The following is a 243,244-nucleotide window of genomic DNA, read 5'->3' as shown; positions in this document are numbered from 1 at the left end:
AAGACGAGGGCTGGTAGAAATCCTTGGGTAACAGAAGAAATATTGAAATTAATTGATGAAAGGAGAAAATATAAAAATGCACTAAATGAAGCAGGCAAAAAGGAATACAAACGTCTCAAAAATGAGGTCGACAGGAAGTGCAAAACTGCTAAGTAGGGATGGCTAGAGGACAAATGTAAGGATGTAGCGGCTTACCTCACTTGGGGTAAGACAGATACTGCCTACAGGAAAATTAAAGAGACCTTTGGAGAAAAGAGAACCACTTGTATGAATATCGAGAGCTCAGATGGAAACCCAGTTCTAAGCAAATAAGGGAAAGCAGATAGGTGGAAGGAATATATAGAGGGTCTATACAAGGGTGATATATTTTATGGCAATATTATGGAAATGGAAGAGGATGTAGATGAAGATGAAATGGGAGATACGATGCTGCGTGAAGAGTTTGACTGAGCACTGAAAGACCTCAGTCGAAACAAGGCGCCGGGAGTAGACAACATTCCACTGGAACTACTGACGGCCTTGGGAGAGCCAGTCCTGACAAAACTCTACCATCTGGTGAGCAAGATGTATGAAACAGCCGAAATACCCTCAGACTTCAAGAAGAATATAATAATTCCAATCCCAAAGAAAGCAGGTGTTGACAGATGTGAAAATTACCGAACAATCAGTTTAATAAGCCACAGCTGCAAAATACTAACGCGAATTTTTTACAGACGAATGGAAAAACTAGTAGAAGCCGACCTCGGGGAAGATCAGTTTGGATTCCGTACAAACACTGGAGCACGTGAGGCAATACTGACCTTACGACTTATCTTAGAAGAAAGATTAAGGAAAGGCAAACCTACGTTTCTAGCATTTGTAGACTTAGAGAAAGCCTTTGACAATGTTGACTGGAATACTCTCTTTCAAATTCTAAAGGTGGCAGGGGTAAAATACAGGCAGCGAAAGGCTATTTACAATTTGTACAGAAACCAGATGGCAGTTATAAGAGTCGAAGGACATGAAAGGGAAGCAGTGGTTGAGAAGGGAGTAAGACAGGGTTGTAGCCTCTCCCCGATGTTATTCAATCTGTATATTGAGCAAGCAGTAAAGGAAACAAAAGAAAAATTCGGAGTAGGTATTAAAATCCATGGAGAAGAAATAAAAACTTTGAGGTTCGCCGATGACATTGTAATTCTGTCAGAGACAGCAAAGGACTTGGAAGATCAGTTGAACGGAATGGACAGTGTCTTGAAAGGAGGATATAAGATGAACATCAACAAAAGCAAAACGAGGGTAATGGAGTGTAGTCGAATTAAGTCGGGTGATGCTGAGGGAATTAGATTAGGAAATGAGTCACTTAAAGTAGTAAAGGAGTTTTGCTATTTGGGGAGCAAAATAACTGATGATGGTCCAAGTAGAGAGGATATAAAATGTAGACTGGCAATGGCAAGGAAAGCGTTTCTGAAGGAGAGAAACTTGTTAACATCTAGTATAGAGTTAAGTGTCAGGAAGCCGTTTCTGAAAGTATTTGTATGGAGTGTAGCCATGTATGGAAGTGAAACATGGACGATAAATAGTTTGGACAAGAAGAGAATAGAAGCTTTTGAAATGTGGTGCTACAGAAGAATGCTGAAGATTAGATGGGTAGATCACATAACTAATGAGGAGGTATTGAATAGAATAGGGGAGAAGAGGAGTTTGTGGCACAACTTGACAAGAAGAAGGGACCGGTTGGTAGGTCATGTTCTGAGGCATCAAGGAGTCACAAATTTAGCATTGGAGGGCAGCGTGGAGGGTAAAAATCGTAGAGGGACCAAGAGATGAATACACTAAACAGATTCAGAAGGACGTAGGTTGCAGTAAGTACTGTGTGATGAAGAAGCTTGCAGAGGATAGAATAGCATGGAAAGCTGCATCAAACCAGTCTCAGGACTGAAGACCGCGCCGGCCGGAGTGGCGAGCGGTTAACGGCGCTACAGTCTGGAACCGCACGACCGCTACGATCGCAGGTTCGAATCCTGCCTCGGGCATGGATGTGTGTGATGTCCTTAGGTTAGTTAGGTTTAAGTAGTTCTAAGTTCTAGGGGACTTATGACCACAGCGGTTGAGTCCCATAGTGCTCAGAGCCATTTGAACCATTTTTTGACTGAAGACCACAACAACAACAACAGTAGCATGGACAATCTTGTCTATGGACCTAACCCATGCTTATGCATTCTCTGTAGTAAACGTCTGAGAATACATTATTTCATGTGAGTACACCAACAGTACGAGTTTCTGTGATCGATTTCCATGTTAAATAATTAAAATTACAGACTGATAATAGTTGCATTAGATCCCCAGCTGTCAAACACAGTTTACTCATAACAGTAATAGTTTTACGAACCATCATGCAGTGTAGACAGAGCCTTAAACGTATTTCTACAGCTTTTTTTAAATAATGTGGCACTTATGGATAATGCATGTATCGTTTACTTGAAACTATTACAATATTCCGTTGTAACACTTCTTTTAGCTTTGTCCAGTTCCACATAGCAGCAAGAGTGTCCATTAAATTTCGGGCATGCTGCCGCGCAAATAATATTTCCTCAAGTCTTGTGACTCGCTCTGAAGATGGCCGGATGATACGCGGCCGAAATATCAATAGAGGAAATTTTATTTGCGCGGCTCCATGCCCGTAATTTAACGGATTATTCATTACGCCGCGAGAAGTTGAAAATTCATAACAAGAGTGTATTTGTTTATTTAAAAAAATAATAATGAATGACTGTAAAATGTCAATCATTACAACCATAGGATGGAAAGTGCTAATAGGCCATCAGATAACGTTGCCAGGTTGCCCTGATGAATCAGCAGCGATATTATATGATACTTGGATTATATTTGTCCTGACCACATCTCTGGCTGTCTTTTCCCGGTGTCCGTTAACTTTCGCCCAAAACAGACAATAGCATATGTCTCAAAAGCAGTAAATATCTCACCACTGATATTGTTGGAGATAACCAGAAAAACAGCTTAAAAATTAGGTAGTCACTGAGCGATAGAATTAGTTGTTAATCTAAGTCATGTAGCTAAAATGTGTGCTACCTGTGTCGTGCACAGAGTACTTTTATCCTCTATCAGCGTTCTCAAGATTTCATCTAGTGTCTATATGTGATGCGTGTGTATCGCTTTTTGTTTATGGAATCATGCCATTTTAGACTGCATCCAAAAATTTTATGATTCCAAGTACATATGACTTGCAGCTCGCATGTTCTGGGAAAGGATACTACAGCATTCAGAATCCAAATAAAAAGTAGGCCTACTCTACAAACCAAGCATCACAGTAATAAAGCGACTCGCGGTAAGAGGACTTAGTGCATGTCAGTAACTTTATCTTTACTCCGTTTTCAAGTGATAAGAGAGCTCTCCCAACCTTTAGCACAGGTCTTTCAGTCAGTTTGGGAACATATGGTGTTGTGTTTCTAATAGTTCTCTTCCTTGGTGTCAACTTGTATCTTTCTAGGAAAGTATCCAAGAGATCTCCAGATACTTTGATCTAGTGCTTACGCCACAAATTTCGATTTTTTCCTATGTACAATTAAAGATATCCTGTAGTGCCTTTTTGTATCCGGGTTTTGCCATATTTTGCACAACGTTTCAATTTTTTCAATATTTTTCTACGTTTTTCCATATTTTCCGTAGATCTTCCAATTTTTAGGTTTTTTCACTTTTTCCATATTTTACACATTTTCCATATTCCGTATTTGAATGTACAAGTACATATGTATACGAGGCCTGTTTAAAAAGTATCCGACTTTGCCCTGATGGGTTTGGGACTCTAATCCCCTTCAAAGTAGGCCCCTTGTGCTTGCACATACTTAGCCCACCGATCCTTCCACTGCTGGGAACACCTCTGGAAGTCTTCATTTGGAATGATGTTCAGCTCCGTCGTCGTATTCCGCATTATCTCTTCTCTACTCTCAAAATGGAATCCTTTCAGTGGAGTTTTCAATTTTGAAAACAACCAGAAGTCTCAAGGAGCCATGTCTGGAAAGTAGGGAGGTTGGCGAATGGCTGTAATTCCATGTTTGGCCAAGAAATTTTGGATCAAGTGCGATGAATGTTTGGGGCATTGTCGTGATGCAGTTGCCAGTCTCGCCATTCACATGTCTGGCTTTTTGCGCCAAACTGCTTCACAGAGTCGCTGGAGAACATCTTAATAGTTCTCCTTTGTCACTGATTGTCCTTCCAATGTGTATTCGTGATGCACAATTCCCCAGAAATCAGAGAAGACAGTCAGCATTACCTTGATTTTGCTTCGCACCTGCCACACTTCCTTCGGCCTTGGAGACTCGGGATGCTTCCATTGCGATGATGTCTTTTTGTTTCTGGGTCGCACCCATACACCCATGACTGACTCATCTCCAGTTATCACGGTGTTCAGAAAGCGAGGATCAGTGTTGGTGGTGTCCAGAAGGTCCTGTGCAACGTCAAAACAGAAGTCTTTTTGTTCCGGTGACAACTTGGGCACGAATTTTGCAGCGACTCGGTGCATGTTCAAATTATCACGCAAAATTGCATGTGCAGAATCTTTACTCACTCCAACCTCTTGGGAAATCTCCTGCACGGTCAAACGACGATCTGCCATCACCAAATTTTGCACCCTCTCAACAGAATCTGCACTCCGAGCAGTTTGGGGCCTGTTAGAACGCTGGTCACTCTCCGCTGATGAGCGGCCACTTTTGAATCGGTTGAACCACTGCTTAATTTGTGTTACACCCATCTCATCTCCAAACACCTTCTGAATATTACGAATTGTTTCGCATTGAGAATCATCAAGCTTTTGACAAAATTTGATGCAGTATCTTTATGACACGTTCAGTCATCTTGAGAGAATCGGTAACCCGACGAACACGTAGTGTAGCTCACTCAGCGACCGACAGGCAATGACTAACGCGCTGGAAGAGGGGGACAAAATTCACGCATGCGCATAAAGGTCTCTTCATTTACTGTGTACAGTGGCGCCGCGCTATCGTCTCTATTTTGGGCGGGAAAATCAAAGGTCGGATACTTTTTAGACAGACTCGTACATGCTCTTAGTGCTTACCTTACCTAGTGTGGGTTGTTATTTTTATTATTCAACTGTGATACAGAGTCTGAACATACCTGGATTGCTGTGGTAGTGGAGTGACACTTTATCCACTTCTCGGAGACATGATCAATCTATGCAACAAAATTAAAGACTGTTTAAACACAAACACACACACACATCCACACACACACACACACACACACACAAAACGCAACACAACAAAAAATTGCTGACATGCACTAAATCCAATTACCTCAAGATGATTTGTAAGATACACTTTATCTGGATTCTGAATGCTGCGGTATTCTCCCCCAATAGATTCAAGCTGCAAGTCATGTGTTTTTGCTATCGTAAAATGTTTGGATGCAATGTTACGTGGCATGATTTCAGATATGGGAAGTGATACACATCGATCACATAGAGACGCTGCTACAGACGAAATCGCGAGAACGCTGATAGGAGATAAAAACGCTCTGTGTACAACACAGATAGCACACATTTTATCTATATGACTTATACAGGGTGTTTCAAAAATGACCGGTATACTTGAAACGGCAATAAAAACTAAACGAGCAGCGATAGAAATACACCGTTTGTTGCAATATGCTTGGGACAACAGTACATTTTCAGGCAGACAAGCTTTCGAAATTACAGTAGTTACAATTTTCAACAACAGATGGCGCTGCGGTCTGGGAAACTCTATAGTACGATATTTTTCACATATCCACCATGCGTAGCAATAATATGGCGTAGTCTCTGAATGAAATTACCCGAAACCTTTGACAACGTGTCTGGCGGAATGGCTTCACATGCAGATGAGATGTACTGCTTCAGCTGTTCAATTGTTTCTGGATTCTGGCGGTACACCTGGTCTTTCAAGTGTCCCCACAGAAAGAAGTCACAGGGGTTCATGTCTGGCGAATAGGGAGGCCAATCCACGCCGCCTCCTGTATGTTTCGGATAGCCCAAAGCAATCACACGATCATCGAAATATTCATTCAGGAAATTAAAGATGTCGGCCGTGCGATGTGGCCGGGCACCATCTTGCATAAACCACGAGGTGTTCGCAGTGTCGTCTAAGGCAGTTTGTACTGCCACAAATTCACGAAGAATGTCCAGATAGCGTGATGCAGTAATCGTTTCGGATCTGAAAAATGGGCCAATGATTCCTTTGGAAGAAATGGCGGCCCAGACCAGTACTTTTTGAGGATGCAGGGACGATGGGACTGCAACATGGGGCTTTTCGGTTCCCCATATGCGACAGTTCTGTTTATTGACGAAGCCGTCCAGGTAAAAATAAGCTTCGTCAGTAAACCAAATGCTGCCCACATGCATATCGCCGTCATCAATCCTGTGCACTATATCATTAGCGAATGTCTCTCGTGCAGCAATGGTAGCGGCGCTGAGGGGTTGCCGCGTTTGAATTTTGTATGGATAGATGTGTAAACTCTGGCGCATGAGAGGATACGTGGACGTTGGCGTCATTTGGACCGCAGCTGCAACACGGCGAACGGAAACCCGAGGCTGCTGTTGGATCACCTGCTGCACTAGCTGTGCGTTGCCCTCTGTGGTTGCCGTACGCGGTCGCCCTACCTTTCCAGCACGTTCATCCATCACGTTCCCAGTCCGTTGAAATTTTTCAAACAGATCCTTTATTGTATCGCTTTTCGGTCCTTTGGTTACATTAAACCTCCGTTGAAAACTTCGTCTTGTTGCAACAACACTGTGTTCTAGGCGGTGGAATTCCAACACCAGAAAAATCCTCTGTTCTAAGGAATAAACCATGTTGTCTACAGCACACTTGCACGTTGTGAACAGCACACGCTTACAGCAGAAAGACGACGTACAGAATGGCGCACCCACAGACTGCGTTGTCTTCTATAGCTTTCACATCACTTGCAGCGCCATCTGTTGTTGAAAATTGTAACTACTGTAATTTCGAAAGTTTGTCTGCCTGAAAATGTACTGTTGTCCCAAGAATATTGCAACAAACGGTGTATTTCTATCGCTGCTCGTTTAGTTTTTATTGCCGTTTCAAATATACCGGTCATTTTTGAAATACCCTGTATTAACAACTAATAGTACTGTTTGACGTTTGCCTAAATTTTAACCCGTTTTTTGGTTGTTCTCTCCAACAGTATCAGTGGTGGGAAGTTTACTGCTTTTGAGGCTGTTTTAAAGGAGAGTTAACGGACATTGGGAAAATACAGCTGGAGATGTGGTTAGCACAAATACAATCCAAGTACATATAATATAGCTGCTGATTCATCAGGGCAACTTGGCAATGTTATCTGATGGCCTATGAGCATTTTCCATCCTATGGTTTTAGTGATTAACATTTTACCATCAGGCATTATTACTATTTCTAAATAAACAAATACACTCTTGCTGTCATGTGGAACTGGTCGAAGCTAAAAGTGACTGCTATAATAGAGTGTTGTTAGATTCATGTAGACGATGCACGTGTAATCCATAAGTGCCACATTATTAGAAAAAGCTGTAGAAATACATTTTAGGCTTTTAACAAATAAAAATAAAAATAAAATAATAATATAATAATAATAATAAATTGTAATAATAATAATAATTGTTTGGATAAGTAATTGAGAGATTAAAGCTAGTTTCGCCTTTAAGATTGGAATTGAATTTCTTAATGTTTCATAAAATCTTACGTAGCATTGTTCATTGAGGTCACACAATAAAGTAAATGCAATTTACGCCGTGAATTTATCGAGCTTCGCACATCCGAAGATGTACGGAACGTAGCCAGGGTGGGGATCTAATGCAAACTATTATCTGTCTCTAATATTAATTATTTAACGTGGAAATCGATTAAGCCGGCCGCGGTGGCCGTGCGGTTCTAGGCTCTGCAGTCCGGAACCGCAGGACTGCTACGGTCGCAGGTTCGCATCCTGCCTCGGGCATGGATGTGTGTGATGTCCTTAGGTTAGTTAGGTTTAAGTAGTTCTAAGTTCTAGGGGACTGATGACCTAAGATGTTAAGTCCCATAGTGCTCAGAGCCATTTGCCATTTGGAAATCGATTACACAAATTCGTACCTTTGGTGTACTCGTATAAAATATTCTCAGACGTTTACCAAAGAGTATGCATAAGCATGTTTTAAGTAAGAATTGAGGGCTGTGGTCGAGATTTTCCATATTATTATTTTGTCTAAATACACGTCTTAGTTCTGCTTAATACTTCATCCATACATTATGACGACCCACCATTCAAGGTTAAATTACCTCATTCTTCCATAAAGCTGTTGGGGTTGCACTGTGTATTCAGTTGCGAGTGGCGCCACTCATTTTATAGACAACGGTGCTGATTTATTAATACACACCACTAAATTTCCTCCCTTAGCACGCATTTTGGTGAGCAAAATAACACCACGCATACAGAAAACACATGAACGTTGCTTGTCGTCACGGATCCACTCCCGCATCAACCTGCCAGGCTCTGGGGTATCCACAACACAGCACAGACAAAGTAGTCCAACTGGTATAGGGGTTTATAATTTGAGTGCAAGTTCAGTCAAATTTACAAGGTATGGCCAGAAGACCACAGGACTATAAGTATTATCATATTGGTATTTACCCAAAGGTTGGTTGGTTGGTTGATTTGGGGAAGAGGATCAAACAGTGAAGACATTGATCCCAGTGGGTGAGGGAAGGATGGGGAAATAAGTCTCCCAACACCCTTCACAGGAACCATACTGGCATTTGCCTGAAGTGATTTAGGGAAATCATGGAAAACCTAAATCAAGATGGCTGGACGTGGGATGAATTGTCGTCCTCCTGAATGCGAGTCCAGTGTGGTAACTAATGTGTCACATCGCTCAGTTTATCCAAAGGTTTTTGCTAGTTCAGTATGAATAATCATCATCAAAAAAGGCATTTCTTGTTGGCAGACATTATAATCATATCGCTATACCGAAATGTATTCCAGTGTTTGTCCTAAACACATAAGAATACTAAGACAGACTGACATAGGATCTAAACCACCACTTTCCAGAGAATTAAAGCAAATACATATAGGATGACAGTTGACATATGTGGAAGTACACACATTCCATGTAATCAGGACAGCTAATTGATTATGAAATTATGTGTGGCATGTCTATGGTTTTAATTATTTGACATGGAAATCGGTTAGACAAACTACCAGTGATGCTATCAACTGTATTCCAGATTTTATATCTTTGTGGAATTCTACTTTGCACATCTAGATGGCGGTCTGTTCATTGTAAGCAAATTACATTTCAAAATCTGTATGGGATGTGTACGCATTACAATCATGTAGGTTTAATGGAACATTTGTTATTGGTGGGACGGACTGGATGACTGACGATTTGTCTATGTGGGAATTGATTCTCATCCAAGACACTGGGGTCACTTGCTTTCCAACCAACATTGGAGAACATGTTGACATTTTACCGTTATGCACTCACAACTATGGCTTGCAAAAGCTCCACCTTCCCAGAGGTATTTTGCTAGTAATAAAGATGTGACAAAATCGAGTAGGAGGCTGGCGACCGTTTTAGTCATGGATCTACAGCGTGTTTCAAAAAGAATCATTCGATTTATAAAAATCATAACTATTGTATTATTTGAGGTATATGCGTGAACAACGAACTGTTGGAATGGGCAAACTCTCGAGTTTCACACGGTTTCCAGTAGGTAGCAGCAGTGGCGCCCACTTTAGTTCTAGTAGAAATGGCGTTGGGACAACAGAAAGCGTTTTGTGTTCTACATTTTGCGCACTGCGGGTCAGTAATGTCTGTTCAGAGTGACTTTCGTATTAGATATGATGGGGATCCTCCTACAGCACATAGCATTAGACTATGGCACGAACAATTCCGATTGGTTGGTTTGTGGAATTAAAGGGACCAGACGGCTACGGTCATCGGTCCAAACAATTCCGAGAAGCAGGTTGTTTGTGTACAGGCAAATCGCCTGGCTGTCCCCGAGTGTTTGACCTACGTCCAACGCATCCGCCATTGTTTCACATGGAGCCACAGGAATATGTGCGCCATGCAGTTTGATGGGTCAACATGCCCCCCGAAGTCCGTGCGGCGTGTGTTGCGTCGATGTTTACACATGAAACTGTACAAAATTCAGCTACTGCAAGCTCTTCGTGAAGGTAACAAGGAATAACGTGTGGAGTTCTGTAATTGCGTTGTTGACAAGACGGAGAATGACAGTTTTCTTACAAGCTTAGTGTTCATCTACATCTACATCTACATTTATACTCCGCAAGCTACCCAACGGTGTGTGGCGGACGGCACTTTACGTGCCACTGTCATTACCTCCCTTTCCTGTTCCAATCGCGTATGGTTCGCGGGAAGAACGACTGTCTGAAAGCCTCCGTGCGCGCTCTAATCTCTCTAATTTTACATTCGTGATCTCCTCGGGAGGTATAAGTAGGGGGAAGCAATATATTCGATACCTCATCCAGAAACGCACCCTCTCGAAACCTGGCGAGCAAGCTACACCGCGATGCAGACCGCCTCTCTTGCAGAGTCTGCCACTTGAGTTTGTTAAACATCTCCGTAACGCAATCACGGTTACCAAATAACCCTGTGACGAAACGCGCCGCTCTTCTTTGGATCTTCTCTATCTCCTCCGTCAACCCGATCTGGTACGGATCCCACACTGATGAGCAATACTCAAGTATAGGTCGAACGAGTGTTTTGTAAGCCACCTCCTTTGTTGATGGACTACATTTTCTAAGGACTCTCCCAATGAATCTCAACCTGGTACCCGCCATACCAACAATTAATTTTATATGATCATTCCACTTCAAATCGTTCCGCACGCATACTCCCAGATATTTTACAGAAGTAACTGCTACCAGTGTTTGTTCCGCTATCATATAATCATACAATAAAGGATCCTTCTTTCTATGTATTCGCAATACATTACATTTGTCTATGTTAAGGGTCAGTTGCCACTCCCTGCACCAAGTGCCTATCCGCTGCAGATCTTCCTGCATTTCGCTACAATTTTCTAATGCTGCAACTTCTCTGTATACTACAGCATCATCCGCGAAAAGCCGCATGGAACTTCCGACACTATCTACTAGGTTATTTATGTATATTGTGGAAAGCAATGGTCTCATAATACTCCCCTGTGGTACGCCAGAGGTTACTTTAACGTCTGTAGACGTCTCTCCATTGAGAACAACATGCTGTGTTCTGTCAGCTGGTCTGATATTCCGTAGGCTCTTACTTTGTTTATCAGGGGACAGTGCGGAACTGTTTCGAACGCCTTCCGGAAGTCAAGAAAAATAGCATCTACCTGGGAGCCTGTATCTAATATTTTCTGGGTCTCATGAACAAATAAAGCGAGTTGGGTCTCACACGATCGCTGTTTCCGGTTTCCATGTTGATTCCTACATAGTAGATTCTGGGTTTCCAAAAACGACATGATACTCGAGCAAAAAACATGTTCTAAAATTCTACAACAGGTCGACGTCAGAGATATAGGTCTATAGTTTTGCGCATCTGCTCGACGACCCTTCTTGAAGACTGGGACTACCTGTGCTCTTTTCCAATCATTTGGAACCTTCCGTTCCTCTAGAGACTTGCGGTACACGGCTGTTAGAAGGGGGGCAAGTTCTTTCGCGTACTCTGTGTAGAATCGAATTGGTATCCCGTCAGGTCCAGTGGACTTTCCTCTGTTGAGTGATTCCATTTGCTTTTCTATTCCTTGGACACTTATTTCGATGTCAGCCATTTTTTCGCTTGTGCGAGGGTTTAGAGAAGGAACTGTAGTGCGGTCTTCCTCTGTGAAACAGCTTTGGAAAAAGGTGTTTAGTATTTCAGCTTTACGTGTGTCATCCTCTGTTTCAATGCCATCATCATCCCGGAGTGTCTGGATATGCTGTTTCGAGCCATCTTACTGATTTAACGTAAGACCAGAACTTCCGAGGTTCAAATGGCTCTGAGCACTATGGGACTCAACTGCTAAGGTCATTAGTCCCCTAGAACTTAGAACTAGTTAAACCGAACTAACCTAAGGACATCACAAACATCCATGCCCGAGGCAGGATTCGAACCTGCGACCGTAGCGGTCTTGCGGTTCCAGACTGCAGCGCCTTTAACCGCACGGCCACTTCGGCCGGGGAACTTCCGAGGATTTTCCGTCAAGTCGGTACATAGAATTTTACTTTCGAATTCACTGAACGCTTCACGCATAGCCCTCCTTACGCTAACTTTGACATCGTTTAGCTTCTGTTTGTCTGAGAGTTTTTGGCTGCGTTTAAACTTGGAGTGAAGCTCTCTTTGCTTTCGCAGTAGTTTCCTAATTTTGTTGTTGTACCACGGTGGCTTTTTCCCGTCCCTCACAGTTTTACTCGGCACGTACCTGTCTAAAACGCATTTTACGATTGCCTTGAACTTTTTCCATAAACACTCAACATTGTCAGTGTCGGAACAGAAATTTTCGTTTTGATCTGTTAGGTAGTCTGAAATCTGCCTTCTATTACTCTTGCTAAACAGATAAACCTTCCTCCCTTTTTTTATATTCCTATTAACTTCCATATTCAGGGATGCTGCAACGGCCTTATGATCACTGATTCCCTGTTCTGCACATACAGAGTCGAAAAGTTCGGGTCTGTTTGTTATCAGTAGGTCCAAGATGTTATCTCCACGAGTCGGTTCTCTGTTTAATTGCTCGAGGTAATTTTCGGATAGTGCACTCAGTATAATGCCACTCGATGCTCTGTCCCTACCACCCGTCCTAAACATCTGAGTGTCCCAGTCTATATCTGGTAAATTGAAATCTCCACCTGAGACTATAACATGCTGAGAAAATTTATGTGAAATGTATTCCAAATTTTCTCTCAGTTGTTCTGCCACTAACGCTGCTGAGTCGGGAGGTCGGTAAAAGGAGCCAATTATTAACCTAGCTCGGTTGTTGAGTGTAACCTCCACCCATAATAATTCACAGGAACTATCCACTTCTACTTCACTACAGGATAAACTACTACTAACAGCGACGAACACTCCACCACCGGTTGCATGCAATCTATCCTTTCTAAACACCGTCTGTACCTTTGTAAAAATTTCGGCAGAATTTATCTCTGGCTTCAGCCAGCTTTCTGTACCTATACCGATTTCAGCTTCGGTGCTTTCTATCAGCGCTTGAAGTTGCGGTACTTTACCAACGCAGCTTCGACAGTTTACAATTACAATACCGATTGCTGCTTGGTCCCCGCATGTCCTGACTTTGCCCCGCACCCGTTGAGGCTGTTGCCCTTTCTGTACTTGCCCAAGGCCATCTAACCTAAAAAACCGCCCAGCCCACGCCACACAACCCCTGCTACCCGTGTAGCCGCTTGTTGCGTGTAGTGGACTCCTGACCTATCCAGCGGAACCTGAAACCCCACCACCCTATGGCGCAAGTCTAGGAATCTGCAGCCCACACGGTCGCAGAACCGTCTCAGCCTCTGATTCAGATCCTCCACTCGGCTCTTTACCAAAGGTCCGCAGTCAGTCCTGTCGACGATGCTGCAGATGGTGAGCTCTGCTTTCATCCCGCTAGCGAGACTGTCAGTCTTCACCAAATCAGATAGCCGCCGGAAGCCAGAGAGGATTTCCTCCGATCCATAGCGACACACATCATTGGTGCCGACATGAGCGCCACCTGCAGATGGGTGCACCCTGTACCCATCATGGCATCCGGAAGGACCCTATCCACATCTGGAATGACTCCCCCCGGTATGCACACGGAGTGCACATTGTTTAGTGACGAGGCAACATTCCATTTAAATGGAGAGGTGAACCGTCATAATTTTGAGAATATGGGGTACAGAACAACCACATGAGGTTGTACAACATGAGAGGGAATCTCCAAAATTTAATGTATTTTGTGCAGTTTCACGGAATAAGCTGTATGGTCCATTTTTCTTTGCTGAGAACACTATTACAGGAAGCACATATCTCGATACGCTTGAGAACTTTCTTTTCCCGCGGTTAGCGACTGATTCGAACGACTACATTTATCAACAGGATGGGGCAACGCCACACTAGCATCTGGAAGTATGGGAATTTTTAAATCAAAGGATTACTGAATTATGTGAATTTTTAAACCAAAGGATTACTGAATGATGGATCGTCGTACAGGAACAAATGATTCAACCTTAGATTACTGGCCTCTAAGGTCACCAGACCAGACTGTATATGATTATTTCTTGTGGGAGTTTATAAAAGAGTCTGTGTATGTGCCTCCGTTACCAACAACAATGAATGAACTGAGACATCGCATAACAGCGGTTGTGGAAGCTGTAACTCAAGACATTATTATAGAGTACCCATGACGCATTTCGGTATTATTTAATCTTGAGAAATGTAAAACAGAAATATAACAAACGAATTGGTACACAAAAATACATTACAATAACATTTTTAGATATCAATAACCAAACAACATTAAATAAAAGTGAAAACACAATCCATTCCAATCCATCCAAGTGCAAAGATAGCGTTACCAGTTGTGTACGTAACATGAGACAACAGACTACAAGTGTGTTCCCTTTAAACTAGGATAGGAAGACAAAATTGTTACTAGGTAGCAGCAGTGTAAATATGGTGATAGCATGTCATATATACTACGATAATAAATTACGTAAAATGAAAAACCTAAACGTGGTACATCAGGAACATGGAAATAATACAATGTAATGAGATATTAATGCTAATATTCGCTCATCCAAACGCCTGTTGTATTTCAAATGTCAGTTTTATTGTAATGATTTTGTTCCGCTTTACGTTCTGGTATTACAACAGCAAATTGTTAATGTTGGCTTGATATCATTTGACGATACATTATAGCATTCTTACGATTAGTGGTCAGTGATGATTAGTGCTACGTACTTGGATCATACGTAACGTTTTTTAATGTTTCCTTTCTTATGTTACTAAAATATCTCATTACATTCTATTATTTCCATGTGCACTGTACTGATGTACCACTTTTAATTTTGGCGGTAACTGTAATTCATTATCATATTATATGTGACAGTGTGGTGTACAACGATTTGCTTCCCCGAGATGTAACCATCACTGCTGACATTCATTGTCAACAACTGAGACGCCTGGCAGATGTAATGCAAGAACAACGACCTTGAAGTGGTGCTGCTCCACGATAACGCCTGCCCGCATTCTGATAGAAAAAAATACTATACAAGGGTTGGGTTGGAAAGTTATTCCGCACTCACCTTATTCACCAGATTTTCCGCTCTCTGTCGAACAGCCTTCAAGGACTTTCATTTTTGGGTGAAAATGTGCTCCAAACACGGCTCGACGAGTTATTCGCCTAAAAACTATGTCATTTCCACAGTCGCGAAATCGAAGAGCATTGGCAGACAGTTGCAAGTAGTGAAGGAGAATATATTATTCTCTCTTAAGTGTATGTGTTGTGTTTATTGAACGTATGGAAAAACGCTACGTATTTATGCACCAAACTAATAAATTAAACCAAGTCCATAACAAACATTCACTGCCAACTCGACCCTTCCACTATACCAACATTTTAACTGTAAACATTTTGTTTATTTCAGATGTTTCCTCTGTTGGTGATTGAAGTGTTGCTGCTTGAAAAATTCTAGTGACGTTGTGATGTGTGCAAGTGTTTTAAGGACAAAATTATGCTACGATGAGTGCATTGTAATGTATCGTCAGTGTAAAAATAATCCTGCCTTACCTTGTTACTGTCTGAAGAACTGATTACAAGAAAAATCTAATAAAATGAAAGTTGCAGTACTTATGGCTTGGTGTGTACGGCCAGTCACGTAATGGATTGTTATTTGTATTTGATAAATGTCGAGGGGTTCTCTTCACAATCCAAACATTGTATTCAGAATCCATATATATACTCTGCTGGCGACCAGTTCCTCATTCTGAAGATCATCCTATAATATACTGTTGTCCCGACGCAAAAATTTTCAAGATTCCGACCTTCAACCATCTACATCCATGAAATGTTCGCATTATGAAATCACAAAGGCAGGACTTAACGATCTTTTACGGGACACAGATCTCTCTCAAACAAGCTCGGAATTACTGAGTTATAGGCTTCAAGATTAGCATCTATTAGATAAAGATGTACAAGTAAGTTAATTTAGTAAACGACAAAGCCGTTTTGTAGACTATTTTGCAGAGAAAGAAGACATCGTATACTGCTGTCATGTAAACGGTCTATTTCATGCACTGGGACGTGAACATAATCCAGCAGAGAGGTGTTTGTTTATTGACTCGTCCAAAGGAAGTCTCAAAGTAGTGCTACTCCATATAGTCCATGTTTGTCCATCTGTTCCTGAAGCATATTCTACAAATACAAAAGAAACGCACGAGGTCATGAGTGCTATAGTGAAGTTAATTGAATATACAGTATATTAAAATGGCACATTTGTAGAGATCCGAAAATCATTGGGATATTAACAGGCATGCAACTACTATACACTACATTCTGCTGCTTCGTCTGCGAATGGAACAGTCGTAGCAGAAAAAACACTGGCCTCCAAGACGAAACTTCATTCGTGCGCATATACTGATAGCAGTAGTATCGCGTGCACGAGGTATAAAAGGGTAATGCATTGGCGTAGCTGTCGTTTGTACGCAGGAGATTCATATGAATCCGTAATGTGTCTTTTTTCACCATTGCACATTAAACTTGGTTTAATTAAAATATTTGTAAAGGCTTTGAACAAAGAAAGAGTGGCTGTCTTTCATGTCAGGAACAAACTCACAAATTTAACCGAAGGAAAGGTAAATGAAGGTGTTTCTATTGGCCCACAAATTAAAGCAGTCATTCATGATGCAGAGTGTGGAAATAAACTGTCAGAAGGAGAAAAAGTAGCGTGGCTGACATTTAAATTAGTGTGCTCGCGTTTCCTTGGAAATGAGAAAACTGAATACTGTGATGATCTTGTTGGTCACATCGCGAAATGCCTTTCTGTTACAGGTTGAATTATGTAATTGAGTTGGGTTGGGTTGTTTGGGGAAGAAGACCAGACAGCGCGGTCATCGGTATCATCGGATTAGGGAAGGACGGAGAAGGAAGTCGGCCGTGCCCTTTCAAAGGAACCATCCCGGCATTTGCCTGGAGCGATTTAGAGAAATCACGGAAAACCTAAATTAGGATGGCCGGACGCGGGATTGAACCGTCGTCCTCCCGGATGCCGAATTATGTAATTAAAACTACACTTTTTGGATTTATACCTGGACTTATTTCCTCAACTCTTGCCGCAAGAAGTAATAAGCATGGGGAAATGCTCCATCAAAACATCTCTGTGAATGAAAAGCGTTTCGGTGGACGCTGGAATTGACGTAAGTCACCTGAATATTGCTCGTCTCTCATCAGAGACTCGCCGCCAGATGTCTACAACAGGAAACAGTAAAAAGAACTCATTTTAGTGTATGTGCTTTTTTATAGTTTTACACTTCTCTGTGACCAGTTTGCACAAATATGAGCAGTAGGTCGCCTACAAAAACGGTACGTGATGGACCATTTCGGTTTTCAGATATGAATCAAGCTCTTTTTGCTATACAGAATTACTTATTTTCATCTAAAGGACCCAAAAAGTTCAAATTTGTTTTGCACAAAGGAAATTTAGAAGGAAGTTTAGGGTTTTTAACGTCCTGTCGACATCGAGGTCATTAGAGACGGAACACAGCTCGGACTGTTTCGCGGGTGGGGAAGGAAATCGGCTGTCTCCTTTCAAAGGAACCGCCGTGCTTTTTCAAAGGAACCATCCAAACATTTGCCTGGAGCGTTTTAGGGAAATCGCGGAAAACCCAAATCAAGATAGCTGGAGGTGGGCTTGTACCGTCGTCCTCCCGAATGCGAGTCCAGTGTGTTAACTATTCCTCCACCTCGCTCCGTGATTTGTTTTGCAGTGCAGTCCAGATGCAAAGAGAGGGAAAATGCTGTTTCTCGCCCTGCCCCCCTTTCTCTCCCACTTACGCCTGTTATTACACCAGTATACAGAGTGGTCCATTGATGGTGACCGGGCCAAATATCTAACGAAATAAACGTCAACCAAAAAAATTACAAAGAACGAAACTTGTCTAGCTTGAAGGGGGAAACCAGATGGCGCTATGGTTGGCCTGCTAGATGGCGCTGCCATAGGTCAAACGGATATCAAGTGCGTTTTTTAAAATAGGGACCCCCATTTTTTATTACATATTCGTGTAATACGTTGTAAGTAGGCTGTTTAGGTTTTCTTATTGGTAACGCCACGTAGCGCTCTGTATAAAAATCACTGGCTGTGCTGTGTGCAGTCTGTGGCTAGTTTGCATTGTTGTCTGCCATTGTAGTGTTGGGCAGCGGCAGCTGGATGTGAACAGCGCGTAGCGTTGCGCAGTTGGAGGTGAGCCGCCAGCAGTGGTGGATGTGCGGATAGAGATGGCGGAGTTTTGAAATTTTTCATGAACTGCTATATATATTATGACTATTAAGGTAAATACATTGTTTGTTCTCTATCAAAATCTTTCATTTGCTAACTATGCCTATCAGTAGTTAGTGCCTTCCGTAGTTTGAATCTTTTATTTAGCTGGCAGTAGTGGCGCTTACTGTATTGCAGTAGTGCGAGTAACCAAGATTTTTGTGAGGTAAGCGATTTGTGAAACGTATAGTTTAATGTTAATCAGGGCCATTCATTTGTAGGGTTTTTGAAAGTCAGATTGCGTTGCGCTAAAATAAAAAATATTGTGTGTCAGGTTAAGCACAGTCACGTATATAATTGTTCAAAGGGGACGTTTCATATGTCGACCCTTAGCCAAGGATACCTCACTGGAATCTTCTGATTTTTTTCTTGTAGTTTGTGTAATTAGTGTAGCTCTTGTTTATTGCTAGTGCGTAATTATAGAGAGAATTTCCTTTGTAGTTGTAGTTTTTCATTGTTGTACAGTAAAGCAGTTGTGGCATGCATGTAGATTTGCACCAAGTATTTCGCAGCTGCGCTTGCAATTAACTACATATTATTTTCAGTGCTATGTTAATGTGTTCTCTTATTTTGCTCTTCAAATTGTGCTTTTCTGTGTTATCGTGTGAAATATTGTGACAATAATGGCGTGTGAAAAACGTAATACTAGGCTCCAAAGTAAACTGAGAAATGACAGTGAAGACGAAAGCAGTGTGTTAGCGCCACCGTGTAATGAATTAACTAATGTTCAACATAGTAACTTGGTAATTGTGCATAGGGAAATGGAGCGGGCGGCAAACAATGGCGTAGGCAGTGAAACAGTTAGTGAACAGGGAAGCATTATCAATCGATCGCTTGGCAACAGCTCGCCTCAGGAATCCGAAATGACAGAACACAATTTTGCAAATACTGTAGATTCAGGTTTTGCATCCTCACCGTTTTCTCAAATAAGTCAAGACACATTTTCTGCTTGTCAAAATGTGAATGTTGCCGGTGCAAATGCACTGCTGAAAAGCGTAGAGGAACAGATTCCAGACACTAATGCATTGTTATTACAGCTAATGCAACAAATGGAACAACACCAGAGACAAACACAGCAAAATCTTCAAAAGTTAGACACAATGGAGCAAAATCTTCAAAAGTTAGACACAGTGGAACAAAATCTTAAAAAATTAGACACAATGGAACAAAATCTTCAAAAGTTAGACTCATTGGAACAAACTCTTGAACAAACACGTGAAGATTTAACTAGTGAGTTACATAACATTGAATCGAAATGTCAAAAAGTCTGTAATGACGTAAAAACTCAAATTTGTGAGCATTTTCAACCTATTTTTTCGCGGCATGAAAATGCATTACAGAATCACGAAGCAGCCATAAAAGAACCACAAACCATTGTTCATGAAAATCATGAGACCTTGCAAGCTAAATTTGACTCAGTTGCATCTACCGATTCGGCTACGCAACTTGCAAAAACTCAGGAAAACTTAAAGGACACAGTAGATACTCTGAAACTTGGTTCAGAAAAACACACTGAGGAAATAAGTACACTATCGGTGAAAGTAGCCGAACTTTCGGATCAGTTCACTAACTTATCTGCAAAGGTAGATGATGATCTGAATGACACAAGACCTGTAGCCATCACTGACACAGAAGAGTATGAACAAATTAAGAAATTCAAACAAAATCAAAATCAAATCAATACACAGTACAAAAGAGAAATCCGGGAAGTACAAGATCAGTTGGCACAAATAATAAAAAAATTTCATATTTCAGAGGACACTCGCGCTCCAACACGGGAAGAGGGACTTAGAAATACGGAACACCCACAAAATAATAACACAGGACACTTCGGAAATTATGAAAGGAATTGGCAAGGTGCACCTAATTTTGAGATGGAACCGCCGACACGACGTAACAATGGCCGATATGCTACTCGCCGACACGATGATTTTGACTATAAGCTGTTTATTACTACACGTAAATTCAAAACGTTTAAGAATTCTGCCAACGACATTCATCCACAAGCGTGGCTCCATCAATTCTCGCCAGTGGTTGTCATATGGGTGGTGTCTGTTTTGGTCACGATTTGCGTTGTAAGAATAGACTTGTCGTGTCCAGTTATTGTTTCTGTCGTCACGGAATTGTGACGGATGTGACCTGTAGTGATTGTTTTCCTGTTTTCGCATCCCACGACTGTCTGTGTCAATTTCTAATTCTTGTAACAGTCCCTGAAAAGTGGATTCAAACAGAGCTGGGCCCTCTCGGCAAGGCGAATTTGTAGAAGTTCGGTCTCCTAATCCCAATAACGGTGTGCGCCAACAAAGAAACAGACAATGACTCGCACCGCAGGCAGCGCCTGCCACCTGCGCCGGCTGGCTCAGGGAAAAATAACATAGACGCTAACCTTGAGAAAAATTCCAGTATTCTTTACCGACGTATACCGCATGATAATTGCATTCAAATCAAACTGTGAGTACTATGAAGAGCAAAGGATAGCACCACACTTCACATGTAAAACCATTTATTTAAAGATAATCTGTTTTTTAACTTAGTCTTTGCCATAAAATTTTTCACTTCACGTTTCTAGTATGCTTTGTCAGACTTAAGAAACTGTTAACATGCAACAATGTTTGAAGTTAAATATCCAGTCAAGAACCAAGAGAACTTATTTAAACAGAAATTACGAATGCATTGTTATTGTGAACAGACGACACAGTGGTTAGTTTATGTGACAGCTACACGATTTTATCACGACGCTACTAATGAGTGACAATTTACAATGTTGCTTTTGCGGTGTATCTGTTTTATATCTGCACAGTTTTCTGAATTCTTCTGGAAAGTAAAACATGTTTTAGTAGTAACTTTTGTGGTATAGCTACAATGAGACAGCCTTTTCCGTAGCACAACAATACATTACAGCACAGTACTTTCTTCATCACGGTAAGGTACGTAATAACTACGGTATCCATACACAAAGCATTTCACTTTCGCTTATGATGAGGTAAGTATATTGACTTCAGCAGAACTTTGCTTACAGAGGACGATAACTACGACACTTCCACAGAATTATCTTACAGCAAGACGCACATTTAGCGCTACAGGAGACGCATTTGAGAGATTAATTTTGTACTTAAGCCATTTATTTTTCAAGATTTTTGAATTACAAAGAAAGTTTTCCATGATACATTTCATTCCATTGTTGTAATCTGTAACACCTGAGGGTATAATTACATTAATCCTCAGGGGGGTACTCGCCTACTTTGTGTACCATGTGTTTGGCAAGCACAAGGAGCCCTAGCTAATATGGTATTTGCTTATGCAACTTTACACATCGGTACCATATTTCTCTAACACAGAATTACACAGCTATTTGATTAATTGACAGAGAAACAAACATTTTTTTTACTACATCAGTGACACATGTTTATGTAATTACACAGTTGGATAACTTCACACTTATGAAATTGTATTTTGTCTGTACTTTGTGAAATGCTCATATTTTTCAGAACCATTGTGATATTATGAGAGCTTTGAATGATATATTTGGTATGGGATCATGATTTTAAAGTACATTTGAGGTAGATGACACTATTAAAATGAGCAGAGAATTTTCTTTAGGTTTTGAAATTACTGCAGAAAGCTATGACGTTTTTGAGATTAGACTGAGATGTTATGATGTTATTATTACGACGACGATGTGTATTATGCTTTTGAGGTATGTTCATCATCAATGAGATGATGTTATATGAGGAATCTGATTATGCTATGTATTTATTACTATGTAATATTGAAGTGTCGACGAATATGTATATGTGTAATAAGGTAAGGAATAATGAATAGTGGTTAGGGACTCTGACTTGTGAAAAAGGATGTTGGAAACCAAGAATCGTACTTTAAGAGTTATGAAATGTGTGTATATGCATGAATGTATCACAATGCTGGCGAAAATTTTTTGGACGCTGTTATATTTACAGGATTTTGTTTCTACAGATTTGCAACGCAAATTCTCGACCTCTGAAATTTTTTATATGAGACTGTCACTGTAGCGGAAACTGCTGTCGTAAATATTTCGTTAAGAAAGGTAAGTGACCTTGACGTAATGCGTTTTTGGCGCCCAGCTGAGAGGTAGTTGTCTGACAAAAGAAAGTCATTAGGTGGAGAAAAAAGTGAGGCCATTATCCTCGCTATTGACGTTCCTTTGTAGAAAGCATCGCAAATATGAGACGCTCATTACTTGAAAACATACGATTACTCGTACTTTGTGCTACTTCCTGAAATGCTTATGAACTGATGGGAAATATTCGTACATTTGCACACCTGATTATGACAAGTGTCTTTCTACAAGAATTGAGAGAATTTCCACTAACTTATGAAGTGCCATATGACTAATGACTGATGTTTCATGCCTTCCTTTGTACATATTTGCTCATTTTGTTTAATATCTAGTTTCTAACTGCACTGTAGCATTGGTTAAAATAAAATTTTATAGATGTACTAATATAAATATTTTATACCTACAGACCCAGTAAAGAATAACTTCATGATGTACTTAAAGAAAACGAAGAAGCATAAAAAGACATTTCCCTTCACAGGAATTGCATACAGAATTTTCTTTTCAAGTACTTGGTAATTTCTTTTGTAGAATAAATTGTGATGCATCACTCTAGTGTTAAGATGTGACATAGGTATTAGACATGGCCATTTTTAGTGTAATATTTTTTCTGCTTGAGCTTTGTCATGTTTAGATGCTGCTGTTTGCCAGGCATAGTGCTACTAAATTTCACTTTGCATTACTCTGTTAAGCCAGTTTACTATTGATTTATTTTTCTTGTTTGCTGCTCATTGCCTTATATTAGTTGTAATTTATGCTGCTTGCTTTGCCTTTTGTATTTTTTATCATTGCTGTTTGTGTTAATTGTTTTGTGCTGCTGCATTGCCTCGTTCCTGAGTTTAGTATCTGAGCTCAGTAGATTTAAGTTAGCTTAAGAGGGGGTAGACTATATAAGAAACTAACTATGATGAATTGGAAGAAATGCATTGAGAAGATATAAGAAAATGGTTTGGCCAAAAAAAAAGGTAGTGTACAGTGGAGAAAAACTATTTTGAAAGAGGATGTGAACAGAATACAGAAAGCCGGTTAGATAGTACTTTTGGGAATAATGATGAACAAAGGGAGATCTCCATGCAAAATACTGCAGTAAAACAAACCCTGTCCTTTCCTTTTGTGTCATCCCTCTATATGTTTGTGTACCCTTGTGTATTTGTGTTTTTCCTGTCTTTATGTGTTTAGCTGATGAGAGCTATGTTGTAGAATTTTCCTAATACTATGTTATTTACTTTGTAAAGATGTTGAGACATTATTTATTCTGTTTTGTTGCTCATATGTGAAGGTGATGTTTCAAAAGTTATTCTGATCTTTTATGTATTTACTTATGTCATAATTCCTGTAACACTGATGTATACGTTTATTTCCATTCTTTTGTAAAGCCCCTATTACTACAAATGTTATCTGTATTATTATGTTTTAATGATGTGTTTTGTACCTTTGTTATTGTGCTTTTATGTTATGAAATTGTACTTGACACCAGTTCATCAAATTAAGTAACTTGTAAGTTCAATTTCACTGCACGCATTTCTGTTGGTCATAGTATATGGACAATATGTGAAAAGTAGGGACTGTTAGTGTTTGCACGTGTGTTAATAATTCAGCAAGGGACTGGATAACAGCATTGCTGGTTCTAAGGACAATTCCAAACACTTTGTGAGTGCACAAGTGGTGGTTATGGACTTGCTATATTCTCCGCAAGAATCTTCGATGGTGGTTGTGCACCTGCACAGTCGCAACGGATGGCTGCTGGCCATCTCTACAAGGACTACAGTGGGTCTACACCTTTGCTGACTCACCAGTACCATTATTTCTACAAGGACTGCAGTGGGTCTGCACCTCTGGTGGCCCACCAATACCGTAATCTCTACCAAGACTATAGTGGGTCTGCTCTGTGATGACCTACCTACCAATATTCTTCAAAACTTCGACTGACTCTGCTGTGGGTTTGCTTTGTTGTGGCACATTACCTGTCTGCATGTCAAGAGTCAGCTCTGTCTTTCCATTGGAAGGACAACACTACTTCTTCAAGACTGCCTGGAAATCCACTACTTCCGTGTGAATTCTCTTTTACTGCTCAGACTTTGAGAAAAACTCTGTAATTTTACTGTGATGAATGATCAGGACTGTCTTTATGGACTGTGAGAAAATTTTAGCTTATGACCAACATTGTATCAATAAGTGTGTGCATTTGATATATTTGTTATTGTAATTATGAAAAATTTTATCAAATCATTATTGGCCACTGCCCAAAACAATTTGTAAAATTTTTTTGTGGGGAGCATGTGGGCTATGTTAGTAGGCTGTATAGGTTTTCTTATTGGTAACGCCACGTAGCACTCTGTATAAAAATCACTGGCTGTGCTGTGTGCAGTCTGTGGCTAGTTTGCCTTGTTATCTGCCATTGTAGTGTTGGGCAGCGGCAGCTGGATGTGAACAGCGCATAGCGTTGCGCAGTTGGAGGTGAGCCGCCAGCAGTGGTGGATGTGCGGATAGAGATGGCGGAGTTTTGAAATTTTTCATGAACTGCTATATATATTATGACTATTAAGGTAAATACATTGTTTGTTCTCTATCAAAATCTTTCATTTGCTAACTATGCCTATCAGTAGTTAGTGCCTTCCGTAGTTTGAATCTTTTATTTAGCTGGCAGTAGTGGCGCTCACTGTATTGCAGTAGTTCGAGTAACCAAGATTTTTGTGAGGTAAGCGATTTGTGAAACGTATAGTTTAATGTTAGTCAGGGCCATTCATTTGTAGGGTTTTTGAAAGTCAGATTGCGTTGCGCTAAAATAAAAAATATTGTGTGTCAGTTTAAGCACAGTCGTATATAATTGTTCAAAGGGGACGTTTCAACGTAAAGAAATATGAATGTTTTAGTTGGACCACTTTTTCCACTTTGTGATAGATGGCGCTGTAATAGTCACAAACATATGGCTCACAATTTTAGACGAACAGTTGGCAACAGGTAGGTTTTTTAAATTAAAATACAGTACGAAGGTACGTTTGAACATTTTATTTCGGTTGTTCCAATGTGATACATGTACCTTTGTGAACTTATCATTTCTGAGAACGCATGCTGTTACAGTGTGATTACCTGTAAATACCACATAAATGCAATAAATGCTAAAAATGATGTCAGTCAACCTCAATGCATTTGGCAAAACGTGTAACGACATTCCTCTCAACCGCGAGTAGTTCGCGTTCCGTAACATTCGCACATGCACTGACAAAGCGCTGACGCATGTTGTCAGGCGTTGTCGGTGGATCACGATACCAAATATCCTTCAACTTTCCCCCCAGAAAGAAATCCGGGGACGTCAGATCCGGTGAACGTGCGGGCCATGGTATGGTGCTTTGACGACCAATCCACCTGTCATGAAATATGCTATTCAATATTGTTTCAACCACACGCGAGCTATGTGCTGGATATCCATCACGTTGGAAGTACATCGCCATTCTGTCATGCAGTGAAACATCTTGTAGTAACATCGGGAGAACAGTACGTAGGAAATCAGCATACATTGCACCATTTAGACTGACATCGATAAAATGGGGGCCAATATCCTTCTCCCATAATGCCGCACCATACATCCGCCAAGGTCGCTGATGTTCCACCTGTCGCAGCCATCGTGGATTTTCCGTTGCCCAATAGTGCATATTATGTCGCTTTATGTTACCGCTGTTGGTGAATGACGCTTCGTCGCTAAATAGAACGCATGCAAAAAATCTGTCATCATCCCATAATTTCTCTTGTGCCCAGTGGCAGAACTGCACACGATGTTCAAAGTCGTCGCCATGCAATTCTTGGTGCATAGAAATATGGTACGGGTGCAATCGATGTTGATGTAGCATTCTCAACACCGATGTTTTTGAGATTTCCGATTCTCGAGCAATTTGTCTGCTACTGATGTGCGGATTAGCCGCGACAGCAGCTAAAACACCTACTTGGGCATCATCATTTGTTGCAAGTCGTGGCTGACGTTCCACATGTGGCTGAACACTTGCTGTTTCCTTAAATAACGTAACTATCCGGCGAACGGTCCGGACGCTTGGATGATGTCGTCCAGGATACCGAGCAGCATTCATAGCACACGCCCATTGGGCATTTTGATCACAATATCCATACATCAACACGATATCGACCTTTTCCGGAATTGGTAAACGGTCAATTGTAACACGGGTAATGTATGACGAAGCAAAAAAATGGTTCAAATGGCTCTGAGCACTATTGGACTTAACTTCTGAGGTCATCAGTCCCCTAGACTTAGAACTACTTAAACCTAACTAACCTAAGGACATCACACACATCCATGCCCGAGGCAGGACTCAAACCTGCGACCGTAGCGGTAGCGCAGTTCCAGACTGTAGCGCCTAGAACCGCTCGGCCACCCCGGCCGGCTATGACGAAGCAAATAGCCCCCAGGGGCTCAGCATTCATTTGCTGGGTACAGGCTAGGCGACCCCGGGGTTCCTGAGCCGGGGACTGGTAAGTGCCGCCAGTCCCCTGTCACCATAAGCTCTGAGCATACTTCAGCGACCACCGTGCGGCGCGTCGGTGGAACGTTGTGTGTCTCGGGGAATGGGGATCTTGGCTTGACCGCCCGGATCGCGAGGATGGAATAAACCTCTATAAAAAAAAACCTCAATTTCAAGGTGTGCTGCGCGCTGATGAGATGCATGGCTGTTGAGGGGGAACAGTCGTTAGCGGGCAACCTCTGGGGAACCTGCCGCACCTCAGTTGTATAAGGCTTACCTAGGCACGTGGGGCTCTGTCTAGGTGGACTTCTAGTTCCCTAGCTGCTCGTGGGATCGAGATGGAACCCTCGAACTTTTCTTCTTTTCCTCCCAGCGGAAAGGGTGGGCCGCTGGTAGGTTCTAACACCCAATCTAACAAGAGGGCTCGTGTAGCCAGTCCTCCTGATTCAGGTACTAGTAACAGAATGCATGCTACTTCCCAGAATGTGTTTCTCATAATTAAAAGAAAAGATGGGAGTTTTGAAAAAGTTTCGCCATTTTATATACAGAAGGGCTTAGAGGGTATTGCTGGCACGTTAAAGTCTGTAAAGCGCTTGCACAATGGCACCTTGCTGTTTGAAACATCTAGCTTCCAACAAGTCCAGAACCTTCAGGAGGCACAATTTCTTGGGGAGTTTGCGATAGAGACTGAATTTCACAACACCTTGAACTACAGCAAGGGTGTTGTGACTTGCAGAGATCTCGTTGACATTCCCCAAGAGGAACTGAAGTCTGAATGGTCCCGGGAAGGAATTGTCGACGTGCAACACGTTATGAAACGGGTGGATGGTGCTCTCATAAAAACTGACTCATTTATCCTTACGTTTAACAGCACCAAATTGCCAGAGCATGTGAAGGCAGGTTTCCTACGTCTCAGTGTATGGCCTTATTACCCCAACCCCATGCGGTGTTTTAAATGCCAACACTTTGGCCACACTACTCTCGGCTGTAAAGGGGAAGCCACTTGCGGGAAATGTGGTAAAGCCGCCCATGAGGGAGTTGGTTGCTCCTCTCCTCCCAAGTGTGTCAACTGCTCTGGGGATCACCCTGTGTGGAGTAGGGAATGCAGAGTTTTCCTTGAGGAACGGAAGATTCAGGAACTTAAAATCACTAAACGCATCCCGTATGGTGAGGCAAAGAAAATCTACAAGTCCATGCAGCCGCCCACGTTCGCTGCCTCCTTTTCTTCCGTTCTGAAACAGCCTGTCTTGAAAACCGATGCCGCTACACAAACGGAGGTTGCTACTGTCAGCACTAGCACCTGCGTTTGTCAGTGTACATGTGCTGCTGCCATTCCTGTGAAGCCTGCTGCTCCCCCCCCCCAGCCTTCTGACCAGACCGTGGTAGCTGACATCGTGGAACTTCCTGCCCCTTCCCGGGCCCAGTCTTGTGCACTGCCCAGCGCTGTTACACCCCCTACTGTTTCTGAGGTTTTGGCTCCAGTGCCACCTCAGGCCAGAAAATCTAAGCCAAAGCCAAAGGTAAAGACTCGCCCACTGAAGGAGACTGAAGTTCTACAGTCTGCTGATGTTGGTGTCATTCTCTCTGACGTCTCTCTTGACTCCTCTTCAGGGGCGATGGAGGTTGATGTCAGATTGGGGCAATCATCTCGCCCCAAAACTGAGCCTCCACCTGTTGTGGGCTCTCCTCCCCGACAGAAAGTGAGAATGAAGGTACTCCCACCCTGATAGATGGCTCCCATTATACAGTGGAACATGAATGGATTCCGGGCACATGTGGAGGAACTTAACCTCCTAGCACGGCAACGTCCCCTGTGCTTGTGTTTACAGGAAACGCATTTCAAACCTTCTGATGTTCCTGTACTAAGGGGCTATGCGTTATATCGCAAAGATGACCTGACTGGAGAAAGGGCCAAAGTGGAGTCGCTGTGTTTGTCAATAATGACCACCACTCCTCTGCTCTCCCCCTGGATACTGACCTACAAGCAGTTGCAGTTGAAATTCATTCACGCCGGAGGCTTACCGTTTGCTCCCTTTATTTACCCCCTCTGGATGCAGTGAACTTAGAGGCTCTCACAGATCTTATTGACCAACTCCCCCGCCCATTTCTCCTCCTGGGAGACTTCAATGCCCATCATGTCCTGTGGGGCTCCACTTCTCTTTGCGCTCGAGGTCGCATTTTGGAGAGCTTCCTGACATCTCAAGTATTGTGCATCCTCAACACTGGTACTCCGACTCATTTCTCCCCTGCTACTGGGTCATTCTCATCCATTGACCTATCTTTCTGCTCTCCAACCCTCACTGACTCTGTTCACTGGGAGGTCATTGACGACCTTCATTCCAGCGATCACTTCCCCATCCGCATTCATCTCCTGGATGGTGTATTGCTGGAGCGGAGGCCGCCATCGTGGATGATTGGCAGAGCAAACTGGCCACTGTTCACTCGGTTGGCTGTCTTTGAACGCCACAACAGTGTACAGGAATGGGTGGATCACATCACCCTTGTCATCCATCATGCTGCTGACCTGTCCATACCACGGTCTTCTGGCCCTCTTAAGCGGCGCCTTGTGCCTTGGTGGACCGAAGAGTGCCATTCAGCCATACGGGACAGGCGTGCAGCTCTTCGACGATTTAAATGCCGCCCAACAGCGGCCAATCTTATCGCCTTTCGAATCGCGAGAGCCAGGGCACGCCGTGTCATTAAAGAGAGCAAGAAAAGGTCATGGCAGGAGTTCCTGGACTCCATCAACCGTTCCACTTGTTCCACAAAAGTATGGGAAGCCATCCGGAGGATTTCCGGTAAACACAGCCGTTTACCAATAGCTGCAGCGCTGAACCAGGGATACTTCCAAACGACACCCACAGCCATTGCTCAGACGCTGGCAGAGCATTTTGCACAAAGTACTGCCACTGCAACCCAGGATCAAGCGTTTCGTCGCTACCGTGCGACTGTCGAAAGAGCGAACTTGGACTTTCGGTCGAACAGTTCTGAGGCCTACAACTCCCCTTTCTCCATGTGGGAACTTGAATCGGCACTTAATGAGACTTCTGACACTGCACCAGGTTACGACCGCATCCGGTACTCCATGCTGCGACATCTGCCAGCGACGTCAAAGGAAATCCTACTTGAATGTTTTAATCTCATATGGCAGACAGGAGTGTTTCCTACCTCGTGGAGGGAGGCAATCCTCATCCCTCTCCTCAAACCGGGAAAGGACTGCACATGTCCCAGTAGTTATTGTAGTATCGCCTTGACGAGCTGTGTTGGAAAGACCCTGGAACGGATGGTTAACCGTCGTCTGGTCTGACTGTTAGAGACCAGACAGCTCCTTAGCCGCTTTCAGTGTGGATTCCGAAAATTTCGGTCCACGGTCGACAACCTGACCCTCCTGGAGGCGGCTATTCAGCAGGCTTTCCTCCGTCAGCATCACTGTATCGGTATCTTCTTTAATATCAGTAAGGCATATGATACTACTTGGAGACACTGTATTCTTGCACAACTGCATCAATGGGGCTTTCGTGGCCGCCTCCCCATTTTCATTCGGTCTTTCCTGTCTCAGCGTTTTTTTCGGACCCGCGTTGGTAACACATTGTCTGATCGCTTCGAGCAAGAGAACTGTGTCCCCCAGGGCAGTGTTTTAAGCGTTACCCTCTTTGCCATAGCCATAAACAGTATAACGTCTACAGTGAGGAGTCCAGTACAGTGCTCCTTGTTTGTGGACGACTTTGCTGTTTTCTGTTCCTTTTCTAGTGTTGCAACCGCGAGCCGTCAGTTGCAGCTAACAGTGCGGCGGTTAGAGGAGTGGGCTGCAAAGATGGGTTTTCGGTTTTCTGCCGATAAGTGTGTTTGTGTTCATTTTAATCGTTCTCGTCATCTTTTTACTTTGCCTGCCTTGCATATAGGGGATACTGTCCTACATTTTAGAGACACTGTGCGGTTTCTGGGCCTAATTTTTGACTCCAGGTTGTCATGGCTGCCACACCTACGTGACTTGAAAGCCAGAACCCTGAAGGCACTGAACATCCTCAAGTGCCTCAGCCACAGGTCTTGGGGAGCGGACAGGGTGCGTCTCCTTCAGTTTTATCGCGCTTTTGTGCGTTCACGGCTGGACTATGGGTGCACAGTATATGGGTCAGCAAGGCCGTCTTATTTGCAGATCCTTGACGCTGTTCACCATGCTGGGATTCGACTGGCCACGGGTGCTTATCGGACCAGTTCCATACCCAGCCTCTGTGCTGAGACTGGCGAACCGCCACTTACCATCCGGCGGCAGCTCCTGCTGGTGCGCCAGGCATGTAAGTTTCTTGCAGCTCCCAGTTCGCCTGCTCACCATCTTGTTGCCCATCCACCTCTGGACCGCTTTTCTTCCCGCCGTCCCCGGGCTACGTTGCCGTTTGGGATCCATGTGCAACGTGTGCTAGAGTCCCTCGGTGTGGAATCTGTACAGCCCCAACTCCTGGGTTTTAACCGCCTGCCACCCTGGTTACTGAAGAGGCCTGGAGTGATTTTAGATTTATTGCAGTACAAGAGAGATTGCACTCCTGCCACCGTTTTTAATGCAGCATTTTCTGCCATTTTATCTGAGCACCACGACTATGTAGCTGTTTTTACGGATGGATCGAAACAACTGGATTCCGTTGGTTGCTCAGTTGTTTTTCCGGATCGTGTCCTCAAGGTCCGACTGCCTCAGACTTTTACTGTCTTTGATGCAGAAATGTCTGCGATCTTAGGGGCACTGGAGCAGATGAGGCTTTCTTCCTCTCCTAAATTTCTTGTCTGTTCCAATTCACTCAGCGCCCTTCACTCATTGCAACGTTTGTATCTGGCAGACAAAATAGTCCAGACCATCCAGGATGCCCTCCTCCGACTGCAGCGACTGGGGAAGGTTGTAGCTTTCTGCTGGGTTCCGGGGCATGTCGGCATTGCTGGGAATGAAAGGGCAGATCTCGCAGCTAAGGAGGCGTGTCTCGATCCACAAGTATCTCAGTGTGCTATACCGTTGCAAGCACTCACCTCGCTGTTGAGCTCACGAGTCATGCGTCGGTGGGAGGATGAGTGGCTGGAAGTGACTGACAATAAGCTCCGGATAGTCAAGCCCACAACGCGTGTGTGGTGTACTTCCTTTCAGCCCCGTCGATGGGACGAGGTTCTCCTCACGCGGCTTCGAATAGGACACAACCTTATGATGCTTCCTGCTCCGGCGGGAGGACCCTCCAATTTGTGGTGCTTGTGGCGTTCAGGTCACTGTGCGCCACGTTTTATTGGATTGTGTTTTATTTTCTGACCAGCGGGCCGCGGCTGACTTGCCAGCGGACCTGCCATCTCTTTTAGGCAATACTCGGACGAATGTGGTTAAAGTTTTAAAGTTCTGTGCCATGTCAAATGTTTTTACACAGATTTTAGGGAGAGGATTTTAATTTGCTCACTGTGTGACAAGCTCGCCCATATTTAATGTAAGTGGCCAGCCAATGACAATTTTGTGTGGCATTCTTGTTGCTATGTTTTCCCTTTCCTTCGGTTTTACTTTCTTATGTTGTATTTTCCTTCTTTTCTTGCTTTCTTTGAGAGTGTTTTTCTGTTTTATTAGGTCTCTTCACATTCGTTCCTTTTAACGTGTGTCAGGGCGCTGATGACCTCGATGTTGAGCGCCCATAAGCCCCAACACACACACACACGAAGCAAATACCGTCCGCACTGGCGGAATGTTACGTGATACCACGTGCTTATACGTTTGTGACTATCACAAAGCGAAAAAGGTGGTCCAACTAAAACATTCGTATTTCTTTACGCACTACACGAATATGTAATAAAAAATGGGGGTTCCTATTTTACAAAAAACGCAGTTGATATCCGTTTGACCTATGGCAGCGCCATCTAGCGGGCCAACCATAGCGCCATCTGATTTCCCCCTTCAAGCTAGACGAGTTTCGTTCTTTGCAGTTTTTTCGTTTGATGCTTATTTCGTGAGATATTTGGCCCGGTCACAATAAATGGGCCACCCTGTATACTGAGGTGATAGCGATATGCACATATACTGATGGCGGTAGTATCGCAAACACAAGGTATAAAAGGACAGTGCATTTGCGGAGCTGTCATTTGTACGCAGGTGATTCATATGAAACGGTTTCCGATTTGATTATGGTCACAAGAGGGGAATTAATAGACTTTGAATATTGAACGGTAGTTGGAAGTAGACGTTTTGGACACTCTACTTCGAAAATCATTAGGGAACCCAATATTCCGAGATGCACAGGGTCAAGAGTGTGCCAAGGACACCATACTTCAGGCATTGCCTCTCGTGAGGGTCAATGCAATGGCCGACAGTCTTTATTTAACGACAGAGAGCAGCGGCATATGGGTAGACTTGTTAGTGCTAACAGACAAGCAACACTGCGTGAAATAACCTCAGAAATCGATGTGGGACATACGACGAACGTATCTGTTAGGAAAGTGCAGCGAAACAGGGCGCTAATGGGCTATGTCAGCAGACGATCGACGCAAGTGCATTTGCTAACAAGACGACATCGCCTTCAGCGCCTCTCCCGGGCTCACACCATACCGACTACACGACAGGAAAACCGTCGCCTGGTCAGATATGTCCCGATTTCAGTTGGTAAGAGCTGATGGCAGGGTTCGAGTATGGCGCAGACCCAACGAAGCCAGATCCAAGTTATGAAGAATGCACTGTGCAAGCTGGGGTGGTTCCATAATGGTGAGGGCTGTGTTTACACGGAATGGACTAGGTCTTCTTTTGTGGCGTCGTTCGTAGCGACAAACAATTCGCTGTAGAAACGGCTTACGAAGTCACCGCCACACTTTTAATAGCGGGCCGACCGGTCCGCTGGAACAGTGAACAAAAAGATGAAAACCCAAACACTCTGATTAAATAAAAGTCGGTACTTATCTTTATTAACGAAGATACAGAAACACAGTAGTGAACTCCGTGTCTACAGAAATCTGTCTAGTTCGAGTCGGAGCGGCTAGGTCAACGTCGGCTGACGACAAACAACAACTCTGCTGCGATGAACACACATCTGACTAGCAAGTACACAATTCGGTGGCGAGTATACAACTGAGCGGCGAATACAGAACTGTCCTAGCGCTCGCGACTCCAGCGCTTAAGAAACCAGAAGCCAGCGGTGGCGCGCGCAGACTTGCGGCGATTTCCTGTCTCGCTGGCGCTGCTTATGCGGACGGCGTCCGGACTTTGATGCTGCCAACCTTTTGGCAGCGGGCTCGGGTGGCATTACTGGCTAGGATATAACATCTTCTAGTCAAACTGAACCGATCACTGACTGGAAATGGTTATAATCGGCTATTTGGAGACTATTTGCAGCCATTCATGTTCCCAAACAACCATGTCATGTCACCGCACCACAATTACTGTTCGCGATTGGTTCGAACAACTTTCTGGACAATTTGAGCGAATGATTAGGCCACCCAGATCGTCCGACATGAAGTCCATCTAACATTAAAGGGCCACATTCGAGATGTCAGTTCGTGCACAACATCCTACACTGACAATACTTTTGCTATTATGGACGGCTGTAGGGGCAGCATGGCTTAGCATGTCTGCAGGGGGCTTTCAACAGCTCATTGAGTCCGTGCTACGTCGAGTTGCTGTGCTATGCCGGGCGAAAGGAGATCCGACTCGCTATCATGGTTTTTATCACCTCAATGTAATCGCACGGCGTATATTAGCTTCTGCAGATATAAAAATTCATAGCCCGTTGCCATAGGGCTATTCGAGAACAGCAAGTCACGTCAGGGAACAGGGTATGACTTTCTATCTTTCCTTCAGTCCTGTATCTGCACTGGACAACACGAAACGGATGACCCCTTAACACTTGAAAAATAGGTACGATGGGTTGACGACGACGTAAGCAGTGTGGAATTCCCATCAAACCCTGGAAGCTCATCAGTATCATTAGTATGGAATTTGATGGACACATATGCGGAAAACACAGGCACTGATGTTATATGAACAAACTGAAGCCTTAAATTGTAGAAAATCGTCCTGTTCGATAAAAGGCTCGAAACTGTTTTGTGCTTTATTAAATAAAAATAATTCGAAAGGCAAAGTGAAGGTCAAAATAAGAAATACACGAAATTTTTTATTTTTGTGAGTAGGAGAACAGATAAATTCGTTCGTACAAATTAAATAAAAAGTAAATAATCATGGAAAATAAATCTCAAAAATAGGTTTTCATGCTAAAACAGCAGTTATTCTTGATTTGTTTTCTCCGTAACTTATAGAATAGTAAATGATTTAAATTAGGATGCTCATTTAATTTTTATTAAAAAACAGAACATTTTAAAAAGTTTAGAAAGAAATCGAGATAATTTAGGAGAAAAACGGGACACAAATTGTATTGACAGATATAATGAACGTAGAAGTTTACCTTTGCCTTCATGCATTCAAATGATCCCAAATGACTTTTCACAATTATTATGCTGCACTCTCACGGTAATTTTCACTTTTATGTGTTATCAAGAAGTGCTTTCTCGTTTGAGCACTCATGCGATGTTTCTTCGTCTGAAGGCGATTCACAATGCTACACCGTCCACCATGTCCAAAAGCAAACTTTTTACATTCTAGAGTTTCTCCACCGCCAGTGGTAAAAGCAAAGTGGTTGTTAAAATTACACTTTCATATTGGCACGATGCAACAGTAAACATAATCGGTAATACCCATGGAGGAAATGGTTCTACCAACGGTCCAAAACATTAACAGTAAATAAACGAAGATTGAAGAGCAAGTTGTAAAAAGTATGTGGTTGTGCAATGCGCAGCAAATTGTAAATGAAACATCCGGTAGCGTAAAATATTTTATCTAAGCGGAATCACAAAAATGGGAACTTTGAGCCTCGTCCTCCCCCCCCCCCCCACCCCCTCCACCACCCCGCCCCACCCCCAAAAAAAGAAAAACTTTCGGAAAAGCGGGGCATTTTTGAGAAAAATGGGACTGTCCCTGGAAAACGGGACGAATGGATACCCTAATTAAAATAGGTCAACGTAAGACTTCCTACGGAGTTATGAACATAGTTTATTTAGTTACTTTCCAGAGAGTTGCAGTAACGAGTTATAATTTTTTAAATAGAACATTATTTTTATCTATCTTGTAACTGATATATTTAAACCAACAGTGTACAAAATTACTCTGCCGTAAATCAGATTCCTGTCCGTTGCAGTAAAAGATCTAGAAACGTTCAAAATTTTACGGTCAGATGCAACAAGCTGTACGTAATGGATAACTGGCTGTTTTCAGATGAATGTTGTGATGGTGAAATGTTTATTTGTTTGAGGTGTTCAAACGAGTGCCTATTTTCCGGAGTGCATAACTCGGTGTGCCTTCCAAACTCCCGTGGACTACATGTAAAAATAATATTCTATTTAAAAAATTATAGCTCGTTACCGTAACTCTCTGGAAAATAAGTAAACTATGTGCATCATTCCCCAGCGAGAGTACGTTTCTTAAGTTTTCTTATCTAAATAAAAATTCCTTTCACTTAATATTTTGTAAGTCACTAAGAAAAACAGCTTGTTTGAAACTCCATGTATCTACTTCCACTTACAACTTTAACAAAATTTTAGGGAATATAGACACGCTGTTTATACAGACGTATCATACTAAAAGTAAAATGAATTATTGATGTAGTACAGGACAACAGACATACTTAAGTGTTGGGACCCATACCAAATCGGTCTTGCAGGGGATGTAACGTACTTGCGGAACGAATTCAAAGGAGGACTGCACGAATGACAACAGTTTTGTTTGATTCACGGAAGAGTGTCGCAGAAATGCTAAAATACTTGAATTGGCACACGTTTGAAATAGACGCCAACTATGCCGCGAAACCCTACTTATAAAGTTTCAAGAACCAGTATTACGTGTAGAATCTAGAGACATTCTTCAACCTTACGCGACTGGAGCAGGAAGATGCTATATATTGTTCAGTGCCAAGTACTCTTCCCAAGCATTTCACAGTGGTTTGCAGAGTCTGTATGTAGATATAAAATACTGGCCTCTAAGGCGCACACAAATTGGGATATTATAGAATAACACTGGAATCTGCTACACACTTGATGTGATTCTGAAATATGTTTGCTTGCAACGTGAAGTCAAAGAAAATAGTATGCTAATACTGTGACAAAATGTTACAGAAATACGTTAACTGGCTTGAATCAGAGTTACAGGTTTTATATGCTTTAAGTCACAGTGGCTCTATATATTAGTTTCGTCCATTTATATTCTCATTACGTTATTGGAGCACTGAGATGTAAAAACCAACAGCAAACTGATATAACTACAAAAACGCAAACAAAACGGAATCTCTGTAATGATTTCTGAAGGTTATGGAAAGAGAAGCCATGTAGTCCTCGTGAAATTAGTCGTTTACGATAAACTAAAGCAGGTAATAATTATGAAGCGTAGACAATAAAAATACCTCTTACATTACACTTAAAAATTAGAACATTGTAATGTATGGCAATTTCACATACTTTAATTGTTGCGAGTTAGATGACATAAATATCGCCGTCAAACCTGGATCCCGCACGATAATCTCAGCTTTCAGAATAAATAATCGCTACTGTAACCGATAATAATCTGAGTGAATCGCTAACAGATGACAAACGACTTTGGCATTTTGTAAATTTTTTCTGCTACCATTCGGAGCAGAGAATTATACTACGAAGTTGTGAAAAATAATGTAATAATTTGAGGGTAATATCCATAACAAAACATTCGAAATATCGAGGCTCGCAAGGACCATATCGAGAAATTCAGTTTGAAAATCTGCCGGAATAACAGAGTGAGAAATTGTGCCCCTTGGCCCAGTTTCGTCAGACGACCTTTAGGATGAGTCTGCTCTTATCACTTCCGGTAAGCTCAGAGATAAGCGGACCACGACCTCTGTTAAATTTAAGTAGTAGACTGTTACCGCATTCCTCCTTTGATTCACAGAAACTGCTGGAAACTTGCGAACTATAACGTATTACGAACTACCGAAATATTGAAAGTAGGACATTAACAACAGATCACACATTTGCAGTATTGTATCCCATGATTCAGCAGAAGCGTAACTATCATCATTTTCTTTAAGTATATAGCCAGCACAACAAACATCCATGTTGTTTTTCCTCATTAACAACAATGTTGTCTCTCTGTTATAAACGTTTCATGATTTTTTTATGAATATTTGCACAGCAGAACTTGGTTAACTTATCAATACATAGCGTTTCCACACGCGTTCGTCGAATAATAAGCTCATTATTGTTATAACAGTGAAGTAAAATTAGATGTAAAACAATATCTGATGCAATAGATACTGTTTTTAATTTTGACGAAGAAAACTACTTCTACCAATGAAAGACGACTGTTCCATTCCTGAATGAAAAGCTGCACCGCGATTTGCAGCATGTGCAGTGAAACACCAACCAACTTCCTTGGAATAATCTTCATTGAGACTGGGTCCGCTGCGATGAATTGTTAAACTGATTTAATGCCACATACAACTGTCATTTTTTCTTTGTTTGTTGTACAATTTCGGTCTTGGACCATTATCAAGTATCTTTACAAAAAAAAAAAAAAAAAAATCTTCGATAGCACATTTTGCCGTACATTGTCTCTGCCCACAGTTGGCATGTAACACAGGAAAGTGTATGGCGTGTGGGCGAGTCCATGTACTGCAAAGGTTGTTTCGATTACGCTGTTGAAGTTTCGCTGGGAAGCCCTTCACATCCTCCATACAGCCCCGATCTCTCCCCATGCGATTTCCATATTTTTGAGCCGCGAAGAAAGACATTCGTGGTCGTCGGTTTACTACGGTCGAAGAGCTTCGCGCCTGGGGTACACCCGTGGCTCCGTAGGCAACCGCAAACATTTTTCCGTGACGGCATCTACTATCTTGTTTCACAATGGGATAAATGTATTAACAATTATGGCGATTACTTTTGCAATAATAAATAGTTTCCTTACTTTTTTCTATCTGTCTCTTTTTCATTTGGTTGTCACTTATACACTGAAGAACCAGAAGAACTGGTACACCTGCCTAATATCATGTAGGGCCCCCGCGAACTTGCAGAAGTGCCACAACACGACGTGGCATGGACTCGACTAATATCTGAAGTAGTGCTGGAGGGAATTAACACCATGATTCCTGCAGAGCTGTCCATAAATCCGTAAGGGTACGAAGGGGTGGAGATCTCTTCTGAACAGCACGTTACAAGGCATACCATGTTCATGTCTACGGAGTTCAGTGGCCAACGGAAGTGTTAGAAGAATGTTCCACTCTGTAGCAATTCTGGACGTGTAGGGTGACGCATTGTCCTGCTGGAATTGCCTAAGTCCGTCGGAATGCACAATGGTCATGAATGGATGCAGGTGATCAGATAGGACGCTTACGTATGTGTCACCTATCAGAGTTGTACCCAGACGTATCAGGGGTGCCCTGTCACTGCGCACGCCCCACACCATTACAGAGCCTCCATCAGCTTGAACAGTCCCCTGCTGACATGCAAGGTCCATCCGCTCTATACAATTTGAAACGAGACTCGTGCGACCAGGCAACATGTTTCCAATCATCAACAGCCCAATGTCGGTGTTGACGGGCCCAGGCAGGGCGTAAAGCTTTGTGTCTTGCAGTCATCAAGCGTACACGAGTGGGTCTTCGGCTCCGAAAGCCCATATCGATGATGTTTCGTTGAATGGTTCACACGCTGACACTTGCTGATGGTCCAGCATTGAAATCTGCAGCAATTTGCGGAAGGGTTGCACTTCTGTCACGTTGAACGATTCTCTTCAGTCGTCGTTGGTCCCGTTCTCGTAGGATATTTTTCCGGCCGCAGCAATGTAGGAGATTTGATGTTTTGCCGGATTCCTGATATGGTCGTGTGGGAAAATCCCCACTTCATCGCTACCTCGGAGATGCTATGTCCCATCGCTCGTGCGCTGACTACATCATCACGTTCAAACTCACTTGAATTTGATAACCTGCCATTGCAGCAGCAGTAACTGATCTAACAACTGCGCCAGACACTTGTTGTCTTATATAGGCTTTGCCGACCACAGCGCCACAGTCTGCCTGCTAACATATCTCTGTATTTGAATACGCCTGCCTATACCAGTTTCTTTGGCGCTTCAGTGTATATACGCAGCACAGCAAAGAGGGAATCGTTCGAACATCGAGACGGACTGCAAAACGTGGAAATCCACTCACTTAACCGTCTCTGAACGAGCAACTCGGAAAGGGCGAAGCTTTTCGGCTATTCACTTGCTATGGAAGGTGTTTGAAGAGAGGCTTGTCCACTCTGAAAACTAGGACAGGTGGCGGTTTTTGGAAGACCTGAAGAGAACAACGCTGGTGCAGGCCCAAGTGTTTCACAGTTCAGCGCCTATTATTGAATACGAGGCTCCGAAGTAGACGACCTCTTACGTCTTCCCAAATTAACCCGATGACATGGACAATTACGATTTGAGCGGACATAGGTAATTGAGATTGAACCGTGGATCAATGGAAATGTTTTGTTGCATTAGGTCGATGGTCGTCACCGGAATCTGGTTACACCGTCGTCCAGGCCAACGGCTACTCAAAACATACCCCGCGCCGCGGACGCGGGCCAGGTAGCAGCATGGGAGACATTCACCTGGGCTTCCATGAGACCTATGGTAGTAACTGAACCATGACAACTGCTGTCTACGTGAATATTAACGGGGACCACTTGCATCCCTTCATGACTGGTGTCCTCCCCGATGGCGATGGCATCTTCTGACAGGATAACTGTCCGTGTCACAAGGCCAGAATAGTGCTACAGTGGTTTTAGGAGCATGATAGTGAACTCACGTTGCTGCCTTGGCTACCGAATTCTCCTAATCCGAACCTGATGGAACATCTGATTGTTAGACGGTATCGAGCGCCAGATTCGTGTTCACCAGCTATTGGATGGTAATTTCTGGGAATTGCGTGACGTGCGTAGATATCTGGCGCCACATACCTCCGGAAACCTACTCAAGAGTTGTAGAACCCATGGCGCACCGAATCGCTGCTTTATCGCGTTGCAAAGGTGGACCAGCACGCTATTATCCAGCAGTCATAATGTTTTGACTCACAGTGCATATTCGACTCCGCAAATGCGATTGTCTTTGCCACGTTGCAGTCTACCATGTGACCGTGTATTGCAGGCGTCACCACTGGCCAGTCGCTGCATCAGACGGTACTGCTGTCTGGCGTATATGTTGGTAACTGCCTATGCATAGGCGACGGATTGCTCCATACTGTTGTTCAGCTTGGATTGATATCCTTCTGTTCGGAAAGTTTATGTAGAATGAAATGCGATCCTAAGTGTACCTGCCATTCTCGTCGTGAGCAGCCTACTGAATACCTTGAAAGGTTGCAAGCCGTCTGGATTTCCTCCTTCCATTAATAAGTTAACGCTCTCTGCTCCTTGTCGTGATTGGAGAATTGAGGGAGACATGATTTCATCACTTTATTTAACTCTGGTTACGAGATTTGACTCTGAGTGATGTCTTTGGTGAAACTGCAGCGGTTGTCTGTCTGAACTTAGGTCGCTTCAGCCAAGGGAATTCGTGGGAACCTTGCGGTTCGTTTCTCCAGGAAATGGGGAAAGGCTGATGCACATAACACTGGTAGCAATGGGGGAGTCAGCTCGCAACCCTAGGGCCACTCTCCTGTCTCTCAAAGAAGGACGAGATTTTCGGTGTTGTGGCGTACGGTACTGTCCGGTGACCGGCTAGCGGGTTTGAATCTTAAGTGGCCCGCCACTTGATTACATCTGGAGAGAGCTCACTATTCTTAAAGAGGCCAGGTCTGCTGCTATGGGAGCGGGACCTGGTGGAAATCCTGTCGAGTTCGCTTGGCGTGTTGAAAATTTTGAGTTGTATAAACAACGCTCTGATTCGCCTATCGCTTCTTGACGTCAGACGGTTATTCCGCAACAGACTTTGAGAGGAGAGTGCGCTGTAATTCGCCCTCTACTTCATGTATTCCGTGGTGAGAAATTATTTAACACTGAATTCTCACGCAATTGGACAGAAGTAAATAAAAAATTCGCCTCATTGGGGCTTGTTGCTGTGCAGGCGCAAACGGAGGAATGTGGTGCAGGGTTGGGTGATCGAACACAGTCTTGGGTCGGTCGTCTTAGAGGAGACTTCACGTGCTCGATCGCTGAGGGTCCGATCATTCTGGTGTTCTTCCCTGGGACGTCATCTCGATGGCTTAGCGCGACCCGCAGATTCCAGGGTGGTGCAGATCTCGTGTTGACCCACATCTTGGCGTCCTCCGAGACTACAAGAGATTAGTGAGCATACCGTGCATCACCAGATCGTTAAGTGGGAGTTTGTAATTTTATGAGAGTGCACCGATACCACAGTACCGACAGATTCCAGATACGAAGATACGTTTATTTTATTATGGTTCGGACGACAAACCACTGCATAGCAAACTTTAGATTCGTTGGGTTTATTCATATCATTGAGGGAATGTGCTGCTTGAATTCATTATCCTTTCCTGGATGTCATACTTGTGCAGATTACTTCTCTACCGTGTTACATTCGTATTGTCAATCTGTCGATTTTCTCATGTATGAAGAAGAGCGTATGCAATAAACCACCAGTTTATTTTGATTTGAATTTCATTTAAAATAGGTAGTGTTCCACTCATATCATTTTAATTATCGGTTGTTTTTAAAATACACACATCAAAAAAAGTTTCGCATCACCTCGTTTCTGAAAGTTCCGGAACCTGTACAGAAAATTGGAATAGAGATCAACATAAATATCATTTACACCATTTTTAGTGCTCATTAGCACGTCCTCTTGCATTGATGCATGCCTGTATTCGTCTTAGCATACTATCCACAAGTTCATCAAGGCATTGTCGGTCCAGGTTGTCCTACTTCTCAACGGCGATTCGCCGTAGATCCCTCAAAGTGTTTGGTGGGTCACATCGTCCACAAACAGCCCTTTTCAAACTATCCCAGCCATGTTCGATAGGGTTCATGTCTGGAGAACATGCTGGCCACTCTACACGAACGATGTCGTTATCCTGAAGGAAGTCATTCACAAGATGTGCACGATGGGGGCGCGAATTGTCGTCCATGAAGACGAATGCCTCGCCAATATGCTGCCCATATGGTTGCACTTGTGGTCTTCAGGACTGAAGACCACAACAACAACAACATGGTTGCACTACCTGTCGGAGGATGGCATTCACGTATCGTGCAGCTGTTACGGCGCCTTCATGACCACCAGCAGCCTATGTCGGCCCCACATACTGCCACCCCAAAACAGCATGGAACCTCCACCTTGCTGCACTCGCTGGACAGAGTGTCTAAGGCGTTCTGCCTGACCGGGTTGCCTCCAAACGCGTCTCCGACGATTGTCTGGTTGAAGGCATATGCGACACTCATCGGTGAAGAGAACGTGATGCCAATCCTGAGCAGTCAATTCGGCATGTTGTTGAGCCCATCTGTACCACGCTGCATGGTGTCGTGGTTGCAAAGATGAACCACGCCATGGACGTTGGGAATGAAGTTGCACATCATGCAGCCTATTGCACACAGTTTGAGTCGTAACACGACGTCCTGTGGCTGCACGAAAAGCATTATTCAACATGGTGGCGTTGCTGTTAGGATTTCTCCGAACCATAATGTGTAGGTAGCGGTCATCCACTGCAGTAGCAGCCCTTGGGCGGTCTTAGCGAGGCATGTCATCGACAGTTCCTGTCTCTCTGTATCTCTTCTATGTCGGAACAACATCGCTTTGGTTCATTCCGAGACACCTGGACACTTCCCTTGTTGAGAGCCCTTCCTGGTGCAAAGTAACAACGCGGACGCGATCGAACCGCGGTATTGACCGTCTAGGCATGGTTGAACTACAGACAACACGAGCGGTGTACCTCCTTCCTGGTGGAATGACTGCGACTGATCGGCTGTCGGACGCTCGCCGTCTAATAGGCGCTGCTCATGCATGGTTGTTTACATCTTTGGGCGGGTTTAGTGACATCTCTGAACAATCAAAGGGACTGTGTCTCTGATACAATATCCACAGACAACATCTATCTTTAGGAGTTCTGGGAGCCGGGGTGATGCGAAGCTCTTTTTGATATGTGTATAATTATTAACTGACTTTATAGCAATTCTCTACCTTATGACCACATGTTAGGCCCAAATTTCAGATAACGTATTTTCATTGTGTTAAGTGTATCAACATTGGGTCTTAAGGGAGTCTCTGACCAACCGAGCGAGGTGGCGCAGTGGTTAGCACACTGGACTCGCATTCGGGAGGACGACGGTTCAATCCCGAGCCCGGCCATCCTGATTTGGGTTTTCTGTGATTTCCCTAGGTCACTCCAGGCAAATGCCGTGATGGTTCTTTTGAAAGGGCACGGCCGACTTCCTTCCCCATCCTTCCCTAATCCGAGCTTGTGCTCCGTCTCTAATGACCTCGTTGTCGACGGGACGTTTAACACCAATATCCTCCTCCTCCTCAGTCTCTGACCCTGAAAACTATATCATACGCGGGGTACTGCAATCTGTATGTTCAGAAAGACAAAGTCTGCTCCAGCGACTTTGTGCGGAAACTCCTTGCCTACTATGATAAATGCTGCATTTGTGAGATCAACTTGCCTCATTCCACTTGGTGTCCTATGAGATGGTGTGAGAAGAATTTTCACGCCGTCCTACTACCAACATCCGAGCACTTCGGCGGTTGTTGACCCCTCTGCACATTTTGGTGTGCTCGTGTCCAGTCGTTCATTAGTATATGTTGCCCCATCCAGTGCCCAGTTAGAGGGTACCAGTCAGTTGTCCACCATCCTTACCTAGTGGAAAAACCATCAGATTTTTTAAATGTGGGTTTACGTTTAAATGGACAGTTTACCTAAAACTTACGATTAATCATCTATTTTGTAATGAGTTAAGGAAGCACGTTAGATTGTATACACTATGTCAGCTGTATTCAAGTGTGTTCGGGAATCCCTGCATTCGGGAGCCAAAACATTTGTTCAGCTGGGAAGTAGGCACTTTTAGCACGTATATGAACTGTCCACTTGAACCACGAAACTTGCCGAGGTGGGTGGCTTGCATGCTTCAACGATACAGACAGCCGTACTGTCGGTGCAAACACAACGGAAGCGTCTCCGTCGCGAGGCCAAACATGTGGCTCCTGAAGAGGGACAACGGTAGCTGCAGGCGTAACGCTTTTAAAGAATTTATTCTCATTATGAAAAGGAAATATTCACGTAGGTATTTTATGTGGTGTTTATATGTGTGTTGTTGTGCCTCTCTTGTTCTGCAGGTGTTATTATGGCCGACTGCAATTGGACATATTTCCTTGTGCGATTTTCCGAAACATCACGTAAAATACCTGTGTAAATATTTGTACTTGATCTTGAGAGTAAATTCTCGCAAAGCTTTGTGCAAATCTTAAAAAAAAAAGAAAAAAGAAATGCGTAACTGGTACACTGGTAGATTCTTGAAATCATAAATGCTGTTTCTGCCAAAGATGATTTCATGACTAATTAAGATTTTTGTCAACAGGCGAAGGCTACTACAGCTTTCAATGTAATACTCAGATACCACAGTGTACCATTTACGTATTATTCCAAAAACATGTGAACAAATAAAAATAAATCACCCAATGAGGAATTCATGAAGGCATGTTAGATTATTTGGAGTACAACGAAACACATTTATTTCACTTATGTATGCTCTGAACTTTCTTATCCTTTCATATCTTCATCTCCTTCCACATCCATTTTCTTTATATGTAAGCTTAACATCATCCACAGTGCAGCAAATTAGAATGCAGTTGATTTCTGTCGCTATTTCTGTCTAAATTTTCAACCGCTTACCACGGTTTTTGTAGTCATCGTGCTTTGTGGTATGAAGAATTTCGTATTTTTCATACTTTACAACGATCACTGTGGTGGTAACTGCTCACCAAATACACTTCTTCATTCTACAAAATGTACTAAAGCAAGGGAAGCAACAAGTAAACATTGGCCTCTATTATTTATTAAAGGTCTTTGCTAAAAGCTTCCCTTCCCCACTGTCAAAGAATTGATGCAAGGGCCACAGGCTGTTCCTTAGTGATGTCATGCCGCCAGCCAATAAGCCAATAGCAGCACAGAACGCTTATTGCGCAACCTTATTTTTCTACAGACCTTGGGAACACCTAAATGGTCATATAGACACATGTTGCAGATGTAACGCACACAAGCATTCATGATTAGTTCTAACCGTCCTGTGTTTTCACTATTTGTGCCACGTCCAATAACACCACAAAAGTGAAGGTTCAGAAGGACAATCGCTTGCACTAGTTTCCGTATCACATACTGTGAAAATATATTCAGATACTTTTTGAGGGCATGAGGGAGCGCTAACCTTCCGTCACATGGCAACCATTTTCTCTGCCCATCTGCCATACCTATCCAAAGTTACATCTAAGTTCTTCACAGTTTTCTGATGTAAGTAGTATTGGAATACCGTCAAGCTGGATAGGAGGCAGTTGTTAGAGGAATTTGCATTTAGTGTCAGCCCCAGGTTTTTCGCCCACGTTACCAGTCTGCTGAATTTGGCACCAGACGTTCGAGAAATAATACATTTTTTTTCAGAATTCTTGATAAATATGCTATAGTTCTAGAGTTCTCTGTACAATTTCCTGAAGAATACAATAGAACCAGGAAAAATTTTAGTCTTGTAAAAAAATTGATTGCCAGTTTGCGAAAAAAAATAAATTATGATTACAATTCTATGAATCACTCCCCAAGAGTTCCACTGAAAACCCTAATGATATTTTTGTGCAGATAATAGTTCGTAAGATAACTACGATAATGAGAGACCCAATTTCACTGTATAAAATATACGAAATCGCACTAGAGTTCTGATGACAGTTCTCTACAGCATCCCAAGTGATTTATCGAAAAACCTATCCTTTTGTTGTGCAGACAGTAGAGTATCGAATAATTGTAATAGCGAGGGAGCGACTGCCACAGTTTTGCTTTAAACGGGTAACTTAAATGAGGTAACGAAACACTATAGTATGTACTCCTGCGCAGGTGGCTAACCGGCTGGGGGTCGGACAGTTTAGTTACCTGAGGGCGATGTTTTCTGGGTTCGAGTAAATACTGACTGAAGTTTTTTCAACATTTATTACGGTGTATATTTTAGTTTTTCTGATGTGTAATATCTTGAAAACTGAGTAGTAGGCGACAACTTTTGATGGACAGTGTAACAAATATCGTTAATTTTGGCTACAGTGTTGTAATGTGCTTAAACGTCTATGAATTTTTGTGTCTGTACATCTCTAATTTGACTAAATTACGTGCAGTAGACCTCAAGTCTAAAAGGGTTGAGTACACCTGCTATCGTGTAACTGATATTTGTGAGCTGCGACACCCACAAAAATGTGCAATCTACCACTACCGAAACGTCTTCTATTCGAAGAATTTAAAGTGATCGAGGATAAAGGCATTCTCTTGAAATTCTGCAGAACTATTCAAACTTTGTACAGAGAACTCGAGAACTATAGCACGTCTACCAAGGAAAAATGCATATTTATCGAATGTTGGGTGTCAATTTCACCAGTAATGAAACTGGGTCCATCATTATTGCAATTATCTCATGAGCTATTGGCTAACTGGCAAATAATTTTTCTATGAGGTCAGTACTTTCCTGAGTACTATCCTTTTCTCCACGAAATTCTGCATAATTGTTCACATTTTGTATAGAAAACAACAGCACTCTATCATACGTATCAAGAACTCTGGAAAGAAACGTTTTTATCTCGAAACTTGAGTACCAGCTTCACATGAACCATGTTTCCAATGAACAAAGACCATCATTCATCCAGACAGTCACAGCATTTATATCTTCAGGTGTGGCACTTGGGTAAAGCTAGGGGGGCGTCGGCATTAAAATTATATGTACAGAAGGGCGGAACCAATGTAGTGTCATTGACATATTATAAGAAAAACAAAAGTGGGCCTAAGACTGAATCTTGTAGCAATCCTGAGAAAACGTGTTTCATGGAATATTTCTTATTTCCTCAGACAACATATGGTTTACTGTTTGTTCAAGTAGCTTACAAACTACTTCAATGCATATATAAGAAATTTAGTTGTTGCCTTTTTCTCAGCAGTATGTCAAAGCTGACAGTATCAAAACTTTGCTAAAGTCTAGAAGTGTCAATATTGTGGTCTCCCGGTTGTTGATGGCATATTTCAGTTCACCAGTTACCTTGATTGATGCAGTATTTGTGCTATGATGTGTATGAAAGCCACACGATATGTGCCATATAGTTTGAACTTCTGCAAGTGTTCAGAAATTTGGTTGTGAACAATATATTCCAAGCATTTGGAAACAGCAGGTAATATGATAATTGATAGTTAATCACTAAACGACAGCGGGACTTTCGATCTTTCAGACAGGACATACTACGCTTATTTTCCATGGACATACATAAAAATTAAGTAATTAAGTATGTCAGCGAAGACACATACTAAGTTATCGGCGACCCTTATACCCTTAATAAGTTAGGTATGCTGTATAATTTAAAAAGATCAATGTATATGCTAAAGTTAGATGTAATCGGAATTAGTGACGTTCAGTGTCAGGATGAACAGGACTTCTGCTCAGGTAAGTACAGAATTACAAATACAAACTCAAACAGAGGTAAGGCAGGAGTAGGTCTAAGAATGAGTAAGAGAATAGGAAAGCGGGTAAAGTACCATCAACAGCATAGTGAACGCATTATCACCACAGTAGTACAATTTTGTACACCGTCTAGGCCCGTGGATGATGAAGAGACTGAGATAATGTATGATGAGATAAATTATTCAGATTATTAAGGAAGAGGAAAATGTAATTGTGGTGGATACAGAAATACCATAATAGGAAAAGGAAGAGAAGGAAAAGTAATAGGAGAATATGGACTGGGGGAAAGGAATAAAAGAGGAAGCCATCTGGTGGAATTTTGTGCAGAACACAATTTAATAATCAGTAACACTCGGTGTACTGAAGACACAGTAAGGTTTCAGAGCGATTATGTAGTTATAAGACAGACGTTTTGGAACCAAATTTTTAACTGTAACACATTTCCAGGGGCAGATGTGGTCTCTGGCCATAATTTATTGGTTCAAAACTGTTGACTAAAACTGAAGAACTTGCTAAAAGGTAAGAAATTAAGGCGATTGGACACACACATGTTGAAAGACCAGAGGCTGTTAAGAGTTCCAAAAGCAGCATTAGGCGACCGTTGACTAACACAGGGGAAGGGAGTACTGTAGAAGACGGATGGGAAACTTTGAGAGATGAAATCGTGAAGGCACCAGAGGGTCAAATAAGTAAACAGACAAAGTCAATTCTCGGATATCACAGGAGATGTTAAGTGTAATTGATGAAAGGAGAAAATATGAAAATGATGCATGCAGAAGGGAATATATGCCTCTAAAAATGAGACTGGCAGAAATTAAAAATGACTAAGCAAGAATGGCAGGATGGGACAAATGCAAGGATATAGAAGCATGTATAATTAGGGCAAATATACACAACGCATATAGGAAAATGAAATAGACCTTTTTTATAAGAGAGAGATTTTAATCTTAAAATCATTTCAACACATTTTAAAAACAATCCTTCTAAACAAAAAACCTCGTGGGCACTCAATGCATTTATTGGGGAACTTCAAATCGATCATGTACCAATTTCATACCCTATCTACAAAGAATTTTAAATGTCCACGTTAAGAAAGAGGCTAATATAGATTCTGACCATTATTTGATGCGAATAAAAGTAAAACTTCAACCTCAAAAGCTATTCAAAACAAAAAATGTAGTTCCAAATTTTGACGCTGGTAAAATAACCCCAACTCGAACAAGCGAACTTGACAGAAAACAATCCAGCAATTGGCAAAGCCTAAAAGAAAAGTTCATCACAACACCACAAAATCTAATTCCGCTTCCAAAGAAAACACCCTTGGTGGAAAGTTGATTCTGAAACAGCAGTTAAGTCCAGGCATGAGCCATTCGAAAATTGGAACAGTAACAAAAATGAGAATACATACAACACATTTCTAACTGCAAGAAAAGAAACATTTAAATAAATCCGACAGACTTACAGAAACTACGAAAATGCCCAACTTTTAGAAATCGAAAAAGACTTCCAAAACTTTTATAAAACATTCGAAACAAAACTAACTGCAGGAAAATTGTAAGGTACTTTCTAATTATTTTGAAAAACTATTAAATTGTCCAGAATCAGCGAATAAATTCCAACCACAGCAAACTAATAACACCAACCCTAACTCTAAAGAACCTGACGAAATCGAAATAATTCAACAAATTAAGAGACTTAAAAACAATAAAGCATCCGGAGAAGACAGTATAATTGCAGGACCACTGAAATCAGCTGGCCCTAACACTATAAAAGAGATCACTCAACTAATAGGACGTATCTGGCAAACTGAGAAAATACCTGAGGACTGGAAAACTGCCCTAATTTATCCATTGCATAAAAAAGGGGATAGAACCGATGTTAATAATTACTGAGGAATCTCTCTTCTCCCAGTCACACACAAGATTCTCTCGCATTGTTTGTTTGATCGAGCCAAAGTACAGTTAGAACCTAAAATTGGTGAATACCAAGCAGGCTTTAGACCAAACAAATTCTGTCTGGAACACATTCTTATTTGAAAACTAATCTATAGGTACCAAAGGATTTCTGGTACGAATATTGTATGTACATTTGTGGATTTTAAAAAGGCCTACTCAGTTGATTGTGAATCTCTTTTCCAAATTTTAAAGGAGCAAGGACTATACAAAAAACTCTAACAATGATTAAAGAAACGTTAACTGACACTAGCTCTAAAGTAAAATTCAAGGGAGAAATTTCTGAACCATTTGGTATAGAGACTGGTGTTAGATAGGGAGATGGACTCTCCCCATTACTGTTTAACTGTAAGGAAAAGGTGATCACAGAATGGCGAGAGAAAAAGCCGAGTCAGAATATAGATCAATCAATCAAGTTAGGCAGAAGTAGTATTAGAGTAGATTGCCTCGCCTTTGCAGATGATCTGGTAATTTTAACTAGGGATATTACCACAGCTCCCAAACAAATTGAAGTTCTTAAGACGTTGCGGTAAAAGTAGGACTACAAATATCATTCGAAAAATCGGAATATATGACATGCAACAAACAAGCACCATCTTTTTTAACATAAAATATGGAAAAATGAAAAAGCGTCTCAGTTTCAATACTTGGGGGAAATCATACAAGAAAATGGTCTGGGAAAAGCTGCAAACGAAGATCGCTGTCAAAAAATGACAACTGCATTCAGATTAGCCCAAAACATTTATAATAAAAAAATTACTTTCTGAATTCAGCAAACTTAAGCATTACAGCACTGTAATTAAACCTGAATGTCTTTATTGAGCAAAACTTTAATTCCAAATAGAAAGATGGATATTGAAGAAATTCAAAAGAAAGAAAGATTATTAGGAAAATATTAGGCCTCAGAATTACTTATGGAGAAACTTATAGGCTGAGAAGTAATAAGGAAATAGAAGAATACACAGACATACATGGTGACATGAGAAAACGAAGACTTCAATTTTATGGGCAGATTAAAAGAATGGCACTCAGCAGATTGACAAAACCAATAAAGAATTCTACAAAAACAGAAGTAAGGCCAAAACTGAGTCAATTAAAGGGATCGCTGCGATTGAGGACGGTCTTAAAGTTGCCGGTATAACGCAGGCAGATATTACAGACAGAAAAAAAGGTAAAAGAGATTGACTTGGAAAGTTGGTCAGAGGGAAATTAGAAGACGGACTGGAACACTGTGGTCTGATGAAAGAAAGAGACTTCATTCTGAAAGGATGAAGCAGATTTGGACACAAAGGAAGACCAGCCATCCAAAGTGACTTTGATGGATTGTACCTCACGTGGACCTATACATACAGCTGTATGAGTATTAACAGCTAGACGGAAAACCAGTACTAACGAGTAAGCAAGGACAGGAAAGTTGAAAGATTGAAGAATTATGTGTGGATGAGCTATACAAGGTTAATGAGCTTTGGAGCAATTTTGTAGAAGGGGAAGGCAAATAGGTGAAGATGAAATGGGGCTATGACACTGTGAGAAGAATTTGACAGAGCACTGAAAACCTAAGTCGAAAAAGAGTCCCTGGAATAGCTAACATTCGCTCAGGACTACTGATATCCTTAGGAGAGCCAGAGATGACAGAAATGCTCCACTTGGTGTGCAAGATGTACGAGACTGGCGTTTATAGCATTTGTAGATTTAGAGAAATTTCTTTTAATTATGGAGTTTGCTGGGGTAAAACACAGGGAGTGAAAGGTTATACACAACTTGTGTAGAAACCAGACGGCAAGTGTCGAAGGACAGGAGAGGGAAGCAGTGGTTGAGGAAGGAGTGAGACAGGGTTGTAGCCTATCCCCGATGTTATTCAATCAGTGCCTCGACTACGCAAGAAAGAAACCCAAAGGAATTGAAGTTCACAGAGCAGAAATAAAAAAAATCGAGATTTGTCGATGACATTGTAATTCTGGTAGAAACAGCAAAGGACTTGGAAGCGCAGTTGAACGGAATAGAGGGTGTCTTGAGAGGCGGGTATAAGATAAGGGCCAACAAAAGCAAAACAATGACAATGACGTGCAGAAGATGCTGAGAGAATTACATTACGAAATGAGACCAAGAGAAGAATAAAGTAACCAGGTTCAAATGGATGTAGGCTGGCAGAAGTTATTCAGAAATGAAGATGCTTGTACAGGATAGAGTAGCGTGGAGAGCTGCATCAAACTAGTCTTGAGACTGAATACCACAACATGAAGATCCTTTCATAAAACGCTGCAAAAGAGCAGTTCTTTCAACTGCAATACCATGCAGTACACTCTCAATTATTGGTACTCGGAAACTAAGTACTGGTGTTACCGGATCCATACTGATATCAAATTTTCTTCTTATATTTTCATGAAAAATTCGTATTATCCACTATTTTGATATAACCTGTGCATTGGATCCTGGATCATCACGTATTTCCAGTCCATCGTTATCTGCTTTCAACAATCGTTCATCTGTTTAGCTAAAGATTCCGTGCAACACACAAAAACCTATTGCTCTGATGTTCTTCAAGCTCATATAGAACGCCATGTTCACAAAGGTATCCTTTAAAGTCACGTGCCCTGCTGCCAAAAAGACCGCATCAACATGGTAAAGATAGGAACAGGGACGCTTAAACATCTAACAGAAAAGGTAAGCACCCAAGCTATAAAAAGATTGCCTCAAACTGTTGGCTTGCGCGTCAGCAGTCGGGAGAAAACATGTTTTTGACGACCTTTCAGTGTAAATTTGTAGTTCAAACTACTCCGCGAAGCGTTAATATAAGATGATGACAGCGGGTTACATATTTCTACTACCAACAAATCTGCACTAAACTGCTCTAAAGCACTTCTGCCGAGCTATAAATTCTGTTGCTCTTGCTGTGGAAAAGATAACTTACTTTCAGTGTGATTCAACAAACGTGCACAAATTTTTGCTGACACCTCTGTCCAATGCTGTAGAAGTTTTAAGACTTAGAACAAAACTGTTTTACCTCGCCAGCTGCAAGTTTTTGATGTCAACAACAGTTCAGTGTAGGAACAGTCAAAGCAGTATTTTCAACACTCCTATTTGCAATGTCAGCCTTTTACATACCCGATATGTAATTAATGATATTGCTGTCTATAACAAAGCAACACATACAACTGCTCTTATCTCATAATTAACAAATCAAATTTAATATTGACTTTAGAAAATGTGTAACGTACGTGTTCCTTGCCTATGCACATCATCCCTAGCGATATGGGCTCTGTGGTGTGCGTTACAGGTAAGGTCATGTGACACTATGTCTTTACGAGTTTCAACGACCGTTTCCACCACGGAGCAAGCCATGCTACTATTTCAGTCCATTTTCATATATATATATATATATATATATATATATATATATATATAAAATAGAGGGAAACATTCCACGCGGGAAAAATATTTAAAAACAAAGATGATGTGACTTACCATACGAAAGCGCTGGCAGGTCGATAGAAACACAAACAGACACATACATACACACAAAATTCAAGCTTTTGCAACAAACTGTTGCCTCATCAGGAAAGAGGGAAGGAGAGGGAAAGACGAAAGGAAGTGGGTTTTAAGGGAGAGGGTAAGGAGTCATTCCAATCCCGGGAGCGGAAAGACTTACCTTAGGGGGAAAAAAGGACGGGTATACGCTCGCACACACACACATATCCATCCACACATATACAATGTATATGTGTGGATGGATATAAAAACTGCTTCTAACTACAGGATGTTCCTCTGACAGCTTCTCTCTAAGGATAATTAAATATCTGCCATTCAAAAACATTTTTTATGTTACCACTCTACCACCAATTAACAATAATTTGGAGGAAAACATCTGTATGACTTATTTGTTCGGAAACTTCAAGCAGGCATTATGTGGCATGTTTCAATGCTTCTTCACCATTTTGGTCCTGAAAATTCTTAATGCCAGCTTCATATTTTCTTGTTGAAGTGGTGAAGGGCGCAAAACCTTTGACATGAGAGTGTGGTCATATTTAATCAAAGAGTTTTTTCCTTCCTCAAAAATAAGTTCCAAACATCTGTACTGTACTGATAGAATTACTGAATGGTACTTCACATCAGGAAAATTGAAAGTTTTGTTTCAATTTCATTTCTTCCCCAATTGTCTATGAGGCATTTCAAAATTTTCATATTGTCAAACATAAAAAATAATTTTCTGGTTGAATCCAGTGAATAATCAGTACAAGTTTACAGGATTTTATTAGTACTGAAAATTTCATAAGCTTTTCTGTTCACACTATTATATTTGCAATGAGGGAAACTGCATTGAACCTTATTCCTTCCAGCATACGTAAAACATTGCTAGTTAAGGATTTCAGCTGCCCACCTGCCATATTAGCTATAGGAAAGACAGCACATTGTGACACCAATACTTTAAAAGTGTGTCAGTCATACCTGTCAATTGTTAGTAAATAATGTTTTGCCTATTTTGTTCCTGATTTTGTACAAAATGTTAACCATTTCTAAACATGTAATGTAGTCTGTGAAAATATGGTATGATTATTAGTACATATATAGAGTTGATAGAGCTGTGATGACAGGACAGCAAAAGCTGGAAGAAATCCTTCTGTGTTAAGGAGGTAAAAGGGTGCCAACAGAAAAGCTGAAAGGTGCATGGAGTGAGCCCCAGTTAAGGATAAAGCACCAGTCAGTAGCCAACCATCATAGTGAGCACAGCTCTTATTGAATATTGCCTCAGGTGGTCACTGGCATTTGTGATAAAATGTGGAGAGTTTAAACAGTGCTCCGTGGCATTTGTTAATTAGAAGAAGAGTCATGTCTAAGCCTTGTAAACATTGAGGTTTAAACTACGAAAAATTTGCCACCAGTATAGTGCTTCACATTGTCATTTACAGGAAATTTACTGTTTCCTTTAACATTGTAAATCACTCGCATCAGTATTTTTTGTGTACACTTCATCAGTATCGTTTAATTTGTGAGAGCATAAATTTTATAAATTTCATTGACTATTTTGCCAAAAGTTAAGAGACCTTAAGTACCTGGGCTATTTCAATACAAATTTTATCCTCAAATATATTGTTGCCATACGTCTCATCACACTTAAATGGATATTTCGGCCATACATAAATCTCAAAAAGAGACACTAGGAGTACATATGGTTTCAAATATTTAACTCTGATTTTCATTTATGGGATACTACTGTCTAATGATGGCTTCAGAAATTGGCAGTTAAAAAACTGATTCTGTAAAGTATGTGCCTTCAGTATAAATATCAAATTGGATGTGCAGTAAGCATTGATTGCAGAGGCAATGTACGTACAACCAGATAGCTACTAAAATAGTTTTGTTGTCATATTGCCTCTTGTTTTTTGCAACCTATGACACTTTCAGTTGCTCCACAATAAATTTTAAACTGTTCATTATCATCAACATTGAGTACAGTTGCTAGATAATGACTTGCACAGACCTACTTATTTTCACACTTGGTTTCTTTTCCCATCTATGACACATGACAGTCTAGAGTTTACTGAGATCAGTTCCTTTGTGTTCTCTTACAAGGTTTTAACAACATTATTAACAATGTTAACCTTACACTATAATTACAAATGACGTGGTGGATTCATGTGCTATGTTGCCAGTCACAGGCAAACTGCTTTGCAAAAGCCCCGGGTTCACAGCAACGACACATTCATTTTCATAGCCATGCATGTTATTAAATGTGAGGGCCATCACACAGAGAAGCAGTATTAAGTATCATTCTTTATGAAATCCATATCACACTGTAAGGCACAGTGGTTGTAGCTTCTTACAACCACAAAAGAGACATTCAAAACAAACCCACACTTTCTGTTAGTGTTCATCCTGGGATGAAAAAAATTACCTTAGGAAAATCACTAGAACTTTTTGTGGGTGAAAAATTCTGTAACTTAAGATTTCTGCTCTCAATAAATGTGCCCATAACCTATTAAAATTTCATTAACATCAGACAAATACATTTCAGTCTATAAAGTTTTGAAGTGAGCAGTTCGTTGCAAAGACACTGAAAACCAGACGATCCTTACTACAATTTAAAATAAAAATTATATATTGAACTTTAAAACCATATTGATCTACATAACCTAATGAAGAATAAAACAAGAAAAATATTGGTGTAACTTATTTTGTAGTAGGCCTATTGGTTTGCTTGTAATTAAAGCTTTAACTTGAGTCTCCATTATAAAAAAATCTGATGGTAATCCATAGCACAGCCCGAGGTATAGGTTACGTGATATAGTGCAAGGTTGGTTACCAGTTGGAAAAGTCAATGAATATGAATATGATATCTTAGATAAGTCACTTACTAATCTGAGGCATAGCACAAGGTCTAGGATAGGATGAAAGGAAATAGTCTGGTCTTGAAGTGGTATTGAACATTTCAATTAACTCATGGTAACACTACAAGAGGGGGCCAGAACTTACTCCCTCCACATTGCTCCTGTTCCCATGGAAGTCCTTCTAACATTAATCAAGAGAAATCACGCAAACTATAAATGTCTCTTTTTTCCTTTTTTTTTTTAAATTAGGAATATAGGTGTTTTACTCTTATTTGTTCTGAGTTTTCAAACCATGTCCTCTTAATGACTATTGTAGGAACTTGTAATCTAACTCCTCCCTTCTTTGTTGTTGTTACTGTCCACTATGGTAAAGTCTTTTCAGAAGATTTGAGAGGAGTAAGATTTACAATTAATGTTTTACTTATGTTTTCTCACACAGTAGGCTCCAGTTCTTCATGTCTAGAGATATGATTCTTGAAGCTGAAATTCTCACATTTTAGGTTCTCATGATTCAATTGATCTAAATAATCTTGAAGAATGTAATTGTACAGTTTTTATTTTTATGATTATTTATTGTCTCACATTTTGCTGAATCATATTGTCTTTTCATTTTCACATTAACAAAGCCAAAATCACATTGTTTGTCCAAAACACAAAAATGTGTCTGATTACATCAGAGGCTTCACCCTGTGGTAATAACAATATTCCAAAAGGTTTACAATTTTTCTGACAAATGAATTTCTGTTAGTTTAGATTAGTATTCTATAAATGAATCCAGAAATAAACATAGTAAACAGTACTAGATTGCATAATTAATAATAGAAATTTTAAGTGTGCCAAATATTTTGTAATTTCAAATGTTTTTTTTAAAAAAATTAACTGTACATTCAGAGCTAGTACATATCAACTGTAACAACAAAAATAAAGTAATCCTTTCCATAATTTTTAGCTTGAAATGTAACATATTGTGTGTGGTTTCAGTTTCAGTTGCCTGAGAATGCAGTCGCGTGTGTGAGTTGCGTGTGCGCGTGTGTGCGTGTGTGCATGTGTGCGTGTGTGTCCGCGCGTGCGCGTGTGTGTGTGTGGTGTGTGTGTGTGTGTGTGTGTGTGTGTGTGTGTGTGTGTGTGTTTGTCAACGACCTTAATAGCCAAAAGCTATAATTGTGAGAATCTTTTTGTTGTGACTATCAGTGACTCAGCATCTCCGCTATATGGTAAATAGCAACTTTCCTTCTCTAATAATGTTATACTGTATATAAAATTATATGAAACTTTTCAGGAAAGCAGCTTAGATAGTACTGACATGTCCAAAATTCGAAAAATATTTCTGGTATCGACTACTGCTGTTGAGGAAAAGTAATGCTAGAGGAGGATGTCCCTTTACAAACTACAAATGGAAGTAATATTTAGCTGCATGTGCAATCCAGATTTCATACAGAACAAGTAGAATGTTCATCTACAAAAAATGTAAGCCATAACATACCTTAGATGCCCTATCTGCAACAATTTTTTGAATCTGGTTTGGGTATGAGCCCCAGTACGAGGTGCATTCAAGTTCTAAGGCCTCCAATCTTTTTTCTCCGGACTGGAAATAGATAGAAACATGCGCATTGTTTTAAAATGAGGCCTCGTTCATTGTCAATATGTCCCAGAGATGGCAGCACCATGCAGCAGATGGAATTTTACCGCCAGTGGCGAGAATGAGAACTGTTTTAAATACTTAAAATGGCGACGTTTTCCTTACTTGAACAGTGTGCAATCATTCGTTTTCTGAATTTGTGTGGTGTGAAACCAATTGAAATTCATCGACAGTTGAAGGAGACATGTGGTGATGGAGTTATGGATGTGTCGAAAGTGCGTTTGTGGTTTAATGAAGGCAGAACATCGTGTGACAACAAACCAAAACAACCTCGGGCTCGCACAAGCCGGTCTGACGACATGATCGAGAAAGTGGTGAGAATTGTTTTGGGGGATCGCCGAATGACTGTTGGACAGATCACCTCCAGAGTTGGCATTTCTGTGGGTTCTGTGCACACAATCCTTCATGATGACCTGAAAATGCGAAAAGTGTCATCCAGCTGGGTGCCACGAATGCTGACGGACGACCACATGGCTGCCCGTGTGGCATGTTGCCAAGCAATGTTGACGCACAACGACAGCATGAATGGGACTTTCTTTTCATCAGTTGTGACAATGGATGAGACGTGGATGCCATTTTTCAATCCAGAAACAAAGTGCCAGTCAGCTCAATGGGAGCACACAGATTCACCGCCACCAAAAAAATTTCGGGTAACCGCCAGTGCTGAAAAAATGATGGTGTCCATGTTCTGGGACAGCGAGGGCATAATCCTTACCCATTGCATTCCAAAGGGCACTACGGTAACAGGTGCATTCTACGAAAATGTTTTGAAGAACAAATTCCTTCCTGCACTGCAGCAAAAACGTCCGGGAAGGGCTGCGTGTGTGCTGTTTCACCAAGACAATGCACCCGCACATCGAGCTAACGTTACGCAACAGTTTCTTCGTGATAACAACTTTGAAGTGATTCCTCATGCTCCCTACTCACCTGACCTGGCTCCTAGTGACTTTTGGCTTTTTCCAACAATGAAAGACACTCTCTGTGGCCGCACAGTCACCAGCCGTGCTGCTATTGCCTCAGCAATTTTCCAATGGTCAAAACAGACTCCTAAAGAAGCCTTCGCCGGTGCCATGGAATCATGGCGTCAGCGTTGTGAAAAATGTGTACGTCTTCAGGGCGATTACGTTGAGAAGTAACGCCAGTTTCATCGATTTCGGGTGAGTAGTTAATTAGAAAAAAAATCGGAGGCCTTAGAACTTGAATGCACCTCGTATTACATTTGGCAATAAAATCCCATCTGTATTTAAGACTGCATATTTTGGGCATAAAAGAATGATGCTCTACATGTCAATAGTGGGTTCAGTGATTAACTTCATTTTTGCTGTCAAAAGTAAAGTTCACTGTTCTGATCCTAATAAAGGAAGTCAAGGTAATCTTCAAAATCTTGAGAAATAAATTTACAATTGATATAGCTAACATATCAAGAACTTTTCTCAAACCAGAGGAGGTCTTCAAGCAAAAGATCCCCTTGAGACTGATCATCTTCAGTTATTTCCTGGAACTTCCTTACTGCCACTGCTTTGGAACAAACTTGTTTCTTCAATACATAAAATATATATAATATTCTCAGGAAGATGGATCAGCACAAATGGTTAGGCCACCAATGTCCTGAGATCTTCCTTGTTTAAATAATTGCCTATGGGGATGACTGAAAGGTAAGGTTCACAAGGAAAAAGTAAATACAAGAGATGAACAAATTTTTTGATTATGAATAGCATCCGGATTACCTTAGAAAAGCTATGTCTAATGTTGTCAAAAGTATTCTTAAGTAAATTGAAGACAGAGGTGGAATTTATACTATCCAACTTCAGACTTACTCATTTGCTTTTAACACCCACTGTGAGCATTTGTTTGAATTACATTCTGACAGCTTTATTCCTGTAACCAATAAAACTGGGCACAAGTTATATCACATGCGTTATTTGAATTACAGTCTGTACTAATACAGTCTGTACTAATACCTCCTAAAATATTTACTACTCCTCCTGAAATACCATGTATATTGTCACATAAAATCTAGAATTAAGTAGGTCTCCATTCTTGACAACAGGGCCATCAACAAGAATCATAACTGATAAGTCATAAGGAGACAGGAATCAAAACAGTGACCTTCACATCACAACACATCAACTAAACCTGCTACATAATAGTGGAAGATGTACTGCTGTTTCACAGTGGGTTATAGCTTCCTGCGTATGTGTTTTGGTCATTGTGTCATGTACTCACCATCATTAAAATGTTTAAATGGAATTGCTTTAATTGATCCATTATGATTGTAGGGATATCTTGTTATGCCTTATATCAGAAGCCTCTAATGTTGATCTGCATCTAAGATAAAAGTTTCAGTAGGACAAAAGTAGTAATTTAATATATTTTATGACTGCCTGGCCCTTTACACACATGTAAAAGTCCATACAATGTTGCCTAAGCACACAGGTCAATGTTTGGCATTAAAATGTTCATGTTTATTAATCTTGGGATCCAAGGCCTGTATGGATGCCAGCTGCGTCTTGTTTCTTCACACTGAGTGATGAACCATTTAATTGGTCCATAAAGCCAAACATATGTGTGTTGTTGACAGTTGTCATCTCATGGACAATGTTGCTTTTGTAAAGTTACTTCTGAAGCTAGTCATGACTGATACATTGCTCCACAATCAGGATTCATTATATATAGCTCTTCAGGTTTTACAATGACTTTTACAAGAAACATTGTGATTTCTGGATCTTCAGACATTGCTAAAGTCTTGCTGACAACATAGTGGGTGAGATAATCAGTGCACAGTGTCACCAAATTCCTGATGTAGGAAACCTCTCAAGAGGACAGTTCCATTCTGGCGAAATGGAGTAACTAAAGGAGGAATTCATATAGGATGTTCTGCATGAACTGAGGCATATGTTTATGTTACTGGCATTCTCTACAGTGGCTTATTCAATCTCTGATAAATCAGTAGACATGACCAATAATACCTGCTTCTGATTCTATCAAATGTTTTCACAATTCCCAGATAACCTGGTGTCACAGCATCATGAAAATGCTTCAGTATGGCTGGGTGTAAATTATCTGAAATTATGGCCAACCATTTCTATCTCATTGTGTCATAATTCCTTTCGTACAATATTCTGTCTATTGGTCTGAATTCTCCTTTGACAGCTTCTCCGAACTGTGAGGTCTCTGTTAATGCTTTATCTTCTCTGTGTTTAGCTACAGTGTTTGTTGATACAGTGATGACTGGGATAGCACCAGTGCTGTAACGTTCTTCTAATGTATGGTGTGAAAGGTGGCCAGCATTCTTGTGTTTGCACAAATTTTTGTATACTAGTATGAAGCATCAGTACCCACCTAGACAATTGTCCTGATTGTTAGCCATAATAAATAATGGTGGTCAGTCTCAGCAGTGAATGGTATGCTGAATAAACAGGGTTGGACAGTACTGATGATCCAAATGCACCAAGGCACACTATCTCATTTGTAGTGTAGTTCTTCTTGAACTTGGAGATTAGTCTAGAAGTGTAAGAAGTCACTCTTTTAGTGCCTCCCTGCATCTGTCCTACATCTGCACCTATGTTGTAATCTCTACCATTAGCTCTGTCTTGGCATTCTCATCGAAAAGTGTCTAGAATGGTGAAGATGTCAGTGCATCTATAAGGACACAAAAAGAGATTTTTTGCTCCTTGCTCATAGAAAATTTGCTGTCTCTTGTAATGGCTGTGCCCTTTGACTGAAATCCCTTATGAAGTGTGTGTAAAGTGAGCACATTTTCAGGATGTCTCTCACATCACATATGTACCAAGAAGTTGTAAAATCAATTAAGGCTCTTACTTTTTCTGGATCATGACAGACTCTGCTTCTGTTTACTAGGTACCCCCAAGATATTTATTTCTTAGGTGACAAATTTTCAGGCAGCTTAGATCCTCTTCAAATGGCCTCAGGAAAATATCAGTGTCAACCAGGAAGCAAAGACAAAACATCCACTTAAAATTTATAAGTGGTGTGTTCATTGTGTGCTGAAAGTCATATACACAGTAGAGAAATGCTTCACTGCTTTCGAACAGTCCAAGATGTCATCATTTTGCAATATTGCGTGTACATTCTTTTGTTGGTAATTTTGTTCATCCATCAGTAATAAATGCAAAAATACAATGTACAATTTTTCTTCTTCATGAGGGCCACAGTGGAGCACCAAGGACATTCTGATGGCTGGATGATGTCATGCAGAAGCTTCTTCACTTTGTCTTGAATAATCTACCATTCATCGTGTTGAGGCATCTTAACTGATGAGTGGGAAGTGGCTGGGTGGTGATTATGTAAGTGACATCTAGCAATGGTGAATTACAGTTTTTTGAGGATTCTTCTGACAAATCTCTAACTGACATGCCCACTGATTAGGATGTTCTATTTGTTCCATCTTAACTGTTGTAGTCATATACTCCTAGATACTTGTCAGTGATGATTCATTGCAGTGACTGATCACTAATCATGTATTCAAACAATGCCAGGACTCTTTATCTGCATCCACTGCATTACATTTACTTAATGTTGAGAGGGATATGAAAATCTTTTCACCGAGTGTTGATCCTCTGTTTAAGTTTCTCTGCTTTTTGTTAACAACTTTCTAACAATGTAACCTCCGTGTATACAAATGCACCCTTTATGGAATGCCTCAGAGAGGACAATGCAGATCTAATATTTCAAAATATGGAAATGTTGTGAGATTAGCAGACATCTACCTAAAATTACCTGGTTATCGCAAGTTACTATAATTTTGATAGTTCTAGTGTAGGTGCTGAAGACAAAATGTATATTAAGCTGACCAAACTCATGTAATATTGGCATTAATGGCCAAGCTATTGTGCACCCCACATACAAAAAATTTTCAGCTATAGCATTTTTTTTTACAATCTCTAACACTGCTAATTATTTTGATGATACCTCTTTAAAACCCACTGTCAGCAACACACACTCCAACCTTACACAGAACATACATTCTTAAAGGGAAGCTGACTGTCAGAGTACATATATGTTCTCACCATGTACTTTCATGGTGTTTACAGCTTTTTATATTGGCATCACAACTATCAAGTTCTCACCAAGAAAGAATGGTCAGAAATGAACAATGTATAAAAATGCACAATTGGAACATAACATCAGCAACATTCCTAACATTAATTCAATTCAATTCAATTTATTAGCGTCCTTGTAGTACGTCATCGAAATGATATAGGACTTGTCAATAAACATTACAATTTAAAATACATAAACATGAAAATTTGTAATTGAATTTACTTGTCACTTAGACATTACAATTTTAATAGAACTTTTAGAACATTAAGATAAAAATATACAAGTAGGATAACAACGTACAAAAAAAAAATGTTAGTGATTCTCACATCAAAGATTATTTACATTCTTACATTAACAGTTTCACACTTTCATAGAAACAGCAAGTATTTAAATGTGAGCAATTACACATATTTATTATGTCAGGGAAATATTAACTGCGCTTTTATTGTCAACGATTCACAAACTCTTCAATACTGTAAAAACTATTGCTCAATAACATGTTTTTTAATTCACTTTTAAATATGTACAGTTTTAGTATTATTGGAATGAGAGCCTTCAGAATCTCTTAGCCACCAATGTCAGTGCTTCAAAGCTCTTGGAAATCAGAAATTTGTCTCAAGCTTGTAATTCACTTTCATCATCTGCTGGTTCAAGTTCTCTTTGTCCCAGTATTGTCACACCTTTTTGTTGTTAATTATCATCTTACTTTTGCTTATTTACACCCTGTTTTACTCTCTTGATCTTTTCTTCAGTTGTAATCCACGATTTTTCTTAAGTTTGGCTCTCATCTTTGATGTACCTAGTAGTTGCAACCAATCAATGAAAATCTGGGGTTTGGATCTTGAAAGATAGTCAGTTTTTATTTTGTACTTCCCCTGAACAAATATGTCTTGATCTACATTCTACGTACACTCACCCTCCAGAACCTGCTTATTCATTTCTCCTGTTATTTGTTTTTCCTTTTTTCCTGACTGAAAAAATTTGTTCTCTTAGATCTTTTCATCAATTTCTACTTTTGCTTTTGGGAGGAAGACAATTCATTCATTCATTCATTCATCCGCCCATCCATTCATTCATTGTGTCTACAGATCCCACCAACAAGGAGAATATTTCATTTATTTACTTACACTAGCATAAGACAAAGACGTCATGAAAACTTAATCTTTTTACTGTTTTAACAATAAAGTATCACTATAATTCTTAGTGCTACTGAAGCTTATGCCATCTAAATTTTACAGAGTAAATTAAAAAGAAAGTTGCTGCCTCTACATAACTGCTGTTCATTTGTTATTAAGAGCTTGATATTAGCTTTAACATGATGGTAACTTGCAAAGAAAATATTTTTACATCTATAAATTCTGAGTCCAACTTATAGCACATTATTACTTGTCACACTGCATTATAACACACATAGCTACTTGCCAGAACTTTTTATTCCATGAATCTAGATTCAGATAATATCTATAAATATTAACTCATAAAGTATGTTTTCAATCTTCCTTCAACTTTATGGGGATTCTGAATTTCTTACTTTATGTTACACTACTGGCCATTAAAATTGCTACACCTTGAACATGACATGCTACAGGTGCGAAATTTAACCAACGGGAAGAAGATAATGTGATATGCAAATGATTAGCTTTTCAGAGCGTTCACACAAGGTTGGCACCGGTGCCAACACCTACAATGTGCTGACATGAGGAAAGTTTCCAACCAATTTCTCATACACAAACAGCAGTTGACTGGAGTTGCCTGGTGAAATGTTGTTGTGATGCCTTGTGTAAAGAGGAGAAATGCGTACCATCACGTTTCCGACTTTGATAATGGTCGGATTGTAGCCTATTGTGATTGCGGTTTATCGTATCGTGACATTGCTGCTCACGTTGGTCAAGATCCAATGACTGTTAGCAGAATATGGAACCGGTGGGTTCAGGAGGGTAATACAGAATGACATGGTGGATCCCAACAGCCTCCTATCACTAGCAGTCGAGATGATAGATGTCTTATCCGCATGGCTGTAATGGATCGTGCAGCCACGTCTCGATCCCTGAGTCAACAGATGGGGATGTTTGCAAGACAACAAACACTTACACGAACAGTTCAACAATGTCTGCAGCAGCATGGACTATCAGCTCGGAGACCATGGCTGCGGTTAGCCTTGACACTGCATCACAGACAGGAGCGCCTGTGATGGTGTACTCAATGACGAACCTGGGAGCACGAATGGCAAAACTTCATTTTTTCAGATGAATCCAGGTTCTGTTTACAGCATCATGATGGTCGCATCCGTGTTTGGCGACATCGCGGTGAACACACATTGGAAGCATGTACTCATCATCGCCATACTGGCATATCACCCGGCGTGATGGTATGGGGTGCCATTGGTTACACATCTCAGTCACCTCTTGTTCGCATTGACAGCACTTTGAACAGTGGACGTTACATTTCAGATGTTTATGACCCTTGGCTCTACCCTTCATTCAATCCCTGCGAAACCCTACATTTCAGCAGGATAATGCATGACCGCATGTTGCAGGTCCAGTACGGGCCTTTCTGGATACAGAAAATGTTCGATTGCTGCCCTGGCCAGCACATTCTCCAGATCTCTCACCAATTGAAAACGTCTGGTCAATGGTGGCTGAGCAACTGGCTCATCACATTATGCCAGTCACTACTCTTGATGAACTGTGGTATCGTGTTGAAGCTGCATGGGCAGCTGTACCTGTAGATGCCATCCAAGCTCTGTTTGACTCAATGCCCAGGCATATCAAGGCCGTTATTACTGCCAGAGATGGTTGTTCTGGGTACTGATTTCTCAGGATCTATGCGCCCAAATTGTGTGAAAATGTAATCACATGTCAGTTCCAGTGTAATATATTTATCCAATGAATACCCGCTTATCACCTGCATTTCTTCTTGGGGTAGCAATTTTAATGGCCAGTAGTGTAGATGTGAGCTTGTTGGGTATCTTACCACCCGTGAGCATAACTCCATCTTGAGCCCTGGATAAGGAGATGAAGTCTACATGAAAATCATTTTTGTGTGTTATGTTGTGACATCAAATGTCCCAGTTCAGTTAAAACTGACTTTTATCACATGCAATAAAAAGTATTAAGCAAAAATGTACTGGGAAATGAATAGAATTCCAAGATTCTTAAAAAGGTTTCTGCAAGAAGTGCAGTTATCTACTTTAAATAATATTCTTACTGTTCACTTCTGCTGCTGAATAAACAATTAATTTACTTGTACAGGGGTTGAACAAAAATATGGGAACACGAAAAAACGACACTATAATGTCTAATATGGTGCAGGAAACCTGTTGATATTTTCAAAACAGCTTCCAGTCTTCTTGGGAATGGATAGCCACAGGTCCCATATGGTTTTCAAGGGAATCTTATACCATTCTTCCTGCAAAATAGTGGGAAGCTCAGGTAACAATGGTGGAGTTGGAAGGAAAGAAAAGTACAGTTTAATATTCCATCGACAGCACAATTATTAGAGATGAAATGGAGGTGAACATTACCTCATCCCTGTCATCATACCTTTTTCTCTCCAAAGTAGACTACAAAGGCTCAATAACATTGAGATATGGTGACTATGCCATCCAGGGCAGATTCAACAGTTCATCCTTGTGATCACTAAATCAGTTCTGGTCAATGCAAACTGTGTGAACATGGGCTCTGTCATCTTTGAACATAGCATCACCATTGGGGAAGGAACATTGCACCACAGGATGGACCTGATCAACCACAAACATCACATAATACTTGGCAGTAGTGTGTCCTTGCAAAGTAACCATGGAGCCCACAGAACACCATGAAATGACTGCTCAAATCATTGCCAGACCCCATCATGTTTCCTCTTGGGACATAAACTCAACCAGAAGTTGGAAACAGTGTGAAACAAGGCTCACCTGACCAAATGACTTTCTTCCATTACTGCACACTTCAGATTTTAAGACTTTGGCTCCAAGTTTTCCTGTTGTGTGCATTTGCATCACTGATAAGTGGTTTTCGAATTCCAACCCATCCTGAGAGCCCCTGCTTTTGGAACACCTTTTGATACTGTTGTGATGCTGACAGGGTTCACGAGTGCGACGTTCAGTTTTACAGTCACTTTTGCAGCTGTCATCCTCATTTTTGTCACAATCCTCTTCAATGATCGTCTGTCACAATCACTCAACACAAAATTTTGGCTCTGTGATTCCGTTGCTCCAGTCCTGTGTGGTACTAAGTACCTCATCCTCATTCATCGCTACTACATCCCAGCCCTCTACCCCTTGCCTGATGGCCCTTATCCCTGTAACAGACTGAGATGCAGGACCTGCCCCATACATTCTCCCACAACTATCTACTCCAGTCCAGTCACAAGCATCACCTATCCCATGAAAGGCAGGGCTACCTCTGAAAGCAGGTGTGTGATCTATAAGCTAAGCTGCAGCTACTGTGTGGGCATAACAGCCACCAATTTCGCCATCCACATGAGTGGCCACTGATAAACTACGGCCAAGAGACAGCTGAAACACCCAGTTTTGAAAATGCTGCCCAACACAACCTTCTTCACTACTGTGACTGCTTCACAGCCTGTGCTGTCTGGATCCTGCCTAACAACACCAGTTTTTCTCAACTGTGCAGTGGAAACTCTCCCTGCAATACATCCTATGTTTCCATAACCCCCACTGGCCTCAACTTTTGTTAGCCCCTGTTCTTCATCCACCTATCCCCTTGCCTGCTCCTACTCTAGCACTAAACAGCCTTCTATTCCACCAACATACCCACAGTCTTTTTCTCCCTTCTCTACATCTCTCTTTTTCTGCTCCCGTTCCCACCCCCGTCCCAAGTTCTAGCCTTCGAACCATACCTACCTGCCCTACCCTGCCTTACCATGTCCCTGCAAGCTCCCACAAGCAATGCTTTGTTGTCCTCCAACCCTACCCTGCTATATGCCCCCCCCCCCTCCAATGCCTCCTCCTTACCCCTACCACCCAGATTGCCAGATTGCTTCTCCTATCATGTACAGTTGCTAGTAGTCTGGTCTCAGTGACCAGAGACAGCAGACATGCATGTGTGAGTCATGCTTGTGTGAATGCAGGTGTGTATTGTCTACTTTAGAAGACCTTTTGGCTGAAAATTCAAATGTTTAGCAGTCTTTTTGTTGTGCCTGTCTGTGATTCATCATCTCCTCTATACAGTGAGTAGCAGTATAACCTTTTCATAATATTATCATTATTACATCTGCATTTAGATATTTATGAATGTGTGCAATGTTTGCATACATTGTGAGGAAGTAATCACTGAATTTTGAGGACAATAATTTGAAAGGGTTACCATTTCTGCCAGACCTATTTTCTCAGGACCCAGTTTATTTTAATAATTAGCTTAGTTTGTTTCTTGTTTAATAATGTTCCAAACAGTTTTTACCTTATTTTTTGGGTGTTTTATTTTTTGAGCATAGTGCATGAGTCCTGCTTTTTTAATGACAGAGTATAAGATTTGGCAAAATTGATGGTAATGGAGTCTCAAATCATAATTGTTGCTTGTTCTGTGAATTACATAGTGCTTTCTCTTCTTAGATTGAGAAAGAGTTAAATTTGCAGTCATCACTGTCTGCTTTATTTCATTTTCAGTAAAGTACTGAATTGGCCTGGCTACATTGGTCAGAGAGATACTGTTAATAATATGAAGATTTTCCAGAATAAAACTAAGCTCAAATGGAAGGTAGACAGACCCATAAATGAAGAAACAATTATTGTTGTGGCCTTCAGTCTGAAGATTGGTTTTGATGCAGCTCTCCACATTACTCTGTTCATCGTCCCCAAATAACGATTACAACCTATAACCTTTTGAACCTACTTACTGTATCCATCTCTTGGTCTTACTCTACAATTTTTACCCCCTTACCCCCCCCCCCCCCATCCCCCCCCCCCCCCCACACACACACAATTCCATAAAATACTAAATTGGTGACCCCTTGATGTCAGAATGTGTCCTATCAATAGATCCCTTCTTTAGTGAAGTTATTCCACTAATTTTTTTTCTCCCCAATTACATCTAGTACCTCCTCATTGATTATATGACAGACTCTAGATGTGTAGTTACTTCTGCAGCATCACATTTTAAAAGTTTCTGTTATCTTCTTTTCTGAACTGCTTATCATCCATATCTCACTTCCAAACAAGGCTACATTCGAGACAAATACCTTCAGAAATGACTTCCCAACACTTGAATCCATATTCAATGTTAAAAAATTTCTCTTCTCAGAAATGCCTTTCTTGCCATTGCTAGTCTACATTTTGTATCCTGTCTACTTTGGTCACCATCAGTTTTTTCTGCCCAAGTAGCAAAACCCATCTACTACTTTTAGTGTCTTTATTTCCTAATATAACTCCCTCACCATCATCTGATTTTATTCTACTCCATCCATTGTCCTTGTTTCAATTTTATTAATGTTAATCTTGCATCCTTCTTTCAAGACACTGTCCATTCATTCAGCTGCTCTTCCAAGTTCTTTTCTGTCTCTCCTAGAATTACAATGTCATCAACAAACATAAAAGTTTTCATTTCTTCCCCCTGAACTTTAATTACACCTACAAATTTTTCTTTGGCTTTGGCTTCCTTTACTGTTCACTCAATGTACGGATTCAATAACACTGCCAATAAGCTGCACCTCTGCTTCATGCCATTCTCAACCACTGCCCTCCTTCCATGTTCTTTGACTATTATGACTTCGATCTGGTTTCTGAACAAGTCGTAAATAGCCTTTCAATCCTTGTATTTTATGCTGCTATCTTCAGAATTTTAGAGTGTATATTCTAGTTGACACTATCAAAAGCTTTCTTCATATCTATAAAAGCTATAAACACAGGTTTGCCTTTCCTTAACCCATCCTCTAAGGTATATCATTGGGTAAGTATTGTCTTGTGTGTTCCTACATTTCTCCAGAATCCAGTCTGATCTTCCCCAGCCGGGCTTCTACCAGTTTTTCCACTCCTCTGTAAAGAATTTGTGTCAATAATTTGCAACCATGACTTATTAAACTGACAGTTCAGTAATATTCATACCTGTCTGCACCTGATTTCTTTCAAATTGGCGTTATTATATTCTTCTTGAAGTCTGGGGATGTTTTTCTTGTCTTATACATTCTGCTCACCAGAGGGAAGAGTTTTGTCATGGCTGGTTCTCCAAAGGCTATCAGTAATTCTGACAGAATGTTGTCTACTCTCAGGGTCTTGTTTTGACTTAGGTATTTCAGTGCCCTGACAAATTCTTCTATCTCACTTTCATCTAAATCCTTTTCCATGTCTATGATATTGCCTTCTAGTTCATTTCCCTTGTACAGCCATATTTTCAGCTTTCCCTCCTTTGCTTAGTATCTGAGCTCGTGATATACATACAGCTGCTTTTCCTTTCCTCAAAAATTTCTTTTGTTTTCTGATAGGTGTTATCTATCTTTCCCCTAATTATATTTGCTTCTACTTCATTATATTTGTCCTCGAGTCATCATCTAAGTTTTTAGATGTTTGTACTCTCTTTTGCCTGTTTCAATTGCTGCATTTTTATATATTCTCATTTCATCAATTACATTCAGTATCTCCAGTGATGCCCAAGGGTTTCTACAAGGTCTTGTCTTTTTACTTACTTGATTGTTTGCTCCCTTCATTGATTTCATCTCTCAAAGCTAGTCATTCATCTTCTGCTGTATTCTTTAACCTTCCAGTGTCTTTAGGTCTCTTCTGTGTATAGAACTTTCTTTAACGATTCTCCAACCAAGTGTTAGCAATGGTTAAATGATGTTCTGTGCAATATTCTATCAGCTCCTTTTCATTGCTTTTCCCTAGTTCGTGTTCACTCACTATTTTTTCATCTCTTCCCCTTCCTACTACAAATGCCAGTCCCCCACCACAGTGAAAGTGTCTTCTACTTTAACTGTCTGAATAATTTCTTTTACCTCATCACACATTCTTTCAATCTCTTCATCATTTGTGAATTCAGTTGGGATATAAATTTGTACTAATGTGGTGAGAGTTGGCTTCATGTCTGTCATGGCTGCAATAATGCATACACTATGCTGTTCATAGTAGCTTACCTGCATTCCTATTTTATTATTAATTATTACACCATTCCTACATTTCACTATTTGATTTCGTATTTATAACCTTGCACTTGCCACTACGTGCAACTTCAACATATCCATCTCCCTTTTTAAATTTTCTAATCCAAATGTCCAATTAAGAGATCTTATTCCCCATGCCCTAATCCATAGCTTGATAGTTTTGTTTTTCATGATGATGACATCCTCTTGGGTAGTCCCCATTGCGAGATCCAAAGGGAGGCAATTTTATATCCAGAATATTTTATTAAAGAGGATGCCACCATCGTTTAACTACAGAGTAGAGTTCCATATCTTTGGGGAAAATTATGGCTGTGGTTTCCCCTTGCTTTCAGTTGGTTGCAGTACTATCACAGCAAGGTGGTGATGGCTGATGTTACAAAGCCAGGTAAGTCAGTCATCCAGACTGTTGGCCCTGCAACTACTGAAAAGACTGCTGCCCTGTTTCAGGGACCACATGTTTTTCTGGCCTCTCAAGAGATATGGTACAACCATCTGTATCATTGAGGCACAAAAGGCATCCAACCCCAGAAAAGTCCATGGTTTATGGTGGTGGGGATAGGGAGAGTAAGAAATGATTGCCTTTAAGTCATGCCTCCAGGATGCAAACTGGAGGCACATCAATTATGAACCAGATGTCATCCAAATATAATATGATTAGCAATGAAACTGCAGCAATATTTGAAGATTCTTCCCCCCCCCCCCCCCCCCCCCAAAAAAAGGATTATGGGAATAAGCCAAAAGAAACTACAAAAAGCCTTAGATCACAAAGGGAGTAAGGATATTTTACAAACAAAAATTACAATGGTACATTACAGCAAAAATTCAGGCAACCCTACCCAAATAAATTGTTTCAAAAAATACTGTAAAATATTAAAAAAAGTAATCAAACAGTCAAAAAGTTTATATTCTAGCACCAAAATAACAAATACTGCAATAAAATCAAAGCAATCTGGACATAACGAGTGAGAAAAGTGTCAACTGTGCAAGTCAGACCAAGGACTTTGCCTTAAATATTGCTGATAAAAATACAGGGTGTTACAAAAAGGTATGGCCAAACTTTCAGGAAACATTCCTCACACACAAATAAAGAAAAGATGTTATGTGGACATGTGTCTGGAAATGCTTAATTACCATGTTAGAGCTCATTTTAGTTTTGTCAGTATGTACTGTACTTCCTCGATTCACCGCCAGTTGGCACAATTGAAGGAAGGTAATGTTGACACGTCATCAATACAGATTTTCTGTGAACGTTTGGGCAGGCATTGTTGGTGATGTCTTGATTGGGCCCCATGTTCTTCCACCTACGCTCAATGGAGCACGTTATCATGATTTCATACGGTATACTCTACCTGTGCTGCTAGAACATGTGCCTTTACAAGTATGACACAACATGTGGTTCATGCACGATAGAGCTCCTACACATTTCAGTCGAAGTGTTCATACACTTCTCAACAACAGATTCGGTGACCGATGGATTGGTAGAGGTGGACCAATTCCATGGCCTCCACGCTCTCCTGACCTCAAACCTCTTGACTTTCATTTATGGGGGCGTTTGAAAGCTCTTGTCTACACATCCCCGGTACCAAATGTAGAGACTCTTCGTGCTCGTATTGTGGACGGCTGTGATACAATACGCCATTCTTCAGGGCTGCATCAGCGCATCAGGGATTCCATGCGATGGAGGGTGGATGCATGTATCCTCGCTAACGGAGGACATTTTGAACATTTCCTGTAACAAAGTGTTTGAAGTCATGCTGGTACGTTGTGTTGCTGTTGTGTGTTTCCATTCCATGATTAATGTGATTTGAAGAGAAGTAATAAAATGAGCTCTAACATGGAAAGTAAGCATTTCCGGACACATGTCCACATAACATATTTTCTTTCTTTGTGTATGAGGAATGTTTCCTGAAAGTTTGGCCGTACCTTTTTGTAATACCCTGTATAACCAAGTGAGACATAATTGCAAAAATCTTCAATGAACATTCCTTAAATGCTGCTGACCAAATCGGTTGCAACAACTCCTTATAAAGTGTCATCCCCCATAGCGAGAAATGAAGTACTGAAAAACATTGCTTCTTTAATAAACAAGGGTCATGAGATGTAGATAAAATTTCATCTAAAAGTCTACTCAGATCAATTATGCAAAATTTTGGCTCAAATATTTAATACTTCTATGTATCATTGTGTATTCCTTGAGGGAGATAAACTTGCTATATTGAAGCCTCTCTAAAAAAGGAAGACACAACACAAATAACAAACTATCATCCCATCTCCCTCCTGACAATATTCACAGAAGTTCTTAAGAAAGTACAGCATTCTAGAATTGTGGAGTACTTCAAAAACTTTGGCATCAGTAAAAGACAGTTTGGTTTCCAAAAAAGTATGTCCACAACTGAAGCTATATTCTCCTTCATAAACAATGTACTGTAGTCCCTAGTTAAAAAATGAAGCCAATTGGGACAGTGTGAATCACAAAATACTTCTCAACAAATCATGCCAATAAGGCATCAGATGGAAAGTGGGTAACACGCTACCTGCAAGACAGAAAGCACAAAGTAGTTTTTGATGAGAACAGCAAAGCAGGTGAGGGGGTAGAGTCTGATTGGGGCACTGTGTTATAAGGAGTTCTTCAGGGATCTATCTTTGGTCCACTGTTGTTCCTTATAAATACAGATGACGTACCTTTGTTGTCCAAAGTATGCAAGTTCACTATATTTGCTGATTGTACTAGCATTGCGATGAACAACATACAGTCTACTAATGTCAATAAATTACTTTCACAGCTCATAACTCAGTTCAAAGGTAGATAGTTAGTTTCACATTCCATGGATCATTTGCATGATAAAGTGTAATGATACAGAAATGAGTCATTTTATGCACAAATAACAAATTAATTTGTAAACATGACTACATGCTGTCCATTTACATTTTTTCTTTTCTCTCTCTCTCTCTCTCTCTCTCTGTCTCTCCAGTGAAGCAGAGCAAGAATAAATAACAACACAATTTACTGAAGGAAACATATGAGCTGGTTTGCATGTTATTTATTCCTAAAGACTAACTGCTACAACCAAACATAATGAATTTAAATTTTCAGAATTAAGAGGTGCCCTCATTCTTGGTGGAGACTTTTAAATGGAGCAAGGCATTTCACAGTTTACAGTATTTTGTTTGGCAATGTCTGGTGACTTGAAAGAAGAACAAACACTGAAGAGGAAACATTACTGCAATGGTATCATTGGAACAAGGGAGGGGGAGGGGGAGGGGGGGAAGGGGGAAGGGGGAATTTGGTTCCAAGATGTGCTTTCCAAGTGAAGGGAACCAGTGTGATCAGACAAAAGAAACTCATTTCTGGGTGTGCTTGGTAGTATGGGATGGGTGCAGCAGAAAATCAGGGGACTGAGGTGGTGGTGATGTAATGCGTGGTGTCATGCTGCAGGTTTTGGAGGGCTATGGGTGGCCATAGGCAAGAATGTGAAATTTTGCAAGGAGCTCGGCATACAGGCCTAAAATTGTCAGCTGTTTCACAGAGAAACAGGTGGTAGAACAGGAACTGCAGAAGACGGACCAACCAGAGGCTATGATTTGCTCTGTCAGATAGTAGGCAGTAATGACCAAGAAAATCAGCAACCAGAAAGGAGTCAAGAACATGACTGTGGAGGTCCACAGGAGTATGTGGTGAAAGCATAAGTCAAGCAAGTTGGTATGCACCCTGTAAGTAGCTGAATCGTTGGGATCAGTGATCAGGAGAGGAGGGGCAGGGCCTGGATTCAGGAGCAGTTTGTGGGGATAGGTTGGAACTGGTGACAGTATGGTAGTGAACAGGAGAAATGGCATCATTCAAATGCCAGATGAATAGATGCTGTGAAGTAGTACAGCAACCAGGTGCACCTAATGCCAGTGGTGTTTGGGAACCAGGGACAAGGGGGTTTACAGTGTGTGGCATCTTTGGCAGTACCAGCAAGCTGCAGTAAGTTGGCCATGGTCATCGGAGGGCAGCTAGAACTGCACTTGTGGGGGCGACTGTTTTCACCTGAGCCTGTGTTACGCGGGGGAGCACAGTCAGTACCCCATCAAAGGTGGGTAAGGTGTAGGAGAGTGATACTGGTGGTAACTGCTGCCACATTGGAACTCAGTCATGTTGAATCTGGTGGAGGTCAAGGACTGTGTGTTGGACAGGAGGTCGCAAGCAGCAGGGGTTGCGAGTGACATGTGCAAGCAGAGGCTTGGGGTAGGGTGGAGGGGACAAGTAAGTAGCTGTCATACTAGCAGTTGCTGCCAGCTGCTAACGGGTGCCATGTGGCGATATATGATGGAACAAATCACAACAGTAGGTGAGAAAGAATTCAGAGCCTCAAACAGTTTGTTGGCCAAGACAGTTGTGTCATCTAATGAGGTCAGGGTAGCCTGTATGGAGGGAGGAAGGTGCATGAGCCAGTAATTTAGAAGCAGGCCTTTGGGAAGGACATGCGGTTCAGTGAGTGCTTGGATGTGATCCAGCAACAGATGGCATACGTCACTTGTGCTGATCGGAAAATATATTGTGTGTCCATTGCAGCACTGAAGGTGGGAAATGATGGACTCTTTTAGTTTAGTGTAGCTGCCTGGAGAGAATGGGTGTGAAATGACATCCTGGACTTGGGCAGCAGAGGTCAGATCAGAGTGGCCAATGACCATCCCAAACCTCGTTGCATTGTTTGTGACAGAACATGCTATGAAAACTGCCTCGACTGAAGCAAACCACAAGCATTGATCCTGTGGGTTGGAGGGTAGCCCCAGTGAGATGCACTGGTGCTAGACCCATGGCCCTAGTGGTTAGCTGAGACAGGCATTTCTGTGGTGCTAACAATTGTGTGTGGGGCTCTGAAACCTCTGAAGTGTTCATGAGTACTGTGTCAGGAGGGATAATGGGAAGGTACTGGTTGGGGAGGACATTGGGCATGACTGTCACAGTAGTGGGGACGTGTGGCAATTACATTGTAACTTAACAGTGCATGCAATGTGCCATGGTATGTGTAGTATGCTGCTGGCAAAAAGTAAATAAATAAATAATACTGTGGAAAGTGAGCATGACCCACGAGGCAGGGGTCAAGCAAAGATAAAGTTCAGAATGCCACATGATAAAACAGTGACTGCTCCAAGAGTACAGTACCAGGGTGTGTGGTGACACACTCAACCTACTGATTGAGCAGTGGGAATGAGGGTGGGATGATGGGGTTGGCAGAAAGTGGTGGTGCGAGCTGAGAGTGGGGAATAGGTGGGGTGCATGCTGAGAATGGGGGGTGTGAGTGGAGGGTGGTGAGGAGGGGGGCATGAGCAGAATGTGTCCTGTAGACTTAATGAAACATAATTGCCCTCATTACCATGTGTACCATGCCAAATGAATAAAGTAAAAACCAGTGGGTTTCGGTAGTGAGACTTGGTGCTTGTATTAGAGTGGGTCACCAGTGAAGGAACAACTTAGGGTTTACAAGTTTCCTGGCTTAGACAAATTTGGCAAGAATAAATAATTATCAATGAAATGTACTACAGGAAACACGGAAACTGAATACCGGCACAAAATCCTGCTGTTAACGCAAACTCCAGTTAAGCACAGCTGCTAACAACAGAAGCCAAGTGGCACTGTGTGAGGGTGTGGAGATATTACCTCATCGAAGCAGGAACAGAGATTGGGCAAGTAATGGGGAAGGCACGTAGCTCCAGAAAAGTTCAATGGTCAAACATCTACCTGCAGTGGAAGTGAGCAGTGTGGTGCTGGAGAAATGTGGCGACACATTAAACCTGCAGGAGCTTTGGTGATTGTCAGTTTTTGGCCAGCATGGCACATCATCTGCAACTGTCAGTGCAGCCAAACAGAGGGAGTCACCATGGCATCAAATTCATGAGCCTCCACATAAACAGGAGGGCTAGCTTCAAGACCATAAAAAGTTTGTCCTCTGATACTTTTGCCATTGGGATGATCTCATGTATAGGACACATCAGTGTCACAAAGTCAACTTACTTTGGGTACCTCCACTCTATCATGTACCATGGAATTATCTTCTGGAGCATTTCATCCACATCAAAGAAGATTTTCTTCTTGCAGAAAAATTATGTCCAAATTATGTGCAGAAGATGACAAAGAATTCCTGATGTAATCTCTTTAAGAAACCTTGGATACTTACTACAACTTTCCAATATACTTATTCCATATGAGCTTCGTGGGTGAGAATCCTGTGCACTATGAAACCAATGAAATGTATTGTGATCACAATATGACCAGGAAGGCTGGCATCCATTGAGATTCAAAAATCTAAGTTGAGTACAGAAATGTGTTCAATATTCCAGTATCAAAATATTTAATTCATTGCCAAATAGCATTACAGGGCTACATATAAAACTTTTTATTTATCAGATGAATTTTTTGAGAGACATATAGATTTTGTATGCACATACTTTTACTACTTGTTCGTTACGTATTGTACATCATGTGTTAATGCTTGTATGATGTCTTTTTTTGCTTTGTTTTTGTTTTTTCCCTAGTTTCATGTTTTTGTTTTGCCTGAAACTATTTTTGTAAATTAACTTAACTACATCTAAGTAATTGACATTTATATATTATTTAGCTTCTTCCATATCCTAGTACTGTACATGCATAGAAGAATCTACAGAATATGTATATAAATAAATAAGTAAATATAAATTTCTCTCTAGCTTTCTTGGCAAAATTTCTCACTAAAATCTGTGATTGAATCATTGTTTATGATTTTGTGATACAATATCTTTCTTCTGTGATCTTTATCGTACTAAACTGATCAGTAAATTTTGTGGTGAACATTTCAACATCACGGTTAAAAAAACTGTTCAGTACTAGTGATTTTACAGCTAAGTGGTTGCACGTTGTTGAGTCTAAAAACAAACTGTCAATAGCTGTTGCACTATATCCTCCAATCCTTGTGGAGAATTTTGCTGTTGAAAATAATCTAAAGTTGGTCATCAACTACTCTAGCTGCCCTCAGCCAGGCATTATCTGACAGAAAATGAACATTAAAGTCTCCACAAACAATAATTTTCCAGTTAAGTCTACATAACATTATTAAAACAGTTCATAGCTGCTTTATGAAGCTTGTGATACACCTTACTACCGGTCTGAAAAATGTCAGTATTACAAGCTTGTGTGTTTTCTGATTCCATGATTGTGGCTAAGCATCCAGATAACTATTCAATACAATACTCATTAACTTAAAGGACCTGGGAATTAACTCCATATTTTGAATATATAGCCACTCCCCATTTCTTTTCTTATTGGTTCTACAATAGTATGACATCACCTTGTATCCATCAGCGTGTATCTGTTCAGCTTTCAGTGATTTCCATGTGATGTTCTGATATGCACAAGTCTGCTGAAATTCCATCTTCCTTTTCATGAAATAGTGTCTGTTTCAACTGTGACTATATTCATTCTGCAGCCCTGTCTGTTGGATGAATCTATCCTAGAAGCAGGCTAGTGAACACAATGGGATAGGATGGATATGCTTTGGTCAGCCTAGAAGCCTAGTTGCTTCTGGCAATTCACTGTGCAAGTATACCATTCTTACCTGAGTCAAACGCAGTTAAAAACAAACTTGGAGAGTGTAGAACAATATACTAAAAATAAATGCAGAGAGACAACTTACGTACACATCCAGTAGCATCGTATCAATATTTCACCACCGTCACTCAGTGAAAAAATATCAACCAAAGTGGAAACATGAAAGTATATGCCAGGGTGCATTATCAATATAAAAGGGTGCAATATCAGAAAATAACTGAATTCAAATGGATCAGAGTGATTGACATCTGAGAAATGGGTTTATCATATAGTGACAAAACGTCTTTTAGAGGGCTGGCTATTATGAAAGTGATGGATTGTTTAGAACCAGTAGTAAGAAAAGGATCATAAGCAGCAAAAATGGTTATTGAACCACATAGTGTGAGCACAGGACAGTGTGGCGGTCTTCTGTATGTGTGTTAATTCATTCACATTCATCCACAATTTTGGCTCAACATGGAGCACTATAATGGGTGTGAAATGATCTGTGTCAGCTGTTCAATGATGTGTGTCTACTATGGATTTGCCAGAACAAGATGGCATAGTGGTTAGCACACTTGACTTGCATTCAGGAGGACAATGGTTCAAACCCATGTCCGAACATACTGATTTAGGTTTTCTGTCATTTCCCTAAATCGTTTCAGGCAAATCCCAGGGTGGTTCCTTTGAATGGGCATGGCTGATTTCCTTCTCCATTCTTCCCTAATCCGATAGTCCCCTCCCTCCCAATAAACCAACCAGCAAAACCTCTGAAGTGAGCCAATCCATAGCTTCTTTGCTTATAGTGGTCACAGATTAGTCCGGTACATTGTCTATCATAATGGTTGTGTTGTCAGCAAATAGGGCAAAGTGTGTTTTTTGTGTCATACACCATGGTAGCTCATTGATAAAGATTAGGAAAAGTGAGGGACCAAGCATTGAGCCCTGTGATTCTCCACATTTCACTGTGCTCCAGTTGGTTGGGGGGGGGGGGGGGGGTGTTGTTTAGGGGAAGAGACCAAACAGCGAGGTCATCAGTCTCATCAGATCAGGGAAGGACGGGAAAGTAAGTCAGCCGTGCCCTTTCAAAAGAACCATCCTGGCATTTGCCTGGAGCAATTTAGGGAAATCACGGAAAACCTAAATCAGGATTGCCAGACGCAGGATTGAACCGTCATCCTCCCGAATGTGAGTCCAGTGTGCTAACCACTGCGCCACCTCACTCGGTGTGCTCCAGTCAGAGCAGGTTGGTGCCAATGCAGAATTACTGAATACTCTTTTGTCATCTAGATACGATTCGAGCCACATCCCTACTTTACTATATAAGCTCAGTCTTCATAAGTATAATTTTATGGTGTACACAGTCAAATGGATTCCAACTGGTGACATTTTATTGTTTAGAGTTTCAAGCAGTTGGTTGACAAATGGGAAAATGGCATGTTCATTTGAAATATCCTTTTGGAATCCAAATTGATTTTTATTAAGAATGTTATGGTTTTAAGACGATCCATGATTCCCTTGAACACAAATTTCTCAAGGATTTTAGAAAGCCTTGTTAGCAATGAAATTGGCTTGTAGTTGGAAACCTCATGTTTATCACCATTTTTGCACAGTGGCTTAAAAACTTCATATATGACTCCATTAGGAACAGTACCTTGATTTATGAAATCATTAAATATGTGACAAAGAACTTTAAGAATCAATTTGCAGCAGTGCTTCAGTACTTTAGTGGATCTTATACTGTAGGCATCACTTAAGAAGGGATTTTTCGAAATTCCAAACCTAAGGGGGTGAGACAGGAGATGAGGAATTTTTCTTTTTTTGCTTTTTTGAAAAACGTTACTATTAAGGCAATTTTGAAGCTTGACCTACAAAAATTGCTATTTGATTTCTCAGTCAATAAAGAAATACATGTGTCACAATTTTTGGAAATTTAACCCCATGGGGTGAAATAGTGAGTGAAAGCTTTCCTGTAAATTCATCCCCTAGGGGAGAGCAATAGGGGATGAAAATTTTTAAAAAAAATTTGTTACACTACAGAAACTTTAAGGCTAAATTTATGAAAATTGGTATTTCACTTCTCAGTTAGATATAAAGAAATATTAGTGAGGGTATGAAAGTTGCTACAGAAACATCTTCACATGAATGCAAAAGGCATGATTAATAAAAACTTATGACTCTAGCCACCAAAATCACTTTTTGGTCAGAAGTACATTCGGAAAAGACCGTGCTTATATGGGTTCATTAGCATGAAAAGCTTAGAAGGTGATGCAATTTGTGAACAACAACAAAAAATTTGATGAAATAAAAACAAAAGATCTCCGCCAGCCATACAGTCTATGTGAGCAAAGCTGCGGGCAGTAAGATAGTATGGGGTATATGCAGCTGACTAATTTGTTCTGCACTGCTTTTTCAAGAAAATTCATGGCTTGAACACTACCTCTTTTACAGCCAATTTGATCTGCTACTGTCAAAGAATGGTTGTTGAAGATATTGACATCTGTATCACCTTCATCTACAATGCTTCCATTATGACACACTTTGATACTGTCTATATCTTCTGAAATTTTTACTGTCTCCTTTTTGACCACCTTCCAAATAGTTTTTATTTTGTTATGTGAACTGTCAGTTTCAGATTGAATACACATGCTCTTGGATTTTTGATTACATTCTTTAGGACGCTGCAGTATAATTTGTAGTGCTCACTATCCTGATGCTCGTTAGAATTTCTGAATGAAAGATAAAGCATTTGCTTTGTTTTACAAGATGTTTTGATTACTTCAGTGAACCATTGTCTCCTGTAATTACTTTGGTTGGTACTTTTTGAAATTTTCATAGGAAATACAAATTCAAAAAGGGTAACAAATTCATCATAACTGTCTTTCAGCCTTATATAATGTGTCCCATTCTAACTGCTGTAAATGTCTGCTTAAGGATTCCAGATTCTCACAGTTGGTTACTCTAAAAGATATGTTGATAAAACAACTCCTGTTAGCATGGCTTATGTCATGCCTTTTCACACCTGCCCATCATGGTTGGAAAGGCCATTTAAGATTTGTGTTACACAAATGTCATAAATTCTGTTGCTGTCTACAAAAATACTGCCAGTCAGCCTTGTGCAGTCCCTTGTCATGTTTGTGGGAAAGACTAAAACTGCCCTCAGATTAAAGGAGCTCATTACAGTCTTAGAATCTGCTCTATCATTATTATAAGTAAGAAAATTTACGTAAAGCTACCAAGCATGATTATTTCTTTAGTTTTTGAGAACAGGAGAGTTAAAAGTGATTCTAATTGTTTGAGGGATATACTAAACTTTCCTGAGGGAGTTCTGCAAACAGTAATCACATAAATAGGCAAAGTATCAACATGAAGTTCAATGCAACAAGCCTCAAAATGTTGGTCAACATAATACTTTTGTTTTCATCTGTATACTTGTATGCTATATTATTTATAACATACATTTTTACTCCACCTTTATTCATTGTATTCCTAATGTAATGTGCTGCTAAATTGTACTTACATAGTTGCAAAATTTCAATCCTTCCTTCAAATTATATTCAGTAAAATATAATACATGGCCATTTTTAAATGCATTGCTGTTATTAATGCAAACATACAACTGGTCCAGTTTGCTTCTTGGGCACATTAGATACTGGTGAAAAATACAAAGTTAGTCATTTACTAAACTCTTTGTTCTGGCATCCCTGTTTCGTTGTAAACTGCAGTTAGACATTATAGAAAGTGTACCTGTAGGTTTATGACTTAAGTTAGTCCTGGAACTGAGGGCAGATACCAAAAACCCTGTAGAGTTGTGTGTTTCATGGTTCTTGCGTTTCTTTTGCTTCCCTCTGTTACTACTGCTGATGGTGGAGATACATCAGGTGGTGAAGGGTCTTGCACTGCTGAAGACTGGTTTTTTGGGGGGGAGGGGGGGCAAGGGGGAAGGGGGGAGGACTAATACTGATCGTCATAGGTCCCGAGATGTTGATGGAAGGTGAACAGCAGATGAAGTTTCTGACACTGCTGCTGATGAATGCAGGGGAACAGTAATTGTAGGTTCGATGAGATCCCAAGATCACTGTTGCTGCACCTGAATTACAGATACAGGTAGATTCCCTGTTGATTTACCAGAGTTAGGAAATGTTTTAAACTTAATTAAGCAATTACAGTGGGCACTAACAACATGTAGAATAAATAACTGGCAAGTGATTGTATTGCAGCTTTGGTTTGAGCCCCACAGTAACATTCTCAAGAAGAATAGAAGATCATAATACAACTGCAATTGATAATTTATTTCTAAGTTCAGCAGTCTTTCATTAAATAAATGTGAGTCTCATAATAAATGGTTTATCTTACCGTGATGGTCAGATAGTAGTAATGAAGCATCCCTATCAACTAACTCACCATCAGTTACTTACACAACTCAAGGACAATTCAGAGGATGAAAAATGGGAAGAATTTTTTCATGGACACACACAGATGAGAAACTTAATATTCTCTCAACATTATGAGCTCAATGTTCCTTTACAGTGGGACAAAGAAAATTATGGTGGAAGCTGAGAAAAAGGGTAGCGAATATCTGTATCTACCTATATCCTCCAAAAATCACTGTAAATTGTATGGCAGAGGATACTTAGCATTGCATCATCACTCATTAGGGTTTCTTCCTGTTTCAATGTGCTTGGATTGTAGGAAGAGTGACAGTTTACATTTCTCAGTGCACCCTACATTTGTCTAACTTTGTCTTTGTAGTCCCTACAGGAGTGATTTGTAGAGGGCTGAAGTGGTGGACAGCGAAGTGCTGCAGGTTAGACTGTGGGTAGGGGATATGTGGGGAGGGGAATGAGGAAGTAGCAGAAAAGGAGAGAAATAAAAAGACTGGGTGTGGTGGCGGAATGGCGGCTGTGTAGTGGTGGAGTGGGAACAGGAAGTGGCTGGCTGGATGAGGACAGTGACTAACAAAGGTTGAGACGAGGAGGGTTATGAGAACATAAGACATATTGCAGCGAAAGTTACTGCATGTGCAATTCAGAAAAGCTAATTATCCTCTCAACCTTGTACAAAAACAAATCTTCCATGCCTTATCTTTCCAGTTTCCCACCACCTCCCAAAGTCCCACCGTCCGCCCACAGATGAGCATTCCCCTTGTCACTCAGTACCACCCAGGACTGGAGCAACTGAATTACATTCTCCCACAGGGTTTTGATTACCTCTTGACATGCCCTGAAATGAGAAATGTCCTGCCGCTATCCTCCACACCCCTCCCACAGTGGTATTCTGCCATCCATCAAACTTACACAATATACTCATCTATCCTTACACAGCCTCTGTTCCCAATCCTTTACCTCATGTCTCATAGCCTGTAATAGACCTAGATGCAAGACCTATCCCATACATCCTCCCACCACCACCTACTCCATTCTGGTCACTAACATCACCTATCCCATCAAAGGCACGGCTACCTGTGAAACCAGTCATTTGGTCTACAAGCTAAGCTGCAACCAATGTGCTGCATTCTATGTAGGCATGACAACCAACAAGCTGTCTATCCACATGAATGGCCACTGACAAACTTTGGCCAAGAAGCAAGTGGACCATCCTGTTGCTGAACATGCTGCCAAACATGATATCATTCATTTCAATGACTGCTTCACAGGATATGCCATATGAGTCTTTCCCACCAACACCAGCTTTTCTCAATTGTGCAAGTGGGAACTTTCCCTGCAATACATGCTATGTTCCCATAACCCTCCTGGCCTCAACCTTCATTACTCACTGTCCTCACCCATTCAGCCCTTTCTGTGTTCCCATTCCAGCACTGCACAGACGTGATTCCACCACCAGCTCCAGTCTCTTTATTTCTCTCCTTTTCAACTACTTCCCCCCCCCTCCCTGCCCACCCCCCCTCCCCACCTCTCCCCTGCCCACAGTCTAACCTGCAGCCCTTCGCTGTCTGCCACCCCATTCATACTATCCCTCCCCCTCCCCACTCCAGCCTCCTCCTTACCACCACCCAAGCCACTCCCATCCTGCACTGGTGCTGCTGCTCGCAGTGTGGTTTTGGTTTCCTGAGACTGCAGTCTTGTGTGTGTGTGTGTGTGTGTGTGTGTGTGTGTGTGTGTGTGTTTGTGTGTCTTAAGGGTTGAAAGCTATAATTGCATGAGTCTTTTTGTTGCGCCTCTCTGCGGCTCAGCATCTTCACTATATGTTGAGTAGCAACTTTCCTTCTCATAATACTGTTATATTCCATCCTGGATTTTCCATTGTTTAACAGTTGCTTTCTCAGTGATAAGAGCATCTTGTGAAGTGCTGTCCATTTCCATGAATTTCCTTAGCTTATGAAATGCTTTCCAGCACTGTGAGATAGGTAACAAGGAACAACAATGTGCTATGCCTACATGTGCTTTTGCATTTATACAGTGAATAGACACAGAGCCTGTTGTGCAGTATTGTTTCTGCAGTGACAATGTGTGTTTGAGGGTGATTCAAAAAGTACAATTAGAAATCCTCTTTAAGAAAAGTTTTATTTGGAAATAAAAAAATGTACACAAAGATATTAAGGCATTGGCACATGCTAATTTTCCACATGATCACCACGCTGTCTAAGCATTTATTCTATTGGTAAAGTAATCTGTTGAACTCAGCATAAAATAAATCAGGTTTCAGCGTTAGGAGCCACTTAAACAACAGACTACTGAATGTAAGTATTGGTTTAGTTATGCCAGCTGGCCATGCGTTTCTTTAATGGTCTGAAGAGATGTAAACCAGTTGCTACAAAATCTGAGTTATGTGGAGGATGCTACAGTACAAATCACCGTAAGCAGACCAAATCATACGTAACATTTGTGGTTGGGAGTCATCATAGAATGTGACATTTTTTTAAAGCAATAGCGATCATTTCCTCCAGATAGCCTTCTGCAACTGTTCCAGACAGGCACAATAATTAGTAGCATATGTGGTCTCTCCACTGGTGAAAAGAACAACTAGTGGCACAACCTGTGTGTTCAAAAAGACTGTGACTATTACTGCCTTTGGATACACTGTTGTTTTAAACCTCTTACGGGTGTGAAATGAGATGTATGTCTATAAAATCAATGTTTTCTTCATCTTAGATGTCACAAGATGCACCTGCATTTCATTCCCTGTGATGATATGTTGCAGAAATGAAACCTTACCTATTGAAACTCCCTGTATTAGACACTCATAATGACATGCACATACTAAACTGGCATTTTGTGACCTGATGATGACCTCATTAATCAAAACTTATAGCCCAATACAGGGATTCTCTTTGCAACTGTAGAGCCTATCATTTCATCATTTCTGCTTCCATATTCACCATGTCACATTCTTGTAGCCATGAGGTGCAATGAGACAAGAGCCACAGAATGAAATCTGGTGCAACAAGCCTGTAAACTCCAACTGTGCCCATAGAACTTTTAAGACGCATTGACACTTATTCTACGAATGCTGACAGACATGATGAACACTCTATCCAGAATAAGCTGGGGTAGTTCCAGATGGGTATTTTCAAGATAGGTAAAAGGTAAAGTTCCACACGCATTCTGGACCTAGACAGGCCACCTGGGCCTGCCTATCATCCTCTGCCAATGGGTCATCGGATGTAGTATGGAGGGGCATGTCATCAGCACTCAACTCTCCTGGTTATTGTTGGGTTTCTTGACTTTGGAATCACTGCTAATCTGTTGAGTAGCCCCTCAGTTGGCCTCACGGAGGTGAGTAGGCCCCGTACCTGCCCTCCTACCAAGGAATAATCCCTGGCACTGCCACAAATCAGACCTGCGTCCTCCATATGGCAGACTGCTGTGTTGACCTCTCAGCTACCGAGGCAAGCAGTTTCAAGGTACCATTTGTTAAATTTTATTAGACATTTATCTCATTTCATATCAGATGAATGAGGTACTCAATCAAACGTTAGCAGATTTCCCTTAAATTTTCCTTGTTTGCTCTTACAACTGTCTGGAATAAGTATGCTTTAATTTTATTTTCATGACTCTCAGATAAAGATTATAAAAAATGATGCATCTCTTTTGGTCATCTTATTTAATTAAGCTATATTGGTACCAAAACAGCTAAATAGCTCTGTTATTGGGTAAGGTTCAGGAATATGAACAGCTATTACAGTTAAAAAGAACTGAAACTGAAAATAAATTTTGAGAACATAATTAAAAAGTATTCCTTTGATGTAACTGAAGAATTTGAATGATATTCCCTATTTATGGAAGGAATCATCTGTCAAGTTTCAAATTGGAATCATTGTAGGAATCATAATATTTTCTTTTGCTTTTTTCTTGATCTCTCATTTTCAAGAAAAGTGCTTCATTATCTTAATGGGATAAGAGAAAAAGACAGAAACTTATTTGGCAGAACAAATAGTAATTATGTAATGCCAGATAGTGGCATAGTAGGTTACATTCAGTGTACTAGAGAGGAATGCAAAGCATTATTGTTATACAAGGGAAGCATCATGGACATAGTAAGACATAACTGCAAAAATATCAAACACTAGAAAACCTGGCAACGCTTCATAATTGCTAAATCTGCATAGGAGTCGTCCTAACCTCCTTCTACCTCCTCTCTCTATCCCTCTCCTCCTCCCCCTCCCTTTGTCTATCTCCTCTCTTCCTCCCCTCTATCTCTGTCCATCACCATCCCCCCTCTACATCTCTTACCCCACATTCTTACTACTCATCTCCTCCTCCCTCATCTCTCTGTCCATATCCTCCTTCCCTTCCTTTATATCTATTTCCTCACTCCTCCTCTATCTCCTCCTACCCCCTCCCCCCCTCTGACCTTACTTATTGTTATTGATTGGCAATATAAGTCAAAATACATTGGTAAATTGGTTGGAATCATTGGTACATTGGTATGAGAGAGATCTTTCCAGCATCTGCATCTGAGAGGATAGTAGCTTCAATGACAGTATTTCGCACTGTTTTGATCTACAAACAGGAAGGACTATAAAGCTAGCCATAAAGACATCTTTCCTGCTTTCTGTTAAAATAGCTGCAAAAAGAAAACCCACACATTTTCACAGCACAGCTTAGCATGTGCTTTCTCACAGCTAATTTATTAGAAAGCATTTATTGTACAACACATTTATATCTCCAGCTGTTTAGGCTGTGCATTTTTTGTCAGCCAGCCACTCAGCCAGTTGGTTGAGAAAGGATTCATTCAGCTGGTTCTTTCCTTGAATTTGTGTGAACTGAAATGAAACAATTTCAGTAAGATCAAGAATTTATTGAAATGAAATAATATGGAATTCATTGTTCCAGAGTTGTAATGTATCACACTTGAGAAATTCTTATTCAGTTTGCCTCCAAACGCTGTCTACACTTCAATTTTTTGGTCCTGTCCTCCTCAGTTGCGCGTAATACTACGGTATGTTGATGATTTTCACTTATGCCTTGCAGAAAATAAAGGCGAAACGCGTATGGCACTAAAATTGTGTTTTATTCAGTTGCTGTCAGACGGTCCATAAGTGAAAATCATCAACATACCGTAGCTGTCTACACTCTTTGTCAGCCCCACAATCACGTAGTTGGCTTGTGTTGCATGTTCACTGACCAATATTTTGACACCTCACTGGCTGCATTTTTTCTAAAAAAATAAATCGTGAACTGAAATTGACTTAATGTTTGAGCGCACCAAATCATTATGAACATATACCAATTCAATCTCCGCCATACACCAAAGATGTGATCACCACTGATAACACACAAATATTTTACTTTCACTTGTATTCCTTTCTTGCAAACTATCATTATTTAATGCGGAGTTTGCTGTTGTTATGAAAAAATGCAACACCAGAACTGCCAAACTGGATGTCACAGGTTTTTTTTTTTTTTTTTTTTTTTTTTTTTGAAACACATGACAGCAGGACTGTCAAACAGACTGACATTTCTTTCACAGAGATTTTCATACAAAAATACCATTCAAATTTCTGACTTTTCTGGTGGATTTTCAACAAGTTTTTTTTCATACAAACCTTGTCCTGGTGAATAAGGAGGGAAAAAAAAGAACTGCCAAACTGGTCAAGCCATTCTCAATGTTCACCTTTCTAACATGCAGAAATTGAGTTTTATTTATACAGAATCAACATCCACTAGGGTTTTGAAGAGTGATAAAAAGACAGCAAGGAACAAGTGCCCCCTAATGTGACCATTAGATCTACATTCCTACAATGTTGTCAGCAGAGATGGCTTTATTAGTCTTTCCAAAGAACTAATTGGGACTGGTTCCGAAATGGCGAAACATGTGCTCAAAAGATTTTGTCCTCAATGAGAATGAATTTTTGACATATTCAAGATGAAGCCAATGAAATGAGATGTGAGATTTTGCCTACAGTAAAGAAAGCCATTGACCAAAACGAATTGGCTATGGTGTGCAGTCTTTAGACTGACAATTATTGCAAGATACATTACCTCAGTGTCATATCCAGTATTATTGTAGATTTTGAGGACAGGAGTAAACCAAGAAACAATGTGATCCTTACAATAAAAATATCCTTATGTTACAAAGCCAAGTGAAAATATTCTTACAGAGTAATATGACAAAATATTAGAGCTACATATGACTCCTCTGGAACTAAGCAAAATGACATTTGTAATGGATCAAGGGGCAAACATAAAGACAGGTTTTGAATGCCACAATAATCTGTCACGTGCAGAACACTACTTTAAGGCACAAATTAGAAGAAAAGTTTCTTAAAGAAGAGTTGCCTGAGAATTTGTTATAAGAGAAAATAAAACAGGAAGTGATGTCTTTGTATCAGCCTGATGTAATGGATGACATAATTAAATCCCTGATACCTTTTAAGGAAGCCACAAATAATTTATGATTGAAATGAAACCAACCCTGCCTTCTGTAGTGCCTTGGGCATTTAAGAAGAGTAGGAGGAGATTAGTGTTTAATGTCCTGTCAACAATGAGGTCATTAGAGACAGAGCACAACCTCACATTAGGGGAGGATGGGGAAGAAAATCAGCCATTCCCTTTGTCAAAGGAAGCATCCTGGCATTTGCCTGAAGTAGTTTAGGGAAATAAAAAAAAAACCTAAATTGGAATGTCTGGATATGGGTTTGAACTATTGCCCTCTCAAATGAAGTGTGCTCCCTGCCGCCGTTGGATAAGCAGCTGCAGCAGCAAGTCGTATACTCCTAGCTCACTCATTTGTTACATAGTTTAATTCTTAATTTCTTTGCGTGTTTTTGGTACTTGCATTGTTTAATTCATAAATTTCGGGCGTATTATAGTATTTGAGAGTTGTAGCATCGCGTTTTAGTACCTGAATAGTGTAAATTCGCGTAGTCGTTTGTCTTCTGTTTTTGTTTTGAATGCCCAGTGTTGGTTGGTCACAGTCAGTGTGCTCCCTGCCGCCGTTGGATAAGCAGCTGCAGCAGCAAGTCGTATACTCCTAGCTCACTCATTTGTTACATAGTTTAATTCTTAATTTCTTTGCGTGTTTTTGGTACTTGCATTGTTTAATTCATAAATTTCGGGCGTATTATAGTATTTGAGAGTGTAGCATCGCGTTTTAGTACCTGAATAGTGTAATTTCGCGTAGTCTCCTTCCGCCGCCGAGCAGTGTCAGCAGTGCGCAAGTAGCAGCATTACTGCATTTACTAGGCAATCTTGTATTTTAATAACCGTTTAAATTTTGTTGATTTGTTTGCGCTCTCTGTAGATTATTTCAGACGTTCTTTGCAAAACAGTTTTTAGCATGGATAGGGACTGCAACTGTTGTGTTCGGATGCAGGCTGAGTTGGCATCCCTTCGCTCCCAGCTTCAGGCAGTGTTGGCTTCGGTCACACAGCTTGAGGCTGTTGCCAATGGGCATCACTGTGGGGGTCCGGATGGGGGTTTGTCGGGGACGGCCAGCTCGTCCCACGCATCCCCTGATCGGACTACGACTGTGGTTGCCTGGGATACTGCCCGCATTGAGGCTGATCCCTCACCTGTGGTAGAGTGGGAGGTCGTCTCAAGGTGTGGCAGGGGGCGAAAGACATTCCGGAGGGCTGAACGGAAAGCCTCTCCAGTTTGTCTGACGAACCGGTTTCAGGCTCTGTCTCAGGCTGATACTGATCTTCGGCCTGACATGGCTGCTTGTCCTGTTCCAGAGGTTGCCCCTCAGTCTGCAAGATGCGGGCAGTCGCAGAGGGTGGGCTTACTGGTAGTTGGGAGCTCCAAAGTCAGGTGCGTAATGGGGCCCCTTAGGGAAATGGCAGCAAGAGAGGGGAAGAAAACCAATGTGCACTCCGTGTGCATACCGGGGAGAGTCATTCCAGATGTGGAAAGGGTCCTTCCGGATGCCATGAAGGGTACAGGGTGCACCCATCTGCAGGTGGTCGCTCATGTCGGCACCAATGATGTGTGTCGCTATGGATCGGAGGAAATCCTCTCTGGCTTCCGGCGGCTATCTGATTTGGTGAAGACTGCCAGTCTCGCTAGTGGGATGAAAGCAGAGCTCATCATCTGCAGCATCGTCGACAGGACTGACTGCGGACCTTTGGTACAGAGCCGAGTGGAGGGTCTGAATCAGAGGCTGAGACGGTTCTGCGACCGTGTGGGCTGCAGATTCCTCGACTTGCGCCATAGGGTGGTGGGGTTTCGGGTTCCGCTGGATAGGTCAGGAGTCCACTACACGCAACAAGCGGCTACACGGGTAGCAGGGGTTGTGTGGCGTGGGCTGGGCGGTTTTTTAGGTTAGATGGCCTTGGGCAAGTACAGAAAGGGTAACAGCCTCAACGGGTGCGGGGCAAAGTCAGGACATGCGGGGACCAAGCAGCAATCGGTATTGTAATTGTCAACTGTCGAAGCTGCGTTGGTAAAGTACCAGAACTTCAAGCGCTGATAGAAAGCACCAAAGCTGAAATCGTTATAGGTACAGAAAGCTGGCTTAAGCCAGAGATAAATTCTGCTGAAATTTTTACAAAGGTACAGACGGTGTTTAGAAAGGATAGATTGCATGCAACTGGTGGTGGAGTGTTCGTCGCTGTTAGTAGTAGTTTATCCTGTAGTGAAGTAGAAGTGGATAGTTCCTGTGAATTCCTGTGAACCGAACTAGGTTAATAATTGGCTCCTTTTACCGACCTCCCGACTCAGCAGCATTAGTGGCAGAACAACTGAGAGAAAATTTGGAATACATTTCACATAAATTTTCTCAGCATGTTATAGTCTTAGGTGGAGATTTCAATTTACCAGATATAGACTGGGACACTCAGATGTTTAGGACGGGTGGTAGGGACAGAGCATCGAGTGACATTATACTGAGTGCACTATCCGAAAATTACCTCGAGCAATTAAACAGAGAACCGACTCGTGGAGATAACATCTTGGACCTACTGATAACAAACAGACCCGAACTTTTCGACTCTGTATGTGCAGAACAGGGAATCAGTGATCATAAGGCCGTTGCAGCATCCCTGAATATGGAAGTTAATAGGAATATAAAAAAAAGGGAGGAAGGTTTATCTGTTTAGCAAGAGTAATAGAAGGCAGATTTCATACTACCTAACAGATCAAAACGAAAATTTCTGTTCCGACACTGACAATGTTGAGTGTTTATGGAAAAAGTTCAAGGCAATCGTAAAATGCGTTTTAGACAGGTACATGCCGAGTAAAACTGTGAGGGACGGGAAAAACCCACCGTGGTACAACAACAAAGTTAGGAAACTACTGCGAAAGCAAAGAGAGCTCCACTCCAATTTTAAACGCAGCCAAAACCTCTCAGACAAACAGAAGCTAAATGATGTCAAAGTTAGCGTAAGGAGGGCTATGCGTGAAGCGTTCAGTGAATTCGAAAGTAAAATTCTATGTACCGACTTGACAGAAAATCCTAGGAAGTTCTGGTCTTACGTTAAATCAGTAAGTGGCTCGAAACAGCATATCCAGACACTACGGGATGATGATGGCATTGAAACAGAGGATGACATGCGTAAAGCTGAAATACTAAACACCTTTTTCCAAAGCTGTTTCACAGAGGAAGACCGCACTGCAGTTCCTTCTCTAAATCCTCGCACAAACGAAAAAATGGCTGACATCGAAATAAGTGTCCAAGGAATAGAAAAGCAACTGGAATCACTCAATAGAGGAAAGTCCACTGGACCTGACGGGATACCAATTCGATTCTACAGAGAGTATGCGAAAGAACTTGCCCCCCTTCTAACAGCCGTGCACCGCAAGTCTCTAAAGGAACGGAGGGTTCCAAATGATTGGAAAAGAGCACAGATAGTCCCAGTCTTCAAGAAGGGTCGTCGAGCAGATGCGCAAAACTATAGACCTGTATCTCTGACGTCGATCTGTTGTAGAATTTTAGAACATGTTTTTTGCTCGAGTATCATGTCGTTTTTGGAAACCCAGAATCTACTATGTAGGAATCAACATGGATTCCGGAAACAGCGATCGTGTGAGACCCAACTCGCTTTATTTGTTCATGAGACCCAGAAAATATTAGATACAGGCTCCCAGGTAGATGCTATTTTTCTTGACTTTCGGAAGGCATTCGATACAGTTCCGCACTGTCGCCTGATAAACAAAGTAAGAGCCTACGGAATATCAGACCAGCTGTGTGGCTGGATTGAAGAGTTTTTAGCAAACAGAACACAGCATGTTGATATCAATGGAGAGACGTCTACAGACGTTAAAGTAACCTCTGGCGTGCCACAGGGGAGTGTTATGGGACCATTGCTTTTCACAGTATATATAAATGATCTAGTAGATAGTGTCGGAAGTTCCATGCGGCTTTTCGCGGATGATGTTGTAGTATATAGAGAAGTTGCAGCATTAGAAAATCGTAGCGAAATGCAGGAAGATCTGCAGCGGATAGGCACTTGGTGCAGGGAATGGCAACTGACCCTTAACATAGACAAATGTAATGTATTGCGAATACATAGAAAGAAGGATCCTTTATTGTATGATTATATGATAGCGGAGCAAACACTGGTAGCAGTTACTTCTGTAAAGTATCTGGGAGTATGCGTGCGGAACGATTTGAAGTGGAATGATCATATAAAATTAATTGTTGGTGAGGCGGGTACCAGGTTGAGATTCATTGGGAGAGTGCTTAGAAAATGTAGTCCATCAACAAAGGAGGTGGCTTAAAAAACATTCGTTCAACCTATACTTGAGTATTGCTCATCAGTGTGGGATCCGTACCAGATCGGTCTGACGGAGGAGATAGAGAAGATCCAAAGAAGAGCGGCGCGTTTCGTCACTGGGTTATTTGGTAACCGTGATAGCGTTACGGAGATGTTTAATAAACTCAAGTGGCAGACTCTGCAAGAGAGGCGCTCTGCATCGCAGTGTAGCTTGCTCGCCAGGTTTCGAGAGGGTGCGTTTCTGGATGAGGTATCGAATATATTGCTTCCCCCTACTTATACCTCCCGAGGAGATCACGAATGTAAAATTAGAGAGATTAGAGCGCGCACGGAGGCTTTCAGACAGTCGTTCTTCCCGCGAACCATACGCGACTGGAACAGGAAAGGGAGGTAATGACAGTGGCACGTAAAGTGCCCTCCGCCACACACCGATGGGTGGCTTGCGGAGTATAAATGTAGATGTAGATGTAGATGTAGAAGTCCAGTGTGCTAACCACTGTGCCACTCGCTTAGTTTAGTTTACTAGATTCATGCCAAATGAAAGATGACAATGCTGTATGTGCAGAAACCTTCTTAACAGTTGTTACAAGCTATTGGATTCTCATTACAGGGCTACATTTTTTTCATCCATGTTCCAGGAAACCCCTAATTCCATGTGTGGAAAATAAATAAAATGAAACTGGTTATCAGACTCTAGATAGCACAGTTGTGGAAAAAGAGATGAAAGGTCACATTCCCTCTTCCATAAAGAAGTTCCAAGACAGGTGTTCATCAGCTTCTAAACATAAAGGTGAATTTTAGAGTTATTTGAACTTGGATTTCCCCATTGTTAACTTACAGACTGTGATATCTTGCTGGAAGGTTAACAGAATGTGATATCTTGCTGGAAGGTTAATGTCTGTGCCTCCTCCAAACTCTCCAAAGTTGAGAAAAATGTCTTATGTGTCTGCACCATTATTGCTGCAAGTGAAAGAAATTTCAGCAGGACAGGCTTAGTTGTGTCAGAGAAGCGATGCTGTATTGATCTAGACTGTGTTAATAAAATTTTATTAATTCATAACAATAAGAGGGACAAGTGAATTACGGTATGAAGACAATCATATCTTAAGAGATAAAACACGATGAATCTGTGAAAATAGCCTCTACTCAGATTAAATAAAATATGCATGAGGCTATGGCCTCCCATCAGGTAGACAGGTTGCCTGATGCAAGTCTTCTTAGTTGATGCCACTTCAGTGACTAGTATGTTGATGAAGATGAAATAATGATGAAGACAACAACCAGCCCCCGAACAGAAAAAATCTCTGACCAAGCTAGGAAATGAACTCAGGCCCCTCACATGGCATTCCACTCGGGCATGAAGGTGGGCTCTGCTTAGATGATATACACTTTTGCATTTTATAGCCAACAGTCATGCCACATTGGTAACACTGATTCCCTGCTGATCACTGAAGTTAAGCAATGTTGGACCTGGCTGGTTCTTGGATGGGTGACCGTTCGGGGAAAACCAGATGCCACTGGTTTTCAGGACACACAAGTTGCCAAAGTGGCATCCTATTGTAAGACTTGCACCAAGCTGTTGTGCTGCATGACATTTATTTATTTTGCATTCTATAAAAACTGATACAAATAATTTTTTGTTTTCTAGATACTGTCATGTACTATATTATGTTATCTTGAACGACTACTACATTAAAATGATCCTTTCTCTTTTATGACCCAGTTATCTCATATTTAAAATTTTATTTTTCATTTAAATATCATGAAAACTGTTATTGCTTTCACTAAATAGTCATGAAATGACTCCACAAATTGAGTGTGATTAAAGAAGACAAAGTTTTGGTTCTAGACATATGATCAACAAATGAAACGTGTGGCCATTTGATTTTCTGATGCTATGGTTTCTAAACAGGAGAGCAAGAAAATATAAAAGACTGAAATATGATGATGATGAAATAATATAATCACTAAATATGTACTTGACACACATGCAGTTTTCATTGCACATCATTCATTATCACACTTTTCTGACTTTATTCTATCCGACTACCCACCTTCAGCATCATTTCAAAACTTTTCTCACTGAAAAATCAGTTTTAAACAAAATTTAATAGCCAATCTCTGATCCTTCTCTTTTTACATATCCCAAAACCGGCATACACACACCATATCTCGTCATACCATATTTCCACACATTTCAGCAACAATAGTTATACTAATGTCTCTCAATATATCTCTTCAAGATGGTTCAAACTTCACATATAAAAACCTCTCTAACAGATGGAATTTGTTGACTGTTCAATGGAATACAAGGCTATTTTTGATCACAACATCAACAGTTTTTGTTTAAACATTTGGTGAGTTAGAAAGTAAAACAAATCTACATATTACAAGGATTTATCTATAAATACTACACGCACACACTGATTATTTCTCAACATAATTACAATAATGACTCCCTCAGTAAACAAATGCTATTGCCCTTTTGTCAAGCCATGTTAGCATGGTACTCTTCATTTCCTCATCTGAACAAAGCACAGTTCTTCTTGCTATAGTGACCAAAAATTAATATTGCTGCACACTGCTGTTGTATTGTGTGTGTGTGTGTGTGTGTTTTGTATATTTACACATATGCCTTTTCTGATATAAGTTTTAATTCCTAACCCACGAACATTAATGAAGAAACAAACTGGGGCTGTTAAAACATTTATTTCAAGATATTTAACAATATTTGAATTGAATATAGCTGAAAACTGAAAACAACATCTCTCAAATTAATGTTTTTCAGTTTGTTAACAACTCCTCATAATAACTGGTTAGAAGTTCAGCACATCATAACAGGTGATAATATTTTGCTATTTACCTTGAAGTATGGTTTTAGTATATTCTGAGAATAAAGTGCATTGTATGATGCTAACTGGGGAAACCAGATAAAAAAGGAAAAATTACATGAGACTGGAATTTTCAGACAAAAAACTAACATTAAAAGCTGGCCACAACCATTGTGTTGGGATTAGCCATGCAGAGGTCCTCCAAACTGCAGCTCTTTGGACACAGTTCAAACTGCATGAGGTAAATGGTAGTGCGCAGGTGTCCACAATCACAAAAAGAGTCTTTTCATTCAGGAAGCCATGCCTCCACATGTTTTCTTTGGATCTAGCAACTTTAGAGAATCTCACACATAAAACCACCATCACCATCATCATCATTAACAGCTAAGGCACAATGAAGAATTAGAAGTGCAACTACAACCAAGTAATAGCTGGCAACAGTGCATTGCAGACCATGTGCAACGTACCTCCATAATGTATGTAACTCACAAATGGTAAGTTAAAATGGAACTATTCCTTAACAAAAAATAATTCACTGTTTGTGACCAATGGTTCTTCAAAGTTTTTTGGTGAGATCCTGAAATAGCCACTATTTATGCATCCCAGAAAAATATTTTAGTCTTTGGAACTTATATTTTATTCAGGTGGTCCAGTTAATTTTATTTTAAAAAAAGTCAGTAGTACTAACAGGTAACAAACAGCATTTCAGAAGGACACAAATCGCAGTACAGTAAAGCCAAACATTGTAGTATTAAGGCCCATTAATGTATTATTGGGAATGTACCCTATTGTATATTTCATATAAAAACATCTTCACTGCCATTAAATAGCTGGTACTCACAGCAGGTAATTAAATAACAAGATCTATTCTTCCAAAATCTATCCATCACTAACACCCCTGCACCTGGACAGTCACCATGAGCGTGCCGTGTGTGTGTGTGTGTGTGTGTGTGTGTGTGTGTGTGTGTAAGGGGGGGGGGGGGGGGAGGCATGCATTTTCTGTTTCAGAAGAAAGACTTTTTTGTCCAGAAGGTTAAGTGTTCAGCAGGCTTTATCACTGTGCTTGTCGATGAGTCAATGCACTCTACCATCCTATAAATAGGAAGATTAAAATAACAGCTTGCCCATACATATGAGGATAATCTTTCAAGTGTAAGTTTTGTTCCTTTACTTAAGTATTTGCACTGGAGTCTGACTGAGGAAATGATATGCCTGCCTAATTCTTGTGACAACACACACACACACACACACACACACACACACACACATTTTATTTTTAGTGATATATGTGTTTTTTTAAATTTTGATGAAATAAGTTTTTATATTCTCAGTGAAATCAACAGACAGCCATTTGTCAATTGCTATGACACTTAAAAGCTAAATTACACCATTAAGTTTCTTTTTTATGTGTTTACAAGCTTTTCACTGTATCTTCTGAAGCATGTCTCATTTCATTTCTTCATTCTGTTACTAGTGATGAGTATTTCAAGTTTCCCTCTGGTTATTACACTGATACTCTTAAGTTATAGAAATTTGAAAATAGGCTTTGGGAATCAAATATGGCATAGTAATAACACCACAGAATCTGAATGTATTTCATATTTATTTACAGCAAGTTATTTCACACATGTATGTAAATAACAAAAGAGGATCTGTAAAACATGCCTCTCATCTTGTATGTGATGTATCAATAATATACTGATTCTTTTAGTTGATTTTAACTATCAGATATGTAAAATTACACCTAAGGGAACAACAGAAGTGATGTAATACCTTCAGGACATTGAGTTTTATGAACACAGTTGAATTTATTCATGGCTGTGGTATTTACTGCTAAAGGCACTGTATATACCATTGATTGGAATGTTTTAAGTTTTTATTATTGCTGAGCAGATTTCCAATGCACTTAAAGAAGACACAATATAAATAACACCTTTGCACATAAGTTACTTTCTGATCAGCTGTTGGATACACTAAGAACAAAAAGTGCATCATCTAGCCAGTAAAACGCCTGATTGAGATCTCCTTCACACAAATATGGTAGTCTGCACCATCGTTCAACATGGAAGCCTGCTGGTTCAAATAAGTCAACAATGGCTGATGCTGCCTGCTCCTCAAATGTTTCTCCTTTGATGGGTAACCATTCAGTTGGACGATGATCTGCTTGTCCACCTTCCAAAAAATAAAACCAGTTCTTAATGTTAATACTTTTATATCAAGGAAACAATGTAAACTGTAAAAAACAATGATTCTTCTGAGATCATAACAAATAAAAATTATAACCAATTAAAAACAAGAAGCTTTTGATCTTACAGGCCTACATATTTACAGACCACAGATTTAAAAAAAAGCATTACAGGATCACGCAAAGTGTTGGAATAATATATGGAGTTTTATCTAATGAAATAACAGTGAATGACAGGTGAAATCTCAATAAATCACACATGAAAACAAAAATTTTGTTCGAATGCTTTTATGTTTTGAATAAAATGAGTACTCACTTTTTGCTACCTTATTTCTGCTGTGTACTGAAGATTTTCATATATGATTTAATTACAACTAGAAATTGTAGTTCTTTCTTTAATTTAACAATTTTTATTTCAGTGCAAAAAAGTGGAATTTCAGATAACATAGAAACTAATGCCTTTGACATAGTACCTAAATGTGGAATACTTTTAGAACATGGCACTTGTATCAGAATTGTTATCTGCACAAAAAGGTACTTGTAGTTTTGAATAACTGCAAGGAATTTAAGCAGTCGACATTTAAACAAATTTTACATCTAAAATTGGTCTATTATACTTTACCAGCCATTCAGTTCTCTGTTGTGGTATATGGGAATACCGCCACTGAGGGAACAGAGTTTGCAGACGATCACAGCTTACACTGACACAAGGGACATATGAAAATCAAATTAAATGCATAAAAATGAAACTGATAGATGAAATTCATAACTTTATTTATCCTCTGTTACAAGCTAACACATGCATCTCCAGCAACTCAATACCACTAACAAAGTTAATGTCAGGTGTGGGCACATCCCATATATTATACTGGGGTTTCTATTTTAAGGAATTTACAGTATAATTGGCACAAAGTGTAGGTAACTTATATTGATATGACTACTTGAGAATTTGGCTGCCTGAAAGCACTGTGTTTTCATATTCTACTTGTAGCTTATTCAATACTGCTTTCACATCGGATAGTATTGATTGGGGGCATCCAGAGATTCTGATGCTCAACTTTAGTTACTCCCACACAGTAACTTTCCCAGCAAGAATAGAAAGACATAGTGGAAAAGTGGCTGGTAATTACTAAATCCAACTGTCTTTCATAAAACAATTGTGAACACCATAAGAAATGGTTTATGTGCACTTGATGGTCAAATGGCACCAATGCGGCACTCTACCATTGAGGATTAGCTACAGAGGGAAAGATACTCCACAATGAATTTTCACTCTGCGCAGAGTGTACACTGATTTGAAACTTCCTGGCAGATTAAAACTGTGTGCCAGGCCAGGACTCAAACCTGGGACCTTTGCCATCCACAGGTGACAGTTCTACCAACTGAACTATCCATACATGATTCATGACCCACCCTCACAACCTCCATTTCTTCCAGGAATGCTAGTCCTGCAAGGTATGCCAGAGAATTTCTCTGGAGATTGGAAGGGAGGCAATAATAATTCCAAGAACAGAGCACAGCTACTTTGGAGCATTATGAAGTGTGAAATAAACAAACAAGGTAGTGGAAATGATAATCAGGGGGACAGAGTCCAGTGCTAGGTTCACAGATGATGTACCGATTTGGCAGCATGTAAAGAATACTTGGAGGCCTCTTTAAAGGAATTGACAGGATAGTTGGCACAGGATGTGGATAACTAATAAAAAAACATAGACAAAAATTATGAATAATAGTAGAATGGACAATAATGACTTAGCAGGAGTGACACAGAAGTGAAAGTAACTAAAGTACTCCCCAACACAGGAAGCAAGATTATACAGGATGCTCAAACCAAGGAATATATCATAAGTGAAATAGTACAGGTGAAGAAAACTTTTTTCAGTAAAAGACCTCTATAGTTATCAGATGCTGATATGGAACTAAGGATGACCTTCCGGAAAGTTTTCACCTGGTATGGAAGTCAAATATGTACAATTGGAAATAAGTGAAAGGAACAACTGGAAGCATTTGGAATCTATTGCTATCAAAGAATGCCTGAAGGTCTGAAATGAAGTACTAAAATGAATAGGTGAGTACATGACAGAAGTAATCTATGGTGTACCCTCATAAGAGGAAGGGGCAGGTGACTGGGACATCAGCTATCACATCCAAGAATAATTAACATAATGCTGGAAGGATGATATTTGGTATGGTCTGTGGGGCACCCAACTGCACGTTTATCAGCATCCATACAAAGTCCTAGTCTTTTCATAGTCATGTCATGTCACTTCTTCTGAATGATGATCAAATGATGAGGACAACACAAACACCCACTCCCCGGGTGGAGAAAATTCCTGACCAGGCTGGGAATTGAACCTGGGATGCCACGATCCAGAGGCAGCAATGCTATTCACTAGACCAAGAGCTGTGGACTGATGCTGAATGGAGCAGACAGAGACTACAATATGAAAAATTTTTAGAGAATATGTGTAGTAGCTATTGTGGTCATGAAAATACTAGCACACAGTAGAGAAAGGTGGAGCACAGCATCAAAACAGACTGATAACTTAAAAATAAAATCACAGTTTTGTACATAGGTGGCACCAAAAGTACTGGTCACCAATAATCATTCTGACTGAACATTAGTTTCATAGTAAATACACTGACAAAATAGACAGGATGACATCAAGAACTCCTTGACCAAACGCTGCTCAAATGATACTACAGTACTGCCATGCCTGTGTGGTATCTGATTAAAATTTCATCCATATTTTTATCCTTATTATGGTGAAGATCACGACACAGCATGTACACAGGACACACAATATGCAACTTATCACCATTTTTCAGACTTTAACCCTTCACTCACAAGGTGTGGTGTCTCAGAAAGTGCAAAAATTTTCAAACTTGTGCTCCAAGGTCAGCTGTGGTGGAATGCTTCTATACTCCCCCTACCCTCCTTAAATTGCCAACATTACAGTGTTTTGTTGGCAGTTACATTATTACCTTCTTTGTTTGTTGCTGACACATGTTACTGACAAGTGTTAGGGTCTCCTATACTATACCCTGTGAACTACATACCTGTTTTTTCCAGTCCAGTACCATCTAGAACAAAATGTGTTCACAGGAATTTGTCAGTTTTAACTTTTCCAAATTTAATGAAATTGATAGAGGAAGGTGTCAAGTGATATAGATAAATAAATAGGTGAAAAAGATGATGATTTTACAATAGGCAGTGCTAGCAAACAACAGCATCATTCAGATGAAGAACTTCAGGACTACTGTGATGGGGATCTGCCTGTTTCTCTAATAAAATACTTAAAATGTTAGTTATAGTAAAATGCATTCTGAGTAATAATAAAAGAAATGTAGATCCAAGCACTGAATGTCTGTTTTGCAGACTTTCTTTTTATACCTGTCAAGTGGAACTGAAACCCTGGAATTTAGTTTTATGTGGAAATTTACTTGCTACAAAGATAAAATAATTTTTCAGAACGTAAAATTCAATTCTCTCTCTCTCTCTCTCTCTCTCTCTCTCTCTCTCTCTCTCTCTCTGTCTGTGTGTGTGTGTGTGTGTGTGTGTGTGTGTGTGTGTGTAAGTGTGTGTGCTATTTAAATCACAGAAAAGTATGTTTTTTGCATGATAAATGCTCAAATTCTTTGGGCTTTATTTAGTGCAGTAAAATAAACAAGGAGCATTTAAACAACACTTGAATAATTGTAAAAATAAATGGTGTATAATAACATAAATTAAAAATTTCAAATGGTTTGTGCCCTAAATCTTGGTTTAAACATAATAGTCCCAGAGAAACCCCCCATCCCTATCCTCTCCCCCTCTCTGCTTGTATTATATATTACAGAAAAGCCATCTCATTATTTAAGGATGAAAAAACACTGAATCATTAGCACGAGGGGGGCTCGGGAGTATCATACTGGAATGGTTGCCTGGCTCTGATGGATATACAGATGATGGCTGCTGAAACCTGGGCAGAGATTATAAGCAGGGTATGACCACAAGTTGTTGGGAACAGATTACTGGTAGCTGGGTTTTCATTTTGAGTTTCAACAAGTGATTTACCACTGACACCATATTGCAGACAACAGTGACTTGCATGGTGAAGAGCCAGAGGTAAATGGGATGCTGAGTGGTGTCTTGCAGTGTTCAGAGATCACTCCTATTTCTGTCTGTGCCAGTCAGCTAAATGCAAACATGTCTGTAGACAGCCTGCCAAAAGAGCACAAATCGCAGTGATGCTCGAGATCTATACCACACCAACTCCTGGAATCATCGTTCGGAGAGCTATTAATGTCACAATAGGACTGATATTGTGATTATTGAAGGGAGGCTGAATGATCACAGAATGTGGCAACAATTGTAAAACCTGTTCCTGTACGTTTCGAGACTGCGATACCAAATGGTATATTCAACAGGACAATGGATGACCCCACATTGTATTTCATATCACATATCCTTGACTGGCTTTTCTGGTCCCCTGATTTATCACCCACAGAACATGTCTGAAATGTGATGGTAAGACACATACTTTCATACCAGCCCCCATCCAGCAGTCATCATGAAATGACACAGCATATGTTTCCAGCTTGCCAAGAAATTCCTCAAGTTATTTGAAAGCTGTTTGCTCCAGGCTAGAATGAATACAAGAGTGTACTTATGGCAGTGGCAGTCACACCTCAGACTGACATTGATGATAGGCACCAATTATGAATAGAATGTAAGTATAATAATTTAATACCAATAGTTGATGATCATGATCTCCGCAAAGTTAGATAAATACCAGAATGGTGCTTCATGGAGTAACACTTTACAATTCCACCAGTTTAGTAATTCTAGTGCATTGTACTGAGGGCTGAAACATGCAACACAACTACGTGATTCTACGCCTGCTATTCACTTCCCCATTAAGGTAGTTTGAATATATACTGCCTCTAGTTTAGTTTAGTTTTTTCCATGTTCTCTGTATTTTTTTCGCAACAAATTGCCATGATGTGGAACGTGTCAATAGATTCATGAGTAAGTTACACCTTCTTTGTGAAATCATGGATAGACTCTGGTTATTTACAACAAGGATTTTTTTGAAACTTGAAACTTCCTGGCAGATTAAAACCGTGTGCCCGACCGAGACTCGAACTCGGGACCTTTGCCTTTTGCGGGCAAGTGCTCTACCATCTGAGCTACCAAAGCATGACTCACGCCCGGTACTCACAGCCTTACTTCTGCCAGTAGCTCATCTCCTACCTTCCAAACTGTACAGAAGCTCTCCTGCAAACCTTGCAGAACTAGCACTCCTGAAAGAAAGGATATTGTGGAGACATGACTTAGCCACAGCCTGAGGGATGCTTCCAGAATGAGATTTTCACTCTGCAGTGGAGTGTGCACTGATATGAAACTTCCTGGCAGATTAAAACTGTGTGCCCGAACGAGACTTGAACTCGGGACCTTTGCCTTTCGCGGGCAAGTGCTCTACCATCTGAGCTACCGAAGCACGACTCACGCCCGGTACTCACAGCCTTACTTCTGCCAGTACCTCGTCTCCTACCTTCCAAACTTTACAGAAGCTCTCCTGCGAACCTTGCAGAACTAGCACTCCTGAAAGAAAGGATATTGCGTAGACATGGCTTAGCCACAGCCTGGGGGATGTTTCCAGAATGAGATTTTCACTCTGCAGTGGAGTGTGCGCTGATATGAACAAAGGTACCGAGTTCGAGTCTCGGTCGAGCACACAGTTTTAATCTGCCAGGAAGTTTCATATCAGCGCACACTCAGCTGCAGAGTGAAAATCTCATTCTTCAAGGATTTTTTTGTTTCAGCCTGAATCTACAACATAATGCAATAAAAGTAACCAAAGTACATACAGTGTATCTACTCTGATATGCATCACTGGATTAGGTGTGGTCAAGTAGAAATGATTTCAATTTGTTTCTAGAACTCTCATCATCTGCCAGCACTTTAGTGAATGAAGGAGGTAATCAAATATTTTTATGACTGCACACTTTGCGCCTTTATAGGCAAGTGGATATTAGAGGCTATTGTTGTTCCAAGTGATATATCAGTTAACAGACTTGCCAAAATGGTTAGACCAGTTCCTATCAGATCAAGGAAGTTAAGTGCTGTCTGGCTTGGCTAGCACTTGGATGGGTCACCGTCCAGATCTGCCGAGTACTGTTGGCAAGCAGGGTACACACAGCCCTTGTGAGGAGGTACTTGACTGATAAGTAGTGGCTAAGATCATGAAAACTGACAGCAGCTGGGAGAGTGGTGTGGTAACCACATACCCCTCCATATCCGCATCCAGTGATGCCAATCAGCTGAGGATGACATGGCAGTCGGCCAATAGCATTGGGGCTTCTGAGACCTGTTCAGGTATAGTTTAGTTTTAGTTATATTTCTTAACACTAGCATTACCTTCAAATAATTGCTGAATGTTCACAGAAAACTCAATGAGGGAATAAAAGAGCTGTGTAGCTGTTGTTAGTATACGTAATATTTTGAAGGCCAAGAAAGCCATTATCTATACAGCAGAATTAATTGCTTCAAAGAGATCTGCTTCAGTTGTACTAAAGATTACTCATCATGACCAGTTTCAGGATGTTAAAAATCCATCTTCAGGTAAATTTATTGTATTTGGTAAAGCATAACACGCAGTCAGGCCAGTGAGTGCAAGGGCTCCAAATCTCGGCATCTTTAGGTAGAAACTGTCAGCCATCAGGATGCTGTATGGTATGAACACCAACCACAACTCTTACCATACAAAATATGTTATTAATACTTTCTCTACATGTGGAATTGCTCCAGAAAATTATTCAATGTTTCATAAAGGAATGAAATTACGCACAGTCAACAAATTTTCTGCTTCTTTCCTCACCAAAATCAGCAATTACACATATGGTGTGGGGGTACTCTGCCCATAACCTCTGCCCATATGTCAGCAGTCACCATCTGTATAACCAAGCAGTCTTTCTGTCAGGATATGTGCCTACTGTTCTTGCCATAAAATTGTCTCGTCCTTCTTGCCACTACTCAGTGTGCAGTCACTGCATTACTGCTAGTTGTCTGTGCAACCTGTCAGTATGATGATCCCATGCCGCTCATGCTAATGATTCGATCTTTTTTAACCCTTAAATCTCAGGGTTACCTTTCTGCACAGTGTGCTACAAAGAGGGGTTCTCTGGGACCATGATGTTTAAACCAAGATTTAAGGCACAAATCATTTGAAATTTTTAATTTATATTATTATGTAACATTTATTTTTGCAGTTCTTTAAGTGTTGTTCTATGCCCCTTCTTTATTTTATTGCGCTAAATAAAGCCTGCAGCATTTTACTATTTATCACACAAAAAAATACTTTTGTGTGGTTTTTTTAATGGTATACGCAAATAGATGGTCAGAGATCCGAATTTTACAGTCTGAAGAATTACAGTATCTCTGTAACAAGTACACTATGTGATCAAAATTATTCGGACACCTGTCTGAAAAGACTTACAAGTTGGCACCCTCCATCGGTAATGCTGAAATTCAACATGGTGTTGGCCCACCCTTAGCCTTGATGACAGCTTCCACTCTCGCAGGCATATGTTCAATCAGGAGCTAGAAGGTTTCTTCGATAATGGCGCCCCATTCTTCACGGAGTGCTGCACTGAGGAAAGGTATCGATATGACTTGGTGAGGCCTGGCATGAAGTTGGCGTTCCAAAACATCCCAAAGGTGTTCTATAGGATTCAGGTCAGGACTCTGTGCAAGTCCGTCCATTACAGGGATGTTATCATCGTGTAACCTCTCCGCCACAGGCCGTGCATTATGAACACGTGCTCCGTCGTGTTGAAAGATGCAATCGCCACCCCCAATTTGCTCTTCAACAGTGGAAAGCAAGAAGGTGCTTAAAACAGCAATGTAGGCCTGCGCTGTGATAGTGCCACGCAAAACAACAAAGGGTGCAAGCCCCCTCCATGAAAAACGCGACCACATCATAGCACCACCGCCTCCGAATTTTACTGTTGGCACTACACACGCTGGCAGATGACGTTCACCGGGCATTCGCCATACACACACCCTGCCATCGGATAGCCACACTGTGTACCGTGATTCGTCACTCCATACAATGTTTTTCCACTGTTCAATCGTCCAGTGTTTACACTTCTTACACCAAGCGAGGCGTCGTTTGGCATTTACAGGCGTGATGTGTGGCTTACGAAGAGCTGCTCGAGCGTGAAATCCAAGTTTTCTCACCTCCCGCCTAACTGTCATAGTACTTGCAGTGGATCCTGATGCGGTTTGGAATTCCTGTGTGATGGTCTGGCTAGATGTCTGCCTATTACACATTATGACACTCTTCAACTGTCGGCGGTCTCTGTCAGTCAACAGACGAGGTCGGCCTGTACGCTTTCGTGCTGTACGTGTCCCTTGACATTTAGACTTCACTATCACAACGGAAACAGTGGACCTAGGGACGCTTAGGGGTGTGGAAATCTCGCGCACAGTCGTATGGCGTAAGTGACACCCAATCACCTGACCACGTGGGAAATCCATGAGTTCAGCGGAGCACCCCATTCTGCTCTCTGACGATGTCTAGTGACTACTGAGGTCGCTGATATGGAGTACCTTACCTGGCAGTAGGTGGCAGCACAATGCACCTAGCATGAAAAACTTATGCTTATGTTTCTTGGGGTGTAGGGTTGTTTGGGAGGGAGGAGACCAGACAGCGAGGTCATCGGTCTTGTCGGATTAGGATGGGGAAGGAAGTAGGCCGTGCCCTTTCAAAGGAACCATCCCGGCATTTGCTTGGAGCGATTTAGGGAAATCACATGATGGCCGGACGCGGGATTGAACCATCGTCCTCCTCAATGCGAGTCCAGTGCACTAGCCACTGCGCCACCCCGCTCGGTCTTTGGGGGTGTCTGGATACTTTTATCACATAGTGCATATTTCCACATAAAACTAAATTCCAGGGTTTTAATTAGTATGCTAAAATTTCACTAGATAGGTACAAAAAGAAAGTCTGCAAAACTGACATTCAGCATTGGATCTACATTTTTCTTATCACTACTCAGAACACATTTGACTATAAGCACTGGAGAAGAGGGATCGCAAACAGTACTGTGCCAATTATAAATAATGTACGGCATGTGTAATTACTAGTGCGTTAACCGTGGTAACTGTTACGTTGTTGGCACACCTGTCTCGACGTAGTGATGGTAGGGCAGCACGAGCGCGACCAGAGCGCGCCCCCCGGGCCTGAGAGTCTCTCGCAGCTGCCGCAGCAGCGTCAGCGGACGGTCGCAGCGGTCCAGCAGGTTCAGCGCGCTAATCACGTGTGGCCGCAGCTCCAGGTACGGCCACTCGTCCGCCTCCACCAGCCTACGGACACGTTGCACACAATAATAAAACTAGAAAAAAAACACAAGGAGGAGAGACGTGGTCTTTTGGAGAGGCAAGGGGCTGGAAAATCACTGTGACCTATTCACGAAGAGAACACGGCAAGTGCCATTTCGCGATTTCCCAGAAACTTCGGTCAGTGGAAGACGGGTCAAAATAATCGAAAGTGTGTCTCTGCTTATTCGTAGATACTCGACCGTTTCTGAGAAAACTACGATCAAAGGCTGACCGGGGCGGTCGAGCGGTTCTGGGCGCTACTATCTGGAACCACGAGACCGCTACGGTCGCAGGTTCGAATTCTGCCTCGGGCATGGATGTGTGTGATGTCCTTAGGTTGGTTAGTTTTGATTAGTTCTAAGTACTAGGGGACTGATGACCTTAGAAGTTAAGTCCCATGGTGCTCAGAGCCATTTGAACCATTTACGATCAAACTTTTCGAGGTACTGTGCCTTTTAGAAAGTAAACACGTCGACCAAAGTGGCTAGCGTCGCGGCTTCATACTTTTGCGCCCCATGTTGAATATCCGATTATTAGTTTTATTTTTGTTTTTCATTAATCTACCCACGTCCGTAGAAGATTACTACGCAAATGCTTCCCAGTGTATACTGAAATAACGTTGTCGTTTTCGTCTACTAATTGTATGTCTGCTAGATGAATTAAACAAATACGATAAATGAATGGAAAAATTATTTCAAATTGTTTTCTGTGAAATTCCTGAGTGAATTTTGATGCTGCAAGCGCCAGTTTTTGGAAAAGCTATCCGTTACGCGTAGTTTGCCGCGAAATTATTGCCAAAGCGTGAAATCTTCAGCAATGTTAGCGACGTTTCTTTTCAGAGTGAGACTAATAGGAATAAATGTCGCTGTGACAAAGTTGCCTTCTCGCGATGCTCATGGTGTTCGGAATTTCTGCTTCAAATGTTTCTACGATCAATATCGCCCAGGCGATTGCACTAAATCTCCCTGAAGAATAAGAATAAAAATAAGAATAAAATATAAGAATTAACAATGAAATTTAAGAATATGAGGAGTTAAAAAAATGGTAACCCCTGAAAATACAAAACACACTTTATTATGTGATAAACGCATGACGATTATTGTGAGACCCAGTTGTAATTTTACATTTAATATAACTCCCTTGTATCCCCTAACCTGATAAGAAACATTCGTGTAGTAACCTTCTACGGATATGGGTAGATAAATGAAAAAATAACATAAATGAAAACAGTAATGGAGTTTCGAACACGGGACGCAAAATTGAGAGACTGCGATCCTAACCACTATGCCACCAACTGGGTTAGCTTATAGCGCGTTAAAAAGCATTTAAGTATTTCGAAAATGTTGACGGTCGTTTTCTCACAAAAGGTCAAGTATTTACGTATAAGCTGAGCCACGTGTTCGCTTATTTTGACTCCTTTTTCACCGAGCGAAGTTTTTGGGAAATCGGGGTATGGCACTGCCGTCTTCTGCTCTTCCGACAAACCCTCTCCACATTTGTCTCAAGTGATCTTCTGTAACCAATAAAAAACTCTATCAGTTCACTGATAGAACTGGAACGAAAAACTAATCTAATCTAATCACGAGGCCTAGCGGGTCAGATTATCCCAACTGTACCACCTTCAGACATGCAGCTACCAAGAAACACGTGGAGACGCAGCAACCGCATCACAACTAAACATGCAAGATTTGTGTCAAAGCATCCTTTTACAAATCGAATCTTGCACACAGCGCTATGACTGTGTTGCGGTGGAATGAATGACCAACAAGAAGATTTGAAGGAGACTGAAAGCACTTAATGAAGGCACTCATGTCAATGTGCAGCAGACCCTTGCAGTCAGAGAAAAAGATCATGACTTTCCCAGAGGTGGCGTGCACGGCTTTGGATTTTTGCTGTGAGGGTGAATCCATGTGTCTCCATGGTTGAATATGACGCTTACTCTCTGGCTCAAAATGATGACGCCATGTTTCATCTCCAGTGACAATACGAGACAGCAAACGGTATTCTTCAGCGTGATACCGTTCCAGTCGCTGAAGTGATGCCGACATTCTCTTTAACTTCTGTTCCTCCGTCAGGCTGTGGAGGACCCATTGCGCACAGATTTTCTGGAACTTCAGATGCTCTTCCATCACGGCATCAGCGGTACCGTGACTGATGCCGAACATGAGCCGGATGTCTTTCGCCGTCGGTCATTTCTGACGGCAGCATCCACCACAGCAATGACAGAAGGGTTAATGACACGACGAGCCCGCCCTGGCCAACTGCTGTCTTTCAACGACACCCGACCTTCTTGAAATCGTTTATTCCATGCAAACACACGGGCACAAAAATGGCTCTGAGCCCTATGCGACTTAACTGCTGAGGTCATCAGTCGCCTAGAACTTAGAACTAATTAAACCTAACTAACCTAAGGACGTCACACACATCCATGCCCGAGGCAGGATTCGAACCTGCGACCGTAGTGGTCGCTCGGCTCCAGACTGTAGCGCCCAGAACCGCACGGCCACTCCGGCCGGCACACACGGACACGTGACATACTGTGTTCGCCATACACATACATAAGTGTACACGTACCTAAGTGCAATGTGAAATGAAATGGTATTGTTTACACCGTCTGTTGAATTTCATATTGTTTCCTTATTTATGGAGGCCCGATGATGCCTAGTGCGAACAGGTGAAACACGTTTGGTTACAAACAAAATAAACATTTATTACAAAAGATGGATTTGTTCTTACCTACGCAATAAGCATAACAACATCATAATTAACTCTCGTACGGAGCGAAGGAAAGCAAAATTCCTGTATGTCTCCGCATGCGCTCTAACTTCTTTTTCTTGCGATTTCTATTTTTGCCACATAATACGATGCAGGCAGCAGAATTGTTGCACACTGCACTTGGAATATTGGTTCTCCAAATATCCCACCATTTTTCTCTGGAACATATGCCTTTCATTGAACGATTCCCACACGTTTTCTGAGTATCCGTACCACACTTTCGATGAGACATACCGACCTGTTCGATCCAGGCCTTCTGATCTCTCGATCCTCTCGACTTATGCCGTCAGGTCCATCTGATAAGGACTCAATACACAGAAGCAATATGCTAGAATAGGGCACACTCAACTAGAGTCTCGTAATGCAGCTTTCGAACATATGCGATACATTGCTAACTCCCTCACCCTTGCCCCACCTCCTAATACTTATTTCATATGTTCATAGTTCATACCGCTCCGTAGTTTCTCTGGACGACCTTTACCGCTACGATGGAAAGGCGAACACAATAGGCAATGAAAGACTGACCAGACTAGCATTAATGTCAAGTCTTCACTCGTTTCATTGTAGAAAACTGACCACAATGACAAAAGTGAAGATTTAATTACAGAGAACAATGGGCAATGAAAGACTGACAAAACTAGCATCTACATCAGTACATAGTCCTCTTCCTTTTACAACAGAATATTTAAATGCCATTGCAAGAGGAGGAAAAAAACAAAGATTTTACTATAGTTATCAAATGAAGTTTTGTGGTGATTATACTCGTACATGCACATAAATAAATTTAATGTTAATTAAGAAAAGTAGTCACAAATTTGAATTACATCAAATATATATTAAATAATTAATTATATAAGAAGTCCATCTTTCATGTAAAACGAATACCTGTTTAGGTGATATATCTATCTAATCTTCAATGAATACTCTGATTTTATGTGACATGGATAGCATAAGGAAATAATAATTTCATTTTGTTGTGCTGCATTAAAATATTTTAATTAAACTGGTTAACTCATTTTACAATTTGCCTGCTGCCTTCATGTGAAGATAATTGTTATATAAATCATTCACATAACGATTATTTTTACTCATGTCCTTTTGTTTAGTAGTTTTTATTCTTTTTCAAATGTTCTATAATTGCCATCAAACAGTAATTTTCTAATTTTTAGAAACAATGATATAAAAATTGTTTTCATTACTTTTGTAACAGTACTTATCTTGAGTTTGGGAATATTTCTTTATTTCTTGGTCTGACAATATTTAATTTTAATGTTGGTTTGAGGAAGATTCCCAATATGCTTAGTTCAGTGATATTTACATCAGATGGTGGCTAGTGATCAACAATACGTACTATGCATCTGTGCATAAACAGTGATATATCATGACTTCAAGTTTTATCAGAAGAACAATGTTCCACTGTGACATGTCTTATTCATAATATCTTGGAACGGTGAGTCCAACCATCACAACCACAGAGGATTTCTGAATGAAGAACATATAAATGACAATATATGTTGTATTGTAGAGGAGTTTATTAGTATTAAAGAGTGTATAACTATGATATTACGAATAAATACAAACTCTTTATGAGGTCGCTTATATCAGAAGTCTAGTTGAAATCAACATGTAAAGCAATGTTAAGATCCTAAAACTGTAGCTCACAATAACTGTGTATTCGGATTTAAATAAATTTGATTGCTATAGTTTCAATCTGACTTTTGAATCAATAATCTTGTTCTTGATCACTTAAAGAAACTGAAGAATTTTGATTAAATGAAAGATACTTTACTGAAATTTGATGTTGAATTGAAGAACTTGAGAAGCTTTGATGTGCTGAAGGAATTCTGACTTGGTTTTATGTACGCTTTAAATTTAAATACAAGATTGTAGTACGAAGAAAGATAGCTATTGTCAATAGAGTTTTGGACCCATTTAACTTTACAAGTTATTCAACACAAGTCAAGATTCTTCCTCTGTTATAGTGAGTCTTGTATTAGAAGACAGCTGTATTTTGTTAGCAAACAGGCAATACTTTATATTAGAAATTTAATTTGTCTGGCAATAGAGTGAAATTATATTACCAAATAAAGAAATATTTAACTTTGCATTGGGGTATTTGTTATATATACGAATACATGTCACACTTTCTTAAGAAAAGCTTTTCTTGCTTAATTTTATGGACGAAATACTATTTGTATAAAGTTCTCCGAAAAGCAAATTGTCTGCAGAAAATTAAGAAATAAATAAATATGTTTTCAGAACAAATAAAAAAAACATGAGCCTTTTTAAAGTCCTCTTTAAACCTTGGGTAAAATCCTGGATACATACTTAAGAGTCTTCGCTTACTTCTGTACATAATTTTAATAGTCACTATACAGAACAAGTCACATGAATCAACACTATATTTACAAAGGCTACTTCTACTACGAGCAATGGCAGCTAGTATAAACATTCTGGAATGGCACGACGTCAGCCGACTTTCACTGACCAAAGAGGATCAAGTTAAAGAGTGCAACTAATAGTCTATCTCTATGGTATTAGCCATATGGCATAATCAGTCTGGCGTCAGGTGTCAAAAGGGTCACAAATGCTTTGGCAACATCAGCAATTATTTATTTTCTATAAAAATGGATCAGTTCATATTAAATGTTGGTATAAGAAGGGAATAAAGCGACGAAAAGTTTTTGAACGTTAAATACTGCATTTGGAAAATCTGCTATGAGTAAAACAAAGGTTTTGAAGTGGCTTAAGAGTTTCGAACAAGGCCGTTCATGAAGATCACGAGTGCCCTAAGCTTTCCAGCACATAATCTGCTGATGAAACTGTGGAAAAAATGAAAGAAATGATTATTAACAGTCACTGTATCACAATCAAAGAAGTTCTGGATGATGTTCTATATCTATTGGTTCATGCCGTGAAATTTTGTCGGAAGTTTTGGGCATGGAGGATATGACAGAAAAGGTAGATTCGAAATTATTGAAGTTCGAAAAAGAAACCATCGGAGAATGAAAGTTGCTTAGCTAACAACGATGCAGAATTACTGAAACGTATCATGAACGTAATGGAACATGGGTTTACGGATATTCAGTCGATACTAAGTCTCGATCGTCAGAGCGCAAGCATTTTGGATCGCCAGGATCGAATAAGCTCGACAGGGTGAATGTGAAATGTTCAAAAGAGCTCGGCAGCTGCGGCGAAATGTGAAACGTTCTTGGATTCTAACGGCTTAGTGCACCACGAGTTCTTATTATAGGGTTGAAAGTGCAATACGCAGAGCTACCTACAAGTTGAACGCCCTTTGCGTGAAGCAATACGAAAAAAAAGACTGGATTTGGAGAAACAATTCATACTTTTTGCACCACTGTATTGTAGCTGTTCACGCTGCTTGCTTGTTCGTGAATTGTTGGTTTAAAAATATAAAATTAAACTTTACAGAATTAAACTTTACAGAAGCTCTCCTCGCAGGAGAGCGTCTGTAAAGGTTGGAACGTAGGAGACGAGGTACTGGCAGAAGTAAAACTGTGAGGACGGGACGTAAGTCGTGCTTGGGTAGCGAAATGCAAAGGCCCCGAGTTCGAGTTTCGGTCCGACACACAGTTTTAATCTGCCAGGAAGTTTCAGTCTACAGGGTGATTCAGTTGCCCCTTCCGATCAATTTTATGCAACCCGCAAAGCATTCAAAAACCACACGCGAAATTTTGATATACCCTCGCTAACTACGTGCTAACTATTATTTCTACAGAAAAAATGAACTGCATCTTTTTGTAGGTAATTTAATGTGGTTAAATTGTGTACCGGGATACGTTTTCACTGGAGAACACGGTTTTCGAGTTATTCACGAGAAACGTGTTTGAAGATCACTTTTATGCGTTTTTATTGGGTAATTCGAAAACCACGGCCTCTAGCGAAAACGTATCCGAGTACAAAGTTTAACTACATTAAATTTCCTACAAACAGTCCTGTTTATTTTTCCTGTATGAATAATAGATGAGTATAGGACAATATCAACAGCAGAAGAAAATGGTTAAACAGGGTAAGGATTCGTTACGAATAGGAAGTAGTTCAGAGAGTAAGTTCCCGTGAGCAGTTCAGTGAGAGGGTTATTCTCGTCATACTAGACAGCAAACCAGCAACGACAATTTCTAGTATACATGCCGACGCCAGAAGCAGAATATGAAGAGACAGAGAAAGTATATAAGGATATTGAACAGGTAATACAATAAGTAAATGGATATGAACATCTGATAGTCATCGGAGATTGGAATGCGTTTGTAGGGAAAGGAGAAGAAGAGATTGTTACAGGAGAATATTGTCTTCGTAGTAGGAATGAGAGAGGCTAAAGACTTATTGAGTTCTGCAATAAATTTCAGCTAGTAATAGCGAATACTCTGTTCGAAAATGCCAAGAGGAGGAGGTATACTTGGAAAAGGTCGGGAGATAAAGAAAAAATTCAGTTAGATAACATCATGCTCAGGGAGAGATTCCGAAATCAGATACTGGATTGAAGGGTGTAGCCAGGAGCAGATATAAATTTAGATCACAATTTAGTAATGACGACGAGTAGGTTGAAGTTTAAGAGATTAATCAGGAAGAACGAATGTGCAAGAAGGTGGGATATGGATGTACTACGGAATGAAGATATATGCTTGAAGTTCTCTAAGGTTACAGGTACTGCGATAATGAATAGCTCAGTAGGCAATACATCTGAAGGGAGCTCTAAAGAGAGCAGTCACAGAAGTTGGAAAGAAAAACATAGGTACAAAGAAGATAACTGCGAAGAAACCATGGGTAACAGAAGAAATACTTAAGTTGATCGATGAAAGAAGGAAGTACAAAAATGTTTAGGGAGATTCAGGAATACAAAAATAAAAGTCACTTAGGAATGAAATAAATAAGAAGTGCAGCAGCAAAAATGCGAAGGTGTCGAAAAAGAAATGATTATCGGAAGGACAGACTCAGCATACAGGAAAGTCAAAACAACTTTCGGTGACATTAAAAGCAAGGGTGATAACATTAAGAATGCAATAGGAATTGCACTGTTAAATCCAGAGGAGAGAGCGGATAGGTGGATAGAATACATTGAAGGCCTCTATGAGGGGGAAGATTTGTTTAATGTGATAGAAGAAGAAACAGGAGTCGATTCCGAAGAGATAGGGGATCCAGTATTAGAATCAGAATTTAAAAGAGCTTTGGAGGACTTCAGATCAAAGATTGGATCGATAACATTCCATCAGAAATTCTAAAAGCATTCGGGGAAATGGAAACAGAATGACTATTTACGATGGTGTGTAGAACGTATGAATCCGGCGACATACCATCTGACTTTCAGAAAAGCATCGGCCACACAATTCCAAAGACAGCAAGTGCTGACAAGTGTGAGAATTATCACACAATCAGCCTAACAGCTCATGCATTCAAGTTGCTGAGAAGAATAGTATACAATAATGAACAAGAAAATTGAAGAACTGTTAGATAACGATCAGTTTGGATTAGGAAAGGTAGAGGCACCACAGAAGCAGTTCTCACGTTGCGGTCGAGAATGGAAAGAAAGGCTAAAGAGAAATCAAGACTCGTTCATTGGATTTGTAGACCTGGACGAAGCGTTCGACAGTGTCAAATGGTACAAGATTTTCGAAATTCTAAGAAAAAGCGGGGTAAGCTATAAGGAAAGATGGGTAATATAAATATGTACAAGAAACAACAGGAAACAGTGTGACTGAAAGACAAAGAACGAAGAGCTCGCATTAAAAATAGTGTAAGGCAGGGATGTAGTTCTTCGCCAATACTGTTCAACATTGCTGTCCTCAGTGAAAAAAAGAAGAATTACAGATTCTGATGAATGTGATGAACAGTCTAATGAGTACATGATGTAGATTGAGTGTAAATCGAAGAAAGACGGAACTAATGAGAAATAGTAAAAATGAGAACAGTGAGAAGCTTAACATCAGGGTTGGTGATCACGAAGTATATGAAGTTAAGGAATTCTGCTGATTAGGAAGCAAAACAATCCTCGGTGGTCGTACCAAGGACGACACAAAAAGCAGGTTAGCACTGGCAAAAAGGGCATTTATTGCCAAGAGAAGTTTAGTAGTGTCAAACATAGAACTATAGAACTTAATTTGAGGAAGAAATTTCTGGGAATGTACGTTTGGAGCACTGCATTGTATGCAAGCGAAACATGGATTGTGGGAAAACCGGAACAGAAGATAATCGAAACTTTTGTGATGTAGTGTGGACTGATAGGATAAGAAATTAGGAGGTTCTCTGCATAATCAGCGAAGAAACAAATATATGAAAAACACTGACAAGAAGAAAGGACGAGATGGTGGGACATCTGTTAATACGTCACCGAATAGCTTCCACGACACTAGAGAGAGCTGTAGAGGGCAAAAACTGTAGAGGAAGACAGAGACTGGAATACATTCAGCAAATGATTCAGGACGTATGTTGCAAGTGCTACTCTGAGATGAAGAGGTTGGCACGAGAGAGGAATTCGTGATGGGCCACATGAAACCAGTCAAAAACTGACGACTCAATGAAAGGTTCGGGCATAGCAAGCGAAAGAATATGAAAAACTTGCGTGTAGTATTTGAATGCGTCGCAGGTTGCATAAAACACAACAGTAAGGGCAGCTGACTCTCACTGTAAGAAAGGTAGTAGGAGTAATCTACTAAATTACAGGCCCATATCGTTAACGTCGATATGCAGCAGGGTTTTGGAATATATATTGTGTTCGAAGATCATGAATTACCTCGAAGACAAGTCTATTGACACACAGTCAACACAGCTTTAGAAAACATCGTTCTTGTGAAACACAACTAGCTCTTTACTTGCACAAAGTGTTGAGTCCTATTGACAAGAGATTTCAAATTGATTCCGTATTTGTAGATTTCCAGAAACCTTTTGACACTGTACCTCACAAGTAGCTTGTAGTGAAATTGCGCGCTTAGGGAATATCATCTCAATTTTGCGACTGCTTCAAATGGTTCAAATGGCTCTGAGCACTATGGGACTTAACAGCTATGGTCATCAGTCCCCTAGAACTTAGAACTACTTAAACCTAACTAACCTAAGGACATCACACAACACCCAGGCATCACGAAGCAGAGAAAATCCCTAACCCCGCCGGGAATCGAATCCGGGAACCCGGGCGTGTGAAGCGAGAACGCTACCGCACGACCACGAGCTGCGGCCTTTTGCGACTGGATTCGTGATTTCCTGTCAGAGAGGTCACAGTTCGCAGTAACTGAAGTAATTGAAGGAAAGTCATCGAGTAAAACAGAAGTGATTTCTGGCGTTACCCAAGGTAGCGTTGTAAGCCCTCTGCTGTTCCTTATCTTATAAATGATTTAGGAGACAATCTGAACAGACGTCTTAGGTTGTCTGCAGATGATGCTGTCTTTTCTCGACAAGTAAATTCATCAGAAGATCAAAACAAATTGCAAAACGATTTAGAAAAGATACCTGTATGGTGCAAAAATTGGCAACGAAAAGTGTGAGCTCATCCATAGGAGTGCTAAAAGGAATCCGTTGAATTTCTATTACACGATAAATCAATCAAATTGTAATGCCGTAAATTCAACCAAATACCTAGGAATTACAAAAAAATTTAGATTATGAGGAACACACAGCAAATGTTGTGGGGAAGGCTTATTGACAAGACACTTAGAAACTGTAAGAGATATACCAAAGAGACTGCCTACACTACGTTTGTCCGTCATCTTTTAGAATACTGCTGCGCGGTCTGGGATCCTTATCAGATAGGGTTGACGGAGTACATCGAGAAAGTTCAAAGAAGAGTAGCATGTTTTGCATTATCACGAAGTAGGGGCGAGAGTGTCACTGACATGACACAGGATCTCAGGTGGTGATCATTAAAACAAAGGCGTTTTTCGTTGCGGGGGAATCCTCTCACGAAATTTCAGTCACCTACTTTCTCCTCCGAATGCGAAAATATTGTTGACACCGATCTATATAATCATCATAATATAAGGGAATCCAGAGCTCGCACGGTAAGATATAGGTGTTCGTTTATTCCGCGCGCTGTACGAGATTTGAATAATAGAGAATTATTGTGAAGGTGGTTCGATGAACCCTCTGCCAGGCACTTAAATGTGATTTGCAGAGTATCCATGTAGATTTAGAAAATGACAGTTTTTCACTCTGGTAGGCCGCCAAATTTTCTGCTTGTCCGCGCACGCAGTTACAGGTCCCTTCCGCGCAGCCCTACAGGTTTCACGCGGCCAGTTACCGCGCACCTTCGGAAGGTAGAAGTTTGGCCCGCTCAAGTCCGCTAAGAGCACGAGCGCAACTCTGGCAGTAATTGTCGCAACTGGGGCGACGCGAGACAGGAGACAAGACGGCGGCCGGCCGGACCTGGCGTGCATTAGCGCTGATTGGCCGGCGCGGGCCAGCCTTCGTTACTGCAGTAGTGGGCCCCGCGGGGCGGCTTAATTTGATGGCAGCGCCTTACGCGGACAACTTTAGTGCGCGGAGGAGGCGGCGCGCGCATTAAGACAGCCGCGCAGTAAAACCTGCCGGGAGGCTCCGCCATCTAATATGCCTGCGACGGTGTAAACACTTTTAAGGCCGGAGGGTCTCGCCTGCATGTAAAACGCAGCCTGGCAGCTACGCCACGCCGCCCTCGCCCGAGGCGCTGTTGCTTCTGCTTCACGATAGCACGGGACCGCGACCGTAAATTACGTGCGCTTGTACTGACGTCAGTTTTGTTCGCTTCTGCCAACAGACACGACAACACAGTGCGGGAATTTTGTGGACAAATTCGAATACCAATAAACTATCTCTCCGAATGTCCTTTGTATCCACTTTTAAACATGTACGAGGTGTGTGAGGAAAGTAATGAGACTGATTTTTGAAACTGAAGAGCCAGAAAAACTGGTACACCCGCTTAATATCGTTTAGGGCCCCAGAGAACACACAGAAGTGCCGCAACACGACGTGGAATGGACTCGACAAATGTCAGAAGTAGTGCTGGAGGGAACTGACACCTTGAGTCCTGCAGGGCTGTCCATAAATCCGTAAGAGTACGAGGTGGTAAAGATCTCTTCTGAACAGCACGGTGCAAGGCATCCCAGATATGCTCAATAATACTCATGTCTGGGGAGTTTAGTGGCCAGCGGAAGTGGGTAAACTCAGAAGAGTGTTCATGGAGCCACTCTTTAGCAATTCTGAACGTGTGGGGTGTCTCACTGCCCTGCTGGAATTGCCGAAGTCCGTCGGAATGTACAATTGTCATGAATGGATGCAGGCACATGTCACCTGGAAGAGTCGTATCTAGGCGTATCAGGGATCCCATATCACTCCAACTGTACGCTCCCCACACCATTACAGAGCCTCCACCAGCTTGAACTGTCCTCTGGTGACAAGCAGGGTCCATTGATTCATGAGGTTCTCTCCATACCCGTACACGTTCATCAGCTCGATACAATTTGAAACGAGACTCGTTCGACCACGCAACATTTTTCCAGACATCAACACTCCATTGCCGGTGTTGACGGGCCCAGGTGAGGCGCAAAGTTTGTGTCGTGCAGTCATCAAGGGTATACGGTTGGGCCTTCGGCTCCGAAAGCCCATATCGATAATGTTTCGTTGAATGGTGCGCACGCTGACACTTGTTGATGGCCCAGCATAAAAATCTGCACCAATTTGCGGAAAGATCGCACTCCTGTCACATTGAACGATTTTCTTAAGGCGTCGCCGGCCGAAGTGGCCGTGCGGTTAAAGGCGCTGCAGTCTGGAACCGCAAGACCGCTACGGTCGCAGGTTCGAATCCTGCCTCGGGCATGGATGTTTGTGATGTCCTTAGGTTAGTTAGGTTTAACTAGTTCTAAGTTCTAGGGGACTAATGACCTCAGCAGTTGAGTCCCATAGTGCTCAGAGCCATTTGAATCTTAAGGCGTCGTTGGTCTCGTTCTTGCATGATCTTTTTCCGGCCGCAGCGTTGTCGATTTGATGTTTTATCGGTTTCCTGATATACACTTGTGAAATGATCGTACGAGAAAATTCCCACTTCATCGCTACCTCAGAGGTGCTGTGTCCCATCGTTCGTGCGCCGACTATAAGACCACGTTCAAACTCACTTAAATGTTGATAACCTTCCATTCTAGCAGCAGTAACCGATCTAACAACAGCGCCAGACACTTAATGTCTTATATAGGCGTTGCTGACCGTAGCGCCGTATTCCACCTCTTTACATATCCCTGTACTTGAATACGCATTCCTATTCCAGTTTCTTTGGCGCTTCAGTGTACTGAAGCTTTTATTTTTTTCACACAACAATATTGTCCTCTTCAAAGTAGTTCTCTTCGGCGGTTATACACCAGCAGAGTCGCAGTTGTCCTCAACTGGAATGGCCTTTAACATGTGGGCCACATTCTTTTCAGTGTTCTCTAGACTCCCAAAATGGCGCACTTTTAACATATTTTTCAAGTTCAGAAAAATGAAAAAGTCACAAGGGCGCAGACCACATGGATGTGGGAACTGTGGAACAACGGGTATGCCTTTTGAAGAAAAAAATTCCGTGACGTAAATGGTCGTGTGACATGAGGGGTTGTCATGATGCAGCAACCACTTGTCTGGAATGTCCAGTCTCACCCGATTCACTCTTTTCCTGAGTCTTTCAGAACGTAATTCAAAACACTTGGTTGACAGTCTGTCCTGGAGGAACAATGTCAAAAAAGCAAATCTCCATTGTTTTGATTTGTTCATTTGAGCTTTTTTCCGTCGAGGAAATGTCTCAGTGTGCCACTCCTCACTTTGGCACTTTGCCTCAATATCGTACTGTAAATCCAGGATTCATCACCTGTGATCACATGCGTGAACCATTCATGGTCATTATCAATCCTCTCAAAAAGATCAACGTACACGTTTTTTCCCTTGTCCTTCTTCTCAGTTTTGACTTTTTTCGGCACTATTTTGGAACAAACGTTTTCGTACGTGCAAATCTTCGATCAAAATTGGATGCATGGCGAAAGTGCTTAACTAGTTACCCATCATCCTTATTGATAAACGTCGGTCTGATCTCACAAGAGCACACACACGTTCGACGTTTTCGTCGGTTTTTGAAGTTGAAGGTCTCCCAGAGCGAGTTTCATATGCGTTCTCGGACTTCCAAAAACGATTTGTGCCAGCGTAAAGTTTATGGCATTGATTCGCAATGTTCCCCATGGGCCTGTTTCAACTTTTCAAAGAGCACACTCACAAATTCTCAAAGTTTAACACGAAACTTGAGTGCATAACGTAGCTGTAAATTACGCTGTTCCATTTTTGGAACACAAAACGAAGACACAGCCTCATTGATGGAGCTCTCAAAAATCACGTGATCGCTTTACGGAGCTGAAACGCGGAATGAGCATCTGGAAAGGATGAACACATCGGTCTACACATGTAGAACAACACAGCGTTGCCAGATCGCTCACAGTGTTGTCACTCTCATTACTTTTCTCACACACCTCATACTCACACATTTTATATGCACACGGTAGCCTGGGATGAATTTGGAGTAGTTAACAGACAGCATCACCTCTCCCAAAGACACATTAATTTCGGTCAAACAGCTTTTACTTTCTTTTAGAACAATCTTTCTCGTGCATATATTTTGAAATATACTAATTTCTTACTGCGTTTGCAGAAGCGCTGATTAAGAGACTGTAGTTGTTTCAACAACTTCTAATTCAATTTTACATTGTTCATCAACAGTAGCTAAATTTTCTGCAGAATTCTAAGGGGATCATCAAAAAGTTTCCTTTCGATGGCTGTGCAATCCAGAATCGCTATGCCAGTCAGACAAAATTGCTGTCAGCACTGAGGCAATTACCCAACCACCACAAGATATCCTTTCGGTGAAACACAATGTCATACTGAGTGAAGAATTCCATAGCTGCCTGCTGCACATCCTCGCCCAACAGGGATTGTCGACCCTTCAAGATCTTTTTAAGGGGCTGAAGGCGAGATAATCGCATGGAGACATATCAGGACTATAGAGGGGATGGGTGTTCGATTGTCTCCCCCAGATCGAGCAGCGCCTTGTGTTGAAATGCGACCAGCACGGAATTTGGCTCACCATTCCACAACGGTAGTTTCCACCAGACATGCTGCCCCATACACATTTTTCATTCTCCGATAGGTCCGATGGTATGTAAGTTTGCAGGATTTCGTGCCCATTGTCACTGAAGTTAAAATCTTCTGGGTTATTAGGCCATGTCATATTTCCTCTAAAACGATGTTTCGACCCCTCTGTTGGGATCTTCTTCAGGATCTTCCGCTGTCCACTACTGCTAGAACACTGTCAGAGACCAGTGTCGCATTCTCTTATAAAGAGGAGTTTTCCCGCGTTTGTGCTGGAGAAATGGTAGTATTGGTTAAAATTCTTATGGCTATCATTGGTGGGCCATCGTCATAAGCTAATATTCCCGCGCTGATGCAGAATAGGGGGCGTTATTGGCTAAACTCTCGTGGATACTATTGGTGGACCATCACAGTAAGAGGAATTTCAAACAATAACCTTTCTCCAGCATAAGTATGGAACAGTGCCTTTCTAATCAATGACGATGGGGCACCAATAGTATCCACAAGAGTTTAGCCAAGAACGCCCCCTATTCTGCATCAGCGCGGGAATATTAGCTTATGACGATGGCCCACCAATGGTAGCCATAGGAATTTTAATTAATACTACCGCTCCTCCAGCACAAACGAGGAGAAAACTTCCCTTTATAAGAGAACGCGACACTCATCTCTGACAGTGTTCTAGCAGTAGTGGACACTGGAAAATCCTGAAGAAGATCCCAGCAGAGCGGTCGAAACGTCTATTGTTTTAGAGGAAATACGACGCGGCCTAATAACCCAGAAGATTTTAACTTCGGGTCTTCTGGTGTTTGACCTTCGGCAGTCAAGAAAAGAATAACAGCACATTGGTCTTGTTTGAACGCGTTTGGTAACGACATCGTCATAGTGCAAGCTTCTGCATTTACTGCACGCATGTCGGAGAGACATGAATATCACACTCACCCCTTGGTTACATGTCGGTGCTTATACCCGCGTCGCAGTCGTGCTAAGTTGCATATACGCAGGAGCAGGTCCCTTAACAGGAAATTTTTCCACTCTTGAAGCAAGGAATAAAATTTCTAGACATTAGTGTGGCAGAGAATGAAATTTTGGAAAAAAACTGTTGAGTTTCATATGCTTTGGGTAACTTTCAAATAGCATATTGTGATCGCTCACAACAAGGTGAGATTGATTTATTCCTTGCAAAAGTGTTAGTCTTTGGAAAAAGCTCCACGAAGATTGATAGAAAACATAAATCCTACTCAGAGGAGCAGCTGCTTGCGATGGGCTATAGAAGCGACTGAAAATCCCAGTATAAGCATCAGAGATCAGAGGTACACCCAGGAAATATGGATTAAAGAAGGACTTATTTCCTCATCGCAGATTCTACGGCTGGAAGCAAGCCACTTATTCCAGAAGATAAAGAAGTGGAATTAGCAAACTCAGGGAAATGTATCACCAAACGGGGATTTGGACTAACAAAAATAAAGTCAAAAACATTAAAAAATGTATGCGAGTGAGCACAAAATTAATATTCCTTTTACCAAAAGCAGACCACGAGACGACCCGTTCCGAAACTTTAAGAAGCATCAGTCCAGAAGTCAGAGTCCTTACAGAAAGATACAAGAGATGACACAAGTGATCCATTTATAATTTACAGATTTTATGCTTTGGTGAAAGAAAAATGAAGTGACGTGGTACAAAAAACGATTCAAAAGGTATTTACAACCTTTATGAGACCAGTTACTGCCTACAGCTATGTAAAACAAACGAAAGATGTGATGGAAGTTGAAATGAGATTTTTTAAGTGATTCCGAGAGGATAGACACTCTTGGCCACTGAAACAACTAACTGAAGTTGTTGCAAAATCCTCCTTGTTTTTTGGGTCAATCAAGACAGTCGAAGAACCCTTTTCATGTTCAAACCATTGATGACGTAAAACACTCTACACAAATTTCAAAAATTTACACAAACAGCTCTTTAAAGTTCAAAAAAGTTAAATTCTTTTTCCGACTGGTGACTAAACAACAAAAAACATGGAGTTTCATTGTTCTATTCTAACTCACCGAGTCCAGAGTCCTTGATACAAATAAACAGAAACACATATATAAAACATACTTGTTTTTGAGAGAGCTATGCTCCCTAAAAATGGTAGCTTGAAATGCGTTGCTCATCAGTCAATCTGAAACGGCCTGTGGTAATGCAACGGTAACTGGCATACGGCCGTGTGTTACCAAGACACGTCACTCTTCACTGAGTTACGGAGACTACAGCTCTTCGTGAAATGAACAGGGTTTACACCCTGAACTCATTTCGGAATTAGTAATCCTGGATTCGCAGCAAGATTACACGACATGTTAAGCAAACATCAAGCAAAAAGCAATCTAAAAAGGTCGCTTTCGTGGTAGACGCTGATCCTCATCGTTAAAACAGAAACCAAGCTTTTTAGCTGCAAAGCGAATATCTGGAGTCCTGGAGATAGAAAACATGCACCTGCATTTCCATCTCAATAGTTTTCTTGCGTTTTCGCTGTCTTTACATTTCTCGAAATTACGTCGTGCCTTCTTCAACAAGTTATAAATCTTTTACTTATTGTATTTATTTTATTTGCTGTCTTCTTTCAGCTCATACCATGGATGTCTAAAAGAGTTCAGAGAATGTTAGGATAAAATACAGGAAACAGAAGAAACAAACAAAATACTTTTGCATTCGCGCCTTCAAATTAATCTCGATCGGCCACAACAGTTTCTTGGGAACACTTAGCAGGCGTCACATTTCGAGACCGTTCGTGTAAATCTGATACCGTCAGCCGAGTACTGTGAGTGAGTTGGCCGCCTACCCGACACACTGCCACAACGTCTCATCTCCTATAATGATGGCTTACACCGAAGATTGGTGTTGGCCCCATGTGTCAACAAAATTTCGAGCATTTTACATCAGTGTTGTCTTATATTCGTCAAACTGTGCGGTTCAAATCAAGAATAAATGCGTTAACATCCTCCTCCAGTCCGCCCCCGGTAGCTGAGTGGTCAGCGCGACAGAATGTCAATTCTAAGGGCCCGGGTTCGATTCCCGGCTGAGTCGGAGATTTTCTCCGCTCAGGGATTGGGTGTTGTGTTGTCCTAAACATCTTCATTTCATCCTCATCGACGCGCAAGTCGCCGAAGTGGGGTCAAATCGAAAGACTTGCACGCGACGAACGGTCTGCCCGACGGGAGGCCCTAGTCACACGACACTTTATTTATTTATCTTCCTCCTAATCTCCAACCTCACCGATCTTAACGTCGGAGAGAGACGCCAATCTTATGTAAAATCTGCCTCACTGCTGTTAGGCGTAATGACAGTTGCCGCGAACCTGGCACATAATCAGCAGTTTCTTTTCGGCATCAAAAATGCCTGAATCAGATGTAAAGACATTTTCTCCAAATAGCTTCGTTTCCGTCCACTTGAGCCAACATAGCAAGTATGTATACCGCCTATTTTTTGAGCCTTTTAAAATAATCTGACACCTCTTGAACATGGGCGTTTAAATTGATAGTTTACCATTGTTTTTACACTTTGCACCCATTACAGTGGCCTCTGATCTGTAACCGGAATTTCCATTTTGTTGTTCTTTAAATGGCTGACACATTCTCAATATGAAATATCTGAAAATATGAGAAAAATACACCGGCTGTTTCAGATGATGATAATGATGATGATAATGACAGAAGTTTTCATGGATCATGGACTCTTGATATGATCGCGATGAAAGTTAGGATGGGAAACGTATTTATTATTATTATTATTATTATTGTTATTATTATTATTCCTCTCCGAAGAAACAGGATTCATTGCAGCAATACAAGTGTACGAGACTCGAACTCTCAGTACGGGCAGACTTCTAGCCGCTGCTCCACGGCTGGCGCTCTCGGATGGTACTGTACTAGACAGGGTCGTAGAGATTTCAATCTCGATTTCTCTTCGACGCCTGACAAGGGGCATCGTACTAAAATAGCATTAGCTTCTAAGTGCGTACTAAAATCGTATGAAATACGAGCAAAATCGGTGACCTTCGTCTCTGAATTTAAGTGAAGAATTCACTCAACTTTACTGCTATCGGACTAGTGAAACGGGTTATGTATGGAAAAGCACTGAGCTCGCTTAACCACAGATACTGGTTACAGTCACCTCTCGTTACGAATAATTTAACTACTTCACCAAAAATTCGACATTTAAACACCGTCATCCAAGAAATTTATTTGCCATGCTAACATTCACATAAACGCGCCTGTAAACGATCAATGTTGTTTGTGAAATTAGCTGCCTGTTATCCACGGGCTTTCTCAACCAAGCGCGCAGACCTAGCAACCAAGTTTGTCAAACTTAACTTCATTTTTGAAGCAGTTGTCACATGGTGTTTATCGTGTCAAGAAGTATCCTGACATTAGCGGGCGATGTACGTGGTGCAATGCAAGGTATAAACTTCTACATCTTCGAAATCTGCTCCAGTTAAGAGCTATAAATTACAGTTCGATAAGAAACCAGCCAGTGTTTTATAAACGCATACGCAAATGATCACAGTTGTTTCTCAAATCGGCTGTCATTTAGAATTTCTTTCAAACAATATGTTTGACAAACACGTAAAGCAATGTAGCACACTGACAAATAATTTGGCAAACATATTAAGTTTGTCAAATTATTTTGTCGTCTACGGGGGCCTTAATCTACGATCTATGATCTTCAAAAACGCTCAGACTCGCGGTTCTACACCTTTTTACTGCACATAATGACTTCGTTTGAATATTAAAGCACAAATGCTTCTTGTTTTAGCACACTTCAGAATCAAACTTTTGTTCGCAGCTCTGGGCTACAGCCCATGTAACAACACCGACAGACACTTTCACTACTCGAAAGCTCACGCCGTCTTCCGATGAACCGCTACCTGTAACTTCCAGACCTTCTACAGCACCAGCGATATTGCAGGCGCCACAAATGAGCTGCTGATATCGATATTTTCATACGGGTATCGATAATAGTGCCCTTACAACAGGAAAGGAATTCATGGCGGATCGTATCAAACCCGTCAGAAGAGTGATGACGCACCTTCCCTCAAATAATAATAATAATAATAATAATAAACTGAGTGTCCACATTAAACCTCCGTTATTTTCAGATCCGATTAAAAAATTACGAGACACATGTACCCGCGGTTTGCGTCATCATGTGAAGCATATTGCGTGGCGTGGTACGCGGAAAGGAAATCATCCATTGCTGTCCAAAGGAATTTACGATGTGAATTTCAAAAGGAGTCACCATATCTTAGGACAATTAGGGGTTGGTATGACATGTTCCTAGTCAGTGTGGTACAATACACAGACAGACACGTTCTGGCAGAAAACGAACATCTGATGAACTGGTAGAGGAGTTCAGGGAAACCTTCCCAAGAAGCTCGTTGTAGTCAATTCGCCGAGCATTACGAGAGCTAACTATCCCTCGCTGAATAATCAGAAGGTGCTGCATATACTACTTCGATTGCACGCAGTTCACATTGTGCAAGCACTGAGTAGAACCACTTGCAGCTTCGCTATGAGTTTGCTATCGCAGTGTTGGACTACATCGGACAAAAACCCCAACTAAGTATCTAAGAAATGTCGTTTTCTCTGACGAAGCAACCTCCCACAAACGTAGGAAGGTTAATCGGCGCAACTTTCGCACTTGGGGTTCAGAAAACCTGCTCAGTTATCGGGAACATTTGACAGACAGCGAAAAGCTGAATGTGTGGCGGCTCTGATGAAATACAACATAGTTAAGCCATTTTTCTTCATCAAGCAAACAGTAACAGGGACCGTTTATCTGGCATGCTTGAGCAGTTTACTGTTCCTCAACTTCTTCCGCATCAACCAAATGTGATCCTCTGCCAGGATGGTTCACTGCCATGTTTGCGACTTTCTGGATCGGACATTTCCAGAGCGATGGATATGACGTGATGGACCAACCAAGTGGTCACCGCGATCTCCTATGGATTTCTTCTTGAGAGGTCTACTGCTCGCCTGTACGTGAGCTTGGCTATGTAAGCAGGAGAATTCTGGATGCAATAGCCTCCATCACCCGCAACGATTGTTGTGCGCACAGAAGTTGAGACAGAGTACCGTCTAAACATTTTACGAATGCAGAAGTAACAATGTATTATTTTTTGTACAAAATGTTTTGTGTTACTTCACATGATGCTGCAAACTGCAAGTGTGTACGTTTCGAAGTTAATTCCATGTCCCTTGGACCATTCGCACGATAAATCGTAATGGTATGGAAAGAAATGATTTTATATTTATATCACAAATTTCTCTATAAGTGTGCCCGCATGCTGTTCATTTACAAGCTTGGCTTTTTAATGAACATAAAGAATTGTGTTAGTAATTGCTACCCACCACCCCTCACACATTACAATAACAGAATTCTTCTACGGAATAAGAGTTCCCAAGGAGAAACTTTTTCAATTTATTCAAATTTTACTTTCGTGTCTGACATTTTATAACACTGAGTAAGTGATCAACAATTCTGGATGCAGCACTGTACATCCCTTTTTGTGCAAAAGATAATCTTCATGAATGTCACTTTTCTTCTGGTACTGTAATTATGTATGTCATTGTTCCTTTTGAATTGCAGTGGATTATTTACAACAAAGTTCATGAGGGAACAAATATATTGTGAAGCAGTATGCAAAATGACTAACTCCTTAAACAGGTGTCTTCAAGATGATCGTTGGTGAGCACCACACATTATTCCTGCAGCACGTTCTTGAACAATTAAGACTTTCTTTGTTAAAGATGAGTTACCTCAGAACATTATCCCACATGCCGTTATTGAATGAAAGTATGCGAAATATGTCAGCTTACTCATTTGTCTCTCCCCAGGATTCATAATGATTCAAGAAGAAATGTAGCTGAAATAAGTTGTTTTAGGAGTTCCCGAATGTGTTTTTTCCAGTTTAATTCTCATCAATATGGACAGTTAAGAATTTTGAATTTACCACACTATTTATCATCCTCAACATGTGTTACCCATATCATTGGTGTAGTATCCCTAGGTTTGCAGAACTGAATATGTTGTGTCCTTGTAAGATGAGTGTGGGACCATTCGCAGAATACCAGACAATGACACTTTCAAGCAGACTGTTGACCATTTCTTGTGTTGCTTTTGTGTACCTGGACTGAGTACAATTCTAGTGACGACCGCAACAAAATATTAAGGTTACAGAAAAATTGGATGATTTATTCACGAGGAAGAGCTTCACAAACTGAGCAAGTCAATAACTGGTTGGTCAAACTTTGGTCCTGATGCAAGCAGTTATTTGGCTTTTTGATTTTCAAATGCAAGTAAAAACACAATGAAATCCGGGGACATTACTCCAACTGGAGAGGAATTACGTTTGGGATTCCACAAGGCAATCATTGCTGGGTCCACCATTCTGCCTCGTATACACTCTAAGAGAAAAAAGACGACGCACAACAAAGAAGTGGGACAAAACACGGTCGATGTGATGTACATGTACAGCAAACAAATGATTCCAACTTGAGAAAAATTGGATGATTTATTCAAGAGAAAAAGCTTCACAAAATGGTCAAGTTAACAAAGCCTTGGTTCACCTCTGACCCTTATAAAAGCAGTTATTCGGCTTGACACTGAGTCATAGACTTGTTGGATGTCAGCCAGAGTGATATCGTGCCAAATTCTGTCCGACAGGCGCGATGGATCGTCAGAATCCTGAGCTGGTTGGAGGACTCTGCCATGATACTTCAGACGTTCTCCATTGGAGAGAGATCTGGAGACCTTACTGGCGAAAGTAGAATTTGGCACGCACGAAGACAAACAGTAGAAATTTCCGCCATGTGCGGGCGGGCATGATACTGCTGAAATGTAAGTTCAGGATGGCATGCCATGAAGGAGAACAAAACAGTGCGTAGATTATCTTCGACGTACTGCTGGGCCGTAAGGGTACTGCGGATGACAACCAAAGGTGTCCTACTACAAAAATGGCACCAAAGGCCATAACTCCTGCTTGTTGAGCCGTATGGCAGACGACAGTCAGGTTGATATCCGACCACTGTCCAGGGAATCTCCAGACACGTCTTCGCTGTCATCAGGGCTCATTTCGAAGCAGGACTTATCACTGAAGATAATTCTATTCCAATCAGTGTCACTTGCAGGGTGAAGGCTTGTTTGTTTGTCATCCACGGCACCCGTACAGCTCAGAGGTACGTCGACGATATTCCACGCCTCGTTTTGTTGCCCTTTTTGGCAAGCCATCCCAGGCTTACATTTCAGCAACATAATGGCAGCAACATAATGCCCGCCCACACACGGCGGCAGTTTGTACTGCTTGTCCTCGTACTTGTCAAACCCTGCCTTGGCTACCAAGGCCATCAGATTTTTCCCCAGTTGAGAACGCTTGGAGCATTATGGACAAGGCCCTCCAACCAGCCCAGTTTCAGTGGCGTCTGGCGATTGTCCGTGGCTGACATCGCTCATGCCCTCTTCGTCTTCATCCAGGATATCCATATTAGCAATTAACAGCCCTTTGTTAATCCTATGTCCTCTGCACCAAAATAATCTGTAGAAACCGGTACCTTCTTTTCAAACTTTATTTCTTCTGTGCGTACAGTACCTCTTTTAACTAAGCAACCTAACAGATCTAATACTTCATTCTCTTCTAGCGGTCCCAACAGGGCCAAAATTCCTACCATCAAGCCTGACTCAACGCTGACCCAAAGTCATTTCACAGTACCCTTGTATGCACGGTCGTGAGAATCAAGTCTAAGCGTGGTTATTCGAGGTTTGATCGGTTCGTCTTTTGCGAATGGCTCGCTTCACGACACCGCAACCCTGGTAATGACTTCATTTAACTGAAATATTTTTCCATCAAGTTCCAACCTGTGTTGCCGAAGATCGAATATGGCACATTGCTGATACGAGAAAACTAACCCCAGATCATGTCGTAGCCCCCACTCATGTGTGGCATAATCTTTACACATTGTTTAAACTCAACCATATCTAGGCAGGTGTCTATGTCCACCGATCCTATATGAACCATACGGGCTTTCGTCCTATCAATTCTCCTCTGGTGATCGTACTCTTCGGCGCTCGTGATGCGGTCGCGAGACGGCGAGGACGAGAGGGGTGATGGGCCCAGCGAATGTGCAGGGTGAAGGGTAGTGGGCACGAGGGGCAGCCTTGGGAGCGAACACCGTCGCTATCAAAACGTCCGTTCGGGTCGGCGTCGGCTGTATTGAGCGCGTCTGGGGATGAACTGCGTAGCGAAGAAGTTTGGTGGTCGTTAGCCGATTATACACTGAAGTGCCAATAAATAAATAAATAAATAAATAAATAAAATAAAATAAAAACTGGTAAAGGCATGCATACTCAAATACAGAAATATGTAAATAGGCAGAATATGATGCGCTAATTGGACAGAATTTAGCATGATATCACTCTGCCTGACACCCAACAAGTCTATGAAGCAGTCCCAAGCCGAATAACTGCTTGTATAAGGGTCAGAAGTGAACCAACGCTTTGTTAACTTCCTCAATTTGTGAAGCTCTTTCTCTTCAATGGATAGTGCAATTTTTCTCAATTTGGATTCATTTGTTTGTCTGCACATGTACATTGCATCGACCGAGTTTCGTCCCACTCCTTCGTTGTGCGTCGTCTTTTTTCTCTTAGAGTGTAAATGAGGCACCTTGGTGGACCCAGCAATGAGCCTTGTGGAAGCCCAAACGTAATTCCTCTCCATTGTGCTTTTACTTGCATTTGAAAATCAAAAATGTGTCATATGGACATGCTGTAGTAACTCTCATGTGTGGTCCCAGCGTTGTGCATGCCTTATGTCGGCTTGCGTATCGCCGTTGCTGGCTGCACCTCGGTCCACCTTGTCGTACAGTATCCAGTTGGTCACGAAGGCGCTTGCGGCAGTGGCGGAGACTTACTGGTAGCCCCTCCTGGCGAGTATCCAGCGCATGGGCACGGAGACCTCGGTGACGTAGACCTGCGAGAAGAGAGAGGCGATGGCGCTGGTGGCGCGGCCGTCGCCGGCGCCCAGGTCGAGCAGCACGCCGCCCCACAGCGAGGGACCGGCGTCGCCCACCAGCCGCTCCAGCTGCCGCCGCGACACCACGAACATCGAGCCGCGGCCCAGCAGCCTGCCGTGCAAACACACAGGCGTCTCACTCGTCTGGCCTCGGTCAGGCAAACGTGTTCACAAAGCATCCCTAAAGGCGTGACAAAATTAGAATAGTACAAGTAACACCCCAAATTAGAATAAGTAGAAGTAGCATCAAAATGTGCCACATCAAATACAGCCAATTAGCACACCATGAATACATAAAAATAACATACATAAACATGACATAACCACAACTAGTAAACCCCTCACCGTGGATTATTTAAAGAATCGGACTGCGATGTACGAAACAGCTTCAAACTTCCGATTTCTTTACAAATGAGTTAATGTGTTAAATACGATGGCGTTCAAAAAGTAATGCAACCCTTTTTCCTGAAAGCAGGTGGGGTTTTATTCACGATTCCATTACACCATATTACAGTACTGGCCATTACAATTGCTACAGCACGAAGATGACGTGCTACAGACGCGATATTTAACCGACAGCAAGAAGATGCTGTGATATGCAAATGATTAGCTTTTCAGAACATTTACACGAGGTTGGCGCCGGCGGTGACACCTACAACGTGCTGACATGAGGAAAGTTTCCAATCGATTTCTCATACACAAACAGCAGTTGACCGGCGTTGCCTGGTGAAATGTTGTTGTAGGAGTAGAAATGCGTACCATCACGCTTCCGACTTTGATAAAGGTGGATTGTAGCCTATCGCGATTGCGGCTTATCGTATCGCGACATTGCTGCTCGCGTTGGTTGAGATCCAATGACTGTTAGCAGAATATGGAATCGACGGGTTCAGGAGGATAATACGGAACGCCGTGCTGGATCCCAACGACCTCGTATCACTAGCAATCGAGATGACAGGCATCTTATCCGCATGGCTGTAACGGATCGTGCTGCGACGTCTCGATCCCTGAGTCAACAGATGGGGACGTTAGCAAGACAACAACCATCTGCACGAACACTTCGACGACGTTTGCAGCAGCATGGACTATCAGCTCGGAGACCATGGCTGCGGTTACCCTTGACGCTGCATCACAGACAGCAGCGCCTGCGATGGTGTACTCAACGACGAACCTGGGTGCACGAATGGCAAAACGTCATTTTTCCGGATGCATCCAGGTTCTGTTTACAGCATCATGATAGTCGCATCCGTGTTTGGCGACATCGCAGTGAACGCACATTGGGAGCGTGTATTCGTCATCGCCATACTGGCGTATCACCCGGCGTGATGGTATAGGGTGCCATTGGTTACACGTCTCGGTCCCCTCTTGTTCGCATTGACGGCACTTTGAACAGTGGACGTTACATTTCAGATGTGTTACGACCCGTGGCTCTACCCTTCATTCGATCCCCGCGAAACCCTACATTTCAGCAGGATAATGTACGACCGCATGTTGCAGGTCCTGTACGGAAGTTGCTGGATACAGAAAATGTTCGACTGCTGTCCTGGCCAGCACATTCTCCAGAACTCTCACCAATTGAAAACGCCTGGTCAATGGTGGCCGAGCAACTGGCTCGTCACAATACGCCAGTCACTACTCTTGATGAACTGTGGTATCGTGTTGAAGCTGCTTGGGCAGCTGTACCTGTACACGCCATTCAAGCTCTGTTTGACTCAATGCGCAGGCGTATCAAGGCCGTTATTACGGCCAGAGGTGGTTGTTCTGGGTACTGATTTCTCAGGATCTATGCACCCAAATTGCGTGAAAATGTAATCACATGTCAGTTCTAGTATAATATGTTTGTCCAATGAATACCCGTCTATCATCTGCATTTCTTCTTGGTGTAGCAATTTTAATGGCCAGTAGTGTATTCTCCACTCTTGATTTAAATAATGAAAACTGCGCAAGTTAATTATGTAGACTTGAAAATGAGAATAAATTTCTAGAAACGCGTTGTGCTAAGCACAAAAACGTAAGTATCTGGCGCGTTTTTCATGATCTAAATCATGAATGACACAACTGCAGACTTCTCTCAATCATCTAATATGATGAACGACATTAAATTCCCTACTCTTCTGGCTACAAAAACTTGTTTTTCAACATAATCTGAACGACAGCCCGACGCCTAGGAAGGCCAGTATTCCCACATAGAACCACTCTGCTCGTCGACGTCGGGGCCAACGTCTTGCTGCATTAATAATCTTCTCGCTCAGTCTCTTAATGCGCAAGCAGTTCCGTACAGATGGCCGTTCGTTGCTCTTTATGGTCTTCCGTTAGGCGGTGACGAACCCAATAGGCACACACCTTTCAGTACCCTAACTAGTGGATTTTATTTATTTATTTAGCGTATGGCATTTAAGTACATTTCATTTATGGATCATGTTATTCTAGATTACGTAACATTACATATATTCACAGACAAACATCTAGTCCTTGTACATATTCAATGGATTTTTGGGATGCCATGAGGAATTCTTCAAAGTCCCCACTGAACGCTCTGGCACTGCATTCTTCTCTGATGTGTTGGATGGTCTGGTTAGGCGCGCCGCAGTCACATGCTGGCCAAAGCAGCAGTCCCCTTTTTAAGAGTGAGTCAGTAGGTTAGGTTAGGTTAGTACATCTTCCATGTCCAGTTCTTAGACCAGATCTTGCGAGACTGATCAAACCCAGGAACTGCCTCAGTAATAAAAGGCATTAGATGGCAAGTTGTTGGGGCATTTTGGAGTCATTCTCTTCTCCAAGGGTTGACGTCAGCCCCAGTGAGGCTGTCGAGATCAAGAGGATGTCTTTAACGAAGACTCTTGAAACTAAGATCAGGTATATCGATGTGTACTGGTAGTTCAGGGTTTGCTTCGATCTTCTTGTATTCCCTGACCAAGGCTGCTTCTCATCGTACTTTGGGGGGTGGTATATGACTCAGGACAGGTATCCATATGTTAGGTGTAGACCTAACCGTTCCTGAAATAATGCGCATGGTGTTGTTAAGTTCGACATCGATTTTGTTCACAGTTTAGCCATACTGGTGCACAGTACTCCGCCGCAGAGTATACCAGGCTCAGCGCAGACGTCCCCAGAGTTGTTACTGTCGGTCCCCAGGTAGTTCCGCAGAGTTTGTGGATGAGGTTGTTTCTTGTTCTCACCTTGGCAGCTTTTTTAAGGTGTGATTTAAATGGTAAGGTTCTGTCTAACGTGACCCCTAGGTACCTTCGCTCCTTGTTGTGGTTAAGGCGTGTATCGTCAAGGTATACTTTCAGAGCTCTGTCGGCTTCTCTGTTCCTGAGGTCGAAGTAAGTAACTTCTATCTTCGTGGCGTTAGGCCTAAGCCTATACAGGGTGTTACAAAAAGGTACGGCCAAACTTTCAAGAAACATTCCTCACACACAAAGAAAGAAAATATGTTATGTGGACATGTGTCCGGAAACGCTTACTTTCCATGTCAGAGCTCATTTTATTACTTCTCTTCAAATCACATTAATCATGGAATGGAAACACACAGCAACAGAACGTGCCAGCGTGACTTCAAACACATTGTTACAGGAAATGTTCAAAATGTCCTCCGTTAGCGAGGATACGTGCATCCACCCTCCGTCGCATGGAATCCCTGATGCGCTGGTGCAGCCCTGGAGAATGGCGTATTGTATCACAGCCGTCAACAATACGAGCACGAAGAGTCTCTGCGTTTGGTACCGGGGTTGCGTAGACTGCTTTCAAATGCCCCCATAAATGAAAGTCAAGAGGTTTGAGGTCAGGAGAGCGTGGAGGCCACGGAATTGGTCCGCCTCTACCAATCCATCGGTCACCGAATCTGTTGTTGAGAAGCGTACGAACACTTCGACTGAAATGTGTAAGAGCTCCATCGTGCATGAACCACACGTTGTATCGTACTTGTAAAGGCACATGTTCTAGCAGCACAGGTAGAGTATCCCGTATGAAATCATGATAACGTGCTCCATTGAGCGTAGGCGGAAGAACATGGGGCCCAATCAAGACATCACCAACAATGCCTGCCCAAACGTTCACAGAGAATCTGTGTTGATGACGTGATTGCACAATTGCGTGCGGATTCTCGTCAGCCCACACATGTTGATTGTGAAAATTTACAATTTGATCACGTTGGAATGAAGCCTGATTCGTAAAGAGAACATTTGCACTGAAATGAGGATTCACACATTGTTGGATGAACCATTCGCAGAAGTGTACCCGTGGAGGCCAATCAGCTGCTGATAGTGGCTGCACACGCTGTACATGGTACGGAAACAACTGGTTCTCCCGTAGCACTCTCCACACAGTGACGTGGTCAACTTTACCTTGTACAGCAGCAACTTCTCTGACGCTGTCATTAGGGTTATTGTCAACTGCACGAATTGCCTCGTCCATTGCAGGTGTCCTCGTCGTTCTAGATCTTCCCCAGTCGCGAGTCATAGGCTGCAATGTTCCGTGCTCCCTAAGACGCTGATCAATTGCCTCGAACGTCTTCCTGTCGGGACACCTTCGTTCTGGAAATCTGTCTCGATACAAACGTACCGCGCCACGGCTATTGCCCCGTGCTGATCCATACATCAAATGGGCATCTGCCAACTCCGCATTTGTAAACATTGCACTGACTGCAAAACCACGTTCGTGATGAACACTAACCTGTTGATGCTATGTACTGATGTACATTAGAGCAATGAGTCGCATGTCAACACAAGCACCGAAGTCAACATTACCTTCCTTCAATTGGGCCAACTGGCGGTGAATCGAGGAAGTACAGTACATACTGACGAAACTAAAATGAGCTCTAACATGGAAATTAAGCGTTTCCGGACACATGTCCACATAACATCTTTTCTTTATGTGTGTGTGAGGAATGTTTCCTGAAAGTTTGGCCGTACCTTTTTGTAACGCCCTGTATTTACGGAAGTATGCTGCCAGGGCAGACAGATCGGAAGTCAGGGTTTCTTCCATTGTTTCAAGATCGGTGTGCCTCGTTGCAATGCCCCAGTCATCAGCATAGATAAACTTCGTACAAGCTGTACTAGTGGATGAATGTGTCAGCACTACCAACAGAGACGTCCAGTTGAGTAGCGAGCTGCTTCATAGTGATCTGTCGATCACCTCGAACGAGACTGTCCGCAAGTTCCTCACAGCTGTGTGCGGCCGTCTGGCATATGGGAGATCGGACACGTTTGGCGCGACCTTGTTGCGATGATGACAGATGCCTCGCCCAACAACCCACCGGTGTTTTATTCACCGGCAGGTCTCTGTAGACATTCTGCAACCGCCAATGAGTGTCTGCGATGCTCTGATTTTCCACCGAAATGAACTCAATGACAGCCATCTTCACGGAAGGCACATCCGTTACAGACGCCAATTTGATGGGCACGTACAGTGCTGCCACCTTCGGAACTTCATGAAACTACAGGGGCTGAAGCGGGAATATTCCAAGATGATCCACGACAAATTATCCATTCGTTCAACCGAAACCGGCCGAGGAAAAAAAATATGTTGCGTTATTTATTGAACGGCCTTCGACGAAGAGCCACAACCCCTGGAAGCCATTACATTGGTAACCAGCAACTGGGACTTCGCCGTGTGTTATTAGTTTAGTAATGCTGATTTAGCGTTAGTAGTGAAAAGTCTGTAGAAACACAGGACTGTAATTTTAGATATGAATGGCATTCTAAACTGGCCTATAGGCACAAACAAAGGGGTATGCAGCAATTCAAAAATGTTCAAATGTGTGTGAAATCAGTCCCTAAGCTTACACATTACTTAACGTAAATTATTCTAAGGACAAACACACACACCAATGCCCGAGGAAGGACTGGAACCCCCGCCGGGACCAGCCGCACGGTCCACGACTGTAGCGCCTTAAACCGCTCGGTTAATCCCGCGCGGCTATGCAGCATTTCACCAATACTTTTTAACATTTATTTCGATGAGACAATTCGGAAATAGAAAAAGATTTCGGACATCGGAATTAAGATAAACAGTGATTGCCGCTAAATTGTCTTATTGAGATGTGTACAGACATTCGCTCACCCTTGTCATCTATGAAAACAGGTGCCTCAGCGTCTGTTTTGGATAGGGTCTTTTGCCATGGACGCTGTACTTTAACCAACGTGGCATACAGACAGTTTACGAACTTAGCCGTTTCGTAAATGCTCCCACTCTTGACTCGAAAGCCAATGGTCATGAGCCGGCCGCTGTGGCCGAGCGGCTCTAGGCATATCACTCCGGAACCGCGCTGCTGCTGCGGTCGCAGGTTCGAATCCCGCCTCGGGGATGGATGTGTGTGATGTCCTTAGGTTAGTTAGGTTTAAGTAGTTCTAAGTCCAGGGGACTGATGACCTCAGTGTTGAGTCCTATAATGCTTAGAGCCATTTGAACCAATGATCATTCCCTTTCGACGTCAGATAAACCGCTCCGTTTCCGCATTCCGACAATGACTACACTGTTTTCCGCGTCCCTCCGACATTGTTTGTATATCGTCCACTGCTGCTGCTGGCACCTGCCGTCTGCGAGTGGTGATTGCACGTTGATGTCGAAAATAAGCGGCAATCAAGTCAATGTGAGTGGACCGTGTAGGTATGTTTCGAAAGAAGGTCTTAGATTACGATATCCAGTTGTAATATCTCTTTATATTCGATGAATTATTCTGATACAATTCCACCCTTGAATGACGTTTACTAATTTTCTATCTTCATACTCGCAGAATCCATGCGCAAAGTAGTTTCATACAATAGCTATGCCATGAGCGCATAATTATTCTTTCTAGTACTCTGTCTGGTGGTTGTTAGAACAAAAGCTTCCGAGATTGCCTTCGTGCCGATTAGCATGATCATTGTTTGAAGAATTGTAATCTGAATATTGAGATTTTTGACAAAAGATAACTGATACGAAATTGTACGATTAAAAGGGAAATATATATATTGCTCCTTCATACAAAAGGTGTGTAACAATTTACATTATTTGACATTTGAGAATTAATGATATTCATCGATATATTGCGTAGTTGTTAATCAGAAGGGAACTTCCGAACGACTGGATACGAACCTGCATTTAATAATCCAAGAGCTCTATTACTTCTTCGGAAGGTTAAACTTCATCAAAGCCAAATATCTGCTTGATCTGAGGTTTCCCGACTGATTATACAACGCTCCCAAAATTACGAGGCATTTTCTTTGTACAGATTAGCAGACTGGCGCAAAGCACGAGCCTGCAGAGAAGAAGAATCATCGCCTGATTTCATTCTAAGAAGTAAAATTTCTGAATCATTTTGAGTGACTGAGTCATGACTGTGTTTCCTATTATGAATGATTGATTCCTCGAACGAATTGAGAACTCCATAACTACATAATTACATAGATAGGAGGAAAAAATTACACAGTGAAAGCCAAAAAAGCGAAACTGGTTCAAAGTGAAACTTTCTGGCAGATTAAAGCTGTGTGCCGGTCCGGCACACAGTTTTAATCTGCCAGGAAGTTTCATATCAGCGCACACTCCGCTGCAGAGTGAAAATGTCTTTCTGGTTCAAAGTGGTCAGAAGTTCGAAAACAGTAGCACTCAGATAGAATGAAAATTATTGAAAAAGCGGAAGTTAAATCACGAGTAGTTACTTTGGGGTTCCTTAGGAGGCTCAAATCGACAAAAAAAGGGGGGTAGCGGAGAGAAACGAACTTTAGTGTAATCATGAATAGGTATATCGAGCAAGGATACGTGCAAACTGAGTGTGTTTATACCATGTACCTTAATAGATGCAGTGTTTGGAAGCTACGCAGGTACGCAGCGTCGCGGACTAATTTATGTAACGGCACGCGCCGTGTAAGCACTCTCGCGGCCGATAAGCTGTTTGCTCTCAGGTATGCAGAACTTCATCTGCGAAAGCAATCTGCCCGCGCGGCACGGCCGTAACGATCCGGCCCGTCTCCCTCCCGAGTGGTCTCGCGCGAATCGGCGAATACGGAATGCGACGGGATCGCGGGGGCAATAAAACCTTTTTAAAGAACGAGAAAATGACCCTGGCGCGCACGCTTATAAGGGAGGCGCGCGAGGCGCGAGCCGGCGACGGCGCATTTAAATTTGCTTTTGTTCGCAGTTCTAAATGCAAATGACGGCACGGGGAGGGCCAGCCAGGTGTCGGCTGCCCCGGTCCTCCGGGTTCGCCAGCTCGCCTCGGCTCATTGTCCATTCTCGCCGGCGGTCGCCCGGCCGGGGCAGGCCCCGCCGTCATTACCAGCGCAGGGTCTTCAGTCCGAGCCGTCGATAACACACACCTATTCAGCGCCGAGGAACGTGCTGAGATTTTTGTTTCAGTACTTCTGGGAAGAATGTAACTGTGAAATTGGAAATGTGGATTCTGCAACAAAATCTACACCCTTTCTCTGCCAACCACTATGAAGTCCGGCGCGGATCCAAGGAGAAAGGGTCTCACCCCACCCCCCTATCCACCCCTCCACCTCCCACCCACAAACATTTCACCAAAAACGTTTATATTTTGAAACTTCCTGGCAGATTAAAACTGTGTGCCCGACCGAGACTCGAACTCGGGACCTTTGCCTTTCGCGGGCAAGTGCTCTACCATCTGAGCTACCGAAGCACGACTCACGCCCGGTCCCACAGCTTTACTTCTGCCAGTACCTCGTCTCCTACCTTCCAAACTTTACAGAAGCTCTCCTGCGAACCTTGCAGAACTAGCACTCCTGAAAGAAAGGATACTGCGGAGACATGGCTTAGCCACAGCCTGGGGGATGTTTCCAGAATGAGACGTTTATATTCTGGACGTTTATATTTTTACGTATATCAACTAGCTACCTACGCTGGCTTCGCACGGGCAGCAGCATGTGTCCACGGCCGGACGATTTGTCTGCCGTAGCGTTAATCTATACTACTATGTAAAGACAAGTCCCCTTTTAACGTTGTGCTCAGTTGGAAACAGATCTGATGGTCAGTTAGGACAAGGTAACATATCGACACTCTGTAGAGCATGTTAGGTTACAACAGTGATATGTGAGCGAGCGTTATCCTGCTGGAAAGCACCCGCTGGAATCCTGTTCATGAATGGCAGCAGAACAGGTCGAATCAGCAGACTGACGTACAAATTTGCAGACAGGGTCCATGGCATAACTACGAGAGTGCTCGTGCTGCCATATGAAATCGCACCCCCGACCATAACTCCAGGCCCAGTGTGTCCAGCACGCACACAGGTTGGCTGCAGGTCCTCAATTGGCCTCCTCCTAACTAACACACGGCGGTCATTGGCACCGAAGCAGGACAATCTTTCATGAGAAAAGACACCAGATCTCCACCTTGCCCTCCAATGAGGTCTCTCTTGACGGCATTGAAGACGCAAATGGTCATGGTTTGGGGTCAGTGGAATGTACGGAACGGAGCGTCTGGTTCAGAGCTGTCCTTGAAGTAACTGATTTCTTAACAGTTTGTTGTGTCACTATAGTGTCAACTGCTATTCAGATGGCTGCTGCAGACGCAGTACGGTGCGCCAGAGTGGTACCAGATACGTACACCGAAGACGACGGACTTCCCTCTCGGTAGTGCCACGTACGGAGCCCCGCCTTCTTGAGACCGCATATTCCGGTGACCACTGCTGCCAGCAATCAAATAGAGTGGCTACATTCCTGCCAAGTCTTTCTGCAACACCGCAGAAGGAACATCCAGCTTGTCGTAGACCTACAGGACGACCTTATTCAGATTCAGTGAGGTACTGACAATGGTATCTTTGTCGTCTTAAAGGCATTTTTAACCAACATCAACCCACTACGTCGAATCTCGAGGGCAACAAACGCTTACGACCGTTACAGCGCTTATTTAAAGCAAAGCTGATTAGCATCCTCATAGCGACGCTACCAGCACCACTCTTATGCGACTGGTGCGAAATCTGAGTAGGCATTGTCTTTCAGATGTAACATCACACCTACCAGCTTTACGTCGCACAACTCCTTCTTCAAGCTGTGATTTTTTTCCCGTCAGTGTATTTTATACGTATTTACTTTTTTGATCTTCGAATCGTACGCTTTGAAAATTGTACCAACAGAAATGAGAGTTGCTCTGAAATTATTTGTGTTTTAATGTATTCCGGTCCATTTTCAGATTCCAATACTAAACGCAATAGCAGCTGCGAATTTAATCTCCTGTTGACAATTTATTCAATGGCTAACTCCCAGAAGCTGTGGAAAAGTCTGAGTTGACGTTCTTCATGCATTCCAAGAAATGATTTTTCACTATCGGTTTGAGTGCGAATCAGCGCTATTTGGAATCTCGGGACTGTTCTCCTACCGTGGTAACGGTATTTTGTGACTGAACAAATTCTGAAATAAAAGAGTCTCTTGAAGACGGAAATTACTTGGGAGTTAGCGTAGCTATTGTAGTCGACGGCCACTACAGGCTGTAACAAATATGTACGGCGCAAATTATATGACACATTTTTCACACGCTGACGAAGAACTTGTATGAAATGGGACGTGAAACGCTTTGTTTCCATGTTACAACTCATTTCTCCAACCCATTAATCATGGGAAACGCACACGAACTGAACGCACAAGCATACCATATGCAACTCCTTCTCACAAGAGATGTTCAGTGTGCCCTCCGTGGGCACTGATACGTGCCTCGAGCCGCCGTCATAGCGAATCTCGGATGCGCTGATGTATCTCTGAGGTATTGTGTGTAGTTTGCAGCCTTCCGTAACCCGGGTACGGAGAATCAGAACATCTTATACTGGGGTTCTATACACAACCGCTTTCAAATGCCCCCACAACATAAAAGTCCAGTGGGCTTAGGTCCGGAGAGCGCGGAGGCCACGCAATTGGTCGATCTCTGCGTATCCACCCGTCACTGAGTCTATTATTTACAAGCCGACGGACGTTAACACTATAACGAGGAGGTGCTCCATCGTGCATGACGCCCATCTTTTGTCGCACAGCTAAAGGCACACCTAACAGATCACGTAGATCTCAATTCGAAATTATGATAACTTTGTCTGTTGAGCCTGGGTGGAAGAAAGTGAGGCCCTACCAACAGTCACCACCAATGCCGGCCCAAACTTTGACACAAAATCTTTGTTGATGACAACCTTCAACAGTTGAGTGAGAATTGACGTATGACGTACTTGCCGATTGTGAAAATTTGCAATTCAATCTCGTTGAAACTCGTTGGAGGAAATGAATAATAACATGCAACCAAAGCGTTTCCAGACACATGTTTAATAATTTCTTCGTCTAGGTATGAGGATGTGTCCTGCAGTTTGTGCCATACATTTCTGTTATACTCTTTGTATCTACCAGCACCTTCAGTGAACTCTTCGAATTCTGTCGATGCTGATCTTTGAGTTCTAACTCGACAGCCTTTACTATTGAGGGATTAACGGTGAGCGAGTACCACACCGTTTAATCCAAGAACAGAAAGCTTTGCGTTTGAAACTACCGTAGTCGGTGGCTAAATGTGGCTATATATCACGAGACGAGGCGGCAGTCGCAGGCCTGTGTCTTACCATTCTTGTTGGTTCAAAAAAATTGAAGAAGTATAATTTGAAGTACAAAGAGTCTTTCTGTGGTTGAAAATGGACTCGCTTGAACATATGAAAGTAACGGCAGGTTCGTATGGTGGCGTATGCTTTATCGTAAAAACCCTAGAAACGTGTTCAAAATCAGCTGGTGCGAGGTTATCTCCCATGACAAAAAATGCTCTTGTTACCACACCTGGAAAAAATTGATACTCGTACGGACATTCCTTACAACCGCCCACTTCAAATACTTCCGAACCCATCTTACATGGCACGTCTGGTCTGATACGCCTTGTTAAAAGTAAAAGGAACCAACGGTGGGCGCTGGATGCGGCGCTGTCCAGTGCAGCAATACCTTAGAGAAAGTGGTCTAGGAGGATACATCAGCTCATAAACCTTGGAAACGTGTACTCTAAAACAAGTATAAATCTGGCTTTTAGGAAATACATGAATTATATTACTTTATCCAAACTAGCACTGTTCTTTGTATATTGAATGTTGAATGCGCCACAGTTTACGTATTGTTAGCATTATCTGCACCAGTAGTCACCAAACGAAGTAGCGCAGCGCTTAAAACGCTCGATTTACGTCTGGTGATCCCGACTCAGATGTCCTGTAACTCTGCTGAAACGCTTTAGGCGAATTCTTATTCCATGGCTGACTCTTTTCTCCTCCTCAAGTACCCTCGTCACAGCGCGTCCTTTAATATATGGGGCTATTCTTTCACCGAAATCATTTTTGTTGCTTGATATTCGCGCCTTGTACTGAGCACAACATTCGAAAGTACTATTCTTGTCACCTTCCTGGTCCAGTCGCATCAGTACTTCGTCTGTCACGATCTGTACATCTACGACAGCTATTTTTTTTTTTCAACCTCTGATCGATCGCAGAATTGAAACCATAACGAAAATCTGGCGAAGAACATGTGTTGCGCAGTGTCTCTTGTACCCCCGTCTATCGCGACGCGTCGCTCTTCTTAGTTCAGAACGCACAGTAAGCACGCAAGGATGCCTAGAAAATAGTGTCTCCCGACAAGTGTGAAATGAATGTTGGAGGGTTTCGCCTGATTTCATGCACCCCACATAACGCATCTGTCATGCATTTCCCTCTCCATGACAATTCTCGGCCGCACACGAATGTAAGTGTAACGAAGAAGGTTCTGCAGCGGTTTCGATGGGAAGTGTTTGATCACCTACCATACAGTCCAGACTTGGCTCCCTCTGATTTGCATCTCTTCGTTCACATAAACTGCTGGCTATGAGGACAGTATTTTGGCACAGCTGCAGACCAGCGAAGGGTATTGGTGGCAATAAAAGGTTGCTGCATTTAATGACGAGAGTATTGGAAAGTTGGTGCCACGCTACGACAAATGTCTAAGTCGCACCGATGACTATGTAGAGAAGTACCTGTAAGGTGTAGCTAAGTGTTGCTAATAAAACATTTTTGATTTTCGCTATGGTTTCCATTTCGCGACCGACCAGGGGCTGAAAAAATAATAGCCGTCGTAGCTATGTGCTCAGCAAGACATTTTACCGTGCATGCGGAGTGCAGGTAGTGTCAATATTACTGATTTTCTGCCCTGTTCCATTTGAAAACAGAGCGAGAGAAAAACTGCTGTCTCTACGCACCCTAATCTCTCTAATCTTGTCCTCACAATTCCTACGCAACATATACGGTCGCACAGTCTTCTGGAAAAACACGTTCTCTAAATTTAGCTATTGATGTTTTTGCGAGAACTAGGTCTTTCTACCGAAGACTCCCTTTCAATGTCCCCGAGCATTCCTGTCACATTTTAGTGAGGGCTGTACCGTCCTCTTATGATACTAGTAATGCGTCTCTGAATTAGATATCCGTTCTCGTGCCTACTTGATAAGGACTGCATGCGATTTCTTGTTCAGACAAGCTGCATTTTCCGTGAACCCTACAACAAAACCTAAGTCTCCCATTCGCCTACTCTGATAACTCTCAGATCTGTTGCGGCGTTCAAACATTGCTTCGTCAGTACCCTCAAGAGTCGAGACATTAATCTCTGACCTAATAATCTTAGCTCTTTATTTGTATTTCGAGCTTTGCTTTGCTCAGAAAGGGGCAACAGACTATAGGTTCTTGGTGTTTTCCGTTCCCTATCTGTGTTACACTAGTCAAAACTAATAGTTTTCTAGATGGTACAATACAGAACAGGAAAAATGAGGCACGTAATTTTATATTTCTCTTGCTCTACACTTACTTGATGTCGCTCATTACCAGACAGTTGCGAGATTCTCCCTCAGCCAGGCTTCGCATCGTTCACAGGAGAGCGCGGGAGACACCGGCAAGCCGACGAAAAACACGTAATTTTCTTTTGTACCGTACATAATTCCAAAGACTCCTCTTTAATGGAGGAAAAGAGACAAAGACGTCACGTAATTTAGTAGGTAACAATGGCGGGCGCGTGTTTGACGGATATGTGTAGCAAATTCGTAATTCGTGCCGGGTTTTGTACGACCATCAGGGCTATCCGGGACCGGTTTTTAATTCCATTGTCGAAAAATTACTGAAAAAGCTGGTATATCCCGAGGCGCGGCTATCGGAAGTAAAGAGCGGCAGGTGGAAGTGGGGGCGGGAGGGGGGGGGGGCGGCGAGGGGGGACCGTGAAAGAGCGTTAAGCACAAGAGCATTACGTCTGCGTGACAACATAATCTCCCGCTACAATGGAGTCGTCCGCGCCGGGCGTCCCGCCTAGAGTCGACACCATGACCGCCCAAAACGAGACTCCGGTATTGTGCCTATACAGACAATGGAAAGACGTGAAGGCAGCACTTGAGAAACTGATCTAACATTGCCAGAATATACAAGTTATGGTGACACAAGCGTTCGTATTTTGCACGGTCAGTACATGTTAATACAGCAATCTGTACACCTGGAGGACAAAAAGGAAAATAACTCTTGGGCTACGTAAAAGTCATCAGCGCAAAAGAGATTCACTCAGTCGCCTAGTTTAATAGCGCCATCCACCTCTATCGTTTATTAAATTTTTAATTTCTAGATACGGCGAAAAACTTTTAACACGAAACATCTTAACACAAGAAATCAGCTGACGCGAAATATTACTTAGGTCCAGGCAAAATACTATGCAATGTTACATTTTTTTCTTTAAAGGCAAAACAGATATTAATTTATACGGAAAGATTTAGCTTCTCGGATAAGCAAATGTAAATACTCTCTGCAGACTCTAACAAGCCTACCACAACAAAGGTCAGCATTTAATAACGATTGTGGTGTTGCTCACGCTGCATTTTCGGGCAACAACAGTCACATTATGTGGCAGGTGTCATTAGAGCACAGTTAATAAAGTCATTTCATGTAATAATAGCCCGCATCTCGTGGTCGTGCGGTAGCGTTCTCGCTTCCCACGCCCGGGTTCCCGGGTTCGATTCCCGGCGGGGTCAGGGATTTTCTCTACCTCGTGATGGCTGGGTGTTGTGTGCTGTCCTTAGGTTAGTTAGGTTTAAGTAGTTCTAAGTTCTAGGGGACTTATGACCACAGCAGTTGAGTACCATAGTGCTCAGAGCCATTTGAACCATTTTTTTGTAATAATCAAAAAACTAGGCACTCATCTTTTTGTGTTTCCCACGCTGGTCTCGTATTATCATGGCTCAATCGTTGAAAATGTAGGTGCTTATGATTCCAAGCTCGGATGCAAAGAGGCCTAGGTTTTATTCTGCTATATTCAAAAGTTTTGTAGATGCGTTTCACAAATCATTCTTGAAGATTACACCTTTGCAGGACAATGGTGATGTAAAAAAAGCAATCAGCACTCCGAATTTAAGTTACACTTCCTTTTAATTGCAATATCACGTAAACACAAAACATCACTTCACAATACAAAAAAAACTTGAAAACATCTTCCTCACAGTCACTGTTAAAGTTCACATTTTATAAGCGGACTACAATACGCGTCTTTCCTACATGACGTCCAAGACTTGACTTTTTCAAGGTCCGACTGTCTAACAAGTTAACAACTAACTAATAATCGCTTACGCGCCCAAAAATCAGAGTTACAAGTACGTTAAAGATCATAGTGACAAAAGAAAGAATACACATAAGAATAATATCATTGCAATATAAACATATCGATGTATCACAAATGAAATCAAATCTGAATGTTGTCTCAGAAATATGTTAAGTAGTTAACAGAAACACAGTAGAATATTACTGGTATCGAGAGGTTCAGATGAGGTGCTGTAATGGTTACGTAATTCAAGTACCATTACAAGACGCAATGTCACAGAAGTTTATCGGTTTATTTATTTTTGCTGCACAGAACAAGTAAACAAGCGTTGCTACTGCTGTTTTACAATTTGTCTTTGGGGACTGCCATAGCCAAAACATCCCAATAGTTTTCGAATTCGATGTTGAGTGTGTTGAAGTCGGTGAATTTTGTGTCGAAATCATTGAGTTTTGTGTCTAAATTGTTTTGTGTTATGGCTTTTTTTAAATTTATTTCTGCATTTCTTTCACTTGGCACGATTCAAAAGTAGTTTTGTTTTAAGAAGTTATTCACGAAAGAAAGTTTCGAATTACAGAACAGTCAACTATAAATTTGAAAACTATTTAAATAACCAATATTATAATCTCAACATGCTAAATTTCAAGTTTCTGAAAATATATAATGCTCTCAAAATTAATTTACTATTTATAAAATTATTGTAATTAAAAAGTTTATGTTTCTAGAAGTAAGCACGCTAATTCTTAGTTTGCATTCTTAGTTTGACACTATCTTCAACACGTAAACACGGCTGGTGTGTCATTTTGACTTGTAAAAGTGTTATGTCTTACCTCAGAATTGTAGTTTTGTTCTACAGACATGGCGTGATAATTCTTATGGAAAGCTAAGCCGGCGTGAATAAATGAATAATCAAAAATACAAGTGTTTCAGTCGCTACATAACAGACCATATCTTGCACAACGAGTTGCAAGCAAAGAAGAAAGATAAGGAAAATAGTAATTCATTTGCAATTATTGTTCCTGTTCTTAATTACATAGTTCAATATTGGTGAAAACTTAACCTAAAATGCACTTACTGTGACGTTCATTATGGCTTATTGATGTAAGAAGAAATATTACAAATGTATTGCTCGTCTGAGATTAAACATTACAATTGTTTGCGTTTTGGGAAGATGAATCGCAAGCGATACCTTTCAAATGGTGCGAAAGTTAACTTTCTGTATCGATGTATAAGTTAAAATTCACACAAGTTTTTATCTTCATTCATCCAGAAGATATAGATTTATGAAATCGGATGGATATTTTTGAAACATCCAGTTTGTCACTCGTCTTCCTCTGTGCTTCATTCCAGTTCTTACCACCGTTTCCAATAGCTTCTGTCTCGCTCGATACAGTGCACAGAGTAACGGAAATACGACGCGCGCATTTCGACAGTGAAGCTACACTGACGTGCCAAAGAGACTGGTATAGGCATGCGTATTCAAATACAGATATTTGTAAACAGGCAGAATACGACGCTGCGATCGGTAGCGCCTACATAAATCAACAAGTGTGTGGCGCAGTTGTTAGGTCGGTTACTGCTGCTACAATGGTAGGTTATCAAGATTTGAGTGAGTTTGAACGTGGTGTTATAGTTGGCGCACGAGCGATGGGACACAGCATCTCCGAGGTACCAATGATGGGACACAGCATCTCCGAGGTACCTAAGAAGTGGAGATTTTTCCGTATAACCATTTCACGAGTGTACCGTGAACATACCAGGAATCCGGTAAAACACCAAAACTCCGACATCGTTGCGCCGGAAAAAGGTCCTGCAAGAACGGGACCAACGACGAATGAAGAGAACGTCACAGAAGTGCAAACCCTCCGCAAATTGCTGCAGATTTCAGTCATGGGCCATCAACAAGTGTAGGCGTGAGAAGCATTCAACGAAACATCATCCACACGGGCTTTCGGAGCCGAAGGCCCACTCGTGTACCCTTGATGACTGCACGACACAAACCTTTCGCTTCGCCCGGGCCCGTCAACAGCGACATCGGTGACTGGAAACATGTTACCTGCTCGGACGAGTCTCGTTTCAAATTGTATGGAGCAGATGGACGTGTACGGGTATGGAGACAACCTACTGAATCCATGGACCCTGTATGTCAGCAGGGGACCGTTCAAGCTGGTGGAGGCTCTACAATGGTGTGGGGCGCGTGCAGCTGGAGTGATATGGCACCCCTGATACGTCTAGATACGGCTATGACAGGTGACACGTACGTATGCATCCTGACTGATCACCTGCATCAATTCGTGTCCATTGTCCACTCCGACGGACTTTGGTAAAAATGAAATGAAATGAGCATATGGCATTGGAGACCGCGAGGCACCATTCAGGGAAGTTCGGCCGCTTTTTCATCGACCCCACATTGGGCGACTTGCGCGCCGGTGATGAGGATCAAATGATGACGAGGGCAACATAGCACCCAGTCCATGAGCGGAGAAAATCTCCAACCAAGCCGGAAATCGAGCCCGGGCCCGCTGCACGGGACGCAAGCACGTTACCACCCAGATAAGCAGGCGGACGGACTTGGGCTATTCCAGCACGACAATGCGACATCCCACACGTCCAGAATTGCTACAGAGTGGCTCCAGGAACACTCTTCTGAGTTTACACACTTCCGCTGGTCACCAAACCCCCCAGACATGAACATTATTGAGCATATCTGGGATGACTTGCAAAATGCTGTTCAGAAGAGATCCCCTTCCCCTCGTGCTCTAACAGATTTATGGACAGCCATGCAGGATTCATGGTGTCAATTCCCTCCAGCACTAATTCAGACATTAGTCGAGTCCATTTGTGATGACACAACCCACCGGAAAAATAATTATCAAAATCTGAACTGAGAAGTCATCCAAAATTCTAGTTGGAAAACCACACTCTTTGTTATACTTCTCAATTGGTCACGATCCCTCTTTGTTTATGAACTGAAAACTCTAATATTCACGAGAAACTGCTCTGAAATTAACCTGAACCGACAAAATTGTGTATATATTCTCTGAAACTTCAGAAACATCTAAGACAATAGCTGAAAGGAATTAGAAAAAGTGACAAAATTTCGTGAATCATACACAATACTGTTAATAATTGCATGAACAGTGGGGGTGGGGGGGTTGGTTCACCATACACCTACCCACTTTTGAGTATAACCAGTGTCTCTTAATACTACGACTCGTAGCAATACAATATCAAAAACTTTTATTACTGGGTAAACAGTCCCTACGTGATTTGACAGCTGACATTTATAATTCACGCTCACGTCAAGAAATGCACCAATACGGGAATAGCAGCTTTTACGTTATTGGTCAGAACGCAAGCAATTATGGCGGTCACCGTACTTTTCGCGCGACGCCATATTTAGCTACAAAATGCTCTTATTAGTCACTGTCATATAACTAGTATCATAACAATACATAAAACTGCATAAAATAACGACAATAATATTGACATACAAGGAGAATAGTTCTAATGAGAGGAAGAAGTTTATATTTACTGGTGTTTCAACAACGACTACCACGCAACTTTTAATTCACTGATAGTAATTTTATTTTCGTTAGCAGAAAGCAAACATAAACTAAACAAAGAATTTATTTGAATAGAGTCTGTAATTCTTATACTTTTAATAGAGAGCGAAAGTTTCTAGGTCAGGGGATAGCGTTCCGCGAGATCTCTTAACTTTTTGTTGCATACGAAGCGTTGCGTTGGGCAGCACGATGTCGGCGGGTTACGATGATGAGAGCAGGATACAGGCAGTTCCGCTGGTTAATCTTCTCCGGCGAAACGCAAATAAAGTTCCGGCACAGCTGTATCATTAATCCCGTGGTGATTAACAAACCATAAGGCGCCAGTATACGACCGTTGTTGTCATGTCCTCTCTTTCACAGTAAATTACGTAGACATCGCTCGTTTTTACACTTTATGCACTGTCCGTGACGCTATCGTCCATAACTACACAGTTCGTCACATTCATGTAGTCTTAGCCACAAACACACGGTTCATAGAATTGTTCTTGTGTGTGAAGCAAACCGTAAACAATGTCCACTCTGTTCTCGCATTTCAAACTTCGCAACGTCACTGAAAGTCATTTACATTGCACAGTTAATTAAAGTCTTGACTTTCACGGCTTGATAGAATGTGAGTTCGCTGGCGATGACATTACATACCGCAGTGGTAAAGAGAATTAACAATCTGATAGTTCGGTATCACTATCCATACAATTACGTATGCTTTTCATAAAACACAGTACTATTTTTCCGCGCACGCTTCACAGACACACCATCCACCATCCCCTCTACTACACAACAACCTTTCGACTATCGATATCACTATCGCTGTCCCCTGTCTATAGATGTTATATCGTTATCGTAAATTACATAAATCTTTATAAATGCTATTGACTGCATTTTTCACAATTAATAATATTCCAAAAGAGAACTTTACAAACTTTACCACAGGTACAAAGCGAGAAACATATTTATCCATTGGCAAACGAAATAATCACAATTACATCTTTACATTTAAAAACCACAGTAGAATGTTACATAATCACAATTAGAAATGCCCATATGAACAAAAGAAAAAGAATAGACATCTAAAGAAAATCACGAAAAAAAATTTATATGCGTAATTAGCAATGCCTTCACACATTCCATGTCGTGTTGCGACGCTTAAGCGTGCTCGAGGGAGCCCTCGACGATATTAGGCAGGTGTGCCAGTGTCTTTGGCTCTTCAGTGTAAATCACAATATCTCTGTGTCGTTCGATACGAAGGTACCTAATGTAGAGGGTGACCAGGTTAAACACACGAAATATAAAATGTTGTAACTTGAAACCTATGTATGTATATATGTACGTATGTATTGAACTGGGGACCTAGAAGCGACGTAGCCCTCAGTGGTACACAACCCCACATCAGTCTACAGCAGTCCACTCACCCCACCGCCGCCCCACACCGAACCCATGGTTATTGTGCGGTTCAGCTCCCAGTGGACCTCGCCGACATAGTGTAACTGAGGCGGAATAAGGGGAACCACCCCGCATTCACCGAGGCAGATAGAAAACCGCCTTAAAAACCATCCACAAGCCGGCCGGCACACCGGACCTCGACACTAACCCGCCGAGCGTATTCCCCGCACGCCTTCCCGCTTGGGAAGCAGTGCTTAGACCGCACGACTAGCCGCGCGAGCTACTTGAAACATAACAGAGATATTTATTGGCGATTTGCTGCTTCAAGCATGCTAACTCACAGTGTTTTCTGTGTTTGCTTGCCGCGAATGGTACAGCGTGTGCATGCGCATAACTGCTTTGATCACGTAAACGAACGTCGGTAGCAACTTGGACCCAACAGTGTGCTTCCTCTCACGTAGTTGAAGTCAGTTATAGTTGAAGTCTGTTACACCGGTACAACGTAGTTTTCGGAATGAATATGGACTGCGTCAACTGACGATGTTGTCACTTGCGTAATAATCGGGAACTGAGTTTTGCTTTCGCTGCCGTTCACTACGCCAAGCACTCATTTCCTGAGGCTGCTGTTGAAATACTCCGCACGTCCTTCCAGCGAAGCCATCGGAAGTCAGTACGACAGTATACGATGTCGTCCATAAAACATTGCGCCAACGGGCGTACAAACTGCAACTTTGTTACAAAATCAGGCCTGATGGCAGGCCGCGACCGAAGGTATTCTCGGAAACAATTCCGGCAGAAACAGATTACGCCATTTGATATTTACTGTGGAGGTTTATCAAGAATCAAGTATTACAGCCACCGGTTTGTGATCCACCACACCTGCGCCATCGCACTCGTGTATCTATTGCAGATATTATGCCTGCAACGCTGCAAAACAGTTGTAGATGAGTGGAATACAGATTAGATGTCTGTCACGCCATTAATGGTGTGCATATCGAGATTTATTAGGTATGCAAAAAGAAATATTGAGTTTCCATACTTGTAGAAAACATACCGTCAATAAATATCTCAATTACTTCTCAAGTTATAACATTTTATATTATTATATGTTTAACCACGATACCCTGTACTTCGACAACAGAAGAAATATTCAACACCAAATGGTTGTAGAATGTATGCTAACGTACTCGTTTAAATTTCGAACACTCTCGACGCGTACTATATAGCGGTGTTTGTCTGTTAGTTAGGTACTCTTCAATGGAGTAGGCTCAGTGTCTGCTGACGATACCACACCGGTTTATTACTTAAAGGGCAGCTCTTTGCAACATAGTAAGGCCCCAAATTAGGCTTCCTTACAAATGTGAAGCGAATGATAATAGCAAATTCTTATCAGTTCTAATGTGCTGATCGCGAATATCACAAAGACAATTCAAAATTAGCTATAGTTTTTAGTTTACACAGTTTCTTTTTTTCTTTTTTTTTACGGTGAGATAATTATATACGCATTTTTATGTTAAGTTTAAAATCAAATATTATAATGGTTTATCAAAGTCATAATAACTAGTAACAATGCATTATATCATTGTTCCTGGTCTTACTTGTGTGCAATATTTTGGATATAAACATTTTGATACCAATTTTAGTGATCTTTTTGTCTCCCTCCTCTTCAACTTCAGTGACTTTATTAATGCATGTAATAATGGTGACTTGAAAGCGGTTGCACTGCTATTTGGTATGCAGTTAGGGTGTACTAAATATTGCTGCTTTCTCTGTGAATGGGATAGCCGAGCTCGTGCATCTCACTGCAGTAAACATGAATGGCCCACCAGAAAATCTCTTCAACCAGGTATAAAGAACATTAAGAGTGAACCTCTAGTAGACCCTCTAAAGATTCGGCCCCCGCCCTTGCACATCAAGTTTAGTTTCAGGAAAAAATTTCGAAGGGACTGAACATAGATGGTGACGCGTTTAAGTACTTAAGGCAAAAATTGCCTTACTTAAGTGATGCCAAAGTAAAGGAGGGCATCTTTGTATGCCCACAGATTCGAGAGCTTTGCGGAGACCTTACCTTTGATGGAGTCATACAAGGTGAAGAGAAGTATGTATGGGAATGTTTTAAGACAGTCTGTTTACAGTTCTTAGGGAAGAAACGAGCAATAAATTACAAGGAGGTTGTAAATAACATGTTGTGATCTCATGAAAAACTTGGTTGCAAAATGTCATTGACAATGCGTTTCTTACATAGTCATCTTGACTTCTTCCCCAAAGATTGTGGTGCAGTAAGTGATGAACATGGGGAGCGATTTCATCAAGATATTGCCACACTTGAGAAGAGGTATGCCGGAAAGTGGAGCCCTTCTATTTTAGCAGATTACTGCTGGACTGCCATAAGGGATGTTCCCGAGTATGTGTATGAATGTCAAGCCAAGCGAAAATGGTCATCTTCTGAATTTATCTCCGAACAAAATATGTAATTGTATATACTATACATACGGACATTTAACTTTTTAACCCTTTATATACAATTGTGACCAGTTAATTTATATATTTTCTTTTGTGCTTTACATAGTTCTGATACAAAATAGACTTATAAAGTATTTTTATTCATGTAATATTATCTTCATTTTTTCTTAATATTTTACTTTTGTACTTCCAGAATGGCACTGAAATTTATCACTGCATAACAAATAACATAATTAAATTAATTATTCATTTAAAATTTGTTATGATGAATCTTGGAACAAGAATGTGTAGTTAGTTAGTTACCTACTTATACGAAAACGTAGATTACTTAAAAAAAAAAAACTAGAGCTAAATATTTATGAAGATGATGATTTTGTATCATTTTATACTGAAATAAACACAACTAACTCAAAATCATTCAACTTACACACTTTCACTTCAAATTTGTTGTTTAGTGTTATTATAAATTGAGCATCTGAAAATTATGAGTGAGTATGTTATTACTATCATTAGAGCGTTTCGAATGTTTTCACTTGCTGTTACTTATATCTGCATAAAAAACACCAGTTGCACCTCCTTTCTAAGGCTTGTGTGATACAAGAGGAAACTGTCTTGTTATTCCACACAGGGTCTGATTAGCTGGGAAGCACTAGAGTATCGAGGCCTCTGAGCACAGTAGCAGTTGTGTGGCGTCTGTCACACGATGTTGGCAGCATTCACCTCTAAGCACTGTGGACGACGCTACGGAGAGAAGGTGAAAACGGCCTTTACGAGCGGCTTTTAGAAGCAGATCGAAAATATTAATGGGAAAATTATAGCGTCAGCAGCTTCTGTGCGGCGTCTTTACGCCAAGTCGCCCGCTATCACAGACTTCTCCCTAATGGACAGGTTAATGGAACTATGAGGAATCGATGGAGCATAGTGCAGTCATCCCTTTGGCAGCCGGCGGCCCAAGTACTTTAATAAGAAATGGGGGAAGCCTGCGATTGACCCCAGACGCCACCCCATCACTTCCACAGAATCTGTTGTTGCTGCTCGCGGGGGTGTGAAGTCTGGAAAAACAACCAATCTCTTCCCGCTTCTAGATGAATTAAAGGAGCGTCTTATTAAAATCTCGCCCGTCACGACGCCAGTGATCGCTTCGTCAACCTTCTCAAAACAGAGCAGCAACGAATTAAAAAAAGGAAAAAAATGCTATCAGCCATTATTCGCGCATCATTCCCGCGTAAGAAGCGTTCCTGGAAAAATCCATTAATTCTGAATCAAGACAACACCTTTGTCTGTACGTCCATCGAAAATCTCCTACGTCTGAGGAAATTATAAGAAAATGATGCTGTATAGAAATCTTACATGTTCAGAATCATTACACAGGATCCTCTAATCTAAAATTATTGTCAGTCAAAATAACACGTTATACTCGGACCACTCTCGGAAACGTTATTTACAAGTTACGTAGGAGTCATGAAAATTCAATCAGATCGAATCTGTTCCTGATTATCTTGGTGATGGATGTGGTAGTGGTGATGACGATGATGATAATGACAATTATGATGATGATGATGAACACCGTTATTCAAGATGAGCCACAAATGTTCTGGCAAATTTCACTTTTTGATTAAGACACCAGTTTACTAGAATCATCATATTATAACTGGAAGTTGTATTTATTGACAGGCACATAGGAGGTGTGATCAAAAAGTAACGGGAATTTTTGTTTTGCTCAAAGAACCCTTATTCATTCATCAAACAGTACAGGGAATTTTTGTTTTTCTCAAAGACACCTTATTTATTCATCAACATCCCCCTCACAGTGATCTCCTTCAGATATAACACACTAGTGCTAGCGGTTTTTCCAATCTGTTCAGAGGTGGTTTTCCAAGCTCGTTTAGGCAAATGCTGGTTTTGTCCCCAATCTATGTGTAAAAAAAAAAAATACATTAGGTATAGTGTTAAAATACGATATCACAACAAAGTTTACACGACTCACGGGCAGATAGCACACACTTATTCCGTCCCTCAGGTTAACTGTCGACTATAGTTCCAGGAAGGGCATCCAGCTACAAAAATTAACAAAATAGGTTTGTTAAATCATGTAAACAGCGGGCCTCGTACTACGGGATTAACGTTATGAAAGAGGGAGATCTCTACGTAATGATTAATTCTTGAAACTTTCTGGCAGATTAAAACTGTCTCTCCACAATATCTTTTCTTCCAGAAGTGCTAGTCACGCAAATTTCGCAGGAGAACTGCTGTCAAGTTTGGAAAGTAGAAGAGGCTGTACTGTCGGAAGTAACTCTGTTAGGACGGGTACTGAGTCGTGCTTGGGTAGCCCAGTTGGTAAAGAACTCGCTCGTGAAGGGCAAAGGTCCTGAGTTCGAGTCTCGGTCCGGAACATAGTTTTAATCTGCCACGAAGTTTCATATCAGCGCTAACCCCGCCGCGGAGTGAGGATTTAATTAATGAATTCTTGTTCCAATACTCCGTCTGAAAATCGCCCAGTTGTCGTCAAAGAATACAGAGCCGTGTTCAGCACACCACAAGGATTTCTTTCATTTCCTCTGATAAAACATCTTCCCATGACAACCTCATTGATTGTTGCACTAGTGGAATAACATTCAGTAATTTTCTCTTCTGGCTGTCCAAGACGTCTTTCCCTAATTACATACATTCATAAGGCATACCGCATAAAATATGACACGGACAAATACTTTTTTATCTTGAATTGCGTGTGACATATTCAAGTTTTTGTATACATACAACTATCACTTTGTTTGTTACAGGGCCCAGTGACGTAATAGCAGAATCGAATACTATTTGTAAATAACACGTACTCAAATCAGAAATGGCTCTGAGCACTATGGGACTTAACATCTATGGTCATCAATCCCCTAGAACTTAGAACTACTTAAACCTAACTAACCTAAGGACATCACACAACACCCAGTCATCACGAGGCAGAGAAAATCCCTGACCCCGCCGGGAATCGAACCCTGGAACCCTGGCGTGGGAAGCGAGAACGCTACCGCACGACCACGAGCTGCGGACTCTCAAATCAGAAGAAAGCCCAATGTGTCCTCTGGTATCACGAGACACAGTCACCAAAAACAGTCCAAAGAAAATTCCGGACGGCATAGTGTAAACAGCCACCAGAGGTTAAAAGCACACAGATGTGATATGCGAAGTTTAAGGAAACAGGGAGCGTCTTTGATGTCTCTGCAACAGGCAGGCCTGAACGTAGTGCGCATACAGTACAGACAGTGAGAGACGGCTTTGTGAGAAGTCTCCGCAGAGCCTCGCGTGAGTTGCAGATTCCGCAGACATCAGTGTAGCGCATCCCGCATAAACAACTTCTCTAGGTCGTGCATTCCCTCCAACCAACGGATTACAGTGCTCGTTAAGACTTTGTTGTTGCCATGCTGGCTGAAAACGAGGAAAATACTGACTATCTGAAATGCGTCCTTTTCTCAGATGAGGCCACATTTCATTTGAACGATGTTGTCAATCGACAGAATGCTAGGATCTATGAGTCCGAGAATCCCCACGCAGTGCGTGACCGTCAGAGACAGCCCTAGACGGTCTTATACAAAATAAAAATTAATGGGCATTTTTCTTCAGTGAAACGGCGATCACAGCCAATACCCATCTCGATATTTTGCATTTATTTGTCATGCCACTGATTCAGTACATTGCGGAACTTAATTTTCCAACAAGGTACCACGCCTCCTAACTGGCCTCAGTGATCACCTGACAAAACACCCCTGGGTTTCTTGCTTTGGGATTTAAGACAAGGACCAGGTATACTAAAAACCAGTGAACGACATCGCAGCATTACGGCGCAGAATACTGACGTTATAACATACACCATAACGAAATATAGACGAACACTTGGGTGGAATTGGAATATTGTCTGGATGTCCTTTGGGCAACGAAAGAATGACACATCTAAATTTATTAATTGCATATGTGTGTACACAAAAACCTGAATATGTTACCTGCACTTTAAGATAAACGATGTTCGTCTGTGTGTGTCTTATTTTTTGCCTTATACATGTCTGTAACCAGTGAAACACTACTGAGACACCCGGTATATTTGTTGTGATCAACGCCGGCCAGTGTGGCCGAGCGGTTCTAGGCGCTTCAGTCTGGAACCGCGCGACCGCTACGGTCGCAGGTTCGAATTCTGCCTCGGGCATGGATGTGTGTGATGTCCTTAGGTTTGTTGGGTTTAAGTAGTTCTGAGTTCTAGGGGACTGATGACCTCAGATGTTAAGTCCCATAGTGCTCAGAGCCATTTGAACCATTTTTTTGTTGTGATCCAAATTTCACGATCAACGTCATCCGTAAAAAAAGTACTGTCAATACTTGATTTTCACTGTTGGTCGAAGACTTTGATAAACAGTGGAGCACTGCTAAAAGAATATGAGAACTTGATGTGGACACTACCACGATCACCAAACATCTTCCATTTGCATGCAATAGACTCCATATTATACACAATTTCTTTTACTTCGCCAACTTGAGATTCTCTGACGCTTCGATCACGGAAAAAGTCAAGGGATGGAACGGGAAAGGAAGATTGAGGTTTAACGTGCCGTCCACGACGAGGTAATTAGGAGACGGACCATAGACTGAGATTGGGAGAGGGAACTGGTCGTGTCCTTTCAAAGGAATTATCGAAACATTTAGCTTAGGCAATGCAGGAAAATCACGAAAAACTTAAATATGGATGGCCGGACGGGGATTTGCATCGTCGTCCTCCCGAATACGAGTTCAGTACCTTATCACTGCGCCACCTCGCTCGGTGGACTGAGTTCTTTCTTGCTCACTCATCGATAAACTCACTCTGTTCTCAGTATCCTTCGAAAGCCACTTCGCGATATCTCTATCAATTAGACGTCTTCTACGTGACATCATCTCGCAAGTGAAAATACACAATTCGTTGCATTTTATTAATCATCTAGCTTAGTATTGCATAAAAAAGACAACGTGGGGTAAATGGTGATCAGAATTGATAATGATAATGATGATGATGATGATGAAGTCCCATACTTCTTTACAGAGCGTAGGGGAGCGACGCGAGAGACCCGCGCCGCCTTACTAGGGAAGGTTCTAGTGGAGGTGGTTTGCCATTGCTGTCCTCCGACCGTAATGGGGATGAATGATGATGTTGAAGACGACACAACACCCAGTCATCTCGAGGCAGGAAAAATCCCTGACCCCGCCGTGAATCGAACCCGGGACCTCGTGCTCGGGAAGCGAGAACGCTACCGCGAGACCACGAGCTGGGGACGAATTGATAATACATGGCGAAATATGTTGAAACAGCCTGCGACTGCAGACGAGGCAGGCAAGGGAACAATAACGGTGCACTTGTCGTTGCCTGGACTTGATAATGTTTACTCCTGTGAAACACATCTCATCTAGCGAATAGTGCTCACAGCTCCTAAGGTATGCATTTGACATTTTTTTCTTGTTTTGGTCCATACTACTTCTTCCCTAATGTTTACTTGAAATTTTTTTCTTGTTTTGGTCCATACTACCTCCTCCCCAGGATACGGAAAGCAAAGAGCTAGCAGTAGACGACGTCCAGCGTCAGAGTCATCTGAACGCTTTTCGCTTATAATGTTCGACTCGGTCGTTTCCAGACCAGGGTCCCTTAACTAAAACTGACACATTTACCCTTCTCCAGCACCCATGGAACATTGTAAGATCATCACAGAATCACGCTGGCATGTGCCAGTGGAATGTGTGTCCTGAAGTGGATCAAGTACACTGAGGTGCCAAAAGTCACGGGATGCCTCCTAATATCGTGTCGGCCTTCCTTTTGCCCGGCGTAGTGCAGGAACTCGGCGTGCCATGGATTTAATATGTCGTTGGAAGTCCCCTGCAGTAATGTCGAGTCCTGCTGCCTCTATTGGCGAAAGCTTTACTGGAGGACGAGCTGACCACTCTATAAAAACTAAACTCCGCCCGAAAAGGCCATGAAGGCCCAACGGGACGGACCGGCCGCCGTGACATCCTCAGCCCACAGGCGTCACTGGATGCGGACATGGAGAGGCATGTGGTCAGCACATTGCTCTCCCGCTCGTATGTCAGTTTACGAGACCGGAGCCCCTACGTCTACATCTACATCGACACTCCACAAGCCACTGTACGGTGCGTGACGGAGGGTCTCCTGTACAACTTGTCATTTCCTTGCCCATTCCAGGGCGAGGAAAAAACGAATGTCTTTATGCGTCCGTATGAGCCCTAATTGCCGGCTGCTGTGGCCGAGTGGTTCTAGGCGCTTCAGTCCGGAACCGCGCTCCTGCTACGGTCGCAGGTTCGAATCCTGCCTCGGGCATGGATATGTGCGATGCCCTTAGGTTGGTAAGGTTTAACTAGTTCTAAGTCTAGGGGACTGACGACCTCAGATGTTAAGTCCCATAGTGCTTGGAGCCATTTGATTTTTGAGCCCTAATTTCTCATGTATGTTATCTTCGTGGTCCTTACCCGCAATGTATGTTGGCGGTAGTACAATTGTTCGACAATCAGCTTCAAATGGTGGTTCTCTAGATTTTCGAATGTGTGTGAAATCTTATGGGACTTAGCCGGCCGCTGGTGGCCGAGCGGTTCTGGCGCTACAGTCTGGAACCGCGCGACCGCTACGGTCGCAGGTTCGAATCCTGCCTCGGGCATGGATGTGTGTGTTGTCCTTAGGTTAGTTAGGTTTAAGTAGTTCTAAGTTCTAGGGGACTTATAACCTCAGCAGTTGAGTCCCATAGTGCTCAGAGCCATTTGATCTTATGGGACTTAACTGCTAAGGTCATCAGTACCTAAGCTTACACACTACTTAACCTAAATTATCCTAAGGACAAACACACACACACACACCCATGCCCGAGGGAGGACTCGAACCTCCGCCGGGACCAGCCGGACAGTCTATGACTGAAGCGCCCAGACCGCTCGGCTAATCCCGCGCAGCCTCTAGATTTTCTTAACGGTGTTTTTCTAATCACCTGAGCACAAATGAGAGTTCTGCCAGTGCACTGCTGTTTACACCTTCTCGGCCAAGTAGCTCCTCAGTTTGCCTCACAAGGGCTGAGTGCACTCTGCTTGCCAACAGCGCTCGGCAGACCGCATGGTCAAGCTGAGCCGTGTGCGGCTCGCGTTGTTGCCGTTCATTGCTTGGCATCTTGTAATAGCGGTAGTGGCGTCTCGTTTTCTTAGTGTGTTCACTGGCGCCACTACGTTTGCCCGCCTTGTCTGTCCGTGAGTGGCAGCAGTAGCGCTTTTCGATAGCGCGTACTGTGGTACCATCTTTGGAGCGGCCTCTAGTATTTTCCGGGTCGTCGTGTGTCGAGCGAATTGAATTGCGACGGAGCAGCAGTGAGATCCGGACAGCCAGTACTCGCCCGACCGCTGGCGACACACATGCACTGTGCGACGGAAGGAAGTGGTCGCGAGAGTGCACGACCACATCAAGGACCGGATCCAGTGAGTTTTAGTTGAATGGATAGTGATATTCGAGTAGTGCAACTTTCACCTGCGTGTGTGTGTGTGTGTGTGTGTGTGTGTGTGTGTGTGTGTCCGTCGAAGTGACCTTTCCCGTGCCTGACTTGAGTGGGGACGACCGTTGGATGGTCGTTCGGTCGGTCGTCGCAGCCGAAGACGTGTGTTTGGTCTTCCGACCGCTTCTGGTTTCTCTGTGTTTGTGGCGACTTATAATTCGTCCGTCTTGTTTCACAGTGACTGGTTTTAGTATGGTGAGTTGTTGGTGGAATTGTTTTCCCGGATACGTGTGTATTTTGTGCTTTGAATGAGCAGTTATTAAAAAAAGAAAAAAAAAGTGCTCTGACTTCTAATTCAGGCCTTCAGCCGAACAATAATTTCACTTCTTTCATTATAAGGCCTTCACCCGTGTTACAGTTTGTTTTAAAACGACGTATTTGTCTTAATATGTGCTATTTGGAATTGTTCTAACTCCTAATCCAGGCCTTCGGCCATTTCTTGTTTGAGGTCATTGTTGGTGGCCTTCAGCCTAGAAATTGTGGATTTTTTTCCCCTGTGATATGGCCTTCAGCCGTCATACATTCAATTGTGTTTTTTTTAAAGAGATTGTTTTAAAATTTTAATTTCTTTAAATAATGTTTACGTATTAGTTGTGCAACCGAGAGTAACTGATTACGGCCCCGTCCACAATCGTAACCTTATCCTGCCCCATCCTGAGAAACCAGCTCTCACAAGTATCCAAGTGCTAGTCCAGCCCGACAGCACTTAACTTCGGTAATCTGACGGGAACCGGTGTTACCACTACGGCAAGGCCGTTGGCGACCTCTCGATTCTGTACCACAAATGTTTGATGAGATTCATGTAGGGTGATCTGGGTGCCCAAATCATTCGCTCGAACTGTCCAGAATGTTCTTCAAACCAATCGCGAACAACTGTGGCCCGATAACATGGCACATTGTCATACACAGAAAAGAAGCCCATGAAGGCTGGAAATGGTCTGCAAGTAGCCGAGCGTAACCATTTACGATCAATGATCGGTTCAATTGTCCCAGAGAACCCAGTCCATTCGATCTAAACGCAGACCACGCCATTATGGAGGCAACATCAATTAGCACAGTGCCTTGTCGACAACTTGGATCCGTGGCTTCATGAGGTTCAAATGGCTCTAAGCACTATGGGACTTAATATCTACCTAGAACCGCTCGGCCACAGCGGGCGGCTGCTTCGTGGGGTCTGCGCCACACTTGACCCCTACCATCAGCTCTTAGCAACTGAAATCGGGACTCATCTGACTACCTCGAGGTTTTCCGGTCGTCTAGGGTCCAACTGATGTCGTCACGAGCAACGGGGAGGCGCTACAGGCGATGTCGTGCTGTTAGCAAGGACACTCGCGTCTGTCGTCTCCTCCCATAGCCCATTAACGCCGAATTTCACCACACTGCCCTAAAGGCTACGTTGTTGTACGTCCCACTTTAATTTCTGGGGTTATTTCACGCAGAATTATTTGTCTGTTAGCACTGACAACTCTAAGCGAACGCCGCTGCTCTCGGTCGTTAAGTGAAGTCCGTTGACAATTCGGAGCCCATGGTAAGAGGTAATGCCTGAAAACTGGTATTCTGGGGAGACTCTTGACACTGTTGATCACGGAACAATAAATTTCTCTAACGATTTCCGAAATGAGATGTCCCATGCTAGCTAGCGCCAACTGCCATTTCGCGTTCATAGTCTGTTAATTCTCGTGGTACCGCCATAATCACGTGGCAGACCTTTTCACATGAATCATCTGAGTACAAATGACAGCTCCACCACTGCACTGCTGTTTTATACCTTGTGTACGTGATACTACCGTCATCGCATGACTTTTTCATCTCTCTGTATGTTATACGAGTAATCATGAGTAATATCAAAAAACAAATTGACCACCTCTACACAGTTCGCGTTAGTAGTTAACAACTATGATATAGTAATTGGAGGAAACCTAAAATACGACGATAATGTTACATTAAACGCCTTTCAGCTGTTAATTTTCAACCTTATTTTATTAGGCAATCCGTTTCGGCGCTTTATTACGCCATCTTCAGGCCGCTGACCGACGTGTACGAATAATCTACCTCGCTTGTGATCGAAGCGGCGGCCAGCAAAACTGATATTAGTAGACATTTACTTGCTACAGCGACAGCTTCAAACATCAACCGCCGAAGTGGTCAACTAATACCCGTATTTCTGGCCGCTGCTTCGATCACAAGCGATGCAGATTATTCGTACACGTCGGTCAGCGGCCTGAAGATGGCGTACTAAAGCGCGGAAACTGGCTGCCTAATAAAATAAAGTTGAAAGGTGTTTAATCTAACGTCACCAATCGAACAGCCGAGTCCCGCGACCATCGCTAAACAGATGGACATACAGAGACGTAAAATACAACGGCCGCGAGGTGATTTGAAGCTCTCCCCTCCTGCACACGACAGTTACGTCTTAACCACAACGGTATCTCTCTCGATCTGGAGAAGGATATTAAGCGTAAACGTTATGAATGTTTTCGCTTTCCTTGCACATACGGAGGTATTCCGCGGGAATGGGAAAGTGCAAAGGGGAAAAGGGCTGGGGGTTGGAGCGGAAAGTGCGCGCGAGGTGCCGTGCGCTATATTTCAGGGAAGGGTGGAGGGGAGGCGTGGATATAAGGCAATCACGACGCAGCCGGCGGGGAAGAGTCGCGACAATCCGCCGAAAAACACGCGCGGAGCTGCGGCGGCCGCGGCGACACGGCGAGGGCTGGGGGAGGCAGGGTCGCGATGAGTAAGAGCTGATAAACCGCCGCGATCCGACAAAAGATCAGCGGGGCGGCCACGGCAGAGGCCGTTTTAAAAAATTTAGGAATCCGAAAGGGAGGCGAGCGAGCGGCCTGCGCCGTGGAGGCGGCGCGTGACTCAGCCGCTGCTGTGGGGTTCCGGCTGGCCGCCACACAACGGCGGCTCTTCCCCAACACTTGGCAAACCAACAACAGCTCCAGCTGCTAAAAAGTTGTTTACCTTAGACCACGATCGGTTTCGGATTTCATCCTGAAGCTATTTTCTATTGGAATCTGAAACTGCCATCCACACCTCTCTACTCCGAAAACTACATTACCGCTAGTGGCGGATGCTAATTGGTACACAAATCCTTCACAAATACGATGTTCCTTCGAACTTGCATGCATGTCCATCGACATTCTATAGGATTCAGGCCGCGCATTATAAACAGGTACTCGATCGATTTGAAAGATGCAATCGCCTTCGCCGAATTGCTCTTCAACAATGGAAAGCAAGATCGTGCTTAAAACATCAATGTAGGCCTGTGCTGTGATAGTGCCACGCAAAACAACAAGGGAATGCCAGCTCCCGCCATGAAAAACACGACCACACCATACACCACCGCCTCCGAATTTTACTGTTGGCACTACACACGCTGGCAGATGACGTTCACCGGGCATTCGCCATACCCACACCTTGCTATCGGATCGCCACATTGTGTACCGTGATTAGTCAGTCCACACAACGTTTTTCCACTGTTCAGTCGTCCAATGTTTACGCTTCATACACAAAGCGAGGTGTCGTTTGGCATTTAGTGGCGTGATGTGTGGCTTGCGAGTAACCGCTCGATCATGAAATCCAAGTTTTCTCACCTCCCGCCTGTCATAGTACTTGCAGTGGATTTTGATGCAGTTTGGAATTCCTGTGTGATGGTCTGCATAGATCTCTGCCTTTTTTTCCTATCATTTCGGCCTGCTATGGACCACGAAGAATTTTATCTCTTCCCTGATTGTGTTTTCATCTTTTGCCAGTCGTTTTTCATTTTGGCTGACTGTGCTTCTTTTCTCTGTTTTGACAATTTGCAGGGAGGACGTACAACTGGCGTAGTAAGCGAAATAAGGTTTTTAGTAATTTTGGCTTTTTCTCTGAAAACGTCTCGATCCTGAATGTCATCAAATCAAATTTCAGCTTCCTGTCAATCCTTTTCAACTTGGCTTGCCCACTTTGAATACGATTTTGTTTTTGAAATTGATGAATGTATGCGATGAGTAAGTCTTTGGGGGTTCATTTTTTCCAGATGACCAAAAAACATCATTCTCCGTTTCCTCATGCTGGTAACAATGTCTTCTATATGTTCATATAATTCAAAGTTGTGTCTTCGGCGGAAAATCAGTTTTCTTTGATAGGGCCAAGGATTTTCCTCAAAATTTTACGGTCTTTTATTTAAAGTTTTCGTAGTGGTCCTTTCTTCGTCGTGTTTAAAAATTCTGATGCATACAAAGCTAACGGACTAATTACGATGTTATAATGACAAAGTTTTAGGTTTAAAGACAGGCTTTTACTGTTTTATATGTCTGCCTATTACAAAATCGACCCTCTTCAACTGTCGGCGTTCCCTGTCAGTCAACGGACGAGATAGGCCTGTACGCATTTGTGTTGTACGTGTCCCTCCACGTTTCTACTTCACTATCACATCGGAAACAGTAGACCTAGGGATGTTTAGGAGTGTGGAAACCTCGCGTATCGACGTATGACACAAGTGACCACGTTCCAAGACCGTGGGTTCCGCGAAGCTCCCCATTCCGCTCTCTCACGATGTCTAATGACTACTGAGGTCGCTGATGTGGACTGCCTGGCAGAAGGTGGCAGCACAATGCACCAAATATGAAAAACGCATTTTTGGGGGGGTTTCCGGATACTTTTGATCACATAGTGTATTGACCATTATTTCGGTTTAGTTACAGTGTAAACAACGTAAAAATAATAAGTAAAAAAAGCGTATGGACTCGACCTCACGACCCTCGGATTACCGTTCTGGATTCATTCAGCTGCGCCAAACGCTGTCTAGGATCTACGTTAACATAAATGGCTTATGCATCACCCAATACTTGTCAAAAATGCTATTTTTTCTAAACTGTTGGCCATCTGGCGCTCTAACGTCCATCACTTAGACGTGTGCCCATACCATAAATTAGGACGAAATAGGTGAAGACAAGTAGGCGCGGTCCCCTTGACAGTTGGCAGAGCGCTAGGCTGCTAAAGACAAAGGTCACAGTTTCGAGTCCCGCTCCGGTGCACAGTTTTTATCAGTCAGGAAATTTCATATCTGCGCGCACTTCTGACAAGAAAGAAACGTGCATTAGTACTTGAGTGTTATTCACCAAAGGGATTGAATTAATAGTTTTACCTAAAGTGAGGCGAACACAGTTCGAGATTATATCAACAGTAGTGTCACAAAATATTTAAGCAACTTTCATACTGAAGCACTTTCAGTAGTTCAACAATCTGAATTTAAAAATCAAATACTTCGTTCATAAGAAATTTCTGCTACTTCATTCAAAATTGTTCGTTTGCGAGTTATTTGCGAATGTGAGCTTATGAACCGCCGCTCTCTTCAGTATGAAATATTCTTCTAATTAGTAGGAATGTGTTTGGAGTGTAAACTTTTGGATCAAGTCAACAGCTAAAGTGGGCCCACCTTAACAAGAAATACAATACTGCTTCAGCATGTTGCACGTTACAGTTCAGTGTACACGAGTACGTATCTGTAAAAGGAGGTGAACCACGTGTCGTCCTCGCATTTGGAGGCAGTACTGTTCTCTTCTCTACAGCGAGTTACGAATTCTCTCGAACACAGTTGGATCATCGCGAACATCTCGAGAAGATTACACATTGTGGTGCTTCAGTTCTTCAATAGTAGCGAAGGGAGTGCTGTACACTTCAGTTTTGAGATGATCCCACACTGAAAAATCCAAAGGGTTGAGGTATAGTGAGCTTGCGGGCCAAAGTACAGGCCCCGCTCAACCTTTCCATTTTGGACCATACTGGTGCGTGAGATGTTGCCTCACGTCAGCAGCTAAATTTGCCGATGCCCCAGCATGCATTTGCCACATACCTCAAGCATGGGCCATAAGCGAAATCTGAATCAGATGGGGTCGTAATAGACAAGTTTACATATCAGACATGTTTGTTCTAACTGGAACCATATTTCATATTGAAGTCAGTGGCGACTCGAGCCACACATTTCCAACCATCTCGCAAACTACTCATTTGCAGAAGCGTATTCACTAGAACGTTCTTGCTCCTGTTGTCGTATACCTTCACTCGCCTCAGTTTTGGATATTAATTATGGTACGTCCCGTATAATAGAAACTCGTGGCTCAGGCGTGCCGGCTGGCGGAGCTTTTACTTGCCGACAGTTTGGGCTTGTTTCGCCGCTGGAGGGAGCGGGGGGCAGTCCGCGCCGCGAGGCAAGCTGGGACCGGGGTGCTCGCATAAACTTAAATCTCGTCGCTGATCTTGTTTAGAGTTAATGGCCAAGGGGGAGCCGCTGACGTCATGTCCCTTGTTGACGTCATACGGAACGGGATTTAAGCCACGCGCACAGTTACCAGCGACGTTAAATCCGCTGTGCAGGCGAAAGGTTTGTAAAGCGATCGAATTTTATCTGTAAATAAATATGCTATTTCGTTTTATTAACACTCTTGACAAGGGCTGTTTTTGCGCCAACATCGAAGCCGCGTTCCGCAGCTGTTTTATTAAACACGTGTCACCAACTTGTAGCGTTACACACTTCGATAAGTCTATCTTAAAATCCAAAAAAAGCGTGCAAAGAAAGCAGGTATAATCTTTGTGTGTCCGATACATCTCAAACTCGGAGCGGTAAAATAAAGGATCTGGAAGAGGCACTAAGTGTAGAAATACAGGTCTGGCGCGAAGCCGGTAGCACCGCAGTCGTAAACTATAATGAAAGTGATTGTTGAGTTGAATATCTCAATAACAGTGTCAACTGAAACATGCGACTGCGAATACATAAGCATGAGATTCATGGTAGAGATGCTATGGTGAAAACTGCTGGATGGCTCCATTGCTGGAAGGAGACCAAAATTTGAAGCCACTGATCCATGGAAACACGAAATGCCGTGCAGTCAATCTACTGGTACGTTATTCTCCACCGCTGGACGAATTTAGTTACGGCAAATGTTTGCCCACGGGAATAATGTCCCCACTGAGAAAGATGTAATGTCTAAGGTTGGTTAGATGTGCACGAGGATTAAATAACACGCCTCTCCTGATCTTCGCAGTTTTCGGATTGAAATACTAACAACCCATTGCGATTTTCACTAGAAAATTATACTCCTTAAGTTGTCGCAACGATTTGGGATAGTTTTTTAGTGTCAAAGCCGCGAAATATTATCGACGACCATTCAGGAGCAACAGAAGCTATTTCTCAGGATTCTAGATCTCTTGGATACCAAACACGGACGGTGTCTTTGTCGTGCACTCCGGATGGTATAGCAAAGAAAGTGGAGCATATCTCGATGACAAAGCCCGCTCTGTCGTAATAACATGACATCTGTCGTGTTCACATGACACGGAGGCAACAAGTGTTTCTTACAGACAGAGAACACGGGACTGAGTAAGACATTCGGCTGGATTATAGAAGTTTAATGCCTGGTAATGGTAATGGTAAGGTAAAGAGCGATAATCCCTGCATTGTCGAGTGTGGACCACTGTTGAAGTTAGTTAGCTGGTTAGTATCATGTTCCAAAGGTCATAACCATGACAAACGTTACGGTGGGGAAAACTTTTGTGTTAGCAGAAGAGCCAACACCGTGTTACGAGTTGGAGGCCGAAATGCACGCGTTTTAGCTCACGCAGGCTGGCGTGAGGAGGGAAGAACTGTACTGACGTGAGGTCTGGAACATGAAAAGGAATGAGAATTCAGAAAGCGGACGTAATTAGTTTGATACTTAACTTTAATCCATCAACGACGAACGTCGCTCTTGACGGTACATGATTCACAATATGATCTGTTCCGAATACATTCTTGAAGATAGTAATTATAGTAACTGAATATGGCGCCTTGCTAGGTCCTAGAAAATGACGTAGCTGAAGGCTATGCTAAACTGTCGTCTCTGCAAATGAGAGCGTATGTAGGCAGTGAACCATCGCTAACAAAGTCGGCTGTACAACTGGGGCGAGTGCTAGGGAGTCTCTCTAGACTAGATCTGCCGTGTGGCGGCGCTCGGTCTGCAATCACTGATAGTGGCGACACGCGGGTCCGACGTATACTAACGGACCGCGGCCGATTTAAAGGCTACCACCTAGCAAGTGTGATGTCTGGCGGTGACATCACAAAAACCTCAGTTTAGTAAAATATCGCACAGACAATCAAAAACTATACGTGGTGTCTATTCTTTCGAACATGTGTGGAAGACCAGACACCATGTATATATATAATTACGGCGAGGACGGCCAACGATATCTTCAGTGCGGATGAACACCAGATTCGAACTCTTACGGGAATCAGCGAACTGTCGCGAGTAATGAGGGTAATGGGCAAGGGGCACTACGTCAGTAGTATGCGAGTTAGTTGAGAATCTGGGTTTGACTGGAGGCGTGCTAGGGTAGTGCGTGCAGCTCCGACGGCCACTGTGCCCGGATGGCGCAGTGGTCAGGGCATCTCCCTAGTGAGCAAGAGAGACAGGTTCGAATCACGGGCAGGCACATTGATTTAAATCAATTTCCACTCGCAGCCAATGTCTGTAATTACTTTGTGTATTAAAAAATATACATTCAAAAGGCTAAATGGGACCTATTTGTAAAAGACTACTGATTTCTGTTGGAGGATTCTTCTATAATACAGGTGAATGTCTTGAAGAAGAGATGAGATTTATAGAAGTGTATTACATCCCTTTCGTTGCTTAAGTCACAATAACTAGAGGGAAGATCCGACTGTTTTTCTTTCTGCTATTGTGATTACCCTTAACTGCAATTAATTACAATTCTAATCGCTTTGTTTTGTGCAATTACCCCAGAATATTTCCGCCATAAAACATTACAGTGAATGAGAATATGCAAAATATGTTAACTTATTGACTCATATAACACCAAGGTTGTCAATTTTCCTTGTGGCAAAAGTAACTGTACCTAAATGTTTAATACGTTGTGTTCAAAAAGTCTCTCCGCAGTGCCGTATGATTGTTAGCCGCGCGTGCCGTCTGCCGCAGTGAATATACCGAAATGAAACTCAGTGAAATACAACTTATTAATTTATTGAATACTCATTTTTACTTACAAATTTTCACATTTAATGTTGAAAGTGTTCCCCCTGTTGTTGAATACACAATTCAATTCGTCTAATCATGTTTCCAAACACAGGCTGTAACATTTCTTCTGTAACAGAAGCAGTGAAAGTGGATACTGCAGTTTTCAATTCATCGATGGATTTTGGACGGTTTTTTATAGACAGTTGCTATCGCTGCACCCCAGAAGGAGAAGTCAGGTGGTGTTAGGTCAGGCGATCGTGAAGGCCTAAGTCCCTGTGAAATTATGCGATCACCAAAAACATCAGCAAGCAGTGAAATTGAAACGCGAGCTGTATGCGCGGTTGCACCATCTTGTTGAAAATAACCGCTCAGTATTTCACTTAACACATGTTCTCCTACGAATGGGTACAGAATATCACTGCAGTATCGTTGTGAGTTTACTGCTTCGTTGAAAAATATGGGACCCACAATCGGACGTCTAGAAATTGGAAACCAAACTCCTATTTTCACAGAATGAAGTGGTTGCTCATGAATACACAAAGGATTTGCAGTACTCCACATACGAGAATTTTGCGAGTTCATGTAGCCGGATAAATGAAACCACGCCTCATCAGTGAAGAACATTTCATTAAGAATATCCCTTCCATTTTGTTGAACGAAATTTTTGAACCATTGACAATAATGGAGTCACTTGCCTTGATCAGTATTTTTCAGTTCTTGCACGACTGTCACTTTGTATGGGAAAAGTTCTGATTTCTTCCTTACAGCTGTTTGGGCCGTTCCGACACTAACATCGATTTCCTGAGCGAGTTTTCTTACTGACTTGTTCGGACTCATGGACCCTTTATCGAAAATATCGAGTAGTTTATCCTCAGATAAAACGCTAGGACGACCACTTCTCGGTGCATCTGTCACTGAACCCGTACTTCGAAATTTGTTAATCAAATCTCGCACAGTATAGCGATGTGGGAGTGTTGTCTCCGGGAAAACTGAATTAAATGTTCGACGAACTGAAACTGTGTATTTATAGCCAATTTTGAACGCTTGTTCGACTAATGGTTAGCATTTTAACACTGACAAAAACGAAAGAAACGAACAAAGGAACTAAACTTAAACGTTCACGTGAACACGTAACGACACACACCAACGATACTACTGGCGCTGGCTGAGTCAGTGGAACGTTGCCAGAGTCCACTAGAAGTAACCCAGGCAGGCGAACAATCATACGGCACGCGCGGCTAACGGTCATACGGCAATGCGGAGAGACTTTTTGAACACCCCGAATATAGTTGGATATGGAGCATATCTGATAGGAAAAAAGCACATGATCTATTTTTGTACTAAGTATACAGGTAATCCATTTGAACAAACAAAACGTTAAGAAAAACGTCATTTATTGTTTCCCCTGTTGATGCGTCTTGCTCTTCTTGGGAATAATGCTTGGATCACCTGATAAAAAAAGATGAAATCTTCCTCGTATTGCAAATGCTGTAAAATGGTAGATAATTCACACAGAGCACCTATAGCAATACACTGGGTTGATGAAAGTCATGGTGTACCTCCTAATATCGTGTCTGACCAACTTTTTCCCAGAGTAGAGCAGCAGCTCGTCGTAGCATGGACTCAAAGGTCGTCCGAAGACCCCAACAGGAACACTGAGCCATGCTGCCTCTATAGCCGTCCATAACTGTGCACGACCTGACCTGTGGATTACGTCCCATAAAAGTACGATGGGATTCATGTCGGGTGATATGGACGGACAAATCGTTCGCTCGAAATGTCCAGAATGTGACCTGGTGCAAGGCGCATTCTCATCCATAAAAATTCTATCATTTTTTGGGAACATGACGTCCATGAATGACTGTAAATGGTCTCCGAGTAGCCGAACATAACCATTTCCAGTCAATGATCGGTTCAGTTGGACCAGAGGAACCAGCCCATTATATGTAAACACAGTCCACACCATTGTGGGGCCACCACCGGTTCGCACAGCGCCTTGTTGACAACTTGGGGACACGGCTGCGTGGGGTCTACGCCACTCTCGAACCCTGCCCTCAGCTCATAGCAACTGAAACCGGGACTCATCTCACCAGGCCACGGATTTTCAGTGTCTAGGGTCCAACCGATATGGTGATGGGCCCAGGAGAGGCACTACAGTGCTGTTAGCAAGGGCAATCTGTTGCCATAGCGCGTTAACGCCAAACGTCGCCGCTCTGTCCTAGCGGATATACGTTCGCTGTTTCGTCCCACAATGATTTCTGCGGTTATTTACTTTTAATTGTCTGCTGGCACTGAGAACTCTACGGAAACGTCGGTGCTCTCAGATCCTGGGCCATTGCGTTGTCCGTGATGTGAGGTAATGCCTGAAATTTGGTATTGTCGGCACAATCTTGACAATGCAGATCTCGAAATATTGAGTTACCTAACGATTTCCCATGGAATGTCCCATGCGTCTAGCTCCAACTACCATTCAGTGTTCAAAGTCTGTTAATTGCCGTCTTGTGGCCATGATCGCCTCGGAAACATTTTCTCATGAATCATGTGAGTACAAATGACAACTCTGCCAATCTGCATATGTGCACATCACTCGCCCATGATTTGTTGCCGGCCGCGGTGGTCTCGCGGTTAAGGCGCTGAGTCCGGAAACGCGGGACTGCTACGGTCGCCGGTTCGAATCCTGTCTCGGGCATGGATGTGTGTGATGTCCTTAGGTTAGTTAGGTTTAAGTAGTTCTAAGTTCTAGGGGACTGATGACCACAGTAGTTAAGTCCCCTAGTGCTCAGAGCCATTTGAACCACTTGAACCATGATTTGTTACCACAGTGTAGGTCCATGATCGAATCCCGTGAAACCCCAATTGTGATTTTTTCCCATTCTTATGATGTGGCGTCATAATATGCATGCCTCTAACATCCCTGTGTAACTTTCTACATGCTGCTTCTTAACTGTTAACTAAAGCCACAGATGTGGTTCACCATGTATCACACGAAAGGTTATCTTCTGTAGAAGAATATTATCATTGACACAGTCAATTACCTTCGATAGGCGCAACTAGTCACAGTCTATAATTTATACAAAGTAATGATATTACATGCTGAGTGATACTCACTCGCATAGTGTAACGCGCAGTGCGCTTGCCCGCGAGATTGTGGGGTGAGTCAGACCGAGACAGAATTCGCGCGGCTGATTCATGACGGTGGACTCGTACACCGGCTGGCCTGAGAGTGGTTTTTTGGTGATTTCACACGCTCGGTCTCCAAATTCCGTATCAGAGAATACGATCCACAAAGAATTAAAACACGAAACAGGCGTAGCCGTGCTGGTGAGGGTATTGGCGTGATGTAAATGGGTGCAACGCGCCGTTTTGACAGCTACAAAGGTGCATGTTTTCAAGATGACGCTGTAATGTGTTTGCCTAGTGTGAAGACACTGATGCAGCGAGCTATTTCAATGCAATGAGCATTACTCCTGTGTTAATGTTTTTGTACTGAACAACAATACACGGACATTAGGCGAAGTTTTTGTCTGTTACTTATAAGTTCAGGATCATGTCACTGATGAAATGGACATGTGGACCTGCAACCCAGGACAAATCAAAGACCAAAAGATAGGCGTGTCCATGGGAGCTGTGGATTTGCGATTCTACGAGGGCATGCTGAAAAGTGATGCCCCCGATTTTTTTATATCAAAGCTCGTAAAGTTTTTTAAATAATACAAACGTTATTAATATTACAAATCTTTAGTCATCATGTCTACATATTTATTTCTCAATATTCACACTGGCGACGAACACATTTCTCCCGACGAGAGACCAATTTGCTGACACCGTCACTGTAGAATTTTTGACTTCGATGACGTAGCTATAACGTCATCTCTGCTTGCACCGCTTCATCACTACCCTCGAAGTTCTGGAAACAGATGAAAATAGGATGGGGCCAAGTCGGAACCGTATTGAGGATGATCGATGACAGTGAACCAAAGGTGCCAGATTGTTGCAGATATCGCAGCGATCGTGTGTGGTCTGGGGGTTTTAACGCTCAAGGAGTGGGTGCTGCATGTATGGACGAACTTTCTGAGGATCTCGGAGTACCTCGCAGAGTTTATCGTGGTGTTTTAGGCATGAACTCCAAATGCACCACACCTTGAACATCCCGTAACACTGTGAGCGTGATTTTGCCTGCTGATGGCATTGTGTTAAAGTTTTTTTGCGGCCGGTGAACGTCTGTGGCGGAACTCCATTCATGCACTCTTGTTTTCGGCGTCAAAATGGTGAACCCAGCTTTCATCAGCTATCACAATGTTGTCACGAATTCCATCACCCTTTCGCTCAAAATTATCACCCTTTCGCTCAAAATGCAAAAGAAATTGCTGACAGATGTTCAATCTCCTGTGCTTCATGTTAGCAGTGAGCATACGAGGCACTCACTGAGGATTCCTCTGCTGCTTTAGCCCCTCAACGCCAAATTACACCGCAATGTCCTGACGAATACGTGCGTCGTACGTCCCACATTGATTTATGTGGTTATCACAGACAATTCTACGCAAACGCCGCTGCTCTCGGTCGTTAAGTGAAGGCCGTCGACCACTTCATTGTCCGTGGTGGGAGGTAATGCCTGAAATTTGATATTATCGGCGCACTCATGATTTCGGAATATTGAAACCCATAACGACTTCCGAAATGGAATGTCCCATGTGTCTAGTACCAACTACTATTCCGCGTTCAAAGTCTGTTAATTCCCGTCCTGCAGCTATAACCACGTCGGAAACCTTTTCACATGAATCACCTGAGTACAAATGGCAGCTCCGCAGATGCAGTGCCTTTTTATGCGTCGTGTACGTGATACTAAAGTCATTTTTATATGTACGAGGGTGAGTCAAATGTAAACCTTAATTGTTTTTTAAATATTATTTATTGTGCAGAAGTGGTAGAAAGCTGTATCATTTTTCAACATCATCTCCCCCACGCTCAATGCAAGTCCTCCAGCGCTTACAAAGCGTATAAATTCCTTTAGAAAAAAATTCTTTTGGTAGTCCGCACAACCACTCATGCACCGCGTGGCGTACCTCTTCATCAGAACGGAATTTCTTTCCTCCCATTGCGTCTTTGAGTGGTCGAACCATATGGAAATCATTTGGTGATGAGGAATGGCGTCATTCCTTGCTCGCCCTCCTCGTTTCCGGTTGGTGGAAGTGAACCAGGTTTCGTCCCCAGTAACGATTCTTGCAAGGAAGCCGTCACCTTCTCCATGAAAGCGCCGAAGAAGTTCTTCACAAGCATCCACACGTCGTTCGATGTCATTCAGTGTCACTCGGCGGGTTTCCTTCACTACGGCTTCAACTGCTGCAATGTTCTGAGCAGTCACAACTCGTTGTGCCTGACCTGGACTAGGAGCATATTCCACTGCAGTCACACCATTTGCAAACTTCCTACTCCATTCATAGACTTGCTGCTGTGACATACATGCATCACCATACTGAACCTTCATTCGTCGATGAATTTCAATAGGTTTCACACCTTCAGGATGGAAAAATCGAATAACAGAACGCTGTTCTTCCCTGGCGCAAGTTGCAAGTGGGACGGCCATCTTTATACTGGTACTGCGACGGTGTGTGCGCATCTGCACTATGCTGCCACCTACAGGCCATTCTGCATGCTGTTTTTTGCACGCTCACCAACTTACAGAGTAACGGCGAGAAATTTCGATTTGTTATTAGAAAATTTAAGGTTTTCATTTGACTCACTCTCGTACATATCGCGGCTGTTTGTGACCTCAGTGTAAGTTGGGTTGCCTGTTCTATGGTGCACGAAATATTTTGAGGCACAGATTTTTTTGCTCACCCTGTGTTGTGTACATAGTTCCGCGTAGTCAGCGCGTACACAACTTTCCCGCTAGAGAGCGCCCCGCTAAGCACAACAGCGCAGGCGCAGCGCTCGTCTGTCTCCGCACTACGAGATGGCGCTGCCATAGAGACGGACCAAATTCTGCTTCCGCCGATCCGCGTATTAATATGTAACGCAGCCAATGAGATTGCTGCTAACGTAGAACCTTTTCTCCTCGCGGATCACACTCGCGCAGTGATACCTGAACGCTCGAGGTATTATAACGAGTGTACAAACCTCCGATTAGTCAGTCTGCATTAGTCTGCATTTGTCTGTAGTCAAGTTTCAGTCTGCGCCTAATAAAATTATCATATTCCTGTACATAGCCATGAAGAGAAATGTATAGACACTTTGTCAAGTATCAGAGATATGTGAGAATAAGATTAACGTACCAAGACCCAAAGGAACTTCAGATTGTCAATTGTAAATAGCATCCAGAACCAAGTTAAGTTATTTTTATGCCTGTTATTATTTTAATAAATGTGTGTGAAGCCGGCCGCGGTGGTCTAGTGGTTCTAGGCGCGCAGTCCGGAACCGCGGGACTGCTACGGTCGCAGGTTCAAATCCTGCCTCGGGCATGGATGTGTGTGATGTCCTTAGGTTAGTTAGGTTTAAGTAGTTCTAAGTTCTAGGGGACTGATGACCACAGAAGTTGAGTCCCATAGTGCTCAGAGCCATTTGAACCATTTTTGAAATGTGTGTGAAAATTAATCAAGTTCTGTTTAAAGTCGGTCACCGTCAATCTGCTACTCTAAGCGTGCAAGTGGCATTTCTATCGTCTGACCTAACGGCAGAAGATAAACACGCCACGATAAGACCACAAGACATATTGCTGACACTCGGCTACTTCGTTAGAGCGACAAGCCAAAAAATCTGATGGTGTGTGTACCGAAGGTCTTACAGTACGCACACCACACCCTGTATGCCGTAGGACACGGCACAGTTAAGGTTCTGCAGAATTATACGGCGGCTGTACCGTTGCGGTCTCGCACCGCAGCAGCGTTGGCTACCCGACGCGAGTGGTTTGTCGCGGAAGGGCCAGGTGGATGTGACGAGACAGAGGAGCAGTCGGCCTGCGATAGAGCTATACGACATTAGCAGGCCCATCCAGGGGCCAATCGAGCGTGCGAGAGGAAACTGCGTGACAACGGAGACAGGAAGGCGGGCAGCGGCCGGGACGGGCCGCAGAGAACCCGAGGGCGGCTGCGAATAAAGGCGAATAACGGGGGAGGAGGAAAGGCAACGCCATAATACAAGAATGATGCAGCCACCTGGGGATTGAAGAGTCCAGTCCATGCGGAAGAAATGTCGCCATCGGAGCAACTGTAGACACACTCGGAGCGCAGCCGCGCGGCGCGCCGGGAGACGGCCGGGCGCGGTGGAAAGAAAAGAAATGTTAAACGAGGGCGCTGCGGGGGGGGGGGGGGGGGGTGAGGGTGGGGGTGGAAGACAGGGACGGTGGAGGAGGCGCTGGCGACAGCCGCCCGAATGGGGGAGCGGGCAGGCCCCAAAATCTCCTCTATTGAAAAAAACAAAATGTTTTCACACTCACTGCAAATGCATTAGACTTTCAAAAAGTACAGGACGGCGGCCGATGCGGAGGAGACGGCGGGGGGCGGCGGAGGCGGCGGGGGAGAATGTGCGAGGGCCGCGCAGCGCTGGAGGTTACCATGGAGACGCCGAAATGGCTATTCGAGATATTCCGACTGCAGGGGGCCGCGGGCAATTTAATAAGATTTGCCCCTCCCGCCGCCCGCCGCCCACGCCCACGCCCACGCCTACTACCGCCACGTCCGACCTCCGCTCCGGTACAGCGCCGTGGAAATGGGAAAGGTGACAAGCGGAGCGTGCATATCTGCGGCGCCGCCGGCCACGGGCCACGGCGGCGGCTCGCGCCCCCACCACTGTGCTGCTCCGCGGCAATTAGCTTCGACACTCTGCACTAGCAGATTTACGCAATTCTCAGATTTTCAAATTACGGTTAGCTGGTTTCAGACCTAGTCCTCTAAGTTACGTGGTACTCTAGAATTGCTAGCTACTAACGCAGCTCAATACCACACACCTATTTATATGCGTAGAACAATACTGACCATACCAACATCCGTAGAAGAGGCACTATACTGTGACTTAACCTGTTCGAATCCTGGTGGTGGTCGGAATGTTCACTGGCAATACTTGACTGGCAAGGAATGGAGGGGTGGTAACGTAAAGTTCCTGACAGCCACTGCCCTGGATTAAGGTCCAAACCTCTCCACAGTATCTCATGAACTGAGCGCATGACACACAGAATGAACTCCCAAACTGCAATAATGGTTCCGCATCAGCTGCAGAAAATTTCAGAGCAATTGAAAATTTGTGCTGGGTCGGGACTCGGGCTCGGATTCACCGCTTGTCGCGTGCGGTCGCCTTAACTATTTTGTATATCGGAGCACGCTGCTAGGAGCGGCCCAAATCTCTGTTAGTCCTGTTGTCTACTCTCCCTTGCACTATATTACCGTGGTTCCCGCACAGGGACAAGCAGGAAATTCGGATTCGAGTCCCGGTATCGACCAATTTTTCACTTTGTTGTGGGACAACGGCTGGCATGTATTTCTTAATGCAATAATTTACCAGCACCCGTAGAAATTTATTTTATGAACTTCTTATGTGCTTCCAGTTTCGGCATTACTTTGATACCATCTTCAGGCCCCTGTACAATGAGTAGAAGAAATGTACTAAAAAAAAAGTACATACGTTAACAATTGACAGGTATCATGTTAACTATGCAAGTGGTTCAAAAAGACATATTTTATTTCATTAAAACTGTATGTAACATTAGGGCAAATATGCTTCTGCCTGTGTCATGCTATTGTTAACATTTTTCACGGTTTTACTCGAATATAGCATAATAGATGAACATATCTATACGCTATTACTCATAAATCCGTACCACACAGTTGTAATAGGCCATGCAACACAACAATCAAATGTACTGCATACAATCATATGTCCAGTGGAAGAAAATTTTTTAAAATAATTAACTAATATAAATAAATAATACAATAAATTAAAATACAAGAAAATGTGACATAACCATGTCAGAATACATGATTTCATATGTGTAGTCTACGTAGTATTATGTGTGGTACGACAAATAGCTGCCGCAATATTGACGATAAAAAGCATAAAAAGCTTGTCTTAAAACCCAATTGCATTCACGAACTAAACCAATGCAATCGTACTATAAAGATCATCATACACCTGGTTCCGTTGATTGTTGTGTTGCATGGCCTATTACAACTGTGTGGTACGGATTTATGAATAATAGCGTATACATATGTACATCTGTTATGCTATATTTGAGTAAAACAGTGAAAAGTATTCTACATCTATACTCCGCGAGCCACCTTACGGTGTGTGGCGGAGGGTACTTATTGTACCACTATCTGATCCCCCCTTCCCTGTTCCATTCACGAATTGTGCGTGGGAAGAACGACTGCTTGTAAGTCTCCGTATTTGCTCTAATTTCTCGGATCTTTTCGTTGTGATCATTACGCGAGATATATGTGGGCGGTAGTAATATGTTGCCCATCTCTTCCCGGAATGTGCTCTCTCGTAATTTCGATAATAAACCTCTCCGTATTGCGTAACGCCTTTCTTGAAGTGTCCGCCACTGGAGCTTGTTCAGCATCTCCGTAACGCTCTCGCGCTGACTAAATGTCCCCATGACGAATCGCGCTGCTTTTCGCTGGATCATGTCTATCTCTTCTATTAATCCAACCTGGTAAGGGTCCCATACTGATGAGCAATACTCAAGAATCGGACGAACAAGCGTTTTGTAAGCTACTTCTTTCGTCGATGAGTCACATTTTCTTAGAATTCTTCCTATGAATCTCAACCTGGCGCCTGCTTTTCCCACTATTTGTTTTATGTGATCATTCCACTTCAGATCGCTCCGGATAGTAACTCCTAAGTATTTTACGGTCGTTACCGCTTCCAATGATTTACCACCTATGGCATAATCGTACTGGAATGGATTTCTGCCCCTATGTATGCGCATTATATTACATTTATCTACGTTTAGGGAAAGCTGCCAGCTGTCGCACCATGCATTAATCCTCTGCAGGTCCTCCTGGAGTACGTACGAGTCTTCTGATGTTGCTACTTTCTTGTAGACAACCGTGTCATCTGCAAATAGCCTCACGGAGCTACCGATGTTGTCAACTAAGTCATTTATGTATATTGTAAACAATAAAGGTCCTATCACGCTTCCCTGCGGTACTCCCGAAATTACCTCTACATCTGCAGATTTTGAACCGTTAAGAATGACATGTTGTGTTCTTTCTTCTAGGAAATCCTGAATCCAATCACAAACCTGGTCCGATATTCCGTAAGCTCGTATTTTTTTCACTAAACGTAAGTGCGGAACCGTATCAAATGCCTTCCTGAAGTCCAGGAATACGGCATCAATCTGCTCGCCAGTGTCTACGGCACTGTGAATTTCTTGGGCAAATAGGGCGAGCTGAGTTTCACATGATCTCTGTTTGCGGAATCCATGTTGGTTATGATGAAGGAGATTTGTATTATCTAAGAACGTCATAATACGAGAACACAAAACATGGTCCATTATTCTACAACAGATTGACGTAAGCGAAATAGGCCTATAATTATTCGCATCTGATTTATGACCCTTCTTGAAAATGGGAACGACCTGCGCTTTCTTCCAGTCGCTAGGTACTTTACGTTCTTCCAGCGATCTACGATAAATTACTGATAGAAAGGGGGCAAGTTCTTTAGCATAATCACTGTAGAATCTTAAGGGTATCTCGTCTGGTCCGGATGCTTTTCCGCTACTAAGTGATAGCAGTTGTTTTTCAATTCCGATATCGTTTATTTCAATATTTTCCATTTTGGCGTCCGTGCGACGGCTGAAGTCAGGGACCGTGTTACGATTTTCCGCAGTGAAACAGTTTCGGAACACTGAATTCAGTATTTCTGCCTTTCTTCGGTCGTCCTCTGTTTCGGTGCCATCGTGGTCAACGAGTGACTGAATAGGGGATTTAGATCCGCTTACCGATTTTACATATGACCAAAACTTTTTAGGGTTCTTGTTTAGATTGTTTGCCAATGTTTTATGTTCGAATTCGTTGAATGCTTCTCTCATTGCTCTCTTTACGCTCTTTTTCGATTCGTTCAGCTTTTCCTTATCAGCTATGATTCGACTACTCTTAAACCTATGATGAAGCTTTCTTTGTTTCCGTAGTACCTTTCGTACATGATTGTTATACCACGGTGGATCTTTCCCCTCGCTTTGGACCTTAGTCGGTACGAACTTATCTAAGGCGTACTGGACGATGTTTCTGAATTTTTTCCATTTTTGTTCCACATCCTCTTCCTCAGAAATGAACGTTTGATGGTGGTCACTCAGATATTCTGCGATTTGTGCCCTATCACTCTTGTTAAGCAAATATATTTTCCTTCCTTTCTTGGCATTTCTTATTACACTTGTAGTCATTGATGCAACCACTGACTTATGATCACTGATACCCTCTTCTACATTCACGGAGTCGAAAAGTTCCGGTCTATTTGTTGCTATGAGGTCTAAAACGTTAGCTTCACGAGTTGGTTCTCTAACTATCTGCTCGAAGTAATTCTCGGACAAGGCAGTCAGGATAATGTCACAAGAGTCTCTGTCCCTGGCTCCAGTTCTGATTGCAAGGGTCAAGGCGTGGCACAAGCGCTTCAGGGAAGGACGGGTGTCGCTAGCCGATGATGCACGGTCTGGAGCACCACACTGCATTACCGGTGACATCGTCCAGCTGGTGGATGCACTCATTACCCACGACCCCTGAGTGACAGTGAAAGCCATAGCCGCCGTCGTCAGATTGAGTGTCGGAAGTGTTCACACCATCATGAAGGAACGACTGCACATGCGCAAAGTGTGTGCCCAATGGGTGCTCCACAGTCTTCAACCACACCAGGAAGCATGACGAATGGCCCACTGTGTTGCTCATCTGCAGCGCTATGCTCCGGAAGGGAATGCGTTCCTGGCACGACTGATGGCTGGAGACGAGTCATGGTGTCATCACTTCGAACCAGAATCAAAACGACAATGTCTCCAGGGTCACCACCACCAAAAAAAGTCAAGGTTATGCTGACGTCCCTCTTTCACCAAGATGGCCCCCTTCTGATTCACTTCCTGCAGCACGGGACAACAGTAAATGCCCAGCATTACTCGCAAACCTTGACCACCCTTCACCAAGCGATCAAATCAAAACGATCAGGCAATCTCACCCGCGGGATAATTCTGCTTCACGACAATGTAAAACCTCATACGGCCAACACAGTCGCGGCACTCCTGCAGAAATTCAAATGGGAGGTTCTCGGCCACCCTCCATACAATCCGGACCTCTCTCCTTGTGATTACGCCATTTTTGGTCCCCTCAAAAAGGCTTTGAGGGGCAAACGATTAAACTCGGACGACGACGTCCAGCTGTACGTGCGGAACTGGTAAACATCGCAGCCCCGGGAATTTTATGAGACAGCCATTCACCGCCTTGTGTCACAGTGGGACAAGTGTCTCAACAGCCAGGGTCAATACTTAAACATACAGGTTCTGGTTTCTGTAATTATGCCTCCGGCTCGTTTTTTTTTTTTTTTTTTTTTTTTTTTGAACGCACCTTATATGATGTGGTTCGAAGAAATTAAGCAAAACGTTTAGATCTTGTCTGAGACAGGTCACGATGGTGAATGGAAAATTGTTTAGAGACTCGCTGTCCACTTCAGGCTGTTTTAGGACAGTTGTTCCTAACATTTCTGAGTTGAGATATTAGCTAGTACCCCCGTTCTCCCCCGCCATCTACACTAGATCCTAATTAAACTTTAGAATGGAAAACTATGTTGTTCGAAAATTTTCATTTTTAAATGACGAAAGATAAATCGTATTTACTTTTTGTAGGTGTTTCAGTAGACCAGTAGTTCGCCCGCCCGGTTAGCCGTGCGGTCTAACGCACGGCTGTCAGGTTGGGAAGGAGCGCCTGATCCCCGGCAGACTTGGGCCGAGGTCCGGTGATCTGGGCAGTCTGTGGATGGTTTTTAAGCGGTTTTCCTTCTGCCTCGGCGAATGCGGGCTGGTTCCCCTTATTCAGCCTCAGCTACACTATGTCCGCGATTGCTGCGCAAACAAGTTCTCCACGTACGCGTACACCACCATTACTCTACCATGCAAACATAGGGGTTACACTCGTCTGGTGTGCGACGTTCCGTGGGGGGGGGGGGGGTAGAGAGGGGGGGAGGGGGTTCCATCGGGGGCCGAACCGCATAAGAACCCTGAAAGAGTGGTTTGGTTCGGTGTGGGGCTACGGAGGGGTGAAGTGGATTGTAGACTGTAGTAGTCGTCATGGGGTTGTGGACCACTGCGGCTGGGGCAGGGACGGAGCCTCTCCGTCGTTTCTAGGTCCCCGGTTAACATACAATACAATACAAACCAGTTGTTCTCAGAAAAAAATAATTATCCGCAATGAGGGAAGACACTTGTTACAGAACATGTTTGCGCGGTACCAATCCTATCCTAGCGATACTCGCTTCACCCATATAAAATCAACTAATTTAAAATGTGTGTCCTATATTTAGGACTACTGTTTGTAAATCATTTGACTACTGGTCTCCTTACTTCTGAACTGGCAGAAATTGGAAGACTTGGGTCTTTCAATGCCTTGTGTCCGGCCACTGCCTCTTCTGCTACTACCACTAGTACTGCGAACAGTATTGGCCTTACAGCAGTGTAGCAGCCATTACATAGTTACTGTTGTTGTTGCGAAGTGATTAATGAAGCAATTTGAAGTGTATTGTGGGAACTATCTACAACCCTGAAAAGGTATTTTCATGACATATTTAAGAATATGCGATATCTCAATTTTCCAGCCATAGATGCATTTGACAAAGTACGTGAGTAGTGGATAGATGATGCTAGGAAGCCGATATTCATACATTCGTTTCACAAGCTGCATCTTCCCCAACACTGTATCACCTCCACAACATTGTATCACTTGCTAGTATTTGAAAAACTCTTTTGTTTTTACCCCTCAGAAAAATTCGTTGTTACCTGTGAGCAGGTAATTACCCCTAAGTTGGGAAGCATTGTTCTGGAAAGAAATAGTGCCAGGAAGAACTGGTCAGATGAATGGAGGAAAGTTGCCACAAAGATGGAATGGTTTGCACACGCCAGAGATGACCCAAAATTATACAAATAATAATAACAATAAAAGGAAGAGCAACAATAATACAGTCCTATGGCTGACAGTCCAGTGTAATCCTTTAGATGTGACAATCCTTGTGGAAATTATTGCGTGTCTAATTCTTTGATAATTTGTTCAAGTATCTTTCGTGTTGGCCTCACACACTGAGTGGACACCATTCTTCATTTCGTACATCAGCAGAATTTGAATGGTGACTGGGAACTGTACTCAGAATCTCCACATCAACAGACTGTGCTGCTGACCACTACACCATGAGACGTCCTCGTATGATAGGACAAAGATTACAATGCATACTCACTGAGCCATGCCGGCTTTGCGGCTATCGATATTTGTTCAGAGATGCTAACCTTTCGGCGCTTGTGAGCCCGTCGCGAGGTGGCGCGGCAGGGAGTGGAGCGACAGGCGAGCGCGAGTGAGGTGAGTGCTGAGGTGGAGAGAGGGCGGCCCGAGGAGGGGAGGTACCCCGGTACGTGAAGAGGTGTTTTGAAAAGGCATTGTACAGGCGACAATTGTAACGGCTACGTCTTGAGATGGTCTGAGCAGCCAAGCAGTTGGTGGCGGTTAACCGACGACATTTTATTGGGAGATTGTAGTGACGACCAACTTCTCTGATGCTGTTGGACGATTATTTCGCTGAACTGATAAGGTGACATCATTCTATTTCTTTCACTGGCCATGCACTTTCTGCCTTCCGTATTGCAAGTCCTGAGACGAACTATTAGCGAGTGCTCAGTTATGAAAATATGTTAGTAATCCATGTTGAGATCAGACGCTACGCAATTTGTTGCACCGTTCTGATCGAACTGTTGTTGCTTGGTGTCTAGGAGCGTCGGCATTCTGCCTTACCATCCAAGCCGTGGGGCTTGCTTGTGTATAATGTTCTAAAACAGTGTTTAGTTGTTCCAGTCAATATTGTGCATCTTGAACTGTATGATGTACCAGAGTACGCTAACTCCATGAGACACTCGTGCGGAGGTTTGAATATTGGCATCCGGGAAGTGAAGTCGGACACACCTACTGTACTTCGCGCCCTCGGTCGGGCCGATAAATCGGGTCCGATCGGCACAACCAGGTGTGGCCCGTGTTGGACGCTCCGCAGAACGTTCATGCCCGCACTTGGCCGATTATGAGCTGGGAACTATTTGTAAGAGAAGTGTCTGATGTATATTATTGCCTGCCTAGTTGAGAGTCCGTATGTAACGCTACTGTTTCTTTTGAACGAATATATTTGGGTAAGGGCTTAAAACTGCAAGTGAACATACGATAGCCCTTTGGGCGTCCAGTGTTTTCTATTTTCTATAAAAAGGTATTACCTTTCTCATTTGAAAAGTTGTTAGTAACTAAAGCCAACTGATAGCCTTCATGTATAAATGTTCCCTGGCTGGTAGTTCATTATTACAAATGTTATTTCTTCACTATTTGTTAATGCAAAATAGTTATTCATAGTTCATGTGTAAGGTTAATTTTTCTTTTAAATGAGTATATTTGGGCAAAGTTTTAAAACTGAGTAAACTTACTGTAACTCTTTAGGCGTTCAGGGCATTCTATTTTTTTTGTAATATTAAAAGGTATTATCTTTCTCATCTGAAAAGTTGTTATACTTGCTGTGCTAGCGAAAGCTAACCGACGTGTCTGATGTACAAATGTTCTCACTCGAAGTTTGACAATTGTTATCTGTTGACTAACTTTAATAAATATTGTGAACAATAAAAGGTGAATGTCCCCCCGCCTTAAGGTCCAGTCCTTCCGCTTGGTCCTTTGGGCGTTTTATGATACGCAGAGGTAATTCCGGTTTCACTCACAATCCCTACATAGAAACTTAAGAAAGTAACAGGATAGCAGACAGAGTCGAGCTCTGAAATCAAGCGTTGTCCATTGCTGCTCATAAACTCTGACAAGGATCACAGCTTTGTAATTACTGAGTCACCTTCCTTATCGCTGATCAGTCACATTATTACTAGCGTCTCTTATTTTAGTATCCAGATGTGACAGGTATTTGTCAGTTAAAGGTGACATAACTCAAAACTAAATTGCGTAAAAAAAAGAGCTTGATTTATGTAAGAATTCCCATGATCGAATACACAAAAACCGTCTGGCTCCTTATCTATATGATCGGTTTCACCTCTCACTTTATATTCCCCCTCTTTCAACTGACGGTAAGAAAAAACTTGTTTATTTACACACCCACTAGCCCCTACTCTGCGCTCGCATATGAGTAGTTTTGTTATGAGTGATGTTGAGTAAATGAGCTAATGTGCGAGCAATAGCGTCAGCTGCCCTCACGTGTCTGCCTGTTCAGGTAAGCATAACTCGTGATCTGTTCCCTCCCCCGCCCCCCTCCCTCCAATTGCACCAACTGACGACGACGCGGTGGCATGCGTAGCATCGTTGTCTAGCAGCATATGCCGAGGCGCTTGGGCAGGAGTGCTCATCTATGCATCGTTCTACTGAATTAGCTATACATTATATACTATGTACATTGTGCAACAAATTTAATAATAATTAGCATGGTTTATGTTCATAGATGTCAAAAGTCCCATTCCGTACTTTACCCTCTCTGGGGGTAGATTTTTTTTATTTTCTTCATGTTCTAAAGTAGCCTATGTTCTTCCTCAGTTTCAAACTATATTCATACCTGACTCAATGGAAACTGGTTAAGCAGTTTAGTCGTCCAACTGTAACAGAGTTACTCTCGCATTTGTAATTTTAGTATTGATTACAGCATATGTTTCAAATGAAAGTGAAAGAAAATGCAAAACTTGCGTGATTAGACGATATAAAATTCTCTAAACGTGACAGAAATGGGATTCTCTTCTTTAAAAAATACTTTATTGTCTGTGCTTCCTTTATCCAAACTTTTTTTGCAAATAGAATCGCCTCATTATTACCAGTATTTCTGCCAACATGGTCACCTGACGTGAAGTATGGTCTTTAAATTTGCTAGACATGTTAGTATACTGCCGTTCTTCTATTTCTATAATAGTCGTAAGAAAGAGACTTATGACTTGTATACGTATAATATGCAACAGTCGTTTCTTGAATTTCATACGTATAAACAAAAGAAAAATTCAGAGTAGGTATTAAAATCCATGAAGAAGAAATAAAAACTTTGAGGTTCGCCGATGACATTGTTAATTCCGTCAGAGACAGCAAAGGACTTGGAAGAGCAGTTGAACGGAATGGACAGTGTCTTGAATGGACGATATAAGATGAACATCAACAAAAGCAAAACGAGGATAATGGAATGTAGTCGAATTAAGTTGGGTGATGCTGAGGGAATTAAATTAGGAAATGAGGCACTTAAAGTAGTAAAGGAGTTTTGCTATTTGGGGAGCAAAATAACTGATGATGGTCGAAGTAGAGAGGATATAAAATGTGGACTGGCAATGGCAAAGAAAGTGTTTCTGAAGAAGAGAAATTTGTTAACATAAAGTATAGATTTAAGCGTCAGGAAGTCGTTCCTGAAAGTATTTGTAAGGAGTGTAGCCATGTACGGAAGTGAAACATGGACGATAAATAGTTTAGACAAGAAGAGAATAGAAGCTTTCGAAATGTGGTGCTACAGAAGAATGCTGAAGATTAGATGGGTAGATCATATAACTAATGAGGAGGTATTGAACAGAATTGGGGAGAAGAGCAGTTTGTGGCACAACTTGACTAGAAGAAGGGATCGGTTGGTAAGATATGTTCTAAGGCATCAAGGAATCACCAATTTAGTATTGGAGGGCAGCGTGGAGGGTAGAAATCGTAGAGGGAGACCAAGAGATGAATACACTAAGCAGGTTCAGGAGGATGTAGTTTCAAAATGGTTCAAATTACTCTGAGCATAATGGGACTTAACATCTAAGGTCATCAGCCCCTAGAACTTAGAACTACTTAAACCTAACTAACCTAAGGACATCACCACATCCATGCCCGAGGCAGGATTCGAACCTGCGATCGAAGCGGTCGCGCGGTTCCAGACTGAAGCGCCTAGAACCGCTCGGCCACACCGGCCAGCGGATGTATTTTGTAGTAGGTACTGGGAGATGAAGAAGCTAGCACAGGATACAGTAGCATGGAGAGCTGCATCAAACCAGTCTCAGGACTGAACGTATTCTTTGTAACATTAACTAGTTTTCAAGCCACTGCAGGCGCGTCATCAGATTGAGGTGTTATAGGAATATTATACTGTCGTCCATACACATGTACACGCTAGAGTCGTCTTCACTGCACTGTCTCGCGGTATGCGTCACACACTCATTCTGATAATGTAAAATATAGCCAGATTGCTCTCTCTCTCTCTCTCTCTCTCTCTCTCTCTCTCTCTCTCTCTCTCACACACACACACACACACACACACACACACACACACACACACACACAGTATTTTGGTGAAGTTGATTTCACAAGAGACAAACACTGTACGTAAGTACAAAGTGTATATGGATACTCCTGGTACGTGGCCGTTCAATGGCTGTGTGTGTGTGTGTGTGTGTGTGGTGACTAAAATATACAATACATTATCGGAGTGAATTTGTCATGGATGCTACGAAACAGTCCAATCATATGGTTCAATAAATAATGTTCCTGTAACGCCTTCATCTGATTACGAGTATGCAGTGGCTAGAAAACTAGCAACTAGTACAATATATACGTTTCAAACTCAGAAATAATTGGTTGCGTAATATACCTAAGTACACCGATAATTTAAAATAAAACTGTAGTTATTCATTCACAATGGATATAATGTAGTAGTAGTCAGGGTGGCGCAGGGAACGGGAAATTTTGAACGTTACAGTTGGCAGCACTGTAATGCCGGCAGATGTTCGAAACTTTGCACAATTGTTGTGAACGCATTGCCATTTAGTAATCATGGAGAATTGGACTGGTGCGGAACGTGCAGTAGCTGTGAGAGCGTTTTACAAAAATGGTGATAGTGCGACTGCCGCGCAGAGAACATTTCGACAGCATTACCAGCTTGGACGTCATGGACGTGTCCCATCTGCGCATGCGATTACAACGTGGGTGCGTAATTTTGAAGAAACAGGATCTGCCTTGGAAAAGAAACCTCCAGGTGGCATTCCAACGGTACGTACCCCAGAGAACATTGCAGCTGCTAGAGCTGCAATCGAGAGAAGTCCTCGCCGCTTCGTTCGACAGCATGCATCTTCGCTAGGGATTAAGCGACGAAGCTTACAAAGAATACTGCACGAATTAGACTTCCATCCCTATAAGTTGCAGATTGTGCAACACTTAACATGAACGAGACCCAGCGGCACGTATGGAGTTTAGTAGCCAGATATTGGCTAAAATCAATGAGGACGCGTATTTCCTTGGTAACTTATGGATATCAGACGAAGCCCATTTCCACCTGAACGGATTCGTGAACTAACAAAATTTTCGTTATTGGGCACAGGACAATCCTTGTGATTTCACCAGCGACCACTACATAGCGCCAAGGTCACAATATGGTGTGCTGTATCATGTCATGGTGTTATCGGCCCTTATTTTTTTGAACGTGAGGATGGTAGTGCAGTGACAGTAAAATCCGCTCGATATGTTGAAATGCTTCAAACATTCTTTACACCGAGACTGTACGAGCTTAATCTTAACGTCGAAAACATGTGGTTTCAGCAGGACGGAGCCACGTCACACACTGCTCGACAATCGATGGCAGTAGTGTGGTGTCACCGCCAGACACCACTCTTGCTAGGTGGTAGCCTTTAAATCGGCCGTGGTCCGTTAGTATACGTCGGACCCGCGTGTCGCCACTATCAGTGATTGCAGACCGAGCGCCGCCACACGGCAGGTCTAAAGAGACTTCCTAGCACTCGCCCCAGTTGTACAACCGACTTTGCTAGCGATGGGTCACTGACAAAATACGCTCTCATTTGCCGAGACGATAGTTAGCATAGCCTTCCGCTACGTCATTTGCTACGACCTAGCAAGGCGCCATTATCAGTTGCTATTGATCTTGTGATGCATGTACCGTCAGACCGACGTTCACCATTAATGGATTAAAGTTAAGTATTCCACCAGCTACGTCCGTTTTTTCTAAAGTCTAATTTCCTTGTCCTGTTCCAGACCTCACGCCAGCCTGCGTGAGCTAAAACGCGTGCCTTTCGGCTTCCTCTATTAATAGGGTGTTGGCTCTCCTGCCAACTCACAACAAGTAGTTAGTCAATTGTTTGGAAGACGCATTATTTCACGTAACAGTGACATTGCATGGCCTGCGAGATCCCCTGATCTTAGTGTGTGCGACTTCTTCCTGTGGGGATATCTCAAAGGGAAGGTGTACCGTACACGTCCTGCAACGATCCATGAACTGAAGGAGAACATTGAAAACGAAGTCACTGCCATTCCCCACGATTTGCTACACCGCGCATTCCAGAGTTTTCATAACAGAGTGTGAACGCCGAATGGGAGCACATCTTTCCGATGTCATCTTTAAAAAGTAAAGACACACTTTTGGACATTTTGATTGTAAAGACATACTGAATAATGGCATACTGAATACATTCACTTTCGTTAATAAATTACTAGTTTTATGAATTTATTCATGGAAATGACGTTATTTCGAAATTTCCCGTTTCCCTGCGCCACCCCGTATTTGCTACCTCCGGAGGAAAATCTGACATTGCATGGCTTTCGTAAGCATGTAGGTGTTAGATTCAGCCTCCTTTCTGGTGGCGATCGAGAATTCTGTTCCAGTATAAAAACAATGCAGCAATAATTTGAAAGAAAAGAACGTTGCAGACTGTAAGGCTATTGAAGGACTTGCAATGGTATGGCAGCAAACGCGGATGAAATTTCTCAAAACAGCTAATATGGGCGCTAGAAGTGAAGGTTATTCGTTTTTCACCTGTGTTTAGTGGCGCCCATGACACTGTAATAATTGTAAGCTGCAGGTCCCGTGTGCCTGGACCGGGCGTTGCTAGATTCCGGCTCGAAACTCGGCGGGAGATGGAAGCGATGATGAGAGCGTCCGGTGTCACAGATGAGTTTCCATTACGGGGCCGCTACTGAGATCTATAGCCTTTCCCAGAGGCCGGCCACCCCCAGGCAGTGCCATTGCAGCTCTCCCGTGCGCAAAATGCGTATCGCAGCAGGCATCGAGAGAATTCTCTCATCGGCACGCGGGAGACCTGCCATTCTGGCGGCCTGCGACGTTTTATCTCATCGCACCTTCTGGATGCCAAAGAAGAGAAAGGGCACGAGGAAACCGCAGAACCCGCCACACGCCAGCAGGCGAGTACCACCTGCAGAAGTCCGCACGATAACACGCCGCACAGTAGAAAGAACCTTACAAGGGAACCTCCCCATCGCACTCCCCTCAGATTTACTTATAAGTTGGCACAGTGGATAGGCCTTGAAAAACTGAACACAGATCAATCGAGAAAACAGGAAGAAGTTATGTGGAACCGTGAAAAAAATTAATAAAATATACAAACTGAGTAGTCCATACGCAAGATAGGCAACATCAAGGAGAGCGCGAGCTCAGCAGCGCCGTGGTCACGTGGTTAGCGTATCTGCAGAACCAGAGGTCCTTGGTTCAAGTCTTCCCTCGACTGAAAATTTTACTTTCTTTATTTTCGCAAAGTTATGATCTGTCTGTTCGTTCATTGACGTTTCTGTTCACTGCAATAAGTTTAGTGTCTGTGTTTTGCGACCGCACCGCAAAACCGTGCGATTAGTAGACGAAAGGACGTGCCTCTCCAATGGGAACCGAAAACATTTGATCGTAAGGGCATAGGTCAACCCATTCCTCCACAGGAAAACACGTCTAATACATGCTACTCGACACTGGTGACGGCATGTGCGTCACATGACAGGAATATGTTGTCGACCCACCTAACTTGTACACTTAGCGAATGGGTAAAAAGATTCTTCTACCTTGCCCGATTTAGGTTTTCTTGTAGATGTGATAATCACTCCCAAAATAGTGATGAAAACTTAAGAGTTTGTCACATAAACTGAAAATAAAAAATTAAAATTTTCGCTCGAAGAAAGAATTGAACTCAGGACCTCTCGTTCCGTAGCTGCTCTCGCTAACCACGGAGCAGCTTTCTCCCAGAGTCCCTGATGTTGCCTATCTTCTCATGGACTACTCAGTTTGTATATTTTACTAATTTTTTTCATAGTTCCACACAACTTCTTCCTGTTTGCTCTATTGATCTGTGTTCAGTTTTTCAAGGTCTATCCACTGTGCCAACTTATAACTAAATCTGAGGGGGGTGCGATGGAGAGGTTCCCTTGTTAGCGGCGACGACGTAAACAGTCGTCTGTCCCCTCTTCGTTGCACTTGACACTTTTGCCCTTCATAATATCGCACTTTACTAATCCGTTTGTAACAAAATAAAGAGAAAATTACGATACAAACCTATAGCTTGCAAAAGTAACAATAACACACAATAAGTGAAATGATATAAAAATGTAACAGCATGTAGAGCAGCTATTACATGTAGAAACGGAATAGAAAATTGCTGGTATGAGGCCCGTCATTCCGAGCCCTGCCCCTCATTCCAGCACATACGCCGGCTGCAGTCGCCGAGCGGTTCTAGGCGCTTCAGTCCGGAACCGAGCTGCTGCTACGGTCGCAGGTTCGAATCCTGCCTCGGGCATGGATGTGTGTGGTGTCCTTAGGTTAGTCAGGTTTAAGCAGTTCTAAGTCTAGGGGACTGATGACCTCAGATGGTCCCATACTGCTTAGAGCCATTTGAACCATTTGAATTTGGTAAAACCTGAAACGGAAGACAGACTGGAATGTATACAATAAATAATTGAAGATTTTGGGTGAAGGTGCTACTCTGAGCTGATAATGTCGGCACAGGGGAGGAAGTCGTGGCGGGCAGCATCAAACCAGCCAGAGAACTGTCAAAAAATAAATAAAAATATCCTACATGTCTAAAAGTACTTTTCTGTAACTTACTTTCTCGGTATTACATTCAGCACTACAGCTGCAAGACATCTGCCCCTAAGACGACGCTTCTGGATGCACCTGTTTACGGAAAACGGACTCTTCTACCCGACGCGAAATCAAGTAATTCAATTAGGGGCTTTAGTGGACTCTTCCTCGACCCTTTATGAATTGCGGAGTTCGTGTCTGCCCGAATTGCAGAATGGTGTCTGTTCTTCCTTCAGAACTGTGATGTAGTGTAAACATGTCTACCGAACATTCACTCTAACTCCATGCATAAAAGATGGCATGCTGAACAGTTCATTCGATGGATGAAAGACTCAGTAACACGATTCGCAGGGTGACCGGGACTGGGAGTATGTCTCCTCATCATGAGGAGAACGTACTTTCTTGGTTTAAGGAGATTGGCGGGGACGTAGGTAAGTAGAGAGAGAGAGAGAGAGAGAGAGAGGTGTATTACGACACCGTATCCGAAAGTATATTAGTGGACATTAATATGAGATGCCTCTAACCTTTGCCTTTATGACAGCTTGAGCTCTGCTGGGGCCACTTTTAGTGAGGTGTCTGAATGTCTGTGGAGAAATGGCAGCCCATTCTTTCACAGGAGAGGGAACCAGAGAACGTAATGCTTTTGGACGCTGGGATCTGGAGTGACACTGATGTTCTAAATCATCGCCCAGTGGTGTTTCATTGGAGTCAGGTCGGGACTTCGGGCAGTCCAATCCATTTCAGGAATGCTATTTTCCACAAATCATTGCCTCACAGGTGCTGCTTTATGACAGGATGCATTGTCATGTAGACACAGACATCGTCTCCTGACTGTGCCTCTACTGTACGCAGTACATAATTCTGTAAAATGTGTTCATATTCTTCCGCTTTTGGCGTTTTCTTAAGCGCAATAGTGGGACCTTAACCCCAGATCACGTAAGAAACAGATTGACCGTCCTTACGGCGGAACAGGCAACCGTAAATATAGTTTTCCCGTCGGTCAACAGATGTCACAGGCGACGCTACAATGCTAACTGACCTGTCCATGTCGCGGAATTGGCAACGCTGTATCTTCGGTGACGTGAATGACGCTCATTTGCGTTCGGCCAGAGCGCTGCGCGCGAAATGCATTCGTCACACTACTGACTGTAGCTCATGATCGGCTGTGGGTTTTCCCGAGTTTTCAATCTAAGAATGTAGATTAGCTCCTGTAATTATACAAACCGAGTATTATTTCTCACAATCATATGCGAAATGAAATAAATGAAAAGTAACACACAAACATTTCTCGCGAGTTACTGTTTAAATGTAGACTGTATTGCAGTCGCAAGGGTTTTACACTCGCCTTCCATGCCGTCTTTTTCTCTTTGCTATACAGCTCTTCTGGTACGGATTATGGTGGTAAAAATGATCTCCACTAGAAAGTTTTCAAAATCCGCACTCGGTTATGATGCGAATTAAGGCTGAACATATTTCAGTGACAGTCATTTCAAATTTAAATTCTTTTACTTTGCATGTAACTTAGCGTAAATGATATAAGAGTGGCACAAAACGATGAATTTTGGATTGGGGGCTGCAAACGCGGTAATATACAAGTGAAAGCGTGTTTTTCGAGCATATTCTGGCGGTGTCAACTTTGAAGAGCCACAGACGGCAAACCATAATTAAGTTAAAAATTTACTTTGTACGGTTTAAAGATAACCCGCAAATATTCGCAACAGACGTACGCTTTTATCTGCAACACAGTTATTACTGGGAATATCCGCTCTCGCGCAGACCTGTTACTATAAGGAGTGTTGTTTTCAAGTGAAAGCTGTGTGAGGATTATTAGCGCACAGCTAAAAAAAAATTAAAATAGGCAGCGTCTATAGTTTGCATGTTATGCTGGTTCTCTTTTATTCTCCTCCATTCATTCCAGTATAAACGCTTGTTCACAAGTATAAACGAATGGCAGTGAACATTGGCGAATTATCTATGAATACTCGTTTGCAGCAGTGTAAACGAGGTTTTACACTCGTTCACTTCGTTCGCTCTAGTATATACCAGGATTTAGAGGGACCGATGATCTAGCAATTACATGACGGCTATTATTCATTTATTTCACTGTTGCGATTTCAGCTCTAGAGCCATTTTCAAGTACCAAGGGAAAGGTCTTTTAAGGTAATGCTTCTGAAATTGTTTACCAAATGTTACCACACTATGCTTTGCATTTTGTTATCCATATGTTATATTGGTTTCAGTTTTCACATTGCACACAAAAATGCCTCTACACCCAAAATTACGATAGTGAAGTGAATAAACAGTTTTAAAAAGTCCAAATTGCAGCAAAGATTTCATTTAAAAATTATATGATACGATTCTTGTACAGGAAGGGCTGCCACGTTATATCGAATATAACATCGACAAAATTTAAATAGGATCGAATGCTTATGGCTCTTTATTAATTCTTACTCGTAACTAATTTATTGATTTACCTGACTTTAGAATCCACTCGCGTAACCTGTCTTTATCTTTGCCGGGAAATCTGAACATTTTTAGTTCAGGATTTGTTGTTCTACTCCCTCCACAGTTGATATACTCATAGGTCCTCGGTATGACGACTCGATCCACTACCACCGGTATGTCAGAAACAGCTGTACTTCACAGACGCTAAATTGTGGAAAGCTGCACGCGTTCGGCCGATGTTGCCACATATTTCACAGAACGGAGTGCCATCTAGTGGTTGATTCCAGAAGTAAGGGTGTGACGCTGTTGCCGCCTGGTGGACGTTCCCTGAGAAGGGTTGCCTGCTGGACCAAGCGATCGGGCAATCTGTTTCTTACTTGATCTGGGCCTTAACCTAACCATGACAAACGCCCTATACGTAACACAACCTACTGCGTGCTTCACTACAGGCGCTACACACAACAGCAGGCTAAGTTCTCTAGGCACTCCCAAAACCCGAACCCTACCATCAGTTCGACTCAGGGTACGGTGAGATTCATCACTACAAATCACTCGTTTCCTGTCATCGACCTCAACCGTCGTTTAGCATTGACTACAGAAATATGCGACTCACGAGCAGCTCTTCGACCACTGTTCCCCATTCTTTTCAGCTCCCTACGCACAGTCATACTGCTAGCCAACACCCTAGCAAGCGAATTTCAAGTAGAATATCTCCCCTGTACGGGAATATACATAAAGTATGTACGAGTACAGGTTGTAGGCACATGGTCGACGACGTATAGACGTTTGGGTTTGGTCGTGAGTCGCGGTCGGATACCTAATAGTAAGGCGACCATTCGCGATAAGCGGGAAATTCGAGTTCGAGTCTCAGTCCGGCACAAACTTTCATCGTTATTCCATTATACGGCTGATGGTTGTCCATATTCACAACTGCGAATACATTTCGTGATTTAGCTGTGGTCGTTTCTTCACGTTGCCACTTCACAATCGCATCGCTAACGGTCGACTTAGGCAGCTTCAGAAGGACTGAAATGTCCGTGATATGTTTGCTACTCTGGTCTCATCCCATCCCATGAGGACGAGGGACGTTTGAAGAGTCCGTGTAATGTCCGGCGCGTATCGGGGTCATGTTTGGTTAGTAGCATCTTTGGAAAGAATCATAGAGTAAATATCTCTGGAGTGAGCATTCAGATGCGCAAAACAGATTTTGTGTTGTCAACATACATTGCCGGCCTGGTCACGTGTTCTCGGGACGTCGTGTGTTTGTCCGTATAGCGCCCTGTATACACTCCTGGAAATTGAAATAAGAACACCATGAATTCATTGTCCCAGGAATGGGAAACTTTATTGACACATTCCTGGGGTCAGATACATCACATGATCACACTGGCAGAACCACAGGCACATAGACACAGGCAACAGAGCACGCACAATGTCGGCACTAATACAGTGTATATCCACCTTTCGCAGCAATGCAGGCTGCTATTCTCCCATGGAGACGATCGTAGAGATGCTGGATGTAGTCCTGTGGAACGGCTTGCCATGCCATTTCCACCTGGCACCTCAGTTGGACCAGCGTTCGTGCTGGACGTGCAGACCGCGTGAGACGACGCTTCATCCAGTCCCAAACATGCTCAATGGGGGACAGATCCGGAGATCTTGCTGGCCAGGGTAGTTGACTTACACCTTCTAGAGCACGTTGGGAGGCACGGGATACATGCGGCCGTGCATTGTCCTGTTGGAACAGCAAGTTCCCTTGCCGGTCTAGGAATGGTAGAACGATGGGTTCGATGACGGTTTGGATGTACCGTGCACTATTCAGTGTCCCCTCGACGATCACCAGTGGTGTACGGCCAGTGTAGGAGATCGCTCCCCACACCATGATGCCGGGTGTTGGCCCTGTGTGCCTCGGTCGTATGCAGTCCTGATTGTGGCGCTCACCTGCACGGCGCCAAACACGCATACGACCATCATTGGCACCAAGGCAGAAGCGACTCTCATCGCTGAAGACGACACGTCTCCATTCGTCCCTCCACTCACGCCTGTCGCGACACCACTGGAGGCGGGCTGCACGATGTTGGGGCGTGAGCGGAAGACGGCCTAACGGTGTGCGGGACCGTCGCCCAGCTTCATGGAGACGGTTGCGAATGGTCCTCGCCGATACCCCAGGAGCAACAGTGTCCCTAATTTGCTGGGAAGTGGCGGTGCGGTCCCCTACGGCACTGCGTAGGATCCTACGGTCTTGGCGTGCATCCGTGCGTCGCTGCGGTCCGGTCCCTGGTCGACGGGCACGTGCACCTTCCGCCGACCACTGGCGACAACATCGATGTACTGTGGAGACCTCACGCCCCACGTGTTGAGCAATTCGGCGGTACGTCCACCCGGCCTCCCGCATGCCCACTGTACGCCCTCGCTCCAAGTCCGTCAACTGCACATACGGTTCACGTCCACGCTGTCGCGGCATGCTACCAGTGTTAAAGACTGCGATGGAGCTCCGTATGCCACGGCAAACTGGCTGACACTGACGGCGGCGGTGCACAAATGCTGCGCAGCTAGCGCCATTCGACGGCCAACACCGCGGTTCCTGGTGTGTCCGCTGTGCCGTGCGTGTGATCATTGCTTGTACGGCCCTCTCGCAGTGTCCGGAGCAAGTATGGTGGGTCTGACACACCGGTGTCAGTGTGTTCTTTTTTCCATTTCCAGGAGTGTATTTCGAATGTCACTACATCCCTAGTACAGACGGATTCTTTTCGTACGTCTCGTGGATTATTTATATATGTTGCGCAGACATTTTAACAGTATCCATTTGATACCGGGGATAAACCAGCTACGTAACTTTTAAGGGCAAGTGATATTGCATTCTGCTTCTTTGCGATAGGTGTCACAGTTCAGATGCACTCGATTTTTGGTAGTTTTCGGTATGATACAGCACTTTATAGTATTACAGAGCCTGACGTACATTTTTGCAGTGATAGTCTTGCAAAACGACTTGACAGTACGCTAGTACTTTTGCAAGTGTTCGAAAAAACACCGAATTTGCCACAGATAAGCGATTATATGCCTGTTAAATCGTCCTTCTTTTCTGCTATTTCTGCGCATTTATTTTCTCGTTTTTCCGACCTAAAGCACAATTTTTCTTACTGGTGACACTTTGAAGTGTTTATTTAACGTATTTAAAGTATTTGCTCCTATATATTAAATAAATAGTAGACTGTGTAAGAAGGGGGGAAAAGGCGATCGGAGAATAAATGTACTGTAAAGCAAATATAGTTGGTCATGTAACAGTCAACCCATACAACACCATTAATGGAAGTGGAAAGTGACACAAATGAAAGAGTTTGGGGACATGTTTACTAATATTTTACGCTTCTTAATCAAATGGCGAAGAAAATAAATTGAATGTGTACTTTGATTAACTACACTATTGTGTTTTTTATTTGATTTGTGCAGAAAATGTATTTACGCTGAATGCAGAAATTGGTAGTAGGTGTTGTGGAAAATTAAAAATAGTTGGTATAGCATCTACCTTCAGTCATACACGTCCAAATTTTTCTCTGTCTAAACATTCCCCTTCAAAGTGTTTTGAACATACTTCGGAATATTTTGTGGGGACAAAATTACTCCTTATTTTCTGGAGCCACATCTTTACTCGTTGTTCATCCTTCGGGAAACTAAAATATAAGTCACAATCATTCTCCATGTCCTAGACACACTTAACATGGTCTCCTACTGTAACTTTATGGTAAACAAAAGTGTGTCCAAACCTTTATTATACGAAGACAATTACAGACTCCCACTCTATTGAATTTATCTGTCTCCCGTCTTTCAAATCTATATACATAATCGACAAGTCACTGATAAATGCATGGAGGATAGTATTTGCTGAAACAACTAACCATTCCCTTTCCTGTTCCACTAGCAAATTTACGAGAGGAAGCGATTGTTTGTAAGCTTTTGTACGAGCCATAATATCTATTACACAGTGATAAAATCGTACAAAAATAGGTCTACAGAATCAATCCTTAATTATAATGCGTCTCAAAATTTTTAAACATAGTACCCATGAAAAGTTACTATCCCTCCTTTCACATATTTTTCTTTGTATCCGTAGCAACAACAGTAATTCACCATCAACAAACGGTGAAAACACAACAAAAACTCTTGATATTATAAAATTCAAACTCTGCGGAAAGCACACACGCACAGCGAAGTCCCGAAAACACGTGACAATCCTGGTTTAATGCTGACAACATGCGCAGAACGCAATGCTCACTCCAGACATATTTTCTCTATGGAAAGAACGCATACCAAGTTTCAGCCACATTGGTGTATTTCTTTGTGTTTGGCATTCATGTGAATCAAGGAAGCCGAGCGATTGCCAAAAAATAGACGAAAAAGAATTTCGAGCGGTGATTAAACATTACTTTATGAAAGGCAAAACGCGTCAAGAGACTAAAGAGAAGCTTCATAAACATTACGGTGACTCTGCACCTTCGATTAGAGCAGTTTATAAGTAGTTTCAAAATTTTGGTGGAGTGGCCATATGGGCACAAGTGATGCTGAACGTTCTGGACGCCCTGTGGAGATTCCGACTAGAGAAATCATTGATAAAATCCACGATATAGTGATGGATGACAGAAGAGTTACGGTGCGTGAGATTGCTAGTGCTGTGGGCATCGCGAATGAACGGGGACATAATATTTTGCATAAACAATTGGACATAAGAAAGCTATCCGCAAGATGGGTTCTACATCTACATTTATACTCCGCAAGCCACCCAACGGTGTGTGGCGGAGGGCACTTTACGTGCCACTGTCATTACCTCCCTATCCTGTTCCAATCGCGTATGGTTCGCGGGAAGAACGACTGCCGGAAAGCCTCCGTGAGCGCTCGAATCTCTAATTTTACATTCGTGATCTCCTCGGGAGGTATAAGCAGGGGGAAGCAATATATTCGATACCTCATCCAGAAACGCACCCTCTCGAAACCTGGACAGCACGCTACAGCGCGATGCAGAGCGCCTCTCTTGCAGAGTCTGCCACTTGAGTTTGCTAAACATCTCCGTAACGCTATCATGCTTACCAAATAACCCTGTGACGAAACGCGCCGCTCTTCTTCGGATCTTCTCTATCTCCTCCGTCAACCCGATCTGGTACGGATCCCACACCGATGGGCAATACTCAAGCATAGGTCGAACGAGTGTTTTGTAAGCCACCTCCTTTGTTGATGGACTACATTTTCTAAGGACTCTCGCAATGAATCTCAACCTCGCATCCGCCTTACCAACAATTAATTTTATATGATCATTCCACTTCAAATGGTTCCGCACGCATACTCCCAGATATTTTACAGAAGTAACTGCTACCGGTGTTTGTTCCGCTATCATATAATCATACAATAAAGGATCCTTCTTTCTATGTATTCGCAATACATTACATTTGTCTATGTTAAGGGTCAGTTGCCACTCCCTGCAGCAAGTGCCTATCCGCTGCAGATCTTCCTGCATTTCGCTGAAATTTTCTAATGCTGCAACTTCTCTGTATACTACAGCACCATCTGCGAAAAGCCGCATGGAATTTCCGACACGCTTGACCAAAAACGGAATCGTGTGAGGTGTTGCAAGGATGGTTTGCAGCTATTCAGGAAGAATCAGCAGGACTTTAAGCATCGTTACGTCATTGCGGATGAAACATGGATACTATACTCCTGAGACCAAACAACACTCTAAACAATGGGTTACCAAGGGAGAATCTGCACCAAAAACGGCGAAGGCCATTCCTTCGGCCGGAAAGGTTATGGCGACTGTCTTTTGTGATTCGCAATGGATAATTCTCATCTACTATTTGGAAAATGGTAAAACTATTACAGGTGCATATTATTCATCGTTATTGGACCGTTTGAAAGCCGAGCTGCAAGAAAAGCGCCGCCGATTGGACCGCAAAATAGTCCTTTTCCATCACGACAATGCACCAGCACACACCTCAGAAGTTTGAGTCGCAAAATTATTGGAAATACGATTTCAACTCGTTTCACATCCCCCCCAGTTCTCCAGACTTGGCTCCCTCGGATTACTATTTGTTCCCCAATTTAAAGAAATGGCTGGCGGGACAAAGATTTTATTCAAATGATGAGGTGATTGCAGCAACTAATAGCGATTTTGCAGATTTGGGCAGTTCCTATTATTCGGAAGGGATTAACAAATTAGAACAGCGTTGGACGAAGTGTGTAAGTCTAAATGGAGGTTTAGCCCACCCAACACGTAAGTAGTTTGTATGTTTGCAAGGACTTTTCAAATGCCCCCGGTAGTCCATGTTCGAAGTCAATGAACTCTCCTGACCGACCCATCTGCTTTTACTGCTTCTCTGCTGTTGACTCAGTGCTCCCCGCCTCCTTTTATAATGGCTGGTTAGAGAGACTATATAGGGAGAGAGTGGCCAACCGGCGGCCATTTTTCTGCCATACTGCGGGCGGGAATGACCAGTAGTGGAGTACACACTCACCGAATCAAAAACACAAGACAATATGGCGAAATCATTCGTAAAATGCCTTTGTTTATAAGAATAATGTGTTATAATAATTTTCACAGAGCCAATTTACAGGTCTGTTTTCAAATTTAACTGTGTATATTGCAAGTTGTTTTATATGTAGTAAAAGGCTAAAAAGACTTACTTCGCATAGATAAGAGTACTTGTTTGGTTTCCACAAGGCTCCTGTTTGATTTATGTCAGCCCTGTTGACTGCGACTGCCCACTGCTTTCGTCTCTCTTCATTGCGTGGAAATGCTAACATGTGAAATCCACCCCTTCGCCTCTGTTGGAACAACCAAATGCAGCACAACCTGGCATCGTTTACGAACGTCTGCAGAATGAATTACAGATGTAAAAAAAAAAAAAAAAAAAAAAAAAAAAACTGTACAATTAGTGACGTGTTTACTTTAAACATGTAGGCCTGCCAACTTCATCACAAAACGCTTAATTATTTCAACTCGTATTTAAGATCGCAAACGCTAATTACGTACTAAAAACGATATACAACTAAATCGAACACGCATGCACAACGCATAACAAGTCTCTCAATAGTTCAAATACCTATTAATCGTTTCCAAAAGTCCTCTGAACTTCAATTCAACTCAAAAGCACGGCGAACATAGGAAGCGCGAGAGACGTTTGGCAGAAAAATGGCGCCGAAGCTAAACAACCAATCACGGGCAACTTCACCTATGGCCACTCTCTCTGTATACAGGCTCTCTATGGCTTATCCGGCTCTCATGAGATCCAGTGGACATTTTCGCATTACGCAAGGATTTCCATATACTTTTGGTCGGGCAGTGTATGCAGTGGCCTTGTTGAAGAAAACATGAAAAGCCTTAATCATGTTAGTCCCCATACGAGCCCAGGAACGATCTGAAGGTGTCGTTGCTGGGCTGCTTGCCCCTTATTACCGCCTGGCGCAGAGTTGGCCGGGCGCCTGGACGGGACCGGCGCACGAGTTGTCGGCCGGTGTGTTATTAATGGTGGGCCAGGGGCGCAGTGTCCGAGCGGCTCCGCCATCAGTCAGCCAACTAAGAGCACACCGGTGTCGTTATTACTAGTGGCGGCGCGGCGGCGGCAGAGGCGCAGATAAGGCGGCACAGCCGCGCTCTGGATGGGCGGGGCAGCTCGCCGCCGCCTCCCATCCATCACGTGTGTATGCAGCGCGCCTTATCGGCCGGCGTGTTTACAAAACGGACGCTGCCGTCGCCGCCTGCGCGACACTCCCGTCTCCCACGGAAGACACCTCGCGTCACCCTTGGAGCGTCCGTGCCTCCTACCTACCCACATCAACCGTCCTACCACCCTGCCGCAGTTCGCATTCGCAGGTACAATCTAAGCTGACTATTTCAAGGCACAAAAGTAAATCAACGAATTAATACAGGTTAGGGACGACTACTGATACGTTGTAACGGTCCGACTAAATGTGGCGTACAGTGCTTTTGTACGACAGCTGTGATAAGAAAATGATTAGCTTTTCAGAGCATTCACACAAGGTTGGCGACTCCTACAACGTGCTGACATGAGGATAGTTTCCAACCGATTTCTCGTACACAAACAGGAGTTGACGGGCTTTTCCTGGTGAAACGTCGTTGTGATGCCTCGTGTAACGAGGAGAAATGCGTACCATCACGTTTCCGACTTTGATAAAGGTCTGGTTGTAGACTATCGCGATTGCGGTTCATCGTATCGCGACATTGCTGCTCGCGTTGGTCGACATCCAATGACTGTTAGCAGAATATGGAATCGGTGGGTTCAGGAGACTAATACGGAACGCCGTGCTGGATCCCAACGGCCTCGTATCACTAGCAGTCGAGATGACAGGCATCTTATCCGCATGGCTGTAATGGACCGTGCAGCCGAGTCTCGATCCCTGAGTCAACAGATGGGGACGTTTGCAAGACAACAACTATCTGCACGAACAGTTTGACGACGCTTGCAGCAGCATGGACTATCAGCTCGGAGACCATGCCTGCGGTTACCCTCGACGCTGCATCACAGACAGGAGCGCCTGCGATGGTGTACACAACGACGAACCTGGGTGCACGAATCGCAAAACGTCATTTTTTCGGGTAAATCCGGGTTTTGTTTACAGCGTCATGATGGTCGCCGTGGACGTGCGGTAGCGTTCTCGCTTCCCACGCCCGGGTTCCCGGGTTCGATTCCCGGCGGGGTCAGGGATTTTCTCTGCCTCGTGATGGCTGGGTGTTGTGTGCTGTCCTTAGGTTAGTTAGGTTTAAGTAGTTCTAAGTTCTAGGGGACTGATGACCATAGATGTTAAGTCCCATAGTGCTCAGAGCCATGATGGTCGCATCCGTGTTCGGCAGAATCGCGGTGAACGCACATTGGAAGCGTGTATTCGCCATCCCCATACTGCCGTATCACCCGGCGTGATGGTATGGGGTGCCATTCGTTACACACCTCGGTCACCTCTTGTTCGCACTGACGGCACTTTGAACAGTGGACGTTACATTTCAGATGTGTTACGACCCGTGGCTCTACCCTTCATTCGATCCCTGCGAAACCCTACATTTCAGCAGGTTATTCCCCCACGACCGCAAGTTGCAGGTCCTGTACGGGCCTTTCTGGATACAGAAAATGTTCGATTGCTGCCCTGGTCAGCACATTATCCAGATCTCTCACCAACTGAAAACGTCTGGTCAATGGTGGCCGAGCAACTGGCTCGGCACAATACGCCAGTCACTACTCTTGATGAACTGTGGTATCGTGTTGAAGCTCCACGGGCAGCTGTACCTGTACACGCCATCCAAGCTCTGTTTGACTCAATGCCCAGGCGTATCAAGGCCATTATTACGGCCAGAGGTGGTTGTTCTGGGTACTGATTTCTCAAGATCTATGCACCCAAATTGCGTGAAAATGTATCACATGTCAGTTCTAGTATAATATCTTTGTCCAATGAATATCCGTTTATCATCTGCATTTCTTCTTAGTGTAGCAATTTTAATGGCCAGTAGTGTAATTAGGGCAGAAGGTGGTGGATAATTGTATTATTCATTGTTTTGCAAAACAATTTTTTTCTGAAAACATAACTGTTTTATTCAGGAGTCCAATATACCACGCTATTTCTCACTCTTCTGGCTACAAAACGCTTTTTTCCAACATAATCTCCGTTCAGTGCCAGGCCTTACGCCACCTTACTGGCAGAGCCTGTATGCCCGTATGGTACCACTGGTCGATGTCGGAGCCAATGCCGTACTGCATCAATAACCTCCTCCTCATCCAGGTATTGTCTCCCGCAGAGTGCATCCGTCATTGGGCCAGACAAATGGAAGTCGGAAAGAGGAGATCCAGGTTGTAGGGTACATGGGGAAGAAGAGTCAAATGAAATTTTGTGAGCTCCTTTCGGATTTGTAGATTTGTGTGGGCCTTGCCTTGTCATGGAGAAGGAGAAGATCGTCTGCATTTTTCTGGAGACGAAGTCGTTTCCTCTATTTTCTGAGGGTAGCCCAGTGCACTTGATCGCTCCACCGTGAGGGAGGACATCAAACAGAGTAAGACCTTCAGAGTCCCAGAAGACCGTCACCATGACTTTACCGACTGGGGGTGCGTGGAGTGGAGGAGAGGTGGCGTGGAGTCACGCCATATACTGCCGTTTTGTTTTGCCGTTCGAAGTAATGTTTCATCGCTTGTGCCTATGTTCGAGCAAAAATTGTCACGATCAGCCTCGTAAGGCGCAAACAATTCAGCACAGACGGACCTTCGTTGCTCTTTGTGGTCTTTTGTCTGCCGGCAAGGAAACCAGTCAGCACACACCTTCGAGTAACCGAACTGATAAACGTCTGCGACAGCACTACCAACAGAGACGTCTAATTGAGCAGCGAGGTGGCTGATAGTTTCCGTCGATCACCTCGAATGAGAGTGTCCGCACGTTCCAACACTGCAGCTACGGCCGGGACGCGTGAGATGAGATAGGTTTGCGCGACCTTATTGCGATGATGACAGGCGCCTCGCCCAACGACTCCCCGTGCTTTTGTTCACTGCCAGGTCTCCGTAGACATTCTGCAAGAGCCTAGGAATATCTCTGATGCTCTGGTTTTTTGCCAAAAGAAATTCAATGCCAGCTCTCTGCTTGAAACGCACCTCCGTTACAGACGCAATTTTGAAGGCTACGTGTAGCGCCGCCACCTATCGTAACGTCATTAAACTATAGGGGCTGAAGTGGGAATATGCCACGATATCCCAGAAACAATTCACCCTAAATAGCCGAGAAAAATGTGTTGTATTGTTTATTGAACGCCCCTCGTAACATTATAAACGATTAAGACATACTGAGCCGCCACCCAACTGCACCCAGCAGGGGATGAATTACGTGGACGGTGGATGCGAGTAAAAAATGGTCCGGGTAACACGGAGCCTGTAGAAACTCTTTCTCCTGAAAAAAAATCAATTTTTTCTGCAATTGTAATCATTTTTGTCCGTGCATGTGTATCACATCTACTGATTTCCGTCCCATTCGGAAAATCATCTCGTGGTGCACCTTTTTGTCTCAGAGTGCATTTCAATCGAAGTATTACGAATTGAAAAATCCTCTAGTCTGTTAATCAGTACAGGGTGTGCCAGAAATCACACCACTGGTAACACTGTGTGTTTGTCAGATGTTTCCAGTAGGCACGCCATTTGTTGAGATTTAGCGCTGAAGCGGAACTGGACATGCTGTGGTTGTGATTGGCTTTCACAAAAAACAGTGAGTCTGTTCCTGCTGCCAGACGGGAATACCGTCGTCATTTCAACCTTAGACGGAATGATCCTCTATCTGCAAAAGCCGTCATGGATGAAAAACATGAAGCAACAGGAAGTGGACTTAAGCTGAAATCGCCAGGAAAGCCCAGAAATTGTCGCTCGCAGGAACGAATAAAGGAGGTACAAAATGTTGTAAACAACCATCCGAAGCGTTCTGTAACAAACTGCGGTAGTAATGGGTATGTCCAGTCGTAGTGGGCACAGAAATTTACCGAATGATATAAATATGCAACTGTAGAGAAACCACACTGTGCAGCAAGAAAGTCACTATGGAAAGCGAATGACTCTATCTGATGAACTGGTGACTAAAAGAAGTTATAATGAAGGCTTTTTAAATTAGCTATGGATGAGTGACCAGTCATATTTTCATCCCAGTGATTCAGTCAACAAACAGAACTGTCGTTACTGGTGCGAGGATAATCCTCACCAACTCCATCAACGCCCCTTACACAGCCAGAAAGTTCCAGTGTGATGCGCTGCCTCTTCAACTGGCATAACTGGCCCTTTGCTTCTTGGGGATGAACATGAATGAGCAACCACAGTCACATGTCAGCGGTATGTCGCCATGGTTGACACATTATTCGCACTTGAACTTGAATAGTTTACTGCAAATGAGTATTGCTTTCAGCAAGATGGTACTATGTCTCACTGTGCTTAAATTTCAGTGGCAACGGTGCGCAAAGTGTTTGGTGACCGCATCATTTCCTAGATCCCTCAACTTATCGGTCTGTGGTTACTTACTCTGGGTGTTACGGAAACGCAGGTTGTATGCTAGATGTCTACATACAAATGCGGAACTGAGACATTGTTCGTGCAGAAATTAGAACCATTCCTATACACATGCTTGGAAGTGTTGTGAACAATTTACATCGGTCATTGTCTGCTTAACAATGGTGAGCACCTACAAGACATCATTTTCTATACGTAAACGTACGTGAAATGGCATATAAGAACGGTTTCACTGTTGTTATTGGAAATGTTTTGCAATATAATCCTCGGCCTGTTTGACTAGATTCAAATCGGCTCGTTTTACTGTCGCACCTTGTATTACTTAAAAGACGATGTTTTGGTTCAGATGGTTCAAATGGCTCTGAGCACTATAGGACTTAACATCTGAGGTCATCAGTCCCCTAGAACTTAGAACTACTTAAACCTAACTAACCTAAGGACATCACACACATCCATGCCCGAGGCAGGATTCGAACCTGCGACCGTAGCAGTCGCGCGGCTCCGGACTTAAGCGCCTAGAATCGCTCGGCCACCGCGGCCGGCACGATGTTTTGATTTATCAGTTATAAATACCGATAATGACACATCAATGACGTTCATAACATTTCGCCCAGACAAAATCCAACTTCAGTATCATAACCCTCTGTTCATACGAAAATCGTTAGATGTATATGACGGTAACATTGTTTTATTTTTGTTCTGAATTTTTTAGTGATTTTTGTTTTTGTATGTTTCAGCCTTTCACAATTCCTCCCAACCCGGTTGAATCAGTATGTTGTAAACACGACTTAAATGTTACGAGAACCGGCAGCTTATGAGGGACTTCCTGTGTAATTTAGATGCACTGAGTTATTAGTCGTCACCGTAACTTAAAATTATGTTAAACTAATTTGGATCATAACACACTTCGTAAGGCTTGCCTGATGCCATACAAATGACGTCACTAGCCACTAGAATCAAAGCAGCAGCCTCAGCTGAAGAGAGCCTGCTTGACACTTTGGCAATCGCGGCGATAAACATTATTCGCAGTTACTGTTTGTTGTTTATAAAATTAAAAAACAAGTCAGTCAACTTGTGGAGTCACTCTCCCTGATAGTCATGTATGGTACACAGCTGCTTCCAGGATGGGGGAGTGCGCCGCTCCGGATCGATCGAATCCGCCCTGTGGATTAACGAGGGTCGGTGTGCCGGTCAGCCTAGATGTAGTTTTTAGGCGGTTTCCCACATCCCGCTAGGTGAATGCCAGATTGATACCCCAAGTCCTGCCTCAGTTACTCGATTCGCAGATATTTAGAGAACTTTCGCTCACTTTCATATTTTGGAAATCTGTGGTAAGATCTTATTGGACCAAAATGCTGACGCCATCGGTCCCTAAGCTTACGCAGTACTTAATTTAACTTAAGTAACTTACACTAAGGACAACATACACTTCCATGCCCGAGGAAGGATTCGAACCTCCGACGGGGGGAGCCGCCCGGACGCTCACTTTCACATGAATAACACCGCACGCAGGCAGTTGGGGTACACATATCCCGTCGGGTGGGGGGAGGAGGAGATGACGCGATAGCGATGGGAAGAGCATTCGGCCACTTTTTAAAATAATCATGCCAAACGCGACCGTGCGCCGATGTGCGACTAAGGCATAGGAAAAAAGGAGACGAATCAACATATGAAGTCGCCGATCTGTAAACATGGATTATAAACGACTACAAGATAAATATATGCAAGGGAGTCGTGGATTTGGGAATACACGCTATTAGCAGGGACTCGAATTAATGCCATTTTTAAAACATATTATAGGTTCATCTGAAGTGGTTGGAACGTAGCCATTAACATCCCAAAATTGGGTAGCTGTCAATCAATGGCCTATACTTCCTAACGGAAGACTGAAGTACAGTAGCATCAACGCAGTCACTTTGAATGGTGACTCAGGAGCGCAATGAGAGAATCCACTTGGCGCCCATACATGGGGCAACAGTATATCACTCCGAGAAGGGGGTCCGTCGTAGGTGCTTGTTCACCTTCTGGTTTCAGAGCTAAGCTGTTGAGCCAGGTGGTGTCGTGGAACTTGCTGCAGTTCTTGACGAATCTCCTCCATCTGCTACGGGCTCCGGAGAGCTCCTCCGATTTGTCGTGGTCAGTGTTAAATGCGTCACATCGCGCTTGGCACAATCTTTGAAGTGCAATGCAGATCTTACAGGCACTCTTTTCGCAAGTGCTCTCTTCAAATGAGCGTGAATTCCTAAGGGACCAAACTGCTGAGGTCATCGGACCCTAGACTTACACACTACTTAAACTAACTTACACTACGAACACACACACACACACACACACACACACACACACACACACACACACACACACGCGCACGCACACACACGCCCGAGGGAGGACTCGAACCTGCGGCGGGTGGGCCCGCACAATCCGTAACATGGTGCCACAAACCGTGCGGCCACTCCGCGCGGCGCAAGTGCTCTTTCACTAAGCAGCGTGAAGAAGAAAACGGTTGTAGGTCTGTACAATGTAAGTGCTCTTGTCAGCGCAGACGGCGTTGATTGAGAGTGGCGGTGATACGCGGCAGCCTCGCAGTATTCAGGATCATGTAATTTGTCACATTTTCGCTCCACGTTTTGTCTAGAACATTTCGTAAGCACTGCAGATGGAAGGTGTTGAGTTTACGTTCTTGTTTAGCATACGATGTCCAGATCTCAGTACCACACAAGAAGGTGGTGAGCGCACATGGTCTATATAGGAGTATTTTTGTGATCACCGTGTGGTATTTGTTGTCCCCATACTCTGGTGCGGAGCTTCGCAAAAGTATCCGCCACTCAGCCACTTCTCGCGTTTATTTTGTTTTCCAGACCGAGATCTTCTTACGCTATCGAGTATTTGTCGACTACGTTCAAAAGGGAGTCATCCAGACTTATGGCAGGCATGTCCGTGTATCCCTGCACGATAATCACTGTCTTCTTTAGAGAAGAGCTTGCACCCACCAAAAGATTTGTCAATGAGCCTAGCTCTGCAAGTTGAGCAAACAATGGGTCGCTGCACCTAGAGGTTGAATAGAAGAAGAAACTTGTGGACATCTTACTGCCGAATTAAGCCCATTATCAAGGGTAGGCTAGAGGCCGTGTTACATACAGGTTGACAATTACTGAACTATATGAAATAAAATCGTTATTACTTCTGAACATTTTGCGTTAGGACGTTCAAAAGCACGGATGGCGTCGGGGCATGATGGGAATTAGTACGCGTAGTGTGGTTTGGTTTAGCGACGAAGCCGGCTTTCATTTGGGTGGGTTCGTCAATAAACAGATTTGGCGCATTTGAGGAACTGAGAATCCGCATTCCGCGATCGAGAAGTATCTTCACCCTCAACGGGTGACTATGTGGTGTGCAGTGTCCAGTAACGGAATAATCGGTGCGCTGTTCCTTGATGGCACGGTGACTACAGTACGGGAAGATTTTGGAAGATGATTTCATCCTCATTATCCGAAGTGGCCCTGATTTCGACAGGATGTGGTTTATAAAAGGCGGAGGTCGACCCCATCGACGCAGGAGAGTGTTTGATGTCCGGGAGGAGCACTTGGGGTACCGCATTCTGGCCCTGCATGGACCTTGGTTAGCCGCCATATTCTCCGGATCTTAAAACATGTGACTCCTTTTTGTGGGGCTATATTAAAGACTAGGTGAACAGCAATAACCCCAAAACAATTGCTGAGCTGAAAATAACCATTCAGGAGGTCATGGACAGTAATGGTGTTCCGAAACTTCAGCGGGTCATGTAGAACTTCGCTATTCGTCTGCGCCACATAATTGCCAATGATGGCAGGCATATCGAACATGTCATAACATGTAATATGTGTAGTAACGTTTATATGTTAAATAAAGTGTGTGCACACCGTAATTTGTAAGTAATTTACGTTTTTTCCTATAGTTCAATAATTGTCACCCTGTATGAATACCAAACAATTGTTATGATTTTATTCCGCTGTTTTCATGAAAATCTACGGCGTGTACTCGAACTGAGCACACAGAATTTTTTGACTATTATTTCTCATTGTGTGGCGCTACAGACCACACACAAAAAAATACACCGGAAGAAAAACACAGCGTAATTTAATTGTCAGTCTCTCTGATACAATGGTTAAACAGTGTACTATAATGTTTACAGTATAGATAAATCATAAATCTTGACTATCGCTGGCCGCTACATGATGATGTACCAGCTACGTAATCGCTTTGCGCTGTTTTTTCATCCCCTTTTCGACGCAGCCATAGCTATTGCATTTGCTCGTCACTGGACCTAATATTTTTGTATTCCTTGCGATGTGAGCTTTCCTCTGATTTGCGTTTTCAGCAATTCCGAGCATATTTATGTCGTACAAGACGACATCTTTCACTGCTTTGTAATTTTCTATTTAATCCCGGTTTTAACTCACATTTCGACGGATATTGTTTCACGTTGGAGCTTAACAGTGCTCCGCAAGTTCTTGAAAATGACATCCGAATCAAGGTCCTAACAAAATGCGTCTTCACGCTACATCAATTTATAACTTCACACAAAGCTAATTCCTAACAAACACGCGCACGTGGCTACACCAGCGTTTCAGGATTGAATTTTCGAAATTTTTCCACAGCAGAAAAAAAAAAACACCAAAATGATACCTTTTCGACAGCTTTTCCCCAAACATCTTAAACCTGCCTATTCCTTCAAACTATTATTTGTCATCAGTGGTGGCAGCTTGAAGAGGTGGAACTGAGTGTTCAGAGCCGTAAAATTATTGTACATCTAAAAAAATTATAGTACATGAACTACAATTTTTACTTTGTAAATAAAAACGGTAAACTGGCCAGAAAATTAAAAAAAGTGCTTTAGTGGTGCCACATTGCTTTCTTCGTTCAAATGGCTCTGAGCACTATGGGACTTAACATCTGTGTTCATCAGTCCCCTAGAACTTAAGGTACGTTTACACTGGGATACATGTATCGCGACATGTATGAGCGACATGTCAATTTGACATGTCGCGATACACCACCTCATACAAAAATTCACGGAACTTGTATGCGGACCCTCGAGCTCATACATGTCGCGTATACATTTTGTATATCGCTTTTTGGCCATATACGCGACATGTATGAGCGACATTTGAAGAACTCGCGCATGCGCAGTACTATCATTTCCTGTCGTCTTGTCGACTGCCGCTTATTTCGACGATTAGCGCGTGCGTAGTACCAGGCTCTTTGGCGGCTGTTTGAGTTTTGAAGGTGCCGACTGTCGTTTCGACGTTAATGTATCTGCATAGAATATCAAAAAGTGCCATATGCAACATTATTCTTCGTGTTTGCGAGGCCATTGTGCAAGTTTTATCCCAAGAAGTGAAGGTAAAAGTTTTATATATATATCAGAGTATGTAATACATTATATAATTTTTTCATGCATCTGGCACGTATATCAATGTTTTGCTATTATTCCGGCGGCTTCGCGTGATAATGTTGACAGCGGATGCCGACAATCGTGTGTGAGACGTTGGCATTAGCAATCGCGCGACAATGCAAATGTTTTGTAATGAAATCTTCGTTTCAAGAGGAATCCCCAGTGGCCAAAAAACGGAGTGTTACTGCCAACTGACCCTCTGGTGGAATCGCTTCCCGAAAGTTTGTGTTGGTTTTGGATACAAGAGGAGCCACAAGTGATAACAAACCGCGGAAATCCTCCATACTCATCCTAACATAATTTCTAAAATATGCGCCATCCTTTAGCGTTAATTCGCGAGAAACTCTCTCTGCCACCATCTACGCTTCCTCCGCCTTTTCTTCCTATCATCTTCCAAAAGAGCAAGTGTACCAACACATAAAAATGTGAAATCTTCCAAATCGTCGTCGAAAGCTATCGCACAGTGATTCATATCAACCAGTGTAAACGCACGCTCATACATGTATGAGGTTGATACTTGTCAACTCATACAAGTCGCGATACATGTCGCAAAGTCGCATATACATGTATCTCATACATGTGCCGATACAAATCGCAGTGTAAACGCATCTTTAGAACTACTTAAACCTAACTAACCTAAGGATATCACACACATCCATGCCCGAGGCAGGATTCTAACCTGCGACCGTAGCAGTCGCGCAGTTCCGGACTGAGCGTCTAGAACCGCTAGACCACCGCGGCCGGCGCATTGCTTTCTTCGCGCCTCTTTTATTGTTCTGTTGATTTCCCGTTTGCGCACGACCTGTATCTCGCTTCGCAACTCGACACCTCTATCCATTACGCTAATGTGAACACACAGAGTCCATGCCTGTGTTTTTTATTTACAACTACCGAAGACTCTTAACCGCTGATCTGTCGTTACCTTACCTCTATCCACAATGCTACTATAAACACACAAAATTCGTGCCTGTGGTTTTTACTTACACCTCCTGAACGCTCTTCACCGCCGATCTTATATTTCGTTATAACAAATCATGCCGAGAAATCTCAATATTTCAAAGAGCATATACGAATACAGAGGACGTACTTTTCAATATAAAACCGATAAAATACAAACTTCAATTAAAACGACGAAATCTAATATGGCCTCTTCTTAGAAACCAATACGACCACGAAAATCGATAGACATACCAAACGGTCGAAAATGAGCATGTAGACGTCACAGTGACGTCACGGAGAGGTATCATAGCAGCGAGCCTCGCATCTCCCAAAAAAGGAAAGATTTGAAGAATGAGTGACATCTAGTGAATACCTAGAAAACTAAGAATATGTTGTTTGAAGTAAAATATCAGAGATGGTATTACGCTAGCCTCTTGCTAATCCGACCATTTCTTGCACATCCTTGGGCCGGATTAGCACAAATGCAGGATTATTGAGAGTGTCTTAAAATTACTGTAAATGCATAGGACTTATTCTTTACTGAATTCAAAGATGCATTCATTTAAATTAGTCCTTGAGTGTGTACATATATAGCAGTGCCATTAATTATGAAACATATCCCAAATTTTTAGTTGTTGCATTGATGATACGCAAAGGTAGTACGCTTTATCACACAGCTGCTTTGCAAGCATTGCATCGCCACTGCACGTTTCTTCACGTTCTCTCCTCGTATCTTTCCTCCTTCATCACTGTCATCACATGGTTCCTGTAGGCTTAGTTATCTCTTCGGCTGTTAAAGTTTGGTTATAAATAGTTGCTCGTCCAACAATGTACTCAACAACAATGGCCCACCTCAGCCCATCTTATCTCTCATTTCGTGTTTCTGCTTGAGGTCTAGGATAACGTGTTTCCTTTTAGAACCCATGACACCCATTATTATTGTTATGGATGAAATTCTACAGCAAGTATCAGATGCAATTGGAGATCATAAAATGAAAGCAGTGCTTTTTGCCGTTGACCTGATGTTATGGGGAAATTGCGAGAAGGAGGTGCAAGAGCAGTTAGATGCATGGGAGGCAACGGCAGCACAATATGGAATGCATTTCTCTGCAAAGAAAAGTGAAATAACTGTCACAACAAGGAAGAAGAATAGGCCAAATGTGGATATAACTTGTGGAGGGGAAAAACTACAAGTGGTAGAGAACTTCAAGTACCTGGGAAGCGTGATTGAAAGTAAGGGGGGAAACGCAATGGAAATAAATGAAAGGTGCAGAAAAGCAGGGCAGTTCTACAAATGCATTAGGGGGCTTATTTGGAGCAAGGAGGTGCCACAGAAATCCAAGGGAATTATATACCGAACCTACTTTGTCCCCATATTGGCATACGGAAGTGAGACATGGGTAATGCACAAAAGCGACAAAAGTAGAATACAGGCTAGTGAAATGAAGTTCCAGAGGAGCAGGTTGGGTGTAACAAGACGAGACAGATTGCGAAATGTGTATGTGAGGGAAAGACTAAAGGAGGAACCAGTACAGGACAGGATAGAAAAATCAAGACTGCAGTGGTATGGACACATGAAGAGAATGGATGAGGGAAGAATTCCAAAGAGGATGTTTGATCTGCAACTGGAGGGGAAGAGGCCCAGAGGAAGCCCAAGAGATAGATGGGTGAAGGGAGTGAAGGAATGTGTGACGAGAAGAGGAGAGAACTGGACGAAGGTGGAAGAGGGGGAATGGTGGAAAGACAGAACACGATGGAGAGGCTTGTGTTCCCGACAGACCCAGCCAGTGGCTGGAAACTGTCCAAGATGATGATGATGACACTGAACCGTAAAGAAAGCCACAATTTGAAACTTGGGTATACCATTGCTTAACACTGTAATTAACTGGCAACATTGTTGAACACAAGAATTCATTATTGAATGTGACATTTCTGCTTGAGTGACTGGACGCTGGATGTGGGCCGGTTTATTCAGAGGCAGACTACTGTGAGCCGGATTACCGACCGTTTAAGGTAGTAGTAAGGGCCGGCCAGTGTGGCCGAGCGGTTTTAGGCGCTTCAGTCTGGAACCACGCACCACTACGGTCGCAGGTTCGAATCCTGCCTCGGGCATTGATGTGTGTGATGTCCTTAAGTTAGTTAGGTTTAAGTAGTTCTAAGTTGTAGGGGACTGATGACCTTGGATGTTAAGTCCCATAGCGCTCAGAGCCATTTTAGTAGTAAGGGTACACAGATAAAATGCGTCCCCGATTCCACCGGTACCGAAATTTACTGCTCCAAAAATTTCCCCAAAAGTCCCCCTAAAAAAATATTTTCCTCCGAAATTACGAAAAAGTCCCAAACTGGAGTCGCTCTCCTACGCCGGTACGATGACGTTACAGGCAAAATAAATACTGCGCAATTAACTCGTACAGACACTATCTATCAACTATCGGCTCAACCATTTTTTATGCACTATTAGTATCGTAGTTATTAGCGATTCAGGTCTCACGCTATTTCGTCACACACTCTTTCTTAATCTCAATAATAACGATATTTACAAATGGATGTAGTAGTTAATTCCCAGTATAGTGGCTGACGCTAGCAGAATGCTAGGATGCGTAACGGGACGAATTCGCCGCAGGCGGTGGATTAACTGTACTGTTTACGTGTGGGAGCGCTGTGTTGCCCCGGTCGCCGCATACGCACACAAAACAGTCGCGGCGGAGTGTCTCAGGAGATGCAATTAGCAGCGGCAAACAGCAGCGGTCACGCCACGCGTCTCCAGAGGGTTAATTACTCACAAGGCTGCGGCCTGCGCGCACAGACGGCAGGTCTACACTCGCGCTGTATAGCTATAGCTGTGGCTGCGGCTACCGCCGCTGCCGCCATCGCTTCGCATACAACATTTATATCATCCCTAATATTGATCTAGCTCACGGCCAAAAGGTAGTCGGAGGGGGTGGCGACGGCTGGCCGGGGGTGAGAAGATGGAACAGCGATGGAAAGCGGGGAGCGGGGTTTGAAGAAACTGTGGTAAGGGGACCGGTGGAAAAGGAAGAAAGGAAAAAAATACGCAGGGGGGAAGGAGGCGGGTGGGACGGTGGGGGGGGGGGGGGGAGGGGGGGTGAACTAAGAAGGGGAAAACGACGCCGGGAGGCTGCCCGCCCGAGGACGCCCTAGCCTCCTTCGGCTGCGTCGAGTCCGACGCCAGGCTGAAATATAAATTAGAGCAGAGGCCGGCGCGTCTCGCGCACAATTAGGGGCGAGGTGGCCAGTTGGCTGGTCTTGCCAGTCGCGGGATTAAGAAACCGCGCCGTGCGACGGTGCCAACACTGTCGGTTACAAATTAACCACGGCACACAGTACGTGGTTATTACAGCCAGACAGCTGCGTTGTTGCGGATACCACAAGTAACCACAGCTTGAGCAAAATAAAACTTGGCCAGGAAAATATGTCATGCAACGTAAGATAGGCAAACCAACTTGGCCATAGCTAATGTAAGTTGGGTTGACTACCTTAAGGGGTATGAAATATGAAGGCTATTCGTGAAGTAAGTATCGATCGGTCGCGAAATGGAAACCACTGTGTAAAACAAATATGTTTTATTTGAAATAGTTACTGTCAGGTAAAAATTGCTATGTGGAAAAGAAACACCTACATATCATAGGCCGCGCGGGATTAGCCGAGCGCCGGCCGGAGTGACCGAGCGGTTCTAGGCGCTATAGTCTGGAGCCGCGCGACCGCTACAGTCGCAGGTTCGAATCCTGCCTCAGGCATGGATGTGTGTGATGTTCTTAGGTTAGTTAGGTTTAGGTAGTTCTAAGTTCTAGGGGACTGATGACCTCAGAAGTTAAGTCCCATAGTGCTCAGAGCCATTTGAACCATTTGATTAGCCGAGCGGTCTAAGGCGCTGCAGTCATGGACTGTGCGGTTAGTCCCGGCGGAGGTTCGAGTCCTCCCTCGGGCATGGATGTGTGTGTTTGTCCTGAGGATAATTTAGTTTAAGTAGTGTGTAAGATTAGGGACTAATGACCTTAGCAGTTAAGTCCCATAATATTTCACACACATTTGTACATTTTTTTGAACATATCATAGTTTAGGAGGTCTGGCGTAATTAAAAATGACGTGCATAAAAAACTGCCCCTCATGCATGACAAATAAATTTATTACTTCTGTGTTACTATCTCCTCTCGCAATAAAGTTCGCAGACAGTATCCAAATATGCTGCTTAACATATCTTGAAAAATATATCATTGTATGACCCATAGGTCAGGAGATATAATAGCACCACGTGTGGGTGGAAAAATGCCGCATTAAGTCTTAATAGATTCATTCATTATTACTAAGCCACTCCTACTGTCGCGTCAACTTAAGGAAATCCATGACACATGGCAGCACTTTTGGCAGCTTTTAACTGCGAACCGCAAACGTTTGTAGTCGACATCTACAGCCGTCTACCAGAACTGGCAAGAGGCGTTGCCATAGCGACGTTTACAAAATGGCGTTGTACATACGAGAAGCAGCTGCGCCCAGCATACGGAAACTACGTTTCTAATAGAAAATTGGCAAAATGAATACCCGCAATACCGGGGTTTTCAGCTATTAATATACACTATGTGATCAAACGTATCTGGACACCTGGCTGCAAATGACTAACAAGTTCGTGGCGCCCTCCATCGGTAATGCTGGAATTCAATATGGCGTTGGCTCACCCTTAGCCTTGATGACTCTCGCAGGCATACGTTCAATCAGGTGCTGGAAGGTTCCCTGGGAAATGGCAGCCCATTCTTCGCGGAGGAGAGCTATCGATGCCGATCGGTGATGCCTGGCACGAAGTCGGCGTTCCAAAACATCCCAAAGGTATTCTATAGGATTCAGGTCAGGTCTCTGTGCAGGCAGGTCAGTCCATTACAGCCACAGGCCGTGCATTATGAACACGTGGTCGATCGTGTTGAAAGATGCAATCCCCATCCCCGAATTGCTCTTCAATAGTGGGAAGCAAGAAGGTGCTTAAAACATCAATGTAGCCCTGTGCTGTGATAGTGCCATGCAAAACAACAAGGGGTGTAAGTCCTCTCCATGAAAAACACGACCACACCATAACACTACCACGCACAAATTTTACTGTTGGCACTACACACACTCGCAGATGATACTCACCAGGCGTTCGCCGTACCCACATCCTGCCATCAGATCGCCACATTGCGTAGCATGATTGGTCACACCACACAACGTTTTTCCGATGTTCAATCGTCCAATGTTTACGCTCCTTACACCAAGCGAGGCATTGTTTGGCATTTACTGGCATGATGTGTGGCTTATGAACAGCCGCTCGACCATGAAGTCCAAGTTTTCTCACCTCCCGCCTAACTGTCATAGTACTTGCAGTGGCTCCTGATGCAGTTTGGAATTCCTGTGTGATGGTCTGGATAGATGTCTGACTATTACACATTACGACTCTCTTCAACTGTCGGCGGTCTTTGTCAGTCAACAGACGAGGTCGACTTGTACGCTTTTGCGCTGCACGTGACGCTTCACGTTTCCACTTCATTATAACATCGGAAACAGTGGACCTAGGGATGTTTAGTAGTGTCGAAATCTCGCGTACAGACGTTTGACACAAGTGACACCAAATAACCTAGCCACGTTCGAAGTCCGTGGTTCAGCGGAGCGCCCCATTCTGCTCTCTCACGATGTCTACTGAGGTCGCTGATATGGACTACCTGGCAGTAGGTGGCAGCACAATGCAAGTAATACGAAAAACGTATGTTTGTAGGGGCGTCCGGATACTTTTCATCACATAGTGTACTTCCCTACATAGTCGCCCCTCCGACTTAAGATATCTGCCGTAGCGTTTATAACCGCTCTTTTAATTGAGAACAATATTATCAGGCTTGTTCTCATATAGGGGAGAGGTGATCGATAATATCGGAAATAATTAATAGCATTGAAAAAGCTTTAATTAAAATTATAGATATATAACCTCTCATCACAATAACGCCCGCAGAGGGTTCAACGCGGCTACATTTGTTTCCAAATTCTACTATATAAACCATGCGCGGCCATTGTTAGTTCTCTTGTTTTCTGCGCTCTGAATAAGACTAGGTAGCAGCGGCGTGTGATATAGCTGGCATGTCCGTGTGCGCGAGAGAAAGTAGCGCTCAGTATTAAACTCTATTATATGCCGAATAACCGATAATAGTATCTGTGGACGATACAAAGGGACGTTAAACTGAATAGAAGAATGGAACTGGACACTTAGCTTTGTGAAAGTAAAAGCGTACGAAGTTTGAATGACTGTATCGATGTATAGTAATGGAGTATAGTTCTTGCTATAATATCTTTTGAGTGACGAACCGCAAAAATGATGGACATTTTAGTTGCCGTAATTGCTGAGAGTAGTTGTAGGATCGACCGTCCTTTTCCCCATATACAAAACGCAATCCTTCATGATCATTTAATTATTATTATATGTAGTGAATAAAAAACTACAGTGATTTCCACAACAGCGTGTGGTTTGGTCAACGATAATCATAGGCAAGCTGCGAACTGTACCTCTGGGTGCGGTAGGTTCGATTATGAAATGTTACGAAGCGTAAATTGTGACTTAAAAATTATGTAACATTTAATTTCCAATCAGAAACAGTGCGGGTAAGTAGTAACGTCGGAAATAGGAAATCGAAATGATAACTAACATCCAAAGACGTTATTAATGCAGCAACAAATGAAGGGTGATCGACTGTGCAAAAAGTCAACACTAATTATTATTATGAAAACCCGGAATTTAGTCGCCGTTACAGTGACGCTGTTTGTGGAAGCTCCATCTGATGTGTAAATATAATGGAAAGTCAGGCATATACAGTAGATAACCACATCAATACCTTGCGTCAGAGAAGTCGACGACAGCGGATCGACGGAGGGTGGCTACACGTTGTACCAACTTTGCAGTACCCTCGTCAAAGAAGGCAGTCGTAACTGTTTTCCGCCAATTCTCTACGCTGGTCTACAGTCCGCTGTCTGTGACAAAATGTTGTCTTCTCTCCTAGAGGTTCATGTGAGCAGAGCTGAAACTAAGGGGGAGCCAAGTGCAGCCTGTATTGTGGCTGACCACACACTTCCCATCGAAAGCACTGCAGCAACATCTTCATTGCTCCTGCAGAGTGCGACCGAGAATTGTCATCAAGGCGGAAGTGCGTGTCAGTTATGTGGGCTGTTTGACACCAGGCGAAATCTGTCACCAGGCCCTCACACTTGGCGGGAGACACTATTTTCTAAGCACCTTTACGTGCTCAGAACTGAAAAGAGCGACGTGACGCAATTGACGACCATACTAGGGACACTGCCCACTGCCACACCTGTACAAAACTCCGCTGAATTTTCACTGTGGTTTCCACTTCATGGCAGATCGGACCTCACTTTCCGAATAGCACTCGTATTTTGCCCAACCTGTAGTTATTTTTGGGGCTAAAGCCCCGTTTACAGAAGGGACGTAGTTGTCTCAGTCAACCACACGTGTCATGTTACTCTACTAAATGCCCCGTGGAGTTTTATTCCTGTACTGAGTCACATTAGAGTCAGCGCCAAGATTGCGTATATCGCATGATCGTAGTTTGGACCCTGAACGGTTTAAGGGAAGTTCTGGGCGGCTATCCTTTTTACTAAAAGTTTTTAGTTGCCCAACAACACCAACATCCTTTTTACTAAAAATAGAACGCAGGGACAAGCAATGTAACAGAGACTGTACCTCTATACATTGCAAAAATGTAAGTGTAAATGTATGTATGTCCCACCTATCTACATCTACGTTATTACTTCGCAAGCCACCGTATGGTGCAGAGCGGAGGGTACCCAGCACCACAACTAATCATTTCATTCTCTGTTCCACACGCAAATAGAGCGAGCGAAAAACGACTATCCATAGACCTCTATACGTGCCCTAATTTCTATTATCTTCGTGACCCTTAGCAAAATGTACATTGGCGGCAGTGCAATCGTTCTGCAGTCGGCTTCAGATGCTGGTTTTCTAAATTTCGGCAGTAGTGTTCCTCGAAAAGAACGTCACCTTCCCTGCCGGGATTCTCATTTAAGTTCCTGAAGTATCTCCGTAATACTTGGGGGTTTATCGAATCTACCGGTAGCAAATCTAGCAGCCCGTGTTTTCTCTGCTTCCTTTAATCCGATTTGGTGGGGATCCCAAACACTCGAGCAGTATTCAAGAACTGGTCGCATTACTCAGACGCGGTGTCCTTTACAGATGAACCATACTTCCCTAAAATTCTCCCAATAAACCGGAGTCGACCATTCGCCTTCCCTACTACAATCCTTACATCGCTCGTCCCATTTCATATCGTTCTGCAACGTTTCGCCTAGACATTTAATCGACGTGACTGTTACAAGAAGCACACTACTAAAACTGTATTCAAATATTAGAGGGTTGTTTCTCCCACTCATCTTCATTAATTTACGTCTTTCTACAGTTCGAGCAAGCTGTGATTCATTATAGCTACTAGAATTTTTTAGTAATTCATCCTGTAGCCCCCTACAGTCAGTCAACAACCACATCTGCTCTACACCGCATCATCAGGAAACTGCTGAATAGCGGTGCTCACCCTGTCCATCAGCTCATTTATATGTACAAATAGTAATAGCGGTAGTAGTATCAATTACCGTCTGGAAAGAAGCGCCATGGAGGTAATGAAACCTAAGGTGCCACAGTGTTGGGGGTAGGTATGAAGAAACAGGTCTTCCTTACTGTGAAGTACGCTGAAAACCACCCGTCTGATTGGATTTCTTGTAGGACCACCATGTTGTGCGGGTAGTATCGGAACGGGCTGCAGGCAGTATACGAGCGGGCAGCCACGGCTATGCAGAGAGAGGGACGAGGGGTTGGATACTGATAACAGGTAGGAATAGATGAGCCGAAAGACGGGGGTGTAGGAGGTGGACAGAGTTGAGCAGGGAGGAGCAGATGTACGAATACAAGATACGAAGAAATAAAAACACGGAAAATGCCAGATATCTCAGTTAGTTAGTACGTAAATGTCGTACAGTATTACCGGCTGGGGAATACCACAGGGTGAATTTAGTCACCGAGTCGGTTAGGGTTTTCTTCCCCCGTGCACTTAAGCCCTTTTCTTGGGGGTATGTGAGAGTTGTGTCGTATCCGTAGATAAGTATAACGGGTGCGCGTATATTCAAGTGTCATATTTCTGTTCGATGATCATGATGAGAGAAGGGAGAGGGTGAAACCCAGTGCCACCGTAGCCTAGTCCTTTCGAGTAGCAGCAAGAGGATTGCTGAGATTAATGTCCCCCATCCGACGAAAGTATGTCACATGCCTTCGTTTCATGATTCAAAGCGATGAACTTCGACATTTAACCTAAGACATTGGTAGAAAAACTGGTGATCAGGGAATTTTCGTCGGTATGTCTCCTTCTCATGTCTGCCGAAAACTGGCAGCGAAAATTTCATCCACTACCAGGATTCGAAGCGGCGTTGCTCCAGATCGAGCGTCACGACACAGGCGTGCGTTAGCGACCTTGGTTACGGAGGCAGGTGATTTCAGTCACGTTAAAAGCAAAATTCATAGTGGATGCTCTTGATACTAATGGTAAGTTAGATTCTCTAACTCTTGAAAACGGAAAGAATAGAAAAAGTGCCCTCAAAAGAATTCCAAACATCTGCTTTATTTTGCTACAGAAAATATATGCCTAAAAAACTTTAAACAGTGTTTAGAAGGCAGTAACGACTTTTTATTTTATCATTTGTGTCTTGTTTTCTTTCTAACAAGCAGACCATACGGCGATCTTTTTATGTTTATGGTACCTAAAATTCAGAACTTTTATATCAATACCCAAAAGCTCAATGCAACTCTCAGTAATTCTCAAGGACTTCGATTTTGAATGTTTCCGTGTGCCTTCAATGTCTTAAAGCAAGGTCGATTTTTCGACACCCACCGTGGCCTTGTACTATAATGCGCGCCTGCAGGGTTAACGGCCTAGGTTTGATTATTGGTAGAAGCAAATTTTTAAACATGTGCATGTTCTAAGAGAATTTCCGTGAAGCGTATAATACATAAAAGATGGGGAAAGTCGATAGTGATTGAGGCTGGTAATCACTAGATTGCTGGTACGCTGGTTCGTGTCTCGTTTCGGCCATTAATTTTCTTGCTTTTTATTCATTCTCTTAGACTATGTACGTAATTTAAAAACCAAATTCATCAGACATGAGCTTATTAACACACATCTAATACTCACATTTGTGAAAAATGCACGTATTCTCATTTCTAATCATATACCGCAGACATTACAAATGTAAATTCCTAAATATTAATTATTAATAAACACTGTTTAAATTTTTAAAAAATATTGAAATTGTTACTTTCTTCATCTTCATGTTTTCCGCTTCATGAAAAGGCATCTTCACTTAAAAGTTTACCAGTGCTGGGAATCAGACCTGGGAACCTACATGTCAGGTGTGCATTCTACCACAAAACCATGTAGCCCACAGAGATAGGAACCTTGTTTTAGGGCACGGGTGAGCAACCGGAGGCCAGCGGGCCGGATCCGGCCCACAGTTGGTTTCAATAGGGTCAGCGGAAGAAATTCGTGCGAGGAGGGAGAGAGGGAGGCAGGCAGAGAGAGAGAGAGAGAGAGAGAGAGAGAGAGAGAGAGAGAGAGAGAGAGAGAGAGAGAGAGAGAGGGGGGGGGGAGGGGGATAGGGATAGGGATAGAGAGAGGGGGAGAGGGGAGGGGGAGGAGGAGAAGAGTAGAGAGAAAGGCGCTCGTACTGTACTACGTTCGGGATGCGTTTTGAGATAACTCCGCGATCAGTTATCAAAAATATTTTTGGATACATGTTTCAAAAACGGTTGTTTATAGTGTTTGTGGACATTAACACATTAAATTTCCAACACTCGAATGACCAGCCTGTGTCCAAAGATCGCGAAGTTACTCGTAACTGCTCGTTTACTGGAACTGCTTATCTCAAGGCTGTATTTTATTTTCTATTCTTCTTCGTGGTAACAGTAATTAATTATTGTCCGTTGTGGAAGTATTAGTACACTGCAATCGTTGAAACTAAAGGTAATTCGTAACGAATTAGCTGCAACCAGTTGCTTTTATAGGCGTTTATTTTTCAATGATGACCGTTCAAGATGGCTGGCATCCGTTCTTCAGATGTTTACAGCTTTTTACTAATGGCGTTGCAGAATTTAGCAACGGAAGTTTTAAGTAAAAAACAATGTAAACGATGCGCAAATAAATGTAAACTCCAGAAGAAAGGGTGAATATAAAGAATATGTGCTCTAAAAATTTATCTTTTGTGCAATAATATGTGTGTATCGCGTGTCGCGAAGGGGGTGTCATTTATATCGGTACGTTATCTCCTAATGGTGACCACGAGATATACAGGCTTCGCAACGAACTTGTGACGCCACATTAGTCGGCTTGTCAGCCATATTTCACGAACGCTAGTCTCCGTGCAGAGCCCACGGGAAATCAGTTTGTAGTATTGGAAAGGTACACAGCAAAGTCATTAACTTCGTCGTGTGCTGTTGAGAGGTTGCATACATTTAAGCGTGCAGTCAAGAACTAGTAAACTCCTCTTAAATAATTACTCGCTTTCCGCCGGAGACGACTGCTGGCACTCGTAAGAGCTGCAGTGTCACGTGCTGTGACGTACACGCCACGGCCTGCGTTTCTCGTGGGCCTTGCCTCCTACACGTTTACGTCGTGGACTCTTCAGTTCCGACTTTAAGTGCCAAGAACGCTGCTGTCACATCACGTGACGAGGCGGCCGGCAAGTATTTATGCGAATCAGGCACGCCGATGACCAAATGTTGCCTATATCTGCTCTAGGGTCTTGAAAACCTAAAAGTCGATTTTCTCGTTAATTATGGAGAGTTGCATCGACCTGTTTTGGGATGTTATGTTACGTTATGTTAACCGAGGACCTAGAAACGACGGAGAGGCTCCGTCCCCGCCACAGTCGCAGTGGTCCGCAACCCCACGACGACTACCGCAGTCCACTTCACCCCTCCGCCGCCCCACACCGAACCCTGGGTTATTGTGCGGTTCGGCCCCCGGTTGACACCCCCCTCCCCCAGGAAACGTCTCACACCAGACGAGTGTAACCCCTATGTTTGCGTGGTGGAGTAATGGTGGTGTACGCGTACGTGCAGAACTTGTTTGCGCAGCAATCGCTTCCCATAGTGTAGCTGAGGCGGAATAGGGGGAACCAGCCCGCATTCGCCGAGGCAGATGGAAAACCGCCTAAAAACCATCCACAGAATAGCCGTCTCACCGGACGTCGACACAAATCGTGCCGGGGACCAGGCGCTCCTTCCCGCCCGGAAAGCCGTGCGTTAGACCGCACGGCCAACCGGGCGGGCTTTGTTTTGGGATACTGACATACGAAAGCTGGGCTTGACGTAACACGAATATAAAAAAATGCAAAAAAACGATTGCCATGTGGCCTTCTTGTAGCTGGCAAATACGATAAGAGAAAAGAAGAAGAAGAAAAGAAGTACACAACGAAGGAATTATCTGAGTGGAATGGAAATCGGTAGATGTGATGTACGTATGCAGAAAAACAAATGATTACAATTTTAAAGAGCTGGATTATTTATTCATGAGAGAGAGTATCACAAACTGAGCAAGTCAACAAAGCCTTGATCCACCTCTAGTCCTTATGCTAACAGCTATTCAGCTTTACATTGATTAATATTAGTGTTGGATGTCTTTCTGAGGGATAAAGTGACGAGTTCTGTCCAAATGGCGCGTTAGATCGTCAAAATCCCGAGCTGGTTGGATGATCCTGTCCGTAATGCGCCAAACATTCTCAATTGGGAAGATATCCAGGAACTTTACCCGAATGGCAACAAAACGACGCGTAGAATATCGTCGACGTACGGCATTACTGTCAGGGTGACGCGGATGACAACCAAACGCTACGAAATGTAAATGGCACCCTAAACCGTCACTTCTGGTTGTCACGCCGTACGGCGGGCGAGTCACGTTGGTATCCCATCGCTGTCAGGGGCGTCTAGCGGAAAGGGAGCTCACCTCACAGCGCCGCTTGCGCCGAATACCATTGACTTTAGTACACCAACAAGTCCGTTTGCAGTGGTGTCGGGCACATTCGACCTGGAATCTCATTGAGTTGAATAGAACTCTCTTCAGTGATGATTCCCACTTCGAACTTAGCCCCGACAACCAATTTGTTTGGAGATGTCCCACACAGCAGTGGGGTACCAACCTGATTGTCGCCCACTGTACGGCCCAACAACCAGGAGTGGTGGTTGACGGTGCCATTTCATTTCACAGCAGGACACCTTTGATTCTCATCCCCAGCACCCTTACAGCACAGCGGTAGGTCGACGATATTCTACGTCCGTTCTGTTGCCTTTCATCGCAAGCCATCCTGTGCCTACATTTCAACAACATAATGCCCGCCCTCACACGACGTGCGTTTCCACTGCCTGCCTTCGCGCTTGCCAAACCCTATCTCGGCGCGAGGTCGCCGACATCTACCCGATTGAGAACGTTTGGCGCCTTTTGTGCAGGGTTTCCAACCAGCTCGGAATTTTGACGATCTAACCCGTCAGTTGTATAGAATTTGGCACGATATCCCTCACAAGGACATCTAACAACTCTGTCAACCAATGCCAAACCGAGTAATTGTTTGCTTCTGGGCAAGAGCTAAGCCAACGCGTTTTTGACTTGCTCAATTTGGGGCTCTCACTCTGTTGAATAAATCAACCAATTTTTCTGAAATTGTAATCATTTGTGTGTCTGCACATGTACATCACATCTACCGACTTCCGTCCCATTCTGATAATTCCTTCGTAGCGCACCGGTTTTTTTCTTTCCTTCAGTGCACCTTAAAAAAATATTTTTCTCGTCAAACAGATCCGAAGTTATCACTGTTGAAACAATTTTCATTAAAAAAGTTTGTCTATTTACCTTCTCCTTTCCGCATAGCGTACATTTTACCTTCGTCCAGGAATTCCAAAACGTAAATAGCTTTTATGCTTTTAGATGTTTCGTCTGTTTTATGGGAGAACACTAGCAGGGAAAATATCAGGCCCAAGTGCGACCTTTGCCATGTGTACCAGTTTCTTTGGCTCTTCAGTGTATGCGCGTCTCAAGAACAGATGAGAATGTAGATGAGATCGGCTATTTGGAAGTTAGCAGCAAGTAATCGGAAAATACGTGCCCGCCCAGTCGGCCGTGAGGTCAAACGCACTGCTTTCCGGGCGGGAAGGAGCGCCTGGTCCCCGGCACGAATCCGCCCGACGGATTTGTGTCGAGGTCCGGTGAACCGGCCAGTCTGTGGATGGTTTTTAGGCGGTTTTCCATCTGCCTCGACGAATGCGGGCTGGTTACCCTTATAATGGTTCAAATGGCTCTGAGCACTATGGGACTTAGCGTCTGAGGTCATCAGTCCCCTAGACTTAGAACTACTTAAACCTAACTAACCTAAGGACATGACACATTCATGCCCGAGGCAGGATTCGGACCTGCGACCGTAGCGGTCGCGCGGTTCCAGACTGAAGCGCCTAGAACTGCTCGGCCACCCCTGGCCCGCAGGTTCCCCTTATTCCGCCTCTGTTACACTATGTGGGCGATTGCTGCGCAAAAAAGTTCTCCACGTACGCGTACACCACCATTACTCTACCACGCAAACATAGGGACTACACTCGTCTGGTGTGTGACGTTCTCTGGGGGGACGCACCGGGGGCCGAACCGCACAATAACCCTGGCTTCAGTGTGTGGCGGCGGAGGGGTGAAGTGGACTGCCGTAGTCGTCGTCGGGTTGTGGACCACTGCGGCTGCGGCGAGGACGGAACCTCTCCGTCGTTTATAGATCCCCGGTTAACATACAATACAATACAATCGGAAAATACAGTCGCGAAATTTTATCGCCCAACAAAATTACGATTACAATTTAAGCGACCTGTTAACGCGCCAATCAATCTGACAGTTACAGAGGTTTGCCAAGCTATCAACATACAGCAACGTACTGAGGGTCATACGCCACCCAATAGTATAGAAAATTTAAGGTAACGAGGACCATCCACCAAAACTGTTTTCAGCACTAATTTCATTAGAATATTTACTACTTAAACCGTATTTTTCATTTTACAGAACTTAATAAAGAGGACGCACTTACGATGGCAGAAAGGTGCTGAAACATGTTTCCCTTAATATAAAAAGCAATTGTTTGCACAACATGCAGACTTGAAATCCAGTAATTGCATTATAATTCTGTAATGATGCACCGGACACAAACCACGGGGTCCAGTAGAGAAATACTCGGAAAATATCACTGAACAAGCTCCAAAATGTTTCTGTGGCTTTAGGAATAATCCTGTAGAAAACAGGCTCGTTTTGTTAAGTTGTGGTGAAAGCAGTCAAAATGTCCCCTGACACTGGGGAGGAATTTGTTGTCTTTCTGTAAAGGTTCCCGGAAGAAAAAGAACCCGGAAACATGCGGGGAGGGAGGGAAACAGAGAAAGGCTGCGCCTGGCATTTGGGTCGTGAAATATGTGTGTGAAAATATGCGGCGATCCAGCACCTGGTCGCACAAGCCGCGACAAGGACGGAGCGGGGGAAAAAGTTGCGGTTAAAGAGGAGCTCGGGACCCGAGTGGAGGGCGCTGCAGCTGCTGGCTGGCGAGCGAGGCATTTTTTGGTGACGTCACGCATTTACATGTGAAGAGCGGCGCCCTGGCGGTGACAGCCGGCGTGGGCGCGACGGAGCGGTCCGCGGCAGGGCTCGGCGCACAGTAGCAGCGTGTAGAGGCGCACGCCTCGCCGCATTAGCGTCTGCTGGTGCTCCCAGGCGCGCCCACCCAAATTACTGACAGCTTCCGCCTTCCTCCTGCTGCGACATGACACACACCTCGCAGGAATATTGCGGAACTGACCCAAGCAACAATACCGAGGATAATGACTGTAATGTCTCTTGCAGCGGTCTCTCCGCTATATTTTCAGAAATTTTATAAATTATATAACTCAGCACATATCTCGAAATATCTTTTCTTATCTTACCGATTCCTAAACTTTAATATACGATGATCATCAATGCAAAGTAGTTTCAAGCCCTATTATTCCTTGGAGCGTCCATTTACTCCATGGAATAGCTTCTCTGCTATCTGTTTTCTCTTATGAAAAGAATGAAAAATGCTTGCCGATTAGCCGTGAAAGAAGGAGGATGTATATGTATTTATTGTTGAGCTAGTCGCTATCTTGATGAGATTCTGTATGAGAAGGTATTTAATACATGGACTAAACTAAAGTAAGTGTGTTCGGGTATTATTTAACTGATTATTATTGACAGTGTCTGCTTACTACGCTGTGTTGCACGGGATCAGTGGGGAACGTCTGATTTACACTGGACGAACCTGCCGTTTTGTATGCTCAAGATATCCAGTTACTTCAAATAAATAGCCTAACACGATATTACCAGCAGATCTCCGGTCTTCCCCATGTGATCACCGAAAGTTAATAATTATTACAAATGTTTTCAGGAGATCGACTGACAATTTTCGTCGCACCGAGACTTCGAAATTGCTTCACTGCCTTATGGAATTTAAGTTAAGCTCAACTGAATCAGGATAGAACAGTATTGAACTGTGTGAATGTGATAAGCCTGCTTTGTGAATGAAAATTCCCTTAACATACGCATGTTTTTACTATCCTGATCAGTGAAGCTAAATCAGGCTGGTGTGAGAGAGGTTTTTAAATTATTTGAATACAAAAAAAAAAAAAAATATTAAATGACCACAGCTTCCTTGACTAAATCACCAAGTATGTGACTGGTTATTGTACCTTCAGTCACGTATCACCTGCACAATATATGTAGCCACACAGCGTATAACAACAAGAACCACAATATATATAAATATATATAAATGACCTAGTAGATAGTGTCCGAAGTTCCATGCGGCTTTTCGCGGATGATGCTGTAGTATACAGAGAAGTTGCAGTATTAGAAAATTGCAGCGAAATGCAGGAAGATCTGCAGCGGATAGGCTCTTGGTGCAGGGAGTTGCAACTGACCCTTAACATAGACAAATTGTAAGTAGGCTGTTTAGGTTTTTATACTGGTAACGCCACGTAGCGCTCTGTATGAAAATCACTGGCTGTGCTGTGTGCACTCTGTGGTTGGTTTGCATTGTTGTTGGCTATTGTAGTGATGGGCAGTTGGCTGTTAACAGCGCGTAGCGTTGCGCAGTTGGAGGTGAGCCGCCGACAGTGGTGGATGTGGGGAGTGAAATGGCGGAGTTTTGAGAGCGGATGATCTGTACAGAGACAGTAAATTTGTAAGACTGAATATCATGAACTGATATATATATTATGACTTTTGAACACTATTAAGGTAAATACATTGTTTGTTCTCTATCAAAATCTTTCATTTGCTGACTATGTCTATCAGTAGTTAGTGCCTTCAGTAGTTTGAATCTTTTATTTAGCTGGCAGTAGTGGCGCTCGCTGTATTGCAGTAGCTTGAGTAACGAAGATTTTTGTGAGGTAAGTGATCTGTGAAAGGTGTAGGTTAATGTTAGTCAGGGCCATTCTTTTGTAGGGATTATTGAAAGTCAGATTTCGTTGCGCTAAAAATATTGTGTGTCAGTTTAAGCAAAGTCATGTATAAGTTTTCTAAAGGGACGTTTCAAAATGTAATGTGTTGCTAATACATAGAAAGAAGGATCCTTTATTGTATGATTACATGATAGCGGAACAAACACTGCTAGCAGTTACTTCTGTAAAATATCTGGGACTATGCGTACGGAACGATTTGAAGTGGAATGATCATATAAAATTAATTGTTGGTAAGGCGGGTGCCAGGTTGAGATTCATTGGGAGAGTCCTTAGAAAATGTAGCCCACCAACAAAAGAGGTGGCTTACAAAACACTCGTTCGACTTATACTTGAGTATTGCTCATCAGTGTGGGATCCGTACCAGATCGGGTTGACGGAGGAGATAGAGAAGATCCAAAGAAGAGCGGCGCGTTTCGTCACAGGGTTATTTGGGAAGCGTGATAGCGTTACGGATATGTTTAGCAAACTCAAGTGGCAGACTCTGCAAGAGAGGCGCTCTGCATCGCGGTGTAGCTTGCTCGCCAGGTTTCGAGAGGGTGCGTTTCTGGATGAGGTATCGAATATATTACTTCCCCCTTATACCTCACGAGGAGATCACGAATGTAAAACTAGGGAGATTCGAGCGCGCACGGAGGCTTTCCGGCAGTCGTTCTCCCGCGAACGACACGCGACTGGAACAGGAAAGGGAGGTAATGACAGTGGCACGTGAAGTGCCCTCCGCCACACACCGTTGGGTGGTTTGCGGACTATAAATGTAGATGTAGAACCAGCAATGGGCGCATGGCTCGATATCTTTCCGAGACACCCTCCCACCACACCCACTAGGTTTTGGTGGCGGGTATCTTCAGGCTGAGACAAAAGTCTGGATACATCCCTATAAAAGTCTAACGGTCAGAGGAATCATAGTGGCGTCTGGTATGGGGTATCTATAGGTGGGGGCGCAACTTATAGCAGCTATAGCGACGGCGATGGCCATTTTCAAACCCACCATCTTGGATTTGGATTACGTGTTTCAATTGGGAAATGGATCACATGGCACATCATTTCGGACTGCCTCCTTCTCAGGAGTACACATGTGAAATCTATTTTAAATTTATCTGTGTAGTAGCTACGCAGTGTTAAAGTATGAAACTGCAAGGAAGTGATCAATTCTGTTAATTGTTGCAGATGATCCAAAATGACACACAGCAGGAACACATTCACATTGCGTTGAAGAGTAGTGGACAAAGTATCAGTGTCGGCCGGAGTGGCCGAGGGGTTCTAGGCGCTTCAGTCTGGAACCACGCGACCGCTACGGTCGCAGGTTCTAATCCTGCCTCGGGCATGGATGTGTGTGATGTCCTTAGGTTAGTTAGGTTAAGTAGTTCTAAGTTCTAGGGGACTGGTGACCACAGAAGTTAAGTCCCATAGTGCTCAGAGCCATTTGAACCATTTTTTGAAAGTATCAGTGACTGCTGCTGGCTTCAATGCCTGGCATCCTGAGAGGGATGGTATGAGTGTCACTCCAAAAGAAATGCACACTATTTTTTTAAGAAAATCCATATTTTATTCTACATGTTTGAAAGTTATACAATGTGTAGATACATCCTTTAGGAAGAATATTTTCATTTCGTCACATAATTTCCATCCCTCTCAACTGCCTTACGCCATCTTGGAACCAGCGCCTGCATACCCGCACGATAAAATTCTGGACCAACCTGCTGCAATCACTGTTTGGCAGCGTGCACAAGGGAGTCATCATCTTCAAACCTTGTTCCACGAAGAGAGTCTTTCAGTTTCCCAAAGAGATGATAGTCACATGGAGCCAGGTCAGGACTGTAAGGCGCGTGTTTCAGTGTTGTCCATCCGAGTTTTGTGATCGCTTCCATGGTTTTTTGATTGCTTCAGGGTCGTCACATATGCATCAGAATTTATGGTGGTTCCACTTGGCACGATGCCCACAAGCAAGAGTCCTTCGGAATCGAAAATCACCGTAGCCATAACTTTTCCAGGAGAAGGTGTGGTTTTGAATTTTTTTTTCTTGGATTAACTTGAGTGATGCCACCCCATTGATTGCCTCTTCGTCTCTGGTGAAAAATGATGGAGCCATTTTTCACCACCTGTCACAATTCTTCCAAGAAATTCATCTCCACCATTCTCGTATTGTTCCAAAAGTTCGTTGCATACCGTTTTTCTTGTTCCTTTGTGAGCCACTGTCAACATCCTGGGAACCCACCTGGCGCAAACCTTTTTTAACGCCAACACTTTCAGTATTCTGCAAACACTTCGTTCCCCTATCCCAACGTAGCGTGACAATCGTTCACTGTGGTGCGTCTGACAGCAGTTACCAATTCGTTAACTCTCTGCACATTGTCTGGAGTGTGTGCAGTACGAGGCCTGCCGCTGCAAGGACATTCCTCAATATTGCCGTGCCCGCTTTCATCACGTAACCTGCTTGCCCACCGACTAACTGTACTGCGATCGACAGCAGCATCTCCATACACCTTTTTCAACCTCTTGTGGACGTTTCCCTCTGTCTCGTTTTCACAGGACAGGAATTCTATGACAGCACGTTGCTTCTGACGAACGTCAAGTGTAGCAGCCATCTTGAAGACATGCTCTGATGGCGCCACTCACGGTAAAAGGTTGAACTAAGTTTGAAAACAAGCGGGAAGGATGTATCTACACACTGTAAAACTTTCACACACGCAGAATGGAAACTGTATTTTGACAGAAATAGTGCGCATTTCTTTTGGAGTGACCCTCGTATTTTACACATGACAGTATCAAAATTACTGGACGAAGTCCTTGCAACAGGTTCTGTTGCGGACAAGCCACGCGGCGGACGTCGAAGAACGGCCACCGAGGAGGAGATAGCAACAGAAATTTGGCATCGTTTGTGAAAAGTCCACATCGCAGTCCGAGAAGGTTACCAGCAATATCCGGTGTCAGTCAGCGTTCAGTCCTGCGTGTGTTCCATACACACACACACACACACACACACACACACACACACACACACACACACCAATGGCACCAATACACGTGACACTTGCAACATAGTCTCTCGGAAGATGACCCTGATCGTCGGGTGCAGTTTATAGAATGGGCTTTGGATCAGTTTAAGGGCAAGCCACATTTCATGCGATAGGTGATGTTCAGCGTCGAAGCTAATTTTTATGTGCAAGGAGAGGTAAACAAACAGAATCATCGTTACTGGTCGTATGCAAACCCCTCGTGGGTGGATGCCTGTAAAGGTGCTGGTGGTGGAAAAGTGATAGTTTGGTGTGGGATTTGGGACAGAAGAATCGTGGGTCCGGTGTTTATTGGTTGGACCTCGCCTGTAGAGAGATATCTTAACATGATTTATGACTATGTGTTTTCAATGCAAGGTGGTTTCCCAACCTGCTTCCAACAGGACAGTGGACAAATTACCACTACGCTAATAAAGTCAAGACAGTTTCTGGGTGAAGAGTTCGGAGGTCGCTGAATAGGAGGAAGACATCATACTAAATAGCCACCTCATCTTACACTTCTTGACTTTTGTCTGTGGGCACATTTGAAATCAACTGTGTAAGAAATAAAAATCAACAATTTAGCCCATCTTTGCTGGCGTACTGAGGAGGCGTATGCCTCTGCTGACCTACAGATCCTGCGACGTGTGCAGCAGGATTGGCAAAAAAAAGACTTGTATTATGTATCCAGCACAAAGGAGCATATGCTGTAATGCGGAGACAGACAGGTGTCCTGAACTTTAACAGGTCATAACACCTACACAAATAAATATATCTTAAAATAGATTGCACCTGTGTATTCCTGGGAAAGAGGCAGTTAAAAATGATGCTCCACATGACTCACTGCCCGTCTGAAACACGTAACCCAAATCCAAGATGGCGGTTTTCAAGATAGCCGCCGCTGTCGCCATAGTTCCTGTAAGTTGCGCCCCACCCCCAGGCACCCCAAACCAAACGACATTATGATTCCTAACATCGAGGGGTGTGTATCCAAACTGTTGCCTCGCCCTGCACAACTCTCTCTAATCTTTCATATCATCTTTGAACTTCCCCCAGTTTCAACAAATCACTGACGTTCTTTCGTCTTTCGTCATTTCCGTTAATTAGCTCAATTTTTGTGACTAATGACTTCAATTTTTTTTTAGTTCAAATGGCACTGAGCACTATGGGACTTAACATCTGAGGTCATCAGTCCCCCAGAACATAGATCTACTTAAACCTAACTAACCTAAGGACATCACACACATCCAAGCCCGAGGCAGGATTCGAACCTGCGACAGTAGCGGTCGCGCGGTTCCAGAGTGTAGCGCCCAGAACCGCTCGGCCATCCCAGCCGGCTTGCAAACATTACTATCAGTGGTATTTACAATATCACAGACTGGCAAGATACGGCAAATCATTTAGATACCACTGTATTAGGTTAGGACATCAACTACCACACATCAAACTGTACCATTGTTGCCACATTTTGCTTACACAGCGCCCTATCAAACTACTGTTTAATTGCAAGTGTGCAAACCAGCCGCCATTAAGGACCCACGGCAGGGAAGCAGATTTCTGCTGTAGATGTATCGGCTGAATTGATAGTAGCATCAGTTACAACATTCACAATTTTTAAAAAAAATATACGACCTTATTTTAAAATATTGGGCAACAGGAAATGAAAAAAGGAAAGAAGTGCTTGACCGACGTTAACTACACAGTACCTTGTTACCCTCGCTGGCGGAGATGTTCCAGGTGATGGATGACATTTACGACGGGAGTTTAAGAAATAAGTTACAACTTATAGTGAAAGGCTGACTAACTGTTACTGAATGCTGCACTACACTTCAAAGCGACTCAGATATAAGACACCGTTTTTCGTCTTAGTCACCAAGTCGCTGAACATAACCCTTTACCAACTGCTCAGTTCCTTAACGATAGAAATCTGCTTCTGGTCATGCAGCATGTGACAATGGCTGTATGAATGTCCTCATCGTTCGAAAAATCTCCTTCCCTCCCGATGTTCTTTCAGTTTCCCCAACGATGAAAATCGTGTGGTGCAAAATTTGTATTCTAGGGCGGGTGCTTGCAAACTCCCATCGAAAACGTGGATGCAGGCCCTGGATGGTCCAGGTGATGGATGACATTTAGGACGAGAGTTTAAGAAATAAGTTACGACTTATGATGGCAGGCTGAGTAACTGTTACTGAATGCTGCACTGCGCTTCAAAGCCACAGAGATATAAGCCCCCGTTTTCCGACTTACTCACCAAGTCTCTGAACATAGCCGTCCGCGGTGATCGAGCGGTTCTAGGCGCTTCAGTCCGGAACCGCGCGACTGCTACAGTCGAGGTTCGAATCCCGCCTCGGGCATGGCTGTGTGTGATGTCCTTAGGTTAGTTAGATTTAAGTAGTTCAAAGTTCTAGGGGACTGATGACCACAGCTGTTACGTCCCATAGTGCTCAGAGCCATTTGAACCATTTTCTGAACATAACTCGCGCGCTTGAGCTTCGGAGTACGTTTCCAATCGCCGCGCCATTTCACTCGTTCAACGAGATGCACCTGTAATTCGTACCGCAGCAAGGCTGCGTCTGCGGGAAACCCGGAATATGAACTCTCTTCCGGGAGAGCATTACTGTCATTGTCCAATGGTCTAGCGTGGGCCAACATACGTTACTTGCTTTCTGAAGTCTGTACGTGCCACGCACAACCAGAATCCCAAGTTCCACCTATAAATGGTTTCCTTAATTTACAAGGTGCAGCCACATTAATGTGGCCTACACATATGTACAATGTCAACGTGCAATAACCGCTCACAGACGGCAGTTGGCAGCACTAGCAGTGAAGGGTATACAGGGTGTTACAAAAAGGTACGGCCAATCTTTCAGGAAGCATTCCTCACACAGAAATAAAGAAAAGATGTTATGTGGACATGTGTCCGGAAACGCTTAATTTCCATGTTAAAGCTCATTTTAGTTTCGTCAATATGTACTGTACTTCCTCGATTCACCGCCAGTTGGCCCAATTGAAGGAAGGTAATGTTGACTTCGGTGCTTGTGTTGACATGCGACTCATTGCTCTAATGTACATCAGTATATAGCATCAACAGGTTAGTGTTCATCACGAACGTGGTTTTGCAGTCAGTGCAATGTTTACAAATGCGGAGTTGGCAGATGCCCATTTGATGTATGGATTAGCACGGGACAATAGCCGTGGCGCGGTACGTTTGTATCGAGACAGATTTCCAGAACGAAAGGTGTCCCGACAGGAAGACGTTCGAAGCAATTGATCGGCGTCTTAGGGAGCACGGAACATTGCAGCCTATGACTCGCGACTGGGGAAGACCTAGAACGACGAGGACACCTGCAATGGACGAGGCAATTCTTCGTGCAGTTGACGATAACCCTAATGCCAGCGTCAGAGAAGTTGCTGCTGTACAAGGTAAAGTTGACCACGTCACTGTATGGAGAGTGCTACGGGAGAACCAGTTGTTTCCGTACCATGTACAGCGTGTGCAGCCACTACCAGCAGCTGATTCGCCTCCACGGGTACACTTCTGCGAATGGTTCATCCAACAATGTGTCAATCCTCATTCCAGCGCAGATGTTCTCTTTACGAATGAGGCTTCATTGCAACGTGATCATTGTAAATTTTCACAATCAACATGTGTGGGCTGACGAGAATCCGCACGCAATTGTGCAATCACGTCATCAACACAGATTTTCTGTGAACGTTTGGGCAGGCATTGTTGGTGATGTCTTGATTGGGCCCCGTGTTCTGCCACCTACGCTCAATGGAGCACGTTATCATTATTTCATACGGGATACTCTACCAGTGCTGCTAGAACATGTGCCATTACAAGTACGACACAACATGTGGTTCATGCACCATGGAGCTCCTGCACATTTCAGTCGAAGTGTTCGTACGCTTCTCAACAACAGATTCGGTGACCGATGGATTGGTAGAGGCGGACCAATTCCATGGCTTCCACGCTCTCCTGACCTCAACCCTCTTGACTTTCATTTATGGGGGCATTTGAAAGCTCTTGTCTACGCAACCCCGGTACCAAATGTAGAGACTCTTCGTGCTCGTATTGTGGACGGCTGTGATACAATACGCCATTCTCCAGGGCTGCATCAGGCATCAGGGATTCCATGCGACGGAGGGTAGATGCATGTATCCTCGCTAACGGAGGACATTATGAACATTTCCTGTAACAAAGTGTTTGAAGTCACGCTGGTACGTTCTGTTGCTGTGTGTTTCCATTCCATGATTAATATGATTTGAAGAGAGGTAATAAAATGAGCTCTAACATGGAAAGTAAGCGTTTCCGGACACGTGTCCACATCACATGTTTTCTTTCTTTGTGTGTGAGGAATGTTTCCTGAAAGTTTGGCCGTACCTTTTTGTAACACCCTGTATAAAGCGTGTCGGGGGGACGCGCATAACAGTGCAGTCGTAATGCGGAAAGGGTTTCGGGCCAGGGGAGGAAGCATTTCAGAAAAGGCTAAGTTCGTAAACTGTTTGCGTGACGCCGTGGTTAAAATATACCGTGCATGGTAAAATGGTGCTCTCTAAGACCGGCGCTGAGGCAACTGTCTTGCACGTAGATGACACGGTGAACAACAACTGTGGATGTGTATACGGTCGAATAAACGTGCAACTGTTGAGCAATTTACGGCCCAGATGACCCAAGTCCCTACCAGTATTGTCTCCTCCACGACCGTTCAGCGAACAATGCTGTCCGGATACGGGTCTCCGTAGCAGGCGCCTGGCTCACGTGCTCATCCTGTCTGCTGTTCATGGTCTGCTGATATGGTCTGAGGTATGTTAACGTGGCATTCAGTGGGTGATCTAGTCATTCTCGAAGACACAAATTGACAAGTATGCGTCTATCCTTGGGGACCACGTTCACCCTCGCATGCAGTTTGTTTTTCCCCGGTACGATGGCATTTAGCATCTGGACAATGCACCGAGTCACACAGCTCACAGTGGTTGTGTGCACCAGGATGAGTTTACCATTCTCCCCTGGCCACCAGACTCGCCGTCTTAAGCCCAATCGAGAATCTGTGGGACGACATCAATCGGTCCGTTCACGGAATGAGTCCTCAACTGAGAAACCTAGCTTAGCTGGGCATGGCACTGGAGTCGGTATGCCTCTGTCTCCATGTTGGTGCCTTCCAGAACCTCACTGACACTCTTGCTGCACGTCTCACAGCAATTCGCGTTGCCAAAGGTGGTGCTGAAGTTTTTGACAGATGTTCAAATTAATGCGATTGGACAGTACAGTTTCACGCTTAATAAGCACGCTGGACAAAAAAATAGTCCCCCCCTTCCCAGAAGACATCACGCTAATATCTTGTAACAGAGCATCGAGCGAGGTGGCGCAGTGGTTACACACTGGACTCGGATTCCAGAGGACGACGTTTCAAACTCGCGTCCGGCCATCCTATTTAGGTTTTCTGTCATTTCCCTAAATCGCTTCAGGCAAATAACGGGATGATTACTTTGAAAGGGTACGGCCGACTTCCTTCCCCATCCATCTCAAAATCCGATGACCTCGCTGT

At 42.9% G+C, this 243,244-nt stretch overlaps 1 protein-coding gene across 1 annotated transcript; it reads right to left on the bottom strand.

Annotated features, from left to right (window-relative positions):
• Positions 1 to 98,988: 98,988 nt before the first annotated feature.
• Positions 98,989 to 232,917, bottom strand: LOC124605987 (protein-L-histidine N-pros-methyltransferase-like). Its single transcript, XM_047137951.1, has 5 exons — positions 232,808 to 232,917; positions 206,158 to 206,277; positions 133,685 to 133,897; positions 108,688 to 108,869; positions 98,989 to 99,504 (listed from the first exon to the last, which is right to left on the bottom strand). Exons 1-5 carry the CDS (start codon positions 232,915 to 232,917, stop codon positions 99,290 to 99,292), a joined length of 840 nt encoding a protein of 279 aa, XP_046993907.1. The 3' UTR covers positions 98,989 to 99,289.
• Positions 232,918 to 243,244: the final 10,327 nt, after the last annotated feature.

This window comes from Schistocerca americana, chromosome 3 (genome assembly GCF_021461395.2).
Source record: "Schistocerca americana isolate TAMUIC-IGC-003095 chromosome 3, iqSchAmer2.1, whole genome shotgun sequence".
In the NCBI taxonomy this organism is placed as follows: Eukaryota; Metazoa; Arthropoda; class Insecta; order Orthoptera; family Acrididae; genus Schistocerca; species Schistocerca americana.
This window is presented reverse-complemented; position numbering and strand designations above follow the sequence as displayed.

What these genes read in the sequence shown, in the direction of transcription:
- LOC124605987 (XM_047137951.1), bottom strand. Translation starts at nt 232,917, where the DNA reads ATGCGGCGAGGCGTGCGCCTCTACACGCTGCTACTGTGCGCCGAGCCC. An exon ending in GGCCAACTCTGCGCCAGGCG is followed by an intron (nt 133,898 to 206,157) that starts GTAATAAGGGGC and finishes TTTGCACGGCAG; the next exon opens with GCTGCTGGGCCGCGGCTCGA. An exon ending in CTCGCCAGGAGGGGCTACCA is followed by an intron (nt 108,870 to 133,684) that starts GTAAGTCTCCGC and finishes ACGTGTCCGTAG; the next exon opens with GCTGGTGGAGGCGGACGAGT.